Below are 273,781 nucleotides of genomic sequence, written 5' to 3'. Positions count from 1 at the left end.
ATGAAAAATAATTGGGAATGGGTAATGCTCTATGGAGAACCTACAGCACTGTAATACTGAACTCTGCTGTCCAGTGTAATGTACATTATGCAGCTGAACAGGAAGACATAGGAGCATATCCTCTCGAGACATCAGCCCGCAGCCAGTCAGGCATTCACATTAGCACAGCCCAAACTGCAGAATCGCCAAGTGATGGAATAAGTAGTGGTGAAATGATCTTCCTTCCAGAGTTTGCATGAAAGCTAGAATTTAATAAAATCTCTGGAGAAAACGTTATGGTTTTTATATGATAATTTAGCTACTAATTAGATGTGCCTGATATAGTCTAAAAGTTATCAGAAAATTATTTCTTCTATAGATGCTTCAAAGATTAAATATATATCTCCTGGAGGAAAGATAAACCTCTGCATATCAGTGACTAATAATTCATTAACAATACACAGTCTAATGTTGACATAGCTACAGGTTTATGAACTCCAGCATCAGAATGCCTCATGAACCAAGGCCAAGTCTCTGCTTGGCAGGCCACAAATCTCTTCTTGGCAGCTTGTGCCAGAGCTGATTAGTGCTGACTATCCAGTCACAGCAAAGGTATATTCATTTATGGCAGATTTGCTACACAAATTTATGTGACTGAAATTCACTGGTTTTAGCGACAAGCACATTGTTTTTAGATTAAACAGCCACAGAAATATACCCCTACTGTTCACAGACTGCTATATTAAAGGGGTTGTTTTAATGGTCAACTCCAGTATGTTGTATGTATTTAAAAAAAACTTACCTATATGACACTGTACGCGTATGACTTTTGCCATTTGCCCCCTTCCTGACCAGGCCTAATTTTGCAAATCTGACATATCTCACTATATGTGGTAATAACTTTGGAACGCTTTTAATTATCCAAACCATTCAGAGATTGTACTTCATGGTAGTCATAAATTTGAGTCAATATATTTCACCTTTATTTACCAAAAATTTTGAAAAATGCCTCTGCTTTTAAAACAGAAAGTGATACCTTATAAAATATTTATTACTTAACATTCCCCAAATGTCTACTTTATGTTGGCATCATTTTGGAAATGTCATTTTATTTTTTTTGGACGTTAGACTTAGGCTTAGAAGTTTAGAAGCAACTGTATTGGCACAGATGTCAGCCGTTTAAGCCCTTCCATGCCGCGGTCCGAAGGAACCGCTGTATGGAAGGGGTTAACAGGGAGGGTGCTCCCTCCCTCTACCATCGATTCTTGACAGGATCACAGCCCCCTCCCCATCACCCGCTGCTCTGTTGTGGTAGCAGGTTATGGTTACCATGGCAACCGGACGCCTTCACAGGCTTCCAGCTTGCCATGGTAAGGCTAAGTCTGATCAGGCTTCTGCTAAAGGCAGGAGTCTGATCAGACTAAGTGTAAAGTGAAAATACAGTACATTACACTATATAGTGTACTGTATTGTATTATACAGACACCAGACCCGCTAGATTTTCAAGAGCCAAGTGGGTCTGGGTCAATTTTTTTTTTTAAGTGAAAAAAATAAAAAAACACAGTTATCACTGATTAAAAATAAAAAAAATGTAATTCACTACACATGTTTGATATCACCGTGTCCATAATGACCTGATCAATGAAACGGTTATGTTACTTTTCCAGCACAGGGAACACCATAAAAAATAAAAATAAAAACTATGATGAAATGAAAATTTTGCCCACCTTACTTCTCAAAAAAGGTAATAAAAGTGATCAAAAAAGTCGTATGTGCGCCAAAATGGTAGCAATCAAATCGGCACCTCACCCTGCAAAAAATGAGCCCCTACATGAGACAATCGCCCAAAAAGTAAAAAAATAATATGGCTCTCAGACTATGGAGACACTAAAACAAGATTCCCCCCCCCCCCCCCAAAATGCTGTTATTGTGTTAAACTAAAATAAATAAAAAAAGTATACATATTAGGTATCTCCACGTCCGTAAAAACCTGCTCTATAAAATTAACACATGACCTAACCCCTCAGCTTAACACAGAAAAAAAAATTATATAAATACGGTGTCAAAAGCCATTTTTGTCACCTTACATCACAAAAAGTGTAATAGCAAGCGACCAAAATGTCATATGCACCCCAAGATAGTGCCAATCAAACCGACATCTCATCCCGCAAAAAATGAGTCCCTTTCAGAATGTGGAGACACTAAAAAATAATTTTTTTCAAAACCCCCAAAAAGTTGTCATATTTGGTATTGTCACATCCGTAACAAACTGCTCTATAGAAATAGCACACGATCTAACCTGTCAGATCAACGATGTAAATAACAAAAATCGGCCCAAAACAGCTTTTTTTTGCAAATTTTCCATTTTAATTAATTTTTCCAGTAACAAAGCAAGGGTTAACAGCCAAACAAAACTCAATATTTATTGCCCTGATTCTGTAGTTTGCTGAAACACCCCATATGTGGTCGTAAACTGCTGTATGGCCAAACGGCAGGGTACAGAAGGAAGGGACCGCCATATGGTTTTTGGAAGGCAGATTTTGCTGGACTGGTTTTTTGACACCATGTCCCATTTAAAGCCCCCCTGATGTACCCCATGAGTAAAAAATCCAAAAAAGTGACTCCATCTAAGAAACTACACCCCTCAAGGTATTCAAAACTGATTTTACAAACTTTGTTAACCCTTTATGTGTTTCCCAAGAGTTATTGGCAAATGAAGATGACATTTCAGAATTTCTATTTTTTGTTACCTTGCCTCAAAAAAAGTGTAAGATAGAGCAACCAAAAATCATATTTACCTTAAAATAGTATCAACAAAATTTCCACCTTATCCCGTAGTTTCCACAATAGGGTAATTTTTTTGGTGTGTCTACTGTAGGGGTGCATCAAGGGGGCTTCAAATGGGATATGGTGTAAATAAACCAGTCCAGTAAAATTCGCCTTCCAAAAACCATATGGCGTTCACTTCCTTCTGTGCCCTGCCGTGTGCCGTACAGCATTTTACAACCACATATGGGATGTTTCTGCAAACTACAGAATCAGGGCAATAAATATTGAGTTTTGTTTGGTTGTTAACCCTTGCTTTATTACTGGAAAAAATTTATAAAAATGGAAGATGTTCAGGGTTACCACTGAGGAAGGGGTCATTCCAATATCCCCGAAACACGTATGGGTCATACCTTGCACCGGCATGCTGGGACAGTAGTTTTTCCTGGATTCTGAAGTAGAGACAGCTGTGTTAAAGACCGGCGACCTTTGGAGAAAGCTCTGATTATATGAAGTTCCAATAAGCTACGTGAGCGCATAGCCAGCTGATATCTGGCTCATTGCGAACCTTCAAAGCTTGCACAAGGATAAGAGGACACCGGCTGGATTGAGGTAATGTCAACACAGTTGCGTTAATAGGTGGGATGCCACCTTGGTACAATACCGCACTGTGCCTCTTTGTCCTCTCTGCCTTTTCAAGGACTTGTGACATTTATTTATGCGCTGCTGAAAGTCAGCAGTAATATTGTACAGAATTACGATTATTCAAGAGTGTGATTATTGAAGAAGCTGTTCATTTAAAAGTGTCCTTTAGACACACGATTATCCAAGAGGATTATTTACTAAAAATCAAATACATGGATTGCGGTTTCCTAGACTTTGGATTCTGATCAGTGGCATAGGGATCGCCATAGCAATGGCTATGGGGCCCTACGCCACTGGGGGCCCGCTGCTGACTGAGGATAAAAAAAAATAATGTGGCGAGTGGGACGAGCCTAGTGCTGTGATAGGGGGCGGTCGGACTCGGAACCGGCGGAGGTAGAGAAGCAGTCTGGACAGCGGTTCGCCGGAAGTGGAGAAGGCGGGGTCGCAGACTAGGAGCGGCACGCGGAAGCTGCGAGTTGAGCTGCTGGAGTGTCGTGGCTGGCTGGCTGGCTCGGCGGGCGGCGCATGCGCAGTACGGGGTACAGTTCGGTTGGTTCAACTTCAAGTGGCTGAGGTGAGGGCTGGCTGGGGAGTGGGACTGAGTCTGACTGAGTCTGTCACTGTTGCACTGTGTGTCCAACTGAATTGTCCACTACACTCTGGAGACTAGTGTAGTGGACAAGTGAGGAGACTGGAGTTATTTCATCTGTTAATACAGGGTGCCCGACCGTACCCCTCGCCGTCTGGTGCCCAGCGCCCCCTTCCCTGTCTTCAGCGCCGCCTTCTACAGCTCAGAGCTGCCTCTGCAATCCTCCCTGACCCTCTGCCAGATCCTGCGCCTGCACACTAGGCTCAGCATGATGTGCCCGTGCGGACTCCTGGCAGCGGCAGGCGCGGGATCTAGCAGAGGGACGGGGAGTATTGCGGAGGCGGCGCTGAGCTGTAGAAGGCGGCGCCGAAGACAGGGAAGGCGGCGCTGGGCAACGGACTGCAAGGGGTGTGGCCGGGCACCCTGTATTAACGGACCTCACCTTGGGCACCTTAAGTAAGTGATTGACAGGTTATAAAAACTTGTTTTTGGGCAAATAGAGCCACAGTGAGGTTTAATAAGGACAGCTTAGGATTCTTCTTATTAGTCTGGACATGAGCATATGTTTAGGTTAGAGGGGTTAAATCTGATGACAGAATCCCTTTAATAGTGTGGTGTGGGGATGTTGTGGTGGAAGGTCCTGAAGGTGTGCTTGGATGGGAGGTCCGAGAGGTACGTGGGGGTGGGAGATCCGGGAGGGGGAGCCTGATCCTGATTATCAACTGATTGTTGACTGATACGTTATAACTGGGTACACGTTGCTTCCATTGTTGCTATGTTACGTTGTATCCATTGCTGCTATTAATCAGATACAAATACTGCGGTTTCTCATACTTTTACATCTTGATGAGTACCTTTGCTGCTATTTATCTGATTTTATTTGTATGTAATTTTATGCTGCTGATTATATATTGATTTTATTTATTATTGCCATCTTAGGGAGTATAACCTCCAATAAATTAGTTCTCATTTTACGACATATTTGAGTGCCTGGTCTTATTCTTTTGATATTTGTATCCCTTTTTGTGACTGGGTGGGTCACAAAGACCAAGAGCACCTTATCTTACTTACCCAGCTTTAGTGATCCACAGACACTTTGCTTGAAAATGGAAGATGTGCCAAAAAATTTAAATTCTGAAATTTTATCTCCATTTGCCATTAACTCATGTGGAACACCTAAAGGGTTAACAAAGTTTGTAAAATCCGTTTTGAATACCTTGAGGGGTGTAGTTTCTAGAATGGGGTCTTTTTTTGGTGGTTTCTATTATGTAAGCCTCACAAAGTGACTTCAGACCTGAACTGGTCCTTAAAAAGTGGGATTTGGAAAATTTCGGAAAAATTTCAAAATTTGCTTCTAAACTTCTAAGCCTTGTAACATCCCCAAAAAATAAAATGGCATTCCCAAAATTATCCAAACATGAAGTAGACATATGGGGAATGTAAATTAATAACATTTTGGAGGTATTACCATGTATTATAGAAGTAGAGAAATTAAAACTTGGAAATTTGCTAATTTTTCCAAATTTTGGGTAAATTTTGTATTTTTTAAAATAAATTTACCAGTGTCATGAAGTACAATATGTGACAAAAAAAAATCTCAGAATGGCTTGGATAAGTAAAAGCGTTTTAAAGTTATTCCCACATAAAGTGACACTGGTCAGATATGCAAAAAATGGCCTGGTCCTCAAGGTGATAATGAGCCCAATCCTTAAGGGGTTAAAAAATGGCGAATTATGCAGTTTTTATTTTTTCTGTTCTGGAGTTCACCGCATAGATTTTTTAATATTTTAATTGTTTGGACTTTTCGGACGTGGCGATATGTGATATGTTTATTTATTTATTGTTTATATATTTTATATGTAAAATTGGGAAAGGGGTTGATTTATACTTGGTGTGTTAATTTTTCCCGCCTTAGGGGCTAGATCTTTTAATCCTTTGTCCTATTCACCCTGATAGATCTCTATTAGGGTGAATAGGACTTCACACTCTCCCTGCTGCCCTGTGCATAGTACACACAGCAGTAGGGAGCTGACTATGGCAGCCAGGGCTTCAGTAGTGTCCTGGCTGCCATGGTAACTGATCGGAGCCCCAGGATTACACTGCTGGGGCTCCGATCAGAAGCTGCCACTGCCACCAATGAGGGGTAGGGGACCCTGTGGCCACTGCCACCAATGATTTTAATACTGGGGGGGTTGAGGGGGTGGGCGCACTGTGCCACCAATGATAATTAACCTTTAATACAGGAGGTGGGTACTGGCAGCAGATCAGTGGCAGTTAACCCCTCAGGTGTGGCTGATCGCAGCTCCCTGTCAGAGGCAGGGTGCCGGCTGTGTGATTCTGCAGCCGGCACGTGCCTCCTGGGCGTTCCTTCTCCCTGGCTGTGACGCTCTGCACTGCGATTGGACAGCACTACAGCAGGGAGAAGGAACGCCCAGGAGAGAAGCTGATGTCTCCTGATTGCTCCGATAGTAGTAATTAGCATACGGAGCAGGAGACAGTAATGGGGGCACAGCGGGCAAATGGAGCGGCTCCCCAGGAAGAATAGTAAGTGCAGGTACATCCCTGGGCGCCGCTCTATGTAGCCTGGTAACTTAAAGTCCGGGCCCATTTAAAATCCTCCTATCATTGGTGGCGCAGTGCGCCTGCCCCTCTCTACTCATTGGTGGCAGCGGCAGCAGCGACACAGGGGGAGGGAGAGACTACTTCCTTCTCCCCTGTGATACTGAGGGAACATGAGCGTGCTGATAGCAGCACGCTCATGTCCTTTAATACTAGACTGCGCAGCAGTGCAGCCCAGTATCGAAGAAATGGAAATCCCGGTATCGTATCGATACCGGGACAAAAGTATCGATTGGTTTTTGAAATTTCGATACCCGCAACAACCCTAGCCCAATCTGCACCAGAAATAAGCCTAAATGACCCCCAATGTTTTTGATGGATCTATCCATGATGAATTATAATAGGTCCAATACCGAAGATTGTGGTGATTGACCTCAACATTCACATAAAACAGTGCCTAGTAAGTGAAAAGAATGTAATTTGTGAACAATGGATCCACTTTTGCTTGCTCCAAAGCCCATTCTGTAAACTACGTCCATCTGTCTAGGTTGTCTTTGTTGAGGCAGTGCAGCACCAGAACTTTGTATGGATGCCATTTTTGATCATGAAGAATCTGCATTATGGAACTTTGACTGTCCCCTATAACCGTCTGGTACTGTGTTTCAGGCTTTTAACAAATGATACAAATAGAACATGTGTGGCAACTGCCTCACTTGAGGCAGACCATGGTCATCCTGTCTGCTGTCTGTCAAATATGGATCTAATCACCAAACTTTGTGATGACTTTCTATCACTGGCGGATCCAGGGGGGGGGGGGGCAATTGCCCCCCCAAAGGTGCTCAGAAGTGGGGGGGCGGCAGCGCACAGGGAGATGAACGCTTCCATTGTGGAAGCGTTCATCTCCATAGTTATCTGTATAGCCGTCCTCAGGACAGCGATACAGATGACTGTCCTGAGGCAGGGGAGGGAGAGGCATGTCCCTTTCCCTTCCTCTGATACTGCAGCCTATCAGAGGCTGGTGCAGGCGGTGCGATGAGGTCATCACGCCGCCTGAGCTGTACAGCGCGGGACACAGGCCGGAAGAGGCCTGCATTGCATCGCTGCCAAGGAGGTAAGTATAAGTGTTTATTTTTTTTTGTGTACAATACTGGTGGCTACTGGCACATAATGGGGAGCTTTGGCTACTGGCACATAATGGGGGCTCTGGCTACTGGCACAAGATGGGGGGCTGTTATTACTGGCTACTGGCACTAAGAAGGGGTATTTTTACTTGCAAATTATGGGGGACACTGAGGGCATCTACTGGGGCATTTTATACTGGTACACTATGGGGGGCACTAGGAGGAAGGGGGGAGAGGAGCACTATGGAGGCATTTACTGGGGAACTTGTCACGAATGATGTTGTAGATAGCTGGAACTTATGAATAAACGTCTGACTGGCTTGATCCCAAACTAAGGAGCATATAGGTGAGCCCTATAAAACCCTAAGAGCTCTCCCTCACTGCTATGCCCATGCAAGGGTCTCAATGGTAGACGATTGCATGCCCACGTACCTAAGACTGTGTGACACCTGAAAACCCTATAATAGTGAGGGGACACGACCAGCGGCTCCCTGCACTTAATACGGACGGTATCAGGGTCACCTAGAATCAAGCCAGCAAGGAAACACAATACATGAAAAGACTTATCTGAGCAAACAGCAGCAGCAGCCTCCAGCAGTGAACACTTCATCCAGGAAGTAGTATAAACCGCAAAGTGAGGCAGTATGGGAGGGGATATAAAGGGAGACGATTAGTCTAAATAGGTGACACCTGGAAGAAGGAAAGGAGATGACAAAGTGAAACCAAAACAAAGAGCGTCATGCAAGAGGTAGAGAAGGGCGTCTGCCAGACCTTCTCACAGAACTGGCAGTGACAGTACCCCTCCCTCTACGGGTGGACTCCAGACACTCAGAGCCCACCTTCTCAGGATTAGACCTATGGAAAGCTCTGATGAGACGAGTGGCCTTAATGTCACCACTGGGACCCACATCCTCTCCTCAGGACCATAACCCTCCCAATGAACGAGGTACTGGAGAGAACCGTGGATAATGCGAGAATCCACAATCCTAGAGACCTGAAATTCAAGATTACCATCAACAACAATCAGAGGAGGAGGCAAAGAGGAGGGTACAGTGGGCTGGACATAAGGTTTTAATAGGGACCTGTGAAAAACATTATGGATCTTCCAAGTCTGAGGAAGATCAAGGCGGAAGGCAACGGGATTGATGACGGATAAGATCTTGTAAGGCCCAATAAACTTAGGACCCAACTTCCAGGAGGGAACCTTCAGTTTGATATTCTTTGTAGACAACCACACCAGATCACCCACATTCAGGTCCGGACCAGGCACACGTCTCTTATCCGCCACACGCTTATATCTCTCACTCATCCTCTTCAGATTACCCTGAATCTTTTGCCAAATAAATGACAAAGACGAGGAAAATCTCTCCTCATCAGGTAAACCAGAAGACCCCTCTCCAGAGAATGTCCCAAACTGCGGATGAAACCCATATGCACCAAAAAATGGTGACTTATCAGAGGACTCCTGGCGACGGTTATTTAAAGCAAACTCAGCAAGGGACAAAAAAGAATACCAATCCTCCTGATTCTCCACCACAAAACAGCGCAGATATGTCTCCAGATTCTGATTGACGTGTTCGGTCTGACCATTCGACTGCGGGTGAAAAGCAGAAGAGAACTACAACTGAATCCCCAAGCAAGAACAGAAGGCCTTCCAGAATCTGGAAACAAATTGCGTGCCCCTATCAGAAACGATGTCTGAAGGAATGCCATGCAATTTAACAATGTAATCAACAAACGCTTGCACCAACATCTTAGCATTGGTTAACCCATGAAAGGGAATGAAATGCGCCATTTTGCTAAAACGGTAAACTACCACCAGAATCACAGTCTTCCCCGAGGAACGAGACAGGTCTGTAATGAAGTCCATGGACAGATGCGTCCAAGGACGGGAAGGAATGGGTAACGGGAGGAGAGAACCCGATGGCCATGAATGAGGGACCTTGGCACGAGCGCAAGTCTCGCAGGCTGCCACAAAACCCTCAACCGTCTTACGAAGAGCCGGCCACCAGAATCTCCGAGCAATGAGATCCACTGTGGCTCTACTCCCAGGGGTGCCCAGCAAGGACAGTATCGTGGTGCTCCTTAAAAACCTTGTGTCGCAAAGCGAGGGGCACAAACAACCTCCCAGGAGGACCAAAATTCAGGAGCCTCTGCCTCCAAATCAGGATAAAGAGCAGAGACGACCACCCCTTCAGCCAAAATGGGACCCGGGTCTTCAAAGTTCCCCCCTCCCAGAAAACAACGTGACAGGGCATCTGCCTTCACATTTTTAACCCCAGGGCGGAACGTGACAACAAAATTTAACCTGGAAAAGAACAAAGACCATCTGGCCTGTCTTGGGTTCAGATGCTTGGCCGATTCCAAGTAGGCCTGATTCTTATGGTCGGTAAACACGGTAATAGGGTGTCTGGCTCCCTCTAACCAATGGCGCCATTCCTCAAAAGTTCATTTGATGGCCAAGAACTCACTATCTCCTACATCGTAATTTCTCTCTGCAGAGGAGAGTTTCCTTGAGAAAAAGGCGCACGGTCGCCATTTGGCAGGAGAGGGACCCTGAGATAAGACCGCACCCACACCCACCTAAGAAGCATCAACCTCAACAATAAAAGGTAGCAACATCAGGTTGTACCAAAATGGGAGCAGAAACAAAACTCTCTTAGATACTAGAAAAGGCTTTAAGCACATCTACCGACCACGGGGAAAAATCTACCCCTTTTTTAGTCATATCAGTGAGTGGCTTAACAACAGAGGAATAATTCAAAATGAACTTTCTGTAATAATTGGCAAAACCCAAAAACCGCATCAGTGCCTTCTGATTCTCAGGAAGCTCCCAATCAAGCACAGTGCGGACCTTCTCAGGGTCCATGCGAAAGCCAGAAGCGGAGAGAAGAAAACCAAGAAATTGAATCTCTGGAACCGCAAACACACATTTTTCCAGTTTAGCGTACAATTTATTCTCCCGCAGAATCAGCAAGACCTGACGTAGGTGGTTCCGATGAGTCTTGAAATCAGGAGAAAAAATCAAAATGTAATTTAGATACACAAGAACAAATTTCAACAATAAATGATAAAAAATGCTGTTCACAAAATGTTGTAAGACGGCCGGATCATTCATCAAACCAAAGGGCATAACCAAATTCTCAAAATGACCCTCAGGGGTATTGAAGGCCGTCTTCCATTCACCCCCTTCCCTGACCCTGACTAGGTTGTATACCCCTCTTAAATCCCACTTAGAAAAAACTTTAGCCCCAACAATCTGGTTAAACAGGTCCGGGATCAGAGGAAGCGGATATGGGTCATGAATTGTGATACGGTTCAGCTCCCTGAAATCCAGACAAGGTCTTAAAGAACCATCTTTTTTCTTAACAAAAAAAAAAACTGCGGCAACAGGTGACTTCGAGGGTTGGATATGTCCCTTTCTCAGGCTCTCAGCGACTCTTTCAGGTTGGGAGAGATTGTATAACAGTGATTTTGGCAGCTTAGCGCCTGGGATGAGATTAATATAGTACTCCCAGTGAGGGGGCAACTCCTGTACACCACTCTCGGAAAACACATCCGAAAATTCAAAGAGAAAAGATGGTACAGTCTTGGTAGAAACCTCTTAAAGAGACGCCGTGAGGCAATTCTCTTTGCAAAACTCACTCCAACCATTTATTTGCCTTGCTTGCCAATCAATGGTGGGGTTATGTTTAGTGAGCCAGGGTAGCCCCAACACTAGAGGAGTAGGTAATCCGCTTAGGATGAAACATGACATATCCTTAACATGAGCGTCACCCACAGTCAAACGGATATTGTGAACTATGCCCTTTAACGATCTTTGAGAAAGTGGAGCAGAATCGATAGCAAAAACAGATATATCCTTTTCCAAACTGCATACCTGGAAACCATGAGTTATTGCAAATTGATTATCAATGAGATTGACAGCTGCTCCACTATCTACAAAAATCTCACAAACAATGTTCTTGCTGTCTAGCGTCACCCTGGCAGGTAGGAGAAAACGGGAACTACAAGCAAATTGCAAACATTCAATTTCCGCATCAACGTTGCCAATAGTAGCAAATGGAAAGTTCTTAGAGGTTTTTTATTTTATTTTTTATTACCCTCAGAAAACTCCATGAATCTCCTAGAGGGGCAAACATTAGCCAAATGATTTATACCCCCACAACAGAAACAAACCCTCCTCTGAGAGCTGAATCCTCTACTATCAGAGGCAAGCAAACCCAGCTGCATGGCCTCCTCCTCATAGGGGATTGAGAGAGACTGAGACCCCTGCGCACTGAATGAGTCAGCCCCACTGTCCTTGGGCTGAATATGACAGGAAGGAGTAGTCTCCTCTCTCTCTCTAAGACGCCTGTCAATATGAACAGCTAGAGACATGGCAGATTCTAACGAGGCTGGTCTCTCATGAAAAGCAAATGCATCTTTCAATCTTTCCGAAAGACCATGGCAAAATTGACTTCGGAGTGCAGCATCATTCCAACCAGTATCAGCTGCCCATCTCCGAAATTCAGAACAATATATCTCTGCGGACTGTTTACCCTGGCATAAAAGACGCAGTTTAGATTCAGCCAGAGCAATATGATCTGGGTCATTGATATGGTTCTGATTCTGGATCTGACCTAATAGTCAGGTAAGGTTGATGCACTGCTCCGAATGGTATGAAATGATTGGCATACGTACGCCACCAGAGAGATCACACACAGACTGTCACAGGGAAGTCAATGCTAGATGTTCCGTTTATTCAGATTACATGATTTCTTATAGCAGGAAAAGGGGAACTTTATGACTCGGCTAATTTGATGATCTAATTGTCACATTACTAAGTCCCATGATAACGTATCACATTATCACTCCATACTTTAGCAAAAGTCAGCACTATGTCAGCAATATGTCAGCAATTTCAATATCATAAAGTGATTAGTAAGGGATTATTAAGGGAGCTGGCTGCTACTTCAGGGGCCATTTTGTTAAGCAAACTGTTAGATATAATACAAGCAAGTATACATTTGATACTAGATATATGATTCCACAACATCATCATATATCTGCCCCAGGGCTACAAAATATTCATCCACCGATCGGAGGGGCCGTGCCCCCACCGGCAGCGAAAAGGCCCAAGACTGAGTGTTATCCCTGAGCAGCGAGATGATGATCCCCACCCTCTGCTCCTCATCACCAGAGGAATGGGGAAGTAGGCGAAAATGGAGTTTGCATGCCTCTCTAAAGTGAACAAAATTCTCACTAGCCCCGGAGAACGTATCCGGAAGCGAGATCTTAGGCTCGGAACAAACTCCATGAACGCCAGCAGAACCGGTCACCTGAAACTGAGAATCAGTTTTACGGAGATCTGCTACCTCCAGCAAAAGACCTTGCATGCGGTCAATCAAGGCTGAAACCGGATCCATGCTTAAGACGGTTACGGCGGTTTATAATGTCACGGATGATGTTGCAGATAGCTGGAACTTATGAATAAACGTCCGACTGGCTTGATCCCAAACTAAGGAGCATATAGGTGAGCCCTAAGAGCTCTCCCTGACTGCTATGCCCATGGTAGACAATTGCATGCCCACGTACCTAAGACTGTGTGACACCTGAAAACCCTATAATAGTGAGGGGACACGACTAGCGGCTCCCTGCACTTAATACGGACGGAGTCAGGGTCACCTAGAATCAAGCCAGCAAGGAAACACAATACATGAAAAGACTTATCTGAGCAAACAGCAGCAGCAGCCTCCAGCAGTGAACACTTCATCCAGGAAGTAGTATGAACCGCAAAGTGAGGCAGTATGGGAGGGGATATAAAGGGAGACGATTAGTCTAAATAGGTGACACCTGGGAGAAGGAAAGGAGATGACAAAGTGAAACCAAAACAAAGAACATCGTGCAAGAGGTAGAGAAGGACGTCTGCCAGACCTCCTTCTCACAGAACTGGCGATGACAGCACTATATAGGGGTATTTTATACTGGCACATTATGGGGGCACTATGGGGACATTAGCTCAACTGGGGGCATTACAAGTTTTTTTTTTTTTTTGCACTGTCACATTATAAGGATAATTATTTCTACTGGGGCATTATGGTGGGCTTTATTACTCCCCCATGGCATGAGCCCCTAGTAGCAGCACCATAATTTCCCTGCTCTGCTATCCCTCTGCCCCTTCTCCATTCAAGTGAACAGAGCTTAGCCGCGCCCACTCTAGTTGATACAAGTCGTGACGTCAGTGGGCGGCCCGGCAGTAAACAGTGAGAAGGCCGAGGCGCTGCTGGAGCGCCGCTGCCTTCTCAAACAGCTGATCGGCGAGGGTCCCGGGTGTCGGACCCCCGCCGATCAGAAGCTGATGATCTATCCAGAGGATAGATCATCAGTTAAATGAAAGTGAAGAACCCCTTTAAAATAGGATGCGTATCCAGGTGATGTGCAACTCTGCTGCAATGTCACGTATGCTTTTCCCTCCAGACATGAGCACATGAGGATAATTTCTATGTGATGTTTCTTAGATAGCAGCATGATTGTTCCCTTGTAACAATAATGGATAAATTGAATGTCAGACACAGTTTACCATCTAATCCAATAAAACAATTACCAGACCACATATGAAATACAGTTACTCTTTATCGGGGAGGGCTGGCAGCCTTAGTCCTGGGGGGCAAATCCAGTGGCCCATTTTTATTTTGCCGACTTTTATTTTATTTTGTACAGGAACACATTGCATTTGCTGCCCCCCAATGTGGCACGTGTAGCATGCTGCGACGATTCTTTTGCCTGGCCATTTCAAAAAGCCCTGTAGGAATGGAAAAACGTGGCGTGCATAGTGCGGCGCGCAAAGTTTTTAGCCCCGCACATTGTTAAAAGCCCCTCCTACATATAATAGGCCACTACTAACTGTACACTGTATATAATAGGCCACTACTACTCTATTGTTGAGACCTGTCTGTACGCATCATATGGAGAGGGGAGGGCCTGTCCTCCGCTCTCCTCCCTTCCCAGATCCTGCTCAAGGCTTGTGGTTCCCCCCACCATCTGCCACCAGCAGGTGTCCTGCTGCCCCCTTTGGCCGTCCTCACCCAGCTCTGAATCTTCCTTCTGCAAATAGCAGGGGGAGGAGCTGGAGCATCTACTCTCCTACATAGCGCCACATACCTCTTACATCCAGTGATGTCACCTTTGTTGTAGATGTTCTCTTTCCTCATCTTCTCTATTCAAACCAGACCGCCATGATGATTTTTCAGCCATCTCCCGTCTCTGCAGAGATTGACAAACAGACATTAGTTTCCCACATTTCCATCATCTTCACATCTTCTGAACACCCTTTCCTGCCACCCCCAACACTATACTGCAGAAACAGTCCCCCTGGAAATACTACTACCACACAGATATTGCCCCCTTCAACAATTATTGGCACACAGTGCTCTATAAAATAACTGCAACAAGACACTAATAGTATAAAGATAATGTCCCCCAAAAATACTTGTGCTAAGCTGATACTATGCCAAAGTGCCCCCCAAAGTAACAGTGCTCCTCAAAATCCCACCAATAGAAATAATTCTCTGCCAGAGCACCCTTAGTAGTAATAATGCCCCTATAGTGCCCATACTAGTAATTATGTTCCTCATAGCCCCCCAGTAGTAGTAAAGGTCCGCATAATACCCCCTAGTAGTAATAATTCTCCCTATAATATGACAGTACATGAAATACCCCCGCTTAGTGCCCGCAGTTGAGCTAATGTTCCCATAATGTATGCCAGTATAAAATACCCTTATGTAATGCCCCAGTAAATGCCCTCATAGTGCTCCTCTCCCCCTTCCCAATAGTGTCTCCCATAATATGCCAGAAAGAAAATGCCCCTTCTTAGTGCCCCCAGCAGATGCTCCTATAGTGCTCCTCTCCCCCATAATGTGCCCGTAAAAAAATGCCCCTTCTTAGTGCCACCAGATGCCCAAATAGTGCTCCACTCCCCCAAATAATGCCCCATAGTGCCCCACTAATACTTACCTCCATCAGCAGTGATGCGATGCAGGCCTCTTCCGGCCTGTGTCCCCGCTGTGATAATGCCTGCCCGGCATTATCATCGCGCTGCCTAAGCCGGCCTCTGATAGGCCGCAGGCATTAGTACCTGCAGCCTATCAGAAGAACAGGGAAGGGAGACGCTTCTCCCTCCCCTGCCGCAGCACAGCCATCTGTATCGCTGTCCTGAGCTCGGCGATACAGATGAATATGGAGATGAGCGCTTCCACAATGGGGGATCATATCAGTATATACATATATATCCACCCAACCTGGGGGCACTTAGGTATACATGTACAGGTCCTTCTAAAAAAATTAGCATATTGTGATAAAGTTCATTATTTTCTGTAATGTACTGATAAACATTAGACTTTCATATATTATATATATATAGATTCATTACACACAACTGAAGTAGTTCAAGCCTTTTATTGTTTTAATATTGATGATTTTGGCATACAGCTCATGAAAACCCAAATTTCCTATCTAAAAAAATTAGCATATTTCATCCGACCAATAAAAGAAAAGTGTTTTTAATACAAAAAAAGTCAACCTTCAAATAATTATGTTCAGTTATGCACTCAATACTTGGTCGGGAATCCTTTTGCAGAAATGACTGCTTCAATGCGGCGTGGCATGGAGGCAATCAGCCTGTGGCACTGCTGAGGTGTTATGGAGGCCCAGGATGCTTTGATAGCGGCCTTAAGCTCATCCAGAGTGTTGGGTCTTGCGTCTCTCAACTTTCTCTTCCCAATATCCCACAGATTCTCTATGGGGTTCAGGTCAGGAGAGTTGGCAGGCCAATTGAGCACAGTAATACCATGGTCAGTAAACCATTTACCAGTGGTTTTGGCACTGTGAGCAGGTGCCAGGTCGTGCTGAAAAATGAAATCTTCATCTCCATAAAGCTTTTCAGCAGATGGAAGCATGAAGTGCTCCAAAATCTCCTGATAGCTAGCTGCATTGACCCTGCCCTTGATAAAACACAGTGGACCAACACCAGCAGCTGACATGGCACCCCAGACCATCACTGACTGTGGGTACTTGACACTGGACTTCAGGCATTTTGTCATTTCCCTCTCCCCAGTCTTCCTCCAGACTCTGGCACCTTGATTTCCGAATGACATGCAAAATTTGCTTTCATCCGAAAAAAGTACTTTGGACCACTGAGCAACAGTCCAGTGCTGCTTCTCTGTAGCCCAGGTCAGGCGCTTCTGCCACTGTTTCTGGTTCAAAAGTGGCTTGACCTGGGGAATGCGGCACCTGTAGCCCATTTCCTGCACACGCCTGTACACGGTGGCTCTGGATGTTTCTACTCCAGACTCAGTCCACTGCTTCCGCAGGTCCCCCAAGGTCTGGAATCGGTCCTTCTCCACAATCTTCCTCAGGGTCCGGTCACCTCTTCTCGTTGTGCAGCGTTTTCTGCCACACTTTTTCCTTCCCACAGACTTCCCACTGAGGTGCCTTGATACAGCACTCTGGGAACAGCCTATTCGTTCAGAAATTTCATTCTGTCTCTTACCCTCTGGCTTGAAGGTGTCAATGATGGCCTTCTGGACAGCAGTCAGGTCGGCAGTCTTACCCATGATTGCGGTTTTGAGTAATGAACCAGGCTGGGAGTTTTTAAAAGCCTCAGGAATCTTTTGCAGGTGTTTAGAGTTAATTAGTTGATTCAGATGATTAGGTTAATAGCTAGTTTAGAGAACCTTTTCTTGATATGCAAATTTTTTTAGATAGGAATTTTGGGTTTTCATGAGCTGTATGCCAAAATCATCAATATTAAAACAATAAAAGGCTTGAAATACTTCAGTTGTGTGTAATGAATCTAAAATATATGAAAGTCTAATGTTTATCAGTACATTACAGAAAATAATGAACTTTATCACAATATGCTATTTTTTTTTAGAAGGACCTGTATATACAGTACATACCATATACTGGGCCCACATTTAGGTATATACATCCATATAGATGTTTGGGGCACATCTACCTGCATGTATATATACACAATATAATTCTGGGGCATAAATGGGCAGTAATAAGGCCACCTGCATATGGATATATTATACATAGAGATGTATGCTGACAAGGAGGCATACATACATCACCATGTATACACCCATACCACTTGGTCCGGCCCATACAAAAGGGCCAATATATATGCATATATGAAAGGGCATATACACATATATATTTAAATCCAACACTTCCCTCAACAGAGGCAAAAAACGTTTCCTCCGCCAAATAATACAGCCTCCCTCACAATTAATACTTTCACACACTAGAAGTAAATTTTCTACAAATTACTCTAGTTAAAAGGATGTGTGCAGACTTTTGCCTCAACCTGTATATAGATGATATCTGTCATTCTAATCCTGCCTGTATTATGTGGGGTTTCGCTCTGGTAGATAGGGTAAGCGGACGCAGCACAGAGGCAAAAGACAAGTTCTTAACACAAAACTTCAGTGTTTATTCACATGAGGCAAATGCACAAAACAATGTGTTACTTTGCAGTCTTGGTGTTTACTTCACACACAATGGAAAGTACATCTTGGTGTTACTTCCTTCACGCAAATTGGAAAGTTCATATAGGACAAGTCACCTTGATGTCAGTTCTTCCTCCAGCAGTCCATGGCAGGCTTTAGGGAGCCTGTTTCCTCGGCCCATGGGTCTCAGCCCTCCAACCTGGCACTAAGCCTCAGATCCCAACACAGAGATCTTGCTGCTGAGCCCAGCTGCCTATTTAAGGACAGCCAGATGCTGCCAAAAACCCAGACCAGCAATTAAAATCCACTCCGGTATTTGACCCCACCTGGCTGCATATCAGCCCAGCAGCACACGCTGGGAGGAAAATACCTGTTTTCCCAGACCATTCCCCTCACTGTGCCACAATTGATAAGCAGATACAATGCATTCAGAAAGTCTTCAGACTTTCACTTTTTTAACATTTTGTTATATTGCATCCTAGTGCTTAAATTAAAAAAACTTCCCCATTGTTCTACACTCAATACCCCATAATGCAAAAATTAAGACTGAATGAAGAATGTACAAAATCTTTCCTAATTTTTTTAAAAACAGAAAAATTCAAATATTGCATTGTATGCAAGTATTCAGACCCTTTAGGCTAAGGCTACACGGTGGCATGTGTCGTGCGAAAAAGGGTATAACTATATTGTGGCATGTCAATGGTGCCACACTGTGACTGTGGCGCGACAGTCGCACAGAAATCCAACTTGGAAGGATTTCACTGCTACTGTCACATCGCAGCATGTCAACCATTTAGCCCTCAGGCTAGGGCTACACGCCAACATGTATCGCATCTCTTTAGATAAATTTGCTAAACTTTTCTAAAATTCTGTTTTTGCTTTCTCATTTTGCGGTATTTGAATGAGGATTGCTTCAGACTTTCTGAATGCACTGTAATGTCAGTAAAGTGATCTGTACAAACCAAGAAGTGGCTTAATGGTCAATGTGAAAACTGCAGGATTTGAGTTTTTTTTTTAAATAGATAGTGACATGGAAAATTAAAAATAACATCACCAAAAATTCTTTAAAATATGATTAACATGAAAACATAATTTAAAGAATATGTCATTTTCTGATGACACATTCCCTTTAAGGCCTGGATCACCGCTGATTCCGCTGATTCCTATTACAGTGAATGGGGATCCGGCGGTGAAGTAGAGAATCCTGCAACCCCGACTCCCGCAAGATCCGGCAGACTGCTCTGTGCCACAGCAGCCTGCTGGATCCCCTTGACTGAGATGTGATAATACACATAAAGCTAGCCATACATATTTGGTAACTGTCAGCAGAACACTACGTGGTTTGGCAGATACAGATATCTCTCCTGACCCCCCAATACAATGTACTGAATGGTGATATGATAGCAGTCAGCCCGCAAAAGGTTTGTGAGCTGAATCACTTATTAGGGTACTTTCACACTTGCGTTTTTCTTTTCCGGCATAGAGTCCCGTCCTAGGGGCTCTATACCGGAAAAGAACTGATCAGTTTTATCCCCATGCATTCTGAATAGAGAGCAATCCGTTCAGGATGTCTTCAATTCAGTCTTTTTGACTGATCAGGCAAAAGGTAAAACCGCAGCATGCTATGGTTTTATCTCCGGCCAAAAAAACTGAAGACTTGCCTGAATGCCTGGAATTTTTTTCCATAGGAATGTATTAGTGCCGGGTCCGGCATTTAAAATACAGGAAAAAAAGGTGAAAAAAATAAATGCCGGAACCGTTTTTTCCGTCTGACACCAGAAAGACGGATCCAGCATTTCAATGCATTTTTCTGACTGATCAGGCATTATTTAGACTGATCAGGATCCTGATCAGTCTTACAAATGCCATCAGTTGGCATACGTTTTTCCGGATCACTCTGCCGCAAGTCTGAAAGTAGCCTTAGGAGTAGCTTAGGTGTTCACTGTATGCATTAGCATAGAATGCACAGACCTTTAACAAGCTAACTGCGGGGGAGGATGCAAGTAGAAATATAAAAATTACACATTCTAAATCTGTGTCTTTTGAGCTATCTAGCCATTAGAGTAGTTTAGGGGAGGTTTCCATAGTGATAGATTCCCTTTAACTCCAGAATCATGGTCTTTACCAACAAAATACATGCAGCAAACAGCAACTATGTGACCCTAGTGCTTGGCAATAAACACTGATCCCATTACTAGAAATGTTTATGTGATTCAGGCTGAAAAATAAGAAATTACAGTCCCTTATTTTTTACTTAAAAGCTATGGATACCTTTAGGGCATTTTTTATTGTTGCATTATATTAATTTTGGGTTAAAAATAATTTTTCAGTTGGTCTTGAATACACATTTTCAACATCTTTCACTCTTAGGGGCACGATTATTAAGACCGGTGTTTTAGACGCTGGTCTTAATAAAGCCCTGAAGAGGCACAGGCATCTCCATAACATTCTACACATCCAGCGCCAGTTCTAAATGTAAGAGCCTCCTAGCTGTCTTATATTTAGACCTTTTTAAACACCTAAAACAGCCCGTCCCCCTATAGGTGTATTTTAGCATGATAAATGACCCCCTTATTGTATCTGCAGACTGTTGCTTCTCCTGTCTCAGTGAATCCATAAGGGAGTTGCTCTGACAGCTTGATTTGTAGCCCTTATCTCTACAGTCGTGGCCAAAAGTTTTGAGAATAACATAAATATTGGAAATTGGGAAAGTTGCTGCTTAAGTTTTTATAATAGCAATTTACATATACTCCAGAATGTTATGAAGAGTGATCAGATGAATTGCATAGTCCTTCTTTGCCATGAAAATTAACTTAATCCCCCCCAAAAAACCTTTCCACTGCATTTCATTGCTGAGATCATTTCAGTAATCGTCTTGTTAAAGAGGACCTTTCACCAGGAAAAAGTATGTAAACTAACTATACTGACGTGTAGAGCCCAGGGATCCCCCTGCACTTACTGTTATCCCCGGGCGCCGCTCCGTTCTCCGGTTATAGCCTTCGGTATGTTCCTACTTAGGCTCCACCCGGGGGAACTTAGGCTCCACCCAGGGGAACCTGCCGCGGTCTCTTTCTCCTATGCTGTAGCGCTGGCCAATCGCAGCGCTCAGCTCATAGCCAGGCTAATCATATATTGTGCTTGTGAATAAAGCAGTAATATGTATATTAGCTTTCTGAGCAGATCTCAGTGTTGTGAAGCTACAGTAAGGGTGCATTTACACCAACAGATTATCTGACCAATTTCTGTCCAATCAGACTAATAGTTGGTGTATATTACAAAAGATCTGTGTGTGTAAATGGCTATCTGACCAATGATTGGTCAGAAAATCTGTCAGATAATCTGTTCATGTAAATGCACCCTTCACATCTGCACTCGCCTTTCTGTTCTTTTGCTCTGTCATAGGATGCATGCAGGACTTTTGGCTCCGCTACAAAATTGATCCCTTGAACAGAAACCTAACGGATCCCATCATAGTCTATGGGGCCTGTAGGCTCCGTTCAGCTCAGGTATTTGATGAATTTGTCCTTTCTGTTCTTTTGCTCCTATAACAGTCGTCTACTAGTTAAAGTGGTTTTCCATTTTTTAGATATTGATGACCTATCCTTCTCCAGATAGGTTATCAATATCAGATCAGTGGGAGTCCAACTACCAGCATACCCAGAAATCATCTGTTTGCATCTGCCGTCAGCGGCAAAAGCATAAGGCTCCATCCACTGTGTAGTGTCCGTGCCAATGCACTGGAGCTCAGCTCCCGTTCACAATGCTACTTTTCTATGCAGTTTACAGTACAGATACAGAAGTCACAAAGTGGATAGTTTCTGTAGGTCCCTTTAGATGTTCAGTTCTGCAGGCAATTGTTTGGAAGGAAGCAAGAGCCTGCTCGTCAGTGGAGGTGATGCCGCGATCTCCTCCCCAGTATGAACGAGAAACGTTCTCTAATGCTATCGCTCATCCCCACACATAATCATTGTTTGCCGGCAGCAGAGTGCTGCTTGACAACATGATTTGCTGCCAGCAAACAACAATTTAGGTGTCTGAATGAAACATTCGATTACACGTTGAACGAGTATTTTGCTCGTTCATCAGATAATCAGCGGCACTTGTAAATCAGCACATCATCGCTAACAATCGTTTCTTGTTAGCGATTGTCTGGCCGAGAATCAGCCTGTGTAAAGCAGCCTTCAGAAATTGCAGTCCCTAATTTTTATATAAAGGCTTTGGCTATTTTCTGGCTACTGTTGATCGATGTGTTTGTAAGATGACTATACAGTGCTTTGAAAAAGTATCCATACCCCTTGAACTTTTCAACACCCATAAACCTAAATGTATTTTATTGGGATTTTATGTGAGAGACCAGTTTAAAGCAGCAAGTATGTGTGAAGTGAAGTGAAAAGAAAAGGATAAATGGTTTACAAAATTTGTAATAAAATAAAATCTGGAAAGTGCGGCTTGCATTTGTACTCTTTTATAAAGCACTATATGTCACTAATATAGGCTTTGTCAATATTCTGTACAGTATTTTATATTTGATAAGGTATTCCCCCTTTTTTTAATAAGTCTTTTGTTCTGTCCACACAGAGGTCCACGTGGACAGCACAGAAGATCTGCCCAATAAGGAGACATGGCTTATGAAATATAACAAATGGTACGGAATATCAGCAAAGGCTATATTAGTAAGTGCCATATAGTCTTACACAGTGGCGTAGCGTGGTTGCCAGCACCGGGGGCAAGCCAAAAATTTAGCCAGACAGATAGTCCCCCATTCCCCATAATATTATTCCCCCAGTATATTATAATGGCCCCCTCTGTATTAGTATTATTAATATTATGGCCCCCTTTTTATTATTAATGTAATGGCCCCCTCTTTATTATTAATATAATTGCCCCCTCTTTATTATTCATCTAATGGCCCCCTCTTTATTATTAATGTAATGGGCCCTTCTTTATTATTAATATAATGGCCCCCTCTTTATTATTGCTGCTTGGCACCCCCTGCAATTTTGCACCCGGGGCAGCGGCCCCCACGCTACACCACTGGTCTTACATAGACACTGGTCAACAATAGTCAGAAAGTGCCCAAAGTGTCTACAGAAACACTGACAATGAGAAAAAACTGAATGAAAACACCTTATTGTTACTGTTAGGGCTCATGCACATGACCATAGCTTGTTTGCGATCTGCAAATGCGGTTACCGGCCATATGCATTTCGCATTTTGCGTAACTGGCTGTCCAATCCATAATAGAACAGTCCTATCCTTGTTCGTAATGCGGACAATAGAACATATTTTATATTTTTGCTGTCACGGAACGGACATACGGATGAGGACAGTACATAGTGTGCTGTTTACTTTTTTGCGGCACCATTAAAGTGAATGGGTCCGCATTGGACCCCAAAAAAATAGGGATTGGATACAGACCAAAAATACGTTTGTCTCCATAAGCCCTTATTCTTTATGCAAACTCTTGAAAGAAACTATCTTGGAGTAGTGGGAGGATTCTGCAGAAGAAAGTTTCTTGAAGAGGTTTTCCACCTTTTAGATATTGATGATCTATTCTCCGGGTAAGTCATCTCAGATCGGTAGGGATCTGACACCCTGCACTCCCACCTATCGTCTATTTGCGACAGCCACTGGTACCAGAAACATAACAGTCAACGGAAGCAAAAGCAGAAGGCAGCCTCCGTCCATTAAGTAGTGCCAGTGTACTGCAGTTTACAGAAGTGTTCCTGAACTCCAGTCATGTTTTCAGGATTTTCTAAGTACTGAGCAGTGATGTAATTAGTGTCACACATCAGGACTTACCACAGGTATTCATTCTGTGGGATATTCTCAAGACTGGCAGGGGTGCGTCAAGGTCTTGCACTTGGGGCTCCTTTACTTCCTTTTGGTCAGACCATGTCTTCAGGTATGTCCCTCGTAGTATGTGTCCATGATTATATCTTTATGCCACATTGTCCATACTAGGCCTATGTTACATACTGAGGTTGTGAGTTGAATAATTCTCACCCACTTGGTATATATTGTTTTACATCGTTACTTGGGTCTTATGCTGTGTGCCTCATATTGAATGGTGATTACTGCTTGATTGGCAATAGTAGCTGCACAACACATTCCCCTATAGGGGTGGGTGATATATATTATTACCACGGTTGTTATATATACACAGTTGCTAGAAAAAGTATGTGAACCCTTTGGAATGATATGGATTGCTGCACAAATTGGTCATAAAATGTGATCTGATCTTCATCTAAGTCCCAAGAATATTTCTGAACTGAAGCAGTTCTGTAAAGAGGAATGGTCAAGAATTACTCCTGACCGTTGTGCACGTCTGATCTGCAACTACAGGAAACGTTTGGTTGAAGTTATTGCTGCCAAAGGAGGTTCAACCAGTTATTAAATCCAAGGGTTCACATACTTTTTCCACCTGCACTGTGAATGTTTACATGGTGTGTTCAATAAAAACATGGTAACATTTAATTATTTGTGTGTTATTAGTTTAAGCAGACTGTGATTGTCTATTGTTGTGACTTAGATGAAGATCAGATCACGTTTTATGACCAATTTGCGCAGCAATCCATATCATTCCAAAGGGTTCACATACTTTTTCTTGCAACTGTATATCCTTCTATTTTAGATTTATGACCATTTATTGTGAGACACAGCGTATAGCCTGGTATCCGGAGACAGTTCTGCGGAGGTACATGGCTGTGCAATGAGGTGTTGCCCCTCGCTTCTCTGTATATAATTTTTCAGCTTGCCTTTTTTTCTTCAATATTTTAAATACATTATTGAAATAAAGTTGGTATATTTTTTGATAATTGGTCCCACAGATTTTTTTGCTATGATGGGGGGCCCTGAGGACTGGAGTTGAGGAACGCTGGTTTACAGTACAGATGCAGTTAAGGCCACTAGGTAGATTACGTATTTTATTCTAGCAATGTTAACCATCTAGCAATGATAACCACCATTAATCTAGCAATGTTAATATATCTCCAAACCAACAGAAAAAAATGGTTATTGATTAAACCAGTACCAGATAAAATTCTACCCCAGTTATTCTGAGTATGTCACGAGTGCCATGTCATGCTTCTGTAACATTGTTTGTTCAACAATTCAAACCTGTGAAATAAAATTATAGTACACATCTGTATGTGTGTTCCACAGTCTCGCAAAAAAAAAAAGTACATGTCCTATTCTGGTCCGTTATGCAGACAAGAATAGGCATTGTTACAACGTGTCCGGACAAAAAAATAGATACAAGATAGACATCATCCGTATTTTTGCGGACTGCGAAATACATAGTCAGACAGGAGATTGTGAAGAAAAGGACTGAATTAGAGGACCGGCGCCTGCCTAGACAGACAGGAGTTCGTTTAGAAGAGGACTGAATTAGAGGGCCAGCGCCTGTCTACTCAGACAGGAGTTGGAAAAGAAAAGGACTGAATTAGAGGGCCGTCGCCTGTCTAGACAGACAGGAGTTCGTTTAGAAGAGGACTGAATTAGAGGGCCAGGACCTGCCTACTCAGACAGGAGTTGGAAAAGAAAGGGACTGAATTAGAGGACCGTCGCCTGTCTAGTCAGACAGGAATTTGTTTAGAAAAGGACTGAATTAGAGGACTGTCATCTGCCTAGTCAGACAGGAGCTTGTTTAGAAAAGGACTAAATTAGGGGGCCGGCACTCCCTTTCTTGATGATATGTTTATTTAAGGCATAATAGCATCATCAGTCACAATTTTGCAGTATGATCCCAGTATCCAGATATCAGAAGCTGCTCTCCTCTTGTCTGACTCCAATCCACGTTGTAAACCTCTTGGACATGCTCTTTGAATACATGCACAGGTCCTTGTGGTTTGGATGCGTCCCACAGCTGCAGTGATCCATCTCCACTAGATATTACCAGGATATTCTGATTAATTTCGCTCCATGTTACTTCAAACAGTGCATTGCTTCACTCAAATTGTATTCAAAGACCACGTCCAAGAGGTTTACAGTTTACAGATATTACCAGGATATTCTGATTAATTTCGCTCCATGTTACTTCAAACAGTGCATTGCTTCACTCAAATTGTATTCAAAGACCACGTCCAAGAGGTTTACAGCGTGGATTGGAATTAAACAAGAGGAGAGCAGCTTCTGATATCTAGATCCTGGGATCATACTGCAAAATTCTGACTAATGATGCTATTATGCCTTGAATAAACGACTCTTCATATCAAGAAAGTAAGTGCCGGTCCTTCTTCTCTATATACTAGTGGGACGCCTTCCCTGGACGCGGGCACCACGTGAAAACTGCAGTTCCGGACCATCTTCTTTAATACTGAATTAGAGGGACGACGCCTGCATTCTCAGACAGGAGTTTGTTTAGAAAAGGACTGAATTAAAGGACCGTCGCCTGCCTAGTCAGACAGGAGTTGAAGAAGAAAAGGACTGAATTAGAGGGGCATCGCCTACCCAGTCAGACAGGAGTTTGTTTAGAAAATAGCAGAATTAGAGGACTGTCATCTGCCTAGTCAGACAGGACTTTGTGATCAAAAGGTCTTAATTAGAGGACCATCGCCTGCCTGCTCAGACAGCAGTTTGTTTAGAAAAGGACTGAATTAGCGGTCTGTCGCCTGCCTAGTCAGACAGGAGTTTGTTTAGGAAAGGATTCAATTAGAGGACTGTTGCCTGCCTTTTCAGACAGGAGTTTGTGAAGAAAAGGACTGAATTACAGCACTGTAGCCTACCTAGTTCAGACAAGAGCTTGCAAAGAAAAGGACGGAATTAGAGGACCGTCGCCTGTCTAGTCAGACATAAATTTGTTTAGAAAATGACTGAATTAGAGGTCTGTCGCCTGCCTAGTCAGACAGGAAGTTTGCTTAGAAAAGGATTGAATTACAAGACCGTCGCCTGCCTATTCAGACAGGAGTTTGTGAAGAAAAAGACTGAATTACAGAACTGTAGCCTGCCTAGTTCATACAGGACTTTAGAAAAGAACAGAATTAGAGGACTGTCACCTGCCTAGTCAGACAGCAGTTTGTTTAGAAGAGGATGGAATTAGAGGACGGTCACCTGCCTAGTCAAGCAGGCATTTGTGATAAAAAGGACAAAATTAGAGGACTGTTGCCTGCCTTTTCAGACAGGAGTTTGTGAAGAAAAGGACTGAATTACAGCACTGTAGCCTACCTAGTTCAGACAAGAGCTTGCAAAGAAAAGGACGGAATTAGAGGACCGTCGCCTGTCTAGTCAGACATAAATTTGTTTAGAAAATGACTGAATTAGAGGTCTGTCGCCTGCCTAGTCAGACAGGAAGTTTGCTTAGAAAAGGATTGAATTACAAGACCGTCGCCTGCCTATTCAGACAGGAGTTTGTGAAGAAAAAGACTGAATTACAGAACTGTAGCCTGCCTAGTTCATACAGGACTTTAGAAAAGAACAGAATTAGAGGACTGTCACCTGCCTAGTCAGACAGCAGTTTGTTTAGAAGAGGATGGAATTAGAGGACGGTCACCTGCCTAGTCAAGCAGGCATTTGTGATAAAAAGGACAAAATTAGAGGACAGTTGCCTGCCTAGTCAGACCGGAGTTTGTTTAGAAAAGGATGGAATTAGAGGACCGTCACTTGCCTAGTCAGACAGGAGTTTGTGATGAAAAGGACTGAATTAAAGGACTGTCGCCTGCCTATTCAATCAGGAGTTTGTAAAGAAAAAGACTGAATTAAAGAACGCTCGTCTGCCTGTTTAAGCAAGATTTTGTGAAGAAAAGGACTGAATTACAGGACTGTAGCCCGCCTAGTTCAGACAAGAGTTTGTAAAGTAAAGGATGGAATTAGAGGACCGTCGCCTGCCTAGTCAGACAAGAGTTTGTGAAGAAAAGGACTGAATTACAGGACTGTAGCCTGCATAGTTTAGACAAGAGTTTGTGACGAAAAGGACAGATTTTGAGGACCGTCACCTTCCTAGTCAGACAGGAGTTTGTTTAGAAAAGGACCATTGCCTGCCTAGTCAGACAGGAGTTTGTTTAGAAAAGGACGTTGATGAAGAAAAGGACTGAATTACAGGACCATCACATGTCTAGTCAGACATAAAGGTGAATTAGTTGGGCTGCACTCGCTGTCCAATTTGTGAGGCGCTTCAGTGAAGTGGATCCAAAAACAATAGTAAGAGAAATACTACTGCACACTTAGGGTTAACATGCAAGTAAAATTCTTTTATTGTGACATATCCTCCAAAGAATACATAGGTAGATAAGGAAGAATGCCTATTTTTGTGACTCCAAATCTTGATGTTTCGGTCAGTTCAGACCTTGGTCACTTAATTCACTAGGGAAAAAGGGAACAAAAAATTAATATTCAGTTTAGTTAGGAGCAACAACTTATATTACATAATAGACTGGCTAAATAGCAAATAGAATGAAAGCCGATATGTAATAAAGAGTAAGAGATATGGGTCAAAAGCCTATGTGGGAGTATCTAAAAGTGGCTATTAAGGTTAAAATAATAGTGGGAACCTGGGCTGAAATGTAATGTAATGTAAAGGTGTATGATGCACCAATGGTGTAAAGTGTAAGACACAAAAATGGTTTCTGTGTGGTGTCAGGAACAGTTTAAGTAGCAGTCCCAAAAATTGGAGTAAGTCCCTTCTCCAGAAAAGCAACCAAAGTACATATGTATGGGTCCGCGCTGGGCTTCAAAAGGCAGGCGTTTCACTAACAGGAAGATTCCATGGAGATTCATCAATGTCAACGGTACATCCCCAATGTCACACTCGATACAGACCAGCAAAGTTTTTCTCCTTCAGGAGAAACAGAACATAGTGCAATACCCAAGATGTTTAATATTCAGTAAGATTTATTCTACTTACAAACATCAACTTGTACACAGCGTGTATAATTGCCCGACCCGGGTTTCGCCTTTGCTTCGTCTGGGGCGTTACAAACTAATCAGCCAAAGCTGCGATCTTATACCTCCCAACTCCTATGTCATATCCGGTTTTCCGAATCAGGATTCATATACAATCACATACATTCATGTCGATAAACCATCAGATTATTTTAACTCACATTATTTTAAAAAAATCGCAGATTTTAAAATCATAGACTTTAAAATCGCATGCGATAAACACATACATAAAGTTGCAGACATTTTAATTAGTGCCATAGTGCCTAACTTAGATGGACACATATAAGCCAGTGCCTATGTGTGTGCACTCTGAGTGAACATGAGCCGCACATATAGTTTGGGCATTGCACTTCATTATCACTTATCCACATTCCATACAATCGTAAAAAATTATACTTGTAACCTGAATAACCTACATGTATATTTGCACACTATGGCATGGAAACTATTGCTATGCCCTGAACTACATAAATATCCCCATTACACTAGATCCTCTATTAACCCACTCCATACCTGAGTCCTCTATTTTCCCACACATACCAGTAGAGGAGCGGCCAGTAGACACTGGAAGATATCTTAACTGGTAATTACATTTAATTCCTGCTAACTGCCTTCATGTCCCATTCTATGTTGAGACCATTGGGTTGTAGGGTGTTCAGTTCATATATCCATTTTGCTTCTATTTTGTTAATCTGTTTTGCCGCATCCCCACCTCTCCAATTTTTTGCACATGTTCGACTCCAACAAATCTTAGTCCTACAGGGTTCTTTTCGTGGACTTTTTTAAAGTGTGCAGATACACTATGTGTCTCCAGACCTCTTTTTATATTGCTTATATGCTCGCTGATCCTTGTTTTTAATTTTCTTAAGGTTCTGCCCACGTATTGTAGCCTGCAGGGGCACTCTAAAACATAGATTACCCCTGCGGACTCACAGGATAGTTGTCCTCTCATACGTAATTAGTTTTGATTAGAGCAGGAGGATATGGTGTTTTGAGTCCTACATTTTTTATCCATCGTGGATCTATTTTTACAGCCTGAACAAAAACTGCACCAAACAAAGTTATTTTTGGTGGACGTTTGAGTTTTTTCTCTTAAACATCCTTGTATTATTTTATTCCGTACATTAGGTGCCCTTTTAAAAATAAAAGGTGGCTTATTTGGGATCAGGGGGCCAATGACCTCATCATTCTTTTATACTCTCCAGTTCGTCCTAATTACCTGCTTAATCTCCGAACATGAGGCTGAATACATAGTTTTGAATGCCCACTTAAATTTATCAGTGTTTTTCTCTCTGACTGTATTTTTTCCAACATTATTTTCACCAATTTCCCTTCTTTGTTCTTGTAGTACCTCCTTAGTTGGGCTGCACTCGCTGTCCAATTTGTGAGGTGTTTCAGTGGAGTGGATCCAAAAACAATAGTAAGAGAAATACTACTGCACACTCAGGGTTAACATGCAAGTAAAATTCTTTTATTGTGACATATCCTCCAAAGAATACATAGGTAGATAAGGAAGAATGCCTTCTTTTGTGACTCCAAATCTTGACGTTTTGGTCAGTTCAGACCTTGGTCACTTAAGTCACTAGTGAAAAAGGGAACAAAAATCCATTAGTTAGGAGCAACAACTTATATTACATAATAGACTGGCTAAATAGCAAATAGAATGAAAGCAGATATGTAATAAAGAGTAAGTGATATGGGTCAAAAGCCTATGTGGGAGTATCTAAAAGTGGCTATTAAGGTTAGAATAATAGTGGGAACCTGGGCTGAAATGTAATGTAATGTAAAGGTGTATGATGCACCAATGGTGTAAAGTGTAAGATGTATAGTGAAAGGGAGTAGTAGATGTCCTTACAAATAAAAGGAATGGGCCAAGAGCCCAAAAATAATAGAGGAAATATAATAACACTATTTCATGAGGAGTGATATTGGTGAGTGACAAGACACTGCCATGTGAAGTATGGCAGCCGATTGAGAGGACTTACCAGAAGAGAGTGAGAAGAGGGTATGGAGGACCCCCATTATACAGCGTGGATGCGCTGTGGGGGAGGCTGTAGGCGACTGTGAAGGATAGTGGCTGGCCACGGCGTCAAGTAGACGCAGTGCACCTGTGTAGCGTGCGAAGTCCCGCGAGACTACAGGCAAACAGTGGAATCGATTGAACGCGAGACCAAGCAAAGTCTTGCTGAGGGCCGTGCGGCCATATTGGTTATGGGAGAAAGAAAGGGGATAGGATATAGAGTGAAAGGAAGGAGAGAAAAAAGGTTGCTGTGGTGGATGTAGTGATTATGTGAGCGATGGGAGGTGTATGAGTGGCAGAAAGAGAAGAAAAGAGTGAGGAGAAGGAGCATCAGGAAAGGGGAAAAGAAAAGGAGGTAAAGAAGAAAGAAAAAAATGGGGAAGGAAAAGAAAAAAAAGAAGGAGAAGAAAGGAGGGTGAAAGGAGAAAAGAGAGAATAAAGAGAAAAAAAGGGGAAAAGGAAGGAACAAAAGGAAAAAAAGGGGGGGGGAAGGAGAGTGACATGGTAGTATATTGTGTGAGATCATGTGTGTGCAGAAAGTAGGGGAAAGAGAAGAGATGGAGAAATGGGGAAATTTGTGTCGGGTATGTGTATAACTAAAAAGAAAGAAAAGAAATAGAAAAAGGGGAAAGGAAGAAAAAAAAATGAAGAAAGGAGAAAGAAAAGGAAAATTTAGGATTACAATTACCGGTAATCACTTTTCCATGAGCCCATGACAGCACCCTTGAGAGACCGCCTCCATACAGGACAGGAAACAGGAACTTTCGTGGAGAGGTCTTAAGGAGGGGCACTGCCCCTATACCACCAGTTAATTGCAAGAACCATGACTGTATAGATTCCATTCAGAATTTTTTGTATCTTAGGAACTGATTTAAGTCTCCCAGGTTTATGATCATTCTGAATGCACCATCTGGCTTGGGTACAAGGAAAATGGACCAATAAAACCCCCTCCCTTTTTCTGAGTCTGGAACAGGAACTAGAACTTTTTTCTCTAAAAGGGAAAAAACTTCTTGTTTTAATGCTAGGTTTCTTGTAGAATTCTGCATAAGATTTGTAATTTTTAATCATTCCGGTGGGAGAGAGACAAACTCTAGACGGAAGCCGTCTTTTATAATACCAAGAATCCAGGGGCTTGACGAAATTTTTCCCCCATACCTGAAAAAACAAAGAGTCTTCCCCCCACGGGACAGAAACAGTCATTGTTGACTAGCCTTGGACCCTTAAGTGGACTGAGAATTAAACAGGAATCTCTTATCCTTCCTACTTCTATCCTCTTGTCAGAAATTCTGTCTTTTGTCTTTTTATTTTTCCGAAAAAACTGTTGTCTTTTGGGAGGTCTGGAGACAGGAAACCCTTTTTTGTTATCAGAAACCTTCTCTAGGTCATCCAAAACTGTTCCAATGAAAAAATCTCCCTGGCACGGAATAGAGCAGAGTTTATTCTTTGAACCCGTGTCACCAGACCATCCCTTAAGCCAAATAGCTCTCCTTGCCGAATTAGAGAGAGCCGCTGACCTTGCATTAAATTTTAATGCATCCGCAGAAGCATCCGTGATGAAGTCTACTGCTTTAAACGGGTTGTCCAGGTTATGGAAAAAAAAGATATAGCACTGTAAGGCTACATGCACACGACCGTTGTGTGTTTTGCGGTCGGCAAATCGCGTATCCGCAAAACACGGATGGCATCTGCGGCTCGGATGCGGACCAAAACAACGATTGTGTGCATGAGGCCTAAATGTGATGGTCAGCGATATATAACTAAGCTAAGCTTGTTTTAGGCAAAAAAAATATCTATTTCCTCATTTCCCTGGTTTTCTTCTGGCCCTTTGTTTACTCGCAATAAAAACAATCTCTGCCCCTCCCCATGCACTGCTAAGGGAGTGAATACAAGTACTGCCCTAAGTTACATGTCTGCCTGCTGGGAGACTCAGCAGCATGTTGTATGTGTAGAACTACAAGTCCTAGCTGTATAATGACACTGCTAAGGGAGTGAATACAAGTGCTGCCGAGTGACATGTCCGCCTGCTGGGAGACTCAGCAGCATGTTGTATGTGTAGAACTACAAGTCCTAGCTGTATAATGACACTGCTAAGGGAGTGAATGCACCGAGTGACATGTCTGCCTGCTGGGAGACTCAGCAGCATGTTGTATGTATAGAACTACAAGTCCTAGCTGTACAATGACACTGCTAATACACACAGGATCTTCCCCCTACCTGCAATGCTCTGCAGAACTTGTGTTTCAGCTCCTGTGCCCAGCATTTGTCTCCTCACTGCTTGCAGCTACACAGTAAACACTTCAGCCCTGAGTCTGTGCAGCTGAATGGGTTAAGAATCCTGGGAGAGAGCAATAAGCAGCAACCGACAGTGCAGGGGGGCGTGGCCAGCACAGTGACCTCAAGTGTACAAATCTCTCAGGCTTGTGCACGAACATTATCAGAGCAGGGATAGAAGCTGACATCACAGGTCATGTGACCCTCAGTGAAATCTGAGAAACCAGCCAATGGAGATAAAGTGAGTTAATTGGAAAGCTGTTACATTTGCCTAGTTAGGAACATAGAACAAAAAAAATAACTCCTGCGCCTGCGCCGTGTGCGTCTGTATTCAGCGCAGGCGCAGTGACTGTCTGAACGCTCCCTGCGCCGGCATTTCCACTGCGCCTGTGCCGTCTGTTCCTCGGAGCACTCTGACGTAATCGGCACAGGCGCAGTGGAGATGCCGGCGCAGGGAGTCAGAGAGTCACTGCGCCTGCGCTGAATACAGACGCACACGGCGCAGGAGCGAGAATTCGGCAAATGAATGAGATGGAGGCTGGCAATCTAAAGGAGATGGGCGGGCTTGACGGACGAGCGGGGTGGAATACAGGGTGAGTAGACGGAGCCTCTAGGTGCTGAAAAGAGGCCCCCATAGCACCTAGAGGCTCATTTGCATAGCAATAAAAGTTGGTTTTCTAGTGTAACGGCTGCACACAAAGGAATTACAATAGCATGGTTAGGTAGAGCAGACACTAGCAGATCGCTAGTGTCTGACAGCTAATTGGGTCCAAATGAGGTGGTAGAAACCCTTTAAAACATGTTATGTAGGTGACAGACTCCCTTTAAACATTTGTATTTAATCAGAAACCTCAGATTTAACAATATCCTTAACACTCTGAAGCAGAGATGGGGATTCCTCTTCTACAACTTTATCGACACAATGCTGACATAATAACCTTTTCTTGCATACAGCACTCTCTTTCCCTCTGGTCTTTGTGGTAGCTTTCCTAGGGCCCTCTTTGACAGTCTACAAAAATAAGAGAACAAGCCCGGATTAGAACCTGAAAAATAAAAGTTGGTGGTTGACCCCCCTTACCCCACCAGGAGTACCGGTCTGGCGTCATGACCCTTCTAGACATCTGCGCACTGACAACTCTCATCCTCCATTATAGCAGACAGGGATAGAGCGTCTTCCATAGAGATCCACTGATGCTTCTAGGCTGGCTGGGCTCCTTCTGACTGCACACAGAGGGAATTTAAATAACCCAGGTCGAGTCCCTGCCGGTGCTCCCATGTGGCCTCAGTAGAAGTCACTCCCCCACTTCCGGAAATGCTCACCACGTGTGTTCCAAATACAGGATGTGCGCCGCGCAACTTCCGGTTCGCTCACATGTCATGCGAACAAAATTCTCCCCCCGCCTCTGTAAGTTGCCCAGGCAGGGAGGCAGGTGGAGAAAGGCCCCGGACCTCCTGAACACCGTCAGGAGGATCCAGCGTGTCAGCGTCACCTCCCGGTAATGCTGGGACTGCCCGGGAACACCGGCCCGATGTTACAGCCAGGACCCACCAGGTAACCCCTATTAAAAATGTTTTCAGGAGCTCATGCAGCCTAAATCCTGCTCTCCACGAAATATCATCCTTTCCATAGGACAGGAAACAGGAACTGGTGGTATTGGGGCAGTGCCCCTCCTTAAGAGCTCTCCACGTAAGTTCCAGTTTCCTGTCCTGGATGGAGGCGGTCTTTCAAGCGTGCTGTCATGGGCGTAAAGGGAAAATGAAGATAAAAAGAAAATAGAATGGAAATTAAAATAAAAAAATAAAAATATCCAATACGGCAGCACGGCCCTCAGTGAGACTTTGCTTGGTCTCGCGTTCAATCTATTCCACTGCATACAATCCCACACAGCAGCCCCCCCAGTATATAATCTCACACAGCCCCTCTCCCCAGCATACAATCACACACAGCAGCCCCCCCCCCCAGTATTTAATCACCCACAGCAGCCCCCCAGTATATAATCTCACACAGCCTCCCCCCCAGCATACAGGCCCACACAGCAGCCACCCCAGTATATAATCTCACACAGCCGCCCCCCCCCAGTATATAATCCTACACAGCAGCCCCCCAGTATATAATCAGTAGAGTGCGGGGGTGGGGGTGTTGTCCCGGGCGCAAAATTCCAGGGGGCGCTAGCAGGGCCGCACCGCCAATTAGGCAAAGTGAGGCGATGGCCCCAGGCGGCGCGGCCCTGGTGACAAGTGGGGGGCGGTGGCAGGGCACAAGGAGATGAGTGCTTCCATTGTGGAAGCACTCCTCTCCATAGCCATATGTATCGCCGTCCTCAGGACAGCGATACAGATAGATGTGCTGCAGCGGGGCAGGGGAGGGAGAGGCATCTTCCTTTCCCTGTTCCTCTGATAGGCTGCAGGCACTAGGCCTGCAGCCTATCAGAGGCCAGTGCAGGCGGCAATGAGCCGTACAGTGCGGGACACAGGCCGGAAGAGGCCTGCATCGCATCGCTGCCAGCCTGATGGAGGTAAGTATAAGTGTTTATTTTTTTATATGGTACTACTTACTGGCACATGATTGGGGGGCATCTATAGGGGCACTTGTTATTGGCACATAATTGGGGGCCATCTATGGGGGCACTTGTTACAGGCACATGATTGGGTGGCATCTATATGGAACTTGTTACTGGCACATGATTGGGGGGCATTTATGGGGGCACTTGTTACTGACATGATTGGGAGGCATCTATGGGGGCACTTGTTATTGGCACATAATTTGGGGGCATCTATGGGGGTACTTGTTACTGGCACATGATTGGGGGCATCTATGGGGTCACTTGTTACTGGCACATTATTGGGGGGTATCTATGGGAGCACATCTTACTGGCACATTATTGGGGGCACTTCGTACTGGCACATTATTGGGTGGCACTATGGGGACATCTATGGGGGTACTTCTTAATGGCACATTATTGTGGGTACTATAGGGGCATCTACTGAGGCCACAAAGAAGGGGTATTTTATATGGGGGAAGGGGGAGAGGAACACTATGGGGGCTTCTACTGAGGTTATAAAGAAGGGACATTTTTTATGGGGGGCTCTGTATAGGGGCATTTTATACTGGGGCACATTATGGTGGGTACTATGGGGAAGGGGAGAGAGGAGTACTATGGGCTCATCTATGGGGGCCACGAAGAAGGGGTATTTTATACTTGCAAATTATAGGGGACACTGAGGGCATCTACTGGGGCACTATATATGGGGCATTTTATACTGGTACATTATGGGGGCACTAGGAAGAAGGGGGGAATTTACTGGGGCCACTATATAGGGGTATTTTATACTGACACATTATGGGGGCACTATGGGGACATTAGCTCAACTGGGGGCATTTAAAAGGGGGTATTTTTTGCACTTGCACATTATAAGGACAATTATTACTACTGGGGGGGGGGGGGCATTATGATGAGCTTTACTACAAACCAGATTCCCAAAAAGTTGGGACACTAAACAAATTGTGAATAAAAACTGAATGCAATAATGTGGAGATGGCAAATGTCAATATTTTATTTGTAATAGAACGTAGATGACAGATCAAACGTTTAATCCGAGTAAATGTATCATTTTAAAGGAAAAATACGTTGATTCAAATTTTCACTGTGTCAACAAATCCCCAAAAAGTTGGGACAAGTAGCAATAAGAGGATGGAAAAAGCAAATTTGAGCATAACGAAGAGCTGGAAGACCAATTAATACTAATTAGGTCAATTGGCAACATGATTGGGTAAGAGAGCTTCTCAGAGTGGCAGTGTCTCTCAGAAGCCAAGATGGGAGGAGGATCACCAATTCCCACAATGTTGTGCAGAAAGATAGTGGAGCAATATCAGAAATGCGTTACCCAGCGAAAAATTGCAAAGACTTTGCATCTATCATCATCAACTGTGCATAACATCATCCGAAGATTCAGAGAATCTGGAACAATCTCTGTGCGTAAGGGTCAAGGCTGTAAAACCATACTGGATGTCCGTGATCTCCGGGCCCTTAAACGACACTGCACCACAAACAGGAATGCTACTGTAAAGGAAATCACAGAATGGGCTCAGGAATACTTCCAGAAACCATTGTCAGTGAACAGAATCCACCGTGCCATCCGCCGTTGCCAGCTGAAACTCTACAGTGCAAAGAAGAAGCCATTTCTAAGCAAGATCCACAAGCTCAGGCGTTTTCACTGGGCCAGGGATCATTTAGAATGGAGTGTGGCAAAATGGAAGACTGTTCTGTGGTCAGACGAGTCACGATTCGAAGTTCTTTTTGGAAATCTGGGACGCCATGTCATCCGGACCAAAGAGGACAAGGACAACCCAAGTTGTTATCGACGCTCAGTTCAGAAGCCTGCATCTCTGATGGTATGGGGTTGCATGAGTGCGTGTGGCATGGGCAGCTTGCATGTCTGGAAAGGCACCATCAATGCAGAAAAATATATTCAGGTTCTAGAACAACATATGCTCCCATCCAGACGTCATCTCTTTCAGGGAAGACCCTGCATTTTTCAACAATATAATGCCAGACCACATTCTGCATCAATCACAACATCATGGCTGCGTAGGAGAAGGATCCGGGTACTGAAATGGCCAGTCTGCAGTCCAGATCTTTCACCTATAGAGAACATTTGGCGCATCATAAAGAGGAAGGTGCAACAAAGAAGGCCCAAGACGATTGAACAGTTAGAGGCCTGTATTAGACAAGAATGGGAGAGCATTCCTATTTCTAAACTTGAGAAACTGGTCTCCTCGGTCCCCAGACATCTGTTGAGTGTTGTAAGAAGAAGGGGAGATGCCACACAGTGGTGAAAATGGCCTTGTCCCAACTTTTTGGGGATTTGTTGACACCATGAAATTCTGATTCAACATATTTTTCCCTTAAAATTGTAAATTTTCTCAGTTTAAACTTTTGTTCTGTGATTTATGTTCTATTCAGAATAAAATATTAGAAGTTGGCACCTCCAGATCATTGCATTAAGTTTTTATTCACGATTTGTATAGTGTCCCAACTTTTTTGAAATCCGGTTTGTACTACTGGGGGTCTATGTGGAACAGGATTGCTAGTATGGGCACTATTGGAGCATTATTATTTCTGGGGTACAGTGGGGATATGTTGGGGGCACTGTAGGAGCACTATTACTACCATGTGTGCTCTAGCAGAGAATTATTCCTATTGGTGGGACTTTTGGGAGCACTATTACTATGGCACAGTATCAGCTTACCGCAATTATTTTTGGGGGACGTTATGTTTACACTATTAGTGTCAGGGGCACTATTTGCTAGGCGCAGTTATTTTAGGGCACTGTGTGCCAATAATTATTGAAGGGCACTATCTCCATGGTACTACTATTATCAGGGGGTTTATCTGTTTCTGCAGTATAGTATTGGGGACCACAGCAGCACAGTATTGGAGTCGTAGGATGATGTGTCCAGAAGATGGGAGGATGATGGAAAAGTAGTAAATTAAGATTTTGTTTGATCAATAAAAGATGGTCAGTCAGAAGAGGCAGTGATGCCTCCCTGAATACTGCTCAAGGAATACAACAAGAGAAAAATATGGGGGGCAGTATACTCAATAAAACTTCACTTTTAATATTGTATAGGAGATAAAAAAACGGCCCCTACTAACGTACTACGAGTAAGACGTGTATGCCCTTGACCTATTGAGGTGGCGGGGCAAATACGGTTACAATACAAACAAAAATATATACGATGGACTGGAAAAATACATAAGTGGAAAAACCAGTAAGACCGTGTTGGTATGTGTAACCTACTGGCCCTACTGCCTCCCTACTTGTCCTGGTCCACCGTATAAGGTTTTTCCAAAGGACGGGGTCCAAAAAAGCCCCGCAAGGGGTGGCCCAGACTGGAACTCTGTTCCTGTGTAACAAGCCCTGGTGAGGCCCTAACACAAATTCCCGTCCAATAGAACAATACACATATATAAAAAAAATTAGAGATATTGACCCACAAAAAAACACAAATAATGGGGGTTTTGAAGTATACTCGACGCGTTTCTTCAATGGATGCCCCAGAATTCTTCAGGGGACACGGGGCAAAGGTGATGTTATCCCTCCAGACTGGTTGACCAAAGATTTAGAAGCTAGCCTGTGCATTAACTGCAGTCAGTATGTGGCTGAGTCTAGGGGTAACCGCAAAAAAAATGAACAAACATAAATAAGTAAAGTAGCTTGAATGAACCTCCATCAGTCTTCCCCTGTGGGCAGTAGAAGGAAATCACTTACTTGCTAAAATAGCTGCGGTCAGCGTATGGCTGTAAGTCCACCTCCAAGCAGGACCCTGGGTGATGGTGTCTGCAGTGGTGGGGTGACCGTCAGCAAGTGGGGCAGGATTGCCCCTTTATAAAGGGCCATGTAGGACGCCTCCTAATCGGCTTACACTTGCCGGTAAGACGCCTATTGATGACGTCATGGGAGGTGTCTAACTATCGCGGTCATGTGATCGGAAGAACCGAAGTCACATGGCCGCGCATGCGCTCTAAACCTCTGCCCCATGCGTTTCATGAGGCTAGAGGTGGAACGCATGGCTGTATTTCCGCATCACATGACCGCCGATGTCAGAGACGATCGCGTCATGACGGCGGCCCTGTGCGCAAGGATGCCCCAGACAACTGAAGTGGCCAGACACCCGGTCTGAGTGCTTGACGGTTTAGTGCAGCTTCATTTTGGGGCAGAATTTAGGTCATGCAGAACCGCTCCTCCGGTCTGCATGACCATATAACTGGGTCGCCCCCTATTAAGGGTATAATAATTAGGAGGATTTGACTCCAGTAAAGCTTCAGAGATAAGCTGGAGAGAGGGTACATAAAGAGGGAGCACACAGCTTGGCTCATTGGTTTGGTGGAACCATAACCCCCTTATCCCTCTCATATTTCTCATGAGACATGGCAGTGTGTGCCTATTATCCCACAAAAGACCAAAAATAAACAGGGGTTAAATGACAGAGACTCCATTCCTAGGGCTTAGGCAGAAAACCTAGAGATTATAAGAAGCAGCTGTAATTTAGTTGCTCATTGAGGCCGTGAGGGGCAACATTCTCTTTGTAGAATGTGTCTATTCCAATCCCCCCCCCCCCCCGTATGGGTTTGAAAACACGCTCAATGGCCATAAAGCTGATGGCCGAAGGGCGTCCATCATGTGACAGCTGTACATGGCGCGCTATGGGGGTATCCCTGTTGTTTCGGATGTCACCGTAGTGTTCTCCCATACGCTTGCGCAGTTCCCTAAAAGTTTTGCCAAAATAACGTAGCCCGCAAATACACGTTATCAGGTAAATCACACCTGCCGTGCGGCAGTTGATGAAACCTCTCACATGGTAAACAGTGTTGTTTGGTTCTCCAGTGAAGGTCTTACCCTGTGACAGGCAGCCACAGAAGCTGGCTTCACTGGGGGTACAAAATGGCTGTGCACCAACCTGTCCCTTAGGTTATTCCCTCTCCTGAAGGTGAGGGAAACAGAGGGACTGAGAACCTCAGTCAGGTCTGGGTCCATCAACAAGGTGTCCCAATGCCGTGCCAAGATCTTCTTTACTTGGGAAGATGCAGCATCGAAGTGCCTATTACCCGGACAGTACCTTGAGATTCACACACCCTGCTAGTCGTGGGGTGGAGTAACTCTGTTCGAGTGCGTATTTTAGTTTTCTTGTAGGCCAGTCTGAGGGTCTTGTCCGGATACGCCCTTTCCTGAAACCTAGCCCTCAGGTCTCTAGCCTGGTGCTTGAAATCACTGAGTTCTGAGCAGTTATGTTTTAATCTCAGGTACTGTCCGGTTGGAATCCCTCTCTTAAGAGGGACAGGATGGCAGCTGTCCCACCTAAGGAGGGAGTTGGTAGAAGTAGGCTTCCGGTAAATAGAGGTGCTCAGGCCACCCTTGTCATCCCTACAGATAACCACATCCAAGAAAGGCAGGCGATCTTTAACAATTACGGAGGTAAATCTTAAATTGAAGCTATTCACATTCAATTCTGAAATTAGTCTATCGAAATCGCTCTCTGGCCCGCTCCATAACAGAAAGATATCGTCGATGTAGCGTGACCAGAGAGCAATGTATTCGATAAACCAAGGTGATGGTTCCCCAAACACCACAGACTCCTCCCACCAGCCCAGGAGCAAGTTGGCATACGAAGGGGCACAAGAACTGCCCATGGCAGTGCCCCTGAGCTGGTGGTATATGCGACCGTCAAATAAGAAAAAATTACTTGACAGTATGAAGTTCTTTGAAGTTAATTCAGCTTCTCCTGGATGAAGAAAAGGTGATTCTGGGTCAGGCGGAAAGCAGTTTTAGTGAACAGATTGAGATTGCAAAGAAGTTTCAGTTGGAACCTGAATTCTCTGCTAAAGAGGTGCAGCTACAAAATACGGTGGAACGGTATCAGTATCAACTTAAAGACCATAAGCACAAACAATTTAGCAGAGACTTTCAGGATTTTCGTGACAATAAGGTGTACCAATTCTTAACAAATCCGCCTGTTACCCAGAACACCGACCTCTCCTCCACGGACACGGAAGTTTCTGACATGGAGAAAGAGAGGTACCCTAAGAACAGGGGGCGGGGACGAGGATCGCATAGATCAAGGGGACCAGGTAATCGCCCCAGACAGAATCCACAAAATCCCCCTCAAAACCCACCTATATCCGTGCTAGGCTCCCCTTTTTTAGACCAAGGGACACACTATCCCCTCAGGAACCGGAACGCCCAGCTATAGGCACTCCCTTGGATAAACGGGTTATAAACCTCTCCTCTCGGGCACTCTCACCAATCGAACTTAAATTGCTGGGATGTGGACCTTCCTTTGTTCCAACAAATACGTTTGACATTTTCCGGTGGACAAGGGATCTTCACCTCTTCGCTCGCAGACTTACGTGGCATAAGTTCCACAAACTTAAGGAAAAAATGGAAAGTCGAGAAATGGGCGTTCCTGTCGATATTTTGAAGGACGTCCATCTTCTCTTTAACCTGGATCAACTACCACCCAATGCTGAGGGGTTAGGTCCCTTCACGTCCCTTAAGAATAAAAGTATTAGAATGCCCCCTATGGGAGATGTATCATGTGTAGATGTGTTACTACAACACACTACCTCGGACTTGGCCCACATACACCCTGTTCCACCCAGGTTAAACTGCAGTAGGGAAGAGAGGATGGCTATTGTGAGTCTTGAAAGTGACAAAAACATCATAATCAAACCATCAGATAAGGGAGGCAATGTCGTCGTGATGGACATGCCGGCATACAGAGGAATGTGTCTCTCCGTCCTGGAAGATGAGACTGGTTATGAAATACTCCCCAATAACCCTACCAGCAGTCTGCAAGGGACTTTGAGACACATTCTAGAAAAAGCTAAAAAAGACCTCTCTATTAGTGGTATGGAATATGAGTTCCTATACCCACTCCATCCGGTAACAGCTACCTTCTACTGTCTGCCCAAAGTTCACAAGGGGACCACCCCAGTTAAGGGACGACCAATCGTCTCCGGAGTTGGGAGCCTGTCACAGAACTGCAGGATCTATGTGGATAAGGTGTTGTGTCCCTTTGTGTCGGCTCTACCGTCCTACGTGCGGGACACAGGCGATCTGCTAGGTAAATTGGAGGATATTTGCATTGAGCCACACTGGTTCCTGGCCTCCATTGATGTGGAGGCCCTATATTCCTCCATTCCACAGGAACGAGGACTGGAGGCTACCAGCCACTACCTTAAGACCAGAGGGCAGCAATTTTCGTTGCGCAACACGTTTACCCTCGAGCTTTTAAACTTCATACTGTCAAGTAATTTTTTCTTATTTGACGGTCGCATATACCACCAGCTCAGGGGCACTGCCATGGGCAGTTCTTGTGCCCCTTCGTATGCGAACTTGCGCCTGGGCTGGTGGGAGGAGTCTGTGGTGTTTGGGGAACCAACACCTTGGTTTATCGACTACATCGCTCTCTGGTCACGCTACATCGACGATATCTTTCTGTTATGGAGCGGGCCAGAGAGCGATTTCGATAGACTAATTTCAGAATTGAATGTGAACAGCTTTAATTTAAGATTTACCTCCGTAATTGTTAAAGATCGCCTGCCTTTCTTGGATGTGGTTATCTGTAGGGATGACAAGGGTGGCCTGAGCACCTCTATTTACCGGAAGCCTACTTCTACCAACTCCCTCCTTAGGTGGGACAGCTGCCATCCTGTCCCTCTTAAGAGAGGGATTCCAACCGGCAGTACCTGAGATTAAAACGTAACTGCTCAGAACTCAGTGATTTCAAGCACCAGGCTAGAGACCTGAGGGCTAGGTTTCAGGAAAGGGGGTATCCGGACAGGACCCTCAGACTGGCCTACGAGAAAACTAAAATACGCACTCGAACAGAGTTACTCCACCCCACGACTAGCAGGGTGTGTGAATCTCAAGGTACTGTCCGGGTAATAGGCACTTTCGATGCTGCAGCTTCCCAAGTAAAGAAGATCTTGGCACGGCATTGGGACACCTTGTTGATGGACCCAGACCTGACTGAGGTTCTCAGTCCCTCTGTTTCCCTCACCTTCAGGAGAGGGAATAACCTAAGGAACAGGCTGGTGCACAGCCATTTTGTACCCCCAGTGAAGCCACGGACGTGGCTGAATACACCTGTGACGGGGTGCCACAGATGTGGACATTGCAGCTTCTGTGGCTGCCTGTCACAGGGTAAAACCTTCACTGGAGAACCAAACAACACTGTTTACCATGTGAGAGGTTTCATCAACTGCCGCACGGCAGGTGTGATTTACCTGATAACGTGTATTTGCGGGCTATGTTATATTGGCAAAACTTTTAGGGAACTGCGCAAGCGTATGGGGGAACACTACGGTGACATCCGAAACAACAGGGATACCCCCATAGAGCGCCATGTACAGCTGTCACATGATGGACGCCCTTCGGCCATCAGCTTTATGGCCATTGAGCGTGTTTTCAAACCCATACGGGGGGGCGGCGATTGGAATAGACACATTCTACAAAGAGAATGTTGGTGGACGTTCACCCTAAACACAGTCGCCCCTCACGGCCTCAATGAGCAACTAAATTACAGCTGCTTCTTATGATCGCTAGGTTTTCTGCCTAAGCCCTAGGATTGGAGTCTCTGTCATTTAACCCCTGTTTATTTTTGGCCTTTTGTGGGGTAATAGGCACACACTGCCATGTCTCATGAGAAAATATGAGAGGGATAAGGGGGTTATGGTTCCACCAAACCAATGAGCCAAGCTGTGTGCTCCTTCTTTATGTACCCTCTCTCCAGCTTATCTCTGAAGCTTTACTGGAGTCAAATCCTCCTAATTATTATACCCTTAATAGGGGGCGACCCAGTTATATGGTCATGCAGACCGGAGGAGCGGTTCTGCATGACCTAAATTCTGCCCCAAAATGAAGCTGCACTAAACCGTCAAGCACTCAGACCAGGTGTCTGGCCACTTCAGTTGTCTGGGGCATCCTTGCGCACAGGGCCGCCGTCATGACGCGATCGTCTCTGACATCTGTGGTCATGTGATGCGGAAATACAGCCGTGCGTTCCACCTCTAGCCTCATGAAACGCATTGGGCAGAGGTCTAGAGCGCATGTGCAGTCATGTGACTTTGGTTGTTCCGATCACATGACCATGTTGTATAGACGCCTCCAATGACATCATTATTAGGCGTCCAATCAGCAATTGCAAGGCGGTTAGGAGGCGTCCCACATGGCCCTATATAAGGGGGCAATCCTGCCTTATTTGTTGCCGGTCACCCCACCACTGCAGACACCACCACCCTGGGTCCTGCTTGGAGGTGGACTTGGAGCCATACGCTGACCACAGTGACGTAGCAAGTAAGTGATTTCCATCCACCTCCCACATGGGAGGATTGATGGAGGTTTATTTAAAGTTACTTTACTTATTTCTGTCTATTCTTTGTGGTTACCCCTAGACTCAGCCACATACTGACTGCAGCTAATGCGCAGGCTATCTCCTAAACCTTTGGTTAACCAGCCTGGAGGGATAACCAATATCTTTGCCCGGTGTCCCCTGATGAATCCTGGGGCATCCACTGAAGAAACGCGTCAGGGCACTTGAGTATACCCTTAAAGGGCCCTTTATTTGCGGGTTTTTGGGGTTTATATCTCAATTTTTTTTAATATATGTGTATTATTCTATTGGACGGGAATTTGTGTTAGAGCCTCACCAGGGCTTGTTACACAGGAACAGAGTTCCAGTCTGGGCCACCCCTTGCGGGGCTTTTTTGGACCCCGTCCTTTGGAAAAACCTTATAGGGTGGACCAGGACAAGTAGGGAGGCAGTAGGGCCAGTGGGTTACACATACCAACACCGTCTTACTGGTTTTTCCACTTATGTATTTGTCCATCGTATATATTTTTGTTTGTATTGCAACTGTATTTGCTCCGCCACCTCAATAGGTCAAGGGCATACACGTCTTACTCGTCGTACGTTAGTAGGGGCCGTTTTTTATCTCCTATACGATATTAAAAGTGAAGTTTTATTGAATATACTGCCCCCCATATTTTTCCCCTAAGATTTTGTTTGTCAAACTGCAGAGTCGAGAAATAGCTGAAAAATGGTGGTCTGGTCTGAAGGTCTAAAGGAGACAAGGAGGAAAGAGATGTATCTGGCGCTGTATTACCCTGTATGTAGGGGTGGATGCAGGGATTAGTAGTACAGTACTATCTGCACATTGTAAAAAAAAAAAGAAAAAGTAATCTGCAAAATACTATATATTTGTGTCAGAAGTTGTGCTTTTTGAATTTTTAGAATAATAATAGACATTTTATTTGATACTTTTGTGCTGATTCTTGTTTTTTTTCCTCTATATTAGTAGACACTATAGTCACCAGAACCACAAAAGCTAAACGTAGTAGTTCTGGTGTCTATAGCATGTCTCTGCAAGTTTTTTAATGTAAACACTGCCTTTTCAGAAGAAAAGACATTATTTACATTACTGCCAAAGAACACCTCTAGTGGCCACTCATCATTATTAAAGTTAACTACTCTACAAGGTGTGTGGCACCTGAGGGGTTAACTGCTGTGGATTGCAGCGCCCTGTCATAGAGGTCAGGTGCCGGCTTTGTGATTCTGCCGCTACTACACAATTCTACAATATATTTGTATTAAAAGGTTACTTATCTTCATTGGTGGCGCAGTGCGCCCCCCACCCTTCCCCCAGTATTAAAGTGATTGGTGGCAGTGTCCACAGGGTCCCCTCCCCTCCTCTTCATTCATTGGTGGTGCAGTGGCAGCTTCTGATCAGAGCCCCAGCAGTGTAATCCTGGGGCTCCGATCAGTTACCATGGCAGCCAGGACGCTACTGAAGCCCTGGCTGCCATGGTAAGCTCCCTGCTGTTGTGTGCACAGAGCACAGGGCAGCAGGGAGAGTGTGAAGTCCTATTCACCCTAATAGAGCTCCATTAGGGTGAATAGGACAAGGGATTAAAAGATCCCAAGTTCTAGCCCCTAAGGGGGGAAATAGTTATTAAATAAAAAAAAACACAGTGCGACACAGTGAGTTTTTTTGTCTGGGAAAACAGCCATTTTCCTCCTAGCATGTGCTGCTGGGCTAATTTACAGCCAGGTGAGGTAAAATACCGGATCGGATTTTAAGTGCCGGTCAGTGTTTTGGCAGCAGCTGGCTGTCCCTAAATAGGCAGCTGGGTTCAGAAGCCAGGTGTGAATAAAACACTGAACTGTTTGATCCAAAGAACTTGTTGCCTCTATAATGCGTCTGCTAATCCTGTCTACCAGAGCGGTACCCCACAATTGGTGGAGGATGCGGGTTTGAGCAGTGAGGCTGGCGTGAACGCAGATTTTTGGGGTTTCTACATTTTTCAGGCACGGTTGTATGTAATACATTAAACCAGCTCTATTACAACCAGTGCCCCACGACAAAATGGAGGCTGTTGTGAAGGCCCTTATGGAGGCAAATCTGCACCAGTGAGAGACAAACCTGCGTCAATGCAAGGCTAATAAGCAGCAGCAGGAGACTAAACAGTTGCTGCTACAACACGTGATGGCTTTGCAGACAGCAGGAGCAACCCAGAGTGTCCACAATGCCCGGAAAGCAGTCCGTGCCGTGATTCCTAAGATGACCCACGTAGACGACATCAAAGCCTACCTGGCGATGTATGAGATAGTGGCCATCAGGGAAAAGCTACCTGTGGGCTGAGGTCGTCGCTACGTTCCTGGCAGCCGATTCCCAGTGCGTGTATTTCGACTTGCCGGATGATCAAGGGGTCAACTACCAGAAAGTCAAGGGTGAAATTCTGGCAAGACTGGGGGTGAATGTGTTGGTCCAGGCCCAGCGGGTGCATCAGTGGGGGTTCAGTGTCAGGAGCCTGGCCATGTAAGGGCTGACTGTCCCCTTCGGTTTGAGCCCATGGACACTAACTATGGCTACCGTCAGTCGCTTTATACTAGGAGGCTGTGTGCAACAGGTACCCCAGAGTCTCTAGATCATTTGTGCCAGGTGGAAGTGAGAGAAACTCTGGCGGAAGCTCTGCTGGACTGTAGGAGTCTGGTGACCGTAGTAAGGTCTACCCTGGTGTGGTCCCATGAGTATACTGGCCGGAAAGTCAGGGTGATGTGCATCCACGGAGACATTACCCCACTGCGCTGATGTGTCTCTAACTACGGTGGACGGTAGATGGACCCACAATATGGCTATTGCCACAAATCTACATTATAAACTCTTAAGAGGGAGAGACTTCCTGGCACTGTGGCCTGCTATGAGTGACTGATACCCATGAGACAGGGGTAACCCTAGCAGAGTGGTCCTGCTCAGGGGGGAGACCAGAACCCTGGGAACCTGAGACCAAAGAGACAGCGGTAGGGGTGACCACCACTTCGGTGGAAGAGGGGGAGACAACCCTGCTAAGTGTGATGGTGGGAGACTTGGAGACAGCCCCACGTGAGCCCCGAGAACGTGTTGGTGAGCTAGATCTAATGCAACCCCAATATATAATCTCACACAGCCGCCACCCCAGCATACAATCCCACACAGCAGCCACCCCAGCATACAATCCCAAACAGCAGCCCCTCCTAGCATTTAATCCCACACAGCCGCACCCCCCCATCGGCATACAATCCCACACAGCCCCCCCTCCAGCATACAATCCCACACAGAAGCCCCCCTCCATACAATCCCACACAGCCCCCCTCCCCAGCATGCAATCCCACACAGCACCCCCCTCAAGCATACAATCCCATACAGCCCCCCTCCCCAGCATGCAATCCCACACAGTAGTCCCCAGTATATAATCTCACACAGCAGCCCCCCCAGCATACAATCCCACACAGCACCCCCCTCAAGCATACAATCTCACACAGCCCCCCTCCCCAGCATGGAATCCCACACAGCGGTCCCCCCCAGTATATAATCTCACACATAGGCCCAGTACCAAAGTCTGCCAGAGGGCATCAACACATCTTAGTCATTCTAGACTACGCCACTCGGTACCCGGAGGCGGTGCCACTGCGACATAACTCTGCTAAACTTTTAGCTAAGGAATTAATGGAGATGTTTTCCCTGTGTAGGACTACCCTAAAGAGTCTCTGACCGACCAAGGAACCCCTTTTATGTCCAAGGTGATGAGGGAACTCTGTAAGTTGCTGCACATAAAACAGCTACGGATGTCTGTTTACCATCCGCAAATGGACGGTCTGGTAGAAAGGTTTAACCAAACATTAAAAAATATGTTGAAAAGGATGGTGGCTAAAAATGGGAAGCACTGGGACCTCCTTCTGCTCTCTCTCATGTTCGCAGAGCGAGAGGTACCTCAGGCCTCTACTGGGTTCTCGCCCTTCGAACTGCTATATGGCAGACACCCTTGCGGTCTCTTGCACGTGGCCAAAGAGGTGTGGAAACAACAACCCACTCCACATAAAAGTGTCATTGAGTACGCTACCCAGATACAAGATTAACTAGAGACAGTGTTGTCTCTTGTTAGGGAGAATATGGAGGCAGCTCAGCAAGGCCAGAGTCGGGTCTATAATCGGCAGGCTCGGGTCCGGATATTTAACCTGGGTGATCGGGTTTTGGTTCAGGTGCCGACCGTGGATAGTAAGTTCCTGGCTAGGTGGCAGGGCCCTATGAGGTACTCGAGAAAATTGGAGATGTAAACTACAAGGTACACCAGCCAGGTCGGCGAAAGCCAGAGCAGGTTTACCATGTGAATTTACTCAAACCGTGGAAAGATAGGGAAACCGATAAAGACAGCCCGCGGCTGGGTTTTCTAGGAGAAGAGGTACCGGTCCCTGTCTGATGCAAGAGAGGCAGCTGCCACAGTAAAAATTTCTGACAGCCTCTCCTCTAAATAGACTCAGGAGGCCAGCGAGTTCGTTAGTCGGAACACGGATGTGTTCTCGGACCTCCCTGGACGTACTTCCACAATACAACATGACATTGTCACGGAACCTCAGGCAAAAGTCTGATTAAAACCATACTTGGTATCCTAGGCTCGGCCACAAGCCATATCGGAGGAGGTGCAGCTAAACGTCATTGAGGAGTCAAAAAGTGAGTGGGCCAGTCCTATAGTATTGATACCCAACCCGGATGGGACGTTGCGGTTTTGTAACGACTTTCGAAAACTTAACAAGGTTTCCAAATTCGATGGGTATCCCATGCCCCGGGTGGATGAGCTCATCGAGAGGTTAGGACCAGCCCGGTATTTTCTGTTTTAAACCTTACGAAAGGGTACTGGCAGGTGCCCTTAACGGAGGCTGCCAAAGAGAAAACTGCCTTCATCACGCCTGAGGGGCTGTATCAATATAAGGTCTTATTTGGTCTGCATGGCGCCCCCGCCACTTTTCAGCGACTAATGCACATCGTGCTTCGTCCACATCGTCAGTACGCTTCGACTTACCTGGATGAAATTGTCATCCACAGTACCGAATGGGAAAGTCACCTACCAAAAGTGCAGGTTGTAGTGGACTCCCTTCGGAAAGCTGGCCTAACCGCTAACCCAAACAAAATGTGCAATAGGGTTAGAGGAGACTAAGTACCTGGGGTATGTCATTGGGCACAGAGTCATCAAACCCCAAGTGAACAAAATAGAGGCGATACGGAATTGGCCCCGACCTGTCACCACTAGACAAATAAAGTAATTCCTGGGAATGGTGGGCTATTACATGAGGTGTGTTCCCCACTTTACTACTCTAGCTGCACCCTTGAAAGGACTCTTGAAGGGACACAAGTCAATGATGGTTCGCTGGGATGATCGGGCGGAAGAGACTTTCTCCGCTTTAAAGTCGGCCCTGTGTGGGTCCATTGTTTTTGGTGACGTCCGACTTCAAAAGGGAGTTTATAGTACAGACCGATGCCTCTGAAGTAGGCCTCGGTGCTGTACTGACTCAGAAAGTTAACGGGGAAGAGCATCCTGTTGTCTTCCACAGCCATAAACTCACCCCAGCCAAGACCCGGTTTAGTATAGTGGAGAGAAAGTGCCTGGCTATCAAGTGGGCACTAGAATCTCTCCGCTATAATTTTTTGGGGGAGAAAATTCTTCCTGGTGACTGACCACTCCTCTCTCAAATGGATGAGCCAGGCCAAGGACAGAAATGCCCGGGTCACCCGATGGTTTCTCTCCCTACAAAACTTTAGGTTTCGGTGGAACACAGGGCAGGCCGGTTACAGGGAAATGCAGATACCCTGTCCCGGGTACAGTCTGGCGTGCGTTCACCCCCTCAGGGTTGAACAAAGGGGGGGGGGGGGGGGGGGTATGTGACACAGTGAGAGGTTTTGTCTCGCAAAACAGGTATTTTCCTCCCAGCATGTGCTGCTAGGCTGATTTACAGCCAGGCACTTAAAATTCGGTCCGGGTTTTGGCAGTACCTGGCTGTCCTTAAATAGGCAGCTGGGCTCAGAAGCCATATCTCTGTGTTGGGATCTGGGAACCTTGTGTCTGAATGAAGGTTTGCTACCTGTTTGGAGCGAAAGTTGGTGCTGCTATGGTCAAGGACTCTCTTTGAGACAGAATTGCTGCATGGTGTGAATTACCACCAACACCGCAAGGTGACTTTTTGTTTGATTATGCTTGTTTTGTCAGTTGCCTAAAGTGTGAATAAAACACTGAACTGTTTGATCCAAAGAACTTGTTGTTGCCTCTATATTGCGTCCGCTAATCCTGTCTACCAGAGCGAAACCCCACAAAAGTTTAAAAAACACCCACCAAAATATTAAGTAAAAAAAAATCACCCCCTTTCCCAAATTTACATATAAAATATATAAACAATAAATAAATAAACATATTACATATTGCCATGCCCAAAAAAGTGTGAACTATTAAAATATAAAAAAAATCTCCTATGCGGTGAACGCCGTAACAGAAAAAAATTAAATAAAAACCACACGATTCGCCATTTCTTAGTCACCTTGTCCCCCCCAAAAATAGGATCGGACTGTTCGATTAGGAGACGGACGGTACATTAAATGCGCAATACACGCTTTTTTGGTTTTATTTTTTTCGCGTGGTATCGAATGGTATCAAGTATCGCAATACTTTTTTATGGTATCGAAATCGAATCCAAATTTTGGTATCGCAACAACTAGGGGTGCACCGAAATGAAAATTCTGGTCCGAAACCGAAACCGAAAATTCAGGATGCCCTTGACCGAAACCGAAACTGCCTTTTTGCCCAAATACTTTTTTTAAGTAAAAAAAAAAGGAAAGTGAATTAAAATATAAAGTTAAACAGATACATAGATATTATACACACAATGCCACCCAAAGTGGTTATTTTAAAAAAAATGTCACTCTCCCCCTCCCTCCTTTGTCACTCTCTTCACCCCCCCCCTCCCTCCCTTGTCACTCTCATTTCCCCCCCTCCCTTGTCACTCTTATTCTACTCCCCCCCCTTGTCACTCTCATTCTACCCCCCCTTGTCACTCTCATTCTACCCCCTCCCTTGTCACTCTCATTCTACTCCCCCCTCCCTTGTCACTCTCATTCTACCCCCCCTCCCTTGTCACTCTCATTCTACCCCCCCTCCCTTGTCACTCTCATTTTACACCCCCCCTGTCACTCTCATTTTACACCCCCCCTGTCACTCTCATTTTACACCCCCCCTGTCACTCTCATTTTACACCCCCCCTTGTCACTCTCATTTTACACCCCCCCTCCCCCTCCCTTGTCACTCTCATTCTACCCCCTCCCTTGTCACTCTCATTCTACCCCCCCTTGTCACTCTCATTCTACTCCCCCCCTCCCTTGTCACTCTCATTCTACCCCCCCCCTCCCTTGTCACTCTCATTTTACACCCCCCCCTGTCACTCTCATTTTACACCCCCCCCTGTCACTCTCATTTTACACCCCCCCCCCTTGTCACTCTCATTTTACACCCCCCCCTCCCCCTCCCTTGTCAGCTCTAGTGTAGCCTGTGTAGCGTGGCCGAGCTCTGTTCGGTCCGCGGTACAGGAGCATTTGTTTCTTGTACCCGGCCGGACCGAAAGGAAGTGCACACTAAGGCCCCATGCACACGGTCGTGTGCGGGCCGTGGAACCGCGGCCTGGATCCCTCCTGAGAGCAGGAGCGCACGGCGTCACTGGTTGCTATGACGCCGTGCGCTCCCTGCTGCCGCCGCAATACAGTAATACACTGGTATGATCTATACCAGTGTATTACTGTACTGTGCCGGCAGCAGGGAGCGCACGGCGTCATAGCAACCAGTGACACCGTGCGCTCCTGCTCTCAGGAGGGATCCAGGCCGCGGTTCCACGGCCCGCACACGTGAGCACTTCCTGTTAGTCCGGCCGGGTACAGGAAACAAAAGCTCCTGTACCGCGGAATGAACAGAGCTCGGCCACGCTACACTAACAGCAGTAGCACAGAGCAGACACAGCAGGCTGCGCAGCACTGAGCCGGAGATTCTTGGCAAGCGTTTAGGAGGCACAGCATGAGGGGCGCCGCCGGCCGAACGTATATAGCCCATATTTTCTGCCAATATGGATTAGGCCCATTTTCGGCCGCCGGAATTTCGGTGCACCCCTAGCAACAACCCTAAATCCCACACAGCAGCCACCCCAATATATAATCTCACACAGTAGCCACCCCAGTATATAATGTCATACAGCCCCCTTCCTCAGCATGCAATCCCACACAGCAGTCCCCCCAGTATATAATCTCACACAATCCCCCAGTATATAATCTCACACAGCAGTTCCCCCTAGTATATAATCCCACACAGCAGTCCCCCCAGTATATAATCTCACACAGCATCCCCCTAGTATATAATTTCACAGCCACCCCAGCATACAATCCCACACAGCAGCCCCCTAGTATATAATCTCACAGCCCCCCAGCATACAATCCCACACAGCAGCCCCCTAGTATATAATCTCACATCCCCCCCAGCATACAATCCCACACAGCTGCCCCCCAGTATATAATCTCACACAACAGCCTCCCAGTATATTAATCTCACACAGAATCCCCTGCTGCATACAATTCTCAGCCCCTCCCTAGTATTTACATCCTCCTCTCAGTGGTACAGACACAGCTGAGCAGCCATCCCTGACCGCCTACTCTGCAAACAGTCGGCCACTAGTGCCTGTGGTAGCAGAGCGCACCGGCTGCCGACCCACCTGACCACGTGACATCGTGACGTCAGGAGGTCCTTACGGAGTATAGTATTTTGCCTTTGCCATTGTATCCGGGAGCCTAGTTTACCGAAAAAGAAAGTAAAGACAGGGGGCGCTGTGCCTGCAAAAGTACATGGCACGCGTCTATGTGCACGGGAGAAGAAGGAAAACAAGGAAATGGTGGAGGGAGAGCTGCCTAGTGATTACACGCTAGCCCCGGCGTCCGCCTGGGGGGCAGCGCATTGATGGGTTAAACACGGTTTGGCAGAGGAGGATGGATTACGAGTTTAAGAGCAAGCTGTCTGCCGAGCGGGAGCGGGTGGAGGACCTCTTTGAATATGAAGGTTGCAAAGTGGGTCGTGGTACCTACGGGCATGTTTACAAAGCCAAGAGGAAAGATGGGTAAGTGGCACGGGTGGGGGGTGTTAGGGCGGCGTGTGCCCGCTGCCTCAGTGTATACCTGTCTGTGCCATGCTCTTTGTATGGAGAGGGCGGCTGCTGTCAGGTTATTGATGGGGATGTTGTGCTGTACTTGTGTGTTCCACCCTCCTCTGCACACGCCCGGGTTGCTGAACTTGTGTTGGGGGAGGGGGGAGACCAAGCTACAAATGTTTATGTTGGGGTAAGCCAGCCTTGTGCCCGCCTCCTTGAAATGCCAGCACAGCTCAGCGGTGTGACAGCAGCCAGTCAGCTCCTTCCAATGTAGTGTTGTTATGGCCTGTGAGATGGAAGCTGGGCCATCGTACAGTCTCCACACACGTATGGCTCGGCTTGCTACATATATTTAGAGAACACAGAGGGGGGGAATCGCACTATAGCAACAGAAATGACAGAATTTTAGGCTATGTTCACATCGCCGCCATGAACTTATGTCAACGAAAATTACAAAATTGGCGGGTCTGGCACATAACTGAAACCAGCGGCGCCCAATGAACCCCACTGGCTATAAGGGGGCCATCAGGCATTTTCCCGGAGGTGTCTGCCAGCAGCCTTCTCCTCTCGCATGTGTGCGGAAAAGTCTCAGACATCTTTGACGGTCAAAGCTGCTTCCTAATGACATGCACTGACCCAATAACATGTTAGGTTGTGAACTCCACCTGCATATGTCGCCCCATGACATCCACAGGTGGGGGGCGTGCACCATCAGACTTGCAGCTTAGAGAGCCCCCCCTTTCCTTCAACATATGTACGTGATTTTGTGGCCCTATTCCCCTAAACTGAAGATTTTTACAGGCAATGTATGAAATCAGGCGTTCTACAGAAGTATTCAGGCAAAGTATGAAATGCTTATTTCTTATATTTCCTTGGCATTCTATATAATGCCTAAAGACAAACTGATAAGGTATAAATACTCCCTTCCAAGAGGTCGAGGTCATTGTCAGGCAAACCATGAAAGTATAAAATACTCCCTTCCAGAGGTTATCAGGCAGATCGGCAAAGTATAAAAATACTCCCTTCCAGAGGTCGTCATTGGGAAAACAGGCAAAGTATAAAATACTCCCTTCCAGAGGTTGTCATTGGGCAAACAGGCAAAGTATAAAATACTCCCTTCCAGAGGTTGTCATTGGGCAAACAGGCAAAGTATAAAATACTCCCTTCCAGAGGTTTTCATTGGGCAAACAGGCAAAGTATAAGACTACTTTCACACTAGCGTTTGAGTTCCGTCATAGAGGCTCAATACCGGAAAAAAACACTTCATTTTTTTCCCCATTCATTGTCATTAGGGACAGAACTGAACAGAACGGAGTGCTCCATAATGCATTCTGTTCCGTTTAGTTGCGTTTCCAGATCGGAGAGCAAACCGCAACATATTGTAGTTTGCTTTCCGTCCTGGGATGCGGAGCAAAACGGATCCGACATGACGCCCAATGCAAGTCAATGGGGACGGATGTGTTTTCTCTGCCACAATAGAAAACTGATCCTATTGACTTTCAATGATGTTCATGACGGATACGTCTTGGCTATGTTAAAGATAATACAACCGGATCCGTTCATAACAGATGCAGACGGATCCAGCAAAAACACTAGTGTGAAAGTAGCCTAAAAATACTCCCTTCCAGAGGTCATCATCAGGCAAACAGGAAAAGTATAATATACTCCCTTTCAGAGGTTATCAGGCAAACCAGCAAAGTATAAAATACAAACCGGATTCCAAAAAAGTTGGGACACTAAACAAATTGTGAATAAAAACTGAATGCAATGATGTGGAGATGGCAAATGTCAATATTTTATTTGTAATAGAACGTAGATGACAGATCAAACGTTTAATCCGAGTAAATGTATCATTTTAAAGGAAAAATACGTTGATTCAAATTTTCACGGTGTCAACAAATCCCCAAAAAGTTGGGACAAGTAGCAATAAGAGGATGGAAAAAGTAAATTTGAGCATAACGAAGAGCTGGAAGACCAATTAACACTAATTAGGTCAATTGGCAACATGATTGGGTATAAAAAGAGCTTCTCAGAGTGGCAGTGTCTCTCAGAAGCCAAGATGGGTAGAGGATCACCAATTCCCACAATGTTGTGCAGAAAGATAGTGGAGCAATATCAGAAAGGTGTTACCCAGCGGAAAATTTGCATCTATCATCATCAACTGTGCATAACATCATCCGAAGATTCAGAGAATCTGGAACAATCTCTGTGCGTAAGGGTCAAGGCCGTAAAACCATACTGGATGCCCGTGATCTCCGGGCCCTTAAACGACACTGCACCACAAACAGGAATGCTACTGTAAAGGAAATCACAGAGTGGGCTCAGGAATACTTCCAGAAACCATTGTCAGTGAACACAATCCACCGTGCCATCCACCATTGCCAGCTGAAACTCTACAGTGCAAAGAAGAAGCCATTTCTAAGCAAGATCCACAAGCTCAGGCGTTTTCACTGGGCCAGGGATCATTTAAAATGTAGTGTGGCAAAATGGAAGACTGTTCTGTGGTCAGACGAGTCACGATTCGAAGTTCTTTTTGGAAATCTGGGACGCCATGTCATCCGGACCAAAGAGGACAAGGACAACCCAAGTTGTTATCGACGCTCAGTTCAGAAGCCTGCATCTCTGATGGTATGGGGTTGCATGAGTGCGTGTGGCATGGGCAGCTTGCATGTCTGGAAAGGCACCATCAATGCAGAAAAATATATTCAGGTTCTAGAACAACATATGCTCCCATCCAGACGTCATCTCTTTCAGGGAAGACCCTGCATTTTTCAACAAGATAATGCCAGACCACATTCTGCATCAATCACAACATCATGGCTGCGTAGGAGAAGGATCCGGGTACTGAAATGGCCAGTCTGCAGTCCAGATCTTTAACCTATAGAGAACATTTGGCGCATCATAAAGAGGAAGGTGCAACAAAGAAGGCCCAAGACGATTGAACAGTTAGAGGCCTGTATTAGACAAGAATGGGAGAGCATTCCTATTTCTAAACTTGAGAAACTGGTCTCCTCGGTCCCCAGACGTCTGTTGAGTGTTGTAAGAAGAAGGGGAGATGCCACACAGTGGTGAAAATGGCCTTGTCCCAACTTTTTTGGGATTTGTTGACACCATGAAATTCTGATTCAACATATTTTTCCCTTTAAAATGGTACATTTTCTCAGTTTAAACTTTTGTTCTGTGATTTATGTTCTATTCTGAATAAAATATTAGAAGTTGGCACCTCCACATCATTGCATTCCGTTTTTATTCACGATTTGTATAGTGTCCCAACTTTTTTGGAATCCGGTTTGTACTCTCTTGCAGAGGTCGTCATCGGGCAAACAGGTAGAGTATAAAATACTCCCTTCCAGAAGTCATTGGGAAAACAGGCAAAGTATAACATACGGTACTCCCTTCCAGAGGTCGTCGTCAGGCAAACCAACAAAGTATAAAATACTCCCTTCCAAGAACAAGTGGCAAACTATGAAGTTCTTTTCTGTGAGAAAGATAATCAAGTGCAAGTCAAAATGCCCTTCTAGCCTTCTATGTTGCAACATGTGAGGACAATACTGGTCTCTTTCTCTTAATTTTTCAGTACAAAAATTCAGTTTTTATGCTTTTTTATAACAAGTGTAGTTTATTTTGCATTTCTTTCTCTTTAATGTTTTCACATCAATAAAAGCTTCTTAACATTTAATACTTGTTCACATTTTTTACTTTGCCTAAAGAGTACACTTCATTCTAACTATCGCCTAGGTAAAATATTGAAAAGACCTGAAATAACAGAGACAGTTAGGCATTCTATACAATGCCTGCATTTCATACTTTGCTTGTAACATGCAGTGGATATAAAAAGTCTACACACCCCTGTTAAAATGTCAGGTTTCTGTGATGTAAAAAAAAATGAGACAAAGATAAATAATTTCAGAGCTTTTTCAACCTTTAATGTGACCTATAAACTGTACAACTCAATTGAAAAACAAACTGAAATCTTTTAGGTGGAGGGAAGAAAACAAAAAAACTAAAATAATGTAGTGTGCACACCCTCTTATAAGTGGGGATGTAGCTGTGTTCATAATTAAAGGGACTCTGTCATCAGATTTGTGCCCTATAAGCTAAACATATGGCCATGTCTGTGCTAATCACATGAATCCTAAACTGCCCTTATTAAACCTGCTTGTGGCTCTATTAGCCCAAAAAGCAGGTTTTTATAAGCTGTCACTCACCTACCTAAGGTGCCCAAGGGGTTTTGCGTTAATCCAGGATGCCCGCCTGCACCCCTCGCCGTCTGGTACCCAGCGCCGCCTTCCTCACCTCAGCGCCGCCTCCTCAATCCACCCGTCCCTCTGCCAGATCCTGAGCCTGCGCTTGCGCACTAGGCTCAGCCTGATGCGCCGCGGACTCCTGGCAGCGGCTTCGTTGAGCGAAGTGCGCATGCGCATCAGGCCGGCGCATGCGCATCAGGCCGGCGCATGCGCACTTCGCTCAATGAAGCCGCTGCCAGGAGTCCGCGGCGCATTAGCTTATAGGGCACAAATCTGATGACAGAATCCCTTTAAGCAATCACATTCAAGATCATGTTGAATAGGAGTCAGAATACACCTGTGTGATGAATACCACCCCTCGTGCCCGCTGACGTCAACCACGTCAAGCTCACGAGACCTGGTATGATCACAGGGTTTACCAAAAACATAGGAGCACGTAAGGTCTGGCTGGTATAGTTTACATACACACCTCCTGTCCACGCGGGCACAGAGAGGCAACAAGCTGAGAGAGCCTTTTCACTGCCGCAGTGAAAACAGCACACACTCAGCCCGGGTAACTGCCACCAGTTTCTCGTTTGATATAAGCCCGGTCCGCTAACGGGATTATATAGGGTCAGAAACCAACCCGCGGTAGCTTATAACTAGGCCAAAACACGGACGTGGGGATTCGTGATCGAGATACAAGATAGCACAAGATTAAGTTATAGATTTAATCGCTATAAGAGCACACTAGATATAACACACTATACACAGACAATATATACAGTGGTCTGAGGTTACAGATACAGGTTATATGGTTACAACAGGGTTAAACAGTGTAAAAGTCAGTTACCGAGTATGATGAAAGTTCCTTGTGATGTCCTGAGCTGGAGTCCACATGAAGGGCTGTGATCTCCTGCTATTTCCTGGGTCCCTCTAAACACATGTGTAGGATGTGACCCCTCTTCAGAGAAAGACCGCGCCTACTTGCTGGCACCATACTTTTACCTGTAGCCGGGTCAACTCCCCCTCTTCTGGGCTGACAGCAAATGACCCACAAAACCCTTTTGGGTTCATAGCTCCAGACCAGAGGGTCACAGGGAGATGGTTCTGGGACTAATGGACCTGCCTGGGTTCCGGCTACAAGTAGAGCCCAAACCTGGCACCGTTATGTGGTTTCTATGGTATCTCCCTACCCCGACTGTGTACTAGCAAACAAAGACCCTGGGAACGTACTTCGTGGCCACCGGGACACAAATATGTATCTGGTTTGCGCCTGCGATGGCCAGGCGTTTCATAATTCCTTATGAACGGTAGGTGCCAACATGTCTGGGAAGTCTCATTGATCCTGGGGAAGAGCAGATACCCACAGCAGGGGTTTTTCCTGCAGATTCAGGTGGCTCCAAACTGGTGCACAGAGGTGTGACCTTCTCCTTGAAGCCTGGACCCCCCTGAGGGGTGTCTTCCTGGCCAACTGACACTCAGATGGCTGGGGGGGGGGGGGGGGGGGGGTGGAAACTTATTTTGCATGTACACTGAATCATGCCAAGAGGTGCATCAAATTACAATCAGGGCTGGGGGCTTTGAAGCATGGAAATCCTGTGGGTTTCCCTACCTCTGCTGTCTGTCAGCAAATGGGGGGGTGTGAGGACATGGCTGACAGTAAATATTAATCCATATTCCTCACAACCTGCATCATTTAAAGTGCCTCTGATTAACCCCAAATAAAGTTCAGCTGCTCTAGTTAGTCTTTCCGGAAATTTTCTTAGTCACATCCCACAGAAAAAGCCATGGTCCACAGAGAGCTTCCAAAGCATCAGAGGGATCTCATTGTTAAAAGGTATCAGTCAGGAGAAGGGTACAAAAGAATTTCCAAGGCATTAAAGGAGCTGCAGGAATATCTGGCAAGTACTGGCTGTGTGGTACATGTGACAACAATCTCCCGTATTCTTCATGTGTCTGTGCTATGGGGTAGAGTGGCAAGACGAAAGCCTTTTCTTATAAAGAAAAACATCCAAGCCAGGCTACATTTTGCAAAAACACATCTGAAGTCTCCCAAAAGCATGTGGGAAAAGGTGTTATGGTCTGGTGAAACCAAGGTTGAACTTTTTAGCTATAATTCCAAAAGATATGTTTGGTGCAAAAACAACACTGCACATACCCAAAAGAACACCATACCCACAGTGAAGCATGGTGGTGGCATACCAAGGGGATGTTTTTCTTCAGCTGGAACTGGGGCCTTAGTTAAGCTAGAGGGATTTATAACCAGTTCCAAATACAAGTCAATATTGGCACAAAACCTTCAGGCTTCTGCTAGAAAGCTGAACATGAAGAGGAACTTCACCTTTCAGCATGACAACGACCCAAAGCATACATCCAAATCAACAAAGGAATGGCTTCACCAGAAGAAGATTAAAGTTTTGGAATGGCCCAGCCAGAGCCCAGACCTGAATCCGATTGAAAATCTGTGGGGTGATCTGAAGAGGGCTGTGCACAGGAGATACCCTCACAATCTGACGGATTTGGAGTGTTTTTGCAAAGAAGAGTGGGCAAATCTTGGCAAGTCAAAATGTGCCATGCTGATAGACTCATACCCAAAAAGACTGAGTGCTGTAATAAAATCAAAAGGTGCTTCAACAAAGTATTAGTTTAAGGGTGTGCACACTTATGCAACCATATTATTATTATTTTTTTTTTTTTTCTTCCCTCCACCTAAAAGATTTCAGTTTGTTTTTCAATTGAGTAGTACAGTTTATAGGTCACATTAAAGGTGGAAAAAGTTCTGAAATGATTTATCTTTGTCTCATTTTATTTATTTTTTTTACATCACAGAAACCTGACATTTTAACAGGGGTGTGTAGATCTTTTATATCCTCTGTATATCATTAAGATCAGTCTTAACATTAAAAAAGTATGTATTACTTGTCTGCAATTTGCTGTGTTACAACTATACTGCCTGTCCAAAAAATAGTTGCCACCTGGATTTAATTAAGCAAATAGTTATGAGCCTCCTATTGGATAATTACTGCATGGGCGATTACCTTTCAGCTGGCAACAAGTTATTTAACCCCAACTGGTGCAATGAGTTGCTTCTCATTTCTTAAACAACCATGTCGAAAGACACCTCTCGTGGTCGTGGAAAAGATGTTAGGTTAAATCATTGGCATGCATCAAGCGGAGAAAACATCTAAGGAGATTGCAGAAACTACTAAAATTGGGTTAAGAACTGTCCCAACGCATTATTAAAAACTGAAAGTGGGGACCCATCGTATTTGAAGAAGAAATGTGGCTGGAAAAAAAAATCCTGAATGATCGTGATCGGCGATCACTTAAACTTTTGGTGAAATCAAATCGAAGAAAAACAGTAGAACTCAGGGCTATGTTTAATAGTGAAAGTAAGAGCATTTTCACACTCACAATGCAAAGGGAACTCAAGGGCATTGGGACTGAACAGCTGTGTAGCCGTAGGAAAACCACTAATCGGTGAAGCAAACCAGAAGAAAAGGCTTCAATTTGCTAGGGAGCATAAAGATTGGACTCTGGAGCAATGGAGGAAGGTCATGTGGTCTGAGTCCAGATTTACCCTGTTCCAGGGTGATGGGCGCACTGATGCGTGAAAAACAACGCTCATGTACACAGATTCATTGAAATGAATGGGTCAGGATTCTGTGCAGGTGCTATGCATTCACTTCACGCATCTCACCCACGCAGAAAACTCACTTGTGTGAAAGGAGCCTAACCCTTCAAGTGTATTCAACACTTTCAGACACTTTTTGAGACTCCTTCAATGGGAGCATTTGTTAATGTAGGAGGGGTATGGCATAGATTTGGGCTTATTTTCTTGAGTAACCTAATCCAACAGATAGCTAGACAGTCTTTAGACATACCAGATTTATCAGCCAGCATCATCCATCGTGACAAATCTAGTGCTGTTTTAAACGAAGTATTACTATTGGGGGGCATTCACACGACCCTAGTGTTCTGTAGGTCCACAAAACACGGATACCGGCCTGTGTCCATTCCGCAGAGTGTGCTGTCTGCATCTTTTGCGGCCCCATTGAAATGAATGGGTCCGCACCCATACCACAAAATTGCGGAACAGATGCAAACTTATTCATACGGTCGTATTAATGAGCCCTTAGACTGTGTTAGTAAATGTTGGCCCTATGTGTTTGCCCAGCTTTAGATTTAGGGGTTGTCGCACGGAAAATATTCTACAGTTTTCAACCCAGCAACTGGATCTGAATACTTTTGTAGCTGCATGTAATTAAAAAAATGTATGTAAATATAAATTTAATATAGCCACCGAATCATTCAATAAAATGTATCTGTATAGCGCCACCTGCTGCTGATTATTATTATTTTTTCTTATTTCTTTGGCTCACTGAGAAGGCCACACATGCTTAGTTTCATCCTTCATCTGCCCCCTGACCTGTGATAGAGAGAGCTGCAGCAGAAAGAACACACCCCTTAAGCTGCAGCAGAAAGAACACACCCCCTTAAGCTGCAGCAGAAAGGACACTCCCCTTGAGCTGCCAGCTTGATATAAATCTAGCAGAGCAATGAATGGGGAGATCTCTGGATCCATGTGAGGTACAGGGCTGGTTCTAGCTTTGTTAGAAAGAGATTGTCATGATTTTCATTTTTTACACTAATCATGGGATGATCCCTTAAAAAAAATAACCAAATTTATCAAACATCATGTGACCCTTCATACATTTGTCACAAATTATGTCATTGAGGGTACCTGCAAAATTCACTTTAGGGATAGTTTCACACAGGCGTTATTATCCCAAGAAACTGATCCATGCTTCTCTGAAGGGAACTCAAAGCATTAGGGCTCATGCACACGACCGTATGTGTTTTGCTGGAATGGTACAGCTGGCCCCTAATATAACAGTACTGTCTTTGTCCATAATACGGACATTAATAGGATATGTTCTATTCCGTTTTTTACGGACCCATTGAAATGAATGGTTCCGCATACGGTCCGCAAAAAAAAATGGAACGGACACTGAAAGAAAATACGTGCGTGTGCATGAGCCCTTATAATGATTTATGATACTGTGGATTCCCGTCTCACCATGGAGCTCTAGTGATTTGTAGTAACGGTATTATGTGACTACAGTTTACCGAGTTGGGAATTCACAGCGTCATAAGTCGTCATGATGCTGTGAGTTCACTTCAGAAGAGCAGTGTTCAGTCTGGGAAGTTCAGCTCCCACACAGAGTGTTTGATAGACTGAATACACTCGTGTAAAACTGGCCTGAGGCTCACACAGCGTAGCCGTTCTGGGACGCTATGCAACCCACAGCAGGATCGTATTAAAGGGGTTATCCCATCTTAGACAATGGGGGCATATCGCTAGGATATGCCCCCATTGTCTGATAGGTGCGGGTCCCACCGCTGGGACCTGCACCTACAAGGGGAGCTGAGAAAGTGGAGGAGGGCGCACTGCGCATGCGCAGCCGCCCTCCATTCATTTCTATGGAGCCGCCGAAAATAGCAGAGTGCTGGCTCGGCTATTTCCGTCGGCCTCGTAGAAAGGAATGGGAGCGGTGGCCGGGCATGCGCCGTGCGCTCCCATTCACTTCAATGGGAGAGGCGGGGAGCTGTACCTGGTGGTGGATGGACCCTGGGAAACCCGGGGTCCTCCAGCCACAACTCTCCCCGGGTCCGTTCTCGTTGGGACTCGACACCTCTGGGACCCGCACCTATCAGACAATGGGGGCATATCCTAGCGATATGCCCCCATTGTCTAAGATGGGATAACCCCTTTAACTGATTATAACCAAATTGTTTTTCGCTCATTGTTATTGGCTGAGCCATAACCTGCAAAAACCGCAAGCGTTAACAATGAACACCACAGAAAGGCCTCCTTCACACGGGCCGGATGCGTTCAGGTTGCATTGCGGGAAACCCGTGCGAGTAGGCAGCCAATTGCGTTCTGATGTTCAGTTTTTTCTGCGCGAGTGCAATGCGTTTTGCACGCGCGTGAGAAAAAAACTGAATGTGGTACCCGAACCCAAACTTCTAAATTCAGCAGGACCTGAGCGCGATGACGTCAGCGAAGGTCCTTTTGCAGGTCCTTCAAGAAGAGGATCCCGGCTGCGCGATCAAGTGGATGAGGTGAGTAATGTTTTTATTATTATTTTTAACCCTCAAGTGACATCTCACTTTGCATTCTGTATTAACGAATGCTATTATTTTCCATTCTAACCATGTTATAATGGAAAATAATAAAGTAAATGGGGACCTGGGTCGCTCATCCCTAGTCTCCTTAGCAACCATGCATGAAAATCGCATCAACACAACACAATCGCATCAACACGATCACGCAGCCCCATTCATTTCTATGGGGCCTGCGTTGCTTGAAAAACGCAGGATATAGAACATGCTGCGATTTTTCACGCAACGCGCAAGTGATGCGTGAAAAACATCGCTCATGTACACAGCCCCATTGAAATGAATGGGTCAGGATTCAGTGCGGGTACAATGCGTTCCCCTGACGCATTGCCCCCGTGTGGAAAACTCGCCCGTGTGAAAGGGGCCAAACAGTGTGGTTATAATTTGTAGCAGTCGCATGGCAGTGACAGACTGGTAAGGTAACTGGGAATGCAGTGTTTATTTTGTTGCGTAACCTAGTGACCCGTGTTGAATATGACTGTTTCCATTTGCTGATGCTATCTTGGCATTGTAACACAGATATATTGATCAGGACAGCATGGAAAATCCCCTGCAGCTACTTATTTCATGTTAGTGGTATTTTACAGCTACATTGTAACCTTACTGGTTATCCTGGATTGTGTTAGCCAAAAAAGCCCTCAGAGTGGGATAAAACAGTTTCCGCCACTCTCATCCTCCGGCTGTGCAGGTGCAACGGACACCCTCCCCCTAGGGCCCTCTATAATGCGACCCAGGTGCAGGGATGCCAAGTGGTACAGTGCAGCCTAAAATGTCTCTCTATGTGTGTCACGGTGCTCCTACTTGGATATGCCTGGACCCCAGGCTTTGGCTCCGAAGCAATAAATAGAGGAAATAATTGAGGGATTTAAAAGAAAGATTGAGTCCAGACCTTGTATGTAGTTGAACAGTAGCTTTACTTGAATGAACGTTCATCAGAAACAGTCTTCAAGCTTTGTCTTGGTTCCAGCAGGCTTTAGCATTAAACTGGCAGGTTCCTTCAATAATTCTGCTTGCTTTCTCTCTCTCTGCTGTACTGACAGGCTTTCTTAATATTCTTTTACTTCTGAATGCTGCACTTTCTCTCTTTGGTCTGATTTATGGTTATGCCAGGGAACTTTCCTCCTGGCTCCTAAGGCTTCAAGCTTTGGCCTCCATGGCCAATAGAGCTTAAGGTACTCTGGCTGGCGTGGGCACATCCAGCTGAGACGTGTCCCTGCACACCCTCCCCTAGCAGGGGGTAAGCTAGACTAACTAGAAACTGGTCCCCACCCTTCCTGCAGGAAGTTGGACTAGCCCACTTCTCCACAGAGGGGTGTTAGAATGGAATGGTAAGTTCCATTCTATCGAAGTATAGCTCTGCCGTGTTTGCTGCCACCTGCTGGTGAACCAGGGACATCACATGCGAACAGTTCCATAACAAAATAGGAATGCACATTGTGCAGGACCTGGAAAGACATACATAAATGACATACAGGTTAGACCATAAAAGATAGTAGCAAGGTGCAGAAGCGATAACTTCCTTGGCCGGGGCATGCGCATTGCGATGCCCATTGCTGACACGGCATCGCAGTAGCTTATGCGCATGCCCCGACCAAGGAAGTCATCACGTCGGCGCGGGATCTCGCTGAGGGGGAGAGAAAACATATAGGCGGGCAGAGGAGGAGGCTGGGCGGGGATAAGAGCCGAAGACGCAGAGCTGCCTGGGCTCCAACCCGGTGGACTCCGCCCTGGGCACTTGAGAGCCCTCATCAAAGTTCGTTTTTGGCATATTTAAAATTCCACCAAAGCATATAAAGGTACTGTGTTAATCATCTGTGTTGCGGCTACAGCGGTATGGCAACTGTTAAAAAGGGGTAGATCTTCTGACAGACTCCCTTTAAATGAGTTGGGCACTTTTTTTTACAGCTGTAGCCTCATTGAAGGGGTTTTCTGGGATTTTCACGGGAGCATTGCTGCAGTAACCACATGTATGTAGTTTTGGCCTCACTAATCGGCAGCAATGCGCCCGCCGATCTGTTATTGATAACCTGTCATTAGACTACATGCACACGGCAGTTAAAAATGGCCGTGTTATGGCGGTTTAAATATTGGCTGTTATTCGGCCATTTTTAGCTCCAATGAAAGTGTATAGGACTATTCACATGGCTGTTAGGTCAACAATAGTCAAAAGCGGACAACCCCTTTTTAATAAATGTGGTGTGAAGCATGTACACCAGTTCATCGGCACAAATTGCACCCTCATTCTGGCTTATTTTGATTAGTACATCTCCTCCAATGCTTATAATTCCCAATGTCTGGGACACATGCAGATGGACTTAGTTTCCATAGAGGAGGCATGATGATGTGTTTGGGCAGCTGTCATATGAATGGGACTGGAGGCTGACCCAGAAGTTAAAATAAAGGTGTATTACGAAGGAGCATATAATCCTCATCAAAGGGGTCATCCCATTGCAACAATTTATCACTTATCAACAGGATAGGGGATAAGGGTCTGGTGGGGATCCGACTGCTGGGATCTCTGCTTATCACAAGAACATGGGCCCCTGTTCCCCTGTTTGAATGGAACAGGGCACATTCCTGTAGACTGCCACTCCATTCAACTCTGTGGGACTGCCAGAGATAGCTGGCATGTCTGCTGCTCCATTCAAACAGGGCACTATAGCCCCAGAGGTCAGACCCCAGCCAATCCGATACTTATCTCCTTTGCTGTGGCTAGGGGGATAAGGGCTGTATTTCAGGTTTTGCAGGCATTCCTTCCTGGTAATTGTCTGTTCGTTAGTGGAGGAGACCACTGCTATTATATGCAGCGATCTCCTCCACTGTATGGGAAGGAGTGATCACTAATGCAATCGCTCATCCTCATACGGAATCATTGTTTGCGGCAGCAGATCGTGATTAGACAGCACTATCTGCTGCCTGCAAACAATGATTTTTAAGCATGCTTAAAAATTGCATTTACTCGTTCACCGGGTAATCAGATTTGCGGACAAGAATAGGCATTTCTATAAAGGGCCGTCCGTTCCGCAAACTGCCGAAGGCACACGGGCGGCATCCGTGTTTTGCGGATCCGCCTGTGTGAACAAGCCCTTACACAGCCAGATCATCGCTAACGAGCATTACTACAATGGCTGACCATCGACCAGTGTAACACAATAATTGTGGTGGGGCAGCCCCTTTAAGATCCATTGGTATACAATTGCAGTCTAGTTGCATGTCTTTTTTCGTAGGAAATCCTTTAAATGTTATAGTTAGTCACTTGTGACCGCTAGAGAATCCAGGAATCTCTTAATTTGTTTCCTAGCAACCCCTTTGCAGCATTAAGCATTCAGAAAGAACTATTGCTGCGCACGGGTGGTAAAAACATCCATGGGATCCCTTTAAGAGGTTATAAGTGTTTGTCATGACGCCAGTTGCATTGCAGCAATGAAGGCACAGGGACCCCTGTAGTAATATGATGGAACCCAGTGTAGGAATGCCAGAGTAGTGTAAGGGTAGCCTAAAATGTCCCTTAATGGTGTTGCACGTGTCAGGTTTCTCCTGTCTGGATATGGTGGAATCCCAGGCGTGGTCATGCAAAGCATAGATCAAGGGGTAGTTGATAAAGGGGATGAGGAAAGAAATAGTCCAGACTTTGTATAACATTGTACAGCAACTTTACTTGAATACAATTTCTTCCAATCGATTTACAAGCTTTGTCTTGGTTACCAGCGGGCTTTAGCATGAAACTGACAGGCAATAACAATCTCGGCTCTGCTACGTCTGTTGCTCTCTGGCTCTGCTGTGCTAACAATTGCGGACAAGAATAGAACATGTTCTATTTTTTTTCGGGAGCCTTAGACCGGAAGATTGGGGCCGAGCTTCTGAAATGTGGATACGGACAGCACACTGTGTGCTGTCCGCATCTCTTCTGGCCTGATAGAGAATGAATGGGTCCGGCCTCGTTCTGAAACGTTGCGGAACGGATCCGGACCCATTCTACGGACATGTGAATGGACCCTTAAAGAGGACCTTTCATGGGTCTGGACTTGATTAATTAACTAAGTGGCAGGACATTTAGGGCATACATGGCAGATGTCCCTGCACTTACTTTTATTTCTGGGTGCCGCTCCATTGCACCCCTCTGGCCCCCATTACCTTGTCTTGCGCTGTATGCTAATCACTAGCATAAGAACACCAGGGAGGAGACATCAGCTTCTCTCCCTGGGCATTCCTTCTCCCTGGCTGTAGTGCTGTCCAATCGCAGCGCAGAGCGTCACAGCCGGGGAGAAGGTGATTTTTTATTTTATTTTCCTCCCTGGCTGTGACGCTCTGCTCTGCGATTGGGCAGCGCTACAGCCAGGGAGAAGGAACGCCCTGAGAGAGAAGCTGATGTCTTCTCCCTGGTGTTCTGATGCTAGTGATTAGCATACAGCGCAGGACAAGGTAACGGGGGCCAGAGTGGCGCAATGGAGCGGTGCCTAGAAATAATAGTATCCCCCATGTATGCCCTAAATGTCCTGCTACTTAATCAAGTCCGGACCTGTGAAAGGTCCTCTTTAAATGGAAACTTTTTCCTTTCTGATGAACTTCACTTTCTGAAGTCTGTCTCTGTCTTTATCCAGGAAAACTTCCTGGCTTCTGAGGCTCTTTACTTTGGTCTCCTGATCCAGCAGAGCTGAAGGTGCTCTGCTGGCTGGAGCACATTCTTCCCCTTGCAGGGGGTCCTCTCGGCTGACCTTCACTAACTAAAAACTCTTCCCTCTCTAGAGAGGGCTAGAATCGATAGAAAGGCTCAATTCCAGGCAAACTAACCCTGTCAAGCTTGCTGCCACCTGCTGGTCAACCAGGCACATTACACTTAAAGGGACACCGACAGGCCCAATAAGCATATTTAGCTATATATATGACTGCACAGATCTTCTAATGTGTATTAAAATCATATAAGTATACCCCCTGTCCACCTTATAAATACAGTAAACTCATGTTTTATAACCTCCATCAATATTCACTTCGCTGGGAGCCTTCTGCTGTCCCCGACATTCCGAGATCCCATGCATGCCCAGTAGAAAGCTATGGGATCTTGGAACGTCGGGGACAGCAGAAGCCGCCCAGCGAAGTGAATATTGATGAGCTGGGCGGCGCTTCAAAACGGCAGTTGGGGCGAGGCTGGCTGGGCGCAAGTGAAGCTGAAACGCCGCCCCTTGGGCAGAAAGAAGACGATTCTATCAGGTTATAAAACATGAGTTTACTGTATTTATAAGGTGGACGGGGGTATACTTTTATGATTTTAATAAATGGGGTTGGGACCATCAGTTGCGTTGAGGAGAAGTCGGGTGGAGACACAGCTGATAGTCCTACTGAATAGACTGTAAGAATTTGTATTATGGCAAGAAAAAAGCAGCTAAGTAAAGAAAAACGAGTGGCCATCATTACTTTAAGAAATGAAGGTCAGTCAGTCAGCGGAAAAATTGGGAAAACTTTGAAAGTAAGGGCTATTTGACCATGAAGGAGAGTGATGGGGTGCTGCGCCAGATGACCTGGCCTCCACAGTCACCGGACCTGAATCGAGATGGTTTGGGGTGAGCTGGACCGCAGAGTGAAGGCAAAAGTGCCAACAAGTGCTAAGCATCTCTGGGAACTCCTTCAAGACTGTTGGAAGACCATTTCAGGTGACTACCTCTTGAAGCTCATCAAGAGAATGCCAAGAGTGTGCAAAGCAGTAATCAAAGCAAAAGGTGGCTACTTTGAAGAACCTAGAATATGACATATTTTCAGTTGTATCACACTTTTTTGTTATGTATATAATTCCACATGTGATAATTCATAGTTTTGATGCCTTCAGTGTGAATCTACAATTTTCATAGTCATGAAAATAAAGAAAACTCTTTGAATGAGAAGTTGTGTCCAAACTTTTGGTCTGTACTGTATATATAGCTAAATATGCGTATTGGGCCTGTCAATGTCCCTTTAAATATAACATTTGCATAGAAATAAGGATACACATTTTGCAGGACCTGGGAATTTATACAGGGGATGACACAAGGTTAACCATAAGAGATAGTGGAGAGGTGTCAAAGGTGGTAATGCACCTCTGGGGCGTTACACTATGTGTTTCAGATTCTGAAGAACGATGAGGTACATTTATTAAGACCAACGTTTTAGACGCCGGTCTTAATAAACCCCTAAGCTGGCTGTGGTTCTGCCAAATTATGAAGAGGCGCCGGTCTCTTCATAACTTTGGCAGATCCTCCGCCATTTCTAAATGTAAGACGGCTTACGCACTATCTGTCCTGAATCCCTCCTGGGCCCCCAGTACACATACAGGTTAGGTTCACCCAAACGTGCATGTCCGTTCAATGAGGAGAGGAGAAAGCTGCTACCAGGCACCTCTGGCGGTGGCTTATCTCCTATGACAGGGATGCTCAACTTGTGGTCCTCCAGCTGTTGCAAAACTACATCTCCCAGCATGCCTGGGCAGCCCACAGCTATCAACCTACAGCAGGGCATGGTGGGAGTTGTAGGGCCGCAGGTTGAATATCCCTGTCCTAGGAGAACAAAAGGATGAGGCAAAAATATTAATGTTGCCCAATCCTTTGCCTGAACATCATCTGTAGGGGGAAAGTCAGAGGACCCCACACACATTAGACTATCCGCTGAACATTCCATTCTCACTGGGTAGACCTGACAATACACTAATGAGGACAGGACTATATAGTCAGAAAATTGTATAAAGTAATTGTGGTTGCAATTCAATTTCACTTGTTGCCCATACGAGAGAAACAGTCGCCTATGACAAGATTGCAGATCTTTCCCACATAGGGAATAATTTACCTTTTGGATGGGGTTTTCTACAAATATAGCCCCTTACTAATTTATCACTTTTTTTTTTTTTTTTTTTTGCAAAAGTGTGCCCTTCTCTCTGGAAGGATCAGCATTCTTAGGACTGAAAGGCATATTGAAGGCACAGCAAAAACAAGTAGAGCAGGGGATATATCAAAAAAATGGATGAAAACAAAAATAACAAACCATAGAGCAGATGTAATATTTTGAGCAACTTCTACCTTACTCTAGATTTTAAGGCCACCTGCATATGTTGTGGAATATGTGTGTTTTTACCATGCAGATTCCTCTTTGGAAAAACTGCTGTGTAGTACAGTACCAGTAAAGTGTAGGAGAAAACTCATGTACATTTTGCAGATTTTTTTTCATGTGAAATTAACCTTCCATGCGGATTTCCAAATCTGCAGCATGTCAATTATGTTTGCGGTTTTACCTGTGGATTTCACCCTTTTCCAATGATGGGCATAAATCCGCACAGAAACTTCACCCACACTCGTGTACAGTTTTGACCATTTAATACTGCTGACGGCACAAGGTAGGGGCCATGGAGAGCTGGACTAAGGCTGGGTTCACACCTGAGCATTTTACAGCGTGTTCCTACGCGCTGTAAAACGCTCAACAGGCAAGAACCAATGATTCCCTATGGAAATGGTTCTCACCTGAGCGTTTTACAGCGCGTACGAACGCTCTGTAAAACGCCCTACGCCCCAAGAAGTACAGGAGCTTCTTTGGGGCGTATTTTCGCGCGTTCCTGCCACAGACTTCAGCGGGAACGCGCGACAATGGGAGTTTATTGTAAAAACGTGCGTACGTACGCGCGTTTCGTACTGCTGCACGATATATCGAGTATTTTACTCAGGGCTGTGGAGTCGGTAGATAAATGCTCCGACTCCGACTCCGACTCCTCAGTTTTTTGTACTTCCGACTCCGACTCCGACTCCTCTGTATTTAATATGCAAATGTATTTTATACATTCCTTGAAGGAAAGAAAGAAGTTCTTCTAAGCTCTTCTAGCACAGAGAGGTAGTTGGGCAGAAGCTGCTGCCTTCTCCTTTGTGTGCTGATCTTCTGCTGAAGACAGGGCAGTGGGAGGATCCAAGAAGGGACATTTATTTTAAAACATGATTTCCCTAGAAGAATCCCATAGTCATGTTTAAAGTTTAAGATAACATTCTGAGTTTACACGTTTTATAGCCTTAGCTGAATGACAGCAGTTTTTCCAATGGTTTACAGCAGGGATGTCAAACTCGTGGCCCTCCAGCTGTTGCAAAACTACAACTCCCATCATGCCTGGGCAAACTACAGCTATCAGGGAATGATAGGAGTTGTAGTTTTGCAACATCTGTAGGGCCATGAGTTTGACATCCATGGTTTACAGCTTCAGTCTTGAACTATTGACCCTCCATTCCCTTCACTTATACAAGTGTCTCTAGTCCTGCAAAACGCATATTTACTTAATCCCTTATCAGTGAGAGGCTCGGTAAACCATGGGCATTGTGTTCCCTGTAACATCAGAACACAACACAATGCAAAGTATATGTATTGCCACTCCTAATTGTGCATTGCGTACCATATAGTGAAGCATATGAAAAGCATGCTTCTTCACATCACTGAACGCGTTTGTTTTGCGGTTACGTGAGGCACTGCATGCATTGGCCTTTATTCTTACAGTAGAGAAGTCATTAATTATAACTGTTTATGAATTCGGACATTTAAACTTGCTTTTTTATTTTTTTATTCCAATTTAAATTTAGTAGGAGTCGGAGTCGGAGTCGGTTCATTTTTTGCCGACTCCGACTCCGACTCCAGGTACCCAAAATTGACTCCGACTCCGACTCCTCGACTCCGACTCCGACTCCGACTCCACAGCCCTGATTTTACTACTGGTAAAACAAGCTCTCTCCTATTGATAAAATGGCCAGCCTCTGTACTCTCTCTGAATGCACTGCATTCATTCAGGAAGCAGGAGCGTTACTAAGTGACGTCAGTCACGCGCCGGCCGGCCTGCTCGCTGCAGTTCATTCAGAGAAAGTGAGTACAGAGGCTGGCCATTTTATCAATAGGAGAGAGCGTGCATTCATAGTGAGAGTACAGAGGCTGGCCATTTTATCAATAGGAGAGAGCTTGTTTTAGACAGTAGTAAAATACTTTACACACAAAGCCAGTTATGTGCGCAGTTTAGGACACATGAGGGGACACATAGGGCCATGAGGGGGACCAGCATAAGATGCTATATGTGTGTCTTATGCTGGCCCCCCTCATGGCCCTATGTGTCATAGCACACATCCCCTATAACAGTGTCCTCCACAGATCCACCCCATAACAGTGTCCTCCACAGATCCCCCATAAGTGTCCTCCACAGATCCCCCATAACGGTGTCCTCCACAGATCCCCCACATAACGGCGTCCTCCACGGATCCCCCACATAACGGCGTCCTCCACGGATCCCCCACATAACGGCGTCCTCCACGGATCCCCCACATAACGGCGTCCTCCACGGATCCCCCACATAACGGCGTCCTCCACGGATCCCCCACATAACGGCGTCCTCCACGGATCCCCCACATAACGGCGTCCTCCACGGATCCCCCACATAACGGCGTCCTCCACGGATCCCCCACATAACGGCGTCCTCCACGGATCCCCCACATAACGGCGTCCTCCACGGATCCCCCACATAACGGCGTCCTACACGGATCCCCCACATAACGGCGTCCTCCACGGATCCCCCACATAACGGCGTCCTCCACGGATCCCCCACATAACGGCGTCCTCCACGGATCCCCCACATAACGGCGTCCTCCACGGATCCCCCACATAACGGCGTCCTCCACGGATCCCCCACATAACTATATCATACCCAGCCGCGTCAGCGGCTCATATGGTAAAATCCAAGCAAATAGACCTCTAGCACAATTCCCTTAAAATATCGCATCGCATATCTCGCAATTTGAAATAAACAAAACACACAGGAAATAGCTCCGCAGGAAGTCTTTCATTGGATGCCTCTGTTGTCAATCGCAGGTGTGAACCAAGCCTAATGTGTCTTTTGCATCGCTTTTATTATCAGGAGAAGTGAGAATATTAAACCTTGACATATCCTATTCTACACCCAGGCAGCCCCTCTGAGATGAGCATCGGAGCAGTTCATGCTCCAATGCTCTCCCTTGCCCTGTGCTGTATTGCACAGGCAAGGGCTTTTTTGTTTGTAAACTTACACTGCTAGGAGGAGTCTTCCGCCTAGCAGTGTTCCCTTTGACGTCATGGGCACTAATGGGTGGGCTTTAGTGCTGCCCTAGCCATTTTACAGGCTAGGGCAGCGCTAAAGCCCGCCCATTAGTGCCGGTGACATCACCAGGAACACTGCTAGGCAGAAGCTCCACCTAGCAGAGACCCGGGATGTCAGCCGATCTAATGAAAAAGCCCTCTGCAGGGCAAGAGAGAGCATGGGAGCATGAAATGCTCCGATTTTCTTCACCCAGGCAACCCCTCTGAGATGAAGGGGAAATATCCGGGTTCAGCTCTCAGCCTGGACAACCCCTTTAACTTTTATTTTTCCTGGCCCTGCTCCTGCGAGTTCCCATGAGGCCTCTTTCCGTTTCCGTTCCGTTTTTTGCATTCCGTATACAGACTCTATAAGGAACCATTCATTTCAATGGATCCGCAAAAAAAACGGAAGGTACTCCGTATTTCCGTTCCGTTCAAAGATGGAACATATCCTATTATTGTCCGCATAACTGACAAAGGGCTCTTTCACACTTGCGTTGTTCTTTTCCGGCATAGAGTTCCGTCGTCGGGGCTCTATGCCTGAAAAATCCTGATCAGGATTATCCCCATGCATTCTGAATGGAGAGAAATCCGTTCAGGATGCATCAGGATGTCTTCAGTTCAGGACCGGAATTTTGGCAGGAGAAAATACTGCAGCATGCTGCGCTTTTTGCTCCGGCCAAAAATCCTTGCCGCAAGGCCGGATCCGGAATTAATGCCCATTGAAAGGCATTAATCCGGATCCGGCCTTAAGCTAAACGTCATTTCGGCGCATTACCGGATCCGCCGTTTAGCTTTTTCTGAATGGTTACCATGGCTGCCAGGACGCTAAAGTCCTGGCAGCCATGGTAAAGTGTAGTGGGGAGCGGGGGAGCAGTATACTTACCGTCCGTGCGGCTCCCGGGGCGCTTCAGAGTGATGTCAGGGTGCCCCACGCGCATGGATGACGTGATCGCATGGATCACGTCATCCATGCGCATGGGGCGCTCTGACGTCATTCTGGAGCGCCCCGGGAGCCGCACGGGCGGTAAGTATACTGCTCCCCCGCTCCCCACTACTACTATGGCAACTATGGCAACCAGGACTTTAATAGCGTCCTGGCTGCCATAGTAACACTGAACGCAATTTGAAGACTGATCCGTCTTCAAATGCTTTCAGTTCACTTGCGTTTTTCCGGATCCGGCGTGTAATTCCGGCAAATGGAGTACACGACGGATCCGGACAACGCAAGTGTGAAAGAGCCCAAAGATAGTACTGTTCTATCAGGGGCCTGCTGTTCCGTTCCGCAAAAAGCGGAATGCTCACGGACATCATCCTTATTTTTTGCAGATCTGTTTTTTGCTGACCACAAAATACTGAAAAAGTTATACGGTCAGGTGCAAGAGGACTTAGGCAGAGCTTCAATGTGACATGCGTTCTGCTCCTTGTACTGAGCTGCTCCATAGCCCCTTCTCTCTGCTCTGAGTGACAGCTGTAGTTGTCACCTGGTTGGATGCTACAGATGGCAAAATAAAAGTCCATATTCACACATACTCCTCATAATAACATTTTTGCAAAAGTTTTTTTTTGTCCTGCTCTCTTAGGCCCCAACCTAGCGCAGTCAGCAGTTTTGCATGGTCAACATGTTTGATATCTACTGGAGATACACTCCATGTGTATATGTTCAAAATGGTGTGCTTCCTATTTAATCTGGATAAAATTCTGTAATTCTCCATCCAAATCTCTGTTATGCCCAATGCATACGACTGTGGTTTTGGTCTGCATCCGATCTGCATTTTTTTCTGATCAGATGCAGACCCTTTCATTTCAATGCAGAAATAATAGAACATGGCCTATTCTTGTCTGTTTTGCAGAGTGTAGGACGTTCCATTCCACAAAATGTGGAACTCACGGACGGCACTCATGTTTTGCAGATCCGCAGTTTGTGGACCACAAAAACTGCTACAGCCATGTACATGAGGCCTTATTTCTAGTATTTCCTAGTTCAGTCAATGTTTTATTTGCTTGCTTCAATTTGCTTATCTCTGTGAGATAAAAGTCTGAAGTGATGAGCCAGACACTAGTTACTCATTGCAGTTGGTTTATTATACCACCTTTTACCTCTGACCTACTATCATACTATGTCTGTGCGAATGGTGCAATAAATATACAGCACTGTGCTAGTTTTCGGGTTACAAAAAAAAATTATTTGCAAAACCCCCCCTTTATGCCGTCGTCGCCACTTGGGCATGGTCGGGACATTGGCCTTGGCAAATTTAAAGGGGTTTTCTCAACACGCTATTTGATACTTACCTGCTCCCGTCCACTTCCTGGTTTCGGCACTCGGCAGAGGGGGGGTCCATCTTCATTGATGTCTTCTCCCGGCCGGGCCGCGCGCTGTACTGAACGCGCACGCCGGGTCCGCGCATGCGCCCTGGTGACTTCTTCCTGTCCAGTATAGTATACTTGCCAGAAAAGAAGTCGTCTGCGCACGCGCGGCCACCTCGATTCCTGAGAAGAGCGGTGGCTGTAACCAGGGGAGACGGAAGACAACAGTCAGGTAAGTATAGGTTTATTTTTTTCTATGGGGTGGGGATTTGTTAATGAAATATATTTAGAAAAATTATCACTGTTAAATCATTAACAGATTTAACAGTGATCATTAAGATGGGAATACCCCTTTAAGTCTGGAAACAAAGGAGTAAAAAAACTACTCCAGTCAGGGACTGGTGTAACTTTTACTGCAGACTCCATGCACAGGGACTAACAGAGGTGCGCCTAATTTATGACGAGGCCTGCACCTCATCATAAATTAGGCGCTTCCTCCGCCAGCGCAGGGGCTATTAAAGAAAGGCGTAAAAAGCCGTTCTTTGATAAATGACCCCCAGTGAGTTTTGTTGGGCTGTTGCTGTATATACTTCCTCATGCCACACCCGCGATAATTATTGTAACAAGCCTCCGTCTGCTCGCTGAGATCCATCATCTCATGCAGCTGTAGACACACCGTCTGCTGTTATCTGACTCACCTGCAATTCATTACTTTCACATGTAGCAAATGCGCTGCAGATTTTGCATCCGGATATGCGGGTGGAAGATAGGCAGCGTATTAGAGTAGCATCAAAGTGGATGAGATTTGAACAGTCCGTGCGGAAGTTGACATGCAATGGACATTTATGTAGCGGATTTCTCCTTGGGGGCGCATACAGAGAAACCTATTTACACTGGGCAATGAATGAATCAATGAATGAACCTTTAACTATTTTGTCAAGTACAAACAGCACTTAAAGGGTTTGTGTCACGAAACATAGCCTACATTTTTCAAACCAGCACTTGGATCTGAATACTTTTGTAATTAAAATTTTTGTGTATCCAATGGGTAGGGCTGCAGCTATCGACTATTTTTGTAATCGAGTATTATATTGATTAATCCAACGATTAATTGAGTACTCTTTTAATAGTTTTTTGTTATTAGAACATTTTTCTTTATAAAAACTCATTATTCACCCGCTCAGTGCCGTCAGCTTGCCCCCTCAGTGCCCTCAGCTAGCCACCCCAGTGCCACCAGCTTGCCACCCTAGTGCCACCAGTTTGCCCCCCCAGTGCCACCATCTCCTCCTCCTAGCCATGTCCCCAGCGCCAGTACTTACCCTTCCTGTAGGGGCGCCGCTCCACAGCTCGTCCATCTTCCTCTCCGTCGTCCTGATGTCACACAGTGTCGGGTCATAGTGCGCGCTTACGTGTACTATGACTTGACGATGTGTCAGGATACAGTGCAGCGCGGTCCAGGCTGGAGTGGTGAATAATAGCAAGTGCTTCACTCCTGCCCCGTGGTCACATGATGTAAAAAAAATTTGCATCAAGGATTTTTTTTGTGTTGAATAATTGTTTTAGCCCTCCCAGTAAGCTATTTAGTAACTTGTATCTGTATAGCGTCACCTACTGTTTGTTCTTATCCTTATATCTTTTTTTGTCTGTCTCACTGAGATGTTTGCATGCGCTCAGTTTTAATTTTCAACTACCAAAAGTCATATGTTCTATTAGTAGTCGTGGCAGTTACAGAGAGGGAGCTGCAGCAGAAAGGACATGCCTCTGAGCTGCCAGGCTGAAGATAATCTAGCAGAGCAATTGGAGGGGAGAATGGGGAGATCTCTAGACCGATGTGAGGTACAGGGCTGGTTCTAGCTTTGTTAGAAAGAGATTATCATGTACTTTTATGATGTATGATTTTCATTTTTTATATCAATCATGGGAGAACCCCTTTAAAGGGGCTGTCCAGGATCTTAATATTGAGGGCCTATCCTCACGTTCTATTCATATTTCGAATTTCCTTTAGGCTTCATGCACACAACCGTATTTGTCATTGGTATGCTATCCGCTTTTCAGTGGACAGCACACTGACCCATTCAATTCTGTGGGGCCATGTACACATCAGTGTTTTTTTGTGGATCAGTTTCTTCCATTCTGCAAAATTTTGTGGATGTGTTGTTAGAAGACCAAAATACGGACATGGTCTTGTACATGAGGCCTTAGGCTGGGGCTGTACAGTGGCAGACAGCAAGTATCGGAAAAGTTGCATGACTTGTCTACAACTTGTTGTTTAGAACTGTGAGATTTGGCTGTTAAACACAACCAAAATGCAGAATAGTGACAGGTAGCTCAGTTGCATGCAATTTGCCTTGTGGTCTCTGAGATGAAAGCCACCTGCAATAAAAAATCCAACTGTTTTTAATTTTCTGCAGTTGTTGCATGCAACATTACAACCTCATTGCAAATCATTAGATGTGATGTCGTGCAACACATCACCATGTCGTCCCAGCCTTAAAGGGTTTCTGTCATGAGAAATAACGTTATGTAGCTGACTGACATTAGCGATGTGCTTATGTCAGCACTACATAACAGTATGCTTTATATAAAAAATATGCTAATGAGCCCCTTGGTGCTATTAGGGTGTTGCTTTAGCACCTAGAAGCTCTGTCTATGCTCCCTTTGGCACGCCCAGATCCAGTTGATTGACTTTCGAGTTCTCCTCAGTGTCCCGCAAATCCCGCACCTGCGCCGTCCCTTTTAGGATTTGGCGCAGTGAGTGAAGGACGCGCTCCTGCTGCTGGCTTCCTTCCTTTGGCGCAGGCGCAGTAAGGAAGCAGGCAGCAGGAGCGCGTCCTTCACTCACTGCGCCTGCGCCGAATACTAAACGGGACGGCGCAGGATTTATGGGACACTGAGGAGAACTCGAAAGTCAATCAACTGGGCGTGCCAAAGGGTGCATAGACCGCTCCTCTAGGTGCTGAAGCAACGCCCTAATAGCACCTAGAGGCTCATTAGGATATTATAAAAGTCTTTATTTTAAGAGAAGGGCGGCAGGCAGGGAGTTATAAAGCACACTGTTATGTACATCGCTAATGTCAGTCAGCTACATAACGATATTTCTCATGACAGAAACCCTCTAAAGGGGTTGTCTCACTTGGCACCACCATGATGCATATGTTGAAACTAGGGCTGCAGTAAACGATTATTTTAGATATCGAGTATTCTATCGATTTTATTTTTTACGATTGAGTATTCTAATAAGAAAAAAATGAATTAATAGACCATTTTCCTTTTATAAAAACTCATCAGAACCCCTGCCATCAGTCCCCAACACCCTTTGTTCCCCCCTGTGTGATCAGCCCAAGTGCTTCAGTCCCCCCCCCCCCCCCCCCCCCCCCCCACCACCACTGCCATCGGCTTCCATTCATAGAAAAGCTTTACAGCTGCTACATGAACCATGGAAACTGCAGACTAAAGATTGCTTCTATGGGTGAGTAATCTGGGCATGATGTGTGATCTGTGCAGGGGTGATTGTTTGGGGGGATGGGGGTACATGAGCTGAAACCATCACCTATTGTGAAAAATGGGAGCCTGCGTTATCTATGTATGTGTGTAACAGAGGCTGCAGTGCGCCGCTGTTCACCTGCTTACCGCCGCGGTCTCAGGAGCCGTGTTCGGCAGTGATCTGCATCTGGGGCTTCCCATTCACCGCTGCAGTCCTGGGCTCTGTCTGTGTGGGTGCTTTTGTTCTGGGATCCGCTCCACAGTTAGCAAGGATCAAACCAGGCCCCCCAAACAGGACAGAAGGGTTTCTACCTAAACCCTTTTCAATGACCCCTGGGCCATTTTTCTTCTGCCTTATTTGCTAAAAGTTGTTCCTTTTTAGAGGGTAGAGTCCTGATTTAAGTTTCCACCTCCAGTAGAAGAGGAAATAATGCAACTAAGACTGGGCCTCCTCTTGCCCTGGTCCCCATAGCAGTCGCATGGTCTGCCGCTATGGTAGTTACGCCCCTGCTCTCAGCCCTGGCCACAGCATGCTTGCTGCTTGTTTCCTGCAGCACTTCCTTAGGCTACTTTCACACTAGCGTTCGGCTGTCCGCTCGTGAGCTCCGTTTGAAGGGGCTCACGAGCGGACCCGAACGCTTCCGTCCAGCCCTGATGCAGTCTGAATGGATGCGGATCCGCTCAGACTGCATCAGTCTGGCGGCGTTCAGCCTCCGCTCCGCTCGCCTCCGCACGGCCAGGCGGACAGCTGAACGCTGCTTGCAGCGTTCGGGTGTCCGCCTGGCCGTGCGGAGGCGTGCGGATCCGTCCAGACTTACAATGTAAGTCAATGGGGACGGATCAGTTTGAAGATGCCACAATATGGCTCAATCTTCTTCAAGCGGATCCGTCCCCCATTGACTTTACATTGAAAGTCTGGACGGATCCGTCCGAGGCTATTTTCACACTTAGCTTTTTTATGCCAATATAATGCAGACGGATCCGTTCTGAACGGAGCCTCCGTCTGCATTATTATGATCGGATCCGTTCAGAACGGATCCGATCGAACGCTAGTGTGAAAGTAGCCTAAAAGGGTTATTCCCATCTTGCAAATTCATCCTCACCTGCTGCTAGCTCTGCTGCTCACTTCCTGGTTTCCTGCTGCTAAGGCCGGCCACACCTCCTTATGACATCACACTGAGAACTCAGTCCTTGCGTGCTATTTCATGTGAAGAGTATGACTCATCAGTCTGGCAGCCTGCAGTGTCTGTGAGGCCCCTCCCCTGCTGGGGGATCATCAGAGAGCTGTGATAAGTGAGCTCAGTGTACAGTAACACATGGCTGTTCTGAACAGTTTTAGGGTCCATTCACACGTCCGTGGTGTGTTGTGGACCCGCAAATTGCGGATCCGTAACACACCCAGCCGGCACCCCCTATAGAAATGCCTATTCTTGTCCGGAGCTGCAGACAAGAATAGGACGTGTTATATATTTTGCGGCGCTGAAGACTGGAAGATCGGGGCTGCGCTCCGCAAATGCTCATGCGGACAGCTCATCTACCCCCATCCCCCCAAACAATCCCCACTGCACAGATCACACCCATTTGCGGACGTGTGAATAGACCCTTACACACAAAATCTCTGTCTGATCTCTTACAAACCCATTTTGTTTATCAAAAAATATAATTCCATATTATACATTTGGTCAAAAGCTTGTCAGCTAGTAAACGTATAAGGCTAGTTTCACACTAGCGTTCGGCTGTCCGCTCGTGAGCTCCGTTTGAAGGGGCTCACGAGCGGACCCGAACGCTTCCGTCCAGCCCTGATGCAGACTGAATGGATGCGGATCCGCTCAGACTGCATCAGTCTGGCGGCGTTCAGCCTCCGCTCCGCTCAGCAGGCGGACACCTGAACGCTGCTTGCAGCGTTCGGGTGTCCGCCTGGCCGTACGGAGGCGTGCGGATCCGTCCAGACTTACAATGTAAGTCAATGGGGACGGATCCGTTTGAAGATGCCACAATATGGCTCAATCTTCAAACGGATCCGTCCCCCATTGACTTTCAATGTAAAAGTCTGGACGGATCCGCTCAGGCTAATTTCACACTTGGCTTTTTTTTGCCAATATAATGCAGACGGATCCGTTCTGAACGGAGCCACCGTCTGCATTAATATGATCGGATCCGTTCAGAACGGATCCGATCGAACGCTAGTGTGAAAGTAGCCTAATCTGTGCTTTTGTCTCCCATAAAACATGACCATCCCCCACCCACCAGCACTGATGCAGATATGTTTCCATTACAGCTGTATTCCAGTTGTGTATAAACCTTACACTATGTATCTGTTTATCTCTTCAACCAGCACTGTGGCTGAACAGTCTCATATACAGCTCTGCTTCATCTGTTTCTCTCTTCCATCATCATTGATGCTGACCCACCACATATACAGCTTTGCTACATCTGTCTATTCCCTGCCCCATTAGTACTGTGGCTGAACAGTAGCTTATTCAGCTCTGCTACATCTGATTTTCTCTTCCACCAGCATTGATGCTGACCCTCCACAAATATATATCTCTGTTACATCTGTCTATTCCCTTCCCCATTACTATTGAGGCTGAACAGCAGCTTATTCAGCTCTGCTATATATGATTCTCTCTTCTACCAGCATTGATGCTGACCCTCCACAAATATATATCTCTGTTACATCTGTCTATTCTCTTCCCCATTAGAACTGTGGCTGAACAGAGGCTTATTCAGCTCTGCTACATCTGATTCTCTTCCACCAGCATTGATGCTGACCCGCCACATAAACATCTCCTCTAAATCTGTCTATTCCCTTCCCCATTAGTACTGTGGCTGAACAGCAGCTTATTCAGCTCTGCTACATCTGATTCTCTCTTCCATCAGCATTGATTCTGAACCGCCACATATATCTCTGTTACATATGTCTATTCCCTTCCCCACTAGCACTCTGGTTCAGATACAGCTCTGATATATATATATATATATATATATATATATATATATATATATATATATATATATATATATATTTATGCGGGGGGAAAAAATTGAACGGACACGGACAAAAAATACTTTCTTGTACATGAGCCCTAAGGGTGGGTTCACACTGAGGTTTTTTGAAGCAGGTTTTGAGGCAGATTTCCATTCAGATTTTCAGGCAAAGCCAGCAGTGAATCCAGAAGGAAGGTGACATTGAGTCCTTCTTTTACATTTCCGATTCCTTTCGAACCCACTTCTGGTTTTGAATGAAAAAAAACTGCAGGAAAATTTGCCTCAACCTGCTCCAAAAATCTCTGTGTGAACCTACCCTTATTCATGTCCTTTTACGCAAATAACTGAAAAATAACGGGGCATATCTGTAAATTTTCTGGACGAAATACTGTATTTATGAAGCGCTGCTCTGTACCGTGCACCAGTGTTGATAAACTTGCGTTCACACTGCAGTCAGTGGACGCAGTTGGCGTATGTAGCCATAGGCCTGTACTCACCTGATGGAGGCCAAAAAAGCTTCCTCTTCGCTTCCATGGCAATTTACTACCTCATTAAAGAGCGCGTCGGCCTGCCTATTTCTATACAGCAGGTCATAACTTTTTTTTGGTATTATTCAGTAGTCATAGTTTTTTTATTTTTTAACCGATTGTCTTAGGTAGGGGCTCATTTTTTGCGGGATGAGATGACGGTTTGATTGGTATTATTTTGGGGGGCATACGCCCTTTTGATCACTTGGTGTTGCACTTTTTGTGACAGTAGGTGACCAAAAAATGTTATTTTTTTGGCTGTGTTTTTATAAAAAAAAATTACGTTGTTCACCTGAGAGGTTGGGTCATGTGATATTTTTATAGAGCTGGCGATGTGGCGATTCCAAACATGTTTAGGGTATTTTCTTTTCTTTTTACTGAATTATAAAATTGCATATATGGGAAAATGTTAGATTTTTTTTTCCTTTTAAAAAAAATAAATAAAATGTTTACACTTTTTTGACTCAGACCCATTTGGTTCTTGGAGATCCATTGGGTCTGATGCCTCTATATTACACTGCAGTACACTGTATAGTGTACTGTAGTGTATTTTCTATTACACTTAGCCTGGTCAGGCTTGGATATACCATGGCAAGCCGGATGCCTGTGAAGGCGTCCGGTTGCCATGGTAACCATCGTGGCTGACACATCAGCGCCCGATAGGGGAGGGAGCTTCCCCTTCCATACAACGGTCCCTACGAACTGTGGGATGGAAGGGGTTGCTTGCTGACTTCAGTGCAGGCATGGGGTTCCGCTCGGCCAACCTGAAATTGAAGGGAGGGGGGGGCTTGTCGGCACAGTTATACACAGCAGCGCAGCCCCGATCTCCTCACCATTCACTGAGGAGATCCGGGCTGAGCTGCTGAACGCTGAAAGCCCGACAAAAGCTCCCCTCCTCCGCCGCTGATAGGACACCATTTTCCAGGTATCAAGTCCTGTGAAAAAAAGTGTGGGAACTCACACAAGATCCACTGCCACCCCGACTCCCCCCTCTCCCCCCCCCCCCAAAAAAAAATATATATATATTTCTCAGAAAATTCAGTGCAACATAAAACATAAACAAAAACTGGAATTTGCGCAATATATCTGTCTTTCATATTATAAGCTCCCCTTATATATAATTTACTTACAGTTCTGAAGACTCAGGGGTTCTGGCTGGCTTGGCCTCAGGGGTGCTGGCTTGCTTAGCCGGGCAGAAGGAGTGTGGGAGACTGTGAGTAATTCTTTCTCAAAGCTGCTTCGGAAAAAAAATATTTTTCATTACACCTCAGGTCAGACCACCAATCAGACCCCCAATGTTAATCAGACCTCAGCTAACAGCCCCAATAAGATCCCCAATGTTAATAAGACCTCGTATAACACCTAAGCTCAGACCCCAATATAAATGACCCCCAATCAGACCTCAGATAAGAGCCTCATAGCAGCCCCCAGTAGCCTCTCCATCAGCCCCCAGTGCGCCCTCCCCAGTATTAAAATCATTGGTGGGCAGTGCGCCCCCCCCTCCTCCCCGGTATTAAAATCATTGCTGGGCAGTGCGCCCCTCGCCCCTTCCCAGTATTAAAAACCATTGGTGGGCAGTGCACCCCCCGCCCTTCCCAGTATTAAAAATCATTGGTGGGCAGTGCCCCCCTCCCCCCAATCGTTGGTGGCAGCGGCTGTTCCGATCAGTGTAATGCTGGGGCTCTGGTCCGTTACCATGTCAGCCAGGACGCTACTGAAGTCCTGGCTGCCATGGTTAGTTAGTCAGCAATTATACTTACATGCTGGGTGGCCGGCGGGCGCTTCTTCATCTTGTAATACACAGGTCTGTGCGGCGCATTGCTATAAGCATAAGCAATGCGCCGCACAGATCTGTGAGTTACAAGAAGAAGGAGCGCCGGCCGGCCACCCAGCATGTAAGTATGATGCTGACTAACTAACAATGGCACCAGGACTTCAGTAGCGTCCTGGCTGCCATGGTGACCGATCGGAGCCCCAGCATTACACTGCTGGGACTCCGATCGGAACTGCCGCTGCCACCAATAATGGGGTGGGGGGAGGAGGGGAGGGTCCACCATGGCAGCCAGGACTTCAGTAGCGTCCTGGCTGCCATGGTAACCGATCGGAGCCCCAGCATTACACTGCTGGGACTCCGATTGGAACTGTCGCTGCCCAGCAATGATTTTTAATACTGGGAAGGATGGGGGAGGGCGCACTGCCCACCAATGATTTCACCACATTAATTTTATTTTTAATAAATCCGTGGCCATACTGAAATTGAAGGGGGGGGGGGGTTATACACAGCAGCGCAGCCCCAATCTCCTCACCATTCACTGAGGAGATCCGGGCTGCTCTGCTGAACGCTGAAAGCCCGGACAGCTCCCCTCCTCCGCTGATAGGAAACCATTCGCCCTCCATACGGCCTTCTCCTTCTGTTCGGTCGGCCGCCCGGGGACGTGCACGCTCACAGTGTGAGTGAGAGGCCGGCCACTAGATTGCCAGGGAAACCACTGCGCAAGCGCGGCCCATGGATGTGGCAGGCGAGCGGTGACCGTATCCATGGGCAGTGAGCAATCGAATAGGAGACTTCAATTATAGAGCGAACATTTTTTTTTTTTTTTTTTTTATAAAGCAATATATTTAGACAAATGTTCCCTGGGGTTATATAATTAAATAAAATATGATCATGAAGATGGGAATACCCCTTTAAGGGCAGGTGCGCGTCACTTCCTCCATGTAACCTCGCTGACCAATCCTAGCCCCCTTGCGCATATATAAGTGGCTCAGCCCACTTCCCAGATGCCTCAATGTCAAGGTCCTTGTGTCGTGCTAAGGTTCCTGGTTTCAGCTTGTGTTCTTGTGTTCCTGACTAGTATCTGTATTCCTGGACTCTGCTACCTGCTTGCCTTGACTCTCCTGTTGCCGACTCGGATTACTTGACCTGTACTTGTGCCGCCTGCCCTGACCTTTTGCCTGTCTGACTATGCCTCTGCCTTATCCTTCGGTCCTGCACCTCTGGTACCTTTCTTGGGTACCTCCTGGTCTGCCTGGACCAGCTGCCTCGTGTGCCTATCCTCCTCAAGAGGTGGCGACCTGGTGTTCCCCTCAGGAAAGTCTATCCCCACCATCAGGGGTACTGTGAAGATCCAGGGGTTCACTTAGACAACGCCCTTAGAGGAGGTAGGACACATGGTACAGTGGGTTCACAACCGCTGGTTCGTGACAATGTGTTACCTGTTATTATAATCCTGCCTATAATAATAATGAGATGACTGCCAAAATGTGATCTCTACAGAACTGGAAGTGTCAGCATTGTTAGGCTTAGTGTCCAAAGTGAAAACTGTATGAATTCGATTTTTTAAATATATTTTTAAATGGAAGAAAAAAACAAACCACCAAAACTGCTTAAAAACTAGCACTGGGACCACCACCAATCACAACAATGATACTGTGAAGGGATCCCTCAAACTAATGGTGTGGTAGGTCAGATGTGCGCACTGCTGGTCCATTCATCTCTATGGGCATTCCTGAGACAGTCAAGTATCAGCCAGAGACACATGTACAAGTGCCATAGATGCCTGTACAGGCAATTTTATGCTGTATAAAAAGTCTCATGCTTCTCTCTATGCATCAGACATTCTTGGAGCGCTGTATCTGCACAGTTTGTGTAGTGTATTCAGGACCTGCTGCCTGCACCATCAATTCAGGCGCAGGCGTCAGGAACTGAACAGGCCACACACAGGCTGTGCTGATACAGTTCTCTGGGTCACCGTGGGAGCCCGGAACTGACAGAAGCCTGGACGGCACACTGTGTTCTGTCCGCATCTTTTGCGGCCCCATTGAAGTGAATGGGTCTGCATCTGACTAACAAAAAATGCGAATGCTTGTGTGCAAAAGCCCATATGTTAACTTGTTCAATGTAAACTACAGCATCTAACCAGTTAGACTGAGGGAGATGGTCCATTTGCCACTATTGGTCCCTTGTTAACACAATCGCAGGGTGTGTAGAATGCAATAGTAATAAGAGGAAAAAGTTGTAAATAGGCTTTAAGCCAGTCCTGATGCAACATTTTCCCAATTTTTACACCCTGCCTTCTAGGAGGCCCAACTTTTTTTTATTATTCTGTTCACATAGCGGTATGAAGGCCTGTTTTTTGCAGGACAAGTTGTGACAGGTTCTCATAGCACCATTTTGTATTGCATACACAATGGGAAGCTGGAACGAAAATTTGAAATGGGATGGAATTTAAAGGGGTTCTGCACTTTGTTTTAACTGATGATCTATCCTCTGGATAGATCATCAGCTTCTGATCGGCGGGGGTCCGACACCCTGGACCCCCGCCGATCAGCTGTTTGAGAAGGCAGCCGCGCTCCAGCAGCGCCACGGCCTTCTCACTGTTTACCGCCGGCCCACTGACGTCACGACTAGTATCAACTAGCGTGGGCGCGGCTAAGCTCCATTCAAGTGAACAGAGCTTAGCCCCGTCCACGCTAGTTGATACTAGTTGTGACGTCAGTGGGCCGGCGGTAAACAGTGAGAAGGCCGCGCTGCTGCCTTCTCAAACAGCTGATCGGCGGGGGTCTCGGGTGTCGGACCCCTGCCGATCAGAAGCTGATAATCTATCCAGAGGATAGATCATTAGTTAGATGATCTATCCAGAGGATAGATCATCAGTTAAATGAAAGTGCAGAACCCCTTTAAAAGAATGCAATTCTGGCATAGTTTTATTTTTTATTTTATTTTTTGTTTGATTCAAGCCAGATGTAACTATTTATGTATCTTCATTCATCAGTTATTTAAAGCATAAAACTCACTTGAGATGAGACTTGAAAAGAGTGCATTTTATGCCTGTGGCAAGTCTTTGCCTTATATGATGAAAAAAATGGATAAAACAATAGATAGAAAAGCTCCAGATATCCCTCCAGAAAAGCTGATAGAGCAGCAGCATATACATACTTTGAATCAAGTTCCAATAGCATACAATGGCATGGAAAAGTTTGGGCGCCCCTGGTCAAAATGACTGTTACTATGAAACTTTTAAGCAAGTTAAAGATGAAATAATCTACAAAAGGCATGAAGTTAACGATGAAACACACTTTTCAACATTTTAAGCAAAATCTGTTTATTATTTTGGTTTTGTACGATTTTAGGGTGAAAAAAGGAAAGGAGTACCTTGCGACAGTGTGGGAACCCAAGGAGATTTGAGCACCCAGATAACTTTGATCGAGGTCTCAGACCATAAATAGCCAGTTGGCGTTAAAGCTTATTCACAGTCATCGTTAGGAAAGGCCAGGTGATATAAATACGCAGACTCCTCTAACATTGTCCCCAAAAAACAGCAGCCATGGTGCCTAACACTCTGAAAATGGTATAGGCCCATAATGCTTGGTTCAGGCCCACAAAGTATGAGAAGGCTGTAAGAAGATAGCAAAGCTTTTTCAGGTTGCCATTTCTTTAGTTCGAAATGTCATTAAGAAATAGCAGTTAACAGGAACAGTGAAGGTCAAGAGAAGGTCTGGAAGACCAAGGAAATTTTCAGAGACAGCTGCTCGTAGGATAGCTAGGAAGACAAATCGCAAACCCCACTGGAAAAGACCTTCAGGGAGACTTAGTAGACTTTGGAGTTGTGGTACATTGTTCTACTGTTCAGCGACACCTGCACAAATATGGCTTTCATGGAAGAGTCATCAAACGAAAACCTCTCCTGCGTCCTCACCACAAAGTTCAGCATCAGAACTTTGCAAACGAACATCTAGGCTACTTTCACACTGGCGTTTTGGCTTTCCGTTTGTGAGATCCGTTCAGGGCTCTCACAAGCGGTCCAAAACGGATCAGTTTTGCCCTAATGCATTCTGAATGGAAAAGGATCCACCCAGAATGCATCAGTTTGCCTCCGTTCCGTCTCCATTCCGCTTTGGAGGCGGACACCAAAACGCTGACGAAACTAATCCAAACGGATCCGTTCTGACACACAATGTAAGTCAATGGTGACGTATCCATTTTCAATGACCCAATCTGGCACAATAAAACGAATCTGTCCTCCATTGATTTTTAATGGTGTTCAAGACTGATCTGTCTTGGCTATGTTGAAGATAATACAAACTGATCCGCTCTGAACGGATGCAGACGGTTGTATTATCTGAACGGATCTGTGTGTGCAAATTCTGGAAGCAAACATAACTGCAAATGTAAAAAAGCTGAAGTTGAAAAGAGTACGGCTTCTAAAAATGGATAATGATCCTAGACACACCTCAAAATCCCTTGATCTGAACATCATTGAAAATCTGTGGACAGAGCTTAAAAAGAGAAGTGCATGCAGGAATCTCCCAGAACTGAAAGACTTTTGCAAGCAAGAATGTTTGAAAATCCCTCAATCAAGAATTGAAAGACTCTTGGCTGGCTACAAAAAGCGCTTGCAAGCTGGGATACTTGCCAAAAGGGGTGCTACTAGGTACTAGCCATGCAGTGTGCCCAAAGTTTTGCTTTGGACCCTTTTCCTTTTTTTTTTTTTTATGTAAGAGATGAAAAAAATATATGTTTTTGCTTAAAATACAAAGGGAATGTGTCATCTTTAACTTTATGACTTTTGGACATGATTTCCTGTTCAACTTGCGTAACTGTTCACAGTAACAGTACTTTTGCATGCCACTGTAACATCATTTCACCACAAAATGTGTAAATTGAGATAAAATTTTGTTAATTTTAAAACAATTTGTAAAACTTTAACACTTTAAAAGGGGAAAGTTGTTTGCTGTGGTCCATTACTTTTGTGTCATAGTCATTTTCGTACAAAACAATAGCTGATCTTAGGGAGACCAACTAAATAAAACACAGTGAAGCCTCATTTAAGAGTCTCAACACAGCAATCCAAAGTGCAAAGCTCCCTGGGAAACAGCAATATGTAAAATAACCATGGAGCCCCAGTTATGGGTCTTCACCACAGTGAAAGCCAGATATCCCTCCAGGGAAGGAAAACCAAGCAAAGGGGTGTCCCCATCATAGAGATCACCAGATTCACCATATTAAGAGGCCCCTATGTCAAGATCCCGCTCTTTTACAAGCCTTAAAGGGGTTATCCCACTTTGCCTTTTTTTACTTACCTGCTGCCACTGCGCCGGTCACTTCCTGGATTCTGGCTGGGGACAGGCTTCATCTTGATTGAAGTCTTCTCCCGGCCGGGCCGCGCGCTGGACTGAATGCGCACGCCGCCGCGCATGCGCCATGGTGACTTATTTCTGGCCAGTATAGTACAGAGCCGGCTTGCGAGTTCGCAGCTCTGTACTATTCTGGCCAGGAAGAAGTCACCGTCGCGCATGCGTGGCAGCGTGCGCGGCAGCGTGCGCGTTCAGGACAGCATGCGGCCCAGGTGGTGGGAGAAAAGCAGGAGTCTTCTGCGCAAGCGCAGCGGCCGTAACCAGGGGAGACCGAGTCACAACAGTAAGGTAAGTGGGGATGAATTTTATCCTAAACGGTGGGAATTTGTTAATCAAGTATATTTACAAAAATTATCACTGTCAAATCATTAACAGATTTAACAGTGATCATTATGATGGGATAACCCCTTTAAGGATGTGACAGGAGAAGACCTAAGCCATTAATCCATCCATAGACAGCTGTTTTTGGGTGTTGCCCCTCAGTAGTGTGGAGTAGGATTCTACTCTACTCTAACCGGGAGCAACGCCTTGGAGACTACGCCAACAAAACAATAGCTGATCTTAGGGAGACTAACTACAAAAAAAACACAGTGGAGCAATGCAAAGTTCAAAGCTCCCTGGCAAACAGCAATATGTAAAATAACCTTGGAGCCCCAGTTATGAGGCTTCGACACAGTGAAAACCAGAAATCTTATTCGTGTCACACTGTATTTTGTCACTACATCCATTTTGAAACTATTGTATTTGTGGCTTCCTTTAATATGTATCATATCTAATATTTAATCATTAGAATTTATGGTGAAAAGTAATTATTTTGGTGACCTTACACATTAGATGAATGTCAGCTGTAATGCCGTGGACTCCTATGACCTGTTTTAAATACAGACAGGGACACAACAAAGTCACTTCAATACAGTTTATTGCTTGTTCCAGCCAACTTACAATTCAGTTCACCGGATCGCAGCCGGGGCAAGTAATCAGTTCATGTCATCCACAATAAAAGTCAAGCAGTCTCCGGGCTCCTTTAGAAGCGTCCACAGGCTAGTGTTTGCTTCACACGTGCCTTGCAGGGTGTGATCTGCAGCCTCTCACACAACAGACACACCCTGCCTCACGCTGCTGACTTTTAAACGCAATCTAGACATGGGCCACATATAAATCCCGGAGTGGATCATGGGGAGTAAGCACCCACCCAGCTCTTTGCTTACTCCCAGTAAAAGCCAGGCCCTGATTAGCTGTTACCAGCTATACTAGGTAACAACAGTGTCCACTATCTATCTTAGTGGACACTCTAGCTTCTGGCTTCCACTCCACCAAGGACGGGTACCTTGGTGGCACGTCTCAGGTGCACCACGGCAAACCACAATATGTATCTCTTTAATAGGTTTCCTGAACAATTCTGGGAGATGCATACCTTCCTTCATATAAGAGTTTGAATGTGGAAAACCCCGTTGAGCACTGGAGTACCTCTCGGATGGCGAACATCAAATATGGCAACAACATATCCCAGGCCTTCCCATCTTGGGATACTACCCTTTTTAACATTCTCTTTAGGGTTTTATTAAACCTTTCTACCAGCCCATCCTTTGGGGGTGGTACACTGATGTGCGTAACTGCTTGATTTGAAGCAGCTTGCACAACTCCTTTGTCACTTTGGACATAAAAGGAGTACCTTGATCCGTAATGATCTCTTTGGGCAACCCAATGCGGCAAAACATGGCAATTAGTTCCCTGGCAATAAGTTTGGCTAAAGTATGGCAGAGAGGAATAGCCTCCGGATACTGAGTCGCATAGTCCAACACCACTAATGTGTTGGTGGCCCCAGGCCGACTTTACCACGGGCCCCACAAGATTTATAGCGATCTGCTCAAAAGGTACCTCTATAATGGGAAGAGGTACCAGTGGACTACGGAATTTCACTGTGGGAGCAGTAATCTGACACTCCGGACATGACTCACAAAAGCTCCTAACCTCTTCATAGACACTAGGCCAAAAGAACCGCTGGAGTATACGCTCTAGTGTCTTTTTGACCCCAAGATGACTTCCCATTACATGTGTGTGAGCCAAGTCTAATACTGCCCTGCGGTAGGGCTGTGGTGCTACTAGCTGCTTCACTACCTCATGTCGGACCTTGTCAACGTGGTACAGTAAGTCCTGGGTAACAGCCATATGGGGAAACACCGCTTCTGTGCCCTGTTGTTGGGCTACCCCATTGACTACAGTCACTCTCTCTCTGGCCTGTACCAGAGTGGGGTCCTGGAGTTGGGCGGTCCCGAACCTATCCCGGGACACCTCCAGCAACAGGATAGATGTGGCCTCTGTGGCATCACCGGCCAAAACCTCTAGGGCAAAGCTATCGGGGTTACACTCTGGCACTATGACGGGGACCCCTACGGCCGGTACCCCGGAATCGGGGTCTTCGCTTCAAGACCCCAGCTATACTAGGTAACAACAGTGTCCACTATCTATTTTAGTGGACACTCTAGCTTCTGGCTTCTACTCCACTAAGGCCGGGTACCTTGGTGGCACGTCTCAGGTGCACCACAGCAAACCACAATATGCATCTCCTTAATAAGTTTTCTGCACCATTCTGGGAGATACATACCTTCCTTCATATATGAGACCTGTCACTGCCTCACACAGCGTATCTGTCTAATGTGTATGGTGGTGGTGTATTCCAACATGGTTGATCCTTTTGTCCTCATTGCAGATAAGCTGCCACTGAATGTGTCTGGCAGCGGCGGCTTAGGCTACTTTCACACTAGCGTTAATAATTTCTGGTATTGAGATCCGTCATAGGGTCTCAATACCGGAAGAAAAAAAAACGCTTCATTCGCATTCATTGTCAATGGGGACAAAACGTAACTAAACAGACTGGAATGCTCCAAAATGCATTCCGTTCCGTTCTCATACAAGAGAGCAAACCGCAGCATGCTGTGGTTTGCTTTCCGTCCTGGGATGCGGAGCAAGACGGATCCGTCATGACCCACAATGCTAGTCAATGGGGACTGAACCGTTTTCTCTGCCACAGTAGAAAACGGATCCGTCCCCTATTGACTTTCAATGGAGTTCATGACAGATCCGTCTTGACAATGTTAAAATTAATACAACCGGATCCGTTCATAACGGATGCAGATGGTTGTATTATCAGTAACGGAAGCGTTTTTGCTGAACCCTGCCGGATCCAGTAAAAACGCTAGTGTGAAAGTAGCCTTATTCCTCTCTTCCTGTTTAAAACACATGCACTCTTGGCCGAACCCGAAAAGGAAGGAAAACCATCAGCTGAATGAGCATTTGGCTTACAGCTAAATGTCTAAAGTCTAACATCTAAGATGTAAACAAAAAGAGGTAAGGCAGCACAATATTTCACATAACTACAATGTTCAGGGCGGTGTAGGAACCAGCTACATATACAGGTGAAACTCGAAAAATTAGAATATCGCGCAAAGTTCATTTATTTCAGTAATGCAACTTAAAAGGTGAAACTAACATCTGTGATAGACTATTGTTATAATTTTGATGATTTTGGCTTACAGCTTATGAAACCCCAAAGTCACAATTTTGAGGTCCCCTTTGCTCGGTGGGTACGAATTAATTAGCTGACTAGAGTGTGACACTTTGAGCCTAGAATATTGAACCTTTTCACAAAATTCTAATTTTAAGCTGCATTAATGCAATTCCTTTTAGTTTGCATTGCTGAAATAAATGGACTTTTGCACGATATTCTAATTTTTTTCGAGTTTCACCTGTATACTCTGCTCATTCTAATTTAAAATGGTATTATACCTACTATAAAAAAAAAAAAAAGAAGAAGCAGCTCTTTGTGCACATTTTTGATCAAATGTCAGGCCCATCTACCAGCCTCTCCTGGGCTTGGCTAAGCCTACAATATTCAGGGCAGTGTAGGAACCAGCTACATATATACTCTGTTCAGAAACCCCAGGCAGATGGGCGGGGAGTGCTCAATCTATAATTTAAATATAATATAATACCATTTTAAGTTAGAATGATCCTTATTACTCAGTTTTATTGTTTGTATGTGAAATATTGTGCTGCCATACCTCTTTTCGTTTGCTTCCTGCATGTTAGCTTTATGGATATGCATCTGCGACTATGAATGTGCTTGTCTACATTTTCTTGTAGTATATATTGAGGGAAGCTGCCTCTTTTAGATTGAGCACTCCCCGCCCATCTGCCTGGGGCTTCTGAGCAGAGTATATATGTATCTGGTTCCTACACTGCCCTGAATATTGTGCCCATCTACCAGGCGTCAAGGTGGCTTCTGCAGATGGGTCCCTAAGGCTAGGTCTACACGGCGACAATAATTAGCGTGACAGAGCACAACTACACTGCAATATTTGTCGCACCAATGTCGTGCGACAATTTTTACAATGATAGTCTAGGGCAGTGATGGCGAACCTATGGCACGGGTGCCAGAGGCGGCACTCAGAGCCCTCCCTGTGGGCACCCGCACTCTGGAAAAAGTCTATGGTGTACAATATGCCTTAGACTTTTCCTGACTTTTCAGCACAGGCAGCGCACTGAATGTAGGCAGGCTATTATAGCTAAATGATAAAGTACATAGAGGATATACTATATTGGACTGAAGTATTCAGGTTACATTGCTTTGTTGGCACTTTGCAATAAATAAGTGGGTTTTGGGTTGCAGTTTGGGCACTCGGCTTTTAAAAGGTTCGCCATCACTGGTCTAGGGTGTCGCACTGCGACATGCTGTGACGCGACAGTCGCAAAAAATCATTTCGAGATGGATTTTTCTTCGACAGTCGCAGCATGTCGCATGTCGCAGTGCGACAACATAGACTATTATAAAAATTGTTGCACGACATTGGTTGAAGTGTAGTTGTGCTCTATCTGTCACGCTACTTATTATCATCGTGTAGACCTAGCCTTAGAGACCCATCTGCAGAAGCCACCTTGACGCCTGGTAGATGGGCCCGACACACGTTTGATCAAAAATGTGCGTAAAGAGCTTCTATTTCTTTAATTTATAGTAGGTATAATACCATTTTAAGTTAGAATGATCCTTATTTCTCAGTTTTATTGTTTGTATATGAAATATTGTGCTGCCATACCTATTTTCGTTTGCTTCCTGCATGTTAGCTTTATGGATATGCATCTGCGACTATGGATGTGCTAGTCTAAACTTTCTTGTAGTAACATCTAAGATGTATGAGCACCTTTAGGGTACCTGCGCATGTTGCGGATTACGTGTGTTTATTATGGTCACATTCCTGAGCAGAAAAACCTCAGTGTTATACAATACTAGTAAGGCCTCATGCACACGACCGTTGTGTGCATCCGTGGCCGTTGTGCCGTTTTCAGTTTTTTTTCGCTGACGCATTGACTTTCAATGGGTCCGTGGAAAAATCGGAAAATGCACCGTTTTGCAGCCGAGGCCGTGTTCCGTGTATCCTGTCCGTCAAAAAAATATGACCTGTCCTATTTTTTTGACGGACAACGGTTCACGGACCCATTCAAGTCAATGGGTCCGTGAAAGAACACGGATGCACACAAGATTGGCATCCGTGTCCGTGATCCGTGGCCGTAGGTTGCTTTCATACAGACGGATCCGAAGATCCGTCTGCATAAAAGCTTTTTCTGATCTAAGTTTTCACTTCGTGAAAACTCATTTCCGACAGTATATTCTAACACAGAAGCGTTCCCATGGTGATGGGGACGCTTCTAGTTAGAATACACTGCAAACTTTGTACAAGACTGCCCCCTGCTGCCTGGCACCACCCGATCTCTTACAGGGGGATATGATAGCACAATTAACTCCTCAGGTGCCGCACCTGAAGGGGTTAATTGTACTATCATATCCCCCTGTAAGAGATCAGGGCTGCCAGGCAGCAGGGGGCAGACCCCCCCCCCCAGTTTGAATATCGTTGGTGGCACAGTGTGCGCCCACCATCGGGCCCCCCCTTCCTCCCTCTATTGTTATAAATCGTTGGTGGCACAGTGTGCGCCCCACATCGCCCCCCCCCCCTCCCTCTATTGTAATAAATCGTTGGTGGCACAGTGTGCGCCCACCATCGCCCCCCTCCCTCCCTCTATTGTAATAAATCGTTGGTGGCACAGTGTGCGCCCACCATCGCCCCCCCCCCCCCCCCTCTATAGCAGTAACAACATTGGTGGCAGTGTGCGGCCTCCCATCTCCCCCCCCCCCATCATTGGTGGCAGCGGAGTTCCGATCGGAGTCCCAGTTTAATCGCTGGGGCTCCGATCGGTAACTATGGCAACCAGGAAGCTACTGCTCCCTGGTTGCCATGGTTACTTAGCAATAGTACAATTGTAGAAGATTCATACTTACCTGCTTGCTGCTGCGATGTCTGTGACCGGCCGGGAGCTCCACCTACTGGTAAGTGAAAGGTCTGTGCGGCACATTGCTAAAGAACGGCCCCCTGTAAGAGATCGGGTGCTGCCAGGCAGCAGGGGGCAGTCATGTACACAGTTTTTCAGTATATTCTAACCTGAAGCATCCCCATCACCATGGGAACGCCTCTGTGTTAGAATATACTGTCGGAAATGAGTTTCACGATGTAGCTCATATCCGACAGTATATTCTAACGTAGAGGCGTTCCCATGGTGATGGGGACGCTTCAAGTTATGTTCGGGTGTCCGCCTGGCCGCGCGGAGGCAAGCGGATCCGTCCAGACTTATAATGTAAGTCAATGGGGACGGATCCGTTTGAAGATGACACACTGTGGCTCAATTTTCAAACGGATCCGTCCCCCATTGACTTTCAATGAAAAGTCTGGACGGATCCGTCTGAGGCTATTTTCACACTTAGAAATGTTTTAACAATATAATGCAGACGGATCCGCTCTGAACGGAGCCACCGTCTGCATTATGAACACAAGTGTGAAAGTAAAGGGACTCCTGACTTTACATTGAAAGTCAATGGGGACGGATCCGTTTGCAATTGCACCATATTGTGTCAACGTCAAACGGATCCGTCCCCATTGACTTGCATTGTAATTCAGGACGGATCCATTTGGCTCCGCACGGCCAGGCGGACGCCAAAACGACTTTTTTTTCATGTCCGTGGATCCTCCAAAAATCAAGGAAGACCCACGGACGAAAAAACGGTTACGGATCACGGATGTGCATGAGGCCTAAAGTGTATTAGAATAGACAATTTTTATGTACTGTGAAGATTTCCAAATCTGCAGCATATCAATTATGTTTGCCGTTTTAGCTGCGGATTTTACCCTTTTCAAATGAAAGGTGAGCTCTATGGCAAAACCGCATCAAATCCATACAAAAACTGCAATTAGAAATTAACTCTGTTAAAGGGGTTGTCCGGGATTGAGGACTTTGTTCCATTAGTACAAGACAGACATACATATAACATACATCCATGTCCTACCTTTTCCACATGTTTCTGAAGCCCTGTTTTCTTATTGGAAATTCTTCGCCGGAAGTGTTGTTTTCAGAGAGCCCGGTGACGTCACCAGCACTGATGGGCGGGGTTTAGCGCTGCTCTAGCCAGTAAAACGGCTAGGGCATCGCTTAAGCCCGCCCATCAGAGCTGGTGAAGTCACCGAACACACTGCCGGGCAGAAGCCTTCTCCCGGCAGTGTGTTACTATAAACAAAAGAGCCTTTGCCCTGTGCGATTTAGTGCAGCGCAAAGGAGAGCATCGGAGCATGAACTGCTCCGATGCTCAAGTCAGGGGGGCTGTCTGGGTGAAAATAGAGGTTTGTCTGGGTTCAGCTCTGAACCCAGACAACCCCTTTAATTCACAGTTCTGAAACTGCATTATGTCATATTTTTACACAGCATTTACATGTTAGTATTTTTGTATACAATCACAATTTTTTTGCAGGTAATGACACTGTCATTTGTGCATAAGAGAATTTTGCTTAGGGCATGTTCACATATGCGTTGGAGGCTCTGTTCAGGACTTCTGTGGTAGATTCTGCCAAAAAGAGCACACAAAAAAAAGTGTTGTATGCAGCTCTGGTGGTTTTATTTATGCGCTGGATCCAGCACTTCAGTTATTTTCCTTGTTCTGCAGCTCTAAGGCCTCTTTCACACGTGCGAGATTTCCACGCGGGTGCAATGTGTGAGGTTAACGCATTGCACTAGCAATAAATCCGGACCCATTCATTTATATGGGCACATGAGCGGTGATTTTCACGCATCAGTTGTACGTTGCGTGAAAATTGCAGCATGCTCTATTTTGTGTGTTTTTCACGCAACGCAGGCCCCATAGAAGTGATTAGGGCTGCGTGAAAATCGCAAGCATCTGCAAGCAAGTGCGGATGCGGTGCGATTTTCACGCATGGTTGCTAGGATAACATGGTTATAAGGGAAAATAATAGCATTATTAATACAGAATGCTTAGTCAAATGGAGATGGAGGGGTTAAAAAAAAATAAAAATAATTTAACTCCCTTTATCAACTTGTTCACGCAGCCCGGCTACTCTTCTGTCTTCTTCTTTGATGACCAGGAGGAAAAGGACCTGTGGTGACTTCACTGCGCTCATCACATGGTCTGTCACATGATCCATCACCATAATAAAATCTACACAACACTGATCCCAAACCCGAACTTCTGTGAAACATGCCGATTTTTCTCACGCACGTGCAAAATGCATTAAAACGCTTTGCACTCGCCCTGAAAAATCGCGCAGCTGAAAAACAACCTGTTTCAGTTTATTCGTTGTTTTTTTTTCTTCTTGTTGCATGTTGAAGCTCTACTTGGAACCTTGTTAAGAGCCAGCCATGCTAAAATTTTTTGCCATTTTTCAAGTGGTCTTAAACTTTTGATCAGGACTGTATAAAGGGGCTTATAGAATAGCTCACATAGACCTGTACATTTGCTGTTTGTTTCATTTTTCTGCTAAATGTAACCCAAGTGATCCTTGTAGTTTTAATGATTCTAAGCATTCTATTCTAATGAGGAGGAGGAAGTGGGGGCTACAGTGGGCGGAATGAAGAGCTGCTGAGGGGAGGAGATACAGCATATGGCGGTCTTCCTTTACCCTGGGTTCACACCTGAGCGTTCTGAAAGGAGCGCTCTGTATGCGCGATTGTACCAGCGTTTACAATCGCGCATACAGAGACAAGTGAACGCCCATTGTTGCGTGTTCCCGAAAGTCTATGTACGGGAACGCGCGACAAAACGCCCCAAAGAAGCTCAAGAACTTTTTTGAGCGTAGGGCGTTTTTCAGCTCGTCCAAACTTGCTGTAAAACGCTCAAGTGTGAACCAGGGCCATAGGGAAGCATTGGTTTTCATGTGTTGAGCGTTTTACAGCGCGTTTGAACGCGCTGTAAAACGCTCAGGTGTGAACCCAGCGTTAGACTCTGCTTGTAGTTTCCATCTGCACGGGAAGACTATGTCCTTATACAGTACTTATATTTCTAGTCCCATGTAAGTCACATGATGCAGTAACTGAAAATGAAGATGTGAATTTCTGTATAAACCAAGCATCTAACAATGTTAGTAAAGGAGGTTTAATATCTATTTAAAAATGCAAGTCGGAAACAAACCATGGGAGTTTAATAGCAATGTCTTTAATAGCAATGTCTACACAAAGGAATATTTTTGAAATTATTCAATTTTAACAAATTGTTATATATTTTATCTAGCAGACTAAATTAATATATATATATATATTTTGCTGTATAAGCCCTATATTTGGTGAACAAAGTATCTCAGACATTTTGAATGATTATAACATTTCAGTTTTATATTTTTTATTTTTAGAAAAGATGAAAAAGAATATGCACTGAAGCAAATTGAAGGTACAGGGATATCCATGTCGGCCTGTAGAGAAATTGCAGTAAGTGTAAATACATTTGTTAACTTTTATTTACACACAACAGTTTGTCTACCTATTTAGCTCCTGATTTGGGTTTAGGCCCTAGGTTTTAATTTTTCCCTCTGTATAATGTTTTTTTTTTTTTTTTTTATCTACATAAATGGCTGGCTGTGCAACATTAAGATCACAATCACAAGAATGCATTAAAACGCTCTTGTCTCAGTGAAGAAGCCTGGGAAATGCCACGCTTGCAGCTTTGTAGAAAAGAAGAGAAGGTTTAACCATTGCACTTTATTGAGGTATGTAAAATCCAATACAATATGAAGAAGACAGGTGTGAACATAAAACACAACGTTAACATTTTTCTACCTGAATAACAGATATTCAGATCGAAATGCGTCAGCACTGCGTTTTATGTTCAAAGATCTCTTGGATTTTACATGTCTTAATAGAGATGGACTTATTATAGAAGAACGCTACAACATTAACATCACAATCTCACATTGCCAAAATCTCAGCTAATGGTGATGAATGTTGTAATTGGAACAACTTTCCATTTACATTTTTTTTGTCAAGTGGTTGTCCACATGCTTGATACTGATGACCTATCCTTAGGATAGGTTATTGGTATCTCATCAGTCAGAGTCTGGCTCCTGTCACTCCCACCAATCAGCCGTTTGAAGAGACCATGCCGTGGCTTCTTCCTAGGCCAGTGACGTCACTTTCATTGGTCACACGACATTGGTGCGGCTCAGTCAAGTGATGGGACTGAACTGCAGTACTGTGACACTCAACTGAGCACTGCAGACTCTCTAAACAGGCGTCAGATCTCCACATAACAGGCACTCAGAGCTAATGTCTGTGATTGGAGGTAATGCCAATTGCAGACATTTACCCCACAGATGCCGTGGTCATCAGGCTGAAATTGGGGAAAGCATTCCATTGCAGAAATGAGGCAGAGCTGGTTATTAGTGGTATATTACAATTGCATTACTTTATACAAATTGCAATCTAATGATTGCATGTTGGGGTCTACTTGGGGGCCTAGAAAAGTTAAAAAAAAAAAAAAAAAAAGTAATTAAAATTATATAAAAATTCTAATCTCTTTCCCTTTCCTAAAAATAAAAATAAATGTTAAAAAATAAACATTATAGGCATCGCCGCATCCAAAAACACTTGTACTATTAATATATGCAAACGAAAAAATAAAATAAGTTATGGCTGTGGAAAGGCAGAGAGTAAATAGAAAAAAGAGAAAACTGCCAGGTCAGGAAGGGGTTAAGGGGAATCTGCTGTAATACAGAAGTAGTGCTGTAGATAAGTGCCCTTATTTATCATTCCTTCACTCCAGAATTGTGACTTCAAAAAGTCGCAAAATGAGTTTTATTCGAGATTTATCACCGAGGCTCTGAGACTTTTTTCAAAAGTCGCAAAAGAGTCGCAGCCTCACTCCAATAGGAGGGTGGAGTAGGAAAACTGGAGTAGCTTTTCCAGACAATAGTGTTAGACACATTCATCAAACAACGTGTGACATTAGATAAATGTGGCATAAAGTACACCAACACAGGCTCAAGCAAAACGGACTTCCAATATTCCCCTCATGATAAATTTTACCCAATTTAATCCAAATCACTATTTATTTTTTATTTTCCTACTGCCCCTGTTCTGCCAGATTCCTATACCTTGGCAGAATGCTATACCCAGAAGTGACGCGGCCGCACCGGAATCAGCTGGAGGAGGGTGTGTGTGGATCTGCGCAAGCGCAGATCCACTGGATTCGTACAAATAATTGCACAGCCGCGGGAGAAGCACCTACTTCATTTGCATGTGCGAAACCATATACCGCGCGTGCGCATAGAGGGACCGCACTCAGCTCTGCTATGTGGTGACCCCACCACCCGAATATCCTGCACTCAGCTCTGCTATGTGTTGAGGCTGAACTGCTCCAAATGATGTGTCCGCGCGTGCGCACTCAGGGGTAGGGAGATTTTAATGGAACATTTTGCACTGAAAAATCTACCTACCCCTGAGTGCGCACGAGCGGTGTACGGTTTTGCGCATGCAAATGAAGTAGGTGCTTCTCCCGCAGTGGTGCAATTATTTTTATGAATCCAGTGAATCTGCGCTTGCCCACACACACCCTCCTCCAGCTGATTCCGGTGCGGCCGCGTCACTTCCTGGTATAGCATTCTACAAGGTATAGGAATCTGGCAGAACAGCTCTCCATTCCTCTGCAGTCTGTGTTTAAAGCTGTGGTGAAATACATTGTCAGGACTGCTATACATGTCCAAAGGAGTCCTCTCCAATATGTTAGCACAGCAGTCTGGACTGTGTATTTCAGTGTAACATTAATGGGGTTATCCAAACCCTATAATGCCTCCCAAAATACCCGGGTTATAATTACCCCTCTCCCCGGCACCCGCGTCGCTCCTGATGCCCACACGGCTGCTGCTGCATCTCCCCGTCACGCGTGTCCAAACGTTTGGGGGTAGTTGGATGTTTTGATCCTCATGACAGTGTGTGTTAGCGGCCTGGAGACAGTGGAAACTCATTCCTTGAGTTCAGATGGGGAGTCCTGGTCCCCATATATTCCCCTGTGGCGAAATAAACAGCTTAAAGAACTCTTCCACTTATCTGAATATGAATTTTGGCATCAAAAGGGACTGAAGTATCTTACCCAATTATACGAAAATGGTATCTTCCGTACCTTTGACAGCCTCTAAAGAGAGTACAGCTTGCCCCGTACAAGTTTTTATCGGTACCTCCAGTTGAGGCATGCCTGCGAGGCCCAATTTAAATCCTCATCTTTGCAGTTGAAATGTGATCCCCTTGAGTCTGTAGCTTGGCGGATGCAGCCATGTAAGCCAGTCTCCTCCTTTTTACGAGGAGATAATGGAACAGCAGGATTCGCCGCTCCGACGTTTGTTTGAGCAGTGGAGTTTTGATATCCCTAACTTAGAGGCATCTGATCTGAGGGAGTTGATCTCTGTGTGGAGATCTACTGTAATAAGTGCTCGGTATCAGCTTATTCAGATCAAGTAGCTACATAGGGTGCATTTAACTCCAGTGCGCCTGTGCCAAATGCGTAGACTCCCAAACCCTTCATGTACCAGGTGTGGGGAGCCAAGAGGGACCTTATATCACATGGTATGGATGTGTCCTATCATGCAGCTATACTGGGGGAGATCTGTAATTTCATTACCATGAAGTTGGGACTCCCGGGGATACATTCCCCCATAGTATGCTTGCTGGGGCTGGTAAGCGAAGTGGTTCCTGCTAAATACGGCAGGAAACTACTTCGTCTGCTTATGTATTATGGTAGAAAGACTATTCTTCTAAATTGGAAACCTCCTAAAACCTCCACTCTTGGGAAGTGGATATAACTTGTAAATGCTGACCTCCAGATGTATAAATTAACATTTGTGGCCAGAGGGACCCCGGACAGGTTTGACAAGATTTGGGGTCTTTGGCTACACGCCCAGGATACTGTTTGAGTCCTGAGGAGGGGGGGGGGGGGGGTGGTAACGGGGTGCCCGGGTGAGTGATTGTGTGTGTGGTATTGTGCTGTTCTCCAATGTTTGCTCCAAAGAATTTGGGGATTACTCATATATTGATGCATGACAATGTACTTTTGCTCGGCTGGCTTCCCCTTAATGTGATCCTATGTATGCATATAGAAGGATTTGGACTGGCGGCTCAATATTGTCCTTTGTCTATTAATGTTATTTTTTTCCTATTGGGATGTTCCGTGCTGCAAGTTTATGTAAAAGAGCCATAAATAAATACTATAAAAAAAAGCACATCACTGGTCTCACACTGGCATAGAGGGGAGCTGACTCGTGTCTAAACCAATGCAGAAGTTAAGCGCTCTATCCTAAGAATTCCTACTGCAGTGGTCAATAAGACCTCGAATCCATTTAGGGGTCTCTAACTAATGTTAAAATTAATATTTTTATTAGTTTATGTTTAAAAAGGTTTGCACCTCACACAAATTAGGAGAAAAAATATATGTTAAAAAAATCAGTATGTGGTGACAAGTGAGCTGATTGTGGTATCTACCACAGTCACTTTATTATTCATAGGTCTCCACGGACAGCATAGGGGTGAATTGTCCTAAGGGTGGTACACACACACACACTTATTAGTCTGAATAATGCTTGGTGGCCTTCTCTGAGCGGAGCCACGCCACCTGATTCGTACGTGCAGAGCTGTAAAAGCCTCCACTATCTGCTCCCTAATCAAGGGTAACCGTGCTGCAACAATGTTGCTGCGTCTTACTGATCGTTACAGTTGGTTCAGCCCTCAGCTGCACTCTCGATTCACTCCTTCCTCTATTACTGTTGATAGAGGTCTGTATGGCTCTGTGTAACCTAATCCCTCACTCTGTCACGCTCCAAACACCCTTGCTGTCTATCGACCGTACTGGAGACTAATCCTCACTGCCACTCAGACTGTCTAAAACTAGGAAACACTATACCACCCCTCCCGACATGTTTCGCCACGACCAGTGGCTTCGTCAGGGGATGTGGGGTATATGTGTGCGCGCGTCCAAAAAGACCTTCCTTTATGCCTTTTTGGGTCCCACCCACCTGTCAGTTGCGGCCACTCACAGTTCGATTCCACCAATCAGGAGTCCCAGGGTAACAGGAAATGTCATCTGACATATATCCTGTGCGCTCCCCTGCTCCGTCTTGTCACTGGCACTCACAGGTAAACAATCAATAAATAAATAAATTGATAAATAAACAATACATTTTGGGGACTGAAGAAAATAACTCTGGGACCAAGAAGAGGCAACCTAGATGTCAAACTTCTACAGGAGGAGGCCAGATGGATACACAAACTTCAGACCCTAAGTCCAGGAGGCCTAAATGAAGGTTTTTCATATGCTGCCTTCATCTAAACTGAATATAGAGTGACAATAGAAAGTATAAAAAATAAATCTTCACAAAAAATTACAACTTTACATCAAGTAAGGAGGATTAGTCCAACAAGACCCTAAACAGGCATGTCCAAACTGCGGCCCTCCAGCTGTTGCAAAACTACAACTCCCAGCATGCCTGGATAGCTTACAGCTATTAGGGCATGCTGGGAGTCGTAGTTTTGCAACAGCTGGAGGGCCGCAGTTTGGACATGCCAGCCCTAATATATTAAAGAAAAGTACCACACCCAATATGCAAGATGGCCAATTAGCCAGTAGTCAAATGTATAGGCCAGTCAACTCACAACTTCCATAACAAACTGTCAAATATGGTCTGAACATGGGGATCCTATTTCTGTACAATGACTTTGGGATCTCTTTTGAAATCAGTGGGAAGATGACATAAAGTTTGGTGGATATGTGATTTGACCTATAGATAAATGGAGGCCTGTATTCATTTGACCAATTGTAAGACACATATTTTTCAGTTGATATTATGTACTCATAGAATATTGGCAATTTGATCCATCTGATGGATTTCAAAAAGTTTGACCCATCTGATGGAGTGTAGAAAATAATATATATTTTATCCCCCTTCTGGCTACATCGAATGTAAGTCACTTGGACCGACCGTTACAAATGGGTTAACGATCGGCTGAATAAGATGGGACATGTCAGAAATAAAAGGGATAGAGATTTACTGTGAGTGCACTCACTATGATAAACCTTATACTCCATCCACTGCTTATATCATAGTGAGGTATCTGTCATCGACCTCCAGGAATGGGTTAACAAGCAGCGTTAGAAGCTGGGATACGTCGGAGGTAGAGGGGCGGATACCCATCACAATTGCATGCATCGTAGACAGAACGATCTGACCAATGGATAGGCGAATCGTCGATTGTTTACCTGTGAGTGCCAGTGACGAGACGGAGCAGGGGAGCGCACAGGATATATGTCAGATGACATTTCCTGTTACCCTGGGACTCCTGATTGGTGGAATCGAACTGTGAGTGGCCGCAACTGACAGGTGGGTGGGACCCAAAAAGGCATAAAGGAAGGTCTTTTTGGACGCGCGCACACATATACCCCACATCCCCTGACGAAGCCACTGGTCGTGGCGAAACATGTCGGGAGGGGTGGTATAGTGTTTCCTAGTTTTAGACAGTCTGAGTGGCAGTGAGGATTAGTCTCCAGTACGGTCGATAGACAGCAAGGGTGTTTGGAGCGTGACAGAGTGAGGGATTAGGTTACACAGAGCCATACAGACCTCTATCAACAGTAATAGAGGAAGGAGTGAATCGAGAGTGCAGCTGAGGGCTGAACCAACTGTAACGATCAGTTAGACGCAGCAACATTGTTGCAGCATGGTTACCCTTGATTAGGGAACAGATAGTGGAGGCTTTTACAGCTCTGCACGTACGAATCAGGTGGCGTGGCTCCGCTCAGAGAACGCCACCAAGCATTATTCAGACTAATAAGTGTGTGTGTGTGTGTGTGTACCACCCTTAGGACAGACGGGTGGACTAGACCCGTTCTGCCCACTGGGATCCCTCCTGAACGTCTGTGACAGACGGGTGGATGAGACCCGTTCTGTTCACTTGGATCCACGTTGAACGTCTGTGAAACACTAACACTACTCCTATTGAACAATTCACCCCTATGCTGTCCGTGGAGACCTATGAATAATAAAGTGACTGTGGTAGATACCACAATCAGCTCACTTGTCACCACATACTGATTTTTTTAACATATATTTTTTCTCCTAATTTGTGTGAGGTGCAAACCTTTTTAAACATAAACTAATAAAAATATTAATTTTAACATTAGTTAGAGACCCCTAAATGGATTCTAGGTCTTATTGACCACTGCAGTAGGAATACATTAATATCCCGAGGGTCTCTAAAAGGGACTTTGTATATTACTATCCTAAGAATGCTGCATCTTTCATTGTTGGGTCAGCCTCAGAGGTCCATATTCCAGATGTGTGTCCCAGCCTGGCCACTACTTTGAAGACCATCCCTGTAATGTCTTCACTTTGGGTCAGTAAAACTGTGGTCGGGCATGGACATACATTTGGAATACGGACTCGAGAATTTGGACATGTGATTTCGGTGTTACTCTATATTTTTTTTCCCCCTTTGGCAACTCCTTTAAAAGTAAAAGAATTGAATATTTTAACAATCTAATATCTTTTTTTAAAGCATGTCATAAATGAAATTTTGTTTGCCATGTTAGACTGTTCCTTTTTCCGCACTTTAGTTATAGGATATAAGGAAATCTTTTTGCCTTACAGGCAACTGGCCATTATTTATGTTGTTTTCATAAATGGCACAAATGGGACTGAATTAGGAAAGAAAATTCTGCTATATTTCGGGATTTTTCTCATCAGGAAATTCACAGTTAAACCAGGCACAATGCCTTGAAGACCAAGCTCAGCTGAATGTAATGATGCCTTCTGCACCTTACTATTGTGCCTTAGGGCTCATGCACACGACCGTGTGCTGGCCGGGCCTGTGCTGCAGACCGCAAATTGCCGATCGTGGACCCATTCACTTGAATGGGGTCCACGATCCGCATCCGACGGTCCACACCGCAAAAAAGTAGTGCATGCATTACTTTTTTGTGGTGCGGAGTCACGGCTAGAAACACCATGGAAGCACACCGTACTGCTTCCGTGGGGTTCCGACCTGTGCTTTCAGACCGCATCTCCGGGTTTGCAGACCCATTTGATTCGGGGTGCACACGGCCGGTGCCCCGTATATTGCGGACCCGCCATATGCGGGGCAACGGCCGCGTGCATGAGCCCTTACATTGCATTTCTGAGCGGTTGAATGTATTCTAGATTATTAGCAATACTCAGTTGCGAGTGCAGGCTCTGTAAAAATTCTCCCCATGACTTTCCTGCCAGCTTTATTTTTATAGCGTTATCCATTGTAATGCCATCAGCCTTTTATTATAATTATTATATTAGATGCACTGGTGGTTTTATTTTCAGACATTTCTCTTGAACTTTTCTAGTTTAGTACTTATGCTTGTCTAGGTAGAATTGTGACTTTAATTGTGCTGCTTATTATATAATACTCCACTGTGGCTCCAGAAAACCGTGTTCTTGGCAGGCAATCAGTATGCCAAGGAAATATATTGCATTGCTTTCCTTGTAGGCAACATGGGGAAGATTACTTTAAATGGAATACATGGTTCACTATTGAGAAGTTCACAGCTGTGTGTACTTCATATTGTTAACTCTTTCCACGTGCTAATATTATTCTGTTATTGTCACCTATATACAGTACATACTGTCATTTTGCTTCATTTAGATACTAAAGGGGAGATTTATGAAACTGATGTAAAGTAGACCTGGCTTAGTTGCCTATAGCAACCAGATACCGCCTTTTATTTTTCAAAGGAGCTGTAAAAATTGAAAGGTAGAATCTTGTTGCTATGGGCAACTAAGTCTGTTCTACTTTACACCAGTTTCATAAATCTCCCTGTAAATTTTCTAGAGAAAGCTGTTTTGAAGTAATAGCTACTCACTTCTGCTAAAGAAGTACTCAGTAACAGTGAGCGGACTTAAGGTCCTTTTACACTGGTCAGGAAATTTATGGGCGATGAATGGTTAGTATCAACCAGTGGCGTAGCGTAGGTTGCCAGCACCCGGGGCAAGCTATGTATTGTTGTGAGGCCCCAGAAATCAGAAGACGCACAAAGTGACCTGAAGTCTGGGGCCAGGATGCGGCAGGGTGGGCCAAATTCTCAATCCACCCCCCAACCCTACCGTGAAACAAATATGTGTTTGAACATTACCGTACATACATCACTACAAAATATATAGTATAATACAGCACCACAAACCTCATCCATCCAGTGACATTTCCTGTAATGTAGACTTTCCTCAATGTCTTCATTCGGAGATAAGACCGCCATGACACCTTAGCTTATGAAGCAGAACGGAGGGGATGGGAGCCCTAGACTTCTATCACCTTCATTATACTGCCTGCTGCCTTGCTCCCCCTACAATTTGGCACCTGGGGCAACTTCCCCCATGGCCACCCACGCCCCGCCCCCGCTACGCCACTGGTATTGCATGCAGGACATCATTCTGTGTAAAAGGGATTTGCTGCCCTAAAATCAATGAATGTGTATGGGGATTAACCATAGCAGCGTGATCATTCATCCCCATACTGAGCAGATAATTGCAGCTCTTCTGCGGCTACACAAACGGGCAATGATAAGGAACAAGTGATCTGTTCCCATTCCTTGCTCTGGGCAGGGTAAAAGGACGCTTAGTTGTACCTAATGGAGAATGGATGAGCCCCCCCAGAGCGTTTAGCTTGGGGGAGACATGGGGGCACATACACATAAAGGGTTAAATGTAGTTATAGGGGTATTTGGCGCCTTTTCTCTCCCCCCCCCCCCTTTCTTATTTCCTCAGGTGAATTTTACCTCAAGTTAAGCTTACCTGGAGACCGGTTTTGGCAGGTTGGAAGCAGTTTTGGACAAGTTGGCCAGATCTCTCCTTATTGGCTACGGCGGTTGCTGGGGGAGAAATCCATCACTCTGATTTGACAGGGAGCAAAACGGCGGGAAGCTGGCACCTTTATATTGCGGTGTTCCACTGTATTGAGGTGCCAGTTTAAGAAGATTGTGACCTGCGCTGGACCTGCGGACTGAAGATGGCATGGAGGAGCTACTGCGGCAGCTGATCCTGAAAGCGGAGTTGGCCGGCGGTGAAGAATGGCTCAGGAGCTGTTTGAGCCAAGCGCCGCCTGAGGAGAAGGAGCCGGAAGAGGAGAGCCCAGCAGTGCCGGTGTCAGCAGCGGAAGAGGCGGCAGTCTGTCAGCTGATGGAGGGGGAGGTTTCAGCGCTTCCCTGCAAAAGAGCTAGGAAGTCTGGGAGCGCTGTTTCTCCTCCTTCTGATGCGGGACGCCATAGCAGCAGAGCACAGAGCGCAGGCGGAAGCAAGAAGACGCGGCACCAGCCTTCCAGGAGGAGTTCGTCCGGAGCTGTGAGCGGCCTGCCTGCTGTGAGGAGAAGAGAGGACGTCGCAGAGGAGCGCAGGCCAGGGGGCGGAGGTACAAGATCATGTGATACGTCGGCTCACATGAGCACGTATGAGAGGAACAGTGCGGGAAATTCAAATAGGAGCAGCATTGTGGGGCAGCTTGTTGAGGGGCTCCCTCCTTCTGAGGTTAAGGTACCTCCAAGCCCCCATGGAAGAATGAAGACAGCCTCTGGTGTGGTCCAGGAGGAGCAAGTGGATGGTGAGAAATTCAATGTGCAGTCTGTGTCTGAGTCCACGCTGTTGTCTGGGCTGGTTAAGCTGCTAGTAGAGTTTGCTAGCAGGCAGGTGCCCCACACAGCGTCTGACGTATGGGTCAAGAACACAAAGCAGGTTGCTACTAGTAACGCTGCAGGTAGTTCTAGGCCAGTGCTGGAGAAAGGCTTTGGTGTTAATGAAATGTGTATGAAGGAAGCAATGGTTTGTGAGGTATCGCCTCTGGGTTATCATCTGGCAGCCGGTATTAAAGAAAAAATTTGGAGGTTAGAATTTGTGGAAATCATGTCCCTGTTGCCTTCTGCCAGGGAGCATGTGGCACGGGAGAAGAAGGACGATAGGAATGATGATGAGAGAAAGCTTACGATGCCAAGGTCTTTCAACAATTGGCTGCAGGCCTTTTTTATATATGCTGCGGTTCTTGGTGAAAAGCATCCTGAGTTTTGTAGTGGCCTTTTCCAGCATCTGGACATTATTTTGGAAGCGTACAGAAATTTTAGTGGTATGGCATGGTACCAATATGATGAGGTGTTCCGCCAGAAGTTTGGTCGGTACACCCATCGCTTAACTGGGGAGTTAAGGACATAGGTCTTTGGGTTAATTTAATGTTACGTCAAAAATCTTTTACACCCAAAACATTGAATACGCCTCAGCCTAGTTTGAGGAAAGGGGTATGCTTCGCCTTCAATGAAGCAACTTGTAAGTGGGCGTCTAATTGCCGCTATAAGCACGAGTGCTTGTTTCTATCCTATGCTGAGGTGTTTTAAAAGGGGTTCACAATCTAGTCAGCAGCAGTCTTCCACAAGGGAGCAAGTTTCTAAAAGCACCGACCCCAGTGAAGCTTTTAGAAATGCTTCCATGGTTAAGGCAGTACCCTAATCAGACGGCAGCGAAGTTATTAATTGAAGGTTTTCAATACGGTTTTTTGGTTCCTGAGTTTACAGGAGAGGGCTGCTGCTGGGGGGATAATATGAAATCCGCCAGTTTATTCAGAGACGTAGTGAGAAGTAAGTTGTTTAAAGAATTAGATTTAGGTAGAATAGCGGGGCCTTTTGTTAACCCTCCTTTTTTAAATTTCCGTATTTCACCTTTAGGAGTTGTTCCCAAGAAGGCTTCAGGGGAGTTTAGACTTATACACCATTTGTCATTTCCTGATGAGTGTTCACTTAATGATGAGGTGGATAAGTCTAAGTCCTCTGTTTTTTATGCGTCATTTGATGACGCATTGGCATTGGTAAGACATTTCGGGATGGGGGCCTTGCTGGCTAAGGCGGATGTGAAATCAGCCTTTCGCTTGTTGCCAGTTAGGCCTTCGGGATTTAATTAGTTAGGATTTCAGTTTGATGGTAGTTACTATTTTGATAAATGCATGCCTATGGGGTTTTCGTTATCTTGTTTTTATTTTGAAGCATTTGCAACGTTTATTAATTGGGTTTTACAGTCGTTAGTTCCAGAAGGGGGTTTATTACACTATTTAGATGATTTTTTGTTTGTTGGTGATTGCAGTTCTAGTTTGTGTTCAGAATTGTTATTAAAATTTTTAAAGGTTTGTGAAGGATTTGGGATCCCAGTAGCGGAAGAAAAGACAGTATTTCCTTGTACTTGTTTAGAATTCTTGGGCATAGTAATAGATACAGCTAATATGGAATTTCGTTTGTCTTCTGAGAAGTTAGTCAAAATTAAATTGTTGTTGGTGTCGTTATTGGGGAAGGAAAAATGCACTTTAAAAGAAATGTAGTCTTTGTTAGGGTTATTAAATTTTGCTTGCAGAATTATTCCTATGGGAAGGGTTTTTTCTAAACGTCTTTACTTTGCTACGCGGGGCCTTAAATCTCCTCGCTCTCATATCAGGCTAACTAGGAGTTATAGGAGGATATGTCAATGTGGTTAGAATTTCTAGAAAATTTTAATGGGGCAAACTGCTGGCAGGAGGAGTTCGTGGAATCAGATGCTTTGGGTTTATTCACAGATGCAGCTGGTAGCTGTGGTTATGGGGCTTATTGGGATGGCAAGTGGTCGGCGGAGGCCTGGCCATCTGATTGGATAGGCAATGGAGTGACTCGTAATATCGTCTTATTAGAATTTTTTCCGGTGGTAGTGTCAATTGTTTTATGGGGTAGTCATTTTAAGAATAGAAGGATTTTGGTCAATACGGATAATAAAGGTGTGGTTTTTGCAATCAATACTCTTTCTTCTAAGTGTGTATTAGTAGTTAAATTGCTACGGCATTTTGTGCTTTGTTGTTTGAAGCTTAATATTTGGGTTAAGGCGAAGTATGTTCAAGGTAAATTTAATAATTTGGCGGATTCTCTGTCTCGTTTTCAGTTTGCCAGATTTCGGGAGCTAGCACCAGGAGCGGAGTTGGAGGGATTGCCGTGCCCTCAACATCTTTGGGACCTATTATGGGATTGATATCAGAATCAATCAGACAATCGGTGGCTAATAAAACATGGGCTGCGTATGCAGCCGCATGGCGGGACTGGGTTTTATTCTGTAATGCATTGCCCAATGATGTGGATGACCTTGCTTGTGGTATGTTATTTGTAGCAAGTTTATTTAATAGAAACTTGTCATTTTCGTCAGTCGCTAGAACAATAGCAGGGATTTCCTTTTTTCTTAAGATGGCAGGCAAGAAGCCGTTAGCAGCTTATTTTCCAATTAAACAGATGATGAAAGGTTACCGTAAGAAATTTTCAGGTATTGATACTAGGAGGCCAATTTCAGTGGCGTTATTAGGGAGTTTATATGATATTTTGCCGGTGGTTTGTTTTGAAGTTTTACTTTTTAGGACAAGCTTTATTTTAGCATTTTTTGCAGCATTAAGGATAAGTGAATTGGTGTCTGCTAGCCGTTTAGTATGTTCTGGTTTGAAAATGGAAGAGGTTGTGTTAAATGCCGGTTTTGTTGAAATTTTGTTGAGACGTTCAAAAACGGATCAGTATGGGAGGGGTAGAATTATAAGGTTGAATGAGTGGGCGGGTTCTTCATTGTGTCCAGTTGGTATAGTTCGTGCTTGGCTTGGAACTCGCCCGTCTGGTCATCCTTCCTTTTTAATTCATAAGGATGGTTCCCCCTTAACTAAATTTCAATTTAGTGCTGTACTTAAAAAATGCTTGGCTGCACTTGGGCTGAGTTCTTTAAAAATTACTTCACATTCCTTTAGAATAGGGGCAGCAACTGAGGCGGCCAGGTTTGGCTTAGATGATGCTGTCATCAGAAGGATAGGTCGTTGGGATTCGGATAGAGCTAGATTGTATGTTAGGCCTGAGTTATGACCAGACTAAATTTTTTTCTATTTTTCAGGGAGTCAGATAATTGTTTGGATTTTGGGCCATTCGTATATATTCTGGGCCCAGAAGAGAGCAGAAAGGAGACCGTACACTGAGAACTTATCCTTTGATGGCTCATCCTTGCAGGTTTTGTGGCAGGGTATTAGAGGAATGGGATGGAGCAGTGTTTTACGGGAGATTTAAAAGCTACGCAATAATCTCCCTCATCCTAATATTTTAATTAATCATGCGGGTGGGAATGATTTGGGTAAAACGAAGACGTGCAGGTTATTATGGGAAATAAAGAGGGATTTGTCACTGTTGAGATACATATTGCCAGACACTGTTTTGTTTTTTTCTGAAATAGTGCCTCGCTTAGTCTGGTCTTTTAAAGAGCAGTCATTCTGCGAAAAGATTCGTAAAAGAGTCAATAGAGCCATGTGCAAATTCATGCCCCTGCTGGGTGGTTTCTCTTACAGGCATATTGATCTGGAAGGATCGGAGATAGGTCTGTTTAGGTCAGACAATGTGCACCTATCCGAAATTGGAATTGATATTTTTAATTTAGGTTTGCAGGGCGCTATTGAGAAAGGGCTGCAATGCTCGCCTTGTTAAGGCGTGGCGTGTGGGATTTATCGCTCAGCTACAGCTGAGCGGATTGTGGTTTTTAATGATTATTGGACGGAATTTTAATGGTTCAATTATTTATTTATTTATTTATGCTAATTTATTGAGTAATAATTTATGGTAATTTTTGGTAACCCATAATAAAGCATTGCGGCCTTTTCATCCAACTTTTGTGTTTGTGTGTTTTATTTATGTTAGGTATTGTTAGTTTATAATGGGGACTATTGTGTGTAGTGTGCCTCCATGACATATACCACATCAAGTTCAGTCCATGTTAGACCAAGATGTTTGACCACGGAGCCACATCACAAATCCCATGGTTAACATAATGGCAATTGTTACAATTTCCTCAAATCAATTATGTGTCATTTTTTGCTAAATTATATCACAAACATATCTCTGAACATGGGGTGAACCTACTGTCTCAGGTCACCTTATGTCTGAGGCAATGAGCTCTGCTGAGTGGACGAGCTAACCCTGGTTAGACGCTGGTGCTGTGCTAAGCACTCTGATCCAGTCTGAGAGCTCCCCTTGTGTGCTCCTCTGGCTCTTATAGTATATAGTGTTGTAGACACTTTAGGCCCTGATTTACTAAGACTGCCATTTTCTATGCAAGTCTTATTAATCTGGTTCACTTGTTTGACGACATGCGCCAAGTTTATTAAGGGGTACATGTCTCATTATAATTTTGATTCTTCACCAATACTTAACTGTGCCTGATTTTAAAATCTACACAAGCTCGGATTTCAGCTATAATTTACATCAGTTTTCTGTCATAAATTATAGTAAGAATGCGAATCTGCTGTGGCCTAGTCACCTCCTGCCACCATCACACTCCGCAATGGCCATTTTTAAAAACCTGATGTGTGGTGTAAAAAAGGGGAAAGTTGCAGTTTTGGAATTTTGTGTTCTCTAGACAAGCAAAAAAATAGACAGCTTATGATACATCTGGGCCTAAGAAGGCAAAAGACCAACTACAGCTGCATCCCCATTTTTCTTCTCAGCTATTTAACGTATTATAGTTACCAACAGGCTGATCGCAAAATGGGTAGTAAAAATGAAGAGGTTTGTGCAGATTTAAACAAAAGTGGGCAATTTATGGGACTTTTTGGGAGATGTGGGTTTGGGCAGTCCTGGTGTATGTTAGCAGTGTCGCATCACTTTTAAATGTCCACCGCCTTTCATTGTCAGATACAGACCAAAAGTGTCAGTATACAAAAAAAATGTATGGAATAGCATACTAGACATATATATGTAATGAGCTTCACAGTAGCCTTTTAGGAGGTGTTTAGAGAATGGATATCATTATAGCCAGTAGGTGACAGATCACGGGTACCTAACAGTGGAATCCATCACCCATAGCCTATAATGGCATGAGCTTAATGGATAAGCCATGAAAAGATATTGGAACGCAAATGATGTGCCTGTTAAGCAGATTATAGCTGGTGGGTGACGGATGCTGCTATAAGGCATTCATCACAGTCGGCATATATGGTAGACAGAGATACAAAAAAAAATGCAGAAAACTGAGGTCACACAGAAAATGTATTACATAGCAGTAATACAAATTAATAGGTGACAATTTAATACATGGTCACATAAAGTCCACCAGAGTGGGATTCACCCTTGCCAATAAAGGGTGGTTCTGAGCAGGGGACTCCCCTATATTATAGAAGTAGGCCCTAATGGACTATAGAGAAAGAATTTGTCCATAGGATACAACCTCTTAATGTAGATTACAAGTTTACTTCTCTGACATGTAATGTGTAGAATAAGTAAGGGAAGATAAGAGATTGAAACCACTTTAAGGCTATGTCCATACGTGGTGTAAGCACTGCGGATTTGCTTCTGTGGATTTGCCTTCAGAAAATCCACAGTGTTGTACAATGAAAGCAATATGGGTGAGATTTTAAGAAATCTTATCCACATGCTACGAAGAAGGCCTGCAGTGTGAACTGACTTGCACTGCATATTTTCAATCGGCACCATGTCAGTTTATGCTGCTGTTCTCTCCTTAATACGTTTGCAGCACAGCAGAGGATCCACAGCACACCCCAGCAGCGATGCTGCCACAATAACCAGCCTTACCCCTAATTACCAGGCTGCTCCTTGACTTGTAACTTGGAGCAGTGGCAGGTCCAGGCTCAGCCAAGTAATCTGTGGGGGAGCATGCTGCCTCCCCCTAGGGCCCTCTATCTGCAATGCGTCCCAGATGTAGGAATGCCGAGGACGCGTCATGTTGCTCTCTTGCTGCAATACCAACTAGTGAAGAAGGAGGAGCTTTAGGGGTGGAGTTTTCACTTCCTTCATTTGCACTGGGCTGTTCCCTGTGGGCAGGGCTGTCGTTTACTGCTCTTGGGCTGGGCGTTTTCCTGTTTTCCCTAAAATGTCCCTTTATGTGTGTCACAGTGCTCCTACCTGGATATGGCTGGACCCCAGGCTTTGGCTCCGAAGCAATAAATATTGGGAATAATTGAGTTTGTAGTTGAACAGCAGATTTACTTGAATAAACGTTCATCAGATACAGTCTTCAAGCTTTGTCTTGGTCCCAGCAGGTTTTTGCATTAAACTAGCAGGCTTCTTCAATAACTCTGCTTGCTCTCTCTCTACTGTACTGACAGGCTTGCTTAATATACTGTTACTTCTGTATGCTGCACTTCTCTTGTTGGTCTGACTTATGGTTATACCAGGGATCTTTCCTCCTGGCTCCTGAGGCTTCAAGCTTTGGCCTCCCATGGCCAATAGAGCTTAAGGTGCTCTGACTGGCGTGGGCACGTCCAGCAGAGACTTGCCCTACACACCTTCCCCTAGCAGTGGGTAAGCTAGATGAACTAGAACTCGTCCATACCCTTCCTGCAGGAAGTTGGACTAGCCCACTCCTCCACAGAGGGGGGTTAGAATGAAATGGAAGGTTCCATTCTATCTAAGATAGCTCTGCCGTGTTTGCTGCCACCTGCTAGTGATTCAAGCATATTACATGAAATAAATATTTCCATAACAATAATAGGAATGCACATTTTGGTGAACCTGGAATGCATACACAAGATGACATGAGGTTAGACCAGTAAAGACAGTAGCAGGGTGCAGAAGTGGTAACACCACTCTGGGGTGTTACATGAGCATGGAAAGAAGTGAAATAGCATTTACTCTGTCACGCCCATTCCTTGTAACTTTGCCCAGATATCAGTACAGTCTTCTCTCCATTTTGCAATATTTAGAGTAACATTCAGTAATCCACATGCCATTTTGGTGGAAATCTGACATCATGAAACCATAAAACATTATAAACCTTGCTGCTCTTTGAGCTGTGTGTTTCTACAGTGATTCACATGGTAAATTATTACACGTCATAGCTTGAACAACTGCAGTGACAGAAAAAAGTAGGAGCAGATGACTTAGAAGTCACTGATGGGACAGCCATGTGTCCTACAAAGAGCTCCAAAGTCTTGTTGAGGTGCAGTAACAGATTACGGTTTGCTGAGCAGGCTGAAAGAAACAAGAAACCTCAGTTTATACCGTGGCACCACCCCAATAAAATTAGGACTATTGGCACCGGTTTCTCTTAAGTGCTTCCATATGTTTTTTGCATGGGTTCTCAAAAATGAGGTCTAGCCAGTTATACTGAGAACATGCAAATGCTTGTGATTATCTGTGTATCTTGTGGACATTTCTCACAGCGGGTAGAGAACTGTTCAAGCAACATAAAAGGTGCATAGCAAGTGTCAACTTTTAATATAATATAAGCTTTATCTGGTACTCATTCTGACTCGTACAGTAGATCACTAGGCTTTCGCAAAAAATAATTCATTCTGTAGATCCAACACACTGGTCATATCACAGAGGCAATCTGTAGTCCATTATTGAACAGAAGGTCTGAAATAGAAACGTTAAGGTTGCTGGCACACGGTGCAGTTCTGAGATGCATTCAGGGTGCAGTTTTTTATCGTAGCTAGCTGAAATGAAATAAATCATTCCCACAATGCAGAACACCAGGGGTTAATGAGGCTGCTAAACTGGCTAAATTGAAAACTGTGTCCTGAATGCATGTCAGAACTGCGCTGTTTGCCAGCACCCTAAGGCCTCTTTCACACGGGTGTCAGTTTTTTTTGCCCGGATAAGAGGTGGGTGCGTTGCGGGAAAATGCGCGATTTTTCCGCACGAGTGCAAAACATTGTCATGCGTTGCACTCGCGTGAGAAAAATCGCGCATGTTTGGTACCCAAACCCGAACTTCTTCACAGAAGTTCGGGCTTGGGATTGATGTTCTGAAGATTGTATTATTTTCCCTTATAACATGGTTATAAGGGAAAATAATAGCATTCTGAATACAGAATGCATAGTATAATAGTGCTGGAGGGGTTAAAAAAATATAAAAAAATAATTTAACTCACCTTAGTCCACTTGATCGCGAAGCCCGGCATCTCCTTGTGTCTCCTCTGCTGAACAGGACCTGGGGTGAGCATTAAATAGAGGTTAAGGACCTTTGATGATGTCACTCCGGTCATCACATGGTACGTCACATGATCTTTTACCATGGTGATTCACCATGGTAAAAGACCATGTGATGACCGGAGTGACGTCATCAAAGGTCCTTAACCTCTATTTAATGCTCACCCCAGGTCCTGTTCAGCAGAGGAGACACAAGGAGATGCCGGGCTTCGCGATCAAGTGGACTAAGGTGAGTTAAATTATTATTATATATTTTTTAACCCCTCTAGCGTTGTTTTACTATGCATTCTGTCTTCAGAATGCTATTATTTTCCCTTATAACCATGTTATAAGGGAAAATAATAATGATCGGGTCTCCATCCCGATCGTCTCCTAGCAACCGTGCGTGAAAATCGCACCGCATCCGTACTTGCTTGCGGATGCTATGTGATTTTCACGCTTCCCATTCACTTCTATGGGGCCTGCGTCGCATGAAAATCAGACAATATAGAGCATGCTGCGATTTTCACTCAACGCACAAGTGATGCATGGAAATCACTGCTCATGTGCACAGTCCCATAGAAATGAATGGGTCAGGATTCAGTGTGGGTGCAATACGTTCACCGCACGCATCGCACCCGTGTGAAAGGGGCCTAAGGTGCCTGTACACGACCGTTGTTTTGGTCCGCATCCGAGCTGCAGTATTTGCGGCTTGGATGCGGACCCATTCAATTCAATGGGGCCGCAAAAGATGCGGACAGCACTTTGTGTGCTGTCCGCATCCGTTGCTCCGTTCCGTGGTGCCCCCCAAAAAATAACCTGTCCTATTCTTGTCCATTTTGCAGACAAGAATAGGCAGTTATATCAATGGCTGTCCGTGCCGTTCTGCAAATTGCAGAATGCACACAGACGCTATCCGTGTTTTGTGGATCCGCAATTTGCGGACCGCAAAACACACAAAGGTCGTGTGCATGAGGCCTAAGACCTCTTTCACACGAGCAAGTTTTTTTTGCTCGGGTGCAACGCGTGACGTGAACGCATAGCACCCGCACTGAATCCTGACCCATTCATTTCAATGGGTCTGCGTACATGAGGGTTTTTCACGCATCAGTTTTGCGTTGCGTGAAAAACGCAGCGTGTTCTATATTCTGCGCTTTTCACGCAGCCCTGGCCCCATAGAAGTGAGCTTCAGTAAAAAACTCATTGCCTCTGGAAGTAAGTGCGGGCACAATGCGTTTTTTTACTGATGGTTACTAAGAGATGTTGTTTGTAAACCTTCAGTTTTTTATCACGCGCATGAAAAACGCATCAAAACGCATTGCACTCGCGCGGAAAAAACTGAACTCAATCGCAGCCAAAACTGACTGCTTGCAAAATGGTGCGAGTTTTACTGAACGCACCCTGAACGCATTCGGACCTAATCCATCACGCCTAAGAGACACACATCTTTTTATTTTTCTGTCGCTATAGCCGTATCAGGGCTTTTTTTTTTTTCCAGGTTGAATTGTATTTTTAGTGACACCATTTTATTACCTTTTTTATCAGGTGGTAATGGGGGAAAAAAGCGGTTCACCCATTTTGTTTTGGACATCACTAGCTTGTTATATTTATTCTATGGGTGAGTGCAATTTTGGTGATACCAAATATGTATAGTTTTATCTATTTTTCCTTCTTTTGCACAATAATAGTACATCTTGTTATGTTGCTGCATTGCAAAACTTATATATTAACATATATTACTATTTTTGGGGGTGGTAGATAGGAAATTTTTATTTATTTTTTATGTTCTTGGGATGGTTTAATTAACGTTATATTTGTTATATTCGCACATATGTCTGTGGTTTATTTTTTTACCACTTTATGGGAAAAAGTGTTTTGTTTTTTATTTTTTATTTTATTTTTTTACTATTTAATTATTATTGGCTTTTTATTATGCACTTGGATACCAGGTAACCTAATACATTCTGGCCTGTCACTGTACCAGTGGTTAGGCTACTTTCACACTAGCGTTCATAGGTCCGTTCGTGAGCTCCGTTTGAAGGAGCTCACGAGCGGACCCGAACGCCTCCGTCCAGCCCTGATGCAGTCTGAATGGAGCGGATCCGCTCAGACTGCATCAGTCTGGCGGCGTTCAGCCTCCGCATGGACAGGCGGACAGCTGAACGCTGCTTGCAGCGTTCAGCTGTCCGCCTGGCCGTGAGGAGGCGAGCGGATCCGTTCAGACTTACAATGTAAGTCAATGGGAACGGATCCGCTTCAAGATGTCACCCTATGGCTCAATCTTCAAGCGGATCCGTCCCCCATTGACTTTACATTGAAAGTCTGAACGGATCCGCTCAGGCTACTTTCAGACTTAGAAATTTTTCTAAGTTATTAATGCAGACGGATCCGTACTGAACGGAGCCTCCGTCTGCATTAATATGATCGGATCCGTTCAGAACGGATCCGATCAAGCGCAAGTGTGAAAGTAGCCTTAGACTGTCTGTGTGGCACATGCTAATATACACCCAGTAATGTCAGGCCTAGGGACCTTTGTTAGGTCCCCAGCTGCTGTGGCAATGCATTGGCACCCCGTGTTTATCTTTTGTGGGGGGCCAGGGATGGCAGAGGACTGCGACATCTAGGGAGTTAGATGGCTGGGATCTGAGTTATTTCTAATCCTGGCTGTTGCAGCGAGAGCCTGGCTTCAGTCTGCTGGGTTCCCGCAATTATCTGGAGCTGTGTATATGTGCAGCCTGTAAGGTTTGTACAGTTCCTGCCGCCCGCACCAGGATTAATGATGCGGGTTTCAGGGACTGAACAGATTACACAGTCTACACAAGAACAGCGCTCCATACCAAAAAACATCTTGTGCATAGAAATACGCATGAGACTTTTGGTAAAGCGTAAAATTGCTTGCACAGGTGTCTGTGACACTTGTACAGGCATTATTGCAACTTCTGTTGAGGACTACATTAAATGTATGTGCTGAAAATATAAATATTATCTTAGTTGCTAGGGTTTTATGTCTGCCTAAAAAGAATTGTGTTGTGTTTCATTTCAGTTTCATTCAGTAAATGTAAGTCACTGGAAGAGAAACCTTGGGGCAGATTTACTAGTAAAAATGTACAGAATTCTGGATCAAATTGATGCCATGTGCCATGGTTATTAAGTGTGTTAGATACTTTTAGAGTCTCACTCGGCAGGGGGTCGTGGCTTAGTGGGAGAGGGTAGCAGGAAACCCCATATAAATTAGACTGTTGACAGCCGAACCTGTTTTTGACTCACTCATGCTGTTACATGTAGTGCATCATACCGGCTAACAGTCTCTTGGTGACGCTCATACTATTAGCTTAGGCAGGCTCTCCAGCACCTCTAAGTACATGATCCCACAATTACTGGCACCCCAGACATTGCAAGGATTGTCTGTGTCCTGGAAAAATGCTAAACATCAGGTATTTGATATTTTGGCCAAAATATTCAATGCCACATCAAGGGTCCCCATATTTATGCATGTTCCTACACTAAAATCAAAAGCAATTTACTGAAAGGAGCATTAAGTTAAACACACATCACTAAAAATGCTCGTACTCGCTGTAAAAGGTTAAAACACTAATTTGTTGCAGGACAGAGCCAAGCTCCAATGCTACATGATGGAGACTGCAAAGCTGGAAACCCCTGATGAACAGCAACTCTCACACCTGTCGTCCATGAGAATGGTGGTGGTGGTGGTGAAGCGATGTTTCTTTTTCTGAATGCGCACAGATACTACCTTGTAGCAGGGGCGGATTGGAACTAAAAGTGGCCCTAGTGTTGTAGGTGGGCCCAAATTGGTGGGGCTAATACAATTTGCAGCACAGAATACCATCCCAAAGAACCAAATACCACAATGCAGCACAAAATACCTCCCCAAAAGCTTGTCCCCCTATGGTGGCCATAAATAGCTGCCACGCTCTGTCCTCCTCCTCCTCCAATTGTCTTTATTTAAGATATGGAGATAGGGTCTTAGGAAGTGAGATGTAGGCCACAACAACAAACCATCCCTACCTTCAGCATGCTGCCTGGACTTCCTCTAATACTGACCCCCATAGTGCTTTTCACTATAATAGGATCCGCTGGGTTTCTGGTATAAATGCAGTCTTCCTGCCAACAAAAAAACACTGCATGCAGTGGTATTTTTCCAACAGAAAGACTTTATTTATGCAGGAAACCTGCCAGGTCCCATTATAGTGAATGGGAATCTGACAGTGTCTGGCTATGCCAGATACGGTAACTCCGGTAGTCTGCTCCACTGCCGAAACAAACTACTTGATTTACCAAACATTGATGTAAACCTAGCCTTATCTGTGCATTCAGAGTACTTGGCCTCCACCCCCACCCTTATCATGAATGATAGATGTGTAAGTGGATGGTCATCAGTACTTTACTCAAGTGCAGTCTCTGTTGTATAAAACACAAGGCCTGTCTGTGTCCTGCAGCAAATTACAATTTTAACTTTTTACCAGTGAGTATGACCCATTTTTCTACTGATATGTGCCAGAGGTGTCTGACAGCAGCTGTACACTCTCTCCCTCTTGAGTACATTGTGGGGTTTCGCTCTGGTAGATGGGGTAAGCGGACACAGTACAGACAAGTTCTTAACGCAAAACTTCAGTGTTTATTCACACTTGAGGCAAATGCACAAAACAATGCGTTACTTTGCAGTCTTGGTGTTTACTTCACACACAATGGAAAGTACATCTTGGTGTTACTTCACACACATTGGAAAGTTCATATAAGACAAGTCACCTTGATGTCAGTTATGCCTCCAGCAGTTCACGGCAGGCTTTAGGGGGCCTGTATCCTCGGCCCATGGGTCTCAGCCCTCCAACCTGGCACCAAGCCTCAGATCCCAACACAGAGATCCTGCTGCTGAGCCCAGCTGCCTATTTAAGGACAGCCAGGTGCTGCCAAAAACCCGGACCCGCAATTAAAATCCAGTGCAGTATTTGTCCCCACTTGGCTGCAAATCAGCCCAGCAGCACACGCTGGGAGGAGAATACCTGTTTTCCCAGACCATTCCCCTCACTGTGTCACATACCCCCTCCCCCCTTCCGTTTGTTCAACCCTGAGGGGGTGGACACTCGCCAGATAATGTACTCCTCGGGACAGGTCATCCGCATTTCCCTGCAACCGGCCTGCCCTGTGTTCAACTGTAAATTTTAAGTTCTGTAGGGAAAGGAACCATCTGGTGACCCGGGCATTTCTTTCTTTGGCCTGGCTCATCCACTTGAGAGGGGAGTGGTCGGATACCAGGCGGAATTTTCTCCCCAACAAATAATAGCGGGAGAGACTCGAGTGCCCACTTAATAGCCAGGCACTCTCTCTCCACTATACTGTATCTGGTCTCGGCTGGGGTGAGCTCACGGCTGAGGAAGACAACGGGATGCTCCTCCCTGTTGATTTCCTGAGCCAGTACAGCACCGAGACCTATTTCGGAGGCATTGGTCTGTACTATAAATTCCTTTTTGAAGTCGGGCGTCACCAAAACCGGGGACCCACATTGGGCCGACCTCAAAGCGCCTGATCATCCCAGCGAACCATCACGACCTGCGTCCCTTTAAGAGCCCTGTCAATGGCGTTGCCACTGTAGCAAAGTTCCCAAGAATGACTTTACTTGCCTAGTAGTGACAGGTCGGGGCCAATTCCGTATCACCTCTATTTTGTTCACTTGGGGTTTGATGACTCCGCACCCAATGACATACCCCAGGTATTTAGTCTCCTCTAACTCTATCGCACATTTTTTGTGGTTAGCGGTTAGTCCAGCATTCCGAAGGGAGTCCACTGCGGCCTGCACTTTGGGAGGAAAATACCTGTTTTTCCAGACCATACTCCTCACTGTGTCACAACATGTACATGCACGGCCAGACAAAGACCGTTATTAGGCCTCATACATATGGACGTATTTTCTTTCTGTGTCCGTTTCGTCTTTTTTGAGGACCGTATGCAGAACCATTCATTTCAATAGGTCCGCAAAAAAAACGGAACTTACTCTGTGTGCATTCCATTTCCGTATGTCTGTTCTGCAAAAATCGAACATGTCCTATTATTATCCGCATCATGGCAAGGATAGGACTGTTCTGTTAGGGGACAGCTGTTCCATGCTTCAAAATAAGGAATGCACACGGACATCAAAATTTATTTAATCACTGGGCAATTTTCAATTTTTTTTATTTTCGTATTTTACTCCCAGGATTCCCAAAGTCATAACTTTTTTATTTTTCCATTCATATAGCTGTATGAGGGCTTGATTTTTGCAGGTCAAGTTGTACTTTCTAGTGGCACCATGTACGGTTGCCTACAATGTAGAGGGAAGCGGGAAAAAAAATCCAAATGGGGTGGAATTATATATTTTTTTTATTTTTTATTTTTACTGCGGTTCCTATGCAGTAAAACTGACCTGTTACCTTCCTTCTCTGGGTCAGTATGATTACAACGATACCACGTATGTAAAGTTTTTCTTGCGTATTAATACTGAAAAAAATATTTTTTATTTTTATGTGTACTGAGGTGTGTGGGACAATCTGTACTTTTCATTGATACCTTTTTGGGATTTGTATGAATTTTTGATCACTTTTTATTCAATTTTTGTGGGAGGTGAAGCGACAAAAAAACAGGGAATTGGCAATTTAGAATTTTGACTTTTCTGTTTCGCCTTTTTTTTTTTTGTTTTAATAGTATGGGCGGTTTTGCACGTGGCGATACCCATGATGTTTACCTTTTACATTTTTTTAAATGTACTTTTGATTTTGGAGAAAGGGGGGTGATTGGAGTTTATATATATGTGTGTATATATATATATATATATATATATATATATATATTTTATATTTTCTTTTTTTATAATTCCCTATCATTAGATTGCTTTTCTCATAGACTCCAAGGCATTATCACTGGAGTCCATTAGAATTACACCAAGAGGCACATTTATTAATAATGGTGTTTTAGACGCCGGTCTTAATAAGGTACTGCGCTGTTGAGGCTCCGGCCTCTACATTACTTCGGTGGATCCACTGCCGCTTCTAAATGTAAGACAGCTTCCTAGACCATTTTCTACACCCGTCCCCTTCCCCGCACACACAGTACGCCCACTTTTTTAGACCTGGCGTCAGCGGGGAAAGGTTGCAATCTATAATAGGCATATCTGTTTAATAAATGACTCCCTTAGTTCCTATGGAGCCCTGCCACTGCAGGCTGTCCATAAGAACTAATGTGCAGCAGCCTCCTGTCACTGAACCACTGTTCATGATAATTGCCTTATTGTTAGAAGAGGTGAAAGCTGCACTTACAGCCTACTGTATGAGGATGACTTATCGGTTTTGCGATTACTAGTCACCATACAGGTTTACTGTTTCTGTGCCACATATCCTAGTTTAAACAGGACAATCTGCTGTCAAAAAATAATTATTTTGGTGTCAGCATCAATGATGCTTTCACTTTTATTTAGGTCTCAACCGTAAATACACATTTACACTGCCCAATTTGTGGGTACATTATCGGGAACAAACATTTCTTTTAAGAATTGTACAGCCCATTGTAGAATTCGAGTATACGAACCTTTGTTCTTGTGGACCAAGCTAAAGCCTTTGCTTGGGTGGAGTGGAGGTACTTGTGTACTGTAATGGGGCATTTGGGTTTGGCTGACTTTTCTTAAATAGGTACAGCTCCTCTATTCTACTCAGTAGTTTGTCCCAACTAAAACGCATATCTCTGATACATTTACCTTGAATAGAGACACGAGGCATAGTTGCCCCCTGTCCCCAGCACTATTTGCGGTTGCATTGAGCCACTAGCTATCAAAGTATTACTTTGTATGTCCTGTTTCCTCCGTTTTCCCCCCATCATATTGGTGTATTATTGGTATTAAAATGGTTTTCTGAGACATATACACTGATGGCCTATCCTCTGGAATCTGCTCAGTGGGGGTCTAACAGCTGGGACCCCCGCCAGACATCTGTTTGAGAAGGCATTGGCGCTACTGTGAGTGCCGCAGCTTTCTCCCTGTCGTGCATTGTATAGCGGCTGTGCTTAGTGTCACAGCTCAGCCTCATTCACTTCAATGGGGCTGAGCCGCACCTAAGCCACGTGACTGATAAACGTGATGTCACTAGGCTTAGAGAAAGCTGAGGGAAGGCCTCGGCACTACTGTGAGTGCTGGTGCCTTGTCAAACAGCTGGTGTCGGACCCCCAACGATCAGATACTGATGACCTATGCCCTCGGAAAAAAAACTTTAATTCCATCCCTTTTTGTTGCATTTTATGTCTAAATGGTCAAATACTTAAACAAAAATCAAAAGGATTTAAGGAGAGTAGGGGTAGTTTCATAGAAATAAAGCGATGGATCCAACATCGAAGTTAGAAAATATTGTGGGTTCCTTTATTCAATATAGTACAAATCCATACAGTGACAGCATCACCTCAGTGTTCCAAATGAATGTCTACGCATTTCGAACAAACATGTTCTTAGTCGTGACCGCAGTTTCAGGGGTAGTTTCATATTTGCGGCACAACTCTCTGGCAGTAGAAAACAGCTTACCGAAGTTCTCGAGATCCCTTCGGCCCATGGCAAATATGCTGGGATTCAGCCGGCAAAGAAAACGCTGCATGCAACGTTTTTCGTCCGTCCGATTCCCGACGTTCTATTCTGGAACAGCCTTCTGTGTGCGATGGGATTCCTTTAAGATGAAATAAGAATTTGTTGCGACCCAGTTGCAATGAAGCAACAAGGGCACAGGGCCCCTTTTAGTGAGGTAGAAGATGGTACCCAGTGTAGGAATGCCAGAGTGGTGTAGGGTGGCCTAAATGTCCCTTTGTGGTGTTGCACGTGTCACGGTGCTCCTACATGGAAACACTGGAACCCCACGCGTTGGCAGATGCAGAAAAAGGGATAGTTGATGAAGTGGATGATGAAACAAATTGAGTCCAGACCTTGTAGTGTACTGACAGACTTAAATGAAATCTCCGCTGCAGGATACTGCAACTTCTCTCTGTAATCTGACTCTGGATTATGCCAGGGAACAGGTTAGAATCCAGGCAGCTCCAACATGGAGTCACAACCAGAACACACCAGAACTCCCTACCTCCTTCTGGTAGCAAACAGGACTGGCCCACTTCTGACCAAGAAAGGAGGGGAGAATGGAATGGTGAGTTCCATTCTCTCTAAGTGTAGCTCTGCCATAGGTGCTGCCACCTGCTGGTGAACCAGCCACATTACACATGAACATAAACAGTTGCATAACAAGATAGATGAATACCCATTTTGCAAGACCTGGAAAATAATACATATGATGACCTTAGGTTAACTGTAGGAGATAGTAGTGAGGCGCAAAAGTGGTAATGCACTTCTGGGGCGTTACATGTGCCGCAAATGTGAAAGGAGCCTAACGTAGTGATTTGCTAATATTTCCATGTACTACATATCTATAAATCTGCACATAGAATTGATTTCTGTTTGTGCATGGTCCATCATTCTAAATTATACATTAGAAAATATTTTATCTAATTGCATGCAGCCCTGTGATTTTTTTTTTTTATCTGAGCAGTTCTGTTTTTATAGGGAGTGATTTAGGCTGAAGGAAAGTCTAGCTACAACTCTGCTCCTGTGCCTTCTGTTGTAGGATCTGCCTACCCTATTACATTCCTTGCTAAAAAAACTTTAGTGCCTCATACAGTACTTGGTGTTGCTTTGACCTCTATAAAGCCTTATTAGAGTTGGCATTGAAGCACGGTCAAGGAATGTGCTTGATTGAGCTCCAGCATACTAACCATCATAATGAAGGACATACTGGGTGTAAATAATTAATATACTGACTAGAAGGAATACATATTGGCTCTTTCTGATGAGCTAGGAGCTAAGAGCAGTATTGCCACCTAGTGCTTACAACATAAATCTTGCGTCAGATCTATTTTGGCAATGTTCTTCTGTAATGCTCTGAAATTTTAGACCACAATATAACGGTCATACTGTATATCTTAGGCTTCGTTCACATCACCGTTCAGCCTTTCTGTTCTCCTGCTCCATTTAGGAGCAGGAGAACGGAAAGGACGGAGAAGGCACATAACTGAGCCAAACGGAGGCCTTAGGACCCCATAGACTATAATGGGTTCCGTTATGTTTCCACTCAGAAGATGGTTTTGAAGCGGAGACAAAAAGTCCTGCATGTGCAACTTTTGTCTCCGCTCCAAAATCATCTTCTGAGCGGAAACATAACGGACCCCATTATAGTCTATGGGGTCCTTAGGCTTAGTTATGTGCCTTCTCCGTCCTTTCCGTTCTCGTGCTCCTAAACGGAGCAGGAGAACGGAAAGGCTGAACAGTGATGTGAATGAAGCCAGACAAATTCTCCGCATGTTCATCTATAAACATATGTTTCCTCTACAACAGGATTGAAGGGTAAGAAATCCATCCCGTTAAGGCTACTTTCACACTAGCGTTCGAGCGGATCCGTTCTGAACGGATCCGCTCATATTAATGCAGACGGTGGCTCCGTTCAGAACGGATCCGTCTGCATTATAACTTAGAAATATTTTCTAAGTGTGAAAGTAGCCTGAGCGGATCCGTTCAGACTTTACATTGAAAGTCAATGGGGGACGGATCCGCTTGAAGATTGAGCCATATGGTGTCATCTTCAAGCGGATCCGTCCCCTTTGACTTACATTGTAAGTCGGAACGGATCCGCTCGCCTCCGCACGGCCAGGCGGACACCCGAACGCTGCTTGCAGCGTTCAGGTGTCCGCTCACTGAGCGGAGCGGAGGCTGAGCGCTGGCAGACGGATGCATTCTCAGTGGATCCGCCTCCACTGAGAATGCATTAGGGCCAGACGGCTGCGTTCAGGGCCGCTTGTGAGCCCCTTCAAACGGAGCTCACGAGCGGACACCTGAACGCAGGTGTGAAAGTAGCCTAACTCCAAAGAGAGAGTATCACTACTACTTTTCCGTGCGGGTGCAATGTATGACGTGCACCCGCACTGAATCCTGACCCAGGATTCAGTGCGGGTGCTATGCGTTCACATCACGCATTGCACCCTTGCGGAAAACTCACTCGTGTGAAAAGGGCCTTAAAGGGGTTGTCGCAGGAAATATATTCTGCATTTTTCAAACCAGCACCTGGATCTAAATACTTTTGTAATTGCAGGTAATTAAAAATTTTGTATTGATAGAATTTTAGGTGCACGACCAGAATTTTTGAGTAAATCTGGCGCAGGATTGACAACACTTCAAATTCACAAAGGTCCAGACTCCAGAATAGTAAATTTGTCTAATATTAAGAGCTGATGCACATGACTGTTTTGTGATCCAGAAATTTTGGATGCCCAAAACACAGATAGTTTAGCCCGTAATAGAACTGTCCTATCCTTGTCCGTAATGTGGACATGTTCTATATTTTTGCAGGTGCCCCGGTATAGACTTAGAGATGCGGACAGTACACTGTGTACTGTCTAATTTTTTTTGCATCCCCCATTAAAGTTAATGTGTCTGCATCTGACCTGCAAAAAATGTGGATCGGATGCAGAGCAAAAAAAAAAAAGTTTGTGTGCATGAGCCCTAAGACTGTGATTAGGGATGAGAGAATCAACTTCAGATGAAACATCCAAAGTCGATTCACATAAAACTTCATTTCAATACTGTACGGAGCGGTACCTTGGAACCGAACCCGAGTTTGGGAAATTTGTTTTTTTACAGTATAATGTATCAATTTCTGAAATTATTATGTAAAGTCTCGCAAGACTGCAAAGTAATTACTTTGGCTCATCGGAGACCATACATTCTAATACTGTACAGAGTGCTTTTATGTGAATCGACTTCAGATGTTTCATCCGAAGTCGATTCACTCATCCCTAACTGTGATCAAAGTACGACACTATTCGTAAATCTGCTCCAATGTGTATAACTACATACCTACCGAAAGCCCTGGTCTCTGAATTCCCACAATGCACTGTGCTCTGATAGCAGAAAACCAACAACTCTAAATTTAGCTCGGGTCTGACTAGAGAAAAAAGCATCGCGTAACTCAATAAAAAAAGTCCTGCGTGGCGTTTTTTTTTTTTTTTTTATATGTCCAGACATTGAGGAAATAATTATTATTTGGAGCATTTATCCATGATGTAGTATACTATTGTCTGTAAATGTTGGCTTCGTATAGATCCAGAACCAGAGCGCTGTGCAGGCACATTTCTTTTTTTTCTGCTTGTACAGTGAACAGTCTTCACTTTTGCTACATATTCCCCAGACAGAGAATCAAGGGAAGATTAATAGTCTAACGGAAGATGGGTTAGAAGCTGAGCAATACACGTCTAAAAATAGGGATGAGGATTGTTATTCTCTGCAATGACACAGTAGCAGTTGGGGGCATATGAGCCCTGGAAATGTATATGCATGTGCCTTGTGTACCAGCACACCAGATGTGAACGCTCCTGCCTAGAATAAAAAGATTGTCTTTTCAGGTTGAGTATAGAATATTAGCATTAATAGTAATTCATGTTAATTGTTCCACAATATACGGTAGTTTCTAGTAAAAAGAAAGGCTGATGAGGTTGAGGAGATGACCATGCAAATCTTTAACCCTGGGCACGTGAAGCAGTGTGTATCATACAGATATAACTAGTTACTGCCAGGTAACGCTGTACGTTCATACTCATACTGATTTCAGAAGAGGTCTACAGCCACCTAATCATAAGCTCTCGATCTATAAAAGAAAACTGGAATAAAATAAGAATGTTAGGTGACGTGCTGTGCAAACCTATCCCCGTTGACAGACGGCATACTGGAATCCTCCAGTCTGCACTGTGAGTCTATTGGCTGCAGTGATTTCTGGCCACAAATGCCTGGGATTAGATTGGAAAGGCAGGCTAGCAACAGCAAGCCGCAGCCAATAATCAGTCCTGTGCCTAGTGAAATGACTCAGATAAATGACTTTCCCTTGAAACACACCATTTTGTAATGTGCTCTGCATCGATAATTGCAGTCCAGGGAAGTTAGGTCAAAATCTCCATTCGGCAAGACAATCAGCCGAGTGGCTTTAATTATCTTCATTATTCTGAGTATTAGCTGGGAAGTATATGTATGTGTACTAGTGCTAAATATACTGTACGTAGAGACAGGAGGGACTGAATACCTAGGACTGTAATCGGTAGTTGGCTTTTCTGTTTATTTGATGTAATAGCTGTACAAAGATTCTTACAGGAATATCAACATTTCAAGAAAGTGATCCATTGTCATGGTCCTTAGCTACAACAGTGCCACCAACAGGAGTCAGTAGCTGTCTTCTCTGTTAAAGGATAACTGTCATATTTTCACTCAAAATTCAATTTTCATATATGTTGTTGCTGCTGTTGCGACAATCCATAATCACTCCTCATTATTGTGTTCACATACCACTTGTTTAATAAGATTCCGGCCATAGCAACCTCTCCTCACAAGACTTCTTTCTGACTATCTTCTCAAGATGGGCAACCAATAAACGTTTCCCCTTCTATGTATCTACGACCCAATATCAGAATAATTGGAACCAATAATAGAGAATATATGGGTCAAAGTTTCACAAACCGTAATTCCACCACTCAATATGCATTCAAATAATCATAATTTTTATTAAACATTTCATAATTACAAAAATCTGGCTTCACATAATTAAGAACATTTAAAATCTCATGGGCTTCAGGTGTATGGTAATTTTAATTAATCTATATAAAGTGCAAGTACAGAAATATATATCCATAGGGTAGTATAATCAGTGCATATATAAGGTGTTACTTTGACCACAGTATAGGAATATCACAGTATCAGTACCTGACATTTGATCCTACACGGTCAAAATATAATACCATTCTATACCTAACCATCATGTAAAGTTAGCATAATACAATACATACTGACCCAAATGTAAACCACACCACCGTCGCGGTACGGTCTGGCGGTGGTGTGGTTTACATTTGGGTCAGTATGTATTGTATTATGCTAATTTTACATGCCCTTTAGAGATGTATTTCTGCACTTGCACTTTATATAGATGAATTAAAATTACCATACACCTGAAGCCCATGAGATTTTAAATGTTCTTAATTATGTGAAGCCAGATTTTTGTAATTATGAAATGTTTAATAAAAATTATGATTATTTGAATGCATATTGAGTGGTGGAATTACGGTTTGTGAAACTTTTATTCATATATTCTCTACTATCTTCTCAAGATGGCTGCCGATGCCCTTACCCTGAGGCTAAGACCTCCCTCCCTAACTACCCAGAATTCATTCATCTTATCTCAGGAATGCGCAGCCTCACCCCAACCAATCGGTTTTCTCCAGACTTAAAAACGCCCTCTTCCTCCAGAGTAGTTCCTTGCAAATTTTTATGGCAAATATTTTATCGCGCATATCGGCACTATCCCGGTCCGACGGGAGCGCGCACTACGTCCTCAGTCTTCTGTATATAGAAGATAGGAGACGGAGGACACCTAGCAACGCTGTTTTAGCAGCACCACTGAAATGCCTGGGGGAAGAAAGAACATGCTGCAATTACTAGGTAATCCAATACCTATACAAAAGTATTAACTAGGGAACTAAGGTAAACTTAGTCAGACCAATCCAATTACATAAAAAATAATAATATGACAGTTACCCTTTAACTTCTCTGTACTACGAAAATTTTTTACATTTCTTAACCCAGTGATGGACAAAATACTGTTATACCACTTTTTGTTTGTTCCAAGGCTAAGTGTCTGAAATTATAAATCTAGGACGCCACCACAGGAATTACTTCAGGGTATATTCACATGGCTAACATCTGCCACTGATTCAGCAGTGGAAAACCATAGTTTTCCTCTGCTAAATCCACATTCAAAACTGCATCAACAGTTTCCTGTTGGATCAACATTAATTCATAATTTGCATTCAGTGTCAGCACTACTATTCATGTACTACTGCACTAAATAGTGCTTGGGGGGGAGTGATGGACTAAAGAGGTTTTCCTGACATAGTGTTTTACGACTTGTCATTAGGTATGTCCTAAAACACTGATCTGTGGCTATCCAACTGCGATGCCTCCTACTAATCCTGGGTATTGCATTCATAATACCATGATTGTCAGATATTTACAGGATGTGTCTGATTGGTGGGGATTGATCCGTTTGGACTTCCACTGATCATGAAAAAAAGGGTCCTGTGAATAGAGCGGCAGTCAAGCAAGTACACTGCCGCTGAGTTTATAAACTGTCGGTCCGCTATCTTCAGCTGTCCTATAGACTTAGAGTGAAGCTGTAGTGAACATGCTTGACTGCGGCTCGATTAAAGTGGGACAGGAGACTCACGTTCTTGTGAATGAAAGTAGTCCCAATGGTTGTAACCGCACTGATAGGACATACACTGTGGATAGGTGGTAATTTCTTATTCTGGGACAATGCCTTCAACAATCAAGTACACTGGAACACTTTGTGGGTACATGGACATAGTTGTTGCACAACAAACTTCTTAATGCACAAATCTTGAAATATTTTGAAGCAAATGTCTTATGCAGAGTCGGTCACTGTGTAAAGTACCGTAATTGATGTTGTGCAGGTTTTGAACAGAAGGTAGTTTGATAAATTTGATCTTCATCCCCTTATTCTGATAGAAGCTGGTATAAAGGCTGTATCTCTGGATCAGTGTAGGATATTTACTGCAGTGTGTTTGTAGCTACAGTCAGGTCCATAAATATTGGGACACTGACACAATTATAACATTTTTGGCTCTATACACCACCACAATTGATTTGAAATGAAACAAACAAGCTTTAACTGCAGACTGTCAGCTTTAATTTGAGGGTATTTACATCTAAATCAGGTGAACGGTGTAGGAATTACAACAGTTTGCATATGTGTCTCCCACTTGTAAAGGGAGCAAATGTAATTGGACAGAATAATAATCGTAAATCAAACTTTCACTTTTTAATACTTGGTTGCAAATCCTTTGCAGTCAATCACTGCCTGAAGTCTGCAATGCATAGACATCACCAGACGCTGGGTTTCATCCCTGCTGATGCTCTGCCAGGCCTCTACTGCAACTGTCTTCAGTTCCTGCTTGTTCTTGGGGCATTTTCCCTTTCAGTTTTGTCTTCAGCAAGTGAAACGCATGCTCAATCGGATTCAGGTCAGGTGACTGACTTGGCCATTACATAACATTCCACTTCTTTGCTTAACCACTTCAGCCCCGCTAGCTGAAACCCCCTTCATGACCAGAGCACTTTTTACACTTCGGCACTACACTCCTTTCACCGTTTATCGCTCGGTCATGCAACTTACCACCCAAATGAATTTTACCTCCTTTTCTTCTCACTAATGGAGCTTTCATTTGGTGGTATTTTATTGCTGCTGACATTTTTACTTTTTTTGTTATTAATCGAAATGTAACGATTTTTTTGCAAAAAAATGACATTTTTCACTTTCAGCTGTAAAATTTTGCAAAAAAAACGACATCCATATATACATTTTTCGCTAAATTTATAGTTCTACATGCCTTTGATAAAAAAAAATGTTTGGGCAAAAAAAAAAAATGGTTTGGGTAAAAGTTATAGCGTTTACAAACTATGGTACAAAAATGTGAATTTCCGCTTTTTGAAGCAGCTCTGACTTTCTGAGCACCTGTCATGATTCCTGAGGTTCTACAATGACCAAACAGTAGAAAACCCCCACAAATGACCCCATTTTGGAAAGTAGACACCCTAAGGTATTCGCTGATGGGCATAGTGAGTTCATAGAACTTTTTATTTTTTGTCACAAGTTAGCGGAAAATGATGATGATTTTTTATTTTTATTTTTTTCCTACAAAGTCTCATATTCCACTAACTTGCGACAAAAAATAATTCTAGGAACTCGCCGTGCCCCTCACGGAATACCTTGGGGTGTCTTCTTTCCAAAATGGGGTCACTTGTGGCGTAGTTATACTGCCCTGGCAATTTAGGGGCCCAAATGTGTAAGAAGTACCTTGCAATCAAAATCTGTAAAAAATGGCCTGTGAAATCCGAAAGGTGCACTTTGGAATGTGTGCCCCTTTGCCCACCTTGGCTGCAAAAAAGTGTCACACATGTGGTATCGCCGTACTCAGGAGAAGTTGGGGAATGTGTTTTGGGGTGTCATTTTACATATAACCATGCTGGGTGAGAGAAATATCTTGGCAAAAGATAACTTTTCCCATTTTTTTATACAAAGTTGGCATTTGACCAAGATATTTTTCTCACCCAGCATGGGTATATGTAAAATGACACCCCAAAACACATTGCCCAACTTCTCCTGAGTACGGCGATACCACATGTGTGACACTTTTTTGCAGCCTAGATGCGCAAAGGGGCCCAAATTCCTTTTAGGAGGGCATTTTTAGACATTTGGATCCCAGACTTCTTCTAACACTTTCGGGCCCCTAAAAAGCCAGGGCAGTATAAATACCCCACATGTGACCCCACTTTGGAAAGAAGACACCCCAAGGTATTCAATGAGGGGCCTGGCGAGTTCCTAGAAATTATTTTTTTTTGCATAAGTTAGCGGATATTGATTTTTTTTGTTTTTTTCTCACAAAGTCTCACTTTCCGCTAACTTAGGACAAAAATTTCAATCTTTCATGGACTCAATATGCCCCTCACGGAATACCTTGGGGTGTCTTCTTTCCGAAATGGGGTCACATGTGGGGTATTTATACTGCCCTGGCTTTTTAGGGGCCCTAAAGCGTGAGAAGAAGTCTGGAATATAAATGTCTAAAAATGTTTACGCATTTGGATTCCGTGAGGGGTATGCTGAGATCATGTGAGATTTTATTTTTTGACACAAATTAGTGGAATATGAGACTTAGTAAGAAAAAACAAACAAAAAATTTTCCGCTAACTTGTGCCCAAAAAAATGTCTGAATGGAGCCTTACGGGGGGGTGATCAATGACAGGGGGGTGATCAATGACAGGGGGGTGATCACCCATATAGACTCCCTGATCACCCCCTGTCATTGATCACCCCCCTGGTAAGGCTCCATTCAGACGTCCGTATAATTTTTACGGATCCATGGATCGGATCCGCAAAACACATGCGGACGTCTGAATGGAGCCTTACAGGGGGGTGATCAATGACAGGGGGGTGATCACCCATATAGACTCCCTGATCACCCCCCTGTCATTGATCACCCCCCTGGTAAGGCTCCATTCAGGCGTCCGTATAATTTTTACGGATACATAGATCGGATCCGCAAAACACATGCGGACGTCTGAATGGAGCCTTACAGGGGGGTTATCAATGACAGGGGGTGATCAGGGTGATCACCCCCCTGTCACTGATCACCCCCCCTGTAAGGCTCCAGTCAGACGTCCGTATGATTTTTACGGATCCATGGATACATGGATCGGATCTGCAAAACACATGCGGACGTCTGAATGGAGCCTTACAGGGGGGTTTTCATTGACAGGGGGTGATCAGGGTGATCACCCCCCTGTCACTGATCACCCCCCCTGTAAGGCTCCATTCAGACGTACGCATGATTTTTACGGATCCATGGATACATGGATCGGATCCACAAAACACATGCGGACGTCTGAATGGAGCCTTACAGGGGGGTGATCAATGACAGGGGGGTGATCAGGGAGTGTATATGGGTGATCACCCGCCTGTCATTGATCCCCCCCTGTAAGGCTCCATTCAGACGTCCGCATGTGTTTTGCGGATCCGATCCATGTATCCATGGATCCGTAAAAATCATGCGGACGTCTGAATAGAGCCTTACAGGGGGGTGATCAATGACAGGGGGTGATCAGGGAGTGTATATGGGTGATCACCTGCAGTTCATTGATCACCCCCCTGTAAGGCTCCATTCAGACGTCCGCATGTGTTTTACGGATCCGATCCATGTATCCATGGATCCGTAAAAATCATACGGACGTCTGAATGGAGCCTTACAGGGGGGTGATCAATGACAGGGGGGTGATCAATGACAGGGGGTGATCAGGGAGTGTATATGGGTGATCACCCGCCTGTCATTGATCACCCCCCTGTAAGGCTCCATTCAGACGTCCGCATGTGTTTTGCGGATCCGATCCATGTATCCGTGGATCCGTAAAAATCATGCGGACGTCTGAACGGAGCCTGACAGGGGGGTGATCAATGACAGGGGGGTGATCAATGACAGGGGGGTGATCAATGACAGGGGGGTGATCAATGACAGGGGGGTGATCAGGGAGTTTATATGGGGTGATCATGGGTGATCAGGGGTTCATAAAGGGTTAATAAGTGACGGGGGGGGTGTAGTGTAGTGTAGTGTTTGGTGCGACTTTACTGACCTACCTGTGTCCTCTGGTGGTCGATCCTAACAAAAGGGACCACCAGAGGACCAGGTAGGAGGTATATTAGACGCTGTTATCAAAACAGCGTCTAATATACCTGTTAGGGGTTAAAAAATTCGGATCTCCAGCCTGCCAGTGAGCGATCGCCGCTGGCAGGCTGGAGATCCACTCGCTTACCTTCCGTTCCTGTGAGCGCGCGCGCCTGTGTGCGCGCGTTCACAGGAAATCCCGGCCCTCGCGAGATGACACGTATATGCGTCGTCGTGCGCAGGGCTGCCGCCTCCGGACCGCACATCTGCGTTAGGCGGTCCGGAGGCGGTTAAAAAGCTCTTTGGTTGCTTTTGCAGTATGCTTTGGGTCATTGTCCATCTGCACTGTGAAGCGCTGTCCAATGAGTACTGAAACATTTGGCTGAATATGAGCAGATAATATTGCCCCGAAACACTTCAAAATTCATCCTACTGCTTTTGTCAGCAGTCACATCATCAATAAATACAAGAGAACAAGTTCCACTGGCAGCCATACATGCCCACGCCATGACACTACCACCACTTTAATGATGAGGTGGTATGCTTAGGATCATGAGCAGTTACTTTCCTTCTCCATACTCTTCTCTTCCCATCACTCTGGTACAAGTTGATCTTAGTCTCATCTGTCCATAGGATGTTGTTCCAGAACTGTGAAGGCTTTTTTAGATGTCGTTTGGCAAACTCTGGCCTTCCTGTTTTTGAGGCTCACCAATGGTTTACATCTTGTGGTGAACCCTCTGTATCCATTATAGTGAAGTCTTCTCTTGATTGTTGACTTTGACACACATACACCTATCTCCTGCAGAGTGTTCTTGATCTAGCCAACTGTTGTAAAGGGTGTTTTCTTCACCAGGGAAATAATTATTTGGTCATCCTGCACAGTTGTTTTCCATGGTCTTCCAGGTCTTTTGGTGTTGCTGAGCTCACCAGTGCGTTCCTTCTTTTTAAGAATGTTCCAAACAGTTGTTTTGGCCATGCCTAATGTTTTTGCTATCTCTCTGATGTTTTTTTTTTTTTCCAGCCTAATGACGGCTTGCTTCACTGATAGTGACAGTTCTTTGGATCTTATCTTGAGAGTTGACAGCAGCAGATTCCAAATACAAATAACACACTTGAAATGAACTCTGGACCTTTTATCTGCTCATTGTAATTGGAATAATGAGGGAATAACACACACCTGGCCATGGAACAGCTAAGAAGCTAGTTGTCCCATTACTTTTGGTCCCCTAGCAAGTGGGAGGTACATATGCAAACTGTTGTAATTCCTACACCGTCCACCTGATTTGGATGTAAATACCCTCAAATTAAAGCTGGCAGATAAAGCACATCTTGTTCGTTTCATTTCAAATCCATTGTAGGGGTGTATAGAGCCCAAAATGTTAGAATTGTGTCTATGTCCCAATATTTATGGACCTGACTGTATAATATTATTATTAAAAGGCTTGTCCCATGAAACATACAGTTGCAAGAAAAAGTATGTGAACCTTTTGGAATGATATGGATTTCTGCACAAATTGGTCATAAAATGTGATCTGATCTTCTCCATTTATACATGGTGTGTTCAATAGAAACATGGTAACATTCAATTCTTAGTGTGTTATTAGTTTAAGCAGACTGTGATTGTCTATTGTTGTGACTTAGATGAAGATCAGATCACATGTTATGACCAATTTGTGCAGAAATCCATATCATTCCAAAGGGTTCACATACTTTTTCTTGCAACTGTATTCTACATTTTTGAAACCAGCACATGGATAATGTCTGCCCTCCAAGCACGGTACCTGATGAGATAAAAGAATATACAGCTCAGAGGAAACACACAAGACCCAGCTATGGTCTCAAGCAATTTCCCAACATTATTATCAAAACATACAGTCTTATAGGTAATGAAAACAAAGAATGCACACCGCCAAGAGGGTGGAATTCGAAACTAGTCATTTGATTGGAAATTTATATAAGGCAATACTTCCTGACCATACAAACAGCATTTTAATAGTTAAAAAGTGTCTGCAGCATCTTATCTCAAGGTTAGCATTCTTTAGCAACATCATATGAAAGACAGCCTTAAAGCTACAGTTTACCACAGTTTGGACCATTTCCATCACAATCAGAATACGTTTGTAATTGCATGTGTTGTAGGAAATATTAATTATTAATATTTTGGATTTAATAATAATTAATATTAGTAAATGGGCAGCTGCTGCTACTGTCTCCGCCTTATTCCTATCTATACCTCTCTGTTCCTTTTCATTTCTGAACGGCATGCGTATACTGAACTACAGTGGCGGCGACTGAAAACTCTGAACATTGTATAATAATAAAATATATTTATTAAAACAATATAAAGCCCTCAGTCTATTCTTTTCTAATATATATATATATATATATATGTGTGTGTGAAACTCGAAAAATTTGAATATCGTGCAAAAGTCCATTTGTTTCAGTAATGCTAATTAAAAGGAATTGCATTAATGCAGCTTAAAATTAGAATTTTGTGGAAAGGTTCAATATTCTAAGCTCAAAGCGTCATACTCTAGTCAGCTAATTAATCCATACACCCTGAGCAAAGGGTACCTGAGATTGTGACTTTGGGGTTTCATAAGCTGTAAGCCATAATCATCAAAATGATAACAAATAAAGGCTTGAAATATCTCGCTTTGCATGTAATGAGTCTATCAAATATGTTAGTTTCACCTTTTAAGCGCATTACTGAAATAAATGAACTTTGCACAATATTCAAATTTTCAGAGTTTCACCTGTGTGTGTATGTGTGTGTAAAAACAATACAACATACTACAACATAACACTAAATACACTACACAATACCCTCTAATTATTCCACCCAAAATACCTATCTAAGCACACTCACACATATATTAGAAGCTCCCTCCCCACCTATCTCCAAGCTGTCCCTGAGGGGGGTACAAAGGGTTAATGAAAGGGTAAATATGGGCAATGCAGGTAGAGGGTTATATAGGGTCTATTGCAGGGGGACTGGCAGGGGAAGGGTTAATACAGTATTGGTGGCAGTGGGATATATGGACATTGCAGGGGTTATGCAAGGGTTAATGATGTGGCAGGGGGGATATAATGCAGGGGTAATATCAAGGGTTAATGAGGTGGGAGGGGGATATAATGCAGGGGTTTATATGGCATGGGTGTAATACAGGGGTTCAGGGGTACTTAGCCAGTTGTAAGCCGTGTAACCGGATGGGCTCCCCAGGATACAGTGAAGTCGCGAACCAGGAAAGCAACCTCAACACCAGCTTTTGCCAAAACTGAATTTTACTTAAATGTGGCAATAAACACAACTGCAAATGCTGAGAACATACAATAAATTTACATACACCCAGCCCGAAGGCTGAGAACCTTGTGCTGCACAGCACGGCACCCTCCGATGGATGAAGGAGAAAAGTGAAGTAATTTACCTGCTGGCGGGCACAACTAACCTGTTATTACACTAAAAACAAGAACCACTGTATGGGTGTGTGTTATGGGCTATCCTGCGGTGCAGCACAACAGCTTACAATCTTAACAGGCTCTACAGTATTCCCCCTCCCAGAACTGGTCTTGTAGCACATGCCTGAGTATTCCTCCTGAGCAAAAAAACACCAGCCTGGCTTGAGTTCGTGAGAATTTTATCAGCTCCTCAATGTGAAATGTCGCTTTAAGTTATGAAATCTTTGAAATGAACAGTGCCTGACACAAACAGAAATCCTAACTAACTAACTACAGGCCTGGTCTTTGTCTCTAGGCGCCAACACTGTCATTAGGTGCGTGCACAATCTTACCGACCTGCTTTTGCTTTGCGTACTCTGGTGACTCTGAACAGAACAAACCTCTCTCCAACAAGCATGCGGTACCGCAGTGTATGTTGCTTTGTTCCTCTGCTCTCCTCTGCGTTCCTGGCCGCAATCTTTCATCCTCTGGGGAGGATCAGGGTCTTGGACACGATCAGCTACACTCAGCTGCAGCTCTGGTATCTGAGGGTTGCTCTGACACCTGGATGCCGTCAGACTCTGCTCACACAGCTCCTTAGATTCACCTCCCTCTAAGATGGCTGTTCTGTCTTTCTCTTCCTCTCCAGACCTTGTGCAATGCCCACCTCTCTCATGAATATGGAGATATATGTGCAGTCTGTAGCTGTTTTAGGAAACAGAGGCATCTTGTGGCCAAACAGCAAAATGTCAGTCCAGAACATTTAATTTAATCACACAAACAGTCTTCAGACAAGGAGAGCTGTTTCCCCATCTCACACAGCCAATGCTCATTGTATACAGGGGTTGATTGTTCCAGGGGATGAATCCCGCTTCTTAGCTTCTTAGGGGTTAATTCTTGCTTCCTCGAGGGACTGCTTGGCTCAACTGAGAAGCGGTCCACCACCAGGTTGGTGCACCACAGGCAGTGCACAAGAGCTGGTACGGTGATATGTCGCTGCACCCGACACTTCCAGGTGGAGGATCGCTTTGATCCTCTCGTATTTGCAGTGTCCACACACTTCTGATGCTGTGAATTACAGCACCAGAGGTGCTTGGCAGTCCAGAGGCACACCAGGCAGAGGATCTCTTTGATCTTCTGCCTTTGATGTGAAGCACATCTCTGGCGCTGCCCGATGCAGTGCCAGAGGTGTTTGTCCATAGTCACAACGCTGAGGATCCCCTTTGATCCTCTGCCTTTTGATGTGCCTGCAACTGGACACATTTGTCCAGTTATCCGGGCGGTATCTGCCTCCTGTAGGTGTGCTGTCATACGCCTGAAGGAGGATCCTTAACAGCTGGGGGGGGGGGGGGGGCTCACCCGTATACATACACACACACACACACACACACTCTGAGTTATTCACTGAAATCTATCTGTAGAGCGCCACCTGCTGTTTGCACTTTTTCTAAATTCTCTGTCCAGCTCACTGAGGCTGACATACATGCTCAGTTCCATCCTTCTAGATGGCACTCCACCTGAGAAAGAGCACGCCCCCTGAGCTGCCAGCTTGATAGAAATCTAGCAGAGCAATGAATGTGGAGATCTCTGGACCCATGTGAGGTACAGGGCTGGTTCTAGCTTTGTTAGAAAGAGATTGTCATGTACTAAATGATTGTCTGGTTTTATTTTTGTATCTTACTCATGGGATAACCCCCCTTATTGTACATAACATTTATCAGACTGCCCTAACTACATCTCTGTATGTACTCACTTTATCCTTTGAGCATTTCCACATGCCTGAATATTGTATTGCTGTTTTCAGACGCCCAGATGTTCAGTTATATAAGCAAAGGACACATGAAGTATTGCCAGCTACGCTCAGCAAATCTGCTTTAGAAAAGCCAGTGAAAATGGCATAGATTAATAGTGATTTTATCTTTTTTTGATATGATTAGTGATTACAGACATGGTAACCAGCCAATGACTGGGGTTCAAAGTGCTTCACCCTGAATAATTACGTAAATGATCATGTAACTGTCTCGCTTCAATCTGAACTGATATAACTAGGTGTAATAAAACCTTCTGAAAGGACATAGAGGCCTGCCAACACGATGATAATTGTTGTATGTAAAGGAGTAAGGGTACTTTCACATTAGCGGCAGGGGAGTCCTGCAGGCTGTTCCGGCGGGTGAACAGCATGTCGAATCCGTCCTGCCGCTAGTTCACGTGTGTCCTGGACTGCCTCTCTGTCCCCATTGACTAAAATAGGGGCGGAGTTTCGATGGCAGCGCACAGCCAGAGGCAGCCGGACTAAAAGTACTGCATGTCGTACATTTAGTCTGGCTGCCTCTCGCCCTGCTGCTGCCGGAACTCCGCCACCATTATAGTCAATGGGGACTGAGCGGCAGTTCGGGGGCACACGTAAACTAGCGGCAGGATGGATCAGACAGGCTTTTCGCCCCCTGCCGCTAGTGTGAAACCAGCCTAAATGAGTAGGGAGTCATAATTTCATGTTGCTTCCTATAATGAAGCTTTTTGATCCATTTTCTTTCAAACATTTAATTGAATTTTATATTTTTTTTACAAACCCAAAAAAGTATGGCTCAGTCAGTAGTCACATTACTTTGAATAAGTGATTGAATAATCTGGTTTAAATAGGTTTTCAGAGATATTTTGGATGATGACTTATCAGCTGTTTGAGTAGACACCGGTGCTCGCAGTATCAATGCGACCTTCTTGCAGATTTCCCTAGGATACGTGACATCACGTTTATCGGTCACATGGCCTTGGAACAGCTCAGCCACATTGAAGTGAATGGGGCTGCGTTGTGATGCCAAGCACAGCCGCTATGAAATGGACAGTGTTGTGCTTGGGAAGCGAGGAGAAAGCACCTGCGCTACTGCAAGCATCTGTGCTTTCTTAAACTGGTGGGGGTTCCCGGGTGTCGGACCCCCAACTATCATAGATCACAAGCATTCAATATTGACTGTCAGCCTTGTCCCTTGCACACATGAATTTCTCCAAATTCTCTCAATATTTTGATCATATTATGTACTGTAGATGGTGGGATATTTAAACTCTTCGCAATTCTACATTGAGGAACATTTCTGAAATTGTTCCACAATTTTTAGATGAAGTTTTTTACAAATTGGTGAACCTCTACCCGTATTTGCGTCTGAGCGACACTGCCTCTCTAACATTTTATATCCATTTGCTACTCCAGGTGTTTATTAGTACCACTTACTTTTCCAGCTTTGTTGCTCCTGTCTCAACTTTTTTTAGATGCTTTGCTGCCATCAAGTTCTAAATGAGCTCTATGATCTGTTTTGAATAAAATACGGGTCTGTGAGGTTTGCAAATCATTGCATTCTGTTTTTTGGAATTGGGGTTGTAGAATAGGGACCCATTCACATGGTCTGGACTTGATGAAGACTTCAGTGCAGATAGTCATACCAATTAACACAGAAGCAAATTTGAATAGTGTCTTGCAGTCATATTCAGGATGTTAAAGAAAGAACATCCACAACTCAAAAAGAGATGAAATGTGGCACTTAACAATGATAAAAAATTCAAGCTTTTATTAATCCACCATCATTATATACCCACATACTACTGACTTAAGTGCAAATACACAATACTAAATTTCACATGTGATATACAGCACAAAAACATAATATAATTTCTATCATTTTAAACCTAATGATCCCATAGCATTAGAATGGATGATCCATGCCACCTCTCTCTTAGAGTAGAATCCTCTGTCGATTCTGGCAGGGGATCAGCAGAGGATCCTGCTCCAGACAGCTGGCTTGGATCTACTCTAGTGCTATGGGATAATTAGGATTAAGCAATGGAAATGATCTCTGTATTTGTTGAATCTTTCTGTGCAGTATATCATTTGGGAAATTGTTTTTAGTACTGTGTATTTGTACTTGTGTCAAGTGGAGTGACATCACTAGCATGCAGGTGTATAATAACGCGCTTGCGTCCCCCATGTTTAGAGGCCCGTAGAAGCATATTATCATGAAACTGCTGTCCCCTTTACTGTATTCCCCATCCCAGTGTCTTAATGGACAGTTGATGGATTAATACAACTTGAATGTTCATCATTGGTGAGTGCCACATTTCATCTCTTTTGAGTTGTGGATTACTGTTTGCCTTCATGCTGAGCACCACTGTATTCGTGACGACCACGCTCCCCTGAAATTGTGCTATTTCACTTTTTACTGTGTAAAAGCAATATGTTCCTGGCATAAGGCAAAAAGGTAGCTGGTGGGCCAACAAGCCATCCCTACTTCATCCAGGGTACTTAAAGGGAACCTGTCACCGGGATTTGGGGTATAGAGCTGAGGACATGGGTTGCTAGATGGTCGCTAGTACATCTGCAATACCCAGTCCCCATAGCTCTATGTGCTTTTATTGTGTAAAAAAGACGATTTGATACATATGCAAATTAACATTAAAGAGTCATATCTTACTTGTGTGACCAGAGAAGAGTCATATTTTCAAACTCTGACTCATCCCAGGTTAATTTGCATATGTATCAAATAGTTTTTTTTACACCATAAAAGCACACAGAGCTATGGGGACTGGGTATTGCAGATGTGCTAGCGGCCATCTAGCAACCCATATTCTCAGTTCTATACCCAAAATCCAGGTGACAGGTTCCCTTTAAGCACAGAGCTAAGGCAGTGAGTCTTTGCCCCCAGTTGAAGGAAAGCCAATTTTCAGTTCTGCATGAAGAATTTTAATTTATCAAAGCTTTACAGGTTTAGCAGGTGTCATTTTGGAAATCTTAAAGGGGTTCTGTACCTTTTTATTATGGATAATCTATCCTTTGGATAGATCATTAGCATCTGATAGCAGCGGTCCTACACCCTGGACCCCCGCCATTCAGTTGTTTGAGAAGGTAGCGGCGCTTGCAGTATTGCCGTGGCCTTCTTGCTGGACAATAATGTCATGACCACTATCACTTGCCTAGACGCAGTTCAGCCCCATTGAAGTGAACTGAGCCGTACCCAGGCCGGTGATAAGTCATGACGTCACTGGCCTGTGGGAAACAGAGAGAACACCGCGGCACTACTGTGAGCGCTGCTGCTTTTTCAAACAGCTGATTGGTGGAGTGAGGCGTGTCGAACCCCCGCCGATCAGATGCTGATGCTCTATACAAAGGATAGATCATCTTCATAAATGGGTACTGAACCCCTTTAATTTGATATAAAAAATGTGAATAGTCACTCTTTATTAGGCTCCATCCAGATTATCTTTTCTCCAAAGTGTTTCTTTGTGAGAGGTTTCTCAAGACGGATTCCTAAGCATGCTGAACCCTTCCAGCTAAATTACTGTTGTTCATATGATTTCCATTCTGTCTAACATCTGAGTAGTCACATGAAATTGTTGCTGCAAATCAATACTGTATCTGTGCAAGGTGATTTATCTACTGTATATACTCCATAAAAAGTCATTTGCTGGTAATCCATCATGACATGAAGGGAACGATCACACTGAGCTGAAGACAGCAGGGAGCAGGAGGCGCTGAGCAGGTTGATGTATAATTTTATTCATTAAAATTCCTGCTCATTCTGAGCTTTGAATTTAAGGAGGTGGTCCTATCAGTAAGTGATGGCCTTGCTTGTATGGCTGTGTACACAGAGATAACTGTCAATCGCTGATAGGGCCGCCTTATTGACTTTAAAGGCCAGAATAAACAGGAATTTAAATAAACGAAATACAAGTTATACTGAATATTTTCCCACAACTATATACCAATCTATTCCGCTCCTCCTGCTCGGTTACATGTTTTCCTTCAGATTACGTCATATTTTCATGGTGACAAGTTCCCTAAATAAAGCAGTAAAAACGGGAAGTTATTTCCCAAAAATATGATAAAAATGATAGCAAATGAAAATCAACTGGTTCTCCTAATCAATTATCCTTACAATCATTAAATGGGTTGTGCAGGCAGTTTATATTGCTGACCTAGCCTCAGAATAAGGCTTTGATATCTGATCAGTAGGGGTTCAATGCCTAGCACGTCCACTGATCAACTGTTTGAAAAGGAGACGGGGCTCCAAGGCAGTGCTGCCTCCTTTTCATTACACTGTGCGCCGTCTCCCTTACATCGGCGGCACAGTGTAATTACAGGTCCAAGTGATTTGGAGCGAGTACTTGTAATTACACTACTTCATGACTTATGAGATGACTGTGGCCGTGTAATGAAGTGGAAGTAGCGCTCGCATGGAGCGCAGCCTCCTCTTCAAACAGGTGATCGGCAAGGGTGCCTATTGTCGAACCCCAGTTGATCAGATATTCATCACCTATACTAAAGAGAGGTCATCAATATATACAACCTGCGCAATCCTTTTAAGATTCGTAATGAGTTCAACCAAAAGCATGGAGATGGTACTGTTTATCTGAGGTTTGCAAAAGCGAGCTATGAAGAAGACATTTCAGTGTCTATGCATTAAAGGGGTCATGCAGGATATAAATATTAATGATCTATCCTCAGGGTAGGTCTTTAATATCTGATTGGCAGGGGGTCTAACACCCAGCACCCCTGCCGATCAGCTGTTTAAAGAAGTAGCGGCACTCCAGCTGAGCACCACTACTTCCTCATTACACTGCTCGTTGTCTCAGAAGTCTCAGCGTTGCAGTTTAGTTACAAGTACTTGCTCCATTCACTTGAAGCGAGTACTTGTAATTACACTGCGGCACCGCTGCAAGGAAAACGACAGGCAGTATAATGAAGAGGAAGCAGTGCTCACATGGAGCGCCGCCTCCTATTCATACAGCTGATCGGCAGGGTTGCCAGGTGTCGGACCCATGCTGATCATGTACTGATAACCCATTTTTATATAATTTTTACTATGTTTTCTTAGAAGTTAAAAAAGAATACATTAACCCTTTAAGGACAACCGCCGTACATGTACGGCGGAAGTCCGGTCCCCAAACATGGCCATAGCCGCAGGGTTTCTGCTATTTTAAATAGCAGAGACACGCGGCACATGTTCTCTTTCAGATGCCGTTGTCAAATGTGACCATGGCATCTGCGCTGTCCAGAAGCAGAAGTCGGTAACGGCGTTCCCCGGCAGAGATCGGGGAACCTGTTACATTGCACTAATAGGCTGAAGCCTCAAGCAGGCTTCAGAGCCTTTTAGATGACTACACCAATACAGGCCACTAGGTGGCAGCATTGTATTGGTATAGTGCAAACGAAGTGTTCTTTGTTGCCTATATAGACATCATTGAACACAATAGGTAATCTAATGATTGCCAGTTATTGTCACCCAAGGTGACTTAAAATAATAAAAATAAAGAAGTAAAAAAAAAAAAAGTAAAATCACCCCCCTTTCATAAAAATACTTAAACAATTAAAAAATAAACATTATGGGCATCGCATTGTGCGAAAATGGCCATACAATTAAAATATAACAATATTAATGACATATGGAAAATGGCATAACAGGAAAAAAAATAAAAAGCCAATTTGCCATTTTTGTCACTTCAACTACCCAATATGTTTTTTATAAAAGGTGATCAAAAAGTCGCACTCACTTCAAATTGGTATCACTGAAAAGAACAGATCCTCCCGCAAAAAATGAGCCCTCACACAGCCCCATACACATAACTACAAAAAATGTATAGGGGTTAGAATATGGTTATAAAATTTGTATTATTTTTTTCCTCAAAGGTTTATATATATTTTTTTTCCAGTATTAAAACGCAAGAAAAATGATACAGGTGTGCTATCGTTGTAACCGTACTGACCTGGAGAATGAAGATAACAGGTCAATTTTACTGCATAGTGTACAGTGTAAAAAAATAAATGGCCCTCATAAGGCTATGTGAATGGAAAAATAAAAAAGTTAGGACTATGGGAAGGCGGGGAGTGAAAAACGAAAACGCAAAAATGGAAAATCCCAAGGACTCCCAACTTTACTACCGTGCTCTTTTTTGTGGGGTGAGCCGTAGTGTTATTTTTTCAGTTTTTTTTTTTTTTCTATAGCATGTGTAACTTTTAGATAATTAGTTTTATTTTTTATTCAATTCTGTGAGAAGAGAGTTGACCAAATACAGCAGAGATATTTTCTTAACCATGTTTCTTTTTTTTTTCTTTTCTTTTTTTTTTTTTTTTATCCAGCTGTTACGAGAATTGAAGCATCCAAATGTGATTGCCTTACAGAAAGTATTCCTGTCTCACAGTGATAGAAAAGTATGGCTGCTGTTTGATTATGCAGAACATGATCTATGGGTAAGTTTCATGTCACCATGAATCCTGTAATTTCAATTATGATGCAGCTTCTGAACACCGATTCCGTTTTGTGTATCATGCATCCCATAGAAATCTGGATAATAAATGATGCCGAGTAGTAAAATGGTCTGAAAATAGTGACCGGTTATGTAGCGAGGTTGAAAATAAAACTAAAGTCCAACTACTTTAATCTATAATTCTACATGGTCCTGCAAAAGACAAAGGTAACCCCATAGACCAGTGATGGTGAACCTTTTAGAGACTGAGTGCCCAAACTGCAACCCTACAACCCACGTATTTATCGCAAAGTGCCAACACTGCAATTTACCCTGAATACTACAGTCCAATATAGTATATCTTCCATGTACTTTATCATTTAGCTATAATAGCCTGCCTACATTCAATGTGCTGCCTGTGCTGTTCATAGTGCGCCCTGCGCTGATGAAGGGCAGGAAAAATCAAGGCATATTGGTACACCCTAGACTTTTTCCAGGGTGCGGTGCCCACAGAGAGGGCTCTAAGTGCCCCCTCTGGCACCTGTGCCATAGGTTTGCCACCACTGCCCTAGGTGATTATTGTTCTCATTTAATATGAGAAAATAATATATTATCTTAGTAAAAATTTCATTTTTCAGAGCCTTTGTCAGAGAGAGATAGAGGATCTGTCCCACAGGAAAGGAAGCCTACAGGTAAAAAGGCAGAGCCTCATGTGGATTACAGAGCATTACAGGTCTACTGTTTAATTAGCACAATAACAACAAACAGAAAGAAAACCTTTCCTTCCTCTTTTTTTCCCCACATTATAAATACTGCAAAGAACAGATGGCAACAGGGAGGGAATAAGAGAGAGTGTTTAACACCCCAGAGTGGTGTTACTACTCCTGCACCCTTCTACTGTCTTTAATGGGCTAATACAGTGTCATCTTATGTATTTTTGTCCAGGTCCTCCACAATGTGCATTCTTAATCTTGTTATGCAATTGTTCATATTTAATGTGCCTGGTTCACCAGCAGGTGGCAGCAAACAAGGCAGAGCTGTAGTTAGATAGAATGGAACTCACCATTCAATTCTAAACCCCCTCTGGAGAGAAGTGGGCTAGTCCTACTTCCTGCAGGAAGGGTGGAGACCAGTTAGTTCCAGTTTAGTTGTCCCCCCTGCAAAGGGAAGGGTGTACAGGGGCACGTCTCTGCTGGACGTGCCCACGCCAGCCAGAGCACCTTAAGCTCTGCTGGCCATGGAGGCAGAAGCCTAAAGCTTCAGAAGCCAGGAGTAAACTTCCTGGGCTAAAGATAAGTCAGACTACAGAGTGAAGTGCGGCATAAAGAAGAAGCCACTAAGTCAGCTTGTCAGTACAGCAGATAAAATATATATAAAATATATATAGAACAGCCTTTAGTATATTGCCTTTCTTTTGGTGCATCGCGAGTTCCAATAGTGAAGTGGGCAATGTTCACATCTATAGACAAGTTTTCTTTAAATGGACCGCGCTGCACCAGGACAGAGCTGAAAAAATCCTCCCTTCCAGATCTCACAGGAAATTCCTGGACATGGGTAAGCAGTCAGTTCACTCGAATTCACCTTTCCTCCTGGGAACCTTATGAGAAATCAAGGTGCCGCCAATAGTGAAGTACAATCACAAAAAGTTCCAACTGCAAGGTTTTTATTATACTCACAAGATGGATAAGGTAACAAGCGGTGTACACAAATCATTCACCCGACCCGGGTTTCGCTTTAGGAAGCTAGCGAGCAGCATTATACTACTCGCGTGCGCCGTGGCCGCCGGGCGCTCCTTCTCATAGGTCTGTGCGGCGCATTGCTAATGCTATAAGCATTAGCAATGCGCCGGACAGACAGAAGAAGGAGCACCCGGCGGCCACGGCGCACGTGAGTATAATGCTACTCACTAACATACCTTGGCAAACAAGACTTCAGTAGCGTCCTGGCTGCCATGGTAACCGATCGGATCCTCAGCATTACACTGCTGGGACTCCGATCGGAACTGCCCACTGCCACCAATGATGGGGGAGGGGGACCCTGTGGCCACTGCCACCAATGATTAATACTAGGTAGGGGGGGGGGGTTGAGTTACCAGAGGGGGCTGATAAGAGGGAGAGGCTAGGGGGCTGGGGGCTGATCAGAGGTTGGGGGCTGTTTTTTGGACTTTTGGTTGGTCAGTGGTCACAAAATAAATGTGTTATTTTTTTAATTGTTATAATTCGTATCAGTAATTGTTATCGGTGAGTACTTAAATAAAAGTATCGGTACTCGTACTCAGTTTAAAAAAAATGGTATTGGGACATCCCTACTATAAAGTTTAAACCACTCGTTCTGGTACACAATTAACCCTGTAATGTTTTTGTTGTTACTAGAACATAAAGTATAACAATTAACTTAAAGTATAACAATTAACGTCTCCTTGTGGCTGCCTGGCTGTCCCCATACAGTATAACGTCTCCTTGTGGCCCCCATACAGTATAGTGTCTCTTTGTGGCTGTCCCCATACAGTATAATGTCTCCTTGTGGCTGCCTGGCTGTCCCCATACAGTATAACAACTCCTTGTGGCTGCCCCCATACAGTGTAACGTCTTCTTGTGGCTGTTCCCATACAGTGTAACGTCTCCTTGTGGCTGCCCCCATACAGTATAATGTCTCCTTGTGGCCCCAAGTGTTTTTTTTCTTCTAAATGGGCGTTTATCGCTATATATATCGTTATCGAGATAAATTTCTTAATATCGTTATCGTGGGAATATTTTTGATATCGTCAAACCCTAGGTGGACATGCAGTGTTTTATGGGCAATAAAGTAATGTCCCAGGGAGGGATTAATGTCCCAGGGAGAGGTCAGCGTTAATAATGACATGAATGACATAGGCGAGGCATGTGCTTTGACCATTGGCAACACTTATACCTGACGTGACAAGAGCTGAGTGGGGAGACGGCAGCCTAGTATCTGAGACCCATACCCAGGCAGGGGTAGATGACCTGACACGTCAGTACAGCTGCAATCCTGAAGATTTCTCTCTCTCTCCACACGGTCCCTAGATATGATACAGAAGGGAATAGCTGTACTCACAGAGTCACTGAAGAAGACTGCAGTAGACACCACCAAAGTGCTTAAAGGGACCCTGGGTGGAACCCCCACAGGGTGGCCAAAAGAGAATAGTACTACTCCTACATCGGCTGCAGCAGAGCAGAGTGAAGAGCATCTGGAACAGAAGGTCCTCTCCTTGGCTCAATCCCTTGCAGATGCGCTTGAGGAGCGAGATGAATGTGAGAGGCTGAACAAGCAACTCTGAGCAGAGATAGAAGATCTCATAAGCTCAAAAGATAATGTCAGGAAGAATGTCTGAGTTGAATTCTAAGCCAGAGCCTGTTAAGAATGGGTCTGGAGATGGTGGCGCCGTGGTGCCGACCAAGGCGGAGAAGACGGAAGATCTTTCTGCTGAGCCCGCTGATGGGGCTGATGTGAATACAGAGGCCAAGAGACTCGTGGCAATGAGTGGCCAGGACCTGGTCATGAAACCTGTTCCCTCTGCCGTCAGGGCCTTACAGAAAGCCAGCGGTCTGCTGGAGAAGAAATACCAGGAGACAGACGACCAGCATGCAGACGGCTCTCCTCATGCCTAAACAAATTGGTGAATGTTTGGAGGGATTGCCAGACAACGACGAGTCTGGTGAAGATCTCGATGTCCCCAGTGCCTCCAACCTTGATAAGAAAGAGGAGGAGTTAAGAAGGCAAGGATGTGATGCCATGTCCATGAAGGATGAGAAGGCTAATAGTCAATGGAGACTCCAAAGAAACAGAGGCCGAGGTCTCTTGAAGTGGGAGAAATCCTCAGATGTTCCAGAGACCAAGGATAAGGCGGAAGAGGGGTCTGCCGAAGTGGGAAGAGCCACTGAAGAAGCAAAAGACCCTGAAACTAAGGCCAAATCTGAGTAAACCACTGCTGAAAAAGAAGCAAGCTGGGGCAAGCATGCTCTGCTGAAGAAGCTCAGCAAGGAAAAAGAGGACGGGTCGGGACACAACCATTACTGGGACCAGTTCAGGCAAGAGTTGCCGCAAAGAAAGGACATGAGGGGCCTGTGCAGAAGCCAGAAAATATAAGAAGAGAGTACATGCTCATGAGGTGGGCAAGAAAATCCCAGAGGCCGTGTCAGCTCTGTAATAAACTCATGAGGGTGACAAACCAAGCGCTGTTGTCCTGGGTCTGGCAGAATAGGGGAAGACTGTAGGCCAGGACGATGCCCGTTCATGAGCTTTTGGATGTGATGCTAGTGTTCACCCCTACGGGCTTGAACAAAGGGGGGGGGGATGTGAGATAGTGACAGATCTCACAGAGGTGACTGGCAAATGGATAGTGCGGTCCACACCCCCTATTCCACCAGGTGCACAATCAGTCTGGGGATAACAACACAGCCCCAGACTGTCAGTCAGAAAAGAGTGAGATCCTGGAAAGGTGATGTTGCACAGCCTGGGGGCTGGAGGACTTGGGGAGCACAGAGCGAAGCCTGGGAATGGGTCGCAGGGTCCAAGTCAGGCAGACTAGAGAGCCCAGCTTCCCCAAGGGACTTTTTATTTGCACAGCCTAGGGGCTGGAGGGCTACAAGGTGGGAAAAGCCGCATGTACTTTACCTGTGTGAACGGGGCTTAGAGGTGAGTCAGGGAATACCTCTGTTTACTCAGGGCCCAGCTGGGCAGGTATTTATTTTGTTTTGGTGTACGTGGGAACCTCGCCCTACCCAGTGGTGTGTAACTCTGTTTACTCAGGGCCCAGCTGGGCAGGTATTTATTTTGTTTTGGTGTACGTGGGAACCTCGCCCTACCCAGTGGTGTGTAACTGGGCTGTCCTGTATGCAAAGAATTTCAAAATAAATGCAATGTTTGGCCCCTAATCCTGTGGTGGATGAAGATTATTGTGTGTATGACACCCGGATAAGAGCTAATCCCTACAATAGTTACAAACTTCCTATTTCTAGATTGTAGGTCAGCTCCTTAGAGAAACTTCTCTACCTCAGGAGTACTTTATGAAGTTCCTGGCCGTTAAATGAAGTCTGTATACATGAAGATGAAATACTGTGCCCTGGGATAACCGATCTGGAACCCACGGGTCTGACAGGACTATTATCATTAGGCAGGTAAACCATGTCCTCTTAAGCCAGAGGAGAGCAATCAATATAAACCTTAATTCATCATCCCTGATGTTCCTCAAGACTGCAGGAATTAAAGAGGTGGGAGGAAAGGCGTTAGCAAAGTATTACCTCCACCTATGGGTTGGAGAATCCACCCCCACAAGAGTACTTCCTTGGATTCAGGGAGCAGGAACGCTTTACTTTTCTTTTTGTCCCGGTGCCAGAAAGAACCACCTCTGAGGTTTCCCATTATGCTACTGTGTTGGCCATTGAGAGCCCATTCTGATTGCCTCAGCTGGGATCAACTTAGAAAGTCCACCTTCTGGTTTTCTGAGCACCTGATTTGCAAAGCTGAAGGTTAAAGTCCACGAACCTCACTAACCTTTGTAGCTCCTTTTTAAGGCCTTCGATCTTCTGCCTCCTGGTGATTTATGTAAGCTACTGCTGTCCTGTTGTCATTAAAGAATCCTGACATCCAGTTTTTAATTCAAATGCAAGACTCTTTCCAAAGCAAACCTGACAGCTGCCAGTTCTTTCGGGTTTCAAGGACCCCAGTAACAATTTTCTTGACCATACACCCTAAAACAACCATTCCATCAAACCTGAAGGCTTACAATAGTCGTGATAACTATAGGTTTGGTGACTTTCCAGGGAACTCCCTGAGAGAGATTCTTTACACACAGGCATTAGTACATATTCTACATGCTCAGCTGAGAAACTTACATCTTGAAATCCTGGTCAATGCATGCAACTAGAACCTCCCACTGCAGAGACAGTATGACTTTGAACCAGAGAACTGCTGTAATGTAGACTGTTAGAGATCCCAACAGGGTCATAGCCCTCTTGATGTTGGACCCCCAACCATCTGATATGGATGATCTATCCTTTGGATAGATGTAATTGGTTCTTTAGAACTCAATTCCCAGAACCCATTTGAGTATATCTATGCTGTTCTTTAAAGGTGCCTTCCAACTGTTGATTGGAGTGTTTCACTGGTTCATTGGGTAATTGGGAGCATGTTTACACCACCAGATAATCGCTAACAAGCGTTCATAGGAACGCTTGTTAGAAATTATCTGACAGATTCTCAGCCCTTGTAATGGACCCTTAAATGGGTTGTCCCATGAAAAATATTCTACAGTTTTTAAATCAGCACCTGGATCTGAATATTTTTGTAATTGTATGTAATTACAAATTTAGCATGGCCACTGAGTTATTCAATAAAATGTATCTGTATAGCGCCATCTGCTGTTTTTTTTTCTTATTATTTCTTTGTTCTGCTCACTGAGAAGGCCGCACATGCTCAGTGCTCATCCATCAACTGCCTCCTGGGCTGTGATTGGGAGAGCATGGACACGCCTCCTTAGCTGCAGCAGAAAAGACACTCCCCTTGAGCTGGGTAGGTTTGTTCAGGAGCAGCAGCACAGACGGCTTGTAAAGAGCCAGAAGATAATAATAATAAAGAAGAATACTGGTGAGACGCTGCTGTGGCCTTCCATTTTTTTCTACACTCCCCTTGAGCTGTCGGCTTGGTATAAGTCTAGCAGAGCAATGAATAGGGATATCTCTGGATCCATGTGAGGTACAGGGCTGGTTCTGGTTTTGTTAGAAAGAGATTGCCGTGCACTATACGATGTTCGATTTTCATTTTTTACGTTAGTCATGGGATAACCCCTTCAAGTCATCAATTTGTAACTCTCATAAAACCTGTTTTAAGGCATAACATTCTGCTCTCTCTTGAAAATACATGCATAGATACGTTTGAATACAAAAATATTCATTTTTACATTGTAGCATATCATCAAGTTTCATCGTGCCTCAAAAGCAAATAAGAAGCCCATGCAGCTACCTCGATCAATGGTGAAATCTTTGCTTTACCAGATTCTGGATGGAATTCATTATCTACATGCAAACTGGGTACTTCATCGAGATCTGGTAGGCAGTCACAGTGCAGATATGACTATTACATGTTGCTTTATCAAAATTAAGATTATGATATAAAAAGTGCTAATTATCGATGTGAACATTTGTGTTACTGTTAGTGGCTGTGTATTATAGTTTCAGTGTTAAGGATTTGCTTAGTATGTACTCGCATGAATGTGAATCTTGTTCAAAGAATTTATGGGGTATTCCCACAACCACCATTTGTCACCAAGCCACAGGATAGGCTGTAAATGTCATAACACTGGGATGCCAGTGCTGGAACCCTCACCAGTCAATAGAACAGGGGTCCCATGCTCCCCCCATTTCTCCTCACTGTAAAACTTTTTGAACAAGTTTGAATGGAGCTTGGCTATCTTTGTCAGTCCCATAGGCAGCTTACTCCATCTCTGCCCTATTCAAACTCCTCGCTGCTTGTGTGTCCTTTAAAATAAATGTATAATCGGATAATAACCTATAATTAAATTCGGATTATTTTAGATTACTTTTGATGTGACCAGCTATAGAAGAAAAGTTTAAAATCTAGCCACAGCAGCACGTACAATAAGATGACATTTCCTGATTTCTGCATATTTCCTGTCCACTTTGCTGCATAGATTAAAACAGAACACAAATGGTGACAGTTCTGTTATGCTGCTGTATTACACAGGCCAATTGAGCAAGCAATTGTCAGGAGGGAACCATTCCCTCACGCAAATCGCTTGCTTGCTAGTTGAGGAGACACCTGCCAATACATGCAGCGATCTCCTCCAACAAACAATGATTTTTAGGTGTACTTAAAAATCACAATTGCCCGATGAACGAGCATTTGCGCTTTCAACGGGCCATCGTCGGCAATATTACACTGCAAGATGATTGCTAACGAGCGTTCATACAAATGCTTGTTAGCAATCATCTACCTAAAAAAAAAAAAACTGCCTTTAAAGGGAACCTGTCATCAACTTTATGCTGACCTCACCGAGGGCAGCATAAATTAGTGACAGAAATGCTGATTTCGGCGGTGTGTCACTCATGAGCTAAAAGTAAGTGGTTGCTGAGAACCAACATCATAACCATTGCAGCCCAGGCCTTGAAAAGAGTCAAATCTACTTGAGAATAGTCATGGTTATTCCTAATCTCCCGCCCATCTGCTGATGATTGGCAGTTCTCTCCTAGAGAGAAAGGGAGAAAACTAGGTAGAAGGTCAGTCATCAGCAGGTGGGCAGGAGAGCAGGAATTAATGAATAACCAGGACTCTTTTCCAGGCCTAGTCTGCAATGATTGTGATGTTGGTTTGCAGAAACCACTTACTTTTAACTTTTATAAATGAGAGACTGCTGAAATCAACTCACCTGTCTATACTTTATACTGTCATTGGTATAGGCAGCATAACGTTGATGACAGGTTTCCTTTAAATAAGTCAAGATATTAACACTATGCCTGTATTATTTAATTTTTATGAGGGAAGAACAACAATTTTAACATTATTTTATGGGATTTATGTTTACTATATTTACTGTGTGGTATAAGTAATATGATAACTTTATTCTATGGGTACAATTATGTTGATGCCAAATTTATGTAGTTTTTATTATGTTATATTACTTGCACAATAAAAATGCTTCTTTTTACAAAATAATCTGTTTTTGTGTTGCTGCATTCAAAGACCCAGAACATTTGTATTTTTTGGACAACATAACCATGTGAGGACTAATATATTAAATATTCCTCTTTGATGCCATGATCTTGTCACTAGTAAATGTCTGGGTAGCATAATTAAAGCAAAGGGGTAATTAGATGGGCAAGCACTCATCTCTACTTTTCTGGAAAAAGACTCACCACTACCACCGCCGCCGTCACCACCGTCCATGTAACCTTCCCCCTGGGGTCATGAGAGTGGATTTTTTTATTCTCTCTTCCCTGTAACCTCTCAGCTCTTCCCCTGCCTCCCACCTCCTTCTTGTGACTAGCTGGAATCACAGTCAGCTGAAGGGGAGGGCTGCTTTAACCCTTCATATCAAGGCTATGTAGCATACAGAGAGATGAGCCTGGTCTTCTTTCAAAGCTGATAATCTAAGCTTTAAATCATGACCAGAAGCATTAGCTGCTATAGGTAGGGAGATATAGCCTTTAGTAACTGAGTTGGGAGTGAAAGCAACTGAAACCTGCTTTTTTTTTTTTTTTGTAGCTAATGTTTAGATCCTGGTCTTAGATTGCCAACTTTCAAAAAGCAGATCCATAACTCTAGCTGTTACACAGCCAAAGATATGAAATGTTAAAGCATTCCCTTTAAAATGTAAGAAAATCTATTCTGATTAGTGCATTAAAGGTTGATGCATACAAACAGGTGGTGAGTTGAGGTTTGAGTAGCTTCCAGCTGATTTTGAAATCATGCCATGGTTTTAAACAAATTAACTTGCATACATGAAGAGTTCTCATGTCACACCCCAAATATTACTATGAAAACTTGGCTAAGTATCTGCTGCCTAAGCTGTTTGAAAGGCAGTCACAAACAGGTTTTCTGGTAGTTTGATATTGATGGCCTAATCACGGAAAAAAGGTACAAAACATCCTGCACGATACAATGGTAAATATGCGGATATGCATGGCTACATTTATAAAGTCACTGAAAATAATGCACTAAAACAATAGTTGCATACATAATATATGGACTCAACCCTCATTCTAATGATAAAATCTGAGACTCTTAGCCAATATATTTTGATCAAAACACATCTGTGCCCACCTACCTGTGCCAAGGTGGGCTCAGTCAGGCAGGTCCTAGTCTAAACCTACCTATTCTGTATGGGTATCTATATTCAGTAGAGCAGACCCTGCACATATAGTGTGTTGCTCCTAATTACCTCTGTGTCCACCAAGAAACCGATAAGGCCCAAAGTAGCATAAATAAAATATCAGCAGGACAACCCCTTTAACCCTTTTCTGCCAATGATATATCTCAAGGAGGAGGCGGATAAATGCCTGGTTTGGGAGCCAGGCCAACACAATAGTTGGGAGGCCATTAAAAGGACCTGGCCTTGTTGCCGGGGTGCTGTCTCGCTGCTGCAGCAAAAAACATTAACCCAGTGGGATGTGAAAGACATCTACTGTCCCTGTCCGTAAGAGCTGCTTTACGTGTTCACTGTAGTGTGATCATTGCCGCAGAGCAAGAATCGCAGGGAGCTGCAGACATTGTCCACGGCTTGCTTTTTTGAGAGAAATAATGCCGGCTAGGTATCTTCCAGCAAAGCTGAGCGCATGCCATCAGCTGACTTGAAAGCAGTAGACTCAACTAAATGGTACGGCGGCAAGTGAACCACCAGCAACTTGGCTAGGTGGGAATTAAGCTTGCGCACCAGCGGATTGCTGGACGTGCAGAGTTGTTTCCTGGCCACGCATCCCATTATCAAAGGCTGATGATGGAGCGGAGAAGAAGTCTGAGCAGGAGAAGCAGAAAGGGATGATGACGGTGTGAAAGACAACGTACTGCCTGTGGATGCGACCTGGATGCCGCAAGGGGGACAGGGAGAAGGAGGGAACTATTGTTGCGGTAGCTGACTGCCACAGTTGCTTGCCCGTGGGATGGGGTGATGCCACTTCTTGTGGTTCAATAGAGCTGTTGTGCCTGCATTTGTGTTTGCCTGCCCATGTATTATTTTGTTCTTGCACGGCTTGCACAGGGCAATGCTTCTGGCGGCATAGAGAAAAGCTACCAGACAGGAGATACTTGCGCAGAGCTAGCGGCAACTGAGCTTGGCTTAGCTGTGGCATGTTTTGGGCCTAACCCTTCCACAGTGTTAGCGGCATCACCAGATCCCGAAGCAGATGCCATCATCCTCCTCCTCTGATGTTGCCTCCTCCTCGGCACACAGGTCCTGACCGGCACACAATCGTCATCGTCACTCTTCCTGCTGCTTCTATCAGACTTTGGGATATCATGGTGGGTTCTTTGGCCCCTCCCCCCTGCTCTGCATTTGCCACTGTTGCTGCCCCCAAAACTGCCACTACGGGTGCCAGTACTACTACCACCAACACGGCTATGCCTGGGGTCTGCAAACTACATATTGCAGCGGTTTTATGTCCCGTCACAAAACTGAATACTGACAGAACGGAAGACATCCTGATGCATCCTGAACAGATCTCTTTTAATTCAGAATGCATACTGGAAAACAACAAAACAAGTGTGAAAGTAGCCTGTTCCCTATCAGTATCTCTTTGGAGTGTGGGAGGAAACCAGAGAACCTTGGGGAAAACAACGCAAACACAGGAAGAACATATAAACTCCATGCAGATGTTGTCCTTGGTCAGATTCGAACCTAGGACTCCAGCACTGCAAGGCACCAAGGCTAACCGTACATGTGACATTTCGGCTACACCTTAACCTTCATCAAGCATACATACAACAGAAGTGCACAAGCTTATATACCCATGTGACTTGATGTCACAACCGTGACACAGGTAGTTCATCGAAGTGCACTTCAGCGAAAATCAAATGTGTACCAATGAGCATAAGTACCTTGACATCCTACATGCTGATTGTCTAATAATATATATAAATATTAATAAAGATGCAATCACTAGATGTCATGACAGAGGTATCTGTTTCCTATTGCACATGGCGGATGAACTTGGTGCGTACAGTATGTGATGTGCATGTCCACATCGGCACAAGGCGATCCATACCACATAGTGTACACATTGAGTTTATCCACCATGTGTGATAGGACACAGGTACCTCTGCCATGATATCGCATTTCTATTAATATTCATATATATTATTACACAATCAGCATGTAGGATGTCTAGGTACTTATGGTCATTGGTACACATTTGATTTTCGCTGAAGTGCAATGTGATGCACTTCCTGTGTCACATAGGTATGTAGGTTTGTGCATTTCTGTTGTATGTATGCTTAATGAAGGCTAAGGTGTAGCCGAAACATTGCATGTACCATGATTGTTACAATATGGATTAAAAGAACACTTTATTTCACTATTACCTAATTGGGTGCTGCCTGTATTTCTTCATTTTTAGTGCTGCTACTGGGTCTTTCGGAATCCTTCTGTAGCCCTGAAATTGTTTAGCCTAAATGTACACAGTTACACAAAGTATGGAACGGTTTACAAATCTGCTTTCTGGAAACTCAACCACAAAAACGGATCAATGGGGCTAATATCATAAAATATATAGAAATTTTTATTGATCAAAATTCGTAATATAGATCAGACATTTGAAAGAAGGATGGCAATTTGATACAGAAAATTACATGGGGCCCATTACCAGGCAATATCCATCAGAATAATTATTTTAACATCAATATGGCTCTAAGAATACACTGTCCTATGAGGGAATATCTCTCAATGAAGGCATACTATGATATTAATGGGCAGTGCAACAGACCAACAATGTAAAAGACTGCCAAGGTTATACATAGATAATAGGCAGGTGTGCCTTGAAAAAGCAGAATACACGCAATTAAATAAGTAATAGCACCTAGATATATATATCAGGTGTATTAAACTAGATATAATTTTAAATGGCACACATGTTTATCAGTCCTAATCTGCAGCCTATATGCAATACATATCTTTATATATCCATCCCTAGGTATAGACATGACTATAATAAGTCTAAAACATACCCAGAGTCATGATGCACAGAGACTGGAATGTCGCCCCAAGTACTGACTCCTCGACACGTGTTTCGCCTCACCAGGCTTCGTCAGGAGGTGATTAGGTGAATAAAATGAGGGGTATATCTAGAAAGAAAAGGCAGGTAATAACTAAATTCCTAACTAGGATCACCTAAGGAGTATCTGCGGCAGTGCGACTTCGCGATGATGCCGGACACCATCTTTCAGCGCAAACCCGAATCAACATTGCGCACACGCGGCGCATACAGTGACATGGAACGGAGCGCATCCAGAGGGAGCATGCGCGAGTAGCGTCTCTGATATAATCATGCGATCGAATATTCAAAGGAGAATCATGTGATATAATCTTACACAGGGACTAATGTTTGTACGAAATGATTGTATATGAGCGATATCCCAGTCTCAAAAATACATGACCCTAACCATATATCTATAGATTAAGATCAATATTCTCATGATGGTTTCAATTAAATACACTTGTTTTATAAATATGACCACATGGTCGTGAAAACAATAAACATGGCTAATACAATTTTTAGAGCCATATTGATGTTACAATAATGATTCTGATGGACATTGTCTGGTAATGTGCCCCATGTATTTTTCTGTATCAAGTTGCCATCGTGTCATCCTTCTTTCTAATGTGTGATCTATATTATGAATTTTGATTAATAAAGATTTCTATATATTTTATAATATTAGTCCCAGGGAGGTGCAATACAATGTCCTTTTCTTTTTCAGAAACACACTGAAGACACTACTACCGACAGACAGTTGACTTTGGAAATACTGCAATATCGGCGCCACTAACGAATTTGTGCCCAATGTATTTTGTTTGTTAAAGAAGAACATTTGCAGTGTAAAACACAAAGTTGATAAACTACTATGCAATTTTTTACACTGGAAGTGCCTGGAGATAAGCGCCTAGGTACTTCAATATAAGCAGGGGGATCATGCTTTTCACATCAAGCAGTTCTTGCAGCTTCCAGGCATTGACACTGAATGAGCATTTCAGCCCTGTATTTATTCCCCCCAGTGATAAGCCCAGCAACTACACCTGGGTTTGCCTCAGGCTAGGGAAAAGTGTTGTACTGGAGTGGGGAGGGAATCACACTTCCCACTACCAACACCTATAAAAATCCAGGCCCATAAACACTTTAAAGAAAAGTTCCTCATCAAATTAGACTTTGCTGAAACCACCTAGCTCCCCTGGATTCATTAACCTCACCCTTCTGGCTGTGATATACACTCCCTCCAGTACTTTACCATCTACCTTGTTACACCCTTTTGAAAGCCTTAAACAAGTTTTCCAGGCTACAGATATTGATGACCTATTCTCAGGTTAGGTCATCAATATAAGATTGGTGAGGGTCCGACACTCGGCACCCCTACTGATCATCTATTTGTGGCTGCTGCAGTGCGAGAAACTGTGTACGGAGCATAAGCAGAAGGCTCTGTACACTGTAGTTTCCAGCACCGCCATATTGAAAGTATGCTCCCATTCACTTGAATGGGTGGTAAGCTGCAGGACCTTGGCATGGCCACTATACATTGTATGTAACGGTCTGCCTCTTGCTCCATACACTCTATACTGAGGATAGTTGGGGGTACTGGCTACTGATCTGATGATGACCTAGCCTGGAGAACCCCTTTAAACGCCATGTACACCTTTTGGGGATTATTATTTTTTCTTATAATTATTATTCCATTGTAGGGTTGTCGCGGGTATTGAAATATCGATACCCAATTAATAATTTTGTCCCAGTATCGGTTCAGTACCGGGATTTGCCTTTTATCGATACTAGGCTGCGCTACTGCACAGCCCAGTATCAGAGAACATGGAGCGCGCTGCTGTCAGCACGAGCCATGTTCCCTCAGCAGCACAGGGGAGTCACTCTCTCCCTCCCCCTGTGCCGCTGCTGCCAATGAGGAGAGAGGGGCGGAGCAGGGGCGGGTGCACTGCGCCACCAATGAAAAATGAACGTCTAATACAGATACAGGAGGCGGGTGCGGCGGCATAAGCGCATAGCCTGCACCTGAGCCTTTTTGACAGGGCGCTGGGTATTAAAAACATTGGTGGCGCAGTGCGCCCTCAACTCCCCCCCCACCCAGTATTAGAGTTATTGGTGGCACAGTGCGCCCCCCTCCCCAGTATTAAAATCATTGGTGGCGCAGTGCACCCCCACACCTTCAACCCCCCCCTCCCACTATTAAAATCATTGGTGGCAGTGGCTGCAGGGTCCCCCCCTCCTCTCTTCATTGGTGGCAGAGGCAGCTTCTGATCGGAGCCCCAGCAGTGTAATCCCGGGGCTCCGATCTGTTACCATGGCAGCCAGGATGCTACTGAAGTCCTGGCTGCCATGGTAATCTCCCTTTTGCTGTGTGTGCTATGCACAGGGCAGCATGGAGAGTGTGAAGTCCTATTCACCCTAATAGATGTCTATTAGGGTGAATAGGACAAGGGATGAAAAGATCCCAGGTTCTAGCCATTAAGGGGGGAAATAGTTATTAAATAAAAAGTAAAAAAATAATTAATAAATAAAAACACCTAAATATTAAGTATAAATCACCCTTTTTACATATAAAATATATAAACTATAAATAAATAAACATATCACATATTGCCACGTCCGAAAAAGTCCAAACTATTAAAATATAAACTAAATCTCCTATGCGGTGAACGCTGTAGCAGACAAAAAAATTAATAAAAACTGTGTGATTCCCCATTTTTTATGTCACCTTGTCCCCCCCAAAAATAGGATCAGACTGTACTATTATGGGCCGGATGTTCCATAAAATGCGGAATACATGTGACTTTTTTTGGTATTTAATTTTTTTTGCGTGGTATCGAGTATCGCAATACTTTTTTATGGTATTGAAACCAAATCAAAATTTTGGTATCGCAGCAACCCTATTCCATTGTACTCATTTTGAGATTTAAAATTTTTTATTTATTTTTTTATTCGTCATTATTATTTTCTTACTGATGAGAATGTGGCTTATAGAAGTGTTTATGACCTCCTAGTTAATTAGAGATGGTTTATTAGATGACCGTCACAAGGTGAAAGTAAAAAGTATGATTCACACTGCTAGACAAACAGTTAAAGGCTTTGTACACTTTTCTTTTATAATTGCATTGTACTCATTGTGAGGTAAAAATATTATTTTTCTGTACATAGCTGAAATGCTCTATTAGCAGCCTTTGGATTTTCTCTCTTATCTATCAATCCAGGGAGTTGACAGGCTCCTTTTTCTTCTCTGACATTATAAACACTCATTATAGCTCAGTTCTTATCTTACTGATACGTTTTTATGACCTCTTTGTAATTTAGAAATAAGGTTTATTAGATGACCACCACAAAGTGAAACTGAAATTAGAATTCACAAAGCTAGAAAAATGGTTAACCCTTTGTGACAGAACAGCACAATACTTTTTAATAAAGACCAATTGAAAAAAAGATTTTTAGCCCAAAATGAGCAAAATGCCATCATAACAAAAAATCCCCCCAAACTGCCTTTAATGTTTCTCTTCTGTATACTTTTATTTTCAGTTATTTGTGTTCCTAGAAATATAATTTTTGGGTGAAGTGGAATACTGAGAAATATGTTGGAAAAGTAATAAATATTGTGTGTATGTATAGCTATGAAAATAGTCAGATATGGGTCAGGTCAGATTTATTCTGATTCTGGTAATGAAATACGTATTTTTCAGCCTAAAAATGTCATTTCATTTGATAAATATGTACAACCTGTTTTTGTATATTGCATACTACATTCTATACTATGTAAATGTAATGTAATGTGGAACTCTGGGTGACAAGTGCCTCCTCATTTGCAAGGGATGGGAGTCTCATGATTCATATTTCCCATAGATGTTTGTGTTTTTATTTCGAGTAAGCACAAAAGAAATGCAGGTGCAAAAAAAACAAAACACCACTAAAAACACAACAGTTCAGAAAGACGCCAGAAAAAGAACATACGCCTTTTTTTATGTAATTTTTTCCCCTATTTGGAAAGTCATGTGAAAATGCTAAATAGTGTGTCTTATAATCCAAAGAATATGGCCAACTGCCTCCTTTCCCCTGTTTCCTCCAGTCTTCTCAGTTACTGTATGTAGAGGCCTGCGCCTATTCATAACTTCAGCGGATCCACCGCCAGCTATCGGGGTTATTAAGAACAGCGTCTAAAAGGTTGGTCATAATTAATTACCCCCTTTGTGCTTTCGCTCAATAAAAGAAAACCTTTTGAAACCGGTGATATCTGATTGGTTTCCATGCTTCTTCCTAGTAGGTAAAGATTTTTATCCAAAAGCCTCCTTTTTTACCTCTGGATTTCAACCTCTATGGAGCACAATTATTAAGACCGGCGTTTTAGACGCTGGTCTTAATAAGGCCCTGCCTTCACTGGCGGTGGATCTGCTGGAGTTATGAAGAGGCGCAGACCTCTATATAACTTTGGTGGATCCACTGCCGCTTCTAAATGTAAAGACAGCTTCATTGCTATCTTACATTTAGACCATTTTCTACGCCTACAACAGACGTAGAAATCGATTAATGAGACGGGCCTGTTGGCCCATCCCCTTCCATGCCGTGCCAACTTTTTTCACCTGGCATGAGTGTAGAGAAGTTGCAGGTTGCAGCACAAAGAACCTTTGCGCCGCACTCTGCACCAGAAAAAAAAGCCTAGTTTAGCTGTATTTCTGTTCAATAAATGACCCCTTTATCTCCAAATCTTTGGAATATATAACATAAGTCATAATGCAGTGTCTCCCCCCTACCATAGACTTGCCTTGTATGGCTGGCATATACCAAAGGGTTGACGTATTAGCTTCAACATCTCATCTGGATCAAATGATTTGGGACTTTTATTGTTGATACAATACTGGGCTAAAATTTTGTCAAGTAACATATTTCATACATAATATATGTATTCTTTTTATCATATCAACCTTGAATAAAAACATTTGAAAATAATAAGTTGCCTATGCTTCTCATAAAATGGACTATAGACTCCTGGTCTGTGACTCCTGTCAATAAGAGGATAAGAGCTTTGCAGCAAATGCTACTTGCATTGCTTCCTGGGAGACACAGTGGGAGGTTTATTAAGACTAGCATTGTGTGCACTGAACTTAATTTGTTGTCTGCTGGCATGACGTGACGGGCTGCCCATGCACCAGAACTGAAATCTACTCCAGCCAAGAACTGGGTTAAATTTCTGGTAAAATGTGAGACAGTTTTCTGGCATAAATGTTGTTAAATGATTCTGGGTGCAGGCTGTCTCCTCCCATCCATCCCCCACCAACTTTTTGGAAAGTCGTGAGGTTGTAAGATACACCTAAAAACTTGCAAATTTTGTCGCAAACCAGGACTTGTGCCAAAATTTTCAACTTTTCAAAGCCAGAAAACTGGTGTAGATTCTTGCTAAATTTTCTTCGTAGACTGCACTATGTCTGCCTTTCTTCATGGATACTGGACAGCCAATGGCACAGTATCAGATTAGGGAAGGATTGGCAACAAGATTATGTAATATATAAATTAATGTACATAACTGGAGTACATTACTGTGAGCACTTTAGGTGTTCAACTTTTTATTCTTATTTGCTAAATCTCAGAGAAGCTGCTAAGAACTGAACCACTTGAGTTGTTGTTAGTTATGAAGATGAGCATGACATGCTATTGTCAAATTGTTTTTTGGAAAAGGACAATATTTCCATTGCGTTCATAAAAATATGAGTGGCTTAGTGTAGACTGCCTGTGGTATGCTATCAGAGTCTTGTCATCTGTGAAGTAAAACAATGAATAATGTGCTAAGGAAAGCAGCAAGCAACTAGGGAATTGTTCCCATGGGAATGTAGTTTGAGTCTATTCTTTGCACATTGTTTAATCTTTTAACACTATAGGGTCAATAACAGTTTATGTAACAAAATACAAGGATGGTTCGTTGCTTTCTATATAGAACTTGCTCCAGTGCTTTGCATACTTAAGCTGGCTATACACCTTAGATAGGAGTTGGATGATGGTTGAACAGCAGTTGAACATACAATTATCTGGTGAACATTTGTTTCGCAGACATGACCATACACATTTTAGTCCATATTGACTGTTATTGTTGTTCAAACTGTCCATACAGTACATGTTCAGTGAAACTGGGAGATGGACAAAAGATCTTTTTGGGAACATTCTTTGAAAGAAAGTACTCGGCTGTCTCGGTCAGGCTTATAAACATTGTATAGAGCAGTGGTGCATACCTGTGAACATTAGGCCATTCAGACTCCTCTGAAACGTGTTACTTACTTTACTTTATGTATGTAAAGTATACCTGGATTGTATGGGCTGTAATGCCTACGGACTGCCAAGGGTGAATGTAAAGTCATCCGTGGAACTGTTCGTACTGACTCCCTGGTTTTTTAGCACAATGGCAAATGATCAGCTGAATTTGAAAATGGCTTATGGCATGATCAATTATGACCAATCATTCATTTTAGGCAAACAACTGCCAGAATTTTCCAGCTTGGCCAATTACATTTCTCTCAGACAAGAGTCTTCCATCAGCCATCAAGAACAATCATTTGTGTTAGTTTTTCAAAAGACCGGCCAACTTTCATCTCTTGTACATGACCAGTATAAGATTATAAACTTGTTAGATTACTGGGAAAATGGCCAATTATAGCCAAGGACAACAATAGTGATACACGCCAGCCCCTTAAGAAGTATTCAGGTGAAAATATTTCTGGATTTGCATTGAAACATGAAATTGATCTGGAATCCCCTATAGCCCCAAGTTTTCAGTGTCGATATACGTGATGTGTACTATTAGGCTTTAACATTTTCCTTGGTTTTGCTGGTAAGTTAATAACATTGATGCTTTAGTAAAATCTATTATTCTGGTACCATGTTTTGTGCTGGAAAAGCAGCATATTACTGTATTTGAATCAATTGGTTATATCGTGAACTCAGGCAAGTTTTGCAAATCAATGCAGTGTTCTTAGTCTACCAAAGCAATACTAGTTGGAGTTCTTTCATTTGCTAAAAACATCGCCCAGCATTTTCCTGTTTATGAAATAACAGGGAATATATATTTTTATTTCAATGGATAGACTTCCCCCCATTGAAATGATTCCATTGCATTGTTACTACCACAGAATATGCTCCAGTGAGATAACAGGCCTTTATTGTTCGGTCTACAGAATTGTAGTACAACGTCATTCCTCTTTAACAGTTGTTTGTGACTTCCTTATCATGATGTGATGTATACAGAATCAGTATAGCGGTTTGTTGGGCTGTTATTTTTGTGAGAAGAAAAATAAGATTTACAACCATCTGTTTTTACATCTATGAGAATGCAGATCAATCAAATTTGCTTTTAGCTTGTAAAGACTAACTGCTGAATGGATATACAATACAATTGAAGATCCAATGTGTGTGGGGCTCACTGGTATTCCAATAGTTCAATGCAGAAGGGGCCCTCTAAGGGGGACTACAATTATTAAAATATAACTTTTATTTCAATGTGCAGCTAAAACACACCACTAAGGTGTATCATCATAACAAATATACAGGAGGGGTGCAAGCCTGGTACCCCAATGCTGGTAGAGAAATAGAAAAACAACTGCTCCACCTGTGAAGGTGTAAGCAGTCTTACCAGACCACAAAAGCAACTGGGATTAGCGCGAATATCCTGGTAAATCAATCCGGATGAGTCAGGTGTAGGCCAGATTCGAGGTCATACGGTGGGGGTGGCGTCTGTACAGGCTATGCAGAGCTGTACCCTATCTAAACCTGTAAGAAGGGGAAGGGGGTTATTTCCATTCTGCCTATCTACACAGAGCACCCGCCCTGATAGGGGCGACCCCATCCGGATACCTGTCCCTATCCCGGACCTGATCCCTAGTGCTGAAAAATAATAAACATTGCCAGTTAGAGTTCCTTATGACCTCCCGATGTGGCACGTTTCTGTCCATGTCAACTCTTCAGAGGAAATATGGTGCAAAAAGGAAAAGGACAACAAAAAAGACGGCAGGTGTAGATCCTACAGCAATAACTGGTACAAGTAAAAAACCTTGTATTTTTTACCCCTGGTGTTGGGATGCAATTATGCAAAGGAGATTATAATCCAGTGCTGGTCGGTGTATGAGGATATAGTGGTCCTCTATTTGGTAGAGCCCCTGTGGTTGGGGAAAATAACATGACACTGTACCAGCCGCGATAATACACTTATCTGTGGGGTTTAAATAGTACCTGTGTGCGCCTTTCATAGAAGGACCGCCTCTTCTGCTCCGGCGTCTGACGTCACACGCGAGTGCCGCACGCGATGTCAGACCAGACGCCGCATCACATAGTACGGGCGGCCAATCATCCGATTCGAGAAGGCGGCACATACGGTTGCCTCGAAACTGGTAAATAGGAAACCACATGGGACGCGCATGGATCTCGCGCTTCCTTGGTAACGCTGCAAACACAATCACAGCATGTCTATCATGGCATTTCTTGCAGGACCACTGGAAACAGGGCTCCCAGAAGAGAGTACTGGAAATATCATATAGCACACTATATGTATTAGGTGCAGAGGACTTAGATAACCACTGTCATAATTCCCCATTGATAAAATGTTGGGAAGGTGACGTCGTTATATTCAAATTAAACAGCCATAATCGAGTCTCTCGTTCAGACCCAAGGGGGCAGATGTTTTTAGACAAAATATACAACGCGATTCGCGCTGGAGAAGACTCCTGTCCCAATCCCCTCCCCTAAATGGAGGTTTAACTAGATCGATGCCCAAAAACACCAGTTGGGCTCTGCCATTGTGTTTTGTGTACATGTTTTGACACAGGGGTGTCTCTTTTATGTGAGACATCTCCCAGGTGTTCACCTACCCTCCTTCTAAATTCACATATAGTCTTACCAATGTACTCCATCCCACATTTACATCGAATGTGGTAAATTACTTCCCTTGACCTGCAATTGATGAACTGTGAGATGGAGTACTGTCTGCCTGTAACTGAGCTGGTAAAGGATTTGCTTGTCTGTATGTGTCTCCACGCCACACAATTGCTGCATCTATGGCATCCCACAATGTTGGACCACAACCAGGTGGAATGCATCCCGTTGGAGGAGAAGTGACTATGCACAAGCTTGTCACGCAAATTACATCCCCGTCTGTAGGTGATCTGGGGGTGTTCACCTAGTACTTCATCGAAGTCAGGGTCCATTTTCAGGACCTCCCAATGACGTTGGACAAATTTTTTCACCTGTTTAGAACCCCTATCAAAACTAGTGATGATACGTAACACCTTGGCATCTGGGTTGCAAGTTTTATTGGGGGTAAGGGAGAAGGTCTTGGTCGAGACAAGGTTGCCTTGTACGCGGATCTGAGGACGTGGTCGGGGTAACCCCCATGTTGAAACAGCGTCCTCAGGTCAGCTGCCTGGGTGACAAATTCCTGTTTATTTGAACAATTCCGCCTCAACCTGAGATATTGTCCCCTTGGGATCCCCCTCCTTAGTGGGAGAGGATGACTACTCTCCCATCTCAGGAGGAAATTTGTCGAGTTTGGTTTGTGGGATGCCATAGATGCGGCAATTGTGTGGCGTGCAGACACATACAGACAACCAAATCCTTACCAGCTCAGTTACAAGCAGACAGTACTCCATCTCACAATTCATCAATTGCAAGTCAAGGGGAGTAATTTACAGCATTCAATGTGAATGTGGGATGGAGCACATTGGTAAGACTATACGTGAATTTAGAAAGAGGGTAGGTGAACACCTGGGAGATGTCTCACATAAAAGAGACACCCCTGTGTCAAAACATGTACACATAGAACACAATGGCAGAGCCCAACTGGTGTTTTTGGGCATCGATCTAGTTAAACCTCCATTTAGGGGAGGGGATTGGGACAGGAGTCTTCTCCAGCGCGAATCGCGTTGTATATTTTGTCTAAAAACATCTGCCCCCTTGGGTCTGAACGAGAGACTCGATTATGGCTGTTTCATTTGAATATAACGATGTCACCTTCCCATCAATTTATCAATGGGGAATTATGACAGTGGTTATCTAAGTCCTCGGCACCTAATACATATGGTGTGCTATATGATATTTCCAGTACTCTCTTCTGGGAGCCCTGTTTCCAGTGGTCCTGCAAGAAATGCCATGATAGACATGCTGTGATTGTGTTTGCAGCGTTACCATGGACGCGCGAGATCCATGCGCGTCCCATGTGGTTTCCTATTTACCAGTTTCGAGGCAACCGTATGTGCCGACTTCTCGCATCGGATGATTGGCCGCCCGTACCATGTGATGTGTCGCCTGGGTCTGATGTCGCACGTGGCATCAGATGCCGGAGCCGAAGCTGGAGGAGGCAGTCCTTCTAGGAAAGGCGCGCACAGGTACTATTTAAACCCCACAGATAAGTGTATTATCGCGGCTGGTAGAGTGTCATGTTATTTCCCCCAACCATAGGGGCTCTACCAAATAGAGGACCACTACGGATGGAGTAGAGTTAACACTCCTGTTTTCTGAGATTTCTGAATTGCTTTTCAATGGCTTTTGTCTCAAGATAACGCGATGAGTTAAGAAATTTGAGTTAAGAGCTGGAGTGCTAACCCTGCTACATCTGTATATCCTCATACACCGACCAGCACTGGATTATCATCTCCTTTGCATAATTGCATCCCAACACCAGGGGTGACACTGACAAATACAAGATTTTTTTACTTGTACCAGTTATTGCTGCAGGATCTACACCTGCAGTCTTTTTTTGTTGTCCTTTTCCTTTTTGCACCGTCTTTTTCCCTGAAGAGTTGTCACGGACAGAAATGTGCCACGTCGTGAGGTCATAAGGAACTCTAACTGGCAATGTTAATTATTTTTCAGCACAAGGGATCAGGTCCGGGCTAGGGACATGTATCCGGACGGGATCGCCCCTATTGGGGCGGGTGCTCTGTGTAGATAGACAGAATAGAAACAGCCCAGGGTTAGATGGGGTACAGCTCTGCATCGCCTGTACAGACGCCACCCCCACCGTATAACCTCGAATCCGGCTTACACCTGACTCATCCGGATTGATTGACCAGGATATCTGTGCTGATCCCAGTTGCTTTTGTGGTCTGGTAAGACTGCTTGCACCTTCACAGGTGGAGTAGTTGTTTTTCTATTTCTCTACCAGCATTGGGGTACCAGGCTTGGACCCCTCCTGTATGTTTGTTATGATGATGCATCTTAGTGAATGGAAATACCATTTGAAAAACATCTGTGGACTCTGAGCTTCCTTTATAGATATGTGTTTGTTAACTTTCTCCACCCAGGGAGCACATTTTCACTCCATGTAAATAAAATAAGAAATCTTAGTACTGTAGATGAGCCTAAATAAAACATTTAAAACCCCTTCAAATTGTAGCCATTTCATTTACTTTTCATATATATTTAATTCATATAATCTTATTTGAGATATTCAGATGTATAGATAAAACCATAAAGCTTATAGGTATTATTTTGTTATAGTGAATATATTGTTGGGATTCGCTCTGGTAGTTAGGACTAGCGGATGCAGTATAGAGGCAAAGTACACAGTTCTTGAATCAAACAGCGGTGTTTATTCAGACATTGGTGTATAGCAAAATGCAGATAAGGTGTATCACAAAACACATGTGGCTTGGTGTTTGTTCACACACAAGGAAAGTCCATAAACAATAAAAGTCACTTTTTCTCCTGGGTGTTCATTCACACCCTGTTAGCAGCTCAGCCTCCTAAAGTCCATAGGCAGCTTGTTCACCTTTAGAGGGGCCTGAGTCCTCCAGCCTGGCTCAAACCTCAAATCCCAGCACAGCCCTCAGTTCACAGCACACAGACTCCTCAGCTCCACTGTCAGTGACTGGCAGTGCTGGCTGGTTTTTATGCCTGGCAAAACCCGGCCTGGAACATGGGGAGTAGTCACCCACCCTGCACTTTAACTACTCCCAGTAAGAGCAGTCCCGGATCAGCCATGCTAAATCTCAAGGTGTCAATTAGCAATAGCTGGCTCTTACTTCAGCGAGGTCAGGAACCTCAGTGACACATACCTTCCATCCACGATGATTCCAAGTACATATACAGTACAGACCAAAAGTTTGGACACACCTTCTCATTCAAAGAGTTTTCTTTATTTTCATGACTATGAAAATTGTAGATTCACACTGAAGGCATCAAAACTATGAATTAACATATGTGGAATTATATACATAACAAAAAAGTGTGAAACAACTGAAAATATGTCATATTCTAGGTTCTTCAAAGTAGCCACCTTTTGCTTTGATTACTGCTTTGCACACTCTTGGCATTCACTTGATGAGCTTCAAGAGGTAGTCACCTGAAATGGTCTTCCAACAGTCTTGAAGGAGTTCCCAGAGATGCTTAGCACTTGTTGACCCTTTTGCCTTCACTCTGCTCGATTGGGTTCAGGTCTGGTGACTGTGGAGGCCAGGTCATCTGGCACAGCACCCCATCACTCTCCTTCATGGTCAAATAGCCCTTACACAGCCTGGAAGTGTGTTTGAGGTCATTGTCCTGTTGAAAAATAAATGATGGTCCAACTACACAGCCTAGAAGTGTGTTTGAGGTCATTGTCCTGTTGAAAAATAAATGATGGTCCAACTAAACGCAAACCGGATGGAATAGCATGCCGCTGCAAGTATGATGGTCCAACTAAACGCAAACCGGATGGAATAGCATGCCGCTGCAAGATGCTGTGGTAGCCATGCTGGTTCAGTATGCCTTCAATTTTGAATAAATCCCCAACAGTGTCACCAGCAAAGCACCCCCACACCATCACACCTCCTCCTCCATTCTTCACGTTAGGAGCCAGGCATGTAGAGTCCATCCATTCACCTTTTCTGCGTCGTACAAAGACACGGTGGTTGGAACCAAAGATCTCAAATTTGGACTCATCAGACCAAAGCACAGATTTCCACTGGTCTAATATCCATTCCTTGTGTTCTTTAGCCCAAACAAGTCTCTTCTGCTTGTTGCCTGTCCTTAGCAGTGGTTTCCTAGCAGATATTCTACCGTGAAGGCCTGATTCACAGAGTCTCCTCTTAACAGTTGTTCTAGAGATGTGTCTGCTGCTAGAACTCTGTGTGGCATTGACCTGGTCTCTAATCTGGGCTGCTGTTAACCTGCAATTTCTGAGGCTGGTGACTCGGATGAATTTATCCTCCGCAGCAGAGGTGACTCTTGGTCTTCCTTTTCGTGGGGCGGTCCGCATGTGAGCCAGTTTCTTTGTAGCACTTGATGGTTTTTGTGACTGCACTTGGGGACACTTTTAAAGTTTCCCAATTTTTCGGACTGACTGACCTTCATTTCTTAATGTAATGATGGCCACTCGTCTATTCAGTAGGACTATCAGCTGTGTATCCACCTGGCTTCTCCACAACGCAACTGATGGTCCCAACCCCATTTATAAGACAAGAAATCCCACTTATTAAACCTGACAGGGCACACCTGTGAAGTGAAAACCATTTCAGGTGACTACCTCGTGAAGCTCATCAAGAGAATGCCAAGAGTGTGCAAAGCAGTAATCAAAGGAAAAGGTGGCTACTTTGAAGAACCTAGAATATGACATATTTTCAGTCGTTTCACAGTTTTTTGTTATGTATATATTCCACATGTGTTAATTCATAGTTTTGATGCCTTCAGTGTGAATCTACAATTTTCATAGTCATGAAAATAAAGAAAACTCTTTGAATGAGAAGGTGTGTCCAAACTTTTGGTCTGTACTGTATATAAATATATATAATATATATATATATATATATATATATATATAATATATATATATATTTTTTTTTATTTAAAGGGAATGCTACCATAAACATTTTTATCACATATTAACAGCCTATATGTGAATATTCTGTGTTATTCTTTTTATTTCTTATTACAAAAAAACAGGTTGATGGTTTTCTGGAGTTAGATTTTTGAAGCCACTTCATGTATTCTACTTCCTGTCCTGGTTCTTGATTTCCTCCTTTGTTTGGACTTTTAGCACAGCAAACAGTCTCGCTTGACTTTAAAGTGGATTTACACCTTGCAATAATCGGGCAGGTTCCTGTGAATGCTTGTTCCCCGCAATCCGCCCATGTAAAGGTGCAGTAGATCAAGTTTCTCTCATTCATTGGGTGAAACTGCCATTAGTTTAGTTGTAAGCCGTGTACCAGAGTGGGCTCCCCATAATACAGCGAAGTCACGAACGAGGAAAGCAACTCCAACACAAGCTTTTGCCAAAACAGCATTTTACTAACACATGATAATAAACACAACCACAAGTGCTGAGAACATAAAGTAAGTTTACATACAGTACAGACCAAAAGTTTGGACACACCTTCTCATTCAAAGAGATTTCTTTATTTTCATGACTATGAAAATTGTAGATTCACACTGAAGGCATCAAAACTATGAATTAACACATGTGGAATTATATACATAACAAAAAAGTGTGAAACAACTGAAAATATGTCATATTCTAGGTTCTTCAAAGTAGCCACCTTTTACTTTGATTACTGCTTTGCACACTCTTTGCATTCTCTTGATGAGCTTCAAGAGGTAGTCACCTGAAATGGTCTTCCAACAGTCTTGAAGGAGTTCCCAGAGATGCTTAGCACTTGTTGACCCTTTTGCCTTCACTCTGCTCGATTGGGTTCAGGTCTGGTGACTGTGGAGGCCAGGTCATCTGGCACAGCACCCCATCACTCTCCTTCATGGTCAAATAGCCCTTACACAGCCTGGAAGTGTTTTTGAGGTCATTGTCCTGTTGAAAAATAAATGATGGTCCAACTACACAGCCTGGAAGTGTGTTTGAGGTCATTGTCCTGTTGAAAAATAAATGATGGTCCAACTAAACGCAAACCGGATGGAATAGCATGCCGCTGCAAGATGCTGTGGTAGCCATGCTGGTTCAGTATGCCTTCAATTTTGAATAAATCCCCAACAGTGTCACCAGCAAAGCACCCCCACACCATCACATCTCCTCCTCCATGCTTCACGGTAGGAACCAGGCATGTAGAGTCCATCCGTTCACCTTTTCTGCGCCACACATAGACACGGTGGTTGGAACCAAAGATCTCAAATTTGGACTCATCAGACCAAAGCACAGATTTCCACTGGTCTAATGTCCATTCCTTGTGTTCTTTAGCCCCAAAAAGTCTCTTCTGCTTGTTGCCTGTCCTTAGCAGTGGTTTCCTAGCAGATATTCTACCATGAAGGCCTGATTCACACAGTCTCCTCTTAACAGTTGTTCTAGAGATGTGTCTGCTGCTAGAACTCTGTGTGGCATTGACCTGGTCTCTAATCTGAGCTGCTGTTAACCTGCGATTTCTGAGGCTGGTGACTCGGATGAACTTATCCTCCGCAGCAGAGGTGACTCTTGGTCTTCCTTTTCGTGCGGCGGTCCACATGTGAGCCAGTTTCTTTGTAGCGCTTGATGGTTTTTGTGACTGCACTTGGGGACACTTTCAAAGTTTTCACAATTTTTTGGACTGACTGACCTTCATTTCTTAAAGTAATGATGGCCACTCGTTTTTCTTTACTTAGCTGCTTTTTTCTTGCCATATTACAAATTCTAACAGTGTATTCAGTAGGACTATCAGCTGTGTATCCACCTAACTTCTCCACAAGGCAACTGATGGTCCCAACCCTATTTATAAGGTAAGAAATCCCACCTATTTAACCTGACAGGGCACACCTATGAAGTGAAAACCATTTCAGGTGACTACCTCTTGAAGCTCATCAAGAGAATGCCAAGAGTGTGCAAAGCAGTAATCAAAGCAAAAGGTGGCTACTTTGAAAAACCTAGAATATGACATATTTTTTGTTGTTTCACACTTTTTTGTCATGTATATAATTCCACATGTGTTAATTCATAGTTTTGATGCCTTCAGTGTGAATCTACAATTTTCATAGTCATGAAAATAAAGAAAAATCTTTGAATGAGAAGGTGTGTCCAAACTTTTGGTCTGTACTGTACACCCAGCCCAAAGGCTGAGACCCTTGTGTTGCACAGCACGGCGCCCTCTGGATGCCAGCGGAAATGTGATAATTTATCTGCTGGTGGGCACAACTAAAACTGCCTTGCGGTACCTATTATTACCCTGAAGAAAACACGAACAATTGTTTGGGTGCTTAGTACGAGCTGGCCTGCGGAGCAACACAACAGTTTACAATCTTACTGTGCTATATATTATTACCCCTCCTATAACTGGTCTGGTAGCATGTGCCTCATTATTACTCCTGAGCAAAACGCTGAACTGGATAGAACTCGGGAGGGTGTTTATCAGCACTCAAAAGTGCAATGTCCCTTTTAGTAATGGATTCCTCGTATTACCAGTGGCAACACCTTAGACCTGACACAAAGCAGAGACCCTAACTAGCTAACTACAGACCTGGTCTAAGTCTCTAGGTGCCAATACTGAAGTGAGTTGCGTGCACGATCTTGCTGACTCGGGTCTGTTCTTTATCTACTTATGATTCTGAACCGAACAACCAGACTCTCCAGCAAACATGAGGTCCCGCAGAGTATGCAGCTTTGTTCCTTAGCTCTTGTCAGCCTTCCTGGGAACAGTACTCCTTTCCCTGGACAGGATCTTGGTATTGGACAACGATCAGCTTCACTCAGCTGCAGTTCCTCGGCTCGATTCCGAGATGGCGGCTGCTCCTTCTCATGCTCTGATAAAACCACACCACTTATGAATATAGAAATATATATGCAGTCAGTCAGCTGTGCCTAAGAAACAGCAGCATCTTGTGGCCAAACAGCAGAACGTCAGTCCAGAACATTTAATTTAATCCACACACAAACAGTGTTCAAACAATGAGAGCTGTTTCTCAATTTCACATATTCACCTAAATTCTTGTTTCTGGGTAGCAGATCTTGTTGTCTAAATAGTACTCTGCTGTCCCGAAATAATGCAGCTGTATGAGGACAAGCGATTGCAATAGCGATCCCTCATCTTCATATTATGGAGGTGATCACTGCAGGTAAAAGCAGCACTTTACTTCCATTTAATGAGCAGCTGACTGTCGGGAAGGAACGCTCCTTCCCGACAATCTGCTGCTTGTCTGCCAGTGTAAATGTGCCTTTAGTCAGATCATCCACTGTGACCAGAGAGAGAAGGGGATAAATAACAGTGCTGTTCTGTGGGCTTGTTTACTGTCATCCTAATTCTACTAATCTACTATTTTAAAGAATCAGAATTAAGCAGTGCATCCTGTAGATAATTAGAGTTAGCAAATGCCCCTTCCTATACTGTGGAGGTGATTGCTACATGTAATTGCACTGAACTGACTTTTCCCTTTTATTCTACTATGAGAAATATTTTAACACTGGGTTATCTATCTATATCTTTTTATGCTGACTTCTAAGGAACCACACAATTTTTTTTAATTTTTAATGGCATACTACTGCCAAAATTAAAAAGAAAAACAGGCAAAAATTATTTAAAAAATAGTTTTCTATGAATGTTGCGTTACAAAAATACCCCTTTCTAACTGAAGTGCCACTTTATAATAATAGTCCTTTATGCAAATGACCTGATTCTCTTCAGGAGTTGGAACTGAAGTTCTGGCCAATATGCTTTCTATATGCCCAGTGATGTTTCCATAACTGTCCTTGTGGCAGACAGAGTCAGAACTGTTATATTGTGCAGCTCTGACTAAAACAGCACTGTCTACAGCAGTCATCATCCACTCCATCAGTATCGATGAGGATGACTACTGTATTACAGCTGTAGACAGCGCTGTTATATTTCTCATATTAACTCATGGCTTTGATGCTATACTGTCTACACTTAGTCCACTTGAAGTAGTCTGTATAGCGCCAACAAACAGATTTGGTATTCCTGAGAGTTCTAAATATTTCTGCTCGTAATTGCATTTCATAAATGGAAATTTGCATAGTATTTGGGGATTTTATAGTTTTGGAAATAAGTAGCACCAAATGATTACACTCTATCAGTTTGATCTTCTGAGGTGCCTAATAGAAAATTACGATATCAGCTTTAGGCAATATTTTCCTAAAGGAACACTCCTAGTAAAGCAAATCTACTGTGTTAGTACATGACAGCAGGATTCAAAGAATGCCTAAGAGAGAATTAATTTATTCATCGCTTCATCACTCGCAGCACTAGGCATAACAAAGTGTATCAGTTTTATATAGACCTTGTTTTAGTTACTCCCTGTTTTGCACACTGTGCTAAACCATTGATTTAGTTCCTTCCAGGTTTCCTATGGCTGCTTTATGTGACACCTATTGCAGTAAATTGTTTGCCTACAAGGAACTATATATTGAATGCAGATTCATAGGTGACCAGAAGACGATCACTGAAGATTTTATAGAATATGCAGGATGGGACCTGGTAGGAATGAAGGCTACATCACGGAAGCAGTACACAGCCATAGTGATTTTGGTAAATGAATACTTTTTGGCAGAAGTTATGCTTATTTCTTTTCACACACCTTGGACTTCAACCTGTGGTTTTCCGGCTGTTGTGAAACTGGTGAATTGTACTTTCACAACCACTGAAAAGCAAAGCCATAGAGTATTGTGCAGGGTTTAGAAATGAAGGATTTTATTAACCTCTTGCCATCCTGTTTGGGTGACCATACAGAAGTGGTCACAAGAGGTTCAGTTGCTCTACAAGAGGGGCCTGTTTTTTAATGTGAGCAGAAGATTGCAGTCACCCCCCTCCCTCACTGCCATTTTCCCTGCACTTTTGGGGGGGGGGGGGGGGGGTCTTATAGAGCGAAAAATATGGTAAATGCATTCCAAAGTTATTACCACATAAAATGTCCTGAAGGGGTTAAAGTATGTGAAAAACAAAATCCAGAGACATCCCCCAAACCGTTTCTCTGTAGGAGCTGCATTACAGCATGTTGATAATGACAGCATATACATGAGGACTCCTTGTAGCTGCTTTTGGTCCCATGGCTACCCCAGCTCCTCCATCTAGGCAGTATCATAGGGACTTCACAGGATGGGAAGCTGTTATGTGCCGTATTCATTACCAAAAATAGCACGTGAAAGTAAAATTCCTTTAGTTCACCATCAATGAAATTATGAGTAGTCGGATTACTTAAAAGGGTATTCAGATTTTATAATTTTATTATTTTTCATTTGTACTTTTTTTGTTAACTTGCATACATTTATTATTTTCACATACCGTATTTTTCGCCGTATAAGACGCACTTTTTCTTCCCCCAAAATGGGGGGAAAATGCCCCTGCGTCTTATACGGCGAATGCAGTCAGTTTTACATCGCTGGCAGCGATGTAAAGCGAGCGGGGACTCGGGGAGGGACTGGGAGGAGGAGCTGGGGCCGGCAATAGCGGCGGGGCGGTGCAGTCACTGTACTAAAGGCCCGCCCCGCCGCTCCGGTGTACTTATAAAATATGTCATATTCAATTAATGGTTATTAAATATGCCCCTTTATGCCTAATAGTACCTTAAATCCTAAGCGCATCCGTACAATGCAGGCCGGGCGGGCGGCAGCGTAACTCCCTGATGTCACGTGCCTGCGCCGCCTACTTTATGAATGAAGCAGGCGGCGCAGGCAAGTGACGTCAGTGAGTGACGCGCCGCGCCGGCTGCCCGGCCTGCCGGCATTGTACTGAAGCGCTTAGGATTTAAGGTACTATTAGGAATAAAGAAGCATATTTAATAACTATTAATTGAATAAGACATATAATATTAGTATACTGGAGCGGCGGGGGATCTGTGGATGGCACAGTTATGGGCTGGGAGGGTCTGTGGATGACACATGTATAACAGTGCCATCCACAGATCCCCCCCCTGTAACAGTGCCAGCCACAGATCCCCCCATAACAGTGTCTGTCATCCACAGTTCCCCCATAACAGTGTCCATCATCCACAGATCCCCCCATAACAGTGTCCGTCATCCACAGATCCCCACATAACAGTGTCCGTCATCCACAGATCCCCCCATAACAGTGTCCGTCATCCACAGATCCCCAGTAAAAGTGCCATCCACAGACCACCTAGTTCCAAACCCACAGCACACCTTTTGGTTAAAAATATATTTTTTCTTATTTTCCTTCCCAAAAACCTAGGTGCGTCTTATACGCCGGTGCGTCTTATACGGCGAAAAATACGGTACCTTTCTTATATTTGTGCGGGTCTGCACAATGGAATGGGAGTTCAACACGCGGCACTACCACCAATCAGCTGTTTGAAGATGCTGTGGCGCTCCAATGAGTGCTGTGGCCTCCTCACAGCATACCAAGCACAGTGTCATCTATTGTATAATGGCTGTGCATATTATTGCAGCCCAGGCCTATTCACTTTAATAAGACTGGCCTAGGAAGACGTGGCAGCACTCTGTCATCAATATCTTACTCCCAGAAAACCCCTTTACTCACCCATCCACTGGATAAATGATAAATATGTGATCACTGGGAAGATCTAACCAGTGGGAACTAGGGCTGAAACGATTACTCGATTGAATAGAGTAATTCTACACCAAAAAAATCCTCAATGCAAATTCGTTTGTGTCATGTGTCCACGGAGCGGGAATGAAGCGCTTGCTATTACTCACCGCTCCGTGGTCACTCACCGGCCCGTACCACGCTTCGCCCACCAGCTGTCGAATAGCAGCTTCATCGCCAACCTCCCCAATGGCTACATGACTGACCTCCAGCACCCCGAGCCCCCCCTTCCATCCGTTCCCACCCACCAGGCTGGACAGGAGCAGGCAGAGAGGGGTGCAGGTGGTGGAGGAGTTCTTCTCTTCCATCACCAACGTGGTCAAACATACGGCGGCCTCGGCGGATCTGGGGGAGCAGAGTGCAGGGGGACCCAGGAGGAAGTCCTGTATCCTGCTGGTGGTAGATGACCCCCACACCGACTGGTGAGTCCTTGGCTGTTATATGTGCGCACTGGATCATGGGGGCCCGATGTACACAAGGTGTCCACTGAGACAGTGCATTAGGTAACGCATAGTCTGGGGGAGCCCCTGGATCATGTCAGCTGGGGGGTCCCCAGCTGGTGTGCAAACTGGTTTACATTCCACAGGGACTGGGGGGACTCCCTGTTTAATGTTAGGGGTCCCCAAATAAATGTATGCAAACTATTTATTTATATTCAACATACTGCATTCTAGGGGCCCCGGTGTTCGAATGCCATAGGGCCCCCAAAAACTATATGGAAAATATATTATGTCATGTACACAGGGGCACCTGTGTTAGATTGCCATAGGACCCCCAACAAAATATATGGAAATTATATTATTGCTAAATATGTCATGTAGACAGAGGGCCCTGTATATGATCGCCATAGGGTCCCCAGCCAGCTCCCCAATAATATATATGGAAATGATTGCTCAATATGTCATGTAGACAGGGGCGCCCCCTGTGTCCAGGATCCCCCATACTGACTGGAGAGTTCCCCTATAATGAGACCTCCTAAACCATGTCCTTGTAATGTCTCCCGGTCACTGCTGGTACGGTATGTACTGTAATACAGAGGCATTGCTAGGGTCTCAAAAGATACGGGGCCCAAGCCCCAATGAATATGGCCCAGTTCTCTAAGTCGCCACCCCCCCTTCCCCCCCACACACCGCATTTTACTGTACTTGCTATACAGCAGCACATAACTGTCACATCTAGAGCCCCCCAGGTGATGTCTCCTCCGATGTAGATCTTCTCTGTCATCATCTTCTCCATTTGGTCCGGACAACTTCTTTCAGTCTTGCCTCATCTCTGCAGAGTGTGGAGCACAGACATCTTAGCTTCCTCACTTTTCTATCATCATCCCCCAACCTGGAGCCCCCACAGTGTTATCCTGCTGCTCAATGTGCTCCAAATGCCCCCAAATACTATCCTGAAGAAAAATAAGTGCCTCCCATAGTAAAAGTGCCCCTTCAAGTCCCACCAATGGTAATTCCTTTCCAGAATGCCCCCATTAGTAATACTGCCCCCTACAGTGCCTCCAACAGTGATAATGCTCCCCAAGACTGCCCCTATTAGTAGAAGAGCTCTCCAGTATTAATAATGCCCTCACAGAGCCCCCGGTAGAAATAAGCCCCCCCTATTGTTCCCCAGTGGTAATAAAGCTCTCTACAGACCCCTCAGTAGTAATAAGGCCCTCATAGTGCTCTTAGTAAAAATAAGGAGAATCTATAAGTCCCTACTATAGAGCCCCCAGTAGTAATAAGTACACCTATAATGTACCCTGGATTTGCAGTACCTCCTGTAGTTATATTTCTCCCTCCGCCATAGAGTCCCATATAAATAACATCACACCATCTCCCAAGCCTCCTCCAATTTACAGTCCCATGTAAATAACATCCCTCTATCTACAGCCCCCTCCAAAATACAGCCCCATGTAAATAACATCACCTCCTCCCCAGCCGCTTTCAACATACAGTCCCAAGTAAATAGTATCACCCCCTTCCCAGCCGCCTCCAACATGCAATCCCATGTAAACATCACCCCCTCAACATTAAGTCCCATGTAAATAACATCATTCCCCCAACCAGCTACCTTAACATACAGTCCCATGTAAATAACATTTCCTCCTCAACATTCAGTCCCATGTAAATAACATCACTACCTCCCTCAGACCCCTGTAACATTCAGTCCCATGTAAATGTCACTCCCTCCCACAGCCCCCATCAACATACAGTCCCATGTAAATAATGTCACTCCCTCCCCCAGCCCCCTCCATCATACAGTCCCATGTTAATAACATCCCTCCCTACCACAGCTGCCATCAACATACAGTTCCATGTAAATAACATCCCACCCTCCCCCAGCCCACTGCAACATACAGTCCCATGTAAATAACATAACTTCCTCCTACAGCCACCATCAACATACAGTCCCATGTAAATAACATGACCCCCTCCCCAGCCACCTCCAACACACAGTCCCATGTAAATAACATCCCTCCCTTCAGCCCTAACATACAGTCCCAGTTAAATAACCACAACTCCCAGCATTTTTCTGCCTCTCCCTTCACTAACCTCTCCTCCTGTGGCAGACATTACCACAGCTTCTTCCCCCAAGACTTCTCCTCTTGATTGCCGTCCTTTCCTTCTCAACACTACCTGTTTTACTGGTCACATGACCTGTGATGTCACCACAGGTCCTTCAGTTCTTCCACTGCATCAGATTCATTTGTATTGCCGTCATGAGGATGGCAATACAGTTTTATCTAGCTGGCAGGCAGCACGTTCGGGTCCTGGGACAAAACATCAGGGGCCCAGGCCCCGAATGTTTTGACCTAGCAATGCCCCTGCTGTAATATATATGACGGGGATCTGCGTGTGTATGTTTATGTTGTATACATGCACATAGGTATAATATACATAATGGTGCTCTGCGTCTCTTCAGGAATGTGACCTCTCGGAGAGAACTGTTGCATTATGAAAACTACTGAGAGTATGTGTCGTATGTGATAAGCTGACAGATGTAACCCGTATATAGAGATGGTATTTTCTGGTAGCACGGGGGGTGAGTTTTTATAAAGAAAAACATTTTTTTAATTTGTTTCTTGTTATTACTTGATTAATCGTAAAAATAGATAGGATACTCGATTTCTAAAGTAATCGTTTACTGCAGCCCTAGTGGGAAGCCCAACAAATCATGAGAATGAAGGTCCTCCCGTCACACATGCATGTCTACCGTTCCATTCACAGTCTATGGGCTTCCTGAGTACAGTACTCAACTATCCTTGGCAGTCCAATAGAAGTGAATGGAGCAGTGGTTATGCGTGTGCACTACCGCTTGATTCACACATAGGATTCAAATTCTCACGATCGGTGGGCGTCCCAATGGTCAAACCTTCAGCAATGATACATTAATCATTTATACTGTATATTAGAATTCAAAAAAAATAATATGGAATAATTCTTTAAGGATCCCTTTTGGAATGCTCTGTTCACATTAGAACTGTCCTCCATGCCGTCAGGTTTACATTCCCTTTTGATGACAAGCATAGGTAGTCTGTAGAGCCATTTTTGATGTGAATAAATAGAGGGCTGACAGGCATCGTGTATTTGCATGTACCTGTCATTTTCGTTGCTATTTTTCAATTGTGTATAGTATCCGTGATATTTCTGTGATTACCATGGCTATTTCCCATAAGCACGGGGATTTCATTTTTGAAATACTGTGAATATGTTAAAAAAAAAAATGTTTTATTAATAGGGTTTAAGTAAACAGGGTGAATGTACATACAGGACTGCAACTCCCTTAATGTCATTATATTTCATGTTCATTAAATTAACTTACTAAATATGTTATAAAAAGAAGATAACATCTTTCCTCCCATTCTGGATGTCAGGTAAAAAAGGGCTAAAACAAGATTTAATTAAATGTTATGTTTTGCAGAAACCAGCAAACATCCTGGTAATGGGGGAAGGTCCTGAGAGAGGAAGAGTCAAAATAGGTAAATAAAATTAACATAAATGCACATGATTTCTGCTTTAAACAAGACTGTGTGTGATCAAGATAGATCTTTAATACACTAGGCACAATACACAAGTACAATAATAAGATTTTTCAGGTACAATAATAAGATTTTTTTTTTTCCTAATCTGCTGTACAACTTTTTAATCTAAACTAAAAGTTAAACATTAAGAACAGGAGTGTCGAGGACAGGTTTATTAACATAATGTATTAAAATCTGAATGATGCTCTAATGATGCTTAACTGGTAGGCCCAATTACAACTACTAAAGGGGGTTAACTTATAGAGAGGAATTCCCAATTAGTAGAATAAGGTATATATGGTGCACTTGCCTTTTAGCCTTTCAGAAAAAATGCCCCTGTATGTATGAAATTTGGTATGAGGTTCACATCTTGTGCAAAATATGGATTTACTGGATTCAGTTCAGTACCCACTATTTCAGATTTTATGGTGATATTCCGCTACACTTATATTATTTAAATCCCGTCTAACCCAATAACCAGTTCCCTGTATAAAATACCTCAAAAGCTAAAAGCTTAATAAATTGTCATTTAAATGGCTCCTATTAACAAAATGTAACCCCAGATATTAGATTATCAGTGATTCCAACAAAATTAATGTATGCTGGTAACAAAACTCCTAGTGTTATAGGTTTCACTAAATACCCAATAAGATACATAATTGTCAATCAATAACTGTGTTCCCAGACTCCCTCATAATTATTCACTTTCAGCTTGGCCTCGTGTGCATCTTGTTAGAATAGGGAGGGAAGAAAGGAACACTGGTGGCTACGCATCTCTGGTCATTTCGGAAAAACAACAGAATTTGGTAGGTTAAAGGGGTTTTCCAGGTTTTTCAGTTCCTCTCCATTTACAAGATATTTATTTGCTGTCAGTGAATGAAAGTATACTTTAGAACCCATACAGACCTAAGGTGGCCATACACATTAGATAGAAGTTAGTTGATGGGCGAACAGCAGTTCGACAAACATTTGGTGAAGTTTTGTTTCTCATACCCAGCAAGGCAAATTTGAGTCTATAATGACTATTACAGGTGTTCAAACTAACCATACATGTTCAAGGAAGTCAGGTGGTGGACGAAATATTTTTCTGGGAATGTTCTTTCAAAGAAAGCTCTTTCATTCTTGAATGATCTTTCATTGAATGAAAGATCTTTCGTCTATCAGATGAAAAAATTAAACATGGCCTTTCATTGGTCGGCTAAACGATCATTTGTTGTTAAATTTCATCAGAAAAACATTTGTTTGGTTTGAAATCCTATGTTTTTATCAACTTTAGATTTGTGTATGGGTACCTCTAGTCCTGCTCTCAGGTAAGTCGTGGATAGGATTGCATTCAGTCTAAAGGTCTGTTTACACAGGCAGATGACTAGCCTGTCTGAGCGCAGATCAATGATATAGAAATTTCATTGGCACTTGTTTACTTTGGGCTTGAGCGAGCAATCATGCATACATATACTCATCCTGTTATAGAGCTGCATTGTTTGGGGGCAGCACATTTCACTGTGTTGCTGACAAACCATCATTTTATGATTGGCAGGGTTTGAACTCTGGGAAGGACTGCAGTGCCGATTTAGGACTGCCATCCCTTTACTGTTTTTCGCTGCGCTGCACTGCACCGCTCACATGGGAGCAGCTGTGAAAGACACTGTAGCATGACCCCATTCAAGTGCTTTAATGCCACAGGAGCCTGGCAAAGTGATTTGCATATAGTAACCAGATTATAGGATGTATTGTACAATATGGGGACATGTGAGAGAAAAGGACGGCACTCACCCCTTCTTTGCGCTGAATCAAATCTTCTTTATTTGCAGTGGTGAGCGGACACAAACATAGGAAAGCAACCAGGTGAATGGGCGACAGCCGTTTCGCACCTAAGTGCTTCCTCTGGCCCGTAAGCACTTAGGTGCGAAACGGCCGTCGCCCATTCACTTGGTTGCTTTCCTATGTTTGTGTCCGCTCACCACTGCAAATAAAGAAGATTTGATTCAGCGCAAAGAAGGGGTGAGTGCCGTCCTTTTCTCTCACATGTCTCAATGTTTACTGGAAGTAACTTGCTAGTTACACGTAGGACAGAGCACCGCCGGCCAGCGCTCTCAATCACACAGCAGGCACACTCGATCTTACCCTCACTGACCTGTCCGTGACATCAGAGATTAAGGGGTCCTACTTCAGTACTGCAGTGCCACTCCGCTTCTTTTTCTTCATATACAGTATTGTACAATATGGATTCTGCTTTTAGATTTTTGAATCCAATTTATTAGTTAGAATCACAACTTTTACACTACTCAACATTGAAGTTGCGGCACCAAGAAGGACAAGCCATAAGAGTATGCAAATTGAGCAAGTAGGAGGTGTCGCTATGATCTGAAGATAATCAATTTTTCAAGCACCTAGATCCAAACTATGGCATGCGGGAGGAGCATAAATACCAGATTAAAAACAGAGGGTGAATTTTATCGAACTGGTGTAAAGTAGAACTGTCTTAGTTGCCCAAAGCAACCGATCAGATTCCACCTTTCATTTTCCAAAGGAGCTGTGAAAAATGAAAGGTGGAACCTGATTAGTTGCTATAGGCAACTAAGCCAGTTCTACTTTACACCAGTTTGATAAATCTCCCCCAAAGTTTTTTAGCCACATGAAATCTCCAAAATTGAATCAAGTTGTGTGGTATTATTGTGCGATGCCTCCTGTTCGTCGACGTGCCAGTTATTGCCACTTGTCGCAAACTGAGAGAGACATTCTTGAACTAAGAGACCTTGGTTTATCACCCCATCACAAGTAACAGATCACTAAGCACCTATGCTGAGATGTCAGAACTGTTCAAAATTGCATGTCCTTATGGTTGGTAGAATGACAACGAACTGGAACGACAGCAAGAGGTGAATCTCTGCGCAGGCAGCAGCAGTGATCCATTCATTGGAGGTCACATGCAAAGCCATGGGCAGAAAACAAATGTCTACTCAAACCATCAGAAGGCATTAGCACAACATTGGGCTACAAAGTGTTTCATTTACCTCATGCCATCGCTCAAAGGCTATTTTGGTGCAAGATGGCAGTGGAGGCTGGAACGGAGGTTATTACTCTTCAGCGATAAGTCCTTTTGTCTCGGATTCAATCAAATCTGGAGATTGGTTTGGAGACCATGTGGGCAATGCTGTGAAGAGGCCTTCAAAATGGAATGTCACACTGGTCTTTCTCATGAGATTATGGTATGAGATGGCATAATTCACTGTAGATGGACCCCTCGAGTTTTCATTTCAGGTACACTAACAGTTTGGCACTACATTAATTTAGTAGTGGTACGGCCATTTCTCCAAAGTGTCCCAGGAGCCATTTGTCAACAGGACAACACCAGCCCGCTTGTTGCTCGTGATACTGTGAGCAGCCTTTGTGGCCTAAACCTGCACATCTGGGACGTCATTGGTTGGCATTTGCAAAGGGAACTGTCAGCAGCAGATCTTGATGATTTGCATTCCCAACTGCCCTCAACATGGTAGAACATTCCTTAAACAACCATTAATAACCTCATTGATGGCTTGCCAAGGCATGTGTGTGTAGTTGTACGCATGGTGCTCCTATTCGATACTGAAAAAATCGAGATGTTTTGAATATTTTGTTTCCTCTTTTTTCTAACTTGCATATCATTAACATGTCTATCCATCGTGTGATTTACATAATTCCATGAGTTTTCCTTGTTGTTGTTGCAATTTCAATGTTGATGAGGGTATTATTATTATTTATAACTACCAACATTTGTTTTCCTGTCTGGGAACAGCAACATAGAAATACCCCTTTTATGGAAATCTACAAAATCCCTAGCCTGGGATTTATTGTATCACATATTTACTTTGATCGTGTCAGAGAGCATTATTGTTTTCTACTCTGAACCAAAGAATATATGGTTTACTATAGACTGGACAAGGATGTTTTCAAGCCTTGCTAGTCAATGCATCTGGAATATTGTTTCTCGTTTCTGACAGTTGCAACTGTTGTTGTCGTGTTTTGTTAATCTCTATGGACATTCTTTTTCCATGGCTGCTAAGAAAAATCTGTCTGGTACCTTGAGTCTACAGTAAATGTGCCCACCCGTGGCTATTTCTGTTTATCGTGTATATTAGCTACAGATTAACGCTGGCTACATAGTAACGTTGGATTCGTTTGTTTTCTTGCTTTGTTTTTCTTTTGCAGCTGACATGGGCTTTGCTCGATTATTCAATGCTCCTTTGAAACCACTAGCAGACCTAGATCCAGTTGTGGTTACCTTTTGGTACAGAGCACCCGAGTTGCTGCTTGGTGCAAGACATTATACTAAAGCTATAGGTAAGTAATTTAGGAGATGCTTGGAGTAAAGAAACACATTTTATAATTAATATTTTCAACTTTTCCTATAACTATGTGTTAGGAGACTTATCCTCTCTGCAAGGTGCATTATATGAAGCTAAGTTTGGTTCCTGTTTGTAGCGGAGAGGTAGTACAATCCACGAGGTCTCCGCTGGTAGACAGGAAAAGCAGGCAATAATCCAAATAGGCCGGTACAGCATACAATCCTTCCCTCCCAAGAACTAGACGCAACATAGGCTGGGAGTCAACTGAGGTCTTTATTCCAAGTTCCAACATTTATACAAGTCCCCATGCAAGGGGTTTCCATAATGACATGGCAGGGTCATTCCCCACATTTCTCCCATCAGGCATTGCATTTCTCCCATCAGGCACCGCTGCACGAACAAAGGATCTAAAATGGCCGACCGCCGCATGGTCGGTAGTCGAACGACGGCCACCCGAACTCTTCTTAACTAACTTAATGGGAGCCCCACGACCTCCTGTGTGTGGTCTCCATTCGGCAGTTTGTTCTTTTTACTAACAGTGTTGAAATTCACTGTTCGTGAAGCAATTGCATGAATGTTGGCGATTGTCATGCCGCCAGCATAGGAGCGGTACAGCCCACCTGAACCATATTACACAAACATATATACGCTTGGTTTTTTAAAGTGGTATACACATGCCATAACATCATACATACAGGAATTACAGTATACAGTGGCTGGGTTTGCCACACTGTTCAGCACCATGATGCAATTCAGGGCCAAATTTAGAGATATTTTGACAAGAAAAAAATTACAGTGTAAATGACAGCTATTAGCAGTACATATATTTTGATAATGTACCATCACTAATGTTTTTTCAAGCATTTCAGGAATCTTTGGTCCCTGCTTTATTGACTGGAACTCCATTTTTGGTATTGACACAGGAAAAACTGCTCCCCTCCCTTCTGTTTAAAGATGTCAGCTGAGCATGTGAACCAAGGGGTTGGACTTTTTTCCAAACAGTACACATGTTGTGCATCTTGCGTCCTCCCCCTCATCAGCATAATCATATTTATGGGACTTGTAGTGTTTCACTGGCTTATTCATATATCATGTTACTACTGCTATCCAACAATGCCCACCTATCAAAAAGATCCTATTTTATCCCTGTACTGCATATTTTATTGGCTGAAAGACTGTACTCAGTCATCCTTCCGTAGCAGCATCACTGTATTGGTTCATTCCCCTGTGCTTATCACATGATGATTGCGGCCCAGACTTAGGCCTCTTTCACACTACAGTATGTTGAATTCAGTGTTTTGCGTTCCGTTTTTCACGGATCCGTTGTTCCGTTTTTTGCTTCCGTTGTGGTTCCGTTTCCGTTCCGTTGTTCCGTTCCGTTTTTCCGTATGGCAAATACTGTATACAGTAATTTCATATAAAAAATTGGGCTGGGCATAACATTTTCAATAGATGGTTCCGCAAAAAACGGAACGGAAACGGAAGACATACGGATGCATTTCCGTATGTGTTCCGTTTTTTTTGCGGACCCATTGACTTGAATGGAGCCACGGACTGTGATTTGCGGCCAAATATAGGACATGTTCTATCTTTTCAACGGAACGGAAAAACGGAAATACGGAAACGGAATGCATATGGAACACATTCCGTTTTTTTGCGGAACCATTGAAATGAATGGTTCCGTATACGGACCGTATACGGAACGCAAAAAACGGACCGTATACGGAACGCAAAAAACTGTAGTGTGAAAGAGGCCTTAATGAAAGAGGCAATGACAGAAGCAGCTAAAACAGCATTTTGTTTTCCCCATCTTTGCTCCTGTCATTTGGTCTGGTCAGTGGTCATCACACAATCCAGACAGTGGACTTCTTGTAGGCTGTGTGGAAGACCCAGGATCTGTGCTATTTAGGTTGCTGTATAATAAATCTAGGACTTCCAGAAACTCTGCATATGACATGTTTTGGGATATCTTTCTATCCCTCTGTGCATTTTAAAATACATACCTTTTGATTTAACAACTCTTTGTGATTTGATAGTAGCACTCTGACCTAATCAGTCAACTCCTTAAGGGCTCATGCACACAGCCTTTGCCTGGCCGTTCTGTGCACTGGGGACCGCAATTTGCAGTTCTCAATACACGGGCAACATCTGTGTGGATTCAGCAGACGGATCCAGACCCATTCAAATTTAATGGGCCCGTGACTCATCTGAACCACCAAAAAATAGAACATGTTTTTTTTTTTTTGTTGTTTTTTTTTGCGGTGTGGAGCCACGGAGAGAAACCCTGCAGAAGCACTCCGTAGTAGTTCTGTGCCTCCGTTCCGCACCGGACCTTCCAGATTGCGGACCCGTGGTGTGCAAAAACTGCCGGGCCCGTACATTTCAGACTTGCTGTTTGCGAGCTGCAATATGGGCCCAACCAGCACACATTCGTGAGCCCTAAACCTATATTAGACTCGCCAATTGTCGGACAGTTTATTGTTAGCAAGCGTTTGCAGGTACACTCGTTAGCGATGATACGGCAGTCTAATACTGAACATGCAAACTCTCATTTATTGGGCAATCAAAATCTTTCAGCATGCTTAAAAATGATAGTTTGCTGGTGGCAGATCTTGCTATCTAATTATGATGCTGCCGGCAAACAACTAGACAGCATGGGGAGAAGCAATGGCATAATGATCACTCCTCCTCATCCTGTGGAGGAGGTTGGTGCAGGCAATAGCAGTGGTCTCCTCAGCTAGCGATCAGACGATTGCCGGAATGGAACACTTCCTTCCCGGCAGTCGCCTGCAGCATCTGTAGGTCTAATATAGGCCTTTACTTATGCTACTCCACCCCGTCACAGCATGCAGTCTTACAAAAAATGAGAGAGAAATTACAGCGGAATATTCCTCCTCCTGGTCCTTGATTTGTACACTGAGTTTTAAAGGACTGCAGGAAAGCAGGGAAAAGTGGACTAGAGGCTGCTGGAAGATACTAGTATCCTATAATAATTTTTCTTTACGGGAAAGAATAAAGTACAGTGCAATGCCCCGTCCAGAGAGAGATATAGCTAGTGATTTAGGGAACCGCATCAACAATGCTTTCAACTGATGAATGAGCGTTTGCTTGTTCATCAAATGATTTGGCTAATTATCGGGTCTAACTTGGCTAAGTTTTCGTTTAGTTGGTTTCCTATAGTCAGCTCCAGTAAAGTGGATATTAAATCCTGGAAAAGAGAAGGGTCATTACTATGACCACCTTTTTTGGCCTATTTCTTTTCTTCTCAACTTGTAGTACATTAACTTTTAAAAGGGTTTTCCGAGATTTAAATACAGATGACTAGGGCTGAAACCATTACGTGATTGAATCTAGTAACTCGACACAAAAAATCCTTGATGCAAATTTTTTGCTGTTACTCAATACTCATGCTCCATGGTCCTCTGCCGGCCCACACCACGCTGCACTAGAAGTTGACATACAAACATCCTCAGGACATAGTGCACATAAGCGCGCACTATGACCTGACGCTGTGTGACATCAGGTCCCAGTGCAGTGCGTGAAGAAGAGGATGGAAGATTTCTGGAGTGTCGGCAGGGCCGCTACAGGAGAGGTAAGTATTTTATTTCACTGGCGCTGGTGACATGGCTAGGAGGGGCAGCTGGTGGCACTGGGGGGGGGGGGGCAGTTGGTGGCACTGGGGGGGCAGCGTGTGGCACTGGGGGGGAGCTGGTGGCACTGGGGGGGCAGCTGATCCACTGATGGCACTAAGGGACTAAGGGGGCAGCAGATGGCACTGGTTGGGCAGCTGATGGCACTGGATGAGAATCTGATGGCACGGAGGAAGAATCTGATGGCACTGGGGGGTGGGGCAGCTGATGGCACTGGGGGGTGGGGCAGCTGATGGCACGGGGGAGCAGCTGATGTTCACTGGGGGGAGCAGCTGATGTTCACTGGAGGGGCAGCTGATATTCATTGGAGGGGCAGCTGATATTCACTGGAGGGGCAGCTGATATTCACTGGAGGGGCAGCTGATATTCACTGGAGGGGCAGCTGATATTCACTGGAGGGGCAGCTGATATTCACTGGAGGGGCAGCTGATGGCACTGGGGGGAGCAGCTGATGTTCACTGGAGGGGCAGCTGATGGCACTGGGGGGGCAGCTAATAACACTGGGGGGAGCATAGCATAATGGCACTGGAGGGGCAGCCTGATGGCACTAGGGGGGAGCCTAATGGCACTGGGGGCAGCTGATGGCACTAGGGGGGAGTTTGATGGCAGTGGGGGGGGGGGGGGCAGGGCCGTCTTTACCAAGGGGCAAAAGGGGCAGCTGCCCTGGGCCCAGTTGCTCCTGGGGGACCCAAGGCAGCTGCCTCTTGAGCCCTGCTAGCTACTGCCCCGGGTGTCAGGCTGTCGGCTACACAGGCATCATGATCGTACTGTGTTAATGATCTTAATTCTAGGACCTTAATGAGTTTTGCTCTAGGACCTTAATGACATCATTACCATGTGACCAGTAACCTAGCAATTACTGGTCACATGGCTATGAGGTCATCACAGGTCCTACTGAGTGTTGCAGAAGTTAACTGTGGAGCTTTTTTGTGTAAAGATTACATCAGAAAAAGGTGACAGGGGCTGTTATGTTAATATACTGTAAACTACTGTATAGTGGGGTGCTGTATACTGTGTGGTGGGCTGTATACTGTGTGGTGGGCTGTATATTGTGTGGTGGGCTGTATATTGTGTGGTGGGCTATATATTGTGTAATGGGCTGTATATTGTGTGGTGGGCTGTATACTGTGGGGGGGGGGGGTGGCCTGTATACTGTGTGGGGGCCTGTATACTGTGTGGTGGCCTGTATACTGTGGGGGGCCTGTATAGTGTGGGGGGGGGGGGCCTGTATAGTGGGGGGAGTGCTATACTGCTGTACTGTATAGTGTGGGGGGCTGTATCGTGTATAGTTTGGGGTGCTGTATACAGTGAGGTGTTGTATACCGTGAGGTGCTGTATACTGTGGGCTGCTATACTGCTCTACTATATACTGTGGGGTACTGTATAGTGTGGGGTGCTAAACTGCATACTGTGTGGTGCTGTATACTATAGGGTGCTATACTGCATACTGTGGGGTGCTGGGGTGCACTGTAACACTAGGGTGAGCCGAGCCCTGGTCTCCTTCCTGCAGAGCGGTGCCCACTTCCAGCCCAGAGCACTGATCCTGAGCCGCTGGAGTCTTCAGAACTGGAAGTATTTACAGTCATTCACTGGACGGCCCTGGCGGGGGGCAGCTGATGGCAATAGGGGGAAGCCTGATGGCATGGGGGGGGGGGAAGCTGATGGCACTGGGAAGGAAAGCTGATGGCACGGGTGGGCTGATGAGTTTTTATAAAGGAAAACGTTCTTTTAATTAGTTTTTTGTTATTAGAGTACTCGATTAATCGTTGGATTAATTGGTAGAATATCCGATTACAAAAATAGTCGATAGCTGCAGCCCTACTGATGACCTCTCCTCAGGATAGCTCATAAGTATCTTATTGGTGGGGGTCCGACACCTGGGACCCCTAAAGATTAGCTGTTTGAGAAGACGCCATCGCTCCTGTGAGTGCTGCAGCTTTCTCAGTGCTTACCAAGCACACCACTGTGCATTCTATAGCAGCTGTGCTGGGTATTGCGTTCAGCCCCATTCACTTGAAAAGCTGAGAGAAGGCCGTGGCGCTCAGAGGAGCACCAGTGCCTTCTCAAACAGCTGATTGGAGGGTAGATTAGATACTGATGACCTATCCTAAGGGATAGGTAATGAGTAAAAAAATCTTGGAAAACCCCTTTGAGAGGTAAATGTAAGGCAGTGTCCTACAGTACAGTAAGGGGATCATAATGTGCGTTACTCTGACATAATTTATTTGAGTAGAACGTATTTGGCTTAGGAATATTGATAAATACTGCCTTAACCTCTTAAGGGACCCATGACGTACATGTGCGTTCTCTCTGGACGTGACTTAAGGACCAGAGAAGTACATGTACATCATCTTGATCAAGGGGGTGCAGGAGCTGCGCCTGCCCGATCAGCGGGTTGGGTTCAGATATCACCGATGCCGACGCATAACCCCTGCATGGCCATGGTCAGCGCTGACCAAGGCACGTACAGGCTTCAGACATCTGCGGAGTGGCTATCGGATCCTGGCGCTGCTGTGACGAGGACCCGATATCAGGGAAGGCAGCCTGATGCCTTCCTTAGGCATCGTAGCTGCCTTTCAGGAGAGCCTGTGAGATCCTGCCCCCTGGATCTCACAGGCATGCAGGCTGAAGTGTATTACAGTGTGTATTGTCATGCATTGTAAAGGGGATGAGACCACCCAAAAAATAAAGTTAAAAAAATGTCCTTTTGCCAAAATAAAGGGGGGAAAAATTGTGGAAAATAGACATATTAGGTATCGCTGCGTCCGTATCGACTGGCTGTATAAAAATATCATATGACCTAACCACTCAGGTGAACACTGTAAAAAAAATATATATACAGTACAGACCAAAATTTTGGACACACCTTCTCATTCAAAGAGTTTTCTTTATTTTCATGACATAAAATGAAATTGTAGATTCACACTGAAGGCATCAAAACTATGAATTAACACATGTGGAATTATATACATAACAAAAAAGTGTGAAACAACTGAAAATATGTCATATTCTAGGTTCTTCAAAGTAGCCACCTTTTGCTTTGATTACTGCTTTGCACACTCTTGGCATTCTCTTGATGAGCTTTGGTTTTCAGGTGTGCCCTGTCAGGTTTAATAAGTAGGATTTCTTGCCTCATAAATGGGGTTGGGGCCATCAGTTGCATTGTGGAGAAGTCAGGTGGATACACAGCTGATAGTCCTACTGAATAGACTGTTAGAATTTGTACTATGGCAAGAAAAAAGCAGCTAAGTAAAGAAAAACGAGTGGCCATCATTACTTTAAAAATGAAGGTCAGTCAGTCCGAAAAATTGGGAAAACTTTGAAAGTGTCCCCAAGTGCAGTCACAAAAACCATCAAGCGCTACAAAGAAACTGGCTCACATGCGGACCGCCCCAGGAAAGGAAGACCAAGAGTCACCTCTGCTGCGGAGGATAAGTTAACCTAGTCACCAGCCTCAGAAATCGCAGGTTAACAGCAGCTCAGATTAGAGACCAGGTCAATGCCACACAGAGTTCTAGCAGCAGACACATCTCTAGAACAACTATTAAGAGGAGACTGTGTGAATCAGGCCTTCATGGTAGAATATCTGCTAGGAAACCACTGCTAAGGACAGGCAACAAGCAGAAGAGACTTGTTTGGGCTAAAGAACACAAGGAATGGACATTAGACCAGTGGAAATCTGTGCTTTGGTCTGATGAGTCCAAATTTGAGATCTTTGGTTCCAACCACCTTGTCTTTGTGCGACGCAAAAAAGGTGAGTGGATGGACTCTACATGCCTGGTTCCCACCGTGAAGCATGGAGGAAGAGGTGTGATGGTGTGGGGGTGCTTTGCTGGTGACACTGTTGGGGATTTATTCAAAATTGAAGGCATACTGAACCAGCATGGCTACCACAGCATCTTGCAGCGGCATGCTATTCCATCCGGTTTGCGTTTAGTTGGACCATCATTTATTTTTCAACAGGACAATGACCCCAAACACACCTCCAGGCTGTGTAAGGGCTATTTGACCATGAAGGAGAGTGATGGGATGCTGCGCCAGATGACCTGGCCTCCACAGTCACCGGACCTGAACCCAATCGAGATGGTTTGGGGTGAGCTGGACCGCAGAGTGAAGGCAAAAGGGCCAACAAGTGCTAAGCATCTCTGGGAACTCCTTCAAGACTGTTGGAAGACCATTTCTGGTGACTACCTCTTGAAGCTCATCAAGAGAATGCCAAGAGTGTGCAAAGCAGTAATCAAAGTAAAAGGTGGCTACTTTGAAGAACCTAGAATATGACATATTTTCAGTTGTTTCACAGTTTTTTGCTATGTATATAATTCCACATGTGTTAATTCATCCCTTCAGTGTGAATCTACAATTTTCATAGTCATGAAAATAAAGAAAACTCTTTGAATGAGGTGTGTCCAAACTTTTGGTCTGCACTGTATATAAAAAAGCAATTTTTTGTCACCTTACATCACAAAAAGTGTAATAGCAAGCGATCAAAAAGTCATATACACCCCAAAATAGTACCAATCTAACCTTTACCTCATCGTGCAAAAAAATTATACCCTACCTAAGACAATCGCCAAAAAACTATGGCTCTCAGAATATAGAGACACTAAAACATGATTTATTTATTTTTTGTTTCAAAAATATTATTGTGTAAAACTTAACCCCTTAGGGACCCATGACGTACCGGTACGGCATGGATCCCGAGTCCTTAAGGACCCATGACGTTCTGGTACGTCATGAGTTTAAATTGAGATTGTGGCGCCCCCAGAGGTTAATCCGCACAGGATGCCGGCTGAAATCATTCAGCCGGCATCCTGTCACAACGCCTGGGGGGGGTCATATGACCCCCCCGTGTCGGCGATCGCAGCAAACCGCAGGTCAATTCAGACCTGCGGTTTGTTGCGATTTCTGCTGTTTCTGATCGCCACGGTCCCTGACCGCGGCGATCAGAAACTTTAGAGTGGCTCAAATATATAGTTATCACCCCCCCCCCCCTGCACCCCTGCATGATTTTAGCCTGGTGGGAGGTGCAGGGCGGGGTGGTGCGGGAGGCGGGCGGTGCGGTAGGCGGGATCGTACGGACCGCTGTATGGAAAGAGTTAACAGTAAGATGCGGCTCCCTCCCTCTCCCATCGGGGGAGCTGCTGTGCCTTTGCAGCCCCCCGATAAGAGAGGGAGAGAGCCCCCAGACAGCCCCCCGAAGCCCCAGTCCTTACCCTTCCCCGTCTGCGAAGTTGTGGCAGACGGGGAAGGTTCCCATGGCAACAGGATGCCTGCTCGGGCGTCCTGCTGTCCATGGTGCTGAACAGATCTATGCTAAAAGCATAGATCTGTTCAGTGTAAGTAAAATACAGTACAGAACCCTATATAGAGTTCTGTACTGTATTATACAGACATCAGACCCACTGGATCTTCAAGAACCAAGTGGGTCTGGGTAAAAAAAAAGTAAGAAAAAGTGAAAAAAAAAGTGAAAATCAAAAAACACATTTATCACTAATTAAAAATGAAAAAAAAAAAAAATAATTCCCTACACATGTTTGGTATCGCCGCGTCCGTAACGACCTGATCTATAAAGCGGTCATGTTACTTTCCCCGCACGGTGAACGCCATAAAAAAAAAAAAACTATGAGAAAATTGAAATTTTGCCCACCTTACTTCCCAAAAAAGGTAATAAAAGTGATCAAAAAAGTCGCATGTACGCCAAAATAGTGCCAATCAAACCGTCATCTCATTCTGCAAAAAATGAGACCCTACCCAAGATTATCGCCCAAAAATTGAAAAAACTATGGCTCTTAGACTATGGAAACACTAAAACATTATTTTTTTTGTTTCAAAAATGAAATCATTGTGTAAAACGTACATAAATAAAAAAAAGTATACATATTAGGTATCGCTGTGTCCGTATCGACCGGCTCTATAAAAATATCACATGAGTTAACCCCTCAGATGACCACCGTAAAAAAATAAAAATAAAAACGGTTTAAAAAAAACAATTTTTTGTCATCTTACGTCACAAAAAGTGCAATAGCAAGCGATCAAAAAGTCATATGCACCCCAAAATATTGCCAATAAAACAGCCATCTCATCCCACAAAAAATGAGACCCTACAAAAGATAATCGCCCAAAAACTGAAAAAACTATGGCTCTTAGACTATGGAGACACTAAAACTTTTTTTGTTTTAAAAATGAAATCATTGTGTAAAACTTACATAAATAAATTAAAAAGTCTACATATTAGGTATCGCCGCGTCCGTGACAACCTGCTCTATAAAATTACCACATGATCTAACCTTTCAGATGAATGTTGTAAATAACAAAAAAAACTGTGCCAAAAAAGCTATTTCTTGTTACCTTGCCGCACAAAAAGTGTAATATAGAGCAACCAAAAATCATATGTACCCTAAACTAGTACCAACAAAACTGCCACCTTATCCCGTAGTTTCTAAAATGGGGTCACTTTTTTGGAGTTTCTACTCTAGGGGTGCATCAGGGGGGCTTCAAATAGGACATGGTGTCAAAAAAACCAGTCCAGCAAAATCTGCCTTCCAAAAACCGTATGGCATTCCTTTCCTTCTGCGCCCTGACGTGTGCCCGTACAGCTGTTTACGACCACATATGGGGTGTTTCTGTAAACTACAGAATCAGGGCCATAAATAATGAGTTTTGTTTGGCTGTTAACCCTTGCTTTGTTACTTGAAAAAAGATATTAAAATGGAAAATCTGCCAAAAAAGTGAAATTTTGAAATTGTATCTCTATTTTCCATTAAATCTTGTGCAACACCTAAAGGGTTAACAAAGTTTGTAAAATCAGTTTTGAATACCTTGAGGGGTGTAGTTTCTTAGATGGGGTCACTTTTAGGGAGTTTCTACTCTAGGGGTGCATCAGGGGGACTTCAAATGGGACATGGTGTCAAAAAACCAGTCCAGCAAAATCTGGCTTCCAAAAACCAAACGGCGCACCTTTCACTCTACGCCCCGCTGTGTGGCCGTACAGTAGTTTACAGTCACATATGGGGTGTTTCTGTAAACGGCAGAGTCAGGGCAATAAAGATACAGTCTTGTTTGGCTGTTAACCCTTGCTTTGTTAGTGGAAAAAAGGGTTAAAATGGAAAATTAGGCAAAAAAATTAAATTCTCAAATTTCATCCCCATTTGCCAATAACTCTTGTGCAACACCTAAAGGGTAAACAAAGTTTGTAAAATCAGTTTTGAATACCTTGAGGGGTGTAGTTTATAGAATGGGTCATTTTTGGGTGGTTTCTATTATGTAAGCCTCATAAAGTGACTTCAGAGCTGTAGTGGTCCCTACAAATTGGGTTTTTGTAAATTTCAGAAAAATTTAAATATTTGCTTCTAAAGTTCTAAACCTTGTAATGAAGTACAATATGTGACGAAAAAACAATCTCAGAATGGCCTGGATAAGTCAAAGCGTTTTAAAGTTATGAGCACTTAAAGTGAAACTGGTCAGATTTGCAAAAAATGGCCAAGTCCTTAAGGTGAAATAGGGCTGAGTCCTTAAGGGGTTAAATAAATAAATGAAAAGTATACTTATTAGGTATTCCCACGTCCGTAACGACCGGCTCTATAAAAATATCACATGAACTAACCCCTCAGGTGAACGCAGTCAAAAAATTTAAATAAAAACTGTACTAAAAAAAAACATTTTTTTTGTCCCCTTACATCACTAAAAGTGCAACACTAAGCGATCAAAAAGGCATATGCCCCCCAAAATAGTACCAATCTAGCCGTCTCCTCATCCCGCAAAAAATGAGCACCTACCTAAGACAATCGCCCAAAAAAAAAAAACTATGGCTCTCAGATGTTTGAGACACTAAAACATGATTTTGTTGTTTCAAAAATGATATCATTGTGTAAAACTTACCTAATATGTAAACTTTTTTTTATTTATGTATCGCCGCGTCCGTAAGATTTAAAAAAAAAAATGCTTTATTATGTAAAACCGAAACAAACAACCAAAAAAGGTCATATTTGGTATTCTCGCGTCCGTAACAACCTGCTCTATAAAAAATACTACATGATCTAACCTGTCAGATAAACGTTGTAAATAACAAAGAATAAAAATGGTGTGAAACAGCAATTTTTTGTTACCTTGCCTCACAAAGTGTAATATAGAGCTGCCAAAAATCACATGTACCCTAAAATAGTACCAACAAAACTGCCACCTTATCCCGTAGTTTTCAAAATGGGGTCACTTTTTGGGGAATTTCAACTCTAGGGGTGTATCTGGGGGGCTTCAAATGGGACATGGTGTAAAAAAAAACAGTCCAGCTAAATCTGCCATCCAAAAACCATATGGCGTTCCTTTCCTTTTGAGCAATGCCATGTGCCCGTACAGCAGTTTACGACCAGAATCAGGGCCATCAATATTTAGTTTTGTTTGGCTGTTAACCCTTGCTTTGTAACTGGAAAAAATGGATTAAGGCTACTTTCACACTCGTGTTTGGTGTGGATCTGTCATTGATCTGCACAAATGCATTCATTCAGATAATACAACCTCATGCATCCTTTCAGAATGGATCCCTTTGTATTATCTTTAACATAGCCAAAACGGATCTGTCTTGAACACCATCTATTGTGCCATATTGTGTCAGTGAAAACGTATCCGTCCCCATTGACTTACATTGTGTGTCAGGACGGATCTGTAGCCTAACATGGAAAATCTGCCAAAAAAGTTAAATTCTGAAATTTCATCTCCATTTTCCATTAATTCTTGTGGAACACTTAAAGGGTTAACAAAGTTTGTAAATACAGTTCTGTATACCTTGAGGGGTGTAGTTTCTAAAATGGGGTAACTTTTTTGGAGTTTCTACTCTAGAGGTGCATCAGGGGGTCTTTAAATGTGATATGGCAGCTTAAAATTATCCCAGTGAAATCTGCTTTCCAAAAACCATATGGCATTCCTTTCTTTCTGCGCAATGCTGTGTGCCCGTACAGCAGTTTAAGTCCATATATGGGGTGTTTCTGTAAACTGCAGAATCAGGGCAATAAATATTGAGTTTTGTTTATCTGATAACCCTTTGCTATGTTAATGGGTTTTTTTTTTTATTAAAATGGAAAATCTGCCAAAAAAGTGAAATTCTGGAATTTCATCTCCATTTTCCATTAATTCTTGTGGAACAACAAGGGTTAACAAAGTTTGTAAAATCTGTTTTGAATACCTTAAAGTGTGTAGTTTCTAAAATGGGGTCATTTTTGGGTGGTTTCTATTATGTAAGCCTCACAAAGTGACTTCAGACCTGAACTGGTCCTAAAAAAGTGGGTTTTGGAAGATTTGCTTTTAGACTTCGAAGCCTTCTAACGTCCTCCAAAAAATAAAATGGCATTCAGAAAATAATCCAAACATATAGTAGATAATTAGAAATGTAAAGTAATAACTATTTTTGAAGGTATTACTTTTATATTTTTTTTATAAATAAAAAATATTATTTTTTTTACTCAATTTTACCACTGTCTTGAAGTACAATATGTCATGAGAAAATGGCCTGGATAAGTAAAAGCATTTTAAAGTTATCACCACATAAAGTGACATATAAAAATGGCCCGGGCCTTAAACGGAACCTGTCACCAGTTTTATGGTGTCCTAACTAAGGGCAACATAAATAAGTGACTGATTCTCTTAGCAAAATGCTGGGTCACTGTCTTTAATTGACCCAGTCAATCTGCCAACATCTTGTGTTGAAAAGCTCCAGCTGATAATGATGAGTCATGAATATTCATGAGCTCCTGACTCTCCCCGCCCACCTGCTGCTGAGTGACAGTTTGTTTCCATATGAACCAGCCGCAGGTGGGCAGGGGAGTGGCTATAGCTCTGAATTAAATATACGCTGGACTCGATGACCTCACGCCGGACTCGAAACAGCTCATTAGCATGCGGCATGCGGCATCTTTGTGTGTATATTATGAGGTAACCATCTGTCACACCAGTAAGTGAATACATCTAAGGCACTTTTTTGTAGTTAATGATTGTATATAAGTAGTTAGATTATAATCAAATATCCACATGACAGGTTCCCTTTAAGGTGAAATATGGCAGGGTCCTTAAGGGGTTAAAAAATAAAAAATTTCTATAGATGAAAATAAAACCTTACTAAAAACCAATGAACTTTTTGAAAGGGGAACACAGTGAAATTGATTTCGACACTTTTTTGTCTTGTATTTTTATTGTGTTATCTGAGGCTCACATGTCAAAAACAACAGGAAATATCCTAATAAAAAGAGGCAGATGAAGCATGCATGCTCTTGGCTCTTAGATTTTGGCATTTCAGTGCCAGGAAAAATATAATGTTTTGTTTCAGCAGGTGGGAAATATTTTATGAGATTAGTGTTTAGTTTAAGACTTTCAGAACAAAACATTGTAGAATTTGAGAAGTTATAGGCTTGTTGAACTTATTGTACAGGTGTTTCCTTTCTGAGAGCCCCTAATCTGTTTTTAAATTCATCATTTATTTTTTATTATTGCATGGTACTTTTGTTTTACCACAGGAAAGAACTAAAATAAAACATTCTTTAGTGACATATATATGTTATGTTACATTCACATTGTAATTTCAATAGGCATAGCATGTCACCAAATCTGCACAAAAAATACATGTGTTTCTTGTGTTTTTTTTAATATGGATTTGAGGTTCTGCCGCTGATCTCAGCCTTGCATTTAAAAGGGTGAAATCCGTACGATATAACAGCATAAAGAGTTTCCGCACAGAACAAAGGAGCAAAGTGTACATGAGATTTGGGAAATCTCATACACTTTGGTGATACTGTATTATGCCGTGGTTTAAACGTGCGTAATCCACACCATGTGCAGTTACCCTTAGGCCTCTTTCACACGTGCGTCTCGTGTGAGGGCCGGACAAGATGCGGGTGCGTTGCAGGAAAATGCGTGATTTTTCTGCAAGAGTGCAAAGTGTTTTAGTGGATTTTTCACGCGCGTGAGAAAAATCGGCATGTTTGGTACACAGACCCGAACCCGGACTTCTTCACAGAAGTTCAGGTTTGGGATCGGTGTTGTGTAGATTTTATTATTTTCCCTTAACATGGTTTAAACGGAAAATAATAGCATTCTTAATACAGAATGCTTCGTAAAATGTCCATTATGGGGTTAAAAAAAATAAACAAATTTAACTCGCCCCATCCGCTTGTTCGCGTAGCGGATCTCCTCTTCTTTCTACTTTCTTCAGGACCTGGCTAAAGGACCTTTGATGACGTCACTGCGCTCATCACATGGTCTGTTACCATGGTGATGGACCATGTGTTGAGCACAGTGATGTCCCCACAGGTCCTTTTCATAAAAATTAAAAATAAAAGAAGACATGCCAGGCTGAGAGTGGATTAAGGTGAGTTTATTAATTGTTTTTTATTTTTTACCCCCTCCATCACTATTTTACTAATCATTCTGTATTAAGAATGCTAATATTTTCCCTTATATCCATGCGTGAAAATCGCACCGTATCCGCACTTGCTTGCGGATGCTTGTGATTTTCACGTAGCCCCATTCACCTCTATGGGGGGGCCTGCATTGCGTGAAAAACACACTATATAGAGCTTGCTGCGATTTTCACGCAACGCACCAGTGATGCGTGAAAATCACCGCTCATGTGCACAGCCCCATTGAAGTGAATGGGTCCGGATTCAGTGCGGGTGCAATGCGTTCACCTCACGCATTGCACCCACACTGAATTCTCGCCCGTGTAAAAGAGGCCTTATAAAGTTCTTAATTGAGCAGGCTGGTAAGACAATACATACAATATTACAGTAACCACAACATGAAATAAACTAAAACATATATAGGATGTGTAAATATACTTATGCACAATTATATGATTGTGCTATCGCTCAACTGTACTTTCCTGCTCAGCTGTGTGGTGTCCCTTCCCCTTTTTCCTGTCCTTGTGTGGTTCTTGAATTGAAATTATCATCTTGTCGCTGGGTCCTCTCTTAATACGATTTTTATATAATGTGGCCCAACCTGATTGGTCATACCATTAGATAACATTGGATACATTTCTCAAATGCGGTTGTATATATGCAAATAAGAAATTTTGAATATGTAATCATTCTATTCAGACATTTTCTACTTGTCCTAAGTACCATCAACAAATCTGATATTATTTCTTGGAATATTACAGAAAGGAACTGGTTTTGTGGGTGATGTTATAGCAAAAAATAATATTATAGGGAACTGAACATGATGTCTGAACCGAAGCCAGCATGTTACAGAGCAGGAGGATTTAAGTATATTGATATAGATATAGTTTTAAAGGAAAAGATTCAGTATAACGTGTAATTTATTAATTTATATCCCTGCTCGTTCTGGGCTTTGAAGTCAAGGAGGAGGTCCAATCAGTGACTGACAGCCTTCCCTCTATGACTGTGTATACAGAGATAGATGTCCATCACTGATAGGACCACCTCCTGGACTTCAGAGTTCAGAATGAGCATGGATATAAATGAATAAATGACAAGTTATACTGAATCTTTCTCTATAAAACTATATATCAATCTTCTCAGCTCCTCCTGCCCTATTACATGTTGCCTACAAATTACTTGGTATTTTTATGGTGACAGGTTCCCTTTAAGAACACAAATGTGTTGAATTGTGCCCAAATTTCTTTTCACTATTACTCACTAATTTGCAGATATTTTGTGGACATCTTGATCCATAGCATGGTGACATAACAGCTGACATTTCATTCCATGCTCAGAAAAGAAAAAACATGTTGGTTACTAGATGCCAGCTGTGTCCCTTAGCAGTGTGGAAATTTTTAGATGTGACAGCTGCAGGTGTTGAATGCCTTACAAAGGGAGAGACAGAGCAGTTCTTCGATAATGATGACCATGTGGTTAGTAGGATTAGAAGAATGTGGAGTTTGATCAGGTGCAGTCATTTATGTGCTTTTTTAACTTTGTTTAAACGCCACTTATCATCACGGATAGTTCTGAAGATATCCTCCAACAAAAACACGTAGTTAATGCTGTGCTAGCTTCTAAGCAGTTATGTGCCAGACAAACATTTCCTTGGTTTAAAGGGGTTATCCGAGTTATATAAATGTATGCTAATAACTATTATATCATTATATTAAACTGTTTTGTAAATTAGTTTAGTGATTTTGCTGTGCTTAGCCAGTTCCGATTTGGCTCATGTGACCCCTAACGTCATCAACCCTGCTCAGGCCCTGACGTCTCGTTTACAAGCTTCTCCCTGCTTGAGGGAATGACCCGGCTCTGTAAACGAGACATCAGAGCCTTTGGTTGCCCGCTCCTCTCTCGCTCTCCTCACACAGCCTCAGCGATGGTAAGCGATCGTGCATGTGCGATACTTACCAGAGCCGAGGTGATACATTTTCTCCAGTATGTGTCTGGCTCCTTCCCCCACATAGGCCAGTTTACCCGTTCCCCTCCCGCATCTGGGGATCGTTATTACAGCCCTGGCCCCCTCAACAAGTCCCTGTTACACTGTTAATACCACCCCCTGGAGAAAAAAAAATGGAAATTATTGTCCATCATATAGATATAGCTATATTTAAGCTATATCTGCAACCAAGATATATCTTTATCTAAGCTATATCCATATTGAAGCTATATCTGAATAATATAGATATAGCTTAGATACAGTTATAGCTTTGATACAGCTATAGCTTATATACAGATATATGTCCATTTTATAGATGTATCTGAGCTGTAGCTGTGTCAGAGCTGTAGCTGTATCTGCAATGTGACAGGAAGATCTGTCTGTGTGAGCTAGGAGATGATCATGTGACAGTTTTTTTAATGCAAACTTAGGTTGTGCAGAGCAGGGTGAGGGGAAGGTCAGATTGTTCACGCCCACAAATATTCATGAGGGAGGCATTGAGGCATTGTTGTTATACGCCCCCTCAGCATGTAAACACAGCAATAACAGAACCATGAAAAGGTGTTAGGGTCCATTCACACGTCCGTTTTTTCTTTCCTGATCTGTTCCGTTTTTTCAGGAACAGATCTGGACCAGATCTGGACCCATTCATTTTCAATGGGTCCTGAAAAAAATCTGACATTGTGCTGTCCGTTTTTTTTCAGGACCCATTGAAAATAAATGGGTCCAGATCTGGTCCAGATCTGTTCCTGAAAAAACGGAACAGATCAGGAAAGAAAAAACGGACGTGTGAATGGACCCTAAGTATGGGTTTCTGTCTTAAGAAATCAAGCTTAACCAATATATATGTATGTCCTGATGACTTTTATGAGGTTTTAATTTATTTAACCATAACTTGGATAACCCCTTTAATTGATAATTCTAACTTGATCAAGAAGTAAATCTGTTATTCTTGCATTTTACTGTGATTCAGATTTTTTTTATTCATACTGCCTTTAAGCACAGACAAAACCATGGAGTTATTTGTAAGGTTTGTAAATTATCTAAACTATAAATCCACATAGATGAACTCATAAGATATCCTAATGTGAACCTGTCGCACCTTTTTAGGCTCCAGAACCTTCACCAAGGTATTATACCGTATGTGAATAGGTTAATAAAAATGCCTGTGTATAAACTCTATGTTGCTGCATTATTTTTAAAATGAGCTTCTGAAATATTTATGCTAATCTCTATTGAAGAACAAGGGTGCAGTGCCGCTATCTTGAAAAGCCACTTAGTCTGGTGTCCACACCTGTCCCTCCTTAGTTTAATGACATCGCCCAGCCTCTAACCTCACAAATGTACCAGTGTATTCACCAGGTATGGACAATGTGCTGTGTCAGGCTTCATCGCTACCCTTTTGCCCAGGGGAATACAAGGCAGCGCACCCTTGGAGGGGGCTGATAGTGATGAAAAGTGGCCCGGGGAATATCAGCTTGGGGGTGGAGTGGAAAGAGAAACTTCTGGATTGTGGCATTGTTCCCATGACGACTCAAGGGTGATTAGCATATATGCTATGTTATATGTGCATTTTACACATAATACAGCAGTGGAGAGCTTATACTGGGCCATCTAGGGGTGTAAGTGGAAAAGGTAGAGCCCAGTGGCAGATTTTTGAACACCCCTCTCTCTCAGCAACCTCCCCTCCCATGGCTAGTCAAAACCACCCACACACTCGCCACACAACTTGCACCCACTCAGTAGTGATGCCACCTGAGTGCCCTCACACAGTAGTTATACCCCCATAGTTTCTGCACACAGTATTTTTGCCCCCTTAGCTTCGACACACAGTAGTGATGCCCCCTTGGGGCCCCTTCACAAAAGTTATGCCCCTTTAGTTCCCCGACACAGTAGTCATCCACCATTAGTGCCCCTCTCTCCCCCTTAGTGTCTCCCCTACGTTAGGGAAACTGGTTTAAATAAAATAAAAAACATTAATACTCGCCTCCCCAGCAGCAAGCATGATGCATTGACGTCATCATGCCTGCTGGGCTGAGAGAATGCACGGGCCAAGGACAAGCCAGGGAATGATCCTTGGCTTGAGGACTTTTCTACTCAACATAAGAGGTGCGATGCTGTCACTGCATCATGCCAGCTGGGGAGTGCACAGGCCAGGGAGTGAGGTCCTGGCTGTAATGGATGACCTACATCCATTACGGCCCAGGCCCCATTGGCACTTTAGGCCCTATAGAACCTGCTATGGCTGCTGCGGCAGTAGTTCTGCCCCTCGGGGGATTTTTATTAACCTATTCACTTCCAATGGAAAGTCATGGTTGCTCTTAAGGGGTCTAAAGTTATCATAATGGTACAGTATTGGAAAATGTATTATAATGATGCACAGTACATGACACATTAAGTGCAGCTCACAAAATGCTATATGCACTTGTTCTACCTCATGGCTCTCCTATATATAGGTGTAAAAGTCAGTAATAACTGTGTTGCCTTTTCCCCACAACCCTTTTACGTCATTAATTATTTAATTTAAAATAATTCCTAAATATGGTACACATCAGTTAAACCAATTTCTGGCACAATTAATCTTATGAATGTACCCCATTTTGCATGCTTGTTTCTTAAAGAGAGTCTGTCAGCAGTTTTGACCATGCTAAGATGCTGACTGAACTAGGTAGGAGCTGAAAGAGAGCAGGACAAAGATACCTTTGTGGAGCTTTTTTCCCCAGTCAGGTGTAGTGTGAATATGAACTCTGATTCTGCCAGTTTCCTGCGAACTGTTTCACTGTGAATCTCTCCTGTGCATTCAGCTGCTTTACAGTCCCTCCCTTCATAGGCTTTTACACTCGCGCCAGCAGGGTCCGGCAGGAGAACATTCTGCCGGATCCGTACTAACGCTAGCCCATGTGTGCTGCCGGGAGTCTGCTCCAGCCCCATTCACTATGCAGCACGGCAAACATGCTGGAACAGCCTTCCAGACCCTGCTAGCGCAAGTGTGAAAGTAGCCTTAGTGACAGCTATAGCTTCCAACCAGAGTAGAAGGGAGAGACCGTAAAGCACCTTAATGCAGAGAGTAGAGAGTGCTTCACATTGAAACTTCATCTACTGGGTCCTTAAAGGGGTTGTGTCACTTCAGCAAGTAGCCTTTATTATGTAGAGAAAGTTAATACAAGCCATTTGGTAATATATTGTTGTTATCCATATTGCTTCCTTTGCTGGCTGGATTCATTTTTCCATCACATTATACACAGCTCATTTCCATAGTTACGACCACCCTGTAATCCATCAGCGGTGGCCTTGTTTGCATGCTATAGAAAAAAGCACCAGCCTATATGAGCTCCCATGGTCCCGGCGATCAGAGAGGCCAGTACTTTTTCCTATAGTGTGTGAGCATGGCCACTGCTGCTGGATTGCAGGGTGGTCGTAACCATGGAAACAAGCAGTGTATAATGTGATGAAAAAATGAATCAAGCAAAGAAGGCAATATGGACAATCACAGTACAATAGTAAGCGCCTTGTATTTCTCTACATGATAAATGCCACTTGCTGAAATGACACAACCCCTTTAAGGAGCCTGGAAGAAAAAAAGTTGATATTCTCACTAGTCTTAAAGGGGTTGTCTCACTTCAGCAAATTGTATTTATTATGTAGAGAAATTTAATATAAGGCACTTACTTATGTATTGTGATTGTCCATATTGCTTCCTTTGCCGGCCACCAGAGAGACCCTGGATTTACAGGGTGGTCGTAACCAGCCTTGCATTAACTTTCTCTACATGATAAATGCCACTTACTGAAGTGAGACATCTCCTTTAATAACCAAAGCTCCACTAAAGGTATGTTTTTTTTGCTAGTGCTGTAAGCAGTTTAACATGGTCAACAGCTCACAGACTCCCTTTAAATATATTTTGCATCTATAAATGGTGGCTCAGTGGTTAGTACTGTTGCCTTGCAGCACTATAATCCTGATTTTGAACCTAACCAAGGGCAACATCTACATTGAGTTTGTATGTTCTCTTTATATTTGTGCAGGTTTCCCTCCAGCTTCCTCCCGCACACCACAAATACATTGATAGGTTCCTTGACTTTCTGTGAAATTTGCAATGATGTAGACAAAATAGTACATGGCACTCCAGGCAAAATCACGGGTACTGTTAATATTCCCAACAACTTGAGTGCTCCTTCGTTTCAGGTAAAATGAGTTTGTCTTTTTATTTGGTTTTACAGTATTTTAGGCTATCCAGTGACGTTTCGATCTGATATACAACCTTTCACTAGCTGTAGAAGTATAATAAAGACTGAGAAGTGAATGTTGTATATCACACCAGGGAAAGCACGCCCTCCCCGGTGTGTTTTCCAGGGAGTATTAATTTTTCCTGAAACTAAGGAGTGCTCTAATTATTGTTACTTATTATTAGCCATAGTGTGTCTGTGCTTCTAAACAGCTGTGTGGAATAAATTCTGGAACTATAGAAGCAACAGGAAATAAATCAATAATTAATGGGTTTATCCATTCAGTCTTCAGCATTACTGTGGCTGCATACACACGTACATGCAGTTACTGGTCAGGTAATGTACAGCTAATAGCACCACATTTTCCAGTAAGTCATTTCAGGTAACACATAAAAAATAGATGGTTGGTTCAGAGTTTCTGTATCTGGAATGTGCTTGGTCATCAGCCAGTTGCACCATTATGTCAGTAGCATCTGGCCATCTCGAAATGCCTGCAACTTGGCTGATCACATGCGTAGATATATTGCAGTGTGATTCTTGATGCTAAGTGCACATTATTGTTGTGTGTAGCAGTAGCATCATTAAACTAATGGTTGTTATAGCCTTATGCACTACCGAAAAATGAAAGCAGAACACCTGGAAAACAAAGGGAACCTGTCACCAGGATTTTGCGCATAGAGCTGGGGACATGGGCTGCTAGATGGCCGCTAGCACATCTGCAGTACCCAGGTCCCATAGCTCTCTGCGCTTTTATTGTGTTAAAAAACTGTTTTGATCCATATGCAAATTACCTGATATGAGTCCTGTATCCAGAGATGAGTCAAGCGGAAAGGAGCCCAGCACCGCCCCGCGTCCTCCGAATCTCCTCCTTGCTGGCTGACGTCACAGAGCTGGAGCGCCGAAATCTCGCGATGCGCGAGCTAGCGCATGCACAGTGTCGGCATCATGTTCATTCCCTGTACTGGCATCAGCACAGGGAACGAACTACGCATGCGCTAGCTCGCGCATCGCGAGATTTCGGCACTCCAGCTCTGTGACGTCAGCCAGCAAGGAGGAGATTCGGAGGACGCGGGGCGGTGCTGGGCTCCTTTCCGCTTGACTCATCTCCGGATACAGGACTCATATCAGGTCATTTGCATATGGATCAAAACTGTTTTTTAACACAATAAAAGCGCAGAGAGCTATGGGGACTGGGTATTGCAGATGTGCTAGTGGCCATCTAGCAGCCCATGTCCCCAGCTCTATGCACAAAATCCTGGTGACATGTTCCCTTTAAAGGGAACCTGTCACCTGGATTTTGTGAATAGAGCGGAGGATATGGGCTGCTAGATCGCTGCTAGCACATCTGCAATATCCAGTCCCCATAGCTCTGTGTGCTTTTATTGTCTCAAAAAAAACGATATGATAGATATGCAAATGAACCTTAGATGAGTCCTGTCCCTGAGATGAGTCCAGCGTGAAGGAGCCCAGCACCACCCCGCATCCTCCAAATCTCTTCCTTGCTCTCCGACATCACAAAGCTAGAGCGCCGTAATCTCGCGATGCGCGAGCTAGCGCACGCGCAGTGTCGGCATAGTGTTCCTTCCCTGTGCTAGCATCAGCCTCAGGGAATGAACTGCATTGTCAGATTACGGCGCTCTAGCTTTGTGACGTCGGAGAGCAAGGAGGAGATTCGGAGGATGCGGGATGCTGCTGGGCTCCTTCACGCTGGACTCATCTCAGGGACAGGACTCATCTAAGGTCAATTAGCATATCTATCAAATCGTTTTTTTAAGACATAAAAGCACACAGAGCTATGGGGACTGGGTATTGCGGATGTGCTAGTGGCCATCCAGCAGCCCATGTCCTCAGCTCTATTCACAAAATCCAGGTGTCAGGTTCCCTTTAATGCATTTAAGCTAAGATTGACAAAGTATAGTGATGCTTGGTCAATGATCACACAACTAAGGTGGTGCACCCTTTATTTTGGGTTCTGCAGCAGGATAAATGTTTAGACAGTGTCACATTAATAGTGGGTGGCATTTCCCCTTGCTGCAATATAGGCTGCGAATATGGCATGGGAACGGTCATACAGATGCTTGATATCCTCATGTGCTATGTCATTCCAAGCTCCTTCAACTTGGACCTGTAGTTCAGCCACAGTTGTTGTTGGCTGCTGTGCATGGTAGATCCATCACCCTATTCAGTACCAGACATTGTCAGTGTGAGAGAGATCTGGCAATCAAACTAATCAGGGCAACTTCTGGATACCGTAAAGAGCATCTTGTGTAGCACAGTCAGTGTGTGGGCAGACATTAGCTTGTTGGAACACTATGTCTCCTGAGTCAAAAAAGGCAGTAGGATTGGTTTCACAATATCCAGGAAATACCAAAGGATGGTCAATGTTCCCAATCCGAATACCATATGGGTATTGGTGGTAGCTAATGGTGCCCTACACGATGACACCTGGTGTTGGTCCTGTGTGTCTCTGCACTGTCCGTGATGGCAGTAGGCGCTCTCCTGCAGGCTCTGAGGCAGCCATCAATAACACACAATGGTGTTCAGTGATGAAAGCTGCCATTACGCATAGTGCAGAGACACACAGCACCAACACCAGGTGTCATGTTGTGATGTAACATTAGCTACCATGCAAATTCCCATCTGTTATTCATGGGGGGAGCACTAACCAGCACTCAACATGTCCAGGACATTGTGGAACCAGTCCTAGTGCCATTATTGACTCAGTTAGAAGATGGGGTAACAAGGTATCACACACCCACACACTGCCTGTGCTACACAAAGTGCTCTTCAGGGTATTCAGCAGCTCCCCTGGCCAGCTTGATCGTCAGATTGCTCACCCACAACAATGATTAGGACTGGATGGAGCGACAGATCTCCTGTGCACAGCAGCGAACAACCACCTTGGCTGAACTATGGGTTCATGTTTAAAGTGCTTGGAATAACATAACACAGGAGTATATCCAGCATCTCTATCACCGTTACCATGCCAGAGTGGTAGCCTATATGGCAGTGAGGGGAGATGCCACCTAGTATTAATGTGACTGTGCCTTAATATATACCCTGCTAGGAGTGCACCACCTTGGGTGTGTGATCATTGACTAAGCACCTCTAGCAGTTTATACTATGTCAGTCTCAGCTCAATCGCATTGTTTTTCAGGGGATCTTTTTTTCATTTTCCGCTAGTGTGTATATATATATATATATATATATATATATATATATGACTTGATCTGCAGTATTCAGAATAATTCATTCCTTTATCTATACCTAAATAGTTCATTGATTTTCTAGCAATGCTATAGAAGAATCTTTTAACTGATGATGCTGTATCCTGCCATTTACAGGTTGTATACTTTCTCATAATTGCCAACATAACTGCAAGATTCCACCAGCAGCACACACATACTATATATTGTCTTTGACTTTTCAAGTGCTCTTACCATCTTAAGAACCTGCTCTAAAAGTAGCATGTTATATTGGTTCTCTTCATTGTTGGCCTGAGTACTGTTTCTTCTGATAATTTACTTGGTTGTGAGTCAGACTCCAGCTGTTATGTTAGGAATGAGTGGAGGAAATTCTTGCGTGACTATTGAATTGTTCTATACAGGAAATTTTGTTATGGACACCTTTGGGAGCATTTTTAATCATTGAAGTCTACTCTTTTGAGCTAAAAATCTGTTTTTCAAGTGTTAAACATTTTCAACAGTTCTTCCTCTACAGCTTTCATTTTCAGACTGTTGCTTCCCCCTGTTGCTGACAGAGAGCTACTCTGATGGCTCAATCTGTAGCCTTTATCTGTACTTTCCCAATAGCTCAGGAACATTCATTATAGCTAAATTATGATTAGTTTGATAAGAATTTGGTTTAAATTAGTGTTTATGAGCCGTCAGGAGTTCAGAGATTAGGGTGTTGCAGATTTAAACGTAAAACCAGGTCTCTGATGGATTCACTTAGAAGAGGGAAGCAACAGTCTGCAAATGCACTGAAAGGTAAAGATGTAGAGGAAAAATGGTTGAAATTTTTTTATGAAGTCCAAGTGAAAAATAGATTTTTAGCCTAAAATTAGAGTGCAATGATAAAAAAAACTTCCCCACATGCAGTGTATGAACATATGTATTTTATGTTTTTGAGTAGGTAAATATTGTTCAGCGCTCTCATATTCCTATATATACTCCATTATGTACGGTACGTCTGCAGTCATTTCTTCTTAGCCAGAGGACTATTGGTTTAGAAGGCTCCTGTTACATGCAGTTCAGTAGAAATATTATTTTACATTTGTCCACTGAATGTATGCTAACAAATCCCCAAACAATGAAATAGGTGTATAAACATTTTGTATGCCAGAAGTGGTATTCTTGTTCTGCTTCAGCCCCCAGGTTGAAGTGCCGTCTCATTTTTTCAATTGAAAAACATAAATATCAGAGAAATGAGTTGGAAAATGACAATAAGGGCAGATTGAAACAGAAGGAGGCAACAGAGAAAAGATTCATTCTTAAAGAGGTCCTACATATGATCACAAAATGCTATGTAATCTGCAGGCAACATATTATAGAGCTGAAGGAGGTAGCAGATTGATATATAGTTTTGTGGGAAAGATTCAGTGAAACCTGTAATTTATACATTTATGTCTATCTCTGATTTCATTGTACACAGGGAAGGTGTTATCAGTGATTGATAGCATTCTCTGTGTAAGCATGTATACATAGATAGCTGTCAGTCACTGATAGCTGTACACAGGGCAGGTGTTATCAGTGATTGATAGCATTCTCTGTGTAAGCATGTATACATAGATAGCCTAGTTGTACACAGGGCAGGTGTTATCAGTGATTGATAGCATTCTCTGTGTAAGCATGTATACATAGATATGTCAGTCACTGATAGCTGTACACAGGGCAGGTGTTATCAGTGATTGATAGCATTCTCTGTGTAAGGGCTCATGCACACGAACGTATTTTCTTTCCGTCTCTGTTCTGGTTATCCAATGGGTCAGGGAAAAAAATGGAAGTTACTCTGTGTGCATTCCGTTTCCGTATTTCCGTTCCGCAAAAAAATAGAACATGTCCTATTATTGTCCGCATTACGGACAAGTATAGTACTGCTCTATTAGGGGCCAGCTGTTCTATTCCACAAAATACGGAATGCACACGGACGTCATCCGTATTTTATGCGGACCGCAAAATACATACGGTCATGTGCATAAGCCCTACGTATGTATACATAGATAGCTGTCAGTCACGGACAGTTGTACACGTGGGAGGTGTTATCAGTGATTGATAGTATTCTCTGTGAAGGTGTGTATACATACATAGCTGTCAGTCACTGATAGTTGTACACAGGGGAGGTGTTATCAGTGATTGATAGTATTCTCTGTGTAAGTGTGTATACATATATAGCTGTCAGTCACTGATAGTTGTACACAGGGGAGGTGTTATCAGTGATTGATAGTATTCTCTGTGTAAGTGTGTATACATATATAGCTGTCAGTCACTGATAGTTGTACACAGGGGAGGTGTTATCAGTGATTGATAGTATTCTCTGTGTAAGTGTGTATACATATATAGCTGTCAGTCACTGATAGTTGTACACGTTGGAGATGTTATCAGTGATTGATAGCATTCTCTGTGTTAGTGTATACACAGAGATAGTTGTCACTAACTGAGAACACCTCCCACATGAACAATTAAGTCAGAAACAGCAGAGATTTAAATGTATTAATTACTGAAATTAAATTAAATCACAGAATTTTTCCAACAAAACGATATATTAATCTGCTCAGCTCCTTCTGCTCTGTAACTTGCTGCCTGCAGATTACACTGTATTTTGTGGTGACAGGTCCTCTTCTGGATTTGTATTAAAAATAAGTTGTATAATTAGTTATAGAGATTTAGACAGTCATGTTAGTGTTTTCGTTTGTGACTTTCATTATACAGACATTGAGAAACTCATTTTGTTCCCATTTTGGGACTTAGTGATCAAGCAATTATTATTATTATTATTATTATTATTTTATATAGTTGATGTAGCTGTATGCATGCTTGTGTTTTGAGGGACAATTTACAGGGGAGAGTTATCAAAACTGGTGTAAAGGAAAACTGGTTTAGTTGCCCATGTCAACCAATCAGATTCCACCTTTCATTTTTCAGAGCACCTTTGGAAAATGAAAAGTGGAATCTGATTTGTTGCTGTGGGCAGCTAAGCCAATGTTTCTTTACACCACCTTTGATAAATCTCCCCCATAGTTTTTAATGGCACCATTTTGAGGGAGGAATGGTAAAAAAAAAACAGCTTATAAATTTTGCGACATTCCTTTTTTAGCATAAATAGCATGATAACTTTATTTTCTCAGACAGTATGATATACAGCGATACCAAATACATATAGTTTTTATTTAAGTTTTGCCACTTTTGTACAATAATTTATTTATTTATTTTACTTTTTTTGCATCACCAAATGGCAGTGAGTAAGCAAAAAAAAACTAACTTAAAAATTAAGTGATAATTGTATAGTGCAGGTCATCATCGATGTGGGGATGCCAAATATGTGGAGGGGATTTTATTTCTGCAATTTGTTTAATTGTAAAGCAGTTTTTTAATGGAAAAAGGTGTATTTCTTTAAGAAATTTTTACTGAAACGTTATTTCATTATTACTTTTACCACTTTGACATACGATCCTCTGATTGCTTTCATAATACACTGTACTTCTTATAAAGTACAGTGTATTATGTGGTCAGTAAGACGGGCTCTACCACAGCATACACTGAGGGCAGGGGCATAGCTAGAAGTGACGGCCCCACAGAAAATCTTTGTACTATGCATATGTGGTATCCGCCAGATTTATACTGACCTGGAGAATCAAGATCACAAGTGAAAACAAGCCCTCACGGAAAAATAAAAAAAAATTAAGGCTCTGGGAAGGCGGAGAGCACAAAACGAAAATGCAAAAGGTGAAAAAAGCCTCTGGGGTGTAAGGGGTTAAAATAATTTTTTGATCATTGTTAGGGCCCATGCACACAACCGTATGCCCTCCGAGACATACAGTCCGTGAGCGAGCCATATGTCCTGGTGGAGCGGCATTGATCATGTGCACAGGAGCTCCCAGCATCATAGGTTATGTGCACCTTGGGCTGCGCGCGAGACTACTATGCCATAATCATACGTTAATCTATGAAGTTGTGCGCTCCTGTGCAAACGATCAATGCCGCTCCACCAGGACATATGGCCCGCTCAAGGACCGAATGTCTCAGAGGGCATATGTTCATGTGCATGGGCCCTTATTCAAATTTTATTTTTGTTTGTTTGGTGTATGTGTGTTGTTTTGGGGGGGGGGGGGTGTTTTTAGTATTTTTATATTTTAATAGTGAAGACTTTTTTTTGTTTATTTATCTTTATATAAAACATTTTCAAAGGGGGGTGATACTGGTCTATAGCTTGCAGTACATGGCAGCCTCCCCTTTCTGCCCACTGTTCCGCCATGTACTAATGCTTATTATGGCACATATAAGCGCATACCCTCTGCATATATAAGAGTAACAAAATAAGCAGTAGTAGATGGCAGAACAGCAAGCAGGGGGGGCACAGATAAGGGCCAGGGAGGCGCAGACAGAGGCCGGGGGGCACAGGCAAGGGTGACATAGATAAGGGCCAGGTGTGCAGACAAAGGTCAAAGGTCAAAGCCCAGGGGCGCAGACATGGGCCAGCGGGGGCGCATTCAAGGGCCAGGGAGGCGCACACAGGGGCGCAGACAAAGGCCAGGGGGGCACAGATAAGGGCCAGGGCCCAGGGGCGCAGACAGGGGCCAGGGAGGCGCAGCCAAGGGGGGCAGACAGGCAGCGGGCACAGACATGGAAGGATGATGATGGACAGACCGGGCTCCCAATGTCGCCAGCGCCGCACTGTATGTGAAAGGGCCTGGCCTGAAAAACTGTATTAAAGAGGACCCTTCATGGGGCTGGACTTTGTTAACTAAGTAGCAGGACATGTAGAGCAGCGCCTAGGGATCTCCCTGCACTTACTGTTATATCTGTGCGCCGCTACTTTTACCCACTGTGGCCCCCGTTACCGTCTCCTGTGCTGTATGATTATTACTACGATCGGAGCAGGGAGGAGGAGATTGCCCTGTTTCTCAAGGGGCGTTCCTTCTCCCTGGCTGTAGCGCTGTCCAATCGCAGCGCAGTGCGTCACAGCCAGAGAGGTGAGGTTTTTTTTTCCTCCCTGGCTGTGACGCTCTTGCGCTGCAATTGGACAGCGCTACAGCCAGGGAGAAGGAACGCCCATTGAGAAAAAGAAGTACAGGACCAACAAGAGTATGAAATTTTTTTACCCATATTTAAAGGGGTTGTCTCATCCCAGACAATGGGGGCATATAGCTAGGATATGTCCCCATTGTCTTATAGGTGCGGGTCCCACCGCTGGGACCAGCACCTATCTCCTAAATAGAGCTTCACTGGAATTCTCTGCACCAAGTGCTCTACTCATAGAAGTGAGTGAGCGGTCACTTCTATGGGCCCGACGGAAATAGCCGAGTCAGCGCTCGACATAGAAATGAATGGAGAGTGGCTGCGCATGCGCAGTACACCCTCCACCACTTTCGGGGCTTAGTTCTCGATGTAGAGAATATACTTTTTTACATCTGTAAAGAATAAATCAGAACGCTCGTTGGAAGAACGAGTGAAACGTTTTCAAGAAATCTACAGTACGTCCAGTTGCCTTGATTTATTCTTTACAGATATACCATGACCTGGATAAATGAGAACCTTCACAGACATACTTTTTTACATTTTTATTTTGTTTTTATGTGATTTTGTATTTTTTTTTTGTTCATTTTGTATCTGATTTTTGTTTGACAAATATTGGACTTTGACTGAAATAGCTCATTAGGGTATGTCCACACAGGATTGAAACGTGGTTTTGCTGCCACAGACATGCATGCAGCAGATTTGCAGCATTTTATAGTACCAGCAAATTAGATTTTTTTTTTAACTGCAAATATCCAATGTAGACCCTAAATAAATAAAAAATGCCCTTATTTCTGTCTCCAGCATTCTATTTTTGTTGTTGATAATCTGTCTAAAAAGATTTTTAATATTTGACAATGTTAGTGACTTTTCCTTTAATAAACTGTTAGGCCTCTTGCACACAACCGTATGGCTTTTTGAGTATTTTGGATTCACAAAAAATACAGATGACGTCTAATAGAACAGTTTGATAGAACAGTACTATTCTTGTCCATTATGCGGACAATAATAGGAAATGTTCTATCTTTAAACGAAACGGAAATACGGAAACGGAAGGCATACGGAGTACCTTCTTTTTTTTTGCGGATCCATTGAAATGACTGGTTCCGTATATGGTCCGTATACGGAACGCAAAAAACCGAATAGAAACGGGAAAAAAAAGTTTGTGTGCAAGAGGCCTTAATGTGCTAGCGTATGGTACCTGGATGCTCATGCTGAGACACCTTGTTATTTTTTGCAGATATCTGGGCTATTGGCTGCATATTTGCAGAATTGTTAACATCTGAACCCATTTTTCATTGTCGTCAAGAAGATATCAAGACAAGTAACCCATTCCATCATGACCAGCTGGATCGTATATTTAGTGTAATGGGATTTCCTGCAGGTAAATGAATTTCATACTACTTGTTGGCAGATGAGTAACTTTTTTGCAGTGACCACCTATGCTCATCAGTAGGAGTTTTCCTCTGCATAGGTCACCAGTATCGATCATGTCACGTGTCAGTACACTGCTGTATATACTATATATCTTAACACAGTGCATCTATTATCAGTATACCATATACCAGTACACTGTTGTGTGTACTACATACCTGTGTCCACTGCATCTATTATACAGTATAATAGATGCAGTGTGTATATGTGTATATATATATATATATATATATATATATATCTATATTATATAGAGCAGTGTTTACAGATATATGTGGTCAGTTATATTCTGGTTATTGTGTGAGGTGCATGAGTTAATAGTGGTTGTAACTGTCTGCAGTACTATAGATATATATATATAGATATATATATATAGATATATATATATATATATATATATATATATATAGATATATATATATAGATATATATATATATATATATATATATATATATATATATGAGTGAGATATCAGTAAAACTAGGGAATGGGGTGAAAATGAAGAGAAAGGAGGAGGACCTCCTCTTACCGCTCCATTCTAGTCTCAGTGGAGAGCTCATCCTGCAGTTCTTCTCCATGCTCTTGGGGGTTGAAGTACCAGTGATGACCCTCTTGTGCAGTTCCTTTACTAGATGTACAGGACCTGTGATGATAATGTCATCACAGGTCCTGGCAGAATCTCCTATCTAACCTGGGAACTAGACTTGTACTTGTACTACGTCAACTAAGGTCATGGGTATTACCAGTATCAACATTTATGTGATATCCACATCTCACACATTGAATTCAGTGGAGCATGTGGAGGTTAGGAATCAGAAGATGGATGGGGTCACCAGATTCCTGTTCTTTAAATGGATGAGGATTCCAAAAGGTGGGAACTGCACCTGTCATGCATTTATGAGATATCCTATGACTATGCCATAAAGGCTGAAGAATGGAATACTCCTTTAAGTCTGGTGGCATTTGTTAGTAAATGTAGATGCTATCTTACTGTGTTGCTGCCAAGAACAATATCGTCACTGAACAGAGAGCTGCTATGTGATGAACCTTACAAGGGTAGAATTGGATAATCAACCCACAAGCATTCATATCTTTCACTCTAAGGTGTCTGGACAGTTGGCAGATGGACGTCAACACTATTATTGCCCTTTGAGTGGGTCATATGATGAAATACTTGGTGAAGCTACTTGCAGGATTGGTTGCTTCGTCATATAGTCATATATAACGCTATCTACATCAGCTTCTTTGTTTTCTTTCTAAATATAAGGTGTGTATATAAATAATGTCATAAGGAATAAAACATTTCTATCTGTTTAGATAAAGACTGGGAAGATATCAGAAAAATGCCAGAATATCCTACTCTACAAAAAGACTTCAGACGAACCACGTAAGATTACGGACGTATATTTTTTAAAGGGATTCTCTTTTTGCTATTTAGCTAGGCATGACAACATTACAAAAATACCATCATATATTATTATACACTAAATTGTGATTTATTTATTTTTATAGAGCAGGAGCAGCTGAGCAGATTGATAATGTGCTATTTTTATTTATTTTATTTGGAAAAGATTCAGCAAAACATCTAATTTATTAGCTTTTTCTGATTTCGATTGTACATGGGGGGAGTTACAAGTGATTGATAGCATTCTGTGTGTAAGTATGTACATTTACAGAGATAGCGGTCATTTACTGATAGTTATACACAGGGGAGGTGTTATCAGTGATTGATAGATTTCTCTGTGTAAGTGTGTATATACAGACAGCTGTTAGTCGCTGATAGTTGTACATTGCGGAGGTGTTATTGGTGATAGATAGCTGTCAGTCACTGATAGCTGTAAACAGGGGAGGTGTTATTAATGATTGATAATATTCTATATGTATGTGTGTATACATAGATAGCTGTCAGTCACTGATATTTGTACACAGGGGAGGTGTAATCAGTGATTGATAGCGTTCTGTGTGTAAGTATGTATACATATATAGCTGTGCGGACAAGAAAAGACATTTTCTATTATAATGCCAGCGATGTGCTGTCTACATCTGCATTTCTGGATCCGCAATTCTGTTCCCGAAAAAAATCTAGCATGTCCTATTCTTGTCCGCAACTGCGGACAAAAAAAGCCATTTTCTATTATAGTGCCGGCGATGTGCGGCCCGTGAAATGCGGAATGCACATTGCCAGTGTCCTTGTTTTGCGGATCCGCAATTTGTGGCCCACAAAACACCTACGGACATCTGAATGGACCCTTATACATATACATCTGTGTAGTCTTTGTAAATGGCACGATATATTTTTATACCACTATATCCACACTTCTGGATCCGCAATTTCGTTCCCGAAAAAAATTGAACATGTCCTATTCTTGTCCGCAACTGCTGGAAAGAAAAGGCATTTTCTATTATAGTGCCGGCGATGTGCTGTCCACGAAATTCTGAATGCACATTGCCGGTGTCCGTGTTTTGCGAATGTGAATTTGAGGACGTCTGAGTAGACCCTTACTGGGGTAGAATGTTATACTGACAGATACTTGAAAGTAATGTGGTTGTCTCACCATGAAAACCTCTTTCAGCATTGAAGCTGGGACAAAGATCAGTTGATCACCATGGGTGCGGCTTCTCACACTCCTGATGTTCAGCTGTTATCACCAGAGGTTGCAGCCAAGTATACATTTCTAGCTACTACATTAGACATTTAGTATTCAAGTGAATGGCCATCTATGTAATACAAAGACAGGCCAGGTCTGCCAGAAAGTGACCCACTGACACTTAGTGGCCCTCTGCTCTGTCTTACAAAGGAGGTCCTTGGTGGGGAAAGGTGGTTTTATAGAGCAGATGGAAAGAATTTGTCTTCATGAGACAACCCCTTTTAAGGAATGGTTGAACAATTGGGCATTGTCGTGATAAATGAGGCAAATATGTTTCAAAGTGTATGCATAACAGTGATTGAGAACATTCTCTGTGTAAGTGTGTATACATAGATAGCAGTCAGGCACTGATATTTGTACACAGGGGAGGTGTCATCAGTGACTGACAGCATTCTGTGTGTAAGTGTGTATACATATATAGCTGTGTGGACAAGAAAAGGCATTTTCTATTATAGTGCCAGCGATGTTCGGTCCACGAAATAGGGAACGCACATTGCTAGTGTCCGTGTTTTGCGGACCCGCAATTTGCAGACCTCTAAATACCTACGGACGTCTGAATAGACCCTTAGGGTCCATTCACACGTCCGCAACTTGGGTCCGGATCCGGGTGCGATTTAGCGTAGGGCATGAACTGCTCCGATGCTCAAGTCAGGGGGGCTGCCTGGGTAAAAAAATGGGGATATTCTCCAGGTTCAGTTCTGAACCCAGACAACCCCTTTAAGGAATGGATGAGCAATTGGGCATTATCGTGATAAATGAGGCAAATATGTTTCAAAGTGTATGCATATAAGGTGTAATGAGTTCCAGTAGTACACTGTCCATATTGTGGCTGCTTCACATTTACATCTGTTACACATCGCTAGCTTTGCAAGGAGTAAGCTCCAACATTATTATCTAGACTAATAGCAGTTTCCCGGTAACAGAAGATTTGTTCTCAGTTGTTATTTGATAAGCCCTAAATAAGTGGAAAAAACCATTGTGAAGACACTTTAGGCTGGTACTACACGTTGATCTTGACCATAACATCCATTGCATCAAGGTTGCTGTGTAGCAGCGCAGCCATAGAACTTAATGTCGTCACAGTGCGATTCACAAGTTACCGTGACCCCAGAATCACAAAACATCCAGCACTGTTGAATTTTTTATTTATTTTTTGCGATTCTGGAGTCACAGTTACAGCAGCTTGTGAGTTGCACTGCGCCCCCATTCCGTTTATTTACTGCACTGCTACACAGCGACCTTACAGCCAAGATCACCGCATAGCCCTAGCGTTGTGGCTTGATGCATTGAGAAGACAGGATGATCAAATTGTTATTGGCTACCCTAGATATCCTGAGCATTTTGTACAAGCCGCAAAAACATTCGCTGAACATGTATGGCATAAGGAACCATTATGGAAACATGACACTTCAGTTCTTGAAGTAAGAAGAATAGCTGCCAGGGTACTTCAAAGACATTGTCAGAGTATGCCTGATTTGTAATATTTAGCCTGGGACAAACACCTTTGCTGTCAGTGGGCTATTTGAATATTGTACTTGGCCGGCTGCAATATTTGATCATTTTTTTTAAACCTTTTTTTTTTCAGTGCCCTGTACAATTAATGGCTAATAAATTGCCTCTTTGTGTCTGGCCAAAATTATTTTGCAGGTATGCTAACAGTAGCTTAATAAAATATATGGAAAAGCACAAGGTGAAGCCCGATAGTAAAGTTTTTCTTCTGGTAAGTGAATTGATGAATAACAATGAAAGTTACAATAAATATAATGTTCGATTAGTTCAGCATTGAGCCACGTTACTATAGTAGGGAATTGCATTCTGAGCGTCGCCGTAAAGGGTTGTCCAATTCTTTTTTAGAAGAGATTGCCTATCCTCAAAATAGCCCGGAACTATCTGATCACAGGTATTCAACACCCTGCACCCATGCAGTTCAAATGTTCTTCTGTAGCATTGGTGCCACGACTACACAGCCCTCCATATAGTTCTGGCGCCACTTATGGTGCCGGAGCTAGTGTAGAACTGCTGATTGGTGGGGGTATGGGGTGTGCCCTACTGATCAGAGAGTAGGGCCACCACCAGGGGTAGACTGGGGATGTGAAGTGGCCCTATGTTGCAGACAGGTCCAAATTGACAGAAAGCAGGACAACGCAAGTAAGGGCTCAGCAGAGCCATAGTGCAGCACAAAACCCCATCCCAGCACAACCAAGTGCACCACAAAGCTTTGAAGCTTTTCCCTCTGTGGTGGCCATCAATAGCTGGCATGCTCTGTCCTACATAGTAACATAGTACATAAGGCCGAAAAAAGACATTTGTCCAACCAGTTCAGCCTGTTATCCTGCAAGTTGATCCAGAGGAAGGCAAAAAAAAAACTCCTTCTCCAACAGTTGTCTCTAAGATTTGGAGCAATGGGCCACAACGAGGGTCTCAGCACCAAGTAAGCCCTACCCTTCAGCAAGCTACCTGAACTTAGTAGAACCTAGTAGTGACCCCCTATAATGACCCCAGTGGTATGCCTCCTAAGTGGCCAAGGAAAGCAGAGAAAAATAAAATACTTGAGTGCCATTCCAAGTTGCTGTCTCTGGTGCAGGCCACATAACTTTTCCAGCCTGTGACCTGACATGCTTGTGTCCCTACGTCATTTGTACACTGCCTCATATTATGGCCTGTGGCCTATGAAGGTGATCACAATACATAAGTAAGTGCCTCGCCCTCATGTTAACTTTGTCTGTATGGTAAATGTGCCATTTGCTGAATTGAGACAACCCCTTTAGGTTCCAACCTGATTACTGGTGCTTACTGAGTGACCTTCCCACAAATCTCTTACGTGTTTTTATAGGTGAAAAGACATGTACATAGTGCAGTTCTTAAATCCTAGAGATGTTAGACTACTCCTATTAATATGATCTTCGTGTTTTACTGGTATTGTTTGCATAACTATTAAATCTTTTTTTTTTATTGTTGCTGATATTATGCCTTGTATTATTGGAAGATATATATTGCTGGGACTAAATGGAGTTTCTACCTTCATTATTTATAACTTGTGTTAGAAAGGTAATAGTGCATTTGCTGAGAACCACTCTGTGCTCTGATTTCGAACAATTGCTGTCTCAGTACCATTAAGGCTTTTCTTGATTTACCTTGTCATATATCAAATGTGCTTACATACACATGTCCTGAGTCCAAGCTCACAGATAATTCCAAACCACTATCTCCTTTCCAGGCATTTCCCACAAACCTTGTACTTTTCCCATCATCATATGCATATTGTAACCTCTTAAGAGAAATTAGCAATATATATTACATTGATTAATTATTCAAGCCTTCTTTTTTAAATTTGAAAAACAGTATCGATCCAGCTAGACACTGCAGCAATTGCTAAATACATATTGAAACAGCAGTGCGAATTACATCTGGGTGCACTGGTTGTAAGCATATATGGTGCATCCCAGATAGAGTGCATAGAGGAGACCTATCTGAATTGCAATAACCAGTTAGGATCATGTAACACACTAGATGGGTGAGGAGTAAAGCAGTAAAAAAAACACTGAGGTGAATGGTCATACCCGTGTGACCAATAAAGAGTTTTACTTCTGTTGGCTCTGCAATTGCAAGTGTCTACTGAGCATTCCCTTATCATGAATTGTCCTTTGGGGCTCTCTCCTCTCTGCTTCTGAGGGATGTTTCCAGTGGTCTTCTGGAGAGATAGGATCGGGAACATTCAGTGCAGAGAGACAGGACATTTCACAGTAAGGGTACGCCCAGAGGACAATTAGGATAGCAGTTCCAGGTGGATTATAACTTATTTTGTCAGAAAACTAGTATGTCCATCCACCTACTCTCCTAGATAGTACTGTCAGCAGTTTTGAAGGGTCAAAACTGCTGACAGACTACCTAGTGTTGCTGTTTAATGATGAAAACATGCACACAGATAATACAGGTGACTATAGTCTATAACACCAATACAATTCTAACCTTAATGTTTCCAGAAGTTATAGAATGCAGTATTGACGCAAATTTACAGTTGCATTAAAAGGGGTTTTCCAAGATTTTAATACAGATGACCTATCCCCTGGATAGGTCATCAGTATCTGATTGGTGGGGGTCCGACACACGGGAGCCCCTCCAATCAGCTGTTTCAGAATGCAGTGGTGCTCGCAGTAGCGCCCCGGCCTTCTCGCAGCTTTCCCTAGGTCAGTGGCGACACGTTCATCACATGGCCTAGGACAGTGATAGGTAAACTGCTGCTCTCCAGCTGTTGCAAAACTACAACTCCCACCATGCCCTGCTGTAGGCTGAAAGCTGTAGGCAGTCTTTGCATGCTGGGAGTTGTAGTTCTGCAACAGCTGGAGAGCCGCAGTTTGCCTATCACTGGCCTAGGAGTAGCTCAGCCCCATTTAAGTGAATGGGGCTGAGCTGCCATACCAAGCACAGCCGCTATACAATGTACGACACTGGAGAAGGCTGTGGCTCACAGCAGCGCTGATGAATTATCAAACAGTTTATCGACGGGTGTCAGACCCCCACGATCAGATATTGATGTCCTATCCAGAGGGTAGGTCATCCATATTAAAATCTCAGAAAACCCCCTTAATGCAACTCAAAGTTTGTGTTAATACTGCATTTTGTAACTTCTGGAAACATGAAGGTTAGAATTTTATTGGCGGTATAGGCTATAGTCATCTGTATTATATATGTGCATGTTTTCATCAGCAGCAACACTAGGGAGTCTTTCAGCAGTTTTGACCCTTTAGAACTGCTGACAGTGCTATCTAGGTGAGTTGTAAGGCAGTTAAAAGATACGTAGGTGGATGGGCATACTAGTTACATGGCAAAAGTAGTTTAATCCACCTGAAACTGCTATCCCAAGTGTCCCAAGGATAGGTCATCAGCATTAAAATCTCAGTAAACCATTTTAACTGTCTATGGGTAGTCCCTACCTGTTTTCTATTTTTTTGTGTATTGGTTGTTCAGCAATGCCCACCTCCCATGCTTTGCACTGCAGTTCTGACTCATCTGTCTAAGCACAACTACAAGAATCTAAACCTCCAGTTTAGCTTAAGTTTTCCAGTTTAAGGGTCCATTCACATGTCCGCAAATGGGTCCGCATCCGTTCCACAATTTTGCGGAACGGGTGCGGACCCATTCCTTTTCTATGGGGACGGAATGGAGGCGGACAGCACACAGTGTGCTGTCCGCATCCGCATTTGCGGAGCGCGGCCCCGATCTTCGGGTCCGCAGCTCCGCAAAAGATAGAACATGTCCTATTCTTGTCTGCAGCTTGCAGACAAGAATAGGCATTTCTATAGGGGTACCGGGCGGGTGGGTTGCGGGTCCGCAACACACCACGGACATGTGAATGGAGCGTTTGCTGCCAGTTGTGTGTATTATATTAATTTAACACAATTTTTGATTTTAGCTTCAAAAGCTTCTTACAATGGACCCAACGAAAAGGATCACATCAGAGCAAGCTTTACAGGATCTCTATTTCCAGGAGGATCCTCTGCCTACATTAGAGTAGGTCTTCTTTATTATCATCAGACCATACTTTCTGAAACCTGTGTAATAACGTTGTGGTACATATAATGTTCAGGCTCGGCAGTTTGTCATGTGCAAGCATTTTATGCCCTGTGGAGCCAAAAGTCTCTGCACTTCCGCCTACATCGTTTGGCCAGCAGAATATAGAACAGTATCATTGACTTTGAGGGTGGCATTGAAACAATATGCTTCTGCCTAGGAAATGCTATCAGAGAAATGGGAGGGAATGAGATAAGAGGAGCACATTTAAGATTGTGTTATTTGAGATAATGTGTGCTTGCGAAATGGAAACAGGCTTGAGTGCTCTGCATTTTAAAGCCAATCTGTCAGTTTAACATGCTGCCTTATGTAAAGCAGCGTATTCTTGCTACATGTCCATACTACTAGTAGCCTAAACCAGTGTTTCCCAACCAGTGTGCCTCCAGCTGTTAAAAAACTACAACTCCCAGCATGCCCGCACAGCCAAATGCTCTCCGGGCATGCTGGGAGTTGTAGTTTTGCAACAGCTGGAGGGACACTGGTTGGGAAACCCTGGCCTAAACAGCCCCAAAAAATGCAATTTGGCTATTAGCTGTATTGAAAGACTACACAGAATACATACGACGGGTTTACACGGCCCAATTGTTGGGCAGATTATCGAGGGCGTACATTCCTATGAACACTTTCCCAATAATCTGTGTGTCTAAAGGTGCAGCCGATCGCAGTAGGTAGCGCTCTTTCTCATACTTTGGAGGTTATTGCTGCATGTAAATGCAGAGCTTCACCCCCACGGAACATTGCCTTCCGAATAATCGGCTGTTCCTCGGGCCATGTAAACCTGTCTTTAGACAAGCTCTCTGGACCTGCACCAGATTTATCACAGGGGCGCAGGCTGGAGGATAAATGTGGTGCACTCTATACTAGCTTTAGTTTGACATACTTTGAAAAGGAAATTTACACCAGAATTGTGGTGAAATTTTGGTGCAAATTGGAGCAGCTTAGGGCTTGCCCTCTTTCAATCTATGCCACACCCTTTTCCCTTTAAGCCACACCCACTTGTCAAAGAAACATTCTCTACAACTAGATGTGCCAAATTGCACCACTTTCTGGTGCACTTTACACCAGAATACAGGTTCACTCACATTAGTAAATGTGGTCCATTGTTTATGAATTGGGGGTATCCATGAGGAGAGCACTCTTCCACTTAACCCTGCCCCTCAGGACTGTGATTGACAAACTGCTGTGTTTGCATATATACAAGGCGGATTGTCGGTCACTGCAGGGAGGGCCTATTTGTTTGGTGTATTCTTTCAGCAATATTACTAGTAGTGTGGACCTGTAGCTATAATATGCTGCTCCTACCGTTCTATAGACTCTTTGTGAAGAATTTGCAGCTATATGCGAAGATCCACAGGGCACTCACATTTGCATATTTTGGCTTATATTTTGTAAACCAAAACCAACAGTGGATCCTACAAAAAGAAAAATGTGTAATAGTGGATTTGGACCTCTTACTTGTTTTTGACCCATTCCTAGTTTGATTAACTAAGGATATTTTTGGTGCAGATTTTAGCCGGGATTCCGCGGCAAGAAAAAAGGCTCCAAAAATGGGTGCAGACCTTTTCCATTGACTGAAATGGGGAATCTGCATTTCAATTTACACAGTGCTTTTAAAAACCGCGCTGAAAAAAAAAAGAAGTGACACGTCAGACCACGTCAGATTAAAAACTGCATCCTAAAAAAACCTCAAGGAATTCTGAAGCACATTACGTATCAGGTTTTTTTCAGCACAGAAAGAACTAATACAAAATTAAATAGTGACTAAAAATACTACAGTGTGAAGGTGGCCTTGAGTGTGCGTACATGAAGGCCTAGTACTATAGTTATTCCGGACTGTGTAATGTATGTAGAGTACTGTAGTTCTAGCATCTTCATGGGGATGAGAGTCAGATTTGACAGGTTGGATGCTTATAATGAGTGTTTCAGACTAAAGCTGCGTGTTGGATATGGCTCAAAATCCCAGGAGCTAGGAATTCAACGCTGCTGACACTAAAGTTCATGGGTTGTTTTCTTTTCACATGTCCAATCTTCTTCTTGTCTGGTTCCCACTTGAAAAGTCAGACTTTTGAATTGTCTGGTCCTTGTCTACAAAAAAACAAACACTTGCAGCTATATAGAGGATAAAATATATATTTAAAAAAAAGCTTTTGTACCATGTGCTGCAGCGCCAGCTGTCAAGTGGTCCCATACCAGTCTGCGCTTACATTGCTGAAGCTGTGACATGGTGTACCAGCACATAACCTTTCCAGCTGTCCACAATGGTGATGATGGTATCTATGACATGTGACCGTTGTAGCTAGAGATGAGTGAATTTCTAAAGAATTTGTCCGGTCCGCTGAATTTTCCGAAAAAATTTGGTTTGATCCGAATTAAAAAACTGTTATTTCCTGGCTGCAGAGAGACTTTATAGTGGTGTAGAACACTGTGCCTTGCAGTAACACGCATAGGGAGTCTCCTGTGGTAGTGAAACAATACTGTGAGTATGAAATGTAGATGACAGGCGTCGCTCTTAGAATCAATGCACACTTCACTTATTTGGGCAGTTACTGACCAAATAACTCAAGTGTGAACTCAGCCTTACAGGTCAATGTTAGACCCAGGAATAAAGAACCGCGCAGAGGCCCAAGATCCTACTATAGCGTGAAAGAGCACACTCCTTTTACACCAGTTCACTGATTCCACATAGATTTCTACAGAACCCGTTCTATTAAATGCTTACACAAGTAGAACCCACCCCAACAGAGTGGAGTGGGTGTCAGCAGTAAGTTCGTGTTGACGTCACTGATTATTTTGCCCTTCCTCTGATCTGTCAGAACAATAACCCTCAAAAAACGGATTCTGTCTGTGGAGTATATGCCTCCACTCGGTCAGCATTTGGTCAGTAATCCATCAGTATTGCTAAAGCCCAAAAAAAGATGACCCGTGAATGGAATCACTCCTGCTTTTGGCTAACAAATCATAAGCCAATTCTGATGCAAAATAGGGACCATGTCATGCAGGCCTTACAGCTGTTACATAGACATGATCCATTGTGCATCTAATTTTTCCTTCCTTCTGACAGATCAGAAGAAGGGTCAAATAAATGATGATGTCAGCCAGGCCAAAAGGGTGGCCCAATGACTGTGGAGGTAGCAGCAGCATCAGGAGGCCACAGAGTGGCACAATGACAGTGTGGAGGTGGCAGCAGCAGCATCAGGAGACCTGAGTGGTGAGGTGGCAGCAGCATGAGGAGACCACAGAGTGGGGAGTTGGGTGGCAATACCAGTACCAGCTGAAGATGGTGGGTGAAAGAAGGAGCCCTTGGCATCAGACGTGTGGCATCAGGCGGGTGACAGCATCAGAATAGTATCCAGAAGAAACCGGCCTCTTTTGTCAAAGTGTTGGTGTGGCACCATGGATGATCTCGTCTGATGCATTAGGTATTGGTCGGTGGAAATCCTGGCTGATCCACGCCTGATTCATCTTGACAAAGATCTGTCTCTCCACATTTTGGGTGGACAGGCGAGTTCTTCTTGGGGTAACTAAACATCCGCTCTGATGCCACACTACTGGCCGGGCAGGACAGCTTTTCCAGGGCAAACTCTGCCAGTTGCGACCACAAATCCAGTTTGGCTGCCCAGTAGTCCAGCGCATCTTCAATGTGGGGTGGCAGGGTGCTGTCAAAGTATGCCACCACCTTCTGGTTCAGGTCCTGCTCCAGGTCTAGCTGCTGCTGCTGGTGAGTAGTTTCTTCACTAGGCGGGTGACAAAAGCTGCTCATCAGCGACTCTAAACTCAAGTTGCGGCTGATGGAGCTGGAACTGTTCCTACCCCCCCACCCTGCCACAGCAGCCATGGCAGAGGAACGTGAGCGCAGAGGGCTCCCCCGATCAGACCTGTGAGAGGATGGACGATGACGCAGACAGGCAGCGGCCAACTGACTGCATGGAATGTCTCGATAGTAGTTCATATTGTCCTCCCTCTCAGCGGGTGTAAAAAAAAGGCCCCCATTTTGGACCGGTAGCGAGGGTCCAAACCAGAGGTCATCCCTCTGCCGAATGCTGACAATTCAGCTGTCACTACGCAAGCAAGTGAGCATGCATCAGGCCATTTGTGCAAGTGACTCGGAGGGACCCCCTGCCTCCATCTCCACTGCATACTGCTACTGTGTGTCTGGGTCCTCTCGTCTTCCTCATTGCCCTGTAGCTCCTCTGGCTGCTCCTCCTCTCCTGTCACCCGTGTATAAAAACCACCCATTTCGCTACACATTGCTTGTGCTCAAATGTCCGTGCCCTGCAAATGTGGTATGCTGGAGGGGAACTGTGAATTGTGGAGGGTGAGGACACGGTGGAGGATGAGGAAGCAGAGGTGGACATTGTCGCCGGTGTAGCTGTGCAGGAACCACATTCACCCAGTGAGCCATAAAGGACATGATTTGTCCCTGACCGTAGTTACAGCTCCACACGTTGGCACTGCTGTGCACTTTGGCAGACACTGACAGGCTCAAGGACTGGCCCACCTTCTGTTCTACATACGTGTGCAGGGCTGGTACTGCCTTTTTGGCAAAGAAATTACGGCTTGGGACTCTCCACCTCGACTCGGCACAAGCCATCAGTTCTCTGAAAGGTGCAGAGTCCACCACTTGGAAAGGGAGGGACTGCAGCACCAGCAACTTGGCCAGGAGCACATTCAGCTTCTGCGCCGTTGGATGAGTGCACGCATACTGTGGTCTCTTGGCAATCGCTTCGGTGATTGATTGCTGACTAAATGATTGACGACGAGGAGCAGGAGCATCAAGACCAGCAAATGATGGGAAGGACAGACAGTTCCCTTCGGCTGAGGTGGTGGAGCCTTGACTGCCTGAAATTGGGTGCATGCCACTGGGTGATGCAGCGGTTGCTGCGGCAGGCTGGCCCACCACATTGGAGCCACGGTTCACTCAGGCCACTTTATGTTGATGCTGCATATGTTGACGCAGGGCCGTGGTGCCAACATTGGAACCCTGGCCACGCTTCACCTTCTGCCCACAGATTCTACAAATGTCCATGTTCACCTCCTCCAACGGCTTAACAAAAAACTGCTTAATTGGCGAGTAGGTGATTTTACCCCCCAACACTCTGCACTGACTGACTGCTACCGCCGCTGCTTCCGTGAACCCCTGCACCACTACTTTTTGGGCAGGTAGGCTCCTGCGAAGCGGGTGGTCTACCCCGGGCATGTTTGGCTCCCGACCTCCCACTGCTGCCACCCTGCTGACTCCCGGTCATGCTAGCGACTTGCTGGCTCCGCCGCTTCCTCATGGGCAAGCTGCCACCCTCTTCTCTCGATGATGATGAAGCCCCTAATTCACCCGGCTCCCAAGTGCGATCAGCTACATCATCATCAAGTACTGTCTGCACGTCACTGATGTCCTCCTCAGCGGTCTCTGGATTAGAAGCCTGACCGCTCGCAACACCAGCTCCCATGCCACTCTCCTCATCACTACTTGCCCGCCTAGCGGAGAAAGAGGCGGATGTCTCCTCCACATCTTGGCTGGCCAGTAGCTGCTGACTGTCCTCTAGTAGTTTGTCCTCGCTGTATAGTGGAGCTGAGCCCACAGCATATAATACTTGTCTGGCTAAGGGAACAGAAAAGAACAGAGGCAGGTTGAGGACAAGTGAGGGCACAGGGCCTGCTCCCGGGCCATGCCAACTAAGGGTTGTGTCTGACGAACCCACGGACTCTTGGCTGGGGGTGTCTGATGTCACTTGGAACTAAGTGGACGACGGAGTCAACCATTCAAGAACCGCTGGGTTGCTGGTCAAGACACGACCGCTAGATGACACCGGGAGCTTCAGGCCTCTCGCTGTGACTCCTGCTGCCACGCCACCTTACTCTGCTGCGACCTGTGCCTGCGCCAGAAACATTTAGGCCTCTGCCACTCCCCTGTGCAGGGCCTGGCACTTCTCTGTCTGACATATTGTTAGATCATGTAAATAAATACTCACTTCACCACACAACGGCTAATCAGCCCGCTTTTTTTCCCACTAATACGTGCCAAAGAAGGCTTTAGAACATATAACTGCACCGCTAAACAGCAAATAGACCCTTACTTTTTCCACTTATCATTCCACAAAAGGCTTTAGAACGGGGATGCTCAACCTGCGGCCCTCCAGCTGTTGTAAAACTACAATTCCCACAATGCCCTTCTGTAGGATGATAGCTGTAGTCTGTCAGTGAATGATGGGAGTTGTAGTTTTGCAACAGCTGGAGGGCCACAGGTTGAGCATGCCTGCATTATAACATATAACTGCACCGCTGAACAGCAAATAGGCCCTTGCTTTTTTCACTTATCATTCCACAAAAGGCTTTAGAACGGGGATGCTCAACCTGCGGCCCTCCAGCTGTTGTAAAACTACAATTCCCACAAGGCCCTTCTGTAGGATGATAGCTGTAGGCTGTCAGTGAATAATGGGAGTTGTAGTTTTGCAACAGCTGGAGGGCCACAGGTTGAGCATGCCTGAATTATAACATATAACTGCACCGCTGAACAGCAAATAGGCCCTTACTTTTTTCCACTTATACATGCCACAAAAGGCTTTAGAACATATAACTGCACTGCAGAATGGTAAATAATATATATTTTTTTGCCACTAATACACACCAAAAAGGGCTTTAGAACATATAACTGCACCGCTGAACGGCAAATAATATATTTTTTTTTTGCCACTAATACATGCCAAAAAGGGTTTTAAAACATAACTGCACCTCTGAACGGCAAATATATATTTTTTGCCCCTAATACACGCCAAAAAGGGCTGTAATTTTCTCACTTAACCACACAACAGCAAGTACTTTTTTTGTGCCACGAATACACGCCAAAAAGGGCTTTGGAACATATAACTGCACCGCTGAACGGCAAATATATATATTTTTTGCCACTAATACACTCCAAAAAGGGCTGTAATTTTCTCACTTCACCACACAACAGCAAATACTTTTTATTGTGCCACTAATACACGCCAAAAAGGGCTTTAGAACATATAACTGCACTGGTAAACAGAAAATAGGCCCTTATTTTTTTCCACTTATACACACCACAAAAGACTTTAGAACATATAACTGCAGCGCTGAATAGCAAATATATTTTTCTTTGACACTAATACACGCCAAAAAGTGCTTTAGAACACTTAACTGCACTACTGAACGGCAAATAATATATATTTTTTTGCCACTAATACATGCAAAAAAGGGCTTTAGAACATATAACTGCACCACTGAACAGCAAATAATATATATTATTTTTGCTGCTAATACACACCAAAAAGGGCTGTAATTTTCTCACTTCACCACACAACAGCAAATAAGCCCTTTTTTCCCACTAATAGAAGCCAAAAAATGCTTTAGAACATATAACTGCACCACACAAGGGCAAATAAGATGTATAAATATTTCCTTGTAATAAATCCTGTTAATGGCTGTATCAAACAGCACTTGCACCCCAATAACAAGAACGGTTCGCTGGAATTATAGAGCTGTATAATGGCAATTGTGATCCCCAGTCAGTGCTGCAAAGTGTAATAGGATTGTTCCTATTACCCAGGCTGTAAACTCCCCTACTGAACCCTGTTCTGCTTCAGTACTGTGGAATGATTCCTCCCTATCCTTTCCCTGAACTTCTTTACAGCAAAATAAAAGTTTTAAAGTCTTTTCTACCACTGTCCCTAGTGCCTGCTGACGTTTCTCCCTGCACTAAGTACACTAGAAAATGGCTGAATCCAAGATGGCTGAGGCTATTTATAGGGCTGGCTGGCTGCTGATTGGCTGCATGATGCATGGCATTGTGGCTGATCCCTTGTTCCCAGAGTTCCTTGCTCCATGTCCTAACACATGCAGTAGCCATTTTAGGAAAAAATGTGATTTGTTACCATGAAGCGTGGGGAAATTCATATTCGGTGCAAATCGAATTTTTCCTGAAATTCGGATCTAATTCCACTTCATCAACTTCGATTCGCTCATCTCTAGTTGTAGCCAATAAATGGATGAATGTACTATTATGCCTATTGCACACGACCATATGTATTTTGCAGTCCGCCAAAAACAGATGCGCAAAAAATATGGATGACATCCATGTGCTTTCCGTATTTTGCAGAACAGAACAGCTGGCCTCTAATAGAACAGTATTATCCTTGTCCGTAATGCGGGCAATAATAGGACATGCTCTATTTTGTTGCAGAACGGAAATATGGAATTACGGAAATGGAATACACACGGAGTAACTTCAGTTTTTTTTGCAGACCCATTGAAATGAATGGTTCCGTATACGGTCCGCAAAAAAAACTAACGGAAACTGAATGAAAATATGTTCGTGTGCAAGGGGCCTTATTGTCCGCATTACGGACAACGATAGTACTGTTCTATAAGGGCCAGCTCTTCCGTTCCACAAAATACGGAATGCACACGGATGTCATCCGTATTTTTGGCTGATCCGTTTTTTGTTGCGGAACGCAAAATACTTACGGTCCTGTGCATGAGCCCTTCTTCATTGAAATCTCTGAATAGAGCCACCTGCTATTTTTCTAATTTCTCTGTCCTGCTCACTGAGATGGAAGTACATGCTCAGTTCCATCCTTCAACTGGTAACCAGCTGCAGCAGAAAGTACATGCTCCCTGAGAAAGCGCACGCCCCCTGAGCTACCAGTCTGAAAAGAATCTAGCAGAGCAATCGCAGCAATGAATGGGGAGCTCTCTGGATCCATGTGAGGTACAGGGCTGGTTCTAGCTTTTGTTAGAAAGAGACTTTTTACATTAATCATGGGATAACCCCTTTAACCCACTCCAATAATTTATATGCATTGTTTTGTATTGTCTCAAGTTAAACAAATTAACCAGTAATGTAGGTCAGTTTGATTGTAGTGATTGTGTTAACCAAATGCCATATGCTACCTTTCAAGTCATTGAATTTTTTATTGTCTGTTTTATTTCATCAGTGTATTTGCAGGGTGTCAAATCCCATATCCTAAGCGTGAATTTTTAAATGAAGATGAACCAGAGGAAAAAGCTGACAAGGTATGTATTAGTCCCAGATACTGTACCTGCATATTAACCCCTTCACACATTTGTATGTCACTGTGCCCTCATTTTAGCAATGCCCTACCTCGAGTGGGCATACGGTTATATCCACTGAATAGCATGGGCATTGCCTGCAGAAAATCTTCTCTAATATACAGCTGGCTAGCCTTTGCAATGACTGGGATCTGAGCTACTGTACCTCCGATTCCTGATGTTGAACCCCTAAGGTGCCATCAGGACTGCCACAGCTGTATACCTATTTTGCCTACTTTATTAGTGACGGGAAGTAGTGATTTGGTATATAGTGACCAGATCATTTTTATCCCCCACCCTCACCCTCTCTCACTGGAGCACTCTTCAAACAGCTGATCGTCAGGGGTTCTGGGAATCAGACCCCCACCGATCAGATATTGATGACCTATCATCAGGATATGCCATTAATATCTAAATCCAGGACAACACTTTGGTCTAAAACACACAATATAAACAATGGTGCCATTGCTACCTTGAAATAATCTTATAAAAAAATTTTAGTAGTCCTCCAAAAATCAAGCTCCTATAGGGCTATATCGATGGAAAAATAAAGTTATGGCCCTTGGAATGTTGCAGCGCAGATGTTTTTGCCATGAAAAGTGCTATTATTGTGCTGAACCATAGACTAAAGGTAAAATATGAACTGCACAAAATTTGTAATGCAACAAACAATGGCAGAATTGTGTAATTTAATTGCTTACAAGAAAGAATTGCTAAAAGATAATCAACAGTTTAAAACCTAAAATAGTGCCATTAAAATATAGAGCTCATACCACAAAAAAAAACGTATGTGGTTGCCGAGAACAAACATCACAATCTTTGCAGACTGGGCCTGGAAAAGAGTCCCGGCCACCTGAGAAGAGTCATGGTTATTCATGAAGTCCTGCTCTCCTGCCCACCTGCTGATGGCTGACAGTCTTCTACCTAGTTTTCTCCCTTCCTCTCTAGGAGAGAACTGCCAGTCATCAGCAGATGGGCGGGAGAGCAGGAGATTATAATAACCATGACTCTTCTCAGGTAGATTGGACTCCTTTCAAGGCCTGTGCTGCAATGGTGAGTGACACACTGCTGACATCAGTATTTCTGTCACTATTTTATGATGCCATAAGTTAGGTCAGCATAAAGTTGATGACAGGTTCCCTTTAAGCTGTGGTTCAGTCCTCCAGACATATGTCAAACTCACTGGGCAACTGTGCCTGTGCCTTCATGTACATTTATATGACTTTTTTTATATCCAGAATCAACAGGCACAAAATCAGCACCAGCAGCAAGCAGCAAACCAACATCAGACAGCAGCTCAGCAACAACAGGTTCAGCAGCAGAATAGCAGTCAGACCAATGGTACAGGAGGAGCAGGAGCTACTACAGCAGCAGCACTCCAACACAGCCAAGACCCAGGACCTCCAAACAAGAAACCACGGATAGGGCCTTCAGCTGCTAATTCTGGGGGCCCCTCTCTAATGCCTTCTGATTATCAGGTACAGATGTATTACTGTGATCAGTGTTATAGGCCCTTTAAATACTTTTGTTTGGTAAACTGTGTTTAGCACATTATATATATAACTCTTTTTCTTCCCAGTCCTTAGAACCCATGTTCATAGGTGCATGCATTGCTTAGAAATATGAAGTTTTCAGATATGCAAATGAGCCTCTAGTAGCAATGGAGGAGTTGCCGTTACACCTAGAGGCCTTGCTCTCTTTGCAACTGCTGTGCCTTCTTCACTTAGATTGACATTGTAACACCTGGCACTGTCAATCAACGTGCAGAGGGCGTGGCAGTTGCAGAGACACCAGAACCTCTAGGTCTAACAGCAACGCTCCCGTTGCAACTAGAAACTCAGTTGCATATACTAAAAGATCGTTTTTCTCAGCAATGCAGGCACATATGAACAAGGGACCAACACAGTTGCCTTGAGCTGCCAAGCGCACATGTAACAGCTCAGCCAGTTTCACAGGTACAAAACTGCTGACAGATGCTCTTTAAAGTTTTAGGAATGGGGTCTGATGTTGTGTCTCACCCACAGTCTTAACTAACAGAAGTTCTGGCAGGCAACACTAGGTAGGTAGGTCTTCTGGCTCTCTAGCTGTCACTGTCTATGGATTTTCATGAAAACTAATTTGTGCTCTCTCGACTCTTACAAACAGTTTACATAATGCTATAGAGATATACTTATCAAAATGTGCCAGAATTCTGGTGCAATTTTGTCAGAGTGCTGTCTCAGTGAAAAGGCTTAGCAGGAAAGGGGTGTGGCCTACCAGAAAGGGGCATGGCTTACAATGCACTAATGTTCACCCAAAAATTCTGCAACATTTTGCCAAAAAATTCTGGCATTATGGAAGCCACCTATTAATTGGTATAAACAGACTGTCTAAAAATGTAATATGATTAGAAAATCTGTCCATGAAGTGAAAAAGAAGGACATATCCATCATATTGTAAGAATGTGTGTGTGTGTGTGTGTATGTATGCGTGTATTGCACACATTTTTTAGGCAGGTGTGGAAAGAATGCTTTCAAAAATAGAAGTCTTAATAGTTTATTTTTATCAGATAACCACATGAAAAGTGAATAAACTAAAGAGAAATCTAAATCAAATCAGTATTTGGTGTGGCCACCCTTCACTTTCAAAACAGCTTTGATTCTTCTTGGAATACTTGCCTAAACTTTTTGAAGGAACTCGACAGGGTGGTTGTTTCAAACATCTTGGAGAACATTTTCTAAAATGTAAAACTTCAAACTTGCAAGGAACCTAGTCTCTGAATAGGTGCTTAATGTCAGTTGTGGTAATCAATTCATATTGATTTTACAAATATGAAACATATGTGTTATTTACATTTATGATCCATTGAAGAGTTACCACCCATACTTCCAGTACATTGGGCTACCTGGGGTCAAAGTGTATAGCAGTGTTGACGCTCATCTAATAGTTTGTCCTGCATGCTCAGTCACTCTACCAACAATCATGTCTCCACATAGTGATCCTCTGTTCACTGCACAGCAGCTAATTGAAATAGCTATCTGCAGGGAAGAGATACATTTGTATTGGCTTCTGTGAGGTAGACACAGGGTAGAAAGCTATTTCTATTGGCTACACTGCAATGAACAGAGAATCACTATGCAGTGGCTGTGAGAAAAGAATGACTGATCATGTATGACCACCAGCACACAGCTCACAGCTGCTAGGAGGGGTTGGAAGTTGGTGGTTAATGTAAGCAGAACACACAAACGGCGAACAGGCTCTTTATTGGCCCAGGCAGATCACCACTATAGAGAGTATCATTTGATCCGTCAACAAGCATGAGCAGTTCCTACAGTTTCATTGTACACCACACCGGTGTCACTGCCAGGCCTGTCTCTGCCCCGACCTTTTCCAGGTGCTGAGCAGAAGGAAATCTGGCGCCTCAGCTGCCATTATGTGTCCTGCCATTGACAGCCAGCCAACATAGCCTTCGTTTGCAGTGGTGCCGTGAAAGAGAAACCATATTGTCTTAGCACGGTTCTGTTTGGGATCCAACAAGGCGAATTTGAGTATAGAGACCTTGTGGTGAGGGCTTCAATCCTGCTTTTGCTGTGGAGTGACACACTGCCCCAACTATTGGTGTGATGATCTGGGGAGCCATTGCATAGGACTGGTGGTCACCCCTGTTAGTTAGTGACATGAAAGGCATTACGTGCGGGACATCATGCAGCCACGTGTTTCCTCTCATGGCAGGGCTTCCAATTGGTATTTTTCAGCAGGATAATGCTCATCCACTCACAGCAAGGGTTTCCTAGAAATTTCTCTACCAGACTGCAACACTTTCTGCCTGGTCACCAGATTTATCACCAATCAACCATTTATAGGAACAACTGGGACACCAGCTTCAGTAACCTATAAGTGTGAAGGGTCTACAGGCTCAGCTGCAACATCTGGTCAAATGTGCCGCAGGATACCATACAGAACCTGTATGCCTCCATGTCCAACCGTATCTCATCTTGTATCCAAGCTAGAAGCGACCCAACAGTGTACTAGAGCCTCCTTTCAGTTATACAGTTTCCCCAATCATCATTTCACTCCAATATTGTAATCCCTATCATCATTGCATTCAGATACATAGTTTTATTTGATTTCAACAATTCCTTCTTGGTGCATAATTTGTTAGTAGATGAGTGTACAGAGGATAGTTTGACATAGGGAAGGGTTTGTACAGTAATATTTTCATCTTTGCATCTTGGATACTTGCCTTCAGTTGTCATGGTAGAGTTGTTCATATCAGCTCCCTTGGGCATAAAGCACATTTACCAAATTCACTGTAATAATTGCTGTAAACTACAACCTCTGAAGAGCTATCAAAAAACACAAGATGGCTTTAGATATCATAGAAGAGCAAATGTTCTGCTGTCCTCATAAATAATGGATGTTTTCAGTTGCTCAGCTACCTCACACACTTTATGGCAACAGAAAATAACCCGCTGCTTATATTGTTATGGCACATCATTGTAGTAATGAGGTAGACTTATACCAGTGCAGCAGATGAGCAGTGCACCAGTCTATCCTTCAGTGCACTATGCAACAGATTCACCAATAGGGATGCACAATCTATTGATGGATCTTCAATAGTCTTAGAAACAATTTAGGATCATCTCAGGTTACTGCAATTTACGCTATTGCAGCAGCTGTGTTGGTCCTGTGTATAGTGGTTAATATTTATTTTGTTTTGCTGGTTTCTTAGCGATTGAAACAGTCGGCTGCTGTAAATGAATAAAAGGTCAGGGATAAATGATGACAAAGCATTCAGAAAGTGGCAGAATTTTTTGTGACGATTCAAGATTGCAGAATTAAAAAACTATGGGGGTAATTTACTAACCAGAAATTGACCTATATTAGGCATATTTTTGGCGCAGATTGGAGCACAAAGGTCCTTTGTGCCACAATCTGTGACTTTTCCTCACTCTCGCCAGGTCTAAAAAAGTAGGCGTGGCCTGGAGGAGAAAGTTGCAGGTGTAACGCCCCAGAGGTGCATAACCACCTCTACACCTCCCCACTGTCTTCTGTGGTTGACCTTATGTCATCCCCTTTGTTTATTACCAGGTACTGCACATTGTGTATTTGTATTTCTTACTTTGTTACTGTTAACATGTAATGTACCTGGTTCACCAGCAGATGGCGGCACTAATGGTAGAGCTATTTTGCATAGAATGGAACCCTTCTTCCCATTCTAGCTCTCTCTAAGAAAGGGAGGAGTTTAGCTATTTAGAGTTAGTCTAGCCTATCCCTTCTAGGGGAGGGGGCAAAATAGAGTACCCCCTCCTTGGGGAAGGCTGTGTCCATGCCAGCAGAGCACCAGCTCTGCTGGATCCAGAGGCCAAAGCCTGAAGACTCTGAAGCCAGAAGATAGTTCCCTGGACAAAGCTAGAGTCAGAATAAAGAAAGAATTTGCAGCATACAGCCAAAGGAAAAGCTTCCTATTTAATGTTGCAGCATACAGCCAAAGGAAAAGCTTTCTATTTAATCCTGTTAGCACAGCAGAGCTAAAAAGCAACAGATGTAGCAGAGCCAAGTGTGTTTGCCTGCCAGAACTAATGCCAAAGCCTGCTGGTAACTAAGACAAGGTTGGAAAACTGTTTCAGGTGAACGTTTATGCAAGTAAAGCTGCTGTTCAACGTTATACAATGTCTGGACTCAATCATTTCTTCAAATCCCTCAACTATTTCCCCTATTTGCTCTGCTTCGGATGAAAACTCCTGGGGGCTGGCTTATCCAGGTAGGAGCACCGTGACATGTGCAACACCGTTAAGGGACATTTAGGCCACTTTGGCATAACCTACACTGGGTACCTCCATATCACTAAAAGGGGCCCTGTGCCCTTGTTGCTTCAATGCAACTGGCGTCACGACAAAAACACTAAGAAAAGACCCCTTGCCATCTGTCGGATGCTGCACAGGCCCGTCTCATTTACCATTTTCTACGTCTGTTTTAGGTGTAGAAAATGGTCTAAATGTAAGACAGCTAGGAAGCTGTCTTATATTTCGAAGCAGCGGTGGATGAGCTGAAGTTATGTAGGGATTGGCGCCTGTACATAACTCCTGTGGATCCACCCGCCAGCTATAGGGGATATTAAGCGCTGGTCTTAATAAATAACCCCCTATATTACTATATGAAAATGTGCAACTATTTACAATGCAGTACATGTGGATGGTTTCTTTCAAACCACGTAGTGGAAAAAGAAATCCTAATGGAATTCAGTGCATGCTGACATTTTTAAATATGCTTCATCCTCATTCTCTGGCAGATTGTCATTGGGGATTGCACCCTTTGCAGATCCACAGCAAAATCTGTATATAGCACAGATTCACTGAAAATGTCCACCATGTCTGGCTTTGGCCTCAGTGTCATTTACATTTACAAAAGGTATTGTTGCCTGTTGGTTTGAAAAGTCATCACATGTTAAGACACCTTAGAGAGAAACTGTCACCTCTCCTGACATGTCTGCTTTACTTGCTTTCCCCATGTAATAATGATTTTGGAGCATTTTGTTATGTTGTGTCATTCCTCTATTATTCCTACTAGTTGTTTATGAATGAACTGCCAGCAGTCTTCAATAAAGGTCTATCTGAGTGTGACCAGTAAATAAGGATTGTTATTATGTTGGGAAATGCAAGCAGTTACTAAACCAGACATTTCAGCTGATAACCTCAGGATGTAAAGTAAAGAATCCTTGTAAGTCACTGAGATATTCTACAACCTCATAGTTCAAGCCACATAGTTGGATACTGATTGTGCCCATGGCCTTTAAAAGGAATGCATGTGGGTGAAGGTTATTCAGGATGTTTGGAAAATATTGTTATCAACCTTATTGTAGGGCTTATGCAGACAAATGTCTGCGTGTATGCTCATGTATGTCATTTTGAAAAATAAGAGTGCTACTGTCCATTGTCAAGTGTTAAAGGGTCATAGAAATAAATAAAAAAATATAAAAACATCCTGCATGATATTATAATTAAGTACTCAGGGGTGCATTGCCACATTTATGGAAAAAAACAAAAACATAATAGCACTCACTTAACACTAAATACAAAGGGGTGGATCTGTAGTATACACTTGTATAGGAACGAGCAGTCACATTGAAGTGAATGGGACAACTTCTTGTAATTACACCTGCTCACCCTTGCAATGTTGACAGCAAGCAGGTAAACAATGAAGGGAAGGCTGCACTGGTACAGCGCGCAGCTTTCTTTTCAACCAGCTGATTGGTGCTGCACATACGGAGTGTAAATGACCAATAACATAATATAGGAATTAGAGTAGGTCCCTGCCTGGACTGAGGTCACCTTGCTGGAGTAGGTGGGCTCAGATGTGTTCTGATCAAAATATATCTGCTAACCTCAGTTATTTATCATACCAAAATGAGTTATTAGTCTATACATAACCTATGTATTTAGTGGTATGTGAGGGATATGTTCTGATTGTTAAAAGGTCCTATGAATAGATTTTGTTGAAATGTGATATTATTGTATGGGGATTGTACTTATGCAGCAATAGATCATGTTCTGACCAGATTATAATATCTCTTTCAGGGTGGTTGTTCACCCTTTGGTTTGACCAATGGTGTGTGCAGTACAGGTCCAGTGGATACAGGTGTAGATCCAACTGCCGCAATGCACCGTGTACAGGCACCCATAGTGTGGTGCTTGACAATTTATATGTTGTATGTTCATTTCATTTGATGCTAGTTTAAAATGCAATAGCAAGTAATCACACATTTGTACACAATTGGGGGAGATTTATCAAAACTAGTGTAAAGGAAAACTGGCTTAGATGCCCATAGCAACCAATCAGATTCCACCTTTTGATTTTTCACAGTTTCTTTGGAAAATAAAAGGTGGTATCTGATTGGTTGCTATGGGCAATTAGGCCAGTTTTCCCTTACATCAGTTTTGATAACACTGGTTTAGATGTTAGTGGATGGAAAGGGGATGGAAACAGCAGCATATTGAAGTCTGTTCACTTTTCCTAGCTGACTCCTTGTTACCAGTCCTCGTAAGTTGTCCAATAAAAGACTCTTTCCGTTCTTCCCCATCAGATAAGAAGACTTGGCAGAGCACTTGAACATATTTTCCATGTACTGTAATATTAGACCTTTCTTACCTGTAGCAATAAGGCTACTTTCACACTAGCGTTCGTCGGTCCGCTCGTGAGCTCCGTTTGAAGGAGCTCACGAGCGGACCCGAACGCCTCCGTCCAGCCCTGATGCAGTCTGAATGGAGCGGATCCGCTCAGACTGCATCAGTCTGGCGGCGTTCAGCCTCCACTCCGCTCGCCTCCGCACGGCCAGGCGGACAGCTGAACGCTGCTTGCAGCGTTCAGCTGTCCGCCTGGCCGTGCGGAGGCGAGCGGATCCGTCCAGACTTACAATGTAAGTCAATGGGAACGGATCCGCTTGAAGATGTCACCCTATGGCTCAATCTTCAAGCAGATCCGTCCCCCATTGACTTTACATTGAAAGTCTGAACGGATCCGCTCAGGCATCTTGCGCACTTAGAAGTTTTTCTAAGTTATTAATGCAGACGGATCCGTACTGAACGGAGCCTCCGTCTGCATTAATATGATCGGATCCGTTCAGAACGGATCCGATCAAGCGCTAGTGTGAAAGTAGCCTAAATAGCCATTGCTGAAACTTTATCAAGCCCCATGTTAGTGAGGATGTTACTTGAGATAAGTATTGAGTTGCTGTGGGCTGTTGTATGTTGGCAACATTAGGTACAGAGGCTTTTGTAGAATTACTATACTGTAAAATATGTACAATTGTTTAATTTTAATCATTTTCTTTTTATAGGAGACCTTATATTTCAAAGCAATGCAGTGTTAGGGCTCATTCAAACGACCATATCCGTTTTTGCGGACTGCAAATTGCGGATCCGCAAAACACAGGTACCGGCCATGTGTGTTCTGCATTTTGTGGATCAAAGCATCCTTCCCTATGACAGAAATGCCTATTCTTGTCCGCAAAAACAGACAAGAATAGGATGTTCTATCTTTTTTGCAGGGCTGCGGAATGGAAGTGCAGATGCGGACAGCACACCGTGTTGAGGCCCCATTGAAATGAATGGGTTTACATCCAATCCACAAAATAGCGGAACGGATGTGGACAAAATAAAATACAGTCGTGTGAATGGGCCCTTAGTCTGAGGCCCGCATCACACTGACATTGTCTGTACACAGTGATTGGCTGTAGTGGTCACTTGTTGACATGATGTCACCACTGCAGCCAGGTAATAGGGCCCAGCATGGAGAACTGGAGTTATTGTGCAGGATCTGCCAGGTAAGTACTTACCAGTTCTTTATTTGAGGTTGATCTCGAAGGTTGTCCGGTTTTCTCCTGAAATTGGACAAGCACTTTAAGCCAGTGGGGTTTGTTAGGACCTATTATGTTTCTGTTCAGTGAAAACAGTGGAAATACATGATGGAAAAGTGGAAATAATACATGATGGAAAAAAATCTACATGTATTTTGGGACAATGGGGCAAATTCATGGAAACCATGCCATGATCGTTCATCCCTGCTGTATGAATTACATAAAACTAAGGCCTCTTTTACACTTGCGTAGTCCGGATCCGGCGTGTACTCCACTTGCCGGAATTACACGCCGGATCCGGAAAAACGCAAGTGAACTGAAAGCATTTGAAGACGGATCCGTCTTCAAAATGCTTTCAGTGTTACTATGGCAGCCAGGACGCTATTAAAGTCCTGGTTGCCATAGTAGGAGCGGGGGAGCGGTATACTTACAGTCTGTGCGGCTCCCGGGGCGCTCCAGGATGACGTCAGAGCGCCCCATGCGCATGGATGACGTGCCATGCGATCACGTCATCCATGCGCCTGGGGCGCCCTGAGGTCACTCTGGAGCGCCCCGGGAGCCGCACGGATGGTAAGTATACTGCTCCCCACTACACTTTACCATGGCTGCCAGAACTTTAGCGTCCCGGCAGCCATGGTAATCACTCTAAAAAAGCTAAACGTCGGATCCGGCAATGCGCCGAAACGACGTTTAGCTTAAGGCCGGATCCGGATTAATGCCTTTCAATGGGCATTAATTCCGGATCCGGCCTTGAGGCAAGTCTTCAGGATTTTTGGCCGGAGCAAAAAGCGCAGCATGCTGCGGTATTTTCTCCGGCCAAAAAATGTTCCGGTCTGGAACTGAAGACATCCTGATGCATCCTGAACGGATTTCTCTCCATTCAGAATGCATTAGGATAAAACTGATCAGGATTCTTCCGGCATAGAGCCCCGACGACGGAACTCTATGCCGGAAGAAAAGAACGCAGGTGTGAAAGAGCCCTAACTACATAACAACAACAGGAAGCTCATGGTAAAAGGTTTTTGACCCCGATTTTGTTGCAGAAAACACACCAAAATCCTTGTCATAAAGTCTACTGAGTAAATATACCCTAAAGAGTGTTCAGTGACTTGTGGGGATTTTTAGCCTCAGTGAATCGTTTACATAAAGTGTATCAATAATGGCTATATTGTTTATTAACATTTTTCTCTTTAATTCTTGAAGCACTCCTCTTCACGACTGGGTTACCAAAGCAACATTCAGGGATCTTCTCAGCCCCAGAATACATTGGGTTATTCTACAACATCTCAACAGAGCTCACAGTACCATCAGCCTCACAGGTACTAGGGCAGGTGAGCAGTACGAAGACAACCCACAGCGCATGCACTAGTTGTAAGAACAGAAGTTCTAGGACGCTTTTTGTGGGCTATTCAGAAATACAATAGTGCCCTTTGGAAACTTCAGCAAGAGCGTGGAGACCGTCCCATCATTCATGATCTCCTTACACCTTCTTGCATTAGTTGTTGCAGTCACACTGGTGAGAAAATGTGACCTGCCAGCACTTGTGTATATATATATATTTTGTTTCCTTTTTTCTTTTTTTTTTTTTTAAGGAAGTATTCATCGTGCAGCTTTTCCATGCCGTAGCTGTGTGAAAGTGATTTAGCAGGCTGCCGAATGGAATTCTTTGTTGTATAAAGATAACCGCAAGCTTTCTAGCTGTGTATAGTTTTGTATATGTAAAATCAAGAGAAAACACAAATGCACCTTTTAAGCACTGTGTTCTGTTCACAGAGCATTGCAGTTTTGCATATGGATGTCAAGAACAAGAACTTTTTACTGTTCCAAATTTCCTATCTTGCTTTTATTTTATTTTTTAATTAAGAGAATTGTAAAAATAAATATCAATGAGCCTGCATCAGGAAAGAAGATATACATGCGAGATCCAACTCAGGAGTGGCTGGAGTAAATGGAACTGTAGTACAATTTATCTGTACAAGTCAAGTCAATCTGGGTAGACCTGAACCTCTGCTTTGCCAGCGCTTCATTCACCCTTGCGATAGTTTAACATTTGATTGCCAGACGTCTTTCCAGTGCATCATCCAAAGAGTTAAACTGCTTTGCAGGATGTAGGGAAATTCTGCAGTTCAATTTCTTTTAAACATATTATAGTTTGGCTTTTAATCTGCGTCGCATTATATGATACATAGAAGTCAAGACTGGATACCCCAACAGATGCATGAATATGTTTGGACCTGCCAAGTGTACAGATGACCTACAGGAATGACACACACCACTCAGGTGTGGAAAAAGTGGTACCACAACAACAATCTTTTTTAAGGGCGGTTCCCTAAGTTTATTAATTTGTACTTAAAGTACTTAAAGGCCATCTGTCAACAGATTTGTACCCATGAAACTGGATGACCTGTTACATGTGCGCTTGGCAGGTGAAGACATCTCTGCCGGTCCTATGTTCATATGTGCACACATTAGTAAAATAATGTTTTAATTTATGCAAATGAGCTTCTAGGAGCAACGGGGGAGTTGCCATTACACCTAGAGGCTCTGCGGTCTCTGCAACTGCCACTCCCTCTGCACTTTGATTGACGGGGCCAGGCCCGTTGCTCCTAAAGGCTCATTTGCATATATTAAATCATCATTTTTCTCAGCAATGCAGACACATATGAACATGGGACAAACACAGATGCTTTCAGGATGGTCATTCATTAAAAAGGTCATTCATTAAAAAGTCTCTGAAAACTCAATTTTAAACTTTAATTATTGTATAATGTACAGTTGTGCACCTTTATTTTCCTTTGCATTCAGATGCTGAAACAGACCTCGTCTCACAGTTGCAGTTAATACGGTGTATCAGTATAGCTTAAAGGGGGTTGTCCAACTTTGCTGAACAACCCCTTTAAACTCTGTTCACATTGACATTGTGGAAAAATAACACAGGAAACAATGCTGCACTATTCTGGTTATCAAAAAGGAATAGAATCCACAAAAGTAGTAATAAAAGGTGTGAATGTAGCCTAAGAACAGAGAGCCTAGATTCCAGGAGAGAGGCTTAGCTGTTATTATTAGAGACGCTTCGTTTTGGTGGTAAAAGTAGAATTGCATTACGGATTTTGTTACTATAACACAATTCTATGACAGAATGCATAACGGAATGCCTTTAGAGGCATTCCGTTATTTATTCCGTCATAATAGAAGTCTATGGCCTGCATAATGGATCCGTCCCGTTTCCGTTATGCAGGAGAGGACTCGCCTGCATAACGGAAACGGGACGGATCCGCTTTGCAGCCCATAGACTTCTATTATGACGGAATGAATAATGGAATGCCTCTAAAGGCATTCCGTTATGCATTCCGTCATAGAGTTGCATTATAGTCCGTGGTAACAGAATGTGCCTTTACCACCAATTCTGCCTTTACCACCAAACAAAATATGAAATTCGCTCATCTCTAGTTATTATGTTTAGTTCACAGAGAGAGTTGTATAACATTTCATAAGACACTCTTCAATATTTGCTAACTTACGGATGGACAAGCCCTTTAAAGAGGAGAGTAGTGGTTGAAATGTGTTCTTAGGCTACTTTCACACTTGCGTTAGGAGCGGATCCGTCTGGTGTCTGCACAGACGGATCCGCTCCTATAATGCAAACGCTTGCATCCGTTCAGAACTATTTACCGTTTGCATAACTGTTTATTTCAGATCTGATTTTTCACTTCGGAAAACTCAGATCCGACAGTATATTCTAAACACAGAAGCGTTCCCATGGTGATGGGGACGCTTCATGTTAGAATATACTGAGAACTGTGTACACGACTGCCCCCTGCTGCCTGGCAGATGCTGCCAGGCAGCAGGGGGCAGACCCCCCCCCCCCCCTCCTGTATTTAACTTATTGGTGGCCAGTGCGGCCCCCCTCCCTCCCCAGTATTAAATATGACCAGTGCGGCGGCCTCCCCCTCCCTCCCTCCCTCCCCAGTATTAAATATGACCAGTGCGGCCCCCTCCCTCTATATTTATTGGTGGCCGGGCCAGTGCGGATTCCAAGTATTGTGAGCAGTGCGGCCTCCCCTCTCCCCCCCTAATTAAAATCACCCCCCCCCATCATTGGTGGCAGCGGAGAGTACCGATCGGAGTCCCAGTTTAAATCGCTGGGGCTCCGATCGGTTACCATGGCAACCAAGACGTTATTGCAGTCTTGGCTGCCATGGTTACTTGGCAATAAATACAAGCATTATACTTACCTGAAGAGCTGCGATGTCTGACCGGCCGGGAGCTCCTCCTACTGGTAAGTGAAAGGTCTGTGCGGCGCATTGCTAAAGACCTGTCACTTACCAGTAGGAGGAGCGCCCGGCCGGTCAGACATCGCAGCTCTTCAGGTAAGTATAATGCTTGTATTTATTGCCAAGTAACCATGGCAGCCAAGACTGCAATAGCGTCTTGGTTGCCATGGTAACCGATCGGAGCCCCAGCGATTTAAACTGGGACTCCGATCGGTACTCTCCGCTGCCACCAATGATGGGGGGGGGGGGTGATTTTAATTAGGGGGGAGAGGGGAGGCCGCACTGCTCACAATACTTGGAATCCGCACTGGCCCGGCCACCAATAAATATCGAGGGAGGGGGCCGCACTGGTAATATTTAATACTGGGGAGGGAGGGGGAGGCCGCCGCACTGGTAATATTTAATACTGGGGAGGGAGGGGGAGGCCGCACTGGTCATATTTAATACTGGGGAGGGAGGGAGGGGGAGGCCGCCGCACTGGTAATATTTAATACTGGGGAGTGAGGGGGGCCCGCACTGGCCACCAATAAGTTAATTACAGGAGGAGGGGGGGGGGGTCTGCCCCCTGCTGCCTGGCAGCATCTGCCAGGCAGCAGGGGGCAGTCATGTACACAGTTCTCAGTATATTCTAACATGAAGCGTCCCCATCACCATGGGAACGCCTCTGTGTTAGAATATACTGTCGGATCTGAGGTTTACGATGTAACTCAAATCCGATGGTATATTCTAACATAGAGGCGTTCCCATGGTGATGGGGACGCTTCAAGTTAAAATATACCATCGGATCGGAGAAAACTCCGATCTGATGGGGACTCCTGACTTTGCATTGAAAGTCAATGGGGGACGGATCAGTTTGAAATTGCACCATATTGTGTCAACGTCAAACGGATCCGTCCCCATTGACTTGCATTGTAAGTCTGGACGGATCCGTTTGGCTCCGCACGGCCAGGCGGACACGAAAACGCTGCAAGCAGCGTTCAGGTGTCCGCCTGCTGAGCGGAGCGGAGGCCAAACGGTGCCAAACTGATGCATTCTGAGCGGATCTGCATCCACTCAGAATGCATTGGGGCTGTACGGATCCGTTCGGGGCCGCTTGTGAGAGCCTTCAAACGGAGCTCACAAGCGGAGCCCCGAACGCTAGTGTGAAAGTAGCCTTAATTGTACTGCTCAGCAAAAGCCATTGGGCCTGTCCAAGGTACAGGTTCCTATGAAAAATTCAAAGGAGTGTGAGTTCTTAAATCTTTCAATTTTTTTATTTATTTATATTTAATGTATGAGGCACTTTGCACTATATATGTATATATACACACAAATAACAAGTAAGTGAGACAACTGTCAGTCAATTGACTAAAAATACATCTACTGCCTACTAAACATAGAGCTCCCATAGTAAAAACAAACAGTCAGCTAAGTTCTGTACAGCAGAGTCATGGTGGTTCGTAACACCACCCATGCTCTCACCCTCTGAAATCATTGTGAATATCTGTTTGCATTTGTACCATTACAACTTTTGTATGTATTAGGCACAAATAATGCTTATTCTATAGTGTCCCAAATATAGTACCGTGGGTTCAAAGCAGAGAAAGAATATTTACATATTTCACTAGCAATAATAAGATTTATATATGAATGATTATGGTAGTTTTCATCGGGTGCACAACCTTTTCTTGTCCAAAGGTCGTATTTTATCACTCCTAAAGGGAACTTGTCACCTTGAAGTGCTGTGGAGTCTATAGTCTGTTATAAAGCAGGAGGAGCTGAGCAGTTTGATGCAGTGACTTCAACAAGTATTCATACCCCTGGAACCTTTCCACATTTTTACACCCACAAACATAAATGTATTTTTGGGGGATTTTATATGATAGACCAACACACATAGTATGTGTGAAGTGAAAAGAAAATGATACATGGTTTACAAAAATTTTAATCAATAAAAAAACGGAAAGTGCGGCGTGCATTTGTATTCAGCCCCCCTGAGTCAGTACTTTGTAGGACCAGCTTTTTCAGAAATTACAGCTGCAAGTCTTTTGGGGTATGTCTCTACCAGATTTGCACTTCTTGAGGCTGAAATTTTTGCCCATTCTTTTTCGCAAAATAGCTCAAGTCTTGCCACAGATTCTCAATGGGATTTAGGTCTGGACTTTGACTGGGCCATTCTAACACATTAATATGCTTTGAGCTAAACCATTCCATTGTAGCTCTGGTTGTATGTTTAAGGTTGTTGTTCTGCTGAAAGGTGAACCTCCACCCCTTTGTTTCAAGTCTTTTGCAGCTACTTCAAGGTTTTCTTCCAGGATTGCCCTGTAATTAGCTCCATCTATCTTCCCATCAACTCTGACCAGCTTCCCTGTCATTACTGAAGAAAAGCTTCTTCATAGCATGATGCTGCCACCACAATGTTTCACGATGGGGATGGTGTGTTCAGGGTGATGTGCAGCTCCATCAGAGTGACCATAGGCCTCTTGGCTGCTTCTCTAATTATTACTCCACTTGCCTGCGGTATACGGTTAGGTCGACGGACATGTTTTGGTAGGTTTGCTGTAGTGCCATACTCCTTCCATTTTCAGAAGATGAAATAGACAGTGCTCCATGAGATGTTCAGAACTTGGGGTATTTTATTATGACCTAACCCTGCTTTACACTTCTCTATAACTTTATCCCTGACCTGTCTGGTGTTTTCCTTGGTTTTCATGATGCTGTTTGTTCACTAATGTTTTCTAACAAACCTTTTGAGGCCTTCACAGAACAGCTGTAGTTATATTGAAAATAAATGACATACAGGTGGAGTCTGTTAACAGTGACTTCTGAAGGCAATTGGTGACACAATTTTTTTTTTAGGGGTATCAGAGTACAGGGGGCTGAATACAGATACATGCCACACTTTTATTTATTAAAAGTTTTGAAAACCAGGTATCATTTACTTTTCATTCCACCCTTACTTGGTACTTTGTGCTGGTCTATCACATAAAATCCCAATAAAATACATTTAAGTTTGTGGGTATAACGTGAAAAAAAAGTGGAAACGTTCAAGGGGTATGAATACTTGGTCAAGGCTCTGTATATAGCTTTCTGAGAAATGATTCGGTATAACCAGTATATTCATTTGAATTGTTGCTTATTCCAGCTTATGAGTCTAATAGTCCTGCTCAGTGATTGACAGCCTTGCTTGTATCAGTGTGCAAACAGACATAGCTATCAGTCACTAAGTAGGACTGCCCACTGAACTATGCCCAAAATGAGCAGCTATGTAAACAAATGAAATACAGGTTATACTGGATCTTTATCTACAAAACTGTATATTAGTCTACTTCAGTCACGCTCTATAACATGCTGCCTGCAGATCCGACACCATTTTCAATGCAACAGGTTCCTTTACAGGGTGGCAATACAATTTAAAGGGGTATTACCATCTAAGAAAGTTATTGCATATTGACAACATAAATGTCTGATAGGTGCAGATTCCACTTCCAGGGAAGAATGTGAGTCCCCTGTTCCCCCAGTCAGCAATCTAGAGAGAAGGAGACCATGCATGTATATAGCTCTGTCCATTTGTGATTTATGGGAGTTGTGGTAACAACCTACGGTATAATTGCGTAACTTCATTAAAGTACAATGGAGAGAGCCACAGCCTTAGATGGTCCCCGTCCAGTGCCAATCAGGCGTGAGGTCAACCCATTCTCCTGATATATTGGAGACTCAGTACTTGCCCATCCCAGTACCCCTGTCCTCTGTGACCTGGAAACGTCATGTGAGCAGCCACACACATATGGATGGTTGGGCTGCACACATTGGCATTGTAGGCTGCAGGTTGTGCACCCCTGAACTATACTTTTATTGTTCATCGTTTTCTGCATTGATACTGAATGATTATTACCAAAACATTTAAATCAGATTGCTAATTTACAGTAAATGTAAAGTACAGTAAAGTGAATGTGCCTTTTATATATTGCTTGAGAAGTTGAGATGAGTAGTGTTGCCTGTGCTGTGGCTACTCTTAGGTTACAGTTTGTCACGTTGAAAGTACATAATGGCTACAAAATATCTTGATTAGATACAAAACATCCATGATACATAAGAAGATTATCTTGATTACATTGTATCAAGGATCAGTAGAGCAGTGGCCCCGTTGTTACATAAAAAGGTTTCTGCAGGCTTCCCTCAAGTTATCAGTCAGTGCTGCCAATGCTCGACACAGCAGATTGAGATCTGGATTCATTGGACTGAACCCATCTGCAGTTAGACTCTCCTACATGTATTTCTATGTCATATTTATTTAGCTCTGTGCATTGTTGAGATAGATTTCTCTGAAACATTTAAATATATTCAGGAAGCAGTACCTTACCAACAGAATGGGCTGATATTGCACGGTTGTAAAGCTCAGCTTCTTCTATGAGGTGTGGTGTATTCATTTATCTTCATGCCATGTGACTCTTTCACCCAGCCGAATTTTATCGATGCACTGTAGAGTAACAAGTGTCCGCCATTTTGCTTCTAAGCCTCGACATTCAGTTTTCATTATTTACATACTAAAGCTACAAATGCATACTCATTGTAAAAAGAACAGTATCAGAAATGTCATATTTTGAGTGGTATACTTTTAAGTTTTTTCAACTATAGTTTGGGGACATAGTAATACAGATTGTAGACACTATCATTACAGTCCATTTGGAAATTAGTGTATGTGTTCTTTTTAGCTGTTAATAATCTACCATCTCATATAAGTATTTCCAAGAGTAGAGTCATTGACAGGCACTGTAACGCAACGATCTGCACAGCAAACTCCCACCACATTCACCTTGACCTGGAGTGTGTGCACAAACCAGCGGCATAGGTGCTCAGCGATGTCAGCATAGTAAATGGTAGTAAATATCGAAAAAATCTTCTTTATTCCAAAATAACAATTAAAAGTGCCGTTATGGTACAGGTCGCAGGGTACATGAATAGGCAACAGCGGTTTTGCGCAGTTGGGCCTAGAGTAAGCGCAAGTGTGTGAAACTGCCATCACCTTTCCATGTTTTGGAATAAAGAAGATTTTAGGGGAGTGCCACGATCTTTTTTTCTATATTTGCTCCCAATAATTTCCCTTCCTCAAGGTATCTTTACATTGTCATGCACGCTTGGTGGTAAGTTTCTGAGAGACTGGATACTAGATCTTTCCAAATTAGTGTGACTATAGGGAATGAGAATCGGCTAATTGTGGCCAAAACTGAACTTAGTACTTTTACATCCTGTTCTATTCATCTGTCAAGATGGATGTTTCAGCAAATATAAGATTTGTGGTACAAGTAATTCGCATAAGTGATTATGACACATAGACGTGGATATCTAAAGTGGCCATTTGTAGTGTAGGATCAGATACCCATTAGGAATAGAAGCCACACCGCTAATGTGAGAAATCAGTGAATATGTAAAGAATCTTCTTAGAAGACCCCTCATATTGAAGTGACTAAGGAGTGTTATTTGTGACCACTATACATTGTAGATAACAACCAGTGATCTTAATAGACGCATCCATCCATGACAACATGACTTTAGTGGGGAATATTCATGTATGTATATGGGTTTATTCTATTGGGATATAAGCACTAGGATTTTTATTGTCCCCGGTGCTGTGATGATATCAGTACATCAATATTTCATAGTCCATGCAGGAATCCTATTAAAGTAGGCTGGTAAGTACAGGGTAGCTTCATACAAAGGTGTTTTAGATGGTACCATTACAAGATGATATTTTTATTTTCCTCCTGGTTATTTTTGCTATTCATCTTATGTTCCTTATATCGTATTGAGAAACTATACTCCCAGGTTAGTATAAATAGTTACATGGGAAAAGGCTTGAGATATTGATGTCACTGGTGACTGTTAATTGCCCACAGTTTTTATCATTTAAACCACATACTCATCACTTCCGTAGTCTATAGTGATAACATAGCCTTGGAGATCTACAGGGTGAGTCAAAAGTCTTAGGACGCCCTATTATTTCAGAAACTAATGGAAAAAGGAAATATCTAAATACCTCAGCAAATAATGGGTGAGACGGCCTTTCTTTCAGGCTACGTCAAGAACATGGTCGCCATAGTGGATCCAAGGGCACATTTTGTCAATGGCTCTTGTAGCATATCAAAAAAGACCCGAATTTACTCTGAAATTGATTGCCACAATACGGTGGTATCAACACAGAAAGTTCAAAACTTCCAAGTTCTGTGTTGAGCACCAGGGACAACACATTGAACACATCAAACAGCTGTGCATCACAGGGAACATTCCCGGTTGTTGTTGCAGCTCTCTGTGTTGATAACATTTGAACCACATGAGATATTGCAAATCATATTGCAGCAATGGATCTGAGAAAATTCTTCTTCGATATGCTACATGATCCCATTGGAAAAATTTGCCCTTGATCCAGTATGGTGGCTTTTAAGATGATGGCCATGTTCCAGAAATAGCCTAAAAGATAGGCCCCCTCACCCATTACTTCCCGGGGTATTTAGATATTTTATTATCCCTTTCATTTCTGAAATGAAAAGGTGTCCTGAGAGTTTTGACTCACCCTGTATATCCTTTTAAGTAAATGCTGAGTTGCCATATTCAGTCGCACTTTAGGGTGCTATCACACAATCAGTTGTTTTTTTTTATGCAGTTTTCAAAACCAGAAGTGGATTCAAAACAGAGAAGTACTATTTGTCCTTAATACTTTGTCCTTTTTTATGATTCACACCTGATTTTGGCTTCAAAAACTGTATAAACAAATCGGAGTGTGGGCAGCACCCTTACATATTTAGTATCGGGATTATCCATTAATATTGGCATTCGTCACTGGCAAGAGTTGCTTTGTTCCTGAGGAACAAGGGGGTTAGATTACTGTAAATGCTTCCATGACATTTACAGTAATATAGGTCGTCTTTAATTTGAAAGATGATGTAGACTAAAACTTCACTCTGTCCACTTAGTGACCAATGCCATCATTTTAAAGTAGTTTAATGTCAATAGATATCATTGACTATGCTTAGCAGAATGTATCTGATATTTGCTTCTTGAACGTTATCTGCAGTCACATTGACTTCCCCTGCATATGTCCATTTCTAACCACAATATCATCTGCTGACGGTGGCAGTTTTTTATCTGCCAAAGAGAGCAGATTACTCAAAGATGGATGTCAGATGTTTGCAGCTGACTGCACGCAGTCCTTTTCCCATGAAACAAAATCTTATGTTTCTTCACTAGCTTCTTCAAGGGTTTACATCCTTTTATCTCAACCACATTCCAAAAATCAAATGTTCTATCAGCATATTGGCTTATTGTGGTCCACTCAATAGGCTGTATTCACAGAGAATCAGGGGACTGGGCCAAGAATAAAATAAGTTATTATAAATGATTTTGTAAGCAGGCTCACTGTGGTAGCTACAAGGCAGGAATCAATAGAATTTGGAGTTATTTGATGTATGTAAGTCACTGAAGCAGTTTTCAGAAAAGTTTCTTTGTGTTTCAAACCGTAGTGACCAACTCACATCCCATTTAAAAATGTATGTTAAACCAATATTCTGTGTCTGCTGAGGGCACACAAAGTTCTGGACTGTGCTCTGTACACAGACCCAATAGAAGGTTAAAGGGAGACTTGAAGTCTTGTAGACTGGGAGCAGAACAAGCAACTAGCAGAATTTTGTAGTTGAGTATTACTTTGTTTTCATGATCAGTTTGGAGATTAGTCAAGATCAGTAAACCTATGTATTTGAAAAAAAATTGTTAAAGAAGCACTCCAGGATTTTTCTTTATTTGTCTATATTATGCAGTATAGGCCATTATTACAGAGTAAGATAGACGCTCTTGTCTATGCCTCGTGGATACCAGTTTTATTTGATGTGTAATTTGTGGGTTGAGAGCCATCTTGGTTCCGTCTTCCCCTCAAATATAGTTTTCCTAATGAATCCTACATTTCCCATCATGCCTGACTTTACAGAGACAGAGTAGCGGAGTCTCACCGCACTGCAATGCGCTGTATAATGGCAGCCATAAAAGATTAGTGACATAGCTGCTATCCCCTCACACTGCAGGGTCTCCAGGTTTCACAGATTTAGAATAGTTTAATTGCTCCAATGCATCTTAAAAACAAATCTCCCATTTTGTGTATATAGTTCCTCTGAAGACCTGTGGGTTTCCATGTTTATACTAGAAAAAGACCTGTGTGTGATACATTTAACTCACATGCTTCTAACCCTTGCTTCTTGATGACATATAGACAAAAGAATGGGGAGATGGGGGTAACACGTGACACAGTGCTTGTAGCCTGTAATCATGGATGCACTTAACATGCATTATTTACAAAGATAAACTGTACCGCTATACTCAAAAGTAGACCTCTTCTGGTCTCCTTAGTGGTATATCAGTAATGTGTACATCTTGAAAAGCTCCTGATATACACGACAAGGGGGTCATTTATTAAGACTGGTGTTTTAGATGTCGTTATTAATAACCCCTATAGCTGGCGGTGGATCCGCTGGAGTTATGTAGAGGCGCCAGCACCAGTATAAATCTAACCCAGCTTCCGAGCTTCTTACGTTTAGACCATTTTCTACACCTAAAACAGGAAAAGTTGCAGAAGGTTATTTGCACTGCAATCTGCACCAGAAATTTCTGGATAATAAAGTGTATCCATAAGGCTTCATTCACCCAACATAGGCAAAAAGTGTCCTTTTGGTCTCCATATAGTCAGTATACATCAGTATAGTGTAAAAAAAAAGTATGGAATGGCATAGCAAGCTACACTATTCCTTTCATACAACAGTGTAAAGTGAAAGACATACTGCAAGATCTAATGCCTCCTTTTTTATTATGATGGAAGCCTCGAAACGATGTAATCCATGGCATGTCTATACACTGGGACACATCCCAGCCTTCTATTTATATCGGGAGATTTTGCTGGCATGTACATATACAGAGGCTAAAAGTGTGATTTCAATAGTAGAAATATTTGTTGGAAATGTTAAGCAAAATATATACAGGGATGAGATCAAAGCATAGCAGCTCGATGTGCGATTCATTTCTTTTCTTTTTTATATATATATTTTTTTATTTTGCACAAATTAACAAATTTCGCATGAGGCTTCTAATTGCACCAAAGTCAACCTTATAAAAGTCACTGCTTATATCTGCTCGATTCATATATTGTCACAACTTTTTTTACTTCTAGAATATCTTATATTGTTCTTCTCATTTGCCAGATATATATTGCTCTTACCTCTTCACATACACTGTTAAAATGTGTCCCTTGAGCCTTGATCTTGTGGATTCCACTGCAGGAGGACTCTTGCTTTGATGGGGATAGCTATAGTACATTGCTCTGGCTGCAGCCACAGCTCCTGACACCAACATTCAGTTTATGTCCCTGTTAGGAAACTAGAATACTAGATGTGCTCTGCTAGTTTGATTTAAAAAGGCATGGAGATTGGAGACGCATATTTAGTTTAACTTCCCATATATTACTGTTGATTAGCATTTCTTTGCATTCACCATTAACGTAACCTATTTTCCAAATGTCCACATTACAACTGCTTCTCAGGTACCTTAACCTGTTTCATGTTTTTCCAGCAAATATGTATCAAATTAGATCTGCATGAAGCATGCACTTTGCTAACTGTATAATATATTGTACCCTAATGACATTAAATTTCCACATTACTTGTGGATATGGTACTATTAATTTAGGCAACACCTAGTATAGATGTCTATTGCTGTGGGATTCATAAGAACTGGACTTTTTTTGTGCATAGATGATAAATACATAGAACTATGTAAGCAGTTTGTCTTGGTTAGATTGTACCTGTCGTAGGATAAATATATAGCATATTACCAACCAAATCTTGACTTTTATTGAAGGCGTGATGTAGTGAAGCGCTGTATTATAGCGTACATATCTTGGTAATGTAGTTGTGATTACTGCATCTCTTACAATATGTGTGAAAGGTGTAAGATCAATTTGTGCCTGGGTCTAGATTAGGGTTGACCATCAGCTGAAATATGACTAATAACAATAACACTACTGTGTAAAGTTACAGCTGTCTCATTCTTTTTATCCGTGTTATCTGACAGCCATAGAATATTGGCCAGCCCACCAGTTATTTCTTCCCAGGCCCTACCTGCCAGTACATCCGCACTTAAAATAATTTTAACATTGCAGATGTTAAGGCTCTGGTCTGTTGATGTACGTTTCCTTACTCTGTTATACACATCGATGTCAGCCTGCTGAGAAGTAGAAGTTATGACGCCCCAGAGACTTCCGGTTTGTTTTCCTTTACAATACCAGAAAACAAACACAATCTTAGAGTATTCACTCCTTCTGTAGTACCTTTTCCTGTCTTTCAGCAAAAATTATTAAATTCTCAAGATTCTTATATGAAATGGCAGGGGATCTGTTTTTATTACTGACAAATAATAAGTAACATATAAAGGCTGTCTAACCATATTATTAAAAGAAACAAAGACGCCAAAGGTATCTGTTCCTAAAAGCAACAACGCGCTCCAGACAAGTATTTGTTCACACATCTCCAGCTAAGTCATGAAGCATTTTGTGTTCTTGCTGTTAAGCAAGAGGTTTCAATATTCTTGCCTCCTGTGGTTTTTAAAAACATTCCTGGTATGAGATGAGAGTTGTGTGCCAATTTGTTTTGGACAACGGGATACAGTTTTATGACTTCTGCCATTATGTTGCTTAGATGAATCCATCAAACTTAAGACCCATGCACACAAACATGTGAGGACCGCGAATAACGGTTCACAATGCACACGCATCGGCCATGTGACCGCCATTTGAATGAGGCTAAAATCCCCAACATTCAGTCTGCACCGCAAAAAAAATAGAACATGTTCTGTTTTTTTTTTGTGGTGCGGAGGCACCAACGGAAATCCCACAGATGTGCTCCATAGTGCTTCCATAGGCTTCTGCTCCGGACTGCTCCGTATCTTGTGGTTTGCAGACCTATTCAAGTGAATGGGTCCACATCCATGATACGGAGCACATACAGCCAGTGACCTTGTATTGCGGACCTGCTGTTTGCAGGCCGCAATACAGGCATGAACTGCACATGTTCGTGTGCATGAGCCTATAGAGTAAAATGTGGTATTAAAGGGGTTGTCATGCCTTTACTAATTGATGGCCTATTCTGAGGATGGGCCATTACTAGCTGATCAGTGGGGGTCTGCTCCAATGCCGACCAGCTTTTCGGGTGTAGCTCTGTTGCCAGAAGTGCACAGCTCTATCAACCTTGTCAATGGAAGCGCCCTCCCTTACAATGTTGACAGAGCTGTGTAGTTTTGGCGATGGAGCTTCACCTGAACAGTTGACTGTGTGGGGTGTTGGACCCTCACTGATCGGATAGGCTGGACAGCTCCTTTAAACTCCTTGCTACCTTTGTACTGGTCCCACATGTTTCACATTGAAAGTTTGATTGATGGAGCATTTCAATAAGCAAGAAACCTGGCAGCTACCCAAATGATTCAGTACATTTATGATTATTTTTGTTTTTGTAGTTTTATATTCCATGAACTCACTCATTGGGCATTATTGGATAGCACATTTTATGAGCGGAATTGTGCTATAAATCTTTATTTTTTGTACTTGTATCCAGTTGGTTGATGAGGGTTACAGTTGTCTGTCTTACATATTGTTGTACTTATCATTTGTCTATCCTCGGTAACAAATGTCCAGGACACGGGATAATTTATCTTTCAAGCATCTTAAAGGGAGTCTGTCCCCAGGAAATTCACTGTTAAACCAGACACACAATAACTAATTTGCAATCTGAAGCCTCATTTTGGAGAAAAAATACTTTTAATATGAAGATGAGCAATTAAGTGCACTGAGGGCGGGCCCAAGCTACTTGGTGCACCCCTGTTCCTAAACCCTCTGCCAGCCTTTCCTTCTCCTTCTTGATTGCCAGTGACAGGGGAGATGACTATACAGGGACAGCCCTGTCAGTCAAGGAGAGGGAGGGGCTGTCAGAGGAAACCAGAGGAGCAAGGAAGCACAGACTGGCTTGGGCCCACCCTCTGTGCACTTAACTGCTTATTTATATGTGGATTCAAGGTACGTTTTCACTAGGATAAAATCAGTGGATCACTAAGTGAAAGGTATCATTACATTCAGCCTAGTTAGCCCTTCAAGGAATTGTAACTAGTGACAGATTGGCTTTGAGATGCTTGATGTCTATATTGGTTATAAAATATACTTGTACAGCTAGTCCGCATGGGCTGTAGTTTTTAATAGGGACACCTAAGAAGCACTATACATAAATCTATTTAATTGTCGCAGCTGTCATTGTATATATGCCCATATGTAATTTAATATGAATGATATGTATTAAAATGTAAAGAAGTAAAAGTTAATGCACTGTTATTTCCTGAATATTTAGTAATTAATACTATTAAAATTTTTTACAATAAATTTTCTTGTTTCGACACTAAAGGGTATTAAATATATCATTTTTTAAATCAGTTTAACATTTTCTAGGTCATACAGTAGATGCTTTACTGCAATCTGTACTTTCCAGTGTATTCCTAATGGGATGTCATTTCTTTGAACCATTTCTTTAGCTGTTTTGAGTAGCTGCAAATGGGCCAGATTTAGAGTGTAGTTCATAAGGCAAAGTCATTGTTACCACTGTTGCTGTTCCTAGTATATAAATTTGATGAGTTATTCTAAGTTTAAATGTCTTGGCTAGAAGCACTGGCCTACAGGCAACCACCGTTTCCACCGCATGGCCAATCTTGTCCAGGTATGTTTGCTGGGGGACTTGGACTTGGCTTACAAATAACCTATTTTCTCCTATTTTTAGTGGTAGACACAAGGAGAAATTTATCATCTCCCTTGCTCCTGGAAAGTGGTGTTAAAAAGTCGCAAACTATGTGTTTGTGACTTTTTAAAAATTGTTGCATTTCTCGGATTTTACGCTGCCGGATTTTATACCACTTTCCCCAAAGGGGTGGGGTGGTGTGGGAAAGGCGCTTGGTCGTCCACTCTGACTAATTTATCTTCATTTACGTACGGCAATTCTGAGCTGTTGTAGATTTCTGTTTAGGCGTAAGGAGGATGCGCCTAATTTGTGCCATCATGAAGCGAATCCTCCGGCGGCGCAGGGGATATCCAGAACAGTGCAAAAAGCGCCCCCATGGTATTATTTATTTTACTTATCAACCCTTGCATGCCTTACCTAAAAACCTTCTCTGTAAACCTGGCCTTGGTCCACTTAAGAAATTTTTGTCTTGGTTAAGTTGAAAACTAATTATCTATAAGCCATGTAGGGATTTTACATGGCAGATATTTTCATTTGACCTGTAGTTTACAATGCATTGATCAGCTGTTTAGATCACAATGCCTAATTTGCTTCTACAATGTAATGATCAAGAACTAGTTCAGTAGAGCTGGGGTAAGGGAGTTTTGTGATACATTTGTCAGGCATCTTCACAAGCTATCTAAGGATAGACATGTTTTTATGTTCTTCATTTAATCAAACTGAATATACCTCCAGTGTAGATATATCCATACTCGTGTTACAAAATTGGATTCACAGATTTTTTATTTTTTTTTACCTTTTACAAACATCTGAGATGAGCCTTTCTTTTCATAATTTACAAATGTAAAGATTTGATCTAGCCTCCGCTGTCTAGATGACTGTTATTGATAAAAATATCTTGCGTTTTTTTTTTTTTTTGTTTGGAATAAAATGTATTTGATTTTCTTGAGTCTTGTTATGTCTATTTACCAGGTTTGTCATAAGGTCTTATCATCTAGCTCAAGGGAGTTCTCAGAACAGCCAAGCAAGAGTGCATGCTAGGATTCACCACAGCTGGAGTGCCGAAGGTTGCTGATCTCTGTACTAGCTTTTCTATTATGTTGGGGGACCTATAGGGAAAATATGCTAACTTGTTATATATACTCTGCTATGTTTAAACATTGAAGGAATGCCCAACTGTGAAAGTAATGGTGAAACTTTCACAGTCTACCGCTATAGAAAATCTAATAATGTGAAAGGGAAGCAGTAGTAATCATTAAAACATAACTTTTAATGTATAAAGGCTAAAAAGCGCATATACCCTTAAATAAATAAAAAACATTATAAGACAGAGAACGCCAAAAACATGTATACCATCTTGCTCATATATATACAAACCGGATTCCAAAAAAGTTGGGCCACTATACAAATCGTGAATAAAAACTGAATGCAATGATGTGGAGGTGCCAACTTCTAATATTTTATTCAGAATAGAACATAAATCACGGAACAAAAGTTTAAACTGAGAAAATGTACAATTTTAAGGGAAAAATATGTTGAATCAGAATTTCATGGTGTCAACAAATCCCCAAAAAGTTGGGACAAGTCAATTTTCCCCACTGTGTGGCATCTCCCCTTCTTCTTACAACACTCAACAGACGTCTGGGGACCGAGGAGACCAGTTTCTCAAGTTTAGAAATAGGAATGCTCTCCCATTCTTGTCTAATACAGGCCTCTAACTGTTCAATCGTCTTGGGCCTTCTTTGTTGCACCTTCCTCTTTATGATGCGCCAAATGTTCTCTATAGGTGAAAGATCTGGACTGCAGACTGGCCATTTCAGTACCCGGGTCCTTCTCCTACGCAGCCATGATGTTGTGATTGATGCAGAATGTGGTCTGGCATTATCTTGTTGAAAAATGCAGGGTCTTCCCTGAAAGAGATGACGTCTGGATGGGAGCATATGTTGTTCTAGAACCTGAATATATTTTTCTGCATTGATGGTGCCTTTCCAGACATGCAAGCTGCCCATGCCACACGCACTCATGCAACCCCATACCATCAGAGATGCAGGCTTCTGAACTGAGCGTTGATAACAACTTGGGTTGTCCTTGTCCTCTTTGGTCCGGATGACATGGCGTCCCAGATTTCCAAAAAGAACTTCGAATCGTGACTCGTCTGACCACAGAACAGTCTTCCATTTTGCCACACTCCATTTTAAATGATCCCTGGCCCAGTGAAAATGCCTGAGCTTGTGGATCTTGCTTAGAAATGGCTTCTTCTTTGCACTGTAGAGTTTCAGCTGGCAACGGCGGATGGCACGGTGGATTGTGTTCACTGACAATGGTTTCTGGAAGTATTTCTGAGCCCATTCTGTGATTTCCTTTACAGTAGCATTCCTGTTTGTGGTGCAGTGTCGTTTAAAAGCCCGGAGATCACGGGCATCCAGTATGGTTTTAAGGCCTTAACCCTTACGCACAGAGATTGTTCCAGATTCTCTGAATCTTCAGATGATGTTATGCACAGTTGATTATGATAGATGCAAAGTCTTTGCAATTTTTCGCTGGGTAACACCTTTCTGATATTGCTCCACTATCTTTCTGCGCAACATTGTGGGAATTGGTCATCCTCTACCCATCTTGGCTTCTGAGAGACATTGCCACTCTGAGAAGCTCTTTTTATACCCAATCATGTTGCCAATTGACCTAATTAGTGTTAATTGGTCTTCCAGCTCTTCGTTATGCTCAAATTTACTTTTTCCAGCCTCTTATTGCTACTTGTCCCAACTTTTTGGGGATTTGTTGACACCGTGAAAATTTGAATCAACTTATTTTTCCTTTAAAATTATACATTTACTCGGATTAAACATTTGATCTGTCATCTACGTTCTATTACAAATAAAATATTGACATTTGCCATCTCCACATCATTGCATTCAGTTTTTATTCACAATTTGTTTAGTGTCCCAACTTTTTGGGAATCCGGTTTGTATATTAACCAACAAATTGAAAAAAGGCTGGTAAGAAAGTAGATGAACCTTACCAATCCTGTAGTTCTACAGCTTACGCTGTAAGCGTAGCTCGAAATGTAGTGCAGCAAGCGACAAATCTCTCCTGACGCTCGTTATCAAGATGCTTTTCTTTTGCTGTCACATACAGTTTCAACACGTGATGGGTGGGGGCAGGGACCTATTCTGTTCCTAGTAGTCCCTAATCAAGCTGTTAGATCCTAATACAGAGTCATCGGAAAAGAGCGGCCTCGTCCGGAACCTTGGCCTGATCTCAAGGCCCTGGGCAGCCCTCACACTGTAGTACAATATATATGCTGAAAAGGTGGTATATTTTATAGAACCAGAAAGGTGCACCCAAAGGAAATAAATAACAAATATAATGTCACGGTGGGTAGGATACAAGATACAGAAAACCTCAAAACAAGCGTCTAGCCCAGAAGCTGGGGCAAAAGGTCACCTCCTGACAATTCCCTACCAGCTCTCCCTGGACTTCTGTGCCTACGTTCAGACCCTAAAGGTGGGAATCAACGTGCCCCCGTGCCTAAGGCTGAAGATTCCCTAAAGTCCCTAAAATGGTGGAAAGGGGGAAAGAGGCAGCCTGCTTCCTCAGGTTCCGAAGGAGGCAGGTGTCTCTCTAACAGCCTAGACAGAACACAAAAAGGAAACCAAACCAACTTATCTTGTAGCAGAGCAGAAACAGCAAATCCACCTTTTCTCAGAGCTAGATAGAAGCTATAACCTGCACAGGACACTGGGAAGGGGCGTAATTTAAACTCACACAAACGACCCCACCCAGTGCACCTGAAGGGAGGCAGATACAGTTCAACTCCAAACACAAAACAAACAAAAAACTACACACGTGCTGCTAACCTGGCAGACCTCCACACATAACCTGAGCAGGGCATATGAAGTGCAAAGAAAACAATAGAGAAGTGCAAAAAGAAACATAACGTTTACCAACGTGTTTCATCTAATTATTGCTAGCCCCAGAATTATCAGGGAACACGAGGCTAATGTCTCCTGAAATACAAACCTATAACAGGAGAAAGATAGGACAATAAGTACTGGGTATCTTCATATAGGCAAAAAGGTATATCCATGTTCCCCTATATAGAAACCATCAATGCAGTTACTTCTAGCAAGGAGTGTAGGTAATCCCAGAAGAAGTCCTTGAAGAGCATGCAGAATCGCAATCCCACTTATGTGTCATAGATTAGAGCATGCATGTGATAATGCTCATTAGGTAGGTGGGACACTACCTGGTTTTCAGTGTTCCTGGTTAATGCTTGGCGTCTCTAGCAGCGATAAGCCGCGCATTGCGCTAGTTTTAAACAAACAGGCCCTCCACCATTACAATATATAAAATATGCACATAATAATGAGCGAGGTCAACAGGGCTGTGAAAGGGAGCGGTCAAGTTACAAAAGGCCACTCCTACTGAACAATTGAAGAGGGGGAGGGGCGGTACTCAGATGTAAACGCATGCCTCCCACATTGCCCTGTCATTCCACAGGGCTGGATCATTATAACGCGTCTAATTCTCAAATAACATAACAGGCGCTATGGGCAGATAATAGACATTAAAAGGCTGGTCCTCTCGCTGATTGCTCACCACAAGACGTGGTAAAGATGTAGAGATAAAGAAATAAAGTAGTGTCTCAGATAAAACACCCAAAATCAAGTTGTTCAATGAGACCCTGTGGGCTAGAGGTGTCCAATTAAAAAATCCACCAACTCTCCCTTTGTAGTATACGTTTGTCCCAATCACCACCGCGAGGTGATTTATGGACGCGTTCTATTCCCTTGAATTTGATGGCGGTTGTTTGCCCCTCGTGGACAGCATGTCTGGCGATTGGGGACTCCTTCTTATTGCGGACATCATTGACATATTTCCCAATACGGCAATAGTTCCCTACGTGTTTTTCCCAAGTATTGTATGCCACATTCGCCCGTCATTAAATATATACGACTCCCATTGTACGACAATTTATGAAGTCACGTATATAATGAATATCTTCCATGTTACTGGTAAAAGATTTCCCAGGTTGTATAAAGTTGCAGAAACTACAATTACCACATCTAAAGCAACCTTTAACTGGATTCTCAAGCCACATTTGTAGTTTGTCCGGTGACATAAAGTGGCTGCGTACCAAGTGATCCCTTAAACTTTATTTATTATTACACCCCAGAAAATACATCCAGGCCCCTCTAGTGAACTCACTATCACCACCTCCTCAGGCAGAGAGTTCCATAGTCTCACTGCTCTTACCGTAAAGAATCCTCTTCTATGTTTGTGTACAAACCTTCTTTCCTCCAGACTCAGAGGTCCTGGGGATAAATAGATGATGGAAGAGATCTCTGTACTGACCACTGATACATTTATAGATAGTTATTAGGTCTCCCCTCAGTCGTCTTATTTCAAAAGTGAATAACCCTAATTTTGATCATCTTTCAGGGTACTGTAGTTGCCCCATTCCAGTTATTACTTTAGCTTCCCTCCTCTGTACCCTCTCCAACTCTGCTATGTCTGCCTTGTTTACAGGAGCCCAGAACTGTACACAGTACTCCATATGTGGTCTGAGAGGGGCGGAGCCAGCAAGCCATGGTGTAGGTCGACTTCACCAGAGCTCCGCACAGCTAGCCCAGCTTTTAAAGATTTAAGCAGCGGACACGGACTTTAGAATGGGGAAAACCCTCAGAGACAAGGAGGGTGCCTCAGGGGCCACTCCGAAGACAAAAAAGACCCAAGGGGATCTGAACAAATTCCTCAACAGGCGATCCACATTGCACCCTGATGGAGGCAAGATGGCGCGGGAGGCGCGAAACTTATCAGAACGGGAGGGAGCCGACTCGGAAGCAGACAGCTCTGACGCTGAAGTTTACAGCAGAGGTGAGCCGGACTCCCTGCCCTTAACTAGAAGCTTCCTCCAGCAATCGCTAACGCAGGCACTTGGCCCTGTTATGAAGGAATTGTCCGACATTAAAGCCGAATTTCAGCAGCTCGGCCACAGGGTAGAAAGCCTGGAAGAAAGCCAGGACCTGTTAGTTCAGCGAGAAGCGGGAGTCCACAACCACTTGACAAATATGTCGAAAATGATTAATACAGCTTTCCTGAACCTGGAAGACCAGGAAAACAGAGGGCGGAGGAAAAATGTACGCCTGAGGGGCATACCTGAAGCGGTTTCAGCTGAAGATCTGGCCGGTGCGGTACGTTCCTTGTTTGCCTCCCTCGTGGGTGAAGAACAGGCTGCCACCATTGTCATAGAGAGGGCACATAGAGCTCTTAGGCCCAAGCCGGCGGCGGGCGAGCCACCCAGAGACGTTGTTTGTGCCCTAATGAACTTTTTAGATACTGCAGCTGTCCTGAGAGCGGCTCGGGAGAAAGGTGACCCCTCTTTGGATGGTCACAAAGTGCAATTATTTCAAGACCTGGCGGCGAGCACTCTAGCCAAGCGCAGGAACTTGCGCCCTTTAACCGCGCTTCTGAGAGAGAGGAAACTACCGGTACGGTGGCTGTTCCCTTTTGGCCTCAGCACCACCATAGGAGGGAAGCAATACACAGTCAGACTCCCGGAGGACTTGCTGCCTGTTTGGGAGGCGCTGGGATCAGAAGCTCTGGACATTCAGTCATGGCTCCCTTGTAGCCCGACGTTAGATCTTCCGAACTTACCGCAGGCGGAGGAATGGCGCCTGGCGCAAAAGAAGAAATCTCCGAAGAAAAGGATCCCTTAGCCTGGCTCCATTCGACTTGTGATCCCTGATTTCGCTATGACGGGATTCTCAGCGAACATTTTGTTCCAGCCCTATAGGATCCAGGTTCTATGTTGACCGTCTAAATGACCCTCCATAGCACCTACTGTCTGATTCACCAATCCGCTTTCCCTAATCTATGTCTGCTTTACTTTAATCTTTCCTACTGTCTCCCTTATACCTTTACTCCCCCTTATATTGCCATCTCTTTTTGTCTCATTTTAGGCTCTATTAATAGGCCGTCGCAGATACTGCAGTGTCTGTGGTGTGGTCGCTTATGGCTGATAGCCAGCAGGGCTTTCTTCCCCTGTCTCTGTATGCTCCTATGGCATAGACACTGAGTGATAC

The 273,781-nt window shown here is 43.7% G+C and overlaps 1 protein-coding gene and 1 long non-coding RNA gene across 4 annotated transcripts; one reads left to right on the top strand and one right to left on the bottom strand.

Moving 5' to 3' along the window:
- Window positions 1–30,282: 30,282 nt before the first annotated feature.
- LOC122933662 lies at window positions 30,283–54,826 on the bottom strand. Its single transcript, XR_006388527.1, has 3 exons — window positions 54,393–54,826; window positions 34,260–34,330; window positions 30,283–30,612 (listed from the first exon to the last, which is right to left on the bottom strand). It is a non-coding gene; the product is annotated as an uncharacterized LOC122933662 (long non-coding RNA).
- Window positions 53,893–252,122, top strand: CDK19 (cyclin dependent kinase 19). Of its 3 annotated transcripts, XM_044288594.1 has the most exons (14): window positions 53,898–54,334; window positions 101,039–101,114; window positions 150,508–150,618; window positions 157,541–157,681; window positions 187,687–187,744; window positions 191,975–192,106; window positions 222,827–222,970; window positions 224,339–224,408; window positions 227,317–227,389; window positions 231,083–231,180; window positions 240,189–240,267; window positions 241,542–241,781; window positions 250,841–250,968; window positions 251,411–252,122. In XM_044288594.1, the coding sequence occupies exons 1-13, from the start codon at window positions 54,207–54,209 to the stop codon at window positions 250,961–250,963; spliced, it is 1,473 nt and encodes a 490-aa protein (XP_044144529.1). In that variant the 5' UTR covers window positions 53,898–54,206; the 3' UTR covers window positions 250,964–250,968; window positions 251,411–252,122. The 3 variants fall into 3 exon arrangements, with proteins under 3 accessions (XP_044144530.1, XP_044144529.1, XP_044144528.1); XM_044288595.1 differs by lacking the exons at window positions 250,841–250,968; window positions 251,411–252,122 and adding an exon at window positions 245,913–248,078 and having other exon boundaries at window positions 53,893–54,334; XM_044288593.1 differs by having other exon boundaries at window positions 53,901–54,334; window positions 250,841–252,122.
- The last annotated feature ends 21,659 nt before the right edge of the window (window positions 252,123–273,781 follow it).

This window comes from Bufo gargarizans, chromosome 4, assembly GCF_014858855.1.
Source record: "Bufo gargarizans isolate SCDJY-AF-19 chromosome 4, ASM1485885v1, whole genome shotgun sequence".
NCBI lineage: Eukaryota > Metazoa > Chordata > Amphibia > Anura > Bufonidae > Bufo > Bufo gargarizans.
The sequence above is the reverse complement of the archived record's forward strand: the minus strand, read 5'-3'. Positions and strand labels throughout refer to the sequence as shown.

What these genes read in the sequence shown, in the direction of transcription:
- CDK19 (XM_044288594.1), top strand. Translation starts at nt 54,207, where the DNA reads ATGGATTACGAGTTTAAGAGCAAGCTGTCTGCCGAGCGGGAGCGGGTG. An exon ending in ATGCAGAACATGATCTATGG is followed by an intron (nt 150,619 to 157,540) that starts GTAAGTTTCATG and finishes TTTACATTGTAG; the next exon opens with CATATCATCAAGTTTCATCG. An exon ending in ACATTATACTAAAGCTATAG is followed by an intron (nt 192,107 to 222,826) that starts GTAAGTAATTTA and finishes TATTTTTTGCAG; the next exon opens with ATATCTGGGCTATTGGCTGC.